This window comes from Typopeltis vanoorti, chromosome 12, assembly GCF_054136105.1.
Source record: "Typopeltis vanoorti isolate ZY-2024b chromosome 12, IOZ_Tvanoo_1.0, whole genome shotgun sequence".
NCBI classification, from domain to species: domain Eukaryota; kingdom Metazoa; phylum Arthropoda; class Arachnida; order Uropygi; family Thelyphonidae; genus Typopeltis; species Typopeltis vanoorti.
The window spans coordinates 101,582,572-101,784,629 of record NC_143560.1 but is presented as its reverse complement, the minus strand read 5'-3'; the positions used below and the strand labels follow the sequence as shown (position 1 = coordinate 101,784,629).

Genomic DNA, 202,058 nt, shown 5'->3' with positions numbered 1-202,058 from the left:
AATTTTTAATTAATTCCTATTTTTTTGTCTGTTTGTTTTGTTTTGCTAACTGTCATGGGTTTTGTCAGTGTCTCAACACAAGAATTGCAAGGGTGAAGGGTTGGGTGCCACAAAAACCAATATTAAAAAATGGAGCACACAAGAGAAGGTTGAGAAATATTGCGTTATTGTAATATCCCAAATACTTTTGTGTTGGGGACGTTTTCTCTTTAGTTATTGGAAGTTACTTTAGTATCATGTATCACAGAAGAATCGCTTTGAAAGAAGAGGTTTGTGTGGGGAGAGGGAAGGATTTCGCACTCGAAAATTTAAAATCCGGTTAAATTTAAAGATATCTTTAAATATAATGTAAAATTATTCTCATCATTTAGGGGGGGGATAGAAAAAATAAATATTAAACTGGCAATTATAAGTAGTGCAGCGATTAACAAATCAAGCAGAGTACTACATAATTCTGTCAATAATGAATATTACAATATACAGTACAAGTATTATATATTGCAAAATCTATTGTAATCGAATTTATATATTTCAAACTTATAAATACAGGCATCACCAGCATTATTGCTAATAAATATTGCTAAGATAAATTAATAAATTTTAAGTGTATTAACTAGATGCAATACTCTCCAGAGGGATCTTTAATTTTGCATTAACAAAATGATAAGTTTTTTTTTTTTTGTTGTATAAACAGTTATTTTTCTCCTCGGAGAAAAGGAACATACCCAACTTATACTGGAGAAATAAAATAACATTAAAATGGCTGTCTAATTTAAGTTGACCAATAAAACTATTTATTAGTAATCTATAATCAATATAAGAATGTTGGTTAATTAACGTTTTGCGCATTTTTTCGACTCAAATAGCTGCATAGAAATTTTGTTGGCCATAAAATCATGCTCTGCTCTTCTTTGTGGAAATTTCGTTATTTTAAACGCAAGAATTAAGAGTAGTGCGAAAATAATATTAGATAATACAATGATGTATATTATCTTCACTCTTATCTATATGAATCACATTATGAAAGAAAGTGGAATTACCTGACATTAGAACTGCTTTATGCAGATGATTTACTTCTAAACATATCTAGTGCAATCCTCCAGGATTCACTAACTAAATTGAATAACAGCTGTAAGAAATTTATTATGAAAATCAGCAATAAAAAGACCAAAGCTATGAAAATGGCAGGGGCATAGAAAACTTCAGATGCATTATGAATGGAGATTCTATAGAGTAAGTAAAATATTTCAGCTATTCAGGCACAGTTTTTAGTGAAGGCGGCAGGTCAAATCTGGAAATATACACGACAGCAGAATAAGCCAAGCTGGTGTGGTGGATGACCCTGTGTAGCTCAGTGGATGTGGCGTTTGCATACCACGGCGCTTGGCCGCACGAAGGAAGACTTGGTTTCGAGTCTAGTCGGCGACTAGAGGAAATTTTTCTAAGCCTTTTTTCGACCGGTTCCCGAGTTAGTCGATCTCTGGCACGGGCAAGCGGGTTTTTCCTCCTGTAAACTCAAGAAAATCGACCGTAGAACCCACATTATTTCGGACATTAAATATATTGTGTTAGGGACCACGAGATGGCGGCACATTTGAGCCGTCTCACTGCGTACCGGTTAATTAGTGATAGCCTTGGGCCATCTATCTCTCTAATTGGGTACCAGTGGAGATTGAACTGCCAACTCAGTCTCTAAAAGTTAGATAGGGCTAAATGGCCTCGCCTACTCCCGTATACGGGAATAAAAAGGCGTTAGCTGAATTTTTTTAAAAGGTGTGGTGGATAGCCAGTGGAATAAATGCATATATGGAATAAGAGGGAAATTAGCCAAAACACCAAACTAGCAGTATACAAGACATATTCATATTCAAACCAGTTTTAAATTATGGATCTGAGTTGGGTTAGAAATAAAGCGCTTAATCAAAGACTAGACCACGGATATGCTTATTCTGAGAAAAATTATTAGAGGAGTGAACTGATTGCATCAATGGCAGAATCTGATTAAAAATGAAGATATTATGAAGGAACGACATTATTAGCATTCAAGAATGCATCAGCAGAGCTAATATAAAATGGTATGACCACTTAAACATAAAGGTTAGCAAAACAGGTGTTTGACGCTAAGATGGCAGGAAAGAGAATCAGAGAAAGACCAAGGTCTATGTGGACTGATATAGTCAGAAGTACCTTAGAAATAAGAAATATTAGATACAATATTAAAGTGCTGACAAATATTAGACTAATTTGGAGGAAAATCGTTGATAGTAGATTAATAATAATGTAAACTTAATCATGTAGTGCTGTCACAGAACATGAACACCCTTTGGGGATACATATCAGGAAACTGATGAGGATGATGTAGGAGACTAAATGTCAATATTTCGGTGCACCAAATTCACAGAAGCATTCACAACAGTAAACATCAATTCATTCTCTTTATATAGCATGGCGATATATTATATCGCCACACTATGCATAACCCTATTACAACGATTAACATCCTCCTCATATTCCACATGTATTATTATTTCAAATATGCATCAGGTTTGATGACATTGTCTCCAAAAAACTCAGTTTTTTTGCCCCATAAACTAAAAAAAAATTGACTCTAGAATCAACACTATTTCAGACAAGAAATATAGTGTTAGGAACCACGACATGGCAACTCTTGTCAGCCTATCTCTTCACAGGATGCTGTGTATTAATCAGGATCAGCTACTTTCGATTAGCTGATGGTGGAGATTGCCCTTCCCGAAGTCCTCAAAAGTTAGATAAGGCTAAAATAGGGATAAGGATATTATTCCTCTATTCCCTATAGAGGAATAATAGGCATCAGCGGACTTATGCTATTTATTAATTCCTCTCTCTGTTACAAACTAAATGGAAACAGATTAAAACTTGCCAAAAAATTCTATTCTTGTTTAATCCTTTATCCAAGTTTAAGCAAACAAAAATTATTTTAATTACAGAGATAATGAATCACGTTTTATTTCACATTTTCAAAGCCGAATAAGAAACGCAAAGATCGGAATCTAAGAGTATCATGCCGAAGAACGTTTGGCGAGTCAAGCGTTAGTCCACACCTGGTAGTGAAAATGAAAATTTGAAAATGTGAAATAAAATGGGATTCATTATCCCCTTAATTAAATAATTCACGTCGCCGAAAAATAGCCTTTTGGCTATTTTTGTTGGCTCTTTACATTCTAGTAAAAATTATTTTATAAATAACTGTTAATAATATATAAGCATCTTATACTGTATATAAACGATTGATAAGTGTCACCACCTTTTTTTTCTTTTTATGTTGTACCCATACACAAGAGGTTGGTTGATCAACCTATAGTACATTAGTACCATGCATGGGTAGTGGGAGAGGAGGAACTTGTTTACATTTGATTTAAATGACTGTAAATTGCATTCCTTGGGAAACACAGCAGGTGGGAGACTGTTCCACAGTGCAGCAGTTGCAGGGATGAAGGAGGAGGAAAAACTTGTTCTGTCCTTTGTCCCTAACTCTAATATAATATACTCTATCTACCAATAATTGTCCAGACACCCCTGTTATTTGAAGTTAAGGAACATTTCAGGTTTGTTAATAACATAAAAACTTGTATACAGATGGTAAGAAGCAGTATTTCCTCCTAGCAGTTGAATACAGGCGGTATGGCAACACAACGTGAATTCGATGACTTTGAGAGAGATGTCATCATGGGCTGTCACATTGGTAGCATGTCCATACGCGCCATTAAGCTGAACTGGAGCATCGGAAATAAACGGTGGGCGATATGATCAACAAATGGAGATGTTCTAGCATCACTTGTGCAGGTAAACAACCAGGAAAGCTACCGAAAATGACTGACAGGGGACAGCGGCGGATTATCCAATAGGTGCGTGCCTAGGGTCTCGTCGTCTCGAGGGAACTCAAAAATTACATACCAAAAAGATAATACGACTCTGAAAAAAACGTAGAAACAATCTTAAATTTTATTTTATTTATTTATTTTTTATTTTATTATTATTTTTTTTTTTTGACTTTACCAATAAGCAATGCTAGTGGCGAACGTTCTTTTTCGGTCTTAAAAAGAATAAAAAAATATTTAAGAAATAGTTTTATAGAAAATGATATAATTAATATGTTAATTTACGATAACATTATCGATCAATTTGCAGATTTAAAAGCACGAATGGAAATTTTGTAAGTTCTAATACTAACTAGACAAATTAAATAATTATAAAGAAAAAACATTATATAAGGATTTTATTGTCTTTTTAATATAAAAAACAATTTTATATAAAGGGCCTTATAACAAAATTGCACCTAAGGCCTCAAAGGAACATAATCCACTACTGGGAACAGGATTGTGTTAAAATGTGTGGCACACGAAAACCAGCTACAATTGGCACAGACTATCCATAATGAGTTTCAGAGCGCCAGTAACACCATGGTAAGCACTAACGCTGTGCAAAAATAATCCATTTACTGCGTTTCCACGGAAGAGCAGCAACACACAAGCCGAACATCACTAGGAACTAGGCACCTCGCATGACCTGGTGCAAAGAGCATGTAAACTGGACAACTAAGCAGTGTAAAATGGTACTCTTGAGCTATGAATCAAGGTTCACCTGTTTCCAGTCTGATGACAGGGTGGTGAGCGCTTGTTGCCAGCGTGTTGTACCCACAATAAAGTTTGATGGCGGAGGAGTAATGGTGTGGAGTGCATTCATCTGGTCTGGAGTGGGACCACTGGTCCTTTTCCATTGGTACGTGAAGACAGCTCAGTACCTTGATATTCTGTATAAGCAGGTGCTGTCTATGCTGTGCAGTTTTAATGGAACAGACCCATGTTGCTATCAAAACGACAATGCCCCATGCCACAAAGCTGCGGGTATTATGGAATAGTATGAAGAGATGAGTGTTAAATGACTGCCCTGGTCTGTGCAGTCCTGACCTCAATGCCATTGAACACTTGTGGGACGAACTGGAGCGGCAATCGAGGTCCAGAGTAGGACATCCTTGATCTGTTGCTGAACTCAGTGCTCCTTTGATGGAGTAATGGAGAGAAATTCCAACTGATGTCTGCCTTACATTTGTGGAAAGCCTACCTCAAAGGGTGCAGGAGGTGATAATGGCCAAAGATGGACATACCCGATATTAGGGTTCGCCTGCTGGTATCAACTGTAAATTGCTAATGTGTCCAGACAATTATTGGTAGTGTATGTCCGAAATAGCTTGGGTTTTACAGTAGATTTTCTGGATTTAGAAGACGAAAACCCGAGTTTCTGGAGCAAAACACCTGCTTGCCCATGCCAGAGATCTATTGACTAGGAAACCAGTCGATGATAGGTTTAGAAAAAGTTCCTCTTATCAGTGGGTAGGAGGCGCCCTTGTGCAAAACTTTTTTCAGCACCCAATAAAATAAGTTCCCATGAAAAATTTTTGCGAAAAATTTTACTTTGTTAAAAGTACAAAACAGTTTATATGCATACATAAAAATATAAATTTTATTTAACAGTAGTAGAACATTGTAATCCTGAAATTCATTAATAAGGAATTTTTAATAATAAAAATTTTCAAAAATGTTTATTCCTTGATATATAAATATATATATATATATATATACTGTGTATATATATATATATATATATATATATATATGAAATATTACATAACAAAGATAATTTGGATATATGCTTTTATCTATATAGCAATTAGGATAAATGTAGATTTATTTTACATATTTATCCGTCTTGCTTTAGCAACCACGAAATTTTTAATAATATCATTAATGTCTAATGAATCCATAATATTATTTTCGATTGATATAATTGATAAATCCGTTAGACGCTCTCCAGACATTGTTGACCGCAAATAATTTTTTTATTAGTTTCAGTTTTGAAAAACTTCTTTCCCCTGATGCTACGGATATTGGTAATGTTAAATAAATACGCATCACAATCGCAGTATTCGGAAACGTGTCGGTTAATTTATTTTCGTATATATAATTTGAAACATCCTGAGGAACTGACTCTTTTTTAATAAAACATTGCAAAGTTTTTAATTCCTCAAATAAAGTCATACCATCAATATCGCGATTGTCGGAATCTTGATTGTCGCTCAGTGTTTTAAGTGCAAATCTTTACAATGTTTCATTAAATCTTCATCGCTCCAATCTTTTAATTTGCTAATGTCTCTTATTATTTTCGTGACACCTCCAAGGAGTCCGAAGACTCATCGCGGGAGGGCACCTATTGTACAACTCTCCGTCTCCACCTCTACACCGAACCTCATCTAATCATCTACATCAGCGCCATCTACTGCCCATCACCACCACCACAGCTAGTATTTTTTTACTGTAAATTGCGTGTGTTCTGAAGGGCCGATTTGTCTGTATGCGGAAGAATAAACCCTGCTACGCCCCGTATTAGATCGGCTAACTCACCTTCGATTGAAAAAGTCTATATAAAGATTCCTCCCGCCATGACGAGACGAGGATTTAGGCCTTTTCCAATTGAAGGGCGCAACGTACCGTCGTTCTCTCAATTGCGCTACAGAGGCGATTAACTCTTATAACTTTAAAGTTCTCGCTATGTTGTTTTAAGAGTATGAATCTTTCCGTGACTGAAGTTATTGTCGTGTCTAAAATCGTGAAGAAAACATTTATTTTCAAATTTTGTTTAAAATCATGCGTTGTCTCATCTGATGCTTCGTAACCAAACATTTTTGTTTTTGTTCTTTTACGAATGTCTGGAAAAATGGGATCAATATTAAGATCGTTTGCTACTTCTTTTGCAGCTCTAATATTTTCAAAATATTGGTCTGTTCGGCGAGTATTTAATTCTTGTATAACATAATCAAGATTTTCTGTAATTTTTCCTATATCAAATGTCGGATTCTGCATTATTTTGCTTGCAACATTTACGAGACTTTAGATTTCGTACCAAACATGAACAGAGCAAATGAATTTAAACGAATAAATCTTTGAAATTAAGTTGTCTGCCTGAACTCTAGAATCGATATCTTTAGTTTCATCTTCCATAATATCAAAAAGAGCCTGGTAAATTTCCTTGATATTATTTTTAAATGACTTTATTGCTTTTATTCTACTTTCCCACCTAGTAGCAGAAAGAGATTTTAAATTTAAAACACGAATATGTTTTTTTAGTATAGCCCAACGCTTCCAAGATATTGAAAAGTAATTATATAATTCCTGTATTACCCCCAAAAAATTTACAGGATATCTTAGCTGCATCATTAACTACCAAACTTAATGAATGAGCAGCACATGGAATAAAAAAAGCCCTTGAATTTATTTCAAGGATTTTTTTTTTCTCAGTCCATTATGTTTGCCTCGCATATTCGAACCGTTATAAGCTTGGCCGCGTAAATCCGAAATGTTAATATTCAATAATTTTAAATAATTTTTTATAAACTGAAATAGTCCTTGCCCACTGGTATCTTCTACAATTGAAAACCCAAAAAATGTACATAAATTTCTGCTATATTTGTATCTTTATTTTGATTAACAAATCTAATAACAATAGATAATTGTTATTAGATCCGCGTAAATCCGAAATGTTAATATTCAATAATTTTAAATAATTTTTTATAAACTGAAATAGTCCTTGCCCACTGGTATCTTCTACAATTGAAAACCCAAAAAATGTACATAAATTTCTGCTATATTTGTATCTTTATTTTGATTAACAAATCTAATAACAATAAATAATTGTTCTGTGTGGCTTATATCCAGAGTAGTGTCAAGAATTAATGAATAATATTTCGCCTCTTTAACCATTTCTAAAATTTTTTGTTTTATAGCTTCAGAAATTATACGGATGATTTCATTTTGTATTTTATCACCTAAATCATGAGCAATGTTCCTTTTTTGTGATGTTTGGATGCGATGCAAATGTTCTGCCATTATGGAATCAAATTTAGCGAGTTTCTACTAACTTTAAAAAATTACTGTTATAATTGTTAAAGATACCAAGCTCTTTTAAACCTGGTTTTACTCCATTTTCCAAGTAAGCAAACAGACAAAGATTGTCAATATTTTTTCTCAGTTTCGTATAATCTTTGTTGTGTGAAATCATTAATGCATTTCTTAATCAGCGACATTTTAAGTTCGCTCTATTTTGAACAGTTTTTAATGTGCGCGGAACTTGTCTCGTGTATTTTTAGTATATGACTCAAATGATGCCAATCGTTACAACCGTATTCGTTAGTAAGTTGGGAATTTTGACTACCAAATATTTTGCAATAATAACAGAAAGAAAACCGAATTTCGCGATTCTGAATAAACTAAATCACTTCGTAAAAGTTTTTCTCCGTTTGCTAAAGTTCGATAATAGTATGAATCGGAAAACTTGCGGCCAGATTCATCTTTGGGAAATTCTTTATTAACTACTTGACGGGGGCAATGCTCAACTCAACAATCTCTAACTTTGGTAGTTCTATGATTCGGCCAAGTACCTGGATCATTAACAGGAAAATTTGAAGTTTCGCATTTCGCTGAATTGGAATCCAATATTTCTTCTGCTGCAATTTCTATAGACAGTCCAGTCAGGCCAGTTTCATTTTCGCATGTAACATTTGTTTCTCCATAGTTATCTTGTGTCCTCTCTTTTTCTGTAGTAGAGCTACAAGGAGTACTTGCTTCGTCAGAACTTTGTTCTTCGTTTTTTATGTGGTCCTGAAGTTAAAAATTTATTCAGCAATCCAGCCAATTTATGTTCCAGTTGTACTCGTTGCAATTGTCTTTTCCTGTTTTGTGCACCAGATAACTTCGTTGGCTTTTTTCCGACATCTAGGAGTTAACCAAAACAAATAATAATTTCTGAAATTTTCCCTTAAACTTATCTTTTAGCCCCTTAACCGACTATTATTTTTAAGGTGAATGGCCCAAGACTGACTTTTTTTTTTTTTTTTTACAGAATTTGATTTTCCAGAGGCTTTGAATAATAAATATGCTTACATTTTAGGTATTTTTTTGAAAATTAACATGTAGAGATATTAGCCACTGATTGATTTCTCAGTGATATTTATTTAATATTTTTTACATTCTGGTAATTGTTTACTAATTCAGAAATTTCTAGAATATTAAAATTATTTATTAAAGAAATTAGTAAAAGACCCCAACCCACCAGAACAAGAACAAATATATAAATAAATCTCTTATTGAAAATTATTTATTTTCTAGATGTCTACCCAACATAAGATAAAAATCTTTTGTTTTCAAAATAAGATAATTAACTAAAATGAAACAATTTAACTGATTTTCAAACTTAGCAAAAATATAATAGACGTACTTACTTTACGTGAATAATAATCCAAATTCACAAAAAAATTACTAAACAACAATAAATGAATTTTATAAAACAAAAGGCAACTGCACTGTAATGCACAAAATGAAATTATGCAAAAATATACCAAAAAAGTATCACAAAAAGACAAATTGTAGTATGTGTAAACAAACTTAGACCATCTAAAGAGTTTTATGGCTCATAAATAACCTGTTTATTAATTTAATTCGATCAGCATCAGCCTGACGTGCCGATAGTCTACCCCGCATATATACGGGATTTTTAGCTAATGGTCCCTCAGCTGATTAATATGCTTATAATTTATAAACTATTATTTGTCTATCAAAAATCCAAAACTAAGTACACAATTAAAATCAAAGTCATTTAAACACAGAATACACTAAATATGTTTCACATTCAAAATTGAAATGATGCTGAAAAAAATGTAAGAGTTGCATATTTGGATAGACGCTATTTCGTCTATCCAAATTCGAAGCGGAATTTAAGAAAACGAACATCATAACATACACCTATGTTTCAGACTAAATATTTGAATAGATCAGTGTTTCTGAAACTTCAGATATATGTGTACCCCTTCTTTAATTTTCATTATTACCAAGTACCTTTTCAAAATACCCTTATCAAAATAATAATAATAATAAATAAAAATATATTTAATTGCAAATGTCTGTTTTATTTGAATTTAGATGTACATTTAAACAAAAAATATGATTTATTTTTAATAGAAAACAAAATTTATAGATAATACTACATTTTTACTTAATATAAATAATTTATCATCAATGAGACAAGTGAAATGGCCTATTTCTATATCTGCTATATTGCTCTCTTTTGTGCGTTTTATAAATCCAGTCTTTAACCAATGATCCATACTTAAGAATTTGAAAGCTAAAATAATTACGTATTTACTCGACTATAACTCGCACTTTTTTTTCCCAAAATTAAAGCTAAAAAATCGTGGTGCAAGATATATGCGAGGATTTTCGGAAACTAAAGTTTTCAGGGGAAAAAAACTGAAAATGGGTATGACTTACCAAGAAGCTTCTATTCTCCATCACTTCTGTCCTCGAGAGCGGTTTCCTTGTGTGCAATCAAAGTTATCCATCCAAATAGTTATCTTCTTTCCCATTATATCAAGCAAAAATTACCAGTAATTTAAGATTTGAGATACGTAATGAACAATCCTTGACAAATTACTAATGAGAAGTGAAAGATGTGCGCCATTGTAGGGCAGTAGAGAAAAAGCAACTATTAAGAAGTGCATATGATTGGTGCGGTATTAACAAAAGATCGCACGACCCAAATAAAACAAGCTGACAATTGAATTGAAATGCTAATTTTTTTAAACCGATTTCCATAATATCTGAAATGCATTCACTATATATTTCTTAGTTTAACACGTTCATGACAGGGTAGTGTCAAGCAAAACCATCTTGCACCTGCCACACGTGGTTTGCTCCAGTCTATACAGCAGTTTCTGTTGAAGGAGAGATGAGATTATTAGTGTTTATATATTCCCACTTGTCTCTAATTGCACTATTTGTTGAGAAATATATTGCAGTCTTCAAATGTCTGTGAACCTTATTCAGTGACATGATAAAACTAATTGTGTTTCGTGTTTCTGCAGTTTCTGTAGTTGCTGTTGTTTACTGCAGGGAGCGAGTTATCCCTCCAATGCGAAAATCGGGGCGATAGTGCTTCGCAATTTGAGTAGGAGAATTCATGCATAATATAATTGAATATATAGACTATAAAAGTTTATGAAATACACATCGTATGATACTTTATAAGTTATTTCCTTAAGAATTTAATAAGTGGTTCTAAAATGTTTAGTTTTAGTATGTATGACTAATTTTTATTAATAAAATATAATAAGCACATATTTAACTGTCAATGGGAACTGGCGCCTTTTTTATTTGCTAACCTAAACGCAGTATTTTTGTAAAATATCATGTTGCCGTAATACGGCTGAAAGAGTGCCCTTATTAAGCAGCGCCTGTCGACGGTACTGGGCAAAGCACAGCATAAGAATGAATTCACTGTCTTAAACTAGCAATTTCCACTAAAAATATAATAACAATCGAGAATATTTATACAATTTTCGCTGAGTCGATGCTTACTATGAAATAAATTCGGTGGTAATATTGATAACGTTTCACTTCAAACAAATTATAAAAAACTGGTGATGTATTAAGTTAAAAATGTTAGATTATTAAGAATTCATAATCATTTGACTTATTTAAAATTTCATTTTTATTGCATTAACTATAATTTGTAATTGTGATATTTATATTGTACGATATAATTCAAGAATAAGAAAATTTATATATATATATATATATTATTTCCCATGGTGAAATGGCGCCCCTATCTTCAAGCACCTTTGTGCAGCGCACAATCTGCACAACTCAGCCCTGTCTCTAATCAGCAACTAGAATCAAATGTACTCGGACAGTCTTGGCTCAGCTACCTCTAATTGGCTACCATAGACATTGAACTTTCCCTCAGTTTTCAAAAGACAGATAGGGTTAAAATGGCCAAGCCGAATCCTTAACTGATTTTTGATTTTTCATTATTAATAATTATTCTTTTAAATCATTTTTATAACCATTTTAGGTTATAGACCTCTTTCATTTATCTTCGTATTTCAGTTGAAAGCTTCCCAATGCCAACATTCTCTAACCATCTTCACTAGGACATTCTTCTAGCTTTTCTCTGATCCTTCTGAGTATTTATATTCCTTCACATGGACGTCACTGGGTGATTGCATTTGTCCATCTATTGCTTTTCATCCATGCAATATGTTCTGTCCATCTCCATTTTAATTTTATAATCTCTTCCGCTATGTCCAACACTTTTGTTTCTTTTTTTATATAGTCATTCCTTATTTTGTCTTGCAGTCTGATCTTTAAAGAACACATCTGAGATGGAATAGAGAGATGCACTGCTGCTCGAAATTCCCCCTTCAGAAAACAAACAAGGCCTTATCCTTACTCTGAAGGAGATTGTCCAGTTTGCCTCAAAAAACTCCTGAATCACATGGCACTAAGCATGGTATGACATTGCGTGAGCTGCATCACAGTTCAGGTTCAACGTACTCCATACTGAAATGTCTGTCCACGTTTTTTGTAAGCACTGCACATTAATTTCTTAACATGTTCATTGCCAATCACGCGATATCGCGTGATGAGAGTTCTCACCGGTCGGCCGATCACGTGGACGTCGCTAACTAAATAAAAAATTTAAAAAAATTTGGCCACCACACGAAATTCCAATTTTCAGCTTCGCAATGAAAGTGTTAACTATGTCCTTAAGAAATCTAGCAAAATAACTTTTGCCAAAAACATTCGTTTTTGGACACCAACGTATTGGTGCTATTAAGGTTAGATAATCCTGAAATGGGTGCTTAATCGTCAAAGCTGTAGCTGAGACTTCCACATAGCTTTTAAAGGAATGCGGAGAACCGACCACGGCTTCTGACCGAATGTCCAATCCTCACCTTCTCGTGGTGCACCTGTTGGGTATCTACCTGGATACTGAACAAACGAGAATGGGCTGGCAATTTGGAATTTAGCCGACCAAGTTGTATTCTTATTGGCTTAAACCTATATAGAAAATGATGGTACAACATGACAAAATTTCATGCCGCCTGGAGCGTCGCCCGGTTAAACAAGGCCCACATTATTTTCGCTAGGGAATCAGGGCGAACAGCGAAAAGTCAGCTACTGGAACAAATCTGAAAGCACACCCCAACTCAACATCGCCAGAGTTAAAGATCAGTACTATCAACATAAGCCTGAATGGCAAAGAAATTGAGCTAGCTGAAGATTCAGATAAGTACCAGATCGACATAATAGGGGTGACTGAAACAAAAAATACAAAACTGGTGAGATCGTTCTGTGCAATAAATACAAAATGTTATATTCAGTAAATGAAAATCAAGGAAAAGAAGGAGTAGCCATAGTATTCAACACAAAATGCGAGGCTAATTTTCTTGAATGGCAGGCAGTCTCAAGTAGAGTGATGTGGGCAAATATCAGAATGGGGAATTGGAACAATGAGACTTATTTGTGCCTATGGTCCCACAGAAGGTTCTACTAAGGTAGAGGTGGAGGAACTTTTTGATGCTTTAGAAAAAGCAACTGATACAATGAAAAAGGAAAAGTTGGTCCTTCTTGGGGATCTAAATAGCAGAGTAGGAAATGATTGTCAGACCTACAAAAATATTTTGGGAAAATTTGGAGAAAAGAACAGAGCTAATAATAATGTCAAATACCTATTGGATTTCTTCTCAGGACATGGACTGGTTATTACTAACACCATGTTCCAACATAAAAATGTGCACAAATTCATATGGAGGGAAGAGGCAAGGAATAAGAAAAGTGTCATTCACTATGTTATTGTTAATAGCATTGTTTTCTCCCTGGTGCAGGACACCAGTGTACAGAGGATTTGAAATTGGAAGCAATCACTATTTAGTCTTGAGTAGGAAAAAATTGAATTTCATATTGAAAAGAATAACATGTAAGAAAGTTTTAAAGCGAATAAGAGTTGAGCAGCTCTCAGATGTGAACTGTAGACTACAATAGACAAAGATTATTGCAGAAAAAAATGAAAGAGTTTGAGAACAGGAACCAAACCTTGGAGATTCATTGGCAAGCCTTGAAGAAAACCCTGATTGATTCAGCCAGATAGGCATGTGGTGAGGTTGTATGCAAGGATAGAAAAATCAGAACTCCATGGTGGACACAGGAAGTTAATCAGGCAGTGAAGGAAAAGAAGAAAGCATATGATAAGTTCCTGGCAAGTAAGTAAGCTTTTGCTCTTAGAGAAGACAGAGACAAATATAAGAAAGCAAAACACTGTGTAAAACTAGCTAAACAAAAGTCATGGGAGGACTTTGGCAAGAACATAGAAAATAAATATCAAGAAGGTGGTAAGATATTCTGGAGATTGTTGAAGAAGCTTAGAAATGGAGGAAAGGGTGCTGTAAAAGGAGTTAGAGATGATAAAGGTGACATCAGAACAGGAGAAAAAAGATATCCTTGAAGTATGGCGTAATTACTTCGAAAATTGATAAATGTAACAAGCAGTGATAGCACAGTGGTAAAAAACACTCAACAGGCATGCAGTCAGGAATACATATCCATACTTGATGTAGAAAAAGCCATCAAAGGCTTGAAATGTGGAAAGGCAGCAGGAGTAGATGATATTCGACCAGAAATGCTGAAGTATGGTGGTATAAAAGTCTTACAGTGGCTGCACTGCATAGTTCAGAAAGCCTGGACAGAGGGATGAATTCCCGATGATTAGAGTAGAGCTCTAATAGTACCAATATATAAAAAGGGAAATAAAACTGAACGTGAGAATTACAAAGGTATTTCAATACTGAGTGATCCTGGCAAGAATTATGGAATATATCTGGTAAGATATATTCCACAATTCTTCTCAACCATTTCTCAAGTATACTTGAAAAACGGTTTAGAAGAATTGTCGAAGAAAAGCTTGGTGGAGAACAAGGTGGATTCAAGCCAAATAGAGGCTGTCAGGATCAGATCTTCACTTTACGACAAATAGTTGAGAAAGCATGGGAATATAACAAAGATCTGTATTTAAGTTTTGTCGATCTGGAAAAGGCATACGACAAGGTGCCAAGAGAGAAGCTATTCAGTGTGCTAGAGTTATATGGTGCCAATGGATCATTATATCAAGCAATACTTAGTCTTTATTTGAGTTGTTAGCCAGCAGTTAGGAAGTACATGAAGATGGTTTAATGTTAAATCTGGTGTGAGAAAAGGATGTACATTATCCCCTCTGTTATTATCTATATGGATCACATTATGAAGGAAACTGGTATTAAAACATGATATCAGAATTGGGAATATTAGTGTCAGCTCTTGACTTTATGCGAACGATGTGATACTTCTAAATCCGCTACAAGTTTGCAAGATTCCCTGACTAAATTGAATAACTTTTGTAATAGATATGCTATGAAGGTCAGCATTAAAAAGACAAAGACAATGAAAATAAATGGAATTGTTGAAAATGTCAAGTGTGTTGTGAATGGGGAACCTGTGGAACAAATAAAACATTTCAGTTACTTAGGCACGATTTTTACTGAGATAGTAAATTAAATATGGAAATAGACAACAGTATCAACAAAGCTGGTATGGTAGGAAGTCAATTGAATAAATTCATATGGAATAAGAGAGAAATTCGTCAGAACACTAAATTCTGTATACAAGAGTGTTCAAAACCAGTTTTAACTTATGGATCTGAGAGCTGGGTCAGAAGTAAAACACTTACCAAAGACTAGAGACTGCAGATATGAGAGTCCTGAGAAAAATTAGAGGCGTGAACAGATGGCATCAATGGCAATATCATATTAAAAACGAGGATATTAGGAAAGAACTTGACATTGTCAGCATCCAGGAATGCATTAGCAGAGCTAATCTCAGATGGTCTGGTCACTTAAACAGAATGAAAGAGGAAAGATTAGCAAAACAAGTATTCTCTGCCAGGTTGGCAGCAAAACGACCCAGAGTAAGACCTGGATATAGGTGGATTGATACGGTACAAAGTGCCTTAGAGGATAGAAATGTAAGATCTGATAATGTTGGAGTCTTGACAGGTAACAGACTGATTTGGAGGAAAATTGTAGATAGAAGTTAGTAATGATGTAAATTTTTCATGTAGTACATATCCTGTACACCTCTTGAGGGTACATATCAGGAATTTGATGATGATGATAATCCTGAAATCTTAGTCTACAGCAGGGGGTCATCAACCTTTCAGACAGTGCAGGCGCATTAAAAATTTCAATGAATCCTGCAGGCTACTAAGCTATACTGTGGCATTTAAAATTGTAAGATGCTTTCCATATTCACAGGGAACACTGTGCATTTGATATAATAGATTTAGTTTAATCCTTTATCCCAGTGAGAGCAAACAAAGTTTGCGCCTGAAAATATCTTCAGGACTAAATATAGTGTTGTACTATCTTATCCAGTAAGTAGTGCAACACCAAGGCAACTCGTGGCAAAGGTGGAGCAAGCTACCAGGCACTTCTAACCCAGTATCTCCCATAATGCAAAACACATTTCCTATGTGGATATGTATACTGTTATGCATTAAAGGGATTGGCCATCTACCCAGACTAGTTTCGACCTTTATTGAGGTCTCTTCAGTGGGAGCCAGGCCCAGAGCTGGAGATACCAGGCAGAAGCAGTAGCAAGTCATCTGTGCCTATGGGAGTTGCCAAAAGGTTTATCACCTTTTTTAAAAATTACTCTGGATTTAGAGAAAGATGTTGAAAATTTATTTATCACTAGGTTAGACTATAATAGATTTAGTTTAATCCTTTATCCCAGTGAGATATAGTCTAACCTAGTGATAAATAAATTTTCAACATCTTTCTCTAAATCCAGAGTAATTTTTAAAAAAGGTGATAAACCTTTTGGCAACTCCCATAGGCACAGATGACTTGCTACTGCTTCTGCCTGGTATCTCCAGCTCTGGACTGGCTCCCACTGAAGAGACCTCAATAAAGGTCGAAACTAGTCTGGGTAGATGGCCAATCCCTTTAATGCATAACAGTATACATATCCACATAGGAAATGTGTTTTGCATTATGGGAGATACTGGGTTAGAAGTGCCTGGTAGCTTGCTCCACCTTTGCCACGAGTTGCCTTGGTGTTGCACTACTTACTGGATAAGATAGTACAACACTATATTTAGTCCTGAAGATATTTTCAGGCGCAAACTTTGTTTGCTCTCACTGGGATAAAGGATTAAACTAAATCTATTATAGTCTAACCTAGTGATAAATAAATTTGTGCATTTGATACTTTACATAAAATCCTATAAAAATAAACAAATTCAGCTTTAAGAGCATAGGTAGGAGTTGGGTTCATGATAAGTAAATACAATGAATACTTGAAAAAAGATAATTGAATGAAGAAAACATTCATTTTTTACAATGTCAATGGGAAACTTGGCGATGCTTTTCCATGACCAGCATGTCGATATTGGCATCAATGTTGGAAGTTGCTATGCGCAGAGTATTCTCGAAATGTTAGTCCATAAGCAGAGTCTTGGATTGGACTTCATATGCTTCATTCTTATACTTATGTGAGCAGCATAAGTGCATACTTATGCTGCTCACATAAGTATGCACTTCCTAACAAAGTGCACATCTTCAAAGCATGCTGGCAAAGATTAAGGAATGGGTCCTCAGAAATGTAGTCTTTGTAAAATGTAAGCAAGGGCACATTGAATAATTTTTCTCTCAAAGAAATGTTGTTTTGGAGTTCAAGCAGCTCCGTTTGCAATGCACCTGGAATTTTGGCAACATTGACACTGAATGGCATCGAAAATAAATCTAAAGAAGACTGCTGGTTATGAAAATCGCTAAATCTCTCTTCGAACTCACTTTTCAACACGGCTAATTTTGTAGCTTATTCATCGAGAAGCTGAAAATGAGTTAAATCTTTTTTTGCGAGTTGTACCTCCCAAAGTTTGAGTTTGGCCACAAAAGCTTTGATGTGATCAGAGTGTGCATTCACAGGTCATTCACATGCAACAAACGTCAGTCACAAAGGCAAAGTTTGTCATCCACTTCAGATCATTGAATTCTGCAATCGGCTTCCCTTTGGTTTGCATGAACTGCTGTATTTTCTTTAGCCAAAAACTCTTAAGAACCTTCCCTCTGCTCAACCAATGCACATCACTATAATAAACCACATCGCTGTGTTCTGCTTCACACTCTTGGGTCAAAAACTCTTGGAATTGATGATTCAATCCTCTTGCCCTAATAATGTTGATGACAGTTACACTAATTTTCACGACATTCTCAAATCCAATAGTTTGCACACATAAATTCTCCTGGTGGATTAAACAATGATAATGGATGAAACCTTTTTCTTCTAGTTCTGGTTCTTTCCATAGCAGCACAACAAACCATTCGTTCTTTCCCACCATAGGGCAGGGGGCACCATCAGTTACCACAACCTTGAGGTTGGTTAAGCTGATGTCAAAATATTGGAGCATTTTCTTGGCGGCTTCAAGAATATTCAGTGCCTTTCGTCGTTCCCTTCATAGATACTAGGGCTAGCAGTTCTTGTCGCAGTGAATTGATCAATGTCACGTAGAAAGATAGCCAGATGTGCTGTATCCTTCATATCTGTACTGTCATCTAAATCAAGTGAATATGACATAAATTTGGATGACCGTTTTTAAAGTTCTTTCAATGACATTGGCAAGTTCTTCGACAAGTCGTGCTACAGTTACCCTGGACAAACTCGGTTATTTAAACACTTCCTTATTATTATTCCTTAGTACGAAAGAAAGTGTCTCATCTCCAGCAGAGATGAGACACTCTTTCACAAACTTGCCGTCCAAGGTTTTTGATTTTTTAGCAATTTTTTCAGCTATTACATAACTTACTTTCATGCACAATTTGTTCTCTTCCCTCTGGCTTTTAAACGTACCCTGCTGGCATTTTAAATCAATTTGGAGAAGGTCCACACCAAGCTGCCCTTGAAGGTGATCGCAATTGGATGCATGCTGTCTCATAGTGTCGAATTATATTGTATTGTTTTGATACTGACACAGTCAGTGTCAGTATCAAAATTAAACACACTGGCTTATCGTCGATTGGCACAAAAAAGTACAAATTGGTCCACTTTTCATTAAAAACCCGACAAGAATCACTTGATTTACACTTTTTACTCGTAGATGCTATAGTGATGGAAGGTGAACCAAAAAATGATCCAAAATGACCGTCTAATAGTTATTATCCACTGAATATGTCTCACACTAATGAAAAAAAAGATCTGGCAATATAAAATAAAACCACAATAGGCTATGGCTGACATGACAAACCTGCATGCGTTTAATACATGAATATCACGCCATTCACAACTGACTGTGGACGAGATCCTCTTGTATTTATATGAAAATAACGAAGTATCGAGAACCTTCGAGATGTATCTGGAAGGCACTAGACAGCGCACTTGAACAAACTACTGCTTCAGCCATCTACCTGAGACATTAGTACTAGTATTTAAGTACTACTTGGTGCTGGTAGATGGCTGAAGAAGCATGTCTATTTAATATTTATTTTTATAAGATTTTATGTAAAGTATCAAATGCACAGCATTCCTTGTGAATCTGGAAAGCATCTTACAATTCTAAATACCGCAGTATAACTTAGTGGCCCGCAGGCTTCATTGAAATTATTTTTTATTTAATCGCATTTTAATGTTAAGTAGTTATTTTTTCAAAATGGCCAGTGGGCCACGGCAAAGAGCTCTGTGGTACACCTGTGGCCTGCAGGCCATGCATTGAAGACCCCTGGTCTAGAGACTAAACATGGAACTATTTCAGCCACCTTCAGGCTTTCAATAAGGGCAGTGGTCTCACACCAGGCAAAGAAATTCATGTACCATTTAATGACACAAAATATCCATGCTCATGGTAGTATTTGAACCAACAGCCTGTTGCTTAGACAGATATGCCAATCACCTGCTCAACTAACCAAGCAAAAAGTATAGTAAAGTTACTAATTACAATATTACAGATGTGATTTAGGCATGGTTTGAATGAAAAACAAATGTAACATAGATGTTCTATATAACTGTACACAAGAGGCTCCATAAACTAGTCCACATCTGTGACAATAATCATGTGACATATAAGTCAATAATGTACCACAATGATATTAACGAAATGGTTCTAAGAAATGATCAAATTTCTGAGATAATGATAAATATAACAATCAATAAAACAAAGCAAAAATTAATCAGTATGGTGATGGTGAACTAACTCAACTCATGTTTGCATTGTCAGAATCATGTCAGCATGGTATTAGTTTAGCTAGAATCAACTCATCAACTCTCACTATAAGTCACAGAGGTACAATATTATATTAAAGAAAATCCAGTATAACAAATTATCCTGTGGTCCCTAAGAGTTCTTCATAGTGAAGGTAAATTGTATAAACTCAAACTAAACAAAAGTTAAATTAGTTCTTGCATTAAAACATCACATTAGAATTTTGAAATATATAATTTTTGCAATTTTGATTTATTAAAATTTGTTAAAACAAATTATATTTATATATAAATATGATAAATATAATTTTAATATGACAATATTTTCGGTTGCAATTTTTCATTTCTCTAAAATGCAGGAACAGTAATGAGATGCATGGGAAAAAAAAGTCCATTATAATGGCTTAGAACTGTAGTGTTATATTATTATTATGGGCTACTTCATGGTGTCCTTACTAATCAAGGGAGGCCCTAAAATCATGGCAAGTATTATCCAACATTTGCACAGTATCTATTATACTTGCTTTGAACTCATTTACAGGTCATTGCACCCAAAACAGACTCTGGCAACCTATTCCATTCATTTACCACTCTCCAAGCAAAAAATCTAGTCTTGACAACTCTGCTAAAACTACACTCTTGCTCAGTTTCCAATGGCACCAAGTTCTCTCACCACCAGACCCTGTTCTGAAAAATTTCCTCTGTATTAATCTTATAAAAACCCTTCAGTAATTTGTATGTTTCAATAACATCACTCCTTTTCTGCCTATCAACCAATTTCTGTAACCCACAAATCTTTAATGTGCTGCCCTCATAAGATTCATTTCACAGACCTGCTACCATCTTGATCACTTGCCTCTGGATCCTCTCCACCTCATCACCAAGAAACCCAGGTGACCAGATTTGTGTACAGCAGTCAAGATGGGATTTTAACCAAGGCTCTATAAAGAGGTATATTAACCTGCTTGTCAGGGCATTCCTTCAGTAACCAAGTAATCCGATGAGCTGCTTTAGCAATTTCTGCAATATGTCCTCTGAACTTTAACTCCCTATCCATTAACACCCCCCAAACCCTTGGCTTAATCAATTTCTTGGAATATAGTTCCATCGATGTTGTACACAGCTGGATCTTTTCACTCCAAAATGCATAACCTTACACTTTGCCACATTAAATTGACATCCATTCTCCTTTGCTCTGGCTGCCAGTCTATTCAAATCATCCTGCAAAATTTTCATATCTTTATTAACTATTGCTCTACCCAATTTTGCGCCATTGGCAAACAACCGAATAGTTTGCCAATGGTGCAAAATTCCTCTCAGATCCTTTCTTATATTGTTAATGTACAAAATAAACAGGTAGCAGCCCAAGGAGAGAGCTCTGTGGCACACCATAGTCAGAGGCCTTCTACTGGACTCTTCTCCTGAATAAACTACTCTCTGATAGTTCTCCATCAAACATCCTCTTATTCACTCTTGATATGCTGATAGGTATGTAATTTGATAATCAGTCTTGGAGCCTTCTTTATGAAGTGAAACTATTTTCCTCCTCTTTCCACTTCCTTGGGACTAACCCAAGACCTGAGACTTAGATTAAACAACACAGTCAAAGGCACTGCTAATTCCCTAAAAGAAATACTCCTTATACTCCTTGTAGAACACTGCTTGTTTGAAGGCTAAGGAATATAATACACAGCTATTAAGAAGGGCAAGTTTCCTAGGAATGACCTCACTGACTGCATCCATCTTTTCTTCTTCTTCACTTACACAATCTCTGATATAGGCTCAATTCATACAAGTAGAATCAGAACTGTCATCAGTGTTGAATACTAATCAAATGTATTAGTATTCAACAATAATTATAAATTTCTGTAAATAATTATAACTATTGGGTACTTTATACATGAATAAATATTTCTTATGAATAGGGTGTAATTGATGAGATATTGTTTAAATAATCAATATTTATAACAAATTGTGTTACATTTGTAAATTATTTTTATAACTTTATAATTTACAAGAAAACAAAATATCCCCTAATTGTTTTGAGCAGTATACAATTCTAGCAACTACTAGTAATTTAACATAATGGGAATGGTTGAATGTTTTTTTATATCCCAATTATGTTTCTTATGTGGAGAGCATAAAATATTTATAGAAAAGGCTCAACGTCTATGTTTGCCTTAGGAAGTAATGAAAGTAAATTATATTATGCAATACAAAGCTCAACTACTAGTAATTTAACATAAATGGGAATGGTTGAATGTTTTTTATATCCCAATTATGTTTCTTATGTGGAGAGCATAAAATATTTATAGAAAAGGCTCAAGATCTATGTTTGCCTTAGGAAGTAATGAAAGTAAATTATATTATGCAATACAAAGTTTCAGATGCCTTAACTTTTCATCTATAGAGGATTCCTATGATTTAACAGCAGGACTTCCATAATTAATATTTTTATCCAAATGGAACAGAGAAAAGCAAATTTTATTCTAAATGCCTGAAGAAAAAAAATAAATACAATTTACGAATTTCAGTATGGAAGCAATCAGTTCTATAAAGATCAAAAAAATATTCAATATCCATCGATTTTAGGGCACCCCATTTTTCACATACAATCATATACGAATTCACTGTATATGATATTTGTGACATGCCATGCTATTAATGATCTACCTCTACCAATTCTGAATGACAGTCATAATAAAGCAAGACACTTCAATATTAAAAAAGTGAGGATTGTTTAAAAAAATTAGTAAGATTATAAATTCTAACTCTAAAATTATTTGAGTTAGAAATTATAGTCATATTAATCAAATTATTCTACCCTGTACTTACTACTGCTACTACTGCAAAAGTGCTGAATGTTACACCCTGATATTGATGATTAAACACCTTGCAGTTAGTGACAAACAAGGAATTACAAATTAAGAAAATTAAAATATTTAAGTATTATCTTCTTAAAATAATCTTAAATTTAATTTCAGCAGTCAGTGTATACTGAAGTAATGAAATTAACACCAACCCCTGTCTAGATTACACTAATTCTTTACAGTGAAGTACTGACAGCAAAGAGTTTTAATTGTTTTTTTTTTTAGTTTTATTATAAAAAGAGCTAAATATATTGCTCTTACCACAAAAGATATAAAATATCTGGTATTAAAAACTACATATGAAGAACAAACAGTCAACTTTAATTTTTTTTTAACACATATGGAAATACAGCAAAAGAACAGTTGAACGACTAATGTTTTTTTTTTTTAATTTAAAGCAACGAGAACAAATTATTTCATTAAAAGAATAACCTGCAGAAAGTTGTAGAAACATTCTTCTAAACAAAAAATACAATTTCAAAGATAGTTCAGTTTTATTAATTTGTCTCTTTTCAAGTATACACATAATGAATGAAAAAAAAAAAAAAAAAAAGGTCACTTTTAACCGCCAAAGATGAAAATTCTCAAGTTTTTAAATTTGTCACCCACATGAATTTGGAATTTATGAATTTGGCATTGGTTCAGGGAGAATCTCTTTATTAACAAATTAAGCTCATAATAAAAAGTGATTTGAATATGTATTAACTTTTCTATTATCAAGCATTTAATTATCTAGTTTTCAGTTGAGTTCATCTGTGAAAAATGTTTACTTTATCACTGTGCCTCTAAGCCAGCTTATAAGAGTGGCAATTAACTGCCACTCTTATAGGCTGGCTTGAATTTAGAGGTCAAATGATTTGAAAGGATTTCCCATAGTTCAGCGCAACAGATTGTTATCTCTCTCAAGGAGCGTTTTCATTAGAAAGATTTTAAAATATTTAATTTTTACATAAAATACCCTTTCTACAATCAAAATTGTCCACATGTGAAATTATAAATTTTGTGCTATTTCCTATTTATCTGAGACAGCTTGGAAATTTTCCACAGTCCTTGAAAGTGCAAAAGCATCACTACATATTTTGTTAGCACAACTTTGTTCTTCTTCTTGTTGTAAAGCTTCTAAAGGCAGATTACTGCTTGTGTTTAAAATCTTGGAATCACTTTCAGCAGTCTCACTAGAAAATATGGGTGTTTCGATTTCTGAAACTGTATTATTCATATTATCCGCTTTGTAATTTTCAACTGCTTCTTCTGCTTCACTGAAATACAGGTCTTCATTACCTTCATCACTGGAGAGCTGAACATTACTCTGGTAGCTGGTTTCTAAAAATTTCTCATTATTTTCTGTTTCAAAATAAAATTCATTTACTTCCTCATATGACTGATCACCAGAAGCACAATCATGGCAATGGAGTTTTTCTTGAAGATTTTTAGTTACTTCTGTGTTTACAAATAATTCATTTAGTTGTTCTTCAGACAGCTGATTACTGAGCAGAGTAGCAGTATTTGATAGGCCTGTAGTGTCGTCTGCTTCTTGTTCACAAACACCAGTTTCCTTATGCTGTATATTAGTCATGCTGGAAATATCCTTTTCATTTATGTTACAATCATTTCTTTCATTCACACAACACTTGTCACATTGCACTCTTGAAAAAGTGGGAGAGTGAAACTCAACACTAATTTCACCTAAATCTGTGGCTGTTAATTTGTTCTCAAACTGGTGATATTTCATATCACTTTTTACAGCATTAGCAGCTTTTTTTATTGTGGAAGACACTAAAGTTTCTACCAATACTTCTCTTGGCAAATGTGTATCTGAAATTAAATTAGAAGATTGTTCAAGAGAAAATGTATCACATTTTTCAGAATCAAATCCAATAACCATAGAATCACCTGAGCTATCTTTATTTTCAACTGATCTGCTAATATCAGATTCTGTGCTATAACTTATATTTGACATTTTGTAATCCAAATGCATACTTTCCCTTAATAGACTTTTATCTCCTCCATAACAAGTCTTCAGTTCTTGTTCTTCAACTGTTTCACAGAAATCTGTACAGAATTTTCCACTAGATGAAGACTTATCACCGTCGGATGTTTCTATCAAATCATCCAGTTTTATATTCTCATTATCATATGCAACACTTGTTTTAGACATAACCTCAGACTGATCCAAAAATGTATTACTTTCAACTGCTGCATAACCATGAGCTATCATAGTATTTGAAATACTGATTTCAGCATCATACAAATATACAATAAACTTCTCATCCATTGCTTCACAACAATTAGCAGTTAAATGTTTATATCCAACTCCAACAAGGTCTGCAAATGAATCACATATTTCAGCATCCCATTCAGTTACTAAACAGGATTTCACACCAACCAAAGAGCACTGCAAAGCTTGCATGGGAAGTTGCAAAAATTGTGGGTCAATTTCTTGTATTAAATTCAGTGACACACATTCTGAATTACCATAATCTACAAAAAAAACTTCTGCATGTTCATTTGATATACTTTTTATTTCTCCTCGATACCACCGGTCATCTGAATATCTTGCAATACATGGATCACCGACTGAAAATGTGAACTGTGAATGTGAGATTTCCACATAAGAATAAATTTCATTAATGCTGGTCATTAATCTTTCAAGTTCTTGACTACAACTTACTAACTGAATCCAGAAGTGTGCTGGAGAAATAACATTTGATACAACAACTTCTATGGGATGTGCAATGGGAAACTCTGAAAAGCCATATTTTTTGTAAGATTTATTTGTAAGAATTCTTTCAATAAATTTCTCTTCTAAAAGTATTTCAATAACATTTATTCCATCAACTGTTAGAAGAACATGTTGAGGCAACATAAGATCAGGCTGTTCTATAATGCATTCTTTATTAAAAATCAATTCTTCAAGTCTTTCTTTACCTCCTTCCATTTTTTCATTGCCCTTTACTCCATACAGATGATACTGAACAGCAAGAGGTGGGACTTTTAAAAATTCTGAGGGTAGTAATTTAACTGCATCAGAGTCTATTATGCAGCAATTTCCACAATCTATAAACTGAACTGTAATTTCATTCTCATTTTTAGCCATTACAATAGCACGGTACCACTGCTCATCACCACTAAATTTTACAGAATAATATGGATAAAATTCTGATATTTCAGCTAATGAAAGATTGTGTTCCACCTGTAAAGAATACAACATGACACATTTCTCTTGAAGTTGCCTTTGCATATTCTGAAAATCATTATTAACAGAACGTGCATAAAATTTAGAAACACCATCAATGTGAGATACCAGAATATTTTTTTTGGTATCCTTATTAGATTCTAATTGTATAGCAGATGTACTTCCTTGATGATCTGATGTGTACAGATCTTCAAAAATAATGCCAGCAGTTGAATTGTTTGAATCATTCAAAAAATCAGCTCTTATGTAATCACTTTCAACGTATTCTTCAAATTCTGATGACTCTTCACCGAGCACTAATTCCTCTTCAATTAGTTGTTCTCCAAAATCAATTCCATCAATTATCAATTTCACACTAAGCGGTATGCTCTGGTTTAAAATTTCAATAAATATATCATTTTCTTTTAACAACTCTAGCCTCAATTTTACTTCCTCTCTCCTTTCCTCTACTTCTGAAATACCTGCAAGACAGCACTGTAAAGCAAAAGGTGGGACCTTCATGAACTGTTTCGAAAGGATCTTCAAAGCTGATCGAGTGGTAATTTCTGAATTGCCATAATCTACAAACTTCACAACAACAGTTTCTTCATCAATATCTGTAATAACAACTCTATACCACATGTTATCTGCACCATATCTGGTAACACAAGGAGCAGATATTGCTATATTTGGTAAAGTATGTTGATTCTCTTCAGTTTCATAAAACCTATTTAACTCTTCTGAGAATTTTGAGAATTCATCAATCAATATGGTAGATGTAACATAAAATTCTCCTAAAGATTCAATATGAGAAACAGTTACTGAAACCTTTCCCGAAGGAAGATTAGAAGTGGAATAATTATCATTTTCAGCCTCCTTCTTTGCAACTCCTGTTTCAATCAAATGCTGGCCAACATCCCCATTATCAGTTTCAATATTTACCAGGACTGGAATAGTGGTGGAGTGAAACAATACATGTACAGTTTTCTCAGCTATAAAGATTTTAAACTTTTCAAGAGCATCATTGGACCAGGTGTCTCCTTCAAATGGCTTCACTTCAGCTAGGCAACACAAGATGGCAAAAGGTGGACGTACTAAAAATTCTTGTCTTAAAAGTTTCATGCCTTCCTTAGGTAATACTTCTGAGTTACCATAATCAACATACTTCACAGTTATCTTGTCATCTATTAGAAAAATAATTGCAGAATCAATAATGTATTTGAAAATATATAATACAAATATTAGAAAAATAATCACAGAATTAAATAATGCATTTGAAAACACATAATTAAAATATTCAAAAATGTACTAAAGATAAAGTACCTGAAAAACTCAGCATAACTCAGGTACTTTTAATGTACCTGAGTTAGCAACTGAAGTTTTCAAAAAAGTTTATGCAATATAGTTTGGAAGCTTCCAAACCTCAGTCAGTTTTGACAATGTTTGGTAGTAAGACCTATCTACAATGCACAGACCCTTCATCAGGGCTTTTTAAGTGAAGGTGAGTTGGCAGTCATCATATTGCAGTTGCAAGGTTTTTAACTCCCATAAAATGGGATTTTTCATTCCACATACATTCAAACAGGCCAGGAGAATACACACAATTTACACAAAAAAAGTATACTTTCATACCATAATCAACATACTTCACAGTTATCTTGTCATCTATTAGAAAAATAATTAGAGAATCAATAATGTATTTGAAAATATATAATAAAAATATTCAAAAATGTACTAAAGATAAAGTATCTGAAGGTTAAGTACTAAAAAGTCATCATCAACTTCCTGACATGTACCCTCAAGAGGTATACAGGATATGATAGTACTACATGAAAAATTTACATCATTACTAACTTCCTATCTACAATTTTCCTCCAAATCAGTCTGTTACTTCTCAAGACTCCAATATTATCAGATCTTATATTTCTATCTTGGTCTTCCTCTGGGTCATTTTCCTGCCAAACTGGCAGAGAACACTTGTTTTGCTAATCTTTCCTCACCAATTCTGTTTAAGTGACAATACCACCTGAGATTAGCTCTGCTAACGCATTCCTGGATGTTGACAATGTCAAGTGCTTTCCTAATATCCTCATTTTAAATATGATATTGCCATTGATGCCATCTGTTCACGCCTCTAATCTTTCTCAGGACTCTCATATCTGCGGTTTCAAGTCTTTGGTCAAGTGTTTTAGTTCTGACCCAGCTCTCAGATCCATAAGTTGAAATTGGTTTGAACACCGTCTTGTACACAGCTAATTTAGTGTTCCGACTAATTTCTCTCATATTCCATATGAATTTATTCAATTGACTGCCCCTTACCAGCTTTGTTGATTCTGCTGTGTATTTCCATATTTAATTTACTATCTCAGTAAAAATCGTGCCTAAGTAGCTGAAATGTTTTACTTGTTCCACAGGTTTCCCCGTTCACAACACACTTGACATTTTCAACAATTCTAGCTATTTTCATTGTCTTTGTCTTTTTAATGCTGACCTTCATACCATATCTATTACAAAAGTTATTCAATTTAGTCAGGGAATCTTGCAAACTTGTAGCAGATTTATTTAGAAGTATAACATCGTCCACATAAAGCAAAGAGCTGACATTAACATCTCCAATTCTGATATCATGTTTAATACCACTTTCCTTCATAATGTGAACAATACAGATAATGAATAACAGAGGGGTTAATGTACATCCTTGTCTCAAACCAGATTTAACATCAAACCATCTTCCTGTACTTCCTTCAATTCTAACTGCTGACTTACAACTCAAATAAAGATTAAGTATTGCTTGATATAATGCCCCATTTTTTTTTTTTTAAATAATGAAACCTGTGGTGTGTTCATAATTAGAAGAAACACGCGTATAAACCACAGTGAAAATTATTTAATTGTAAATATTTCATCCTAAGTATCTTAGGACATCATCAGTACAGTATTTAAATAAAAATTAGGAATAACATACAGTTAGGGCGCATGATTACAATAGCATCTCATGAAAACGTGCATAACTTGCTAAAGTAGTACAAAAAAAAAAAAAAAAAAAAAAAAAAAAAAAACACGTTAATTATTTAACACAGTTTTGTATGATAATTTCCCATACTTTAGGAATAGTAAGAACGTCGTTGCGGTTTAGGTTTGGTCTGTGTAGTAGGGCTTCAGAACTTTCTTTCTTCTTTCTTTCTTTGTTATCAAAAATACAGCCATCCTAAATGGATATAATCCCAAAACAACTCAAAAAATCATCAGTCTCTTCTGCATACATCAAATCAGACAGGAAGAAGTGCATAGGATTCCCATACCTTACGTTAAAGGCATCTCAGAACGTCTTTCTAAAATTATGAAGAAATACAATTTTGCAACTACTTACAAACCTATCAACCAAATTTACAACTTATTACCTTCTCTTAAGGACAAATTCTCACCCTTGATGTTACCTGGTGTTTATGAGATTTCATGCTCATGCAAATTATCTTACTTTGAACTGACAGGTAGGTCTATTCAGAAATGCATCTCGGAACATCAAGACCACATTCGTCTTCTTAAACCGCAGAAATCTGGCCTCTCTCAACACGGAATTGAAAATCCAAACCATAGGATCCATTGGGAAAAGGCTAAACTTTTACATAGATCTTTATTTAAACATGAACGTTTATACAAAGAAAGTTCTGAAGCCCTACTACACAGACCAAACCTAAACCACAACGACGTTCTTACTATTCCTAAAGTATGGGAAATTATCATACAAAACTGTGTTAAATAATTAACTTTTTTTTTTTTTTGTACTACTTTAGCACGTTTTCATGAGATTCTATTGTAATCATGCGCCCTAACTATGTTATTCCTAATTTTTGTTTAAATACTGTACTGATGATGTCCTAAGATACTTAGGATGAAATATTTACAATTAAATAATTTTCACTGTGGTTTATACGTGTGTTTCTTCTAATTATAATGCCCCATTGACACCATATAATTGTAGCGTAAATGAATAGCTTCTCTCTTGGCAACTTGTACTTAAATACAGATCTTTGTTATAATCCCATGCATTCCCAACTGTTTGTCGTAAAGTGAAGATCTGATCTGCATAGCCTCTATTTGGCCTGAATCCAGTTTGTTCTTCATCAAGCTTTTCTACACAATTCTTCTCAACCGTTTCTCAAGTATACTTGCATAGATCTTGCCAGGAATACTCAGTAGGGAAATATCTCTGTAATTCTCACATCCAGTTTTATTTTCCTTTTTATATATGGGTACTATTAGAGCTCTACTCCAATCATCGGGAAATCGTCCATCTGTCCAGGCTTTCTGAAGTACGCAGTGCAGCCACTGTAAGACTTTTATACCACCATACTTCAGCATTTCTGGTAGAATATCATCTACTCCTGCTGCCTTTCCACATTTCAAGCCTTTGATAGCTTTTTTTACTTCAAGTATGGATATGTATTCCTGACTGTATGCCTGTTGAGTGTTTTTTACCATTATGCTATCACTGCTTGTTTCATTTAGCAATTTTTTGAAGTAATTACTCCATACTTCAAGGATATCTTTTTCTCCTGTTTTGATGTCACCTTTATCATCTCTAACTCCTTTTACAGCACCCTTTCCTCCATTTCTAAGCTTCTTCAACAACCTCCAGAATATCTTACCACCTTCTTGATAATTATTTTCTATGTTCTTGCCAAAGTCCTCCCATGACTTTTGTTTAGCCATTTTTACACAGTGTTTTGCTTTCTCACATTTGTCTCTGTATTCTCTAAGAGCAAAAGCTGACTTATTTGCCAGGAACTTTTGATATGCTTTCTTCTTTTCCTTCACTGCCTCATTAACTTCCTGTGTCCACCATAGAGTTCTGATTTTTCTATCCTTGCAGACAACCTCACCACATGCCTATCTAGCTGAATCAATCAGGGTTTTCTTCATAGGCCTGTCACTGAATCTCCAAGGTTTGGTTCCTGTTCTCAAACTGTTTCATTTATTCTTCAATAATCTTTGTGTATTGTAGTCTACAGTTCACATCTGAGAGCTGCTCAACTTTTATTCGCTTTAAAACTTTCTTAAATGTTCTTCTTTTCGATATGAAATTCAATTTTATCCTACTCAAGACTAAATAGATCGCTTCCAATTTCAGATCCTCTGTACACTGGTGTCCTGCACCAGGGAGAAAACATCACTATCAACAATAACATAGTGAATGAGACTTTTCTTATTCCTTGCCTCTTCCCTCCATGTGAATTTGTGCACATTTTTATGTTGGAACATGGTGTTAGTAATAACCAGTCCATGTCCCGAGCAAAAATCCAATAGGTATTTGCCATTATTATTAGCTCTGCTCTTTTCTCCAAATTTTCCCAAAATATTTTTGTAGGTCTGACAATCATTTCCTACTCTGCTATTTAGATCCCCAACAAGGACCAACTTTTCCTTTTTCATTGTATCAGTTGCTTTTTCTAAAGCATCAAAAAGTTCCTCCACCTCTACCTTAGTAGAACCTTCTGTGGGACCATAGGCACAAATAAGTCTCCTTGTCCAATTCCACATTATGATATTTGCCCACATCACTCTACCTGAGACTGCCTGCCATTCAAGAAGATTAGCCTCGTATTTTGTGTTGAATACTATGGCTACTCCTTCTTTTCCTTGATTGTCATTTCCTGAATATAACATTTTGTATTTATTGCTCAGAACGATCTCACCAGTTTTGTCTTTTTTGTTTCAGTCACCCCTATTATGTCGATCTGGTACTTATCTGAATCTTCAGCTAGCTCCATTTCTTTGCCATTCAGGCTTATGTTGATAGTACTGATCTTTAACTCTGGTGATGCTGAGTTGGGGTGTGCTTTCAGATTTGTTCCAGTAGCTGACTTTTTGCTGTTCAACCTGGTTCCCTGGCGACAACAACGGGGGTCTTGTTTAACTGGGCGACACCCGGTTAAACAAGGCATGAAATTTTGTCATGTTGTACCATCATTTTCTATATAGGTTTAAGCCAATAAGAATACAACTTGGTCGGCTAAATCCCAAATTGCCAGCTCATCCTTGTTTGTTCAGTATCCAGGTAGATACCCAACAGGGTGCACCACGAGAAGATAAGGATTGGACATTAGGTCAGAAGCCCTGGTCAGTTCTCCGCATTCCTTTAAAGGCTATGTGGAGGTCTCCTCTCAGTTATACAGCTTTGACCATTAAGCACTCCCCCATACTAAAAAGTATATTTCTTATTTTTTGGACTTCTTAACCATGATTTCTCCTGAAATCAAGGTTAAGAAATCCAAGGATGCCTTGGATGGTTATTATTATTATTATTATTATTATTATTCCTGATACCTCCAAGGAGTCCGAAGACTCATCGCGGGAGGACATCTTCAACTGTCTCTACACCTTACTTCTACTACGAATCAACGCCATCTACCTCCCACCTCCAACACCACCACAACTAGTAATTTTTGTCTGTAAATTGCGTGTGTTCTGAAGGGCCGATTTGTATGCATGCGGGATGAAAAACCCGAGTTTCCGGGAGAAAAAACCCTGCTACCTCCGTATGAGATCGGCTAACTCACCATCGATTGAAATCGACCAGATAAAGATTCCTCCCGTCGCGACGAGAATCGAACTTAGGCCTATTCCAACCGAAGGGCGCAATGTACCGTCGTTCTTCCAATTGCGCTACGGAGGCGCTTATGAGCACTTAAGGGCTCATTAAGAACCATAGTAAAAGAAGATAGTCATTTAATTAAATGAAGATAATCCTTACAGTTAAGAAATTATTCCAATCCATCTTTCTCCCAAACAATACAGCACAATCACACATAACAGCAATCTAAGTAGACAAAATGAATAAGTTGTTTCTAGAGAGTTTTTCTTTCTAATCAGCTCTGAGAACTTAAAATTACGTATATATAATATGAACAGAAGATTTCCATATTTGTAATGCTGCATATTGCTTTCAGAAATGAATCTTTTTTTTTTTTTGTTAAAATCTTTTAGCTAAATTAAAACAATATTATGCAGTTTTTTTTTTTCTTCTTCTTCCTTCTACGTGTCAGGCCTTATGTTACAGAGCTATCTTAAGCCCTTCTAAGCCATACCCGTCCCAAGGATAAAGTGACTAGCCCAATGCCTCCCGGTATGTTCTATAGCTGTAGCTGCATGTGTTCATGAGGCTGGTTTGCCTGCTTGCGGGAGGAAAAACCCCAGATAAAATGGAGAGATAAACCCTGCTGTCCATGCCCAAGACTGGCTAACTTGGCTATGTCTGAGAAAGATCCTTAAGCTCTTAATGTTGGTGACAGGAATTGAACTCAGGACACTCCTTTTCCAGGCATATGGTTGCGAAGTGCACAGCCACTAGCTGACTGTGTGGACACAGTTTTTTTTTTTTTTTTTGCTTAAATTCATATCAGAGAACATAGAAAAATGCAATATAATTAAAATTGTACTGTATTTTTTACAAGAAATGGAGCTATCACTTTTAAATTCAAAGAGTGAATTAAAAGCTTCTGTATCAGAATTGCTTGTTGCTGTATGTGTCAATATAAGCATGTCTATATTTAAACTCTTAGTCTGTTCTTAGAGAAGTTTCATAAAAGCTAAATATTTCAAGATCAGTAATAAATTCTCCAATGGAATTTAGAAAATTCTTGTATGTCTTTCTACCTTTTCCAGTACTTATTTTTAGTATCAATACTGAAGTTGCCCTATTGGTAATATGGAACTCAGTCTAGTAACCTTCCCATGATAGTGATGTGTTATAGGTTTTGCAACTTCTCATGTGTGCAATTGATACTATATTTAAAATCTTACTCACTATAAGATACTACTGAGAAGTACTAGACACATATATGCAAATATACATAATCACTACCACGTCTCAAGATGTGGCTTAGATGCATACATAACAGTAATGTACCATTATACATAACAGCTTTGCAACCTTGTGTGTGTCACATACACACAAGGTTGCATACACAGTACAGTTAATATTAAAACCCCAATCATTCACTCACTCACTCTCTTGTCATAACATACTACTGAGAAGCCCTAGGATATTTTCAAAGAAAAGAGTTCTAGACAATGCTGTTTTGAAGGAAATTTACCATTGGGGGATGGAGAGACTTTCCAAAGTATTCCACTAGTTACTTTGAGTTCGTCATAATAATAGTTCATGTATTATTTCTGATTTTACAAATGCTAGCAGTATAAAATTCCACAAATAAGAATGGATATCAAGTTTATGATCTGTGAGACATAATAATCAATGCTTTCAATTAAATGGTGTTCTTAAAAATTCTTAAAAGTGTGCCAAAATCTTTTATCATCATAATCAAATTCGCGACATGTACCCTCATGTGTACAGGATATTATGATAGTACTACACGAGAAAGTTGCACCATAACTAACTTTATATCAAACATTTTCCTCCAAATAATCAGTTTAAACCACATCTTACAGTATTAATCCACCTATATTTTAGTCTTCTTCATAGGCTTTTTCCTACAATTCTGAAAAAAAAAAAAAAAAAAATAATAATAATAAAATAAATAAATAAAAAAAACTTGTTTTGCTACCCCCCCCCTCCATCAAAAAGTTTAAGTGACAATACAACCTGAGATTAGTCCTACTACTACATTCCTGAATACTAACCGTGTCAAGTTCTATCCTATCATCCTCATTTTTAACATGATACAGCCACTGATACCATCATTTGGTTCCTCTAATCTTTCTCGGAACTCTCATATCTGTGGATTCCAATCTTTAATTGTATTATTTCTAACCAAGCTCTCTAATTCAAAATTAAAATTGGTTTGAAAACTCTTGTATATAGATAGGTAGTGTTTTGACTAATTTTTCTCTCATTCCCATACAAAATTATTCAGTTGACTTCCTATCATAACAGTTATGCTAATTCTGTTGTCTATAGCTAAATCTTTTCCTTGTCCTACAGGTTCTCATTTAATATATGCTGCTATTTTGAATGTTTTTGCCTATTTTCCTTATCTTTGTCTTTTTATTCTTTGTTTTCATTCCAAATTTATTACAGCAGTTATTCAATCTAGTCAGAGAATACTGCAGACTTGTATTAGATTTATTTAGGAGCATAGCGTCATCTGCATAAAGTAAAGAGCTGAGAGTAATATCTCCAATTTTGATAATACGTTTAATACCGGTGGTGCTTAAGGGTCAAAGCTATATAACTGAGAGGAGACCTCCACACAGCCTTTAAAGGAATATGGAGAACTGACCAGGGCTTCTAACCTAATGTCCAATCCTCACCTTCTCGTGGTGCACCCTGTTGGGTATCTACCTGGATACTGAACAAACGAGGATGGGCTGGCAATTTGGGATTTAGCTGACCAAATTGTATTCTTATTGGCTTAAACCTATATAGAAAATGATGGTACAACACGACAAAATTTCATGCCGCCTGGGGCGTCGCCCGGTTAAACAAGGCCCCCGTTGTTTTCGCCAGGAAACCAAGTTGAACAATGAAAAGTCAGCTACTGGAACAAATCTGAAAGCACACCCCAACTCAACATCACCAGAGTTAAAGATCGGTACTATCAACATAAGAAGCCTGAATGGCAAAGAAATGGAGCTAGCTGAAGAATTAGATGATTATCAGATCAACATAATAAGGGTGACTGAAACAAAAAAGACAAAAATTTTTGAGATCTTTCTGAGCGATAAATACAAAATGTTATATTCAGGAAATGACAATCAAGGAAAAGAAGGAGTAGCCATAGTATTCAACACAAAATACGAGGCTAATCTTCTTGAATGGCAGGCAGTCTCAGGTAGAGTGATGTGGGCAAATATCATAATGTGGAATTGGACAAGGAGACTTATTTGTGCCTATGGTCCCGCAGAAGTTCTACTAAGGTAGGGATGGAGGAATTTTTTGATGCTTTAGAAAAAGCAACTGACACAATGAAAAAGGAAAAGTTGGTCCTTGTTGAGGATCTAAATAGCAGAGTAGGAAATGATTGTCAGACATACAAAAATATTTTGGGAAAATTTGGAGAAAATAGCAAAGCTAATAATAATGGCAAATACTTGTTGGTTTTCTGCTTTGGACATGGACTGGTTATTACTAACACCATGTTCCAACATAAAAATGTGCACAAATTCACATGGAGGGAAGAGGCAAGGAATAAGAAAAGTGTCATTCACTATGTTATTGTTGATAGCGTTGTTTTCTCCCTGGTGCAGGACACCAGTGTACAGAGGATTTGAAATTGGAAGCAATCACTATTTAGTCTTGAGTAGGAAAAAATTGAATTTCATATTGAAAAGAATAACATGTAAGAAAGTTTTAAAGCGAATAAGAGTTGAGCAGCTCTCAGATGTGAACTGTAGACTACAATACACAAAGATTATTGCAGAAAAAAATGAAAGAGTTTGAGAACAGGAACCAAACCTTGGAGATTCATTGGCAAGCCTTGAAGAAAACCCTGATTGATTCAGCCAGATAGGCATGTGGTGAGGTTGTATGCAAGGATAGAAAAATCAGAACTCCATGGTGGACACAGGAAGTTAATCAGGCAGTGAAGGAAAAGAAGAAAGCATATGATACGTTCCTGGCAAGTAAGTAAGCTTTTGCTCTTAGAGAAGACAGAGACAAATGTAAGAAAGCAAAACACTGTGTAAAACTAGCTAAACAAAGTCATGGGAGGACTTTGGCAAGAACATAGAAAATAAATATCAAGAGGGTGGTAAGATATTCTGGAGATTGTTGAAGAAGATTAGAAATGGAGGAAAGGGTGCTGTAAAAGGAGTTAGAGATGATAAAGGTGACATCAAAACAGGAGAAAAAGATATCCTTGAAGTATGGCGTAATTACTTCGAAAATTGATAAATGTAACAAGCAGTGATAGCACAGTGGTAAAAACACTCAACAGGCATACAGTCAGGAATACATATCCATACTTGATGTAGAAAAAGCCATCAAAGGCTTGAAATGTGGAAAGGCAGCAGGAGTAGATGATATTCGACCAGAAATGCTGAAGTATGGTGGTATAAAAGTCTTACAGTGGCTGCACTGCATAGTTCGGAAAGCCTGGACAGAGGGATGAATTCCCGATGATTAGAGTAGAGCTCTAATAGTACCAATATATAAAATGGGAAATAAAACTGAACGTGAGAATTACAAAGGTATTTCCCTACTGAGTGATCCTGGCAAGAATTATGGAATATATCTGGTAAGATATATTCCACAATTCTTCTCAACCATTTCTCAAGTATATTTCTCAAGTATACTTGAAAAACGGTTTAGAAGAATTGTCGAAGAAAAGCTTGGTGAAGAACAAGCTGGATTCAAGCCAAATAGAGGCTGTCAGGATCAGTTCTTCACTTTACGACAAATAGTTGAGAAAGCACGGGAATATAACAAAGATCTGTATTTAAGTTTTGTAGATCTGGAAAAGGCATATGACAAGGTGCCTAGAGAAGCTATTCAATATGCTACAGTTATATAATGTCAATGAAGCATTATATCAAGCAATACTTAGTCTTTATTTGAGTTGTAAGTCAGCAGTTAGAATTGAAGGCAGTACAAGCAGATGGTTTAATGTTAAATCTGGTGTGAGACAAGGATGTACATTATCCCCCTCTGTTATTCATTATCTATATGGATCACATGAAGGAAACTGGTATTAAAACATGATATCAGAATTGGGAATATTAATGTCAGCTCTTGACTTTATGTGAACGATGTGATACTTCTAAATAAATCTGCTACAAGTTTGCAAGATTCCCTGACTAAATTGAATAACTTTTGTAATAGATATGGTATGAAGGTCAGCATTAAAAAGACAAAGACAATGAAAATAGATGGAATTGTTGAAAATGTCAAGTATGTTGTTAACAGGGAACCTGTGGAACAAATAAAAATTTCAGTTACTTAGGCACGATTTTTACTGAGATAGTAAATTAAATATAGAAATAGACAATGGAATCAACAAAGCTGGTATGGTAGGAAGTCAACTGAATAAATTCATATGGAATATGAGAGAAATTAGTCGGAACACTAAATTAGCTGTATACAAGACAGTGCTCAAACCAGTTTTAACTTATGGATCTGGGAGCTGGGTCAGAGTAAAACACTTGACCAAAGACTAGAGACTGCAGATATGAGAGTCCTGAGAAAGATTAGAGGCATGAACAGATGGCATCAATAGCAATATCATATTAAAAATGAGGATTTTAGGAAAGAACTTGACATTGTCAGCATCCAGGAATGCGCTAGCAGAGCTAATCTCAAGTGGCATGGTCACTTTAAACAGAATGGGCAAGGAAAAATTACCAAAACAAGTGTTCTCTGCCAGGTTGGCAAGAAAATGACCCAGAGGAAGACCAAGATATAAGTGGATTGATAATGTACAAAGTGCCTTAGACAATAGAAATATAAGATCTGATAATGTTGGAGTCTTGAGAAGTAACAGACTGATTTGGAGGAAAACTGTAGATAGGAAGTTAGTAATGATGTAAATTTTTCATGTAGTACTATCATATCCTGTATACCTCTTGAGGGTACATGTCAGGAATTTGATGATGATGTTTAATACCAATTTCCTAATTATTATTCATACAGATGATGAATAACAGTGAAAATAATGTGAACCCTTGTCTCACACCTGACTGCATATCTAACCATTTTCCTGTACCTTCTTCAATTCTGCTGACTTACAACTCAGATATTGCTCAATAAAATGTTCAATTTACACTATATAACTGTTATGTTTTGAACAGCTTTTCTCTTGCCACCTTGTCAATTGCCTTTTCCAGATCTACAAAATTTAAATACAGATACTTATTATATTCTCATGATTTCTCAACTATTTGTCATCATCATCATCAAATTCTTCATATGTACCATCGGGGAGTACAGGATAATTATGACAGTACTGCATGAAAAATTGCCTTAAAGTCATAAAACTATTTGTTTTAAAGGAAAATTTGATCCTGACAACTTCTATTTGGCCTGAACTGGGATTGTTCTTATACAAGGATCCCTTCCACAGTTTTTTCTTAGCCTTTTCTCAGGAATACTTGCATAAATCTTACCAGGAGCACTCAGTATGGAAATTCTGTAATTCTCACATTCAGTTTTATTCCCCTTCTTACAGACAGGTATTACGAGAACTCTATTGCAATCTAGAATTTGACCCTTTGACCAGGCCTTCAGAATTATGCAAATATAGCCTGCTATACTTTTATACATCCACATTTCAGCATTTCTGGTTGAATATCATCTACTCCAGCTGCTTTTCCACATTTCAGGTTTTTGATGCCTTTTTCTACTTCCAGGATTGATATGCATTTTTGATTGTATTCCTTTTGAGTGTTTTCTACCACCATGCTCACTAGTTGTTTGTTTTAGCAATCTTTCAACTCGAGATATCTAGAATAGCTTTATCTTCAGTTTTCATGTCCCTTTTGTGATCTCTGATTCCTTTAACAGTACAGTAATCCCTTGATTAGTGCGTCTTTTTTTATACCCAAATTCGATTAGTGCACCCATATACATCTTAAAAATAAATGCTACAGATTTTTAAAATTTTCTATCTATACATTTTTATGGCTAACTATTTTAAAAAATCACTCACCAGAATGAAATAAAATAATTTAGTTATCGATTTAAAACATTTTACAAAGTTATTTTTAATGGCATGCTACATTACTTCCATGTATACTATGTTCCAAATTTTCACCGTCGAATACAACTTCTCTCATACAACCTATGGACCAGGGGATTATCGCAACCTTTAAGGCACTCTACCTGAGAAGAACATTTAAACAGGCAATAGAAGCAACATCTGGTGAGAATTATATGACATTAGTAGAATTCTGTAAGAAATTTAATGTTAAATCTGCTATTGAAAATATTCATCAATATTGGAATGAAATTACTGCTAGCAATATGCGAGCCATTTGGAAGCATATTCTTCCACATTATGCAAAAGATTTTGGAAGCTTTCAAATGAAATGGATAATGTTGTTGAGGAAATTGCCAACGTCGGGCATGAACTGGGTTTTGATGAGATTGACAATGATAATGTCCAAGAGTCAATTAAATCTCATTCTGAAGAATTGAGCGATTCTGACCGGCTAAATTTAGATGCACAGCAGGAAGATCCCAAAGAATATGAAGAAAATTTAACCACTGATAGTCAGTCAAAAGAGATTTCACAGAAAACAATTTGAAAAGAATTTTCATACAATCAAAGTTTTCAAGCAGCAATGATTAGAGGCTGACCCTGATGAAGAGAGAAGCAGTAAAATTTGCAGAAGAGTAGAAGAGGCAATAGGGCCATACCGTTGGTTGTGTGAAAAAAAGAAACAAAATGCCTGCCAAACTACGTTAGCTCAATTCTTTGTTAAGAAGTAGAATAATAAAATTTATATTATGAATATGTTTTATTGTCTTTCTGCTTCATGGTTTTCCTTTAAGTAGACCCTGAGGCATACCCTAATTCTTTTATAAAAATATTAAGGTTCTAAAAAGAAATTTGAGGAACATATTATACTTTTCCCCATAGGTTATTATATTCGATTAGTGCATTTTCGATTAATGCGCCTGTTTTAAGGAATGCATTAGGCGCACTAATCGAGGGATTGCTATATACCATTGCTAAGCTTTTTTAATAGTCTCCAGGCCTGGTTGGCTGAGTGGTTAGCGTATCCACTTTCCAGCCAAAAGGCCACGGGTTCAAATCCAGCTGTAGGCATGGATGTTTGTGATTGTCTGTGAAAATACTAGTGGTGGTCGGCAGTAGATGGTGAAGGTAGTTGCGGTTGGTGGAGTAGTGGAGATGGAGAGCTGTAGAGTAGGTGCCCTCCCCCGACGAGTCTTCCGACTCCCTGGAGGTATTACGTAATAATAATAATATTTTGTCACATCCTGATATTTATTTTCTATGTTCTTACCAGTCTAAAATGACTTTTGTTTAGCTAGTTTTAAATGCTTTACTTTCTTAAGTCATTCTCTGTATTATTTCAAAGCACAAACTGATTTACTCATCAGGAACTTTGATGCACTTTCTTCTTTGCCATGACTGCCTCTTTAACTTCCTGAGTCCATCAAGGAAATTCTGATTATTTCTATCTGTGCACGCAACCTCTCTGGCAGAATCAATCAATGTTTTCTTCAGGGTTTGCCCATGTATCTCCAAGATTTGGTTGTTATTTTCAAACTCATTCATTTTTTCCCTCTGCATATTGTTTGTGTATTTGAGTCTACAATTCACCTACAAAAACTGTTCAACCTTGACTCATTTCTAAAACTTTCTTACATTCTCTTCTTTTCAATAAGATATTCAATTTTATTCTGGTCAAAACTAAACAGGGATCCTTCCAATTTCAAATCTTCTGTTCACTCTTGTCCTGAACTAGTGAAAATTCCTTTACCTATCAGCCATGACAGAGTCAATGAAACTTTTCTAATGAAACTTGCATCCTCTCCAGATGAATATGTGCACATCTTTATGTTGGAACTTAGTGTTAGTAGTAAGTGAAATAAGTACCAGCTGGATGTCCTGAACAGACATCCAGCTGGTACTTACCATTACTATTAGCTTTGCTTTTATCTCCAAATTTTTCCAAATTGTTTCTACATGTCTGGTGATCATATCCTACTCTGTTGTCCAAATCTCCAACATAGACCAATTTTTCCTTTTCTTGTTGTGTCAGCTGTCTTCTCTAAAGCCTTGAAATATTTCTCCACTTTTTCTAACAGAATTTTTTGTGACACAACAGGCACAAACAAGTCTCATTGTCCAGTTCCCCATTCTGATATTTGCCCATATCACTCCACTTGAAACTGCCTGCCATTCAAGATTTAGTGTTGAATGCTCAATCAAAAATTAGACTTAATGAATATATTTGAAGAAAACATAAATAAAGTAAGCAAAAGCCCCGATGGAAATATTTATTGCATATGTATTTTGAAATATGCAGAACTATACAAAACAATAAGGAAAAAGATGAGAAATGAAATGAAATAAGATCTTATAACACTACAAAAATAAAAGAAACAATTGAAAACAATAAAAATATGAAAATACTAAGAAAACATTTATTAGTTGGCAAAAGTCAAATAACTGCAATAAAAGATAAGAATGGAACTAAAATAAGGAACCAAGAACAAATACTAAGCAGGTTAGAAGAATTTTATGAAGAACTCTATAGTGATCCTTCAACAGATAAATCAAATATAAATAACTCCTCTCCATTGCATATGGAATTCATCCTCCCATTCACTTCAGGTGAAATAAAACAAGCATTAAAACAAATGAAAAATGTCCTGGTGAAGACCTAATTCACATAGAATTAATTAAATGGGGAGGAAACAACATAATTCACCATGCCACAAACTTACTAAATCTATGCCTAGAAGAGGGAAAGATACCAGAAAACTAGAAAAATACTACTCTGATACTGTTATTTAAAAAAGGGGCCAAAGAAGACGTAAAGAACTATAGACCAATTAGTATTCTCTCTAATCCGTACAAAATTATCACAAAAGTAATAACAAACAGGTTAATCCCTCTTCTAGACTCAAATCAACCAGTAGAACAAGCAGGATTCCATAAAGGTTTTAACACAATTGCCTCTCTGTTTAGCCTTTATTGATTACGAAAAAAAGCATTTGATTCCATCAAAACTAATGCAATAATCAAAGCACTCCAGAATCAGGGAGTTCCTGGAGAACATATGGACCTTCTCTAGGAAATATACCACACTGCAACAGCGATAATTCAATTTCACATGAGTAGCAATAAAATATCAATTGAAAAAGGTGTCTGAAAGAAATATTCAATAATATAAACTGGACAAACCTTTGTATAAAAATTAATAACAGAAATGCAGATAAGCAGATAATATATGCAGATATGCAGATAATAAGATATGCAGATAATATCATAATTTTTGCAAACACTTTAGAAGACCTATAAAAAAATAAAATCATGTTTATTTTATTTTGTTTATCATTTTTATCATTTCGTAACACCAAAAAACATAATAATAGAAAACAATTTCTTGGAAAGAGTCTCTTCATGTACATAATACTTAGGTCATCTCATTGATCTAAACTGTGGACTCCAAAAGGAAATAAATAGGAGAGTTCAACTTGCCTGGAGTGCATTCAGAAAATTGAAAAGCATTTTTCAAAACAATGATGTCCCACTCTGTTTAAAAAGGAAGACAGTCATCACATATGGTTGTGAAACTTGGTCTCTAACAAAAGCACTGGCAAATAAATTAGCAACAACTCAAAGAAAAATGGAGAGGTTGATGCTAGGCATCACATTAAAAGATAAGAAGAAGCAAAACACCTGGATAAAGAAGCCAGACTCATATCACTAACATCATTCTTCACCATAAGCAATTAAATGGAAATGGGCTGGACATCTATCCAGAAGAGAAGATGAGCGATGGATGGACCACCATACTAACGAAATGGGTTCCAAAAGAAGGGAAAAAAGACCGAGGACATTCTAAAAGAAGGTGGAATGATGAATTGTCAAATTTTGTTGGGGAAAATTGGTCAGCCATTGCCAAGAACAGAGAAAGGTGGAAAGAACTAGAGGTGGCCTTAGTCCAGCATTGGACAGAAAATGGCTGAAGAAAAAGACTCTTGGTAATCTTTTTCCCTAATTATTATTGCCTGAATATAACATCTTGGAGTTTATTGTTTAAAAAGACCCCACCTGTCTTCGTCTTCTTTGTTTTGGTAAAACCTATTATGTTAATCTGGTGCTTATCCAATTCTTCTGCTAATTCCATTTCTTTCCCATTGACACTTCTTATGTTGATGGTGCTAATCTTGAACTCTGCTGATGTTGAGTTGTGATTTGTTCCAGAATTTGTTAGTGTTTCATCTTTTATTAGTGCTTCATTAATATCAGTAATGGAAGTACATTAGAACACCGTCAGAATATTTAGAAAGCAGTACTACCATCATAGGAATTAAAGCCCTTCTCGGATTATTTTTTTTTGTATATGCAACAAGTCCATGCATACACCTCTTCCAAGTTCAAAAACATCTGTTATAAATCAATTCTCTCTCTTCTTCTGAGTGATATTCTGATTGGCCAACTGGATAGCATATCCACCCTCCAGCCAAAAGGCTACTGGTTCGAATCCCGCCGTGGGCATGGATGTTTGTGTTTGTCTGTGGAAATACCAGTGGTTGTCGGCGGTAGATGGAGTTGGTGTAGTTGAAGTCAGTTGGTGATTGAATAGTGGAGACAGCATTGTAGAGCAGGTGCCCTCCTTCAACGAGTCCTTGGACTCCCTGGAGATGTCAAATAATAATATTATTTATCACTTTAGATGTAGTTCCATATGTTAATAATGAACAGATATGTAAAATTATGAATGGTTAAATATGGAATTCAATCAATCACTAATCATTACATAAATCAAGAAGAGACCAGCAAACAATACAAAGTATACTTTTTTTTTACCATGCTGATACAAGAAGTATGACAAGCTATGCACACTTATTATACATGTATAAAAAACAAGGAAATGATCTGCAACAATTTTTTTAAACGAAATCAAGAAGATGAAAACATTTGCAAGAATTAATTATTGCAAAGTGAAACCAATGAATATATGAAAGCAACTTTTTTTTTATTTTTTATTTTTTTTTTATTTTAAATAAAACTTATACTGTAGAACATCGGTTCCCGACCGGTGATATGCGTATCCCCAGGGATACGTGCTGGGCCATTCAGGGGTACACGAAAAATAATCAGTAATGGCAGAAAAACAAGCAAAGTAAACAAAATGCAAAATGTTAGTTATGGAACAATAAATGTTGAGTTTGAATCACTGCTAATGAAGACAGTGTTGTGTGTGGAGAAGTATTATCCAATAACAATAAATCAAAAGTTTGTTAAATACTTGATCATCATTATCAATATTTAACATGAAACTATACTTATTTCTGTGTTATAAATATTGTAAAATTAAATCTGTGGTTTGTACTTTTAATGTAGTAATTTTCCTTTCCCAACTCATTACCTCATTTTCACTATTTTACATTAAGATAGGCACTGAACAAAAGTGTCAGTATTTAAAAACAAGGGGTACAATTTATAGAAATGGGCTTTAAATGGGTACAAAATTGGAAAAAGGTTGGGACCCACTGCTGTAGAAAGTTAATTTCCTGTTGTTTGTCTCTATTTAAAGCAAAAAAAAAGTTTCTTTTATTTCATGACCAATGGAGGTGTTATGCAATGCTTCCTTATCTCCATAGCAACAACAGGTTCTCTAGACTTTTGCAAATGAGTTCCTTAAAATTAACATTTGCAAATTAAAATGAACAAACAAAAAAATATTGAATGATTTTAAGTTTGGGTTCAACTGGACCATTTTGACAAAATGTTCTGACCTAATAGTAATTGCTCTGCTTTTACACAGTCAAAAATTTAATGAAATTAGTTTTTAAGACTACTAACATCCACCAGCCTAATTCATTGAATAGCAATTCAGCCATACAGATAGTGGTTTGAATTAATATCTGTCCATCTTACTGTGGCAGACAAATTTTGTTTCTGCATGTGAGACCACCACTTTTTTTAATCTTTAAAGGTAGCTATGGCATAACGATTAAACAATGAAAACACGCAATACAGTAATAAACTTTAACGAAAAGCACGGATATTTCATACTCAAATAAACAGTACATTATCAGTGTGTGGAAACAAGCAATTCAAAGAACAGGAATGAACAAGTGGTTAACCAATTAAAATGGTTGTGCTAGATAAATAATATGTAAAAAAATAATCGAAAACTATTTTTGATGCTAACATAAAATGAAAATCTCCCAAATTTTTCGGAGAGTGACAATCATTCTGATTCAGATTAGGCAGGTATTAAAGGGATGGAAGTTTTTCCATTTGGCTATGCTACCAATTATATATTTGGTTTAATCCTTTATCCAAGTGTAAGCAAACAAAGTTTGTACCTCAGGTATTTTCAGGACTGGGGCAACTCGTGGCAAAGGTGGTATAAGTTCTTATCACTTGCCTTAGTATTCCATAATGCAAAGCACATCTCCTTGCAGACATGTATAATGCTATGCATTAAGGGAAGGGTCACTATCCAGACCGGTTTCGACCTTTATTGAGGTCTCATCAGTAGGAGCCAGACCCAGAGGTGGTGATACTAAGGTGGAAGTAATGGAGAAGTAATTCTCTGGATTAGAGATAAGTTGATGGAAGTTTTTTCACTTAGCTACGCTACCAATCATATATTTGGTTTAATCCTTTATTCAAGTGTGAGCAAACAAATTTTCAGGACTGGGGCAACTCGTGGCAAAGACAGTATAATATCCACATGTCCGCAAGGAGATGTGCTTTGCATTATGAGATACTAACGCAAGTGATGAGAAGTTATACCACCTTTGCCACGAGTTGCCCCAGTAACTTAGTCAACCGTTTTCTGCAACACCTAGAAAATAGAATTTTTGCTCTTGAATCAAAACCAAAAATATGGCTACAATATGTTGATAACGTTTTTGTAGTCTGGAGTCACTCTGAACAAGAACTATACTCATTTTTAGATAAACAACTTTCATCCCCACATCAAATTCACATAGAAAAAGAATCATCACAAGGTATCTCCTTTCTTGATATACACATCCAACGAAAACAAGATGGTTCCATTTCCACTTCTGCCTATCGTAAACCAACTTTTTTAGGTGGTTGCATCCACAATTCATCGGCTCACCATCCCTCTCAAAAATATGGCATCATAAAATCTTTGGTATCCAGAGCACACAAATTTTGTTACTCTGAAGAATCTTCAAAACAAAAATTGGAAATTATTAAAGATACAGGCCTATTAAATGGATACAATCCAAAAACAACTCCAAAAATCATCAGCCACTTTCCCTACACATCAACCCAGACAAGAAGCCTGTAGAACTCCTATACCATATATCAAAGGCATCTCGGAACATCTGTCAAAAATTATGAAGAAATGCAAACTTGCCGCTACCTATAAACCAATCAACCAGATCCACAATTTGCTACCTTCTCCAAAAGACAAACTCTCACCTATGATGCTACTTGATATATACGAAGTTCCATGTTCTTGTAAGATGTTTTACTACAGAAAACAGGAACATCTCTGAACATCAAGATCACATCCGTCTTATCAAACTGCACAAATCTGGCCTAGCACAACATGGAGTTGAAAACCCTAACCATAGGATCCAATGGAAAAACACCAAGCTGCTACATGGATCCTTATATAGCATGAGCATCGATATAAAGAAAGCGCTGAAGCTTTACATCACAGACACCCAATCTGAACTGTAATGAGTGTCTCACTATCCCAAAAGTCTGGAAAATTATTATCTTCAATTGTATAAAATAAATTTATCAGATATATTTTAAATTTAATATTAATTGCAACCAAATTTTTTATTTATTATTATTTTTTTTTGGGTCCTGAAACACGCGTATGCATAGAGGACACACGTATGCATTAAGCTGGACACACCAGAAAGTCCTATGGTTGCCCAGAAGGATAGCAATTGCTCCAGCAGTAAATCTATCTCGTTTTATTCTCGAATAATGGTGAAATGCATATGGAAATGATTAGGTGTTGATTATTCATAATAGCACTTTGCAGTGTAAACAACACCAAAGGGACAAAATGCATTTATTAAACCTAATATTTTGCTGGTTTTTTGTCCAGCATCTCCAGACCACAATTATAACTGCAACAAGCATACAACACTGAACTAAATAAATGTGGAAAACAATTCACACTGTAACTGAATATCCTTACATGGTGCACTCCATGGGTCAGATAACCATAAACTTAATTTGGAGAAGTCAAGCTATCAGGTCACAAAATGACAGTCTCCCAGATCTTTACCAAATTAATGCAACCACACTAGTTGAGGTTAGGAAGGAAAAAAGGCAGCAAAATATTAGTAAGGTTAATAAATGTATTTTTGACTCTTTTGGTGTTGTTTATACCATGAAGTGCCATTATGAATAATAAACAACACCTAAGCTATCTCATACATATTCAAATTCTGTATGGAGAAGTTGATGGAAGTTTTTTCACTTGGCTATGCTACCAATCATATATTTGGTTTAATCCTTTATTCAAGTATAAGCAAACAAATTTTCAGGACTGAGGCAACTCGTGGCAAAGATGGTATAATGTTCACATGTCCGCAAGGAGATGTGCTTTGCATTATGAGATACTAACGCAAGTGATGAGAAGTTATACCACCTTTGCCACGAGTTGCCCCGGTCCTGAAAATACTTCAGGCAGAAACTTTGTTTGCTTACACTTGGATAAAGGATTAAACCAAATATATAACTGGTAGCATAGCCAAGTGAAAACATTTCCATCAACTTATCTCTGATCCAGATAATTTTAATAAGGTGTGACACCTTTTGGCAACAGGTATATGGAAATATGACTTCTTCATTACTTCCACCTTAGTATCACCACCTCTGGGTCTGGCTCCCAATGATGAGACCTCAATAAAAGTCGAAACCGGTCTGGGTAGTGACCCTTCCCTTAATGCATAGCATTATACATGTCTGTAAGGAGATGTGCTTTGCATTATGGGATACTAAGGCAAGTGATGAGAACTTATACCACCTTTGCCACAAGTTGCCCCATTCCTGAAAATACTTCAAGTGTAAACTTTGTTTGCTTACACTTGGATAAAGGATTAAACCAAATATATAATTGGTCTGTATGGAGAAGAAATTACCCATAAAGCATGTTAAATAGGTAAATAGAACTAAAACTGTCATAACAACTCAACTGGCTGGCCTACCTAAAAAGATGCAGGGCACACAATATCATTCCAAACTACATAAGATTCAGAGATAAGTTCAATTAAGAATAAACTAAATGTATTTACACATGGGCAAGTTTAGTGCTAATTCAAAACTAGATCAGCAACACTCATATCAAGTTGGCTAAAATCAACACTGCCATCACGAAGAGCTATCAGAAATCCGTAATCCAGAGCTGTGGTCTATTCTGTATGCCATCTTTGAAAATACTGCTACTAAAGAATTTGAAAACATTTGCAGCTCATCAACAGTGAAGCATTTCCTGACTATAGCTACAACATGAACATGTAGTGGTGAATCTATCATCACAACTCCTTTCAGAAGACAGTCAACGTGCTTAGTTGTAGGTATAATTTTGCCATTCCAAAAACCAGTTTTGGAAATAATAGTGTGAAACATAGCATCAGAATACTGCATCCACAGGAGCTAGTATTCTGATGGAATCCAAACTTCACAAGAATAACATTCTGCCTAAAAAAATATCAGCACTTAAAAAGTTATGTAAGAACAAAAATATTACTATAACAAAAGCAGACAAGGGAATGAAACTGTTATTATTATTATAACGGGTAACTCCAGGGAGTCCTTAGACTCATCGAGGGAGGCCCTAAAAACATCATGTCCACACAACTATTCGACATTCTCACAGTATCTATCATACCTTGCCTTGAACTCACTCACTGTCATAGCACCCACAACAGCCTCTGGCAGCTTATTCCACTCATTTACCACCCTAAAAGTAAAGAACCCAGCTCTAACACATTTGCTAACCACACTCTTGCCCAGCTTCCATAGATGTACCCAAGTTCTCCCACCACCAGTTCTGATCTCAAGAATATCCTCTGAATTAATCCTATAGAAACCCTTTAGCAATTTGAATGTCTCAATCATATCTCCCCTTTTCCGTCTATCAACCAATTTCTGCAACGCACAAATCTTCAACCTGTTCTCATAAGGTTCATTCCATAGACCTGCTATCATGTTCATTTGCCTCTGGATCCTCTCCACCTTCTCCCCATCAAGAATAAACCTAGGTGACCAAATCTGGGCACAGTAGTCGAGGTGAGGTCTTATCAAGGCTCGGTACAGAGGAACAATAACCTGCTTGTCTCTGCTCGTCAAAGTATTTTTCAACAACCAAGTGAGTTGATGAGCTGATTTAGCCTCTTTTGCAATGTGCCCCCTACACTTCATCTCCATATCCACCAACACTCCCATGTCCCTGGCCTCATCAATCTCCTGGAGTACACTTCCACCAATGTGGTATACTGCTGCCAATCTTTTCACCCCAAAATGCATAACCTTACATTTTGTCACATTAAATTGACATCCATTCTCCTCAGCCCAAAACTCCAATCTATCCAAATCATCCTGCAAGATTTTGACATCTTCTGCATCCACTAATGCCCTACCCAACTTTGCATCATCAGCGAACAAATGAACTGTTCCTCTTAGATCCTTCCCTATATCGTTAATGAACAAATTAAACAGTAGTGGTCCAAGAACAGAACCCTGCTGCACAACATGCAAACAGATTACAAAACAGAAAAATGAGTCATATACATAGTGATCCTACAAAATCACCACTAATTTTGCAGGATTTTCACCATCAAAAAAGAAAAAGTAATAATTGTCTCTTCTTTCTAGATACACTAACGACAACTTTCTAATGACTTATTATCCTTTTCAATTTACAGAAACCCACTGATACAGGAAAGTATTTACCTAATCAATCACACCATCACCCTTCCCAACTTTATGGAAAACACTTACTCACTGAGTCAGGGCTATTTGTTTAAATGACACAGTCCTTGAAATGGAGCTCAGGGACATTAGCATTACCTTTGGATACAACTTGTATAAAATAATGCATGCACACCCCTCCATCCCATCCCTCCTGCAACTACACACGGCATCACAGCAAAATCATTTCCATCCCATATATGAAGGGTACATCAGGAAAAACATCAAAGTTCTCTGCAGATATCTCAAACTTTCGAATCTTTCATTCAGCTAGCTACCTTCATTCATTCTCCTAAAGAACTTTATCCTCTTGTGCATCCTGGAATCTATAATGTAACTTATGCCTGCAGTTCAGCCTACTTTGTACATACTGGTAGATCAGTTAACTTTGAAGAACATAAAAATTACATTAGTCATCATCATCATCTGTATAGCAAGTTGAGATTGGCAAACCATTCTCTGGATACTCCTTCACACAGGATTAGATGGAGGAAAACATCAATATTACTCAGAAGTCATTATAAGTGGGTGCTCGTTGCAGGTATAATTACCTTTGGATACAACTTGTATAAAATAATGCATGCACAGCCCCTCCATCCCATTCCTCCTGCAACTAACACACAACATCACAGCAAAATCATTGTTAAGCTGAAAAGTTCTCAGCTTAACAATGAAAAACAAATTTATAATTTCAAAATTATTTTTATTTTTCAACATAATCTCCCTTAAGACTAATACATTTATTCCAGCAATGCTCCAGTGACATTATCCCATTCCTGTAGTGGTTCTCAGTAAGATCTGCAAAATACCCCTTTACAGCTGCAATCACCTCTTAATTCGAAAAAAAAACGCTGACCAGTGAGGAAGAGTTTTAGTTTTGGGAAGAGATGGAAGTCAGAAGGAGCCAAATCTGGGGAACAGGGTTGGATGTTCCAACAATTCCAGTGCAGATCCCTTAATTTTCTCATTGCCAAAACACCTTGGTGGATTGTCGTGATGAAAGATGATTTTTTTTCTTCTGCAAACCGGGTCTTTTCTCATGGATTTTTTCATCTAGTCAGGTTAAAAGATTGGAATAATATTCCCTGGTTATTGTTTTACCCTTTTCAAGATAATTGATAAACAAAATGCATTTAGCATCCCAAATCACTGATGCCATGACCTTTCCTGCTGATGGAACCGACTGTCTTCTTTGGAGCTGAACAACCAGCTTCTGTTCCACTGTTTAGACTGCTGTTTGGATTCTGGTGTGTAATAGTGAATCCAAGTCTCATCCATAGTAATAAATTAACGCACAAAATCAGTTTTATTCTTGTTAAAACGCTCCAAGCACTGTTCAGAGATTTTCATGCCAGTGTGTTTTTGATCTGCTGTGAGCAAGCATGGCATCCATTTTGCACAAAGCTTTTTCATTTCATGCAAAATATATCCAAAACGTTCTTTTGAAATGCCTATAGTCTCAGCAATTAAACACACTTTGACTCACCGGTCATCCAATACCATATCGTGCACTTGATCAATGATTTCTGGTGGTGTTACACTTTTTGGATGTCCTTCACGTGGATCATCTTCAAAGCTGGTACGACCATGTTTAAACTTGGCAGCCCATTTCTTAATTTTTGAAAACAAAGGAGAAGAGTGCCCATAAACTTTATGAACTTCGAATGAATTTCTTTTGGCATTAAACCTTCTTTTACAAAGAATTTTAAAACTGCACAATCCTCAATTTTATCCATTTCAAGGGATATAGACAACACTTTTGCTTCAGACAGCTATATAAAACAAACTACTTGATAGAATCACTTGAAATTTCACATGGATGCTTATGATAGATGTACCAACTTAGAAAAAAAAAAAATCTTGCCAATAGTGTCACCATCCATGGTCGAGGGCGAGAACTTTTCAGACAACCCTCATAGGTCTGAGAGACTATTTTTTAAATCAGCATCAGCTAAGATGCACTATTCCAACCTCAACAAGTATGGTTGCATTAATTTATCAGAAATCTGCAAAACTGTCATTTTGAGACCTGTTAGCTAACCTCTACAAATTAACTTTATGGTTATCCAGTCCATTCAGAGCACCATGCAAGGACATTGGTCATATTTCTTATAATTTTGAATTGTTTTCTACTCTTTATTTAGTTCCATGCTGTTTGCCTGTCACAGTTATAATTGTGCTCTGAAGTTGCTGAGTAGAAAACCAACAATAGTGTTTTATTAGTAAGTAAGTTTTATTATTAGTTAGTTCAATAAATGTATTTTTTCCTCTTAACTTGTTTATACAGTTAAGTATTAATTATAATGAACAGTGAAATATCTTAATATGGGATCCTCATTGTGTTTTAAATATGTTTCTGCATAATAACCCTAATATCATTAATATTTTTGAGGAATCCCCAAGAATTCCAGTGAAAGAATTTCCCCATTCTTTTGGCTTCGTATACTTACCAAATTTCTGAGAGGTTGAGAACTAACCTCTACCACCTTGTGTTTGTCAACAGATTTTGAGAGGTATGGATGGCCAGTGCCATCTCTTCATTCATAAAAATGTTTAATACATTATCTGATATGTCATGGTCACCTTCAGTGGATGCAGAAGTATCCATTTCTTCCCTAGGTGTACCCAGTGGGTTTCTTTCACTGACATTGTCATGATTTTCTCGACAAGTGAATTCTTATTCAGTGGGATCATTTTTGGAGTTGTTTCAGGAATGAGATCATAATAGGTTGATTGATTACTATGCTCCAAACAGAAGCACTCACAATCATAAAGGTTCAGGTATGCTCAAATTATTGGAAGGTAGGACATCCACAAAGGTTTGTATTGCATTGATATTTTCTTAATTGCCACTTTCCCAGCATATTTTGAGAACATGTGGCAGTTCTCCTTCCCCAAATGATGTAGCAAGAATATCACTTGAAGGTAGTTTTTAAATGAGATCCTGCCACTCCTTCTGAAACCTTTTTGAATAAAAAAGAGTGACATTTTCCCAATTAGGAAGATGTTCTTTGTTTCTTATTTTATTATCAGATGATGCATGTATATATGCATGTATGTTACCTGTACTTGATTAGACCTTCTGAGGGATCCTGAAAAATTTCGAAACGAAGGATTCATGCTGAGAGATTTTTGATTTGGTGCCAGTGATCCTCCACCAATCACAAAATCAGCATTGGCATCCATTATCTAGAAAGAAACAAATGCACCTGGAAGTGGAACATTATCTCAAATTTATATCAGCACTACAGGAAGACACGGACCCTATACTTGGACAATGAGAGAAGGAGACTTACTACAGCACTAGAGATTCTTAAAGGCAAGCCCACCAGCTGAATAACTGTGGGCAGGCCAAGCCATTCAGTAGACCCACCTTGCTGACTCAGAGAATCAAAGTAATGCAAGACTACCAGGATCACCTTTTACTGATCACAGGCTGCACAGCAAAAGTAGTAGCAGGGTATTGTATCCCAGTGATGGTGGACTGGAAGATGGGATAGTTAAAAAAGACTTAGTAGAAGTACAGAAAAGAATACACAAAGAATAATTTAGAACAAAAGGAAGAATGCAAAACGCTAATACAATCAATAAGGGGTACCCTCCATCACAAACAGTTCCCCAACATGAAAGGAAGTGAGCCCCTATTATCTTTGATAATTAATGTGCTCCAACGAGAAGCACTCACAATCACGAAGTTCGTGCATGCCGAAATTATCAAATGGCTATATAGACATATGGGTTTTCTGTTGTTGATATTCTGTTAACTGCTACCTATAAGAGGATTTTAGGCCAAGTGTTGTAGTGGCTAGTTCCTCTCTGCATCCTGATACAAGTTGTTCTGTTTGGTCCTATCTTTGGACTCTGTTTTTTTATCCTTCCATCTTTGGCATGCTTGGGAGTGGGCTTGAAGAGCATGATTTATTATCATGCTCGTTACAACCATATCAGGCATAAATGGTTGAGCCACAATAGCCAGCTTGGGCATGCCTGTATTTTCTGACACTTATATTTAGTTGAGGGATATATCACCTAAAAGACCAGCTGAGATATCCTGTTTTTGCAGATGCTTGAGAATCAGTATGTCAAGGATGATATTCCTAGACCAGACCACCATCCATTACTTCACGCCTGTTATGTCTTTATCTTTAAGAAGCTCTGAATCTATTTTCTTACTTGAAATGTCTCTTCCCATTGAGGAGATCCCATTCTGATATCACTCATCTAGAACATCAGAGGGTTTTATCAGATGCTACCACAGCTGGCATTTCTCCCCCCCCCCCCCCCCCAAGCACAACTTCAGAGACACATACACATATATTGATGTTGTTTTTGTAAGTGTTGCTGAGCTGTTTTTACAAGAATATAATCGACGAACATGGTTTAACTGTTTTTGAGATCTTGCCGATAGGTGATATTTTCTATATACGCACTTCACCTGTTGCACTCATGATGTAATATAGTAGTATATTTAAATATGTGTAACACATTTCTGTTTCTTATATGTTATCAGATAATGTATCTATTGTAATCTGTACTTAGCTGAGGCTTGTGAGGGCCCTTGAACAATTTGAGAATAAGAATTCATTCTCAAAGCTGCAAGTATTCCATATACCCCAACTTAATTGAAAATTCCACATGCTTAGCTGCTTCTCAGGTCAAAGCTTCATGATCACTCCCCAACTGGAGGCAAAGTGACAAACTTGGTTAAAGCTCAATTCTCTGACACTATCATCAGATCCAATACTCTCGAACTACAGGTAACTTTTATCATATGCTGCCTTAGATAATTATCTCTCAATAGCTCCATAAATTCTACTCCCCACCCCACTGTGCAGTTTCCTTGTTTCAATCTATGTCTCCATAGTTGGTCTCCCATAATGATTATTCACCCTCCACTCATTGAGTTAATCTGCCAATCTAGATCATCTCCTTTTGCTCCCCATGGTCTATAGCAAAACAAACTATATATTTTGCCTTACTGGCTTTTATCTCACATCAAATACAATGCCTCCCTCAAATACTTTCCTGCTGAACTTTTGCTGGTTAAATTCTGCTATCATTAACAATACCATCTCCCAACAATATTCCTTACATTTTATTCTTGTGATAATATCCTCCTGTCAACTAGGTCTTACTAATGTGCATAGTTTTTGATCAATCCAATGAACCTTTTAATGAGTATATCATTAGAAAGCTATGAGTCACTTAACTTCATAAGAGCCTGTATACATGCTCACCTGCATCTTCCCTAATAGCTATATTTTCCCTGATTTTGCACATCTTTTCTCTAATTTAACTTTTGAATCCATTTAAGTCCAATTTGTCAAGCATATATAAGTCCATAATAGATTTAGTTTAATCCTTTATCCCAGTGAGAGCAAACAAAGTTTGCGCCTGAAAATATCTTCAGGACTAAATATAGTGTTGTACTATCTTATCCAGTAAGTAGTGCAACACCAAGGCAACTCGTGGCAAAGGTGGAGCAAGCTACCAGGCACTTCTAACCCAGTATCTCCCATAATGCAAAACACATTTCCTATGTGGATATGTATACTGTTATGCATTAAAGGGATTGGCCATCTACCCAGACTAGTTTCGACCTTTATTGAGGTCTCTTCAGTGGGAGCCAGGCCCAGAGCTGGAGATACCAGGCAGAAGCAGTAGCAAGTCATCTGTGCCTATGGGAGTTGCCAAAAGGTTTATCACCTTTTTTAAAAATTACTCTGGATTTAGAGAAAGATGTTGAAAATTTATTTATCACTAGGTTAGACTATAATAGATTTAGTTTAATCCTTTATCCCAGTGAGAGCAATTTTCAACATCTTTCTCTAAATCCAGAGTAATTTTTAAAAAAGGTGATAAAACCTTTTGGCAACTCCCATAGGCACAGATGACTTGCTACTGCTTCTGCCTGGTATCTCCAGCTCTGGGCCTGGCTCCCACTGAAGAGACCTCAATAAAGGTCGAAACTAGTCTGGGTAGATGGCCAATCCCTTTAATGCATAACAGTATACATATCCACATAGGAAATGTGTTTTGCATTATGGGAGATACTGGGTTAGAAGTGCCTGGTAGCTTGCTCCACCTTTGCCACGAGTTGCCTTGGTGTTGCACTACTTACTGGATAAGATAGTACAACACTATATTTAGTCCTGAAGATATTTTCAGGCGCAAACTTTGTTTGCTCTCACTGGGATAAAGGATTAAACTAAATCTATTATAGTCTAACCTAGTGATAAATAAATTTTCAACATATATAAGTCCTTTTGTGCATCAAATTCCCTCAAAGCATCTTAAAGCTTTACATCATCCCTCCTGTGTTATCTCCACATTTGATTACTATCATATTTTGACAAGAGGTTTACATGCCTTTCTGGCTCTTCTGTACTGCTTCTTTCACAACCTTTTGCATTCACAATTTTCACCTTTCAAATCATTATAGCCAAAATAGTTACATTTTCTTTCCCTTTTTGAAACCTGTTGACATCACTAATATCTTTAATCTTCACAAGAGCTTATGCACTCATCAAACACACCCATTATTATTATTATACAGGCACCTTCATGGAGTCCGAAGACTCATTGCGGGAGACCCAATCTATCATACCTCTCGTTGAACCCATTAACAGAAAAAGCACTCACAACTGACACTGTCAACCAATTCCACTCATTCACTATTCTCCAAGCAAAAAATCTAGCCCTCACACCCCTACTGACCACACCTTTATTCAACTTCCAGGGATGACCCTTTGTTCTGGTTCCCTCTAGCCAAATGTTGAAACATTTCCCTTGCATCTATCCTATAAAATTCTTTAAGCAACTTAAATCCATGTGTTGAGGCTTAAGTGCTGTGAAGAATTCATGTTAGAGGTTTAATGGATATTATCAGCACTGAGAAAGGATTAAAACTAATTTTAATACTTCCAATATTTCGTCTCCATCACAGAGACATCTTCAGGGATTAAAAAACTTTTGTAACAACATACGCATAAAAATAATACAACAGTGAGTTGTATTATTTTACACCTGCAAATGCCCATAGAGGTGGTGTACTCTCTATGGGCATTTGCAGGTGGCCTAGGATGTAAAGAGGGATCTCCGATAATTAATGTTTCCCAAATTTTGGGAAGTTTAATGCAACCGTATTTGTTTAAATTCGGTTGATTCCTGAGTGCAGATGCAGATTCAAAGAATAGTCTTTCTTCTTTGAATTTACTATGGTGGAGCATGGTGTTTTTTTTTTTTTTCCAGGAGATCCTGTGGATTGTATCCAAAAAATGGTCTGCAAGGCCAGATTGACCATAATCGTGATTGCAGATGCATGACTTGTGTACTTCTAACCAGGTGGTTGCTGATCTGCATGTCTGTCCGAAGTAAGCCAGTTTAGGCACATGGTATGCTCCAGGCACTGAGAGAGTTCTTAAAACTCTTACCAATAGAGCCCATAATATTTGTTCCAATGAAACTGCCCTTTCAACCAAACTCAAAGACATACGCAACACCTTCCTTTCCAATGGCTACAGTGACTACAGAATTAAAAAAATAATCAAGTCCTTCTCCATTCCCCAATTCTGAAGAAGGACTTCAGAAATACCATCACCATACCTTATATTCGTGGTACATCAGACAAAATAGCCAGTTCATTAAAAAAGTACAACCACCATACAGCTTTTAAGTCCCACCGTAAACTTGCTACCCTTATCCGTTCCACCAAAGACCAGCTCCCTCCTCTCTCAGTACCTGGAGTATATATAGTACCACGAGCCTGTAAACTAGCTTACTTCGGACAGACAGGCAGATGTCTCTGCACTCAGGAATCAACTGAATTTAAACAAATACAGTTGCATTAAATTTCCCAAAATTTGGGAAACATTCCAACTATCCAGTTAGAAGAACACAAGTCATACATCTGCAATCACGATTATGGTCAATCTGGCCTTGCAGACCATGTTTTGGATACAACCCACAGGATCGCCTGGGAAAAAACCACCATGATCCACCATAGTAAATTCAAAAAAGAAAGACTATTCTTTGAATCTGCATCTGCACTCAGGAGCCAACCGAATTTAAACAAATACGGTTGCATTAAACTTCCCAAAATTTGGGAAACATTAATTATCAGAGATCCCTCTTTATATTCTAGGACACTCAAATGCCCATAGAGGGCACACCACCTAGATAGGACTTTAGTTTCACTCACTATTGTATTATTTTTGTGTGCGTGTGTATTGTTACAAAAAGTTTTATTGTGATCCCTGAAGATGTCTCTGTGACGGAGACGAATTATTGGAAGTATTAAAATTAGTTTTAATTCTTTCTCAGTGCTGATAATATTCCATTAAAGCTCCAACATGAAAGGACTTTAAATGTTTCTATCATATCCACTCTTTTTCTCCTATCAACCAACTTCTGCACTCCACACATCTTCAATCTATCCTCATAGGGTGCATTCCCCAGGCCACTAACCATCTTGGTCATTCGCCTCTGAATCCTCTCCAATGTTTCCACATGCCCATGAAACTCAGGGGACCAGACTTGAGCACAGTAATCCAGATGTGAGCATATCAAGGCCTTATAAAGAGGAATTACAACTTACTTATGTGTTCTTCATTAGCCAAGTAATCTTATGGGCTACATTAGTAACCTTAGCAATATGAACTCTAAACATTAACTCTCTATCCACCCCTAAATCTCCAGCTTCATCTATTTTCTGGAGTACAGTGCCATCAATCTGCTTGTAATCCATTTATCTCAAAGTGCATAACTTTACATTTCTCGACAATAAACTGACACTCATTAACTTTTGATCATACTGACAGCCTATTTAAATCATTCTGCAATCTTTCCACATCTCCTTGACTAACTATTACACTACCTAATTTCACATCATCAGCAAACAACTGAATATTTCCTTTCAGGTTATTTCCTCTATCATTTATGTATAAATTAAATAGCAATGGTCCCAGCACTGAACCTTGTGGCACACCACTAGTCCCCTGTATAATAAAATTAGTTTAATCCTTTATCCAAGTGTGAGCAAACAAAGTTTGCACCTGAAAGTATCTTCAGGACAGGGGTAAGGTGGTAACAACACCAGGGAAACTCGTTGCAAAGGTGGAGCAAGTTACCAACACTCCTATCTCAGTATCTCCTATAATGCAAAACACACTCCTTGTGGATATGTCTAATGTCATGCATTAAGGGAAGGGCCAATGCATAATGCATAACATTAGACATATCCACAAGGAGATGTGTTTTGCACTATAGGAGATACTGAGATAGGAGTGTTGGTAACTTGCTCCACCTTTGCAACGAGTTGCCCTGGTGTTGTACCACCTTACCCCTGTCCTGAAGATACTTTCAGGTGCAAACTTTGTTTGCTCACACTTGGATAAAGGATTAAACTAATTTTATTATACTCTAACCAAGTGAAAAATAAACTTTCAACTAGTCCCCTGTTTTTGCCTTGATTCTGCCTCTGAATATACCACTTTTTGATATCTGTCCAGCAGCCACCCTCTTATCCACTTAGCCAGTGATTTTTCCATCCCCATTTGTTCTAATTTGCATAACAGTGTTTAATGTGGTATTCTGTCAAATACCTTTGCTAAATCCAGCAAAATCATCATGTAGCCATTTCCTTTATCCAACTCAGCTGTTAATCTATTATAGTTAGTAAATTACTAAGGCATGACTGACATTTCACAAAGCCATGTTGACCTCATACATTATCATATTTTTATCTATCCATTCTTGAATTCTCTTTTTTACCAATTTTTCTAATACTTTTACAACCATGCCTGAGATACTGATTTGTCTATAATTTGCTACTGTAGTATTAGAACCTCCCTTATGCAAATGATCAATTTTGTCCTCTTTCCACTCCCTTGATACTCTACCAGAGTTGAGACTTAAATAGCTTAGTCAAAGGCATTGCCAATTCCATTGCACATTCTCGCAAAAATCTAGCTGATATCCCATCTAATCCCACAGCTGTATTTACATTGGGATTCTGCAATATCATAAGGACCTCCAATTCATTCATGTCTGTTATCACATTAGTGTCTGTCACATAGGTTAAAGCAGTAACTTCGCTAGGAAGATATATGCTTGCAAAGTGGTCACTTAATAACTCAACTATTTTATCCACTTCTGTGTCCTCATGACCATCATCACTCATTAATTTTAAGTTTCCATAGTCATTCTTCCTCTTACTTGCCACATAACAAAAAAACTCTTTGGGATTTCCTTTGGCCTGTTTTGCTAAATTCTTCTCATAATCTGATTTCGCCATCCTTGCCAAGCTGGTCACCTTTCTTGCCTGAGCCTTGTGCTGTTCATGAGTTTACTAGTCACCTTTCTCTTTATATACCTTCCACAGCATTTTCTTCTTCTGTAGCTCGTGCTTAATGATATTACTCATCCATCTAACTCCTACCCGATTAACCCTCATTACCCTAGGTATACAATTTAATACTGCTTCATCTAGATGACCCTTAACTATATCCCATGCACTGATAACATCCTTACTCTGCAGTGTTTTATGCCATGGTATAGATTTAAGCTTCTTCCTAAACATGTCATAATCACCTGCTTTGTAGTTCCAAAAATATCCCTTCTTGATAGAATATTCCTCATGTTTTATGGAAATGCCATACAACATTGTCTCTCTACTCTCCCATTTTTATTCATTAATATCCTTACTTTTCCTTCTCACCTTCCCCTTTCTTATTTCTCTTTGCCCTACTGCTTGCCAGACATTTCTCTAAATGTTCTAGTGCATGTTTTGTCCTATCAAACATTCTGATTAAGAGTGCTATTTCACCCATTGAAGTCATCTTGCTGTTTTCATTATCTATTCTCACTTCTAGTGGTATCTTTCTTCTAGTTCACATTATAATCATTCATACTTTGTTCAACTTCACATATTTGTGTATTTCCATCTTCTTTCTCTACAATACTTTCATAATTTTGTGCCTTCTTTTTACAAACATTCACAACCCTACTATCTTCCTTTTGGCATACATACCTCTGAACTCACATACTTATCTATTACCCACAAAAAACCCTTTGATTTCAATGGCAAATGCATGCATGCATGCACACGCGCACACACAATGCTTCTAAAAAAGATAATGAATTCCTGAACAATAACATTCAGGAATACATGTAACTACAAAAAGTATGGCTGGAGACTAATACTGGGCTATCTGCATAACATAATCCATTATCCATCCTATGCCATTCACTAAATAACTTATAAAGTAAGCTTATAAAATCAAATATTAAGTCAAATAAGTACTGCCAAGGGCATTAAAATTATAATAAAATGAATCTGACAAAAATTACTCAATATCATTAATTTAAAACCAAACTCTAACTTATTTTAATGAAAATTAATTATTATTGAGATATTGGTCAAGTGTAGGTGAATAACTATTTTAATTACCAACTAGTTTCGCCAGCTTATGCTGTCGGCTTCTTCAGGGTACCAATCAGGTAAGCAAAGATACGAAAATTACAAGCTATACATTAACTGACAATTCTATTTCAATAACAAAATAGTAGTGAGCGTGAAACAATACGCATGTCGCGGATACATGATTTACTTGTTGAGATGCATTTTGTAGTTTGCACTGAAGTTTATTTCCTGTGTGTTTAGAGATCTGATTAAAGTCTTCCATATCTGGTAGGATTAAACCTACCAGATATATGTTGAGGTTATTTGTGGAACGAGCGACTGTAGCTGCTTCTTTGAAGATTAGGGAATGGCAATTTTCTTCTATATATGGCATAAGACTTTTATTCCAATGTGGTTGGTTATAGAAAAATGGGAAGAAAGGCTGGAAATATCTCGGCTGTTGTTTCTAACATAGCTAATGTGTTCCCTTTGTCTCACTTCAAAGCTTCTAGACGTCTGACCAATGTAACTTAGACCACAGGAACAAGGGATGTTATAAACTCCTGCATGTTTGTAGAAGGGATTTAAATCTTTTGGTGATCTTAGAAATTTTTGGATAGTTTCAACTGGCTTGAAAGGTCACTCTAATATTGTATGGTTTTAGGAGGAGAGCTAGATTTTTGGAAATGGTATCAACATATGGAATAGTTAGAGTAGTTGTATATTGGGTGTCATCATGTTGTCTTTGTGGTATATCAGAGAAGAGAATCTTGTTAACAAGTCTTCTAGGGTAGCCATTTAGGAGTAGATTTTGATATTTTATTCAATTCTTCTTGTAGATCATTATGGTCAGTGGTGAATTGTATAGCTTTTTTCTTTAGCATGTGAATAATGCTGAGTTTTTGGGAGATATGGTGTGATGAGCTGAAGTTTAGATAATGTCCAGTATTTGTTGGTTTTCTATAAACTGATAAGTTGATACTGCTATTTTCTTTTTACTTTATTATGATGTCTAGGAATGGTAGTTGTTTGTTTTTTGGAAATTGTTTACAAACAATTAACCGGATGGGCCATGGGCAGCCCCCCTCCCACCCTTTATTCAAAGAAAAATACTGACCAGAGAGGAAGAGTTTTAGTTTTGGGAAGAGATAGAAGTCAGAGGGAGCCAAATCTGGAGAATAGGGTGGGTGTTCCAACAATTAATAGTGCAGATCCCTTAATTTTCCTATTGTCAAAACACCCTTGTGGGCAGGTGCATTGTCCTGATGAAAGATGATTTTTTTCTCCTGCAAATCAGGTCTTTTCTCACGAATTTTTTTTGTCTAGTGTGGTTAAAAGATCGGAATAATATTCCCAGGTTAATGTTTTACCCTTTTCAAGATAATTAATAAACAAAATGCCTTTAGCATCCCAAAACACCGATGCCATGCCCTTTCCTGCTGATGGAACCGACTTTGTCTTCTTTGGCACTGAACAACTGGCTTCTGTCCACTTTTTTGACTGCTGTTTGGATTCTCGTGTGCAATGGTGAATCCAAGTCTCATCCATAGTAATAAATCGACGCACAAAAATCAGCTTTATTCTTGTTAAAATGCTCCAAGCACTATTCAGATTTTCATGCGAGTGCGTTTTTGATCTGCTGTGAGCAAGCATGGCATTCATCTTGTGCAAAGCTTTTTCATTTGCAATTCTTCATGCAAAACATATCCTACACATTCTTTTGAAATGCCTATAGGCTCAGCAATTTCACATACTTTGACTAACTGGTCATCCAATACCATATCGTTCACTTGATCAATGATTTCTGTTGCACTTTTTAGATGTCCTTTACGTGGATCATCTTCATGGCTGGTACAGCCATGTTTAAACTTGGCAGCCCATTTCTTAATTGTCGAAAATGAAGGAGAAGAGTGCCCATAAACTTTTATGAACTTCAAATGAATTTCTTTTGGCATTAAACCTTCTTTCTTTTACAAAGAATTTTATAACTGCACAGTACTCAATTTTATCCATTTCAAGGGATACAGACAACACCTTTGTTTCAGATAGCTGTATAAAAGAAACTACTTGATAGTTTCTTTTATACAGCTTGCAATTTCACATACTACTTGCAATTTCACATAGATACTTATGAGAGATCTAGCAACTTACAAAAAAAAAAAAAATCTTGCCAATAGTGTTACTATTTATGGTCGAGGACAAGAACTTTTCAGGCCACCCTCGTAGATGTGTTTTTTAAAGCTTCTAACTGGCCAATTTCCGTGTTTCAGTTTTATTTGTCTAAATAACATCAGTTATGAAACTACCTAAAAAAAAGAACCTTATTTCAACAAAAAAAGTACCTTTTCTGTCTTTCTTGACATCAAATGAAATGTGAATTATTTTCACAGAACTTCAAGATTTACTGATAAAAATTACTGTTTCAGCAATGCAGATTAGTTTGGTCAACTTACTCCTAAGTTGCCTGCATATTCTCATTTGTGCAGTGTCTAAGCTTATACTTAATGACATTGTGTACTATGAGAAGGTGTGGTTTTGGATACCAAATCTGTTCTCTGCATTCCTCATAAGAGGATGGAGATACCCAAGTTTTTTTTTTTCTTAATAAATACTTCTTGTTCATGAATTTCCTTTGAATTTTTGAATAATAACAAAACTGTGGATGAAATTACTTCTTAAGTTAACTGAAACTAACTTAAAACTTTAGAAAACAATAGCACACCCTCTATTTATGAGACACAATTTAGAGCTGAAAATGTAGAATGATACGTTTCCATAAGGAAAATCTGAAATTTGTGAAACATTTTACAGGAAGATTTTCATGAGCACACTCAAATTTCATATCTAAAAATAATTAAGCAATTGTGATCAATAACTACAGGCTTACCATTAATATCTAAAACCTCTGCTCGATACCAACATTCATCTTCAGAGTATCTTGCACAACATGCCATTCCGAGTTTCAGCTTATCTATTCTATCACTTTCAGATAAGAAATTGTAATTATCATTCAAAACTTCAGCAGCTACAGCGAGTTCATCTATATCTTTTTCTAACTGCACATAAAAGAAATTAAGATTAACCACCTCTGAAACAACTGCTGAATGTTTACCCTGAGGTACAATAGCTGGTAAGAAGTGTGGACAAACAGTACCTGGAAAAAATAAAAATAAATAAGTCAAGGCAATTTAATATACCCCTTACACATAAATACTAATGCTCCTCTTAAGGAATGAGGATAAGTAAGAATAATTAGATGCTAAAAGAGATTGGGGGTAAAATGACAGCATGCAATTAACAAATGTTATGATCATGTAAGATATCATAATCACGGAATCTTCTGCTTATAAATACACACACACACCCCAAAGGATATAATCACAGCCAATCATAAAATTTTTTTATTTCTTATTGCATTCTTATTCTTATTAGGAATAATAAACATTATAAAAATAAGAATAATATTATTAGACATATGAAGAGCCAAAGGCTTCAATTCGGCGACATATAACTTGTTTAAGTTAAGGGATATATATATCCCATATAGTTTCTTAGCCGAATAAGAAACTCAAAGAGTTTCATGCCGAATATAGTAGAAACTATATAAAGTTCGGCGATTCACAAGCGTAAGCAAATACCTGGATACTGTAGCAACTGACCCTTAAGGTAGTGCAAGCTGAGCCAACTCATGTCTAAGGTGGAGCAAACTCCAATCACTATTCTTGATATTTACCCATAATGTGAACTTAGCTCCTAGGAGCTGTATTACTGTTCTACATTATGAGAGAAGGTCACTACCCAGACCGGTTTCAACCTTTATTGAGGTCTCATCAGTGAGTAGGTAGACCTAGTTAGGTCTACTATATTCGGCATGAAACACTCTGAGTTTCTTATTCGGCTAAGAAACTATATGGGATATATATCCCTTAACTTAAACAAGAATAATAATATCATTATTATTCCTGACACCTCCAAGGAGTCCGAAGACTCATTGTGGGAGGACATCTACAACTGTCTCAACCACTACACCGAACCTCTACTACGAATCAACGCCATCTACTGCCCACCTCCACCACCACCACTACAACTGGTATTCTATGTCTGTAAATTGCGTGGGTTCTGAAGGGCCGATTTGTCTGTATATGGGATGAAAAACCCAAGTTTCTGGGAGAAAAAACCCTGCTACCTCTGTCTGAGATCGGCTAACTCACCTTCAATTGAAAATCGTCCAGATAAAGATTCCTCCCGTCGCGACGAGAATCGAACTTATTATTATTTTATAATTATTATTACTGACTTTCCACCCAAGTCCATCTAAGATGGTACTATAAATAGTATTATACTAGTACTATAAACTGCACAAATTTGTATTTTATATCTTGACTGTACATGTAACTACAAAAAGTATTTCAAAGTTGATGTTGTGTTGGTGAACAGCAGCCAAAGAAAAAGCCAAGTTCTGAAAACAAAGTCATACACAGTACTAACTTATGTTGATAAAAAATATATATATATACATATATAATAATCAAACTGCAGGTGCATAATATACTGAATAATCTCCACTATAGACAAATCAAATTATTGACTCATATGTTAATCTTCTCTCTCTCCTTTATTTTCTCACAATCTTTTTTTTATTTTTATACATAACAAAACTGAAATGTTCAATAGTGATAAATTCATTATATATAAACTGATAATTTTTTATTTTATGTCAGGCCCATACACTAGAGGTTGATTGGTCAACCTATAAGGGAAGAAAATTGGAAAACGAGGAACTTGTTTACAACTTGAAGGTCTGTGTATCATATTCATCTGCAAACACATGGGAGAGAAGGCTGTTACACAATACAACAGCAGTATGAATGAAGAAGAAGAAAGAGGAACTTGTTCTATGAGTATGGAGTTTGACCATGATTGGTAGCTGCATGTTTCAATGAATTTGGTAGAGAGAGAGAGGGAGAGAATGGAACAACGTATACTGGAATATAAATTAAAATAAACTTTAATATATACTTCCTATATTTTGGCAACATCACATTGCCATCTTCATGGGAACATAAGATTAAGACATTTGCATGCACTAAAAACAGCGAGAGAGAGAGAGAGAGGGGGGGGGATTATTGATGATAATTCTGATGAAAATTTACCATGGAAATATCTACAGAAGATGCATACTGTAGATACTAGATGTGTGAAAGTGGTTGGAGTGATTTATTTGTTGTTTTATTTAGTATTTAAATTCCCCATTTTATTTAAATGGGAAATCCATTCATGAGAGATTGGTCAACCTATAGTACACTAGTACTGTGGATGGACAGAAGATTCAAATTTCAGTTTTGTATCAGTATATATTAACTTCTCTTCCCAAATATATAATTATTTTTAAAGTTACATAAACTGACTGCTTCTATATTACTCATTGTTGAAAGTCATTCCATGTTTTCAACTCAAATGGACTCCATTTTGTTCTGACTCTTTTTTAATATTTTATTATGTAATCTTGTAAACTCTCCATACTCTGTTGGGAAATTCAATGAAATACAATTAACAAACTAATTTTCATAACTATCATTATTTCGGCATGCTCATGGAATCCAAAGACATCCACAGACAAGTATACCAGATTTTCTTAGTGCTTATAGAGAACTTAATGAATCATTGTAAATAATATCCCAATGGAAGTGTTTCATCTTTATATAACATAAAGCAAGCTCTATGACATGAAGCTTAAGAGTACAGTTACTATACCATGTGAGATCTCATTCAATATTATGTAATCTGCAAAGATAGCAGTAGACCGCATTGAAATATTTAATTGTGAATTGTCTGTACAGACAAGTTAAAAATCAGGGCTTCATATGTTCAACATATGTTGAGCAGGCCACTGGTACACAAAAACCGAGAAGGAATATTTAACTAATCTGAACAAAAAGAAGTTCTATGATGGAATGCAGCTGTGTCACAAATGTGGCATATTTAGTGGGAATCCCATAATCAATCCCTTAAACAGCAACCTTCTAGCCATCCTAAAGTTGGCTGAAGATAATTTAATAAATTTTGATGCTACAAAAACACAATCCACCTTATTTCCCAAAAGAAAGTCTCACACTCTCTTACTTTCTGATAATAACATTCCAATCAGCAACTAAAATCAGTTTTCTCTTCTTCAGCTAACGTCCATGTTTGACCTATTCTAGTATAAGCATATCACATCATATTCATAGCTTATTCAGCCTCTTAAAAGCTTAGTATACATTTTCCATCTAGTCATTACTTCTCTTCTGCTCAACTACTAACATATTATTAATCTCTAATGCACCCAACCTTAGCACATAGTTTTCATATATGGAAGTGGTGTTCCAAAAATCTCCCTCAAAATGCTAGACTGTATCCAGAAGAAAGCTGTTTGCTTAATAGATAAGCCTCTCTCTCTCTCTCTCACTCTCAGCAAATTCCTCCAACTGCTTTCCCACATTGTCTTTTCCATAGGTATTTCCATGGATGCTCCACTAGACTGGCTACCACTATTCCTCTACTTCTCTCTAATCCAGGGTTTCCCAAACTGTGAGATGGACCCCCCCCCCCTTGGGGATATATAGACAGAGTCCAGGAGAGGTGTGAAGAACCTTTTGCTCGTACATTGTTATAATAAATCCACTCTTCACAAAATACTAGTTTCAAGTAACATGGTTTTATATAATTATTTACAGAATATAATTATTTTATAATTATTTAGGATAAATAATTATTTTTGTTTCATTTGAACATTTTTATTTTTTATATTTTTATTAAAAAAATCTATTGTTTTTATTGTTCATTTGTGTTCATTTTAGTGTTTGGATTTTAGGGGAGGTGTATACATTCAGCTCAAGACTCACTGAACCAACTTTTCATCATCTTCTGACATTCCACATAACCTCTGTCCTTCAGAACATTCTACCCATACTAAATGTTTAATAGGGACATGCGTGGTAGAGATAGTACAATACTTCAAACACGTGGAAAACTAAGGAAGTCAGTGCAAAAGTAAATTTTTTTAAAGCAATACAGTTTATGGCTGATAGTTGACAAGGAATAAGCAACAAGACCATTCAAAATTGCTTTGCTCATTGTGGTTTTAAGCATCCAATCATAAATATGCCAGATATGGCCAATAGTGAAAATGACATCCCATTAGATGTGAACCATATCAGAAAATATGATGAGTTTGCATCTATGGACAACAGTCTAATCTAATGAAAATGAAAATTTTGAGGACAAAATTGCAGGGGGGAGAAAAAAAAGGACATTCCCAGCTTTAATGGTGATCACCCAAAACATTAGAAAATTTACTGCTGGTTTACAAATATTTCAAATGCAGGAAGGCAATGAAGTCAGTGCTATATCTACACTAGATACCACTGAGCTAATTTTGTTCAATTCCAAAGAGAGAGAGAGAGAGAGACATACTGCACTCAATCAATTCCTAAATCATTAACAGCTAAGAACTGCATGTGTGTTTAATATGAATATAAATAAAATTATTTTATGGCAAATATTTTATTTAATTAAAGCCAATTAATTAAGTATCTATAAGTCAGTAATTTTGCTACTCAACAAATGAAAAAATATGTCTAAATGTATTCTGTGTATGTGAGACGAAATACAACTTTTAAAATATTTATGTGCAACTTCATGTAATTGGGCCAAATTATGCTACTCCTGATGTGGTCCAGTTAACTAGAATCCACTGTATATTATCAAATCCTGTAACAGCCATGCCATTTTATATGTTAATATACTTTTCAATATACACAAGAAATAACAATAATAGACAAAATCCAAGAAAGAAAACTGTGATGGTTTGACCATGTGATCAGAATGGGAACAGAAAGACTACCATCTAAAGCCCTGCATACAACAATGGAAAGTAAAAGATCCAAAGGACAGCCCAGAATTTGATGGATAGACAAAATAAGAGAGGATCTGAAAACCAAATCACAACAAGAGACACCAAACTGGACAGAATTGTTTGGACTCTCCTGGGACAGACAGAAGTGAAAAGAGTTCATTCGGCCTCATCATCATCAACCACATAGATGATGGAAGAGAGAAGAAGAAGATACTTTTCAAATTTCCCCCTCTCTAATTAAACAGGTTCTATCCAAAACCTAAAAATATGGTGTTTTGCTAAGCTGCATACTTGAAAATAAAATTTTCAAGTACTTAAATGAATTAAAGCTAAAATATATTCTTTTTTTAACATTTTACTAACCAAATGTGTATATTAAGACCATTAGGATGCCCCGGAGCACTGTCCAACAACAAAAGAGCTTTTTCTTCAAAATTATTTCTTTGGCAATACCGTTTCACTTCTAGACAAAAATGGTTAACAAACCAATCAGTAAATAACTCCTTGGTAATCCACGCTTTTCTATTAGCTTTCCATATTATAGGCAAATTCGTTTTTATGTTATCTTTTAACATCCTCGGATTTTCCGAATGGTAAACCTATCGCAATTTTAATTTAAAATTGCCAGAGGCATTTGATCCAAAGAGTAACGTCAAACAGTCTTTGGCTGCTTCGAACCCAGCTGCTGATTTTTCTTCAATAGAAATGAAGCTTTTTGATGGTAGCTGTTTCCAGAATAAACTGCTTTTGTCAACATTGAACACCAAATTTGGCAAAAATTTTTCATGTTCAATTATTTCCTTAAGTTTTTTCTGGAGACTTATTCGCAGCTTCTCTTGATGATTTTACACTATGAATTCTGGCCCGTTTTTTAAAATTCTCAAACTAACCATGAGAAGCTGAAAAATTTTCTACAATTTCTTCACTTTGTTTAGATTTCAGGTAATTAAACAAAAATAATGCTTTTTCTTGAATCACCATTTGAGTTAAAAGCATACGATGTTGTGACATGTCATCTAGCCACAAACTTAACATTTTCTCCATTTTTTCTAAAATTGGACTCCTTAAGCGAGTTAATTTATATATATATATATATATATATATAAATTAACTGCTGTTGTAACATCTGTGCAATTCTGAGTAGACTGTTTTATTTTTTCTGATTGACCAAGTATGGCTGTTAAAGCTGACTGCACTAATCCTAAAGAATGTGCCACATCGGATTTTCTTTCATTCCTTTCAACACATTGCACGATATTTAATTTAGTTTATAAAGAAATTGCTTTTCTTTTCCTTGATTCTGACATTTTAACTAAATGGGTAGAAAAACAAAATATCAATTAATATTTACAAAATCTACAATAATGCTATCAGAGAACATACGTCATTCATTGCAATGCACCACACTGAAACATACCCTACGAAGTGTAAGCAACAACTAAATTAACGAGGATGACACGAAAAACTGTTAAAACAGACACACACCCATAGCTTGAGAGTATGTGACAAGTTGATGTCATTCGCCAATCGGATGATTGCTGGGCGTTGACCTTAAAATTTTAATATTTTTACGTAAAATAGGACTTGAAATTGTGGACTTCGTTACCAGAGGTAATAACATTAACCGAGGTATACATGTATCTCAGTCAGTGAATTAAACCAAAGAAATCACTAGTGTGGGAAAGCTTGGCTAATTTTGTCCTTAAAGTTTAGGATGCACCCTATGGAAAACAATACTTAAGCAACTTGCCAGCCTAATTGGCCAAGTGGCTATTGTGTCTGCTCTCCAACCAACACAATCTGAGTTCAAGTCCTACTGTGGATATGAATGTTTGGAGACAGATGAATTTCATCGCTCAGTATGGGACCACCTTCCTGCTTGACGAAGTTTGGTCTCCAAAGCAGGGTTTCTGGACTATGTAAAATATAAATAAAAATATCAAAAAATATACAAAATTAATAACAATTATGGTGGGAAAAATTCTTAGTCCATTAAAGCATACTAAATCCTTAGTACATATGCACATTGGTTTATAAAACCTTTAGTGGATGATAGCCATACAAGCTTGGAATAATGGAAGCAGGGGCGGCTCGTCTATAGGGGCCGGGCCCCACCTATATTTGTATAAGTAGCCCAATAATTGTAGTTTTAAAAAATATGTTTCTTGTAATTATTATTTTTTGATCTATTTCCAACATGTTTTATTGATTAATAAAAAAAAAAAATACTGTAGTATTTTGTGGCAATATTGTATAATGAGACTTAGTACAGTCTCTGGGGCCAGCCACATTTGGCCCTATTTTATACGTGTAGAACATAGGGCATGTATGAGCACATACACTAGCGATCGTATTTGTTTATCGGGTGCAACGCTTATCTTGGGGCCAGTTTAGTCTGGCCCAGTCACCGTGTTGCACGTACGTACATAACGTGCGATTCTTTGATTGTGAACCACGTGCACTAGCAATCGTGTTTGCTTACTGGGCACAACGCTTATTTTGGGGGCCATTTAGTCTGGCCCAATCACTGCGATTGACATAAATAGCGCGCAGTTCTTTCATTGTCTTATTATTTATTCTAGTTGTTGATCTGTTTTATTGTTTAATAAAAAAATTACTGTAGAGATTTGTGGTAATATTGTATAATGCGACTTAGTACGGTCTCTGGGGCCAGCCACGGCTGGTCCTATTTTATACGTATAGAACACAGGGCATGTATGAGGAACGTGCAGTAGCGATCATGTTTGTTTACCAGGCGCAACGCTCATCTTGGGGCCTGTTTAGTCTGGCCCAATCATTGCATTTGTACGTGATTCTTTCATTGTCTTATTATTTATTCTTGTTGTTTTGTTGTATTGTTTTTAGTGTGTTTAATTATTGTTGTCATTTTTTGTTATAATTTATTTTAACATAAATTATAACAAAATTTATAGTTTAAATTTTTATTACGTCCATAAACAATATATTTTAACTATGAACAAAATCAATAGTTTACTGGAAAAATGTTTCTCGTTTTTCCAATTTAAAAAAAAATTAATAGCTCAATGCATCAGTGGAGTCTGACTAAACATTATTGTAATAGAAATAATAACTATAAATCAATAATAGAACCGCTATATAAATATAAAAAAAATTAAGTTGTTTTTGGCCCCTGGCCCCACCTGTTTCTATTGTCACCAGCCGCCATTGAATGGAAGTCGTCTGAAGAAAATATCAGGCAGAAACTCTTGCACACAATTACACAAAAACCCCTACCTGTATCTTTAATTATGCTTTACTGCAAACATATTTAGTTTCTATTAAAACAGGTATAAAACATTAATAAGTTATTACACAAGTTTCAATTAAACACAAGACCAACATGATGTGGTTTGAGTCCTACTGTAGACATGGATGTTTGTAACTATCTTTAGGAGGCAGATGAATTGCATGGCCCAGTATGAGACTACTTCCCTGCTTGATAAGTTTGGTCTCTAAAGCAGAGTTTCTGGACTATGTAAAATATAAATAAAAATACCAAAAATTATACAAAATTATGCTTTACTGCTGTACTTCACTGTAGTCCATAATTTGTGCAAAATGAACAAGACCATCTTGGAATGTTCCTGGATTTTTACTTGACAGATGTTAGGTCCATAAACACAATGTATGATTTGCTTCCAATCTTCATCATGAAAAATTCACAATGTTGAAGGTACTTTAACTTCTAAACAGGAACTCGAATAATAAGGAATTCACAGAAAAATTACCAATTTTTTCAGTTAATCATTTATAACACTCCCCATCCTTTCTTTTATATCCATTCTTTTTTCACAGTCTGTATTCTCTATGATTTGTGATTGCGTGAATGACACCAGGTATCACAAACGACAAAGAGCAGCTCACTAATGGCAGGTGGGACAGGATATATTTATCAGTGATACAATCAACATTATGCTTTTTTCCACTTGATGTCTATTTTGTGTAGTTTGGCAGTAGAACATCTGCAGATATTTTAATTCCAGCAGTGTAGGAAGGTATGCATGTCTTGGCAATTCTCCTTTTTGCTGATAAATGAATTAAGGCCTAACCATGAGTCATAGTTAGGCCTTAATTCATATCCCTTTATCCCAAAATGCATAACTTGACATTTCTCGACATTAAACTGACACCCATTAACTTTTGCCCAAATTGACAGCCTATTTAAATCATCCTGCAAATCAAAGCTACATTGCTTTGATTAACTATCACTCTACCTAACTTTGTATCATCAGCAAACAACCGAATATTTCCTTTCAGGTTATTTCCTAAGTCATTTTGATCCCAGCACTGAACCTTATGGCACACCACTAGTCACCTGTTTTCATGTCGATTCTGCCCTTCCATATACCACTTTTTGATATCTGTTCAGTAGCCACCCTCTTATCTGTTTAACCAGTGTCATAACTTTGTATCATCAGCTGTTACTCTATTATAAATAGTAAATTACTAAGGCATGACTGACCCTTCACAAAGCCATGTTGACCCTCACATAGAGTATCATATTTTTATCCACCCATTCTTCAATTCTCTTTTTTACCAATTTTTCTAGTACTCTACAATTTGCCAATGTAGTCTTAGAACCTTCCTTATGCAAAGGAATAATTTTTCCCTCTTTCCACTCCATTGGGACTCTACCAGAGCTGAGACTTAAATTAAACAGCTTAGTCACAGGCATTGCCAGTTCCCTTGCACATTCTCGCAAAACCCTAGCTAATATCCCATCTAATCCAACAGCTGTATTTACATTGAGATTTTGCAATATCCTAGGAACTTCCAATTCATCTGCCTCTGTTCTCACATTAGTGTTTGTCATATAGGTTAAAGCAGACCTCACTAGGAAGATATATGCTTGCAAAGTAGTCGCTCAGTAACTCTCAACTATTTTATCTGCTTTTCTCCTCATGACCATCATCACTCATTAAGGTTAATCTTCCATAGTCATTCTTCCTCTTATTGCAACACAACAAAAGAACTCTTTGGGATTTCCTTTGGCCTGCTTGGCTAAATTCTTTTCATAATCTGATTTTGCCTTTCTTACCATGCTGGTCACCTTTCTCTTTAAACTCTCCACAGCATTTTCTTCTTCTGCAGCTCATACTTAATGATATTACTCATCCATCTAACTCCTACCCGATTAACCCTCATTACCCTAGGTATACAATTTAATACTGCTTCATCTAGATAACCCTTAACTATATCCCATGCACTGCTAACATCCTTATTCTGCAATGTTTTATGCCATGGTATAGATTTAAGCTTCTTCCTAAGCATGTCATAATCACCTGCTTTGTAGTTCCACAAACATCCCTTCTTGATAAAATATTCCTCATATTTTACAATTTCCCAAGTCAAGACTGCATGGTCACTTTCACCGATTGGAGGCAATGTTGTCAGCTTGGGCATGGATAGCTCTTCTGATCCTATAACCAGATCCAATATCCCCCCCCCAGTCCCCCCCCCTCCATCACATGCTGCCTTAAGTAATTATCTCTCAGCAGGTGTATAAATTCTATTTCCTTTCTGCTTGTGATCTTTCTTCCTTCCAGTCTATATCTCCATAGCTGAAGACCCCCATAAGAATCACTCGACCTGTACTCACTATACTAATTTGGTGATGCATGTCTTCCAGATCATCTGTGGAAATCCCTGGCCTATAGCAACAATCAACTGTATATTTTGTCTTACTGGTCTTAATCTCACACCAGATTGCTTCAAACGAACAGCCACCCTCCCACCTGTCTCCTATTCTTTTTGGTTGCAATTCATACCCTATCACAGTACTCCCCCCTGCATCCTATTTTCTTGATCTTCCCTGAAAATACTAATCCCTTCACATTCAATCTCTGTAACTACATCATCTGCTCTTAGCCAAGTCTCAATAATACCTATAACTTTTGGCAAGGAGATTGCACTAACCAACACCTAAAACTCCTCCATCTTGTTCCTGATACTTCTGGCATTAGTATACAGAAAGGACAACATCCTTTTATTCCCCTCACTTGTCATTCTCACACTCACTTACTTCATGGGTGCCCTCATACAAACTCACCTGCTTCCACACTAATTGCTTAAGTTTCCATGAATTTGCACGTCAGCATGCTCTGTGAACAAACCTCTCTTCAGACACCTAACACCAAAACCACTCAGATGCAGTCCATATGCACTGTACAAATCCTTCTTTCTGTCAAACAAAGGCCACAGATCCACAAATTCTACATCATTCCTTTTGCACAATCTACGCATAGACGTATTGGCTTAAGTTTCCCTGCCCTCCTCCTCAATTCACCTCTATCATAGCATGATAGGAGACTTACAATCTTCACCTTCTTGCTCTTCAATATGACATCATTTATCTTCAGAGATATCTGTAACATAAGGAACAAGGTGCAGCATAATGTTAATAGAGTTCTGACAGAGTCAGACAATAAATGCTTCTATGTTCATATTAAGTGAGACTTGCTGGAAGTGGGTATGGTTGTCCACAAAGATGGTGACTCCTCCATGGGCAGGCCCATCGCCTGTCCTGTCCTTATGAATGATGATGGTATTTTTATATATTGGATCATCTCTCAGCTACAGATAAGTTTCCTGCATGCAAAAAGATACTGGTTTATACTTCTGCAAGAGGGCCTTGATATCATTGGTGTTTTGGCAGAATCCATAATTCTGTTGGTGATATCATTTGGCTTCCTGTGTTGAGTAGTTTTGCTTTCATGAATTGGATTTTTTTCGTTTTAGAGAATTGAGGACAGCCAGCATTGATCATTTCCTCTTCATCAGGAAAAATATCAAAGATATCATCATACTGAACTCCTTCTAAGACACTAGGTACATGAATTATTTCATCTTCTTCGGGGAAAACATCCATGTCATATGAAGATGGTCTCGAGGCATGCGTTTGACCCTTGAGGTACACATTCCAGTATCTTTTTTATTAGTGGATTTTCATGTAATGGGACCATCTTTAGAATGTCTACAGAAGTGAGTCCATACCAACTGGTCTCTTTCATTTGCTCAAAGGAGATGGCAAGTAAGTCATATCATTCAGAAAGGTTATAATTGTTTGAAAGCATTATCGACATATGGGTTTAAATCATTATTAACACTTTTTTTTTACAGCTGTCTTCTCAGCATAAGAGGACTTACCACTTTTTTAAGGTATATTGCCTCTTCACCTCCTGATGAGTGATGCAATGCTCTGTTTTTATTGTTTATATCTCCTTCTCATCCTTCCACCTTTGGCATGCATAGGAGTAAACTGGATGATCTCCCTTGCCATTAGGGTATTTTGGTGTTTTGCTCTTGCAATCTTTGTTTTCATATGTCTTTACTGCCACATTGGGCACAGATCGCAGAGCCACAACAGGCAGTTTTCAGAATGACCTTTGTTTGGGATGTACAGCCTTACTGGGAAGTTGATATAGCCTGCTGTGACCTGCTCAGCATGCGCCTTCGTGTGTTAAATGTAAGGATGATGTTCCCAGTGAGAACCAGGTAACCATCCCTATTTAAAAGTATTCTCCTTGTAATTGTCACTTCCTGATCTTCCGTTTCGGAGCAGATCTCTTCATCTTGTGTGTCAAGGAGATCCCACTCCAATATTATGACTCTGGAAAAGTTTAAAGTTTCGTAGTGGTGGGGAGGGGATTATAACTGTAATTGTTATTCTCCCAACAGATGTTGCACAAAGTAGCTTTTCTGATTATTTTAGTTGATGCTTTGATAGGTATATCTCTTGAATGAAGCTTCTGTACAGACTTTGGCACCTGCCATTCCTTCCAAACCTTTCTGGATAAAGAAGGGTGACATTTTACAAGAGGACATTACCTGTCAAATATGTTATCAAGATGTAGTGATTGCAGCTTCTGATATTTTTATCAGGAGCCTTTTTGAAGGCTCCTGATAAAGTATTCATTCACTAGAGGGTTTTATTTCAGTGCCAGGCTCCTCACAAACCATAAGGCCATATATGGATGCTAACTCTTTGGCAAGCAGTCTATGAGCTCAGGAGAGGAATGCCAGGGTTGACTAAAATGCTATACCAGCACTATGGCAAGCCTTTGACCCTGTCCCCCAAATAATGGGGAAGAAAACCCAATGCAACATCCTTGATCCTTGCAAGCAATCCAATTAGGCAACTGATCCTGGTTGGGCATCCAAGATTGCTGTCTTTCCAAATCGGAGACCAAAGAAGTGCAAGACTACTAGGATTCCCCTTTCCAGATGTCAATGGGGCACACTGCATGGCAAACACAGCAGCAAGGTGTAGGATCTCAGTGATGGTGTCCTGGAAGACAGGACAGTATTAAGACTCAGGAGAAGTATAGCAAAGAATATAGGAATTAAAGCACAGACAAAGAATAAGGATAAAAAAGGACCAGTACCATCACTGGGAGGTCCTCTTCATTACAAACAGGTGTCTCACATAGAGGCTATTGAGTTAGTATTGAGTGAGACTTATTGGAAAGAGGTATGGTTGCTCACAAGGATGGTGACAACACTGCATCGGGTGCATCCCTTATCCTGTCCTTACAGATAACTGACATATACTGCAATGTAGGATCCTCATTTGGTTTGAAATACGTTACTTGCAGTCAAATATCTCACTGGTTCATGTTTCTGCAAGAGGGGCCCTGATATCATCAATGTTCTGGCAGAATGTGAAATAAGGTGTTACATGTTGGTGAATCATCCATCTGACTTCTAGTTTTGTGAGATTTTGCTTTTGTCAGTCTTATATGTTCTTTTTTGGGAATTGTGAATGAACAATCTGTCCAGGACATCATCATCATCAAATTCCTGATATATACCCTCAAGGGGTGTACAGGATATGATAGAACTACATGAAAAATTTACATCATTACCAACTTCCTATCTACAGTTTTCCTCCACATCAGTCTGTTAAATGTCAAGACTGCAATATCATCACGTCTTATATTTCTGTTTTCTAAGGCACTTTTTACTGATAAATGCACCTATATCTTGGTCTTCCTCTAGATCTTTTTCTTGACAACCTGGCAGAGAATACTTATTTTGTTAATCTTTCCTCTCCCATTCTGCTTAAGTGACCGTACCACCTGAGATTAGTTCTGCTAATGCATTCTTGGATGCTGACAATATCAAGTTCTTTCCTAATATCATCGTTTTTAATATGATATTGCCATTGATGCATTCTGTTCATGCCCCCTAATCTTTCTCAGGACTCTCATATCTGCAGCCTCTAGTCTTTGGTCAAGTGTTTTACTTCTAACCCAACTTTCAGATCCATAAGTTAAAAATGACTTGAATACTGTCTTGTATACATTCTTGTGTAGAGGCTTAAGTGCTGTGAGGACATTATGTTGGAGGTTTAATGGATTTATTAACACAAGTCTTACATCGTTAAACACAACTATGGCCATTCAGGCTTGGCTGACCATGTCTTGGACACCACCCACAGAGTATCATGAAAGAAAACCACCATGCTCCACCACAGCAAATTCAAGAAAGAGAGACTTTTCTTAGAAGCAGCAGCAGCTCTCAAAAACCAACCAAATCTTAACAAATACGGTTGCATTAAGCTTCCGAAGATTTGGGAAACAGTCATCACCAGAGGTCCCACCTTACATTCCAGGCCACCTACAACTGCCCTTAGAGGGCGCTCCACCTAGATATGACTTTATTGTCACCCACGTGGTTGGGCTTAGTATTGTAAGTTTTTGTGTGCATGTTACATTAATTATCTTTGTAATCCCCGTAGATGTCCTAGTGACTAGGACGAAATATAGGAAGTATTAAATTCTATTTTAATTCTTTTTGAGTGTTGTAAAAAATCTATTAAACCTCCAACATAATGTCTTGTATACAGCTAATTTAGTATTTTAACTAATTTCTCTCTTATTCCATATAAATTTATTCAGTTGACTTCCTACCATACCAGATTTGTTGATTCTGTTGTCTATTTTCAAATATTACTTAGCATCTTCACTAAAAATCGTGCCCAAGTAAGCTGAAATGTTTTCCTTGTTCTATAAGTTCTCCATTCACAATGCAGTTGATATTTTCAATGCTTTCAATGTTGCCTAGTTTCATTGTCTTTGTCTTTTTAATGCTGACCTTCATACCATATCTATTACAACAGTTATTCAATTTAGTCAGGGTACCTTGCAGACTTGTAGATTTATTTAGAAGTATAACATCATTCGAATAAAGCAAAGTTTAACACCTCCAATTTTAATATCAGGTTAAATACCACTTTCCTTCATAATGTGATCCAGATTTAACATTAAACCATCTCCCTGTACTTCCTTCAATTCTAACTGCTGACTTACAACTCAAATAAAGACTAAGTATTGCTTGCTATAATGTCCAATTAACACCATATAACTGTAGCGTTTGGAATACCTTCTCTCTTGGCACCTTGTCATATGCCTTTTCCAGATCTATGAAACTTAAATACAGATCTTTGTTATATTCCAATGATTTCTCAACTATCTGTCGTAAAGTGAAAATCTGATCCTGACAGCCTCTATTTGACCAGAATCCAGCTTGTTCTTCACCAAGCTTCTCTTCTGCAATCCATCTCAACTGTTTCTCAAGTATACTTGCATAGATCTTACCAGGAACACTCAATATGGAAAAACCTCTGCAATTATCACATTCAGTTTTATTTCCCTTTTTATATATGGGTACTATTAGAGCTCTACTCCAATCATCGGGAATTCGTCCTTCTGTCTAGGCTTTCTGAACTATGCAGTGTAGCCACTGTAAGACTTTTATACCACCATACTTCAGCATTTCTGGTCGAATATCATCTACTCCTGCTGCCTTTCCACATTTCAAGCCTTTGATGGCTTTTTCTACTTCAAGTATGGATATGCATTCCTGACTGCATGCCTGGTCAGTGTTTTTTTACCAATGTGCTGTCATCACTGCTTGTTTCATTTAGCAGTTTTTCAAAATAATTACTCCATACTTCAAGGATATCTTTCTCTCCTGTTTTCATGTCACCATTATCATCTCTAACTCCTTTTACAGCACTCTTTCCTCCATTTCTAAGCTTCTTCAACAACCTCCAGAATATCTTGCCACCTTCTTGATATTTATTTTCTATATTCTTGCCAAAGTCCTCCCATGACTTGTGTTTAATCAGTTTTACAGTGTTTAGCTTTCTTACATTTGTCTCTGTATTCTCTAAGAGCACAAGCTGACTTATTTGCCAGGAACTTTTGATATGCATTCTTCTTTTCCTTCACTGCCTCTTTAACTTCCTGTGTCCACCATGGAGTTCTGATTTTTCTATCCTTGCATACAACCTCACCACATGCCTCTCTAGTTGAATTAATCAGTGTTTTCTTCAGAGCTTGCCACTAAATCTCCAAGGTTTGGTTCCTGCTCTCAAACTCTTTCATTTTTTCTTGAATAATATTTGTGTATTTTAGTCTACAGTTCACATCTGAGAGCTGCTCAACTTTTATTTGTTTTAAAACTTTCTTACATGTTCTTCTTTTCGATATGAAATTCAATTTTATCCTGCTCAAGACTAAATGGTGATCACTTCCAATTTCAAATCCTCTGTACACTCTGGTGTCCTGCACCAGTGGGAAAACATCACTATCAACAATAACATAGTCAATGAGACTTTTCTTATTCCTTCCTGTTCTCTCCATGTTAATTTGTGCACATTTTTATGTTGGAACATTGTGTTAGTAATAACCAGTCCATGTCTTGAGCAGAAATCCAACAGGTATTTGCCATTATTATTAGCTATGCACTTTTCTCCAAATTTTCTCAAAACATTTTTGTATATCTGACAATCATTTCCTGCTCTGCTATTTAGATCCCCAAGAAGGACCAACTTTTTCTTTTTCATTGTGTCAGTTGCTTTCTCTAAAGCCTCAAAAAATTGCTCCACTTCTACCTTAGTAGAATCTTCATTGGGACAATAGGCACAAATAAATCTCATTGTCCAGTTCTCCCCATTCTGATATTTGCCGACATCACTCTACTTGAGACTTTCAAGAAGATTAGCCTCATATTTAATGTTGAATACTATGGCTACTCCTTCTTTTCCTTGATTATCATTGCCTGAATATAACATTTCATATTTATTGCTCAGAAAGATATCACCTGTTTTTGCCTTTTTTGTTTCAGTCACCCCTATCCCGCCTTTTATTCTGCTCAAGTTCTCCAGCTAGCTCCATTTCTTCATTTCATTCAGGTTTCTTATGTTGATAGTACCGATCTTTAACTCTGGTGATGTTGAGTTGGGGTAAGTTTTAGGATTAGTTCAGGACACTAGGTATTTTAATAGTTTTATTTTCCTCTGCAGATAGAAGTTTCAATTTTATCTATTAATGGATCTGAATCTCAGGTGGTATGGTCACTTAAACAGAATGGGCGAGGCAAGATTAGCAAAACAAGTGTTCTCTGCCAGGTTGGTAGGAAAATGACCCAGAGGGCGACCAAGATATAGCTGGATGGATACGGTAAAAAGTGCCTTAGATGACAAAAATATAAGATCTGATAATGTTGGCGTCTTGACAAGTAACAGACTGATTTGGAGAAAAATTGTAGATACGAAGTTAGTAATGATGTAAATTTTTCACGTGGTACTATCATATCCTGTACACCCCTTGACAGTACATGGTAGGAATTTGATGATGATGGATCTGGAGTCATTTCCTTGATTCTCTGAGGCTCTTTTTCTATCATTTTTCTTATTAGAAGATTTTCATGTAGTGGGATCATTTCTGTTTTCAGGAGAGAGCCACATTTTTTTTTTTTTTTTTCAATGATTCACTCTAGTGAGATTCCAAGTAAATCATATCATTCAGGAATGAAAAAACTGTGAGAAGCTGGAGAGTCATAAATGTTTATGTTCCCACAGATACTTTACTGTTACCTTTTCAGTATGAGGCATGATTTCCACCAGAAGGCATATACTTCTTTACTTACTGATATGGAATAATGTACTGTTATGAACTTTTGAATGTCTTTCTTATCCTTCTGCATTTGACATTCTCAAGAGTAAGATGAATATTCTCCCTTGCAATTAGCCCATTTAAGGGCTTTGATTTCATGCTCTTTATTGCCATATCAATCACAGATAATTTGATTTGAAATACTAAGCCATGATAGGCAGTTGTGCATGACTATTTTTGGAATTGGAAGCAGCACAATGCAAAATACAATAGGGCCATTAAGATATCCTACTTTCACTGATATTTTGAGGTGTAAATGTAAAGATGATATTCCTTGCCAGTACCAGGCCACCATACCACACCTGAGAATGAGAATTCTTCCTATGGCTGTTGATCCATTTTTCAATTCTGAGAAAATTGAAATCTTGTCAGAAACATTAAAGGAAGTCTCATCTGGATATTACTCCTCAGAGGAGTTAAGATTTTGTGTCTGTGTGGGGAGGTACTACCGATTGGTATCCCCTAACACTGCAGAATGTTTTTGCCAAGATGTTTAGATTAAAGTATCTCCTAAACAGTTTCTTAATTGATTTTGGAGATCCATCCAAATCTTCTGGATAAAGAAAGGCGAAATTTTCCTAACAAGACATTCACCGGTCAACTGTATAATGAAGGAGGAAAGAAGATGAGTCAGATGTTTTCTGCTTTTTTATTCTTGCTGTCAGGTGATGTGGAAATAGTTTCTGAACTTGGTTAGAGCTAACTGAGAGTCCCCTGACATACTTAAGGATAAATTACTCATATTCAAAAGAGGAGAATTCAATGCAAGAGCACCCCACCTAATATGGAATGACACATGGATGTTCACTATCCAATAAGCAATAATGGCACTCAGAAGTGGAATGCCATGGCTGTGCCAAATCCCATACTGGCACCAGAGCAAGCATTGGATCCTGTCCACAGACTATAGGGAAGGAGGCTTACTGCAACACCATTGAATCTTGCAGGCAAACCTACTATCCAACTGATCCGGACCAGACCATCCAGGACCACCTATTTTGACAAAGCAGATAGGTAGTCATGGAAACAAGGTGGCATAAAAATACACACAAGTGAAAATGAAAAAGACCACTACCTTAGAAACAGGTGCCGAACATGTAGTTTTTGAAATAAAGATTTGTCTGGACTTCTTGAGAGATATCTACTATTATGAAGAAACTTTACAGAGATAACCTCTTTTACTAAAGCGCAAATGATTTTATGGACTGTTAATTTACTAAACAGCAATTCTGTCAGAACAGTTCACTCTAGAATTCTAGTCAGGCAGAGACTGATGTTCTCTATAAGGACAACTCTTTGACAAAAGTTTAATTTATATGAGTGTTGTATTTTACAATATCCAAAACTGTCACATAAACGGCTCAGAAGCAATCTTGCACACATTTGCAATTTATCATACAAACATTACACTGAAATGAATAAAAAGCAATTTAAATTTTAATAAAAATACACCAAAATTCAAAAAACTTAGCTCGTGGAACACGAGTGGCTGCATTGCCTGACTGTGATTGGTACATATGTGACTGAGCTGGACTGGTGTGTCAGCATTTTATTATTGCTCAGGTAGTCCTCAAGGTAATTTAGTTCATAATCTGGTGATTAATCTCCCCTCCCTTCCACAAAAATTATTCACAGTTGGTCACAAGTTCATGTTGCCTAGCATCATAAGAATGCCAAGTAGGAAGAACATGGTGATTCCAATGCTTCATTTCCTTGGTAAGATAGTTTCAGTCTTCAATTCAAACATCACTGAATACATCCTTCAAACAATTCTTGGGTAAAGAAACATTTATTTTTCCATTCCACTTTACATCATTGATCTTTAAGTTCTGTTTCTCTAAGATATGTAATGAGAAGCTTCTTTTATCAAAATCTTCCTTTTGCACCTGATTGATGCTCAAAGGGTCAAAAGCAAGATATTTGCATCATGTTTAAATATTACTCATGCTTTTTTTGATATGGCAGAGGCTTGACATCAGCAAAACTTAATCTCACTTTAGTTCTCACAGAGAAGAGCACCCCCCCCCTTCTACACATAACCAATTTTATTTTTGACAATATCCAAACCTGTAGATAAGACAATTTCTCTTACTGAGTTAACTCTAACCTGTAATCTTTATTAGAGGAGGTAAGTAATGCCCTCATAACATCCAAGAAATTAAATTATTTTCATTCATTCATTCAGTCTAGGCATATTTTTACATATGAGCAACTATTTATCCTTATACAAATCTCAAATCATTTCGACCACTGAATACTTTCTCTCATTTAGTGTAGTGTCCCTATGAGCAATAAAAATTCTTGACTCGGTGCAAAAGAGTGCAAGTAGACTAATTAATCACCATCTCTTGCTAATTCACTCTACTCTCATTACAGAAATGTTCAGTAGCTTCATTTGACATTATCCACCTTTCTCTATGGTCAATGTCATCAGAATTGGAACTAATTTCTCCTCTGTTTTATCAGAAGTATTTCATGCTTTTATTCATATCACAATAAAGTGTGAGTAATGCTCATGCAAGTCTTCCATGATACTGTAAGAGAAATTACAAAGGAATTCTCAGCAAAAGCAGTAACAATGATGAACAACAAGATGACTGAAACCGGGAATATTGAATATATAAGAAAAATCTGGTCAAACCATTTTAAGACTATCTTCCACCAAGGAAACAAAACTACAATGCCAACAATAGAAGAAAATAATGATCACCCAAAATTTTACAAGAAGAAGTTAGATACGCAATAAAACAGATGAAAAACAATAAAGCACCAGGCATTGATACTATCCCTACTGAACTGTGGTCATATGGAGACAGCATATCAATAGAATATTTAACAACCCTATTCAATAAAATACTACAAACAGGAGAGACCCCAGATGACTGGAGAACTGGAAAGATCATCCCAATATACAAGAAAGGAGACAAAAGAGACTGCAGAAATTACAGACCAATCAATTTACTCCCTCAGACCTATAAAATATTCATAAGAATTATACAAAATAGATTAAAAAACACCTACGAAGAAATGATAGGCATAGAACAAGCTGGTTTCCGAGGAAACTATTCAACAATAGACCAAATTTTCACATTGCACCAACTAGCAGAACTCAGCTGGGAAGACCATAAAGAACTATATTGTTGTTTTGTGGACTTTAAACAAGCTTTCGATAACATCAACAGAGAAATCCTTCTCAAAATTCTACTAGAAAAAGCAATAGACAAATATATAATACAGTTTCTGATAAAATATTACTCTATGACAAATGCAATAATTAAAAAGGACACACTCACAACAGAACCCATAGAGATCCAAAAAGGAGTAATGCAAGGATGCCCATTATCCCCATGCCTATTCAACATATATCTAGAAGAAGTTGTAAAGAAAGCAATAGACAATGAGCCTGGAATCAATGTCAACGGTTTAAACATAAATAATATCAAATATGCAGATGATCTCGTCCTTCTTGCAAGAACCCAAATGAACTACAAAAGTTGATCAATAAGCTAAATGAAACCTGTAAAACATATGACATGACAATAAATATACAAAAGACAAAAGTGATGAAAATAGGGAGGAACAGAACTACCATCTCAGCCACCCTAAACAGAGAACAATTAGAACAAGTAGACAACTTCATATACCTTGGATCAAAACTAACAGAAACAATAGATGAACTCAAAACAATCAAACACAGAATAGCGATAGGATGGACCACCATGGGAAAATTACAGAAAATCTGGAAAACAAACAAGATATCTAAACAAGCCAAAATCAAATTATATGAAGCAATAATTATACCAACAGTCATCTATGGAGCAGAAGTGTGGACAGTTAAAAAAAGAGAGAAGAAAAAATTGCTGGCATTTGAAATGAAATGCTTAAGAAAAATAAATAGAACAAGTTGGATAGAAAAGAAAACAAACATCACAGTCAGATAAGAACTATTGTATAAAAAGACAATAATAGAAAAAATTAGAAAACAACAACTGAGATGGTTTGGACACACTGTACGCATGGATGCAGACAGACTTCCTAACGTCCTAATCAATACTTTTCCAACTGAAAAAAGAAGACCTGGAAGACCAAGAATTACCTGGCTGAAATTAATAAAGAACATCTCGGGATGCAGAACATATAAGGAACTTTTTCGAACAGCAAGGAATAGAGAAGACTGGAAGATCCTGCACAAGAGAAGACTCAACCCATCTTAGACGGAAGAGAAGAAGAAGAATGCTCATGCAAAATTAGTCAGCACCACTTCACAGTTTAACTCTGCACTTCCAGAACATCTATTCCCTTCTTTATTCATGCTCTGCACAGGCATTACTCACACTTATTGAGATATGAAGAGAAAGCATGAAATATTTGTACTAAAACAGAGAAGAAATTTCTAGAGAACAGTATTCCTAAGTTAACTAGGAATTGCTCACAGTACTATGAATAATGCACTCTAGAAACTCTAGAAGCATCATATATAAAGCAATAACAAAAAGCTTAACATTGTCTCTTTCATACTACTTTGGGCCTCTGATAAGGTGTCTGTGCTGTCATGCTGAATGATTAAAAGGCTTGCACAAGCATTCATACCACAATGGGATTCAAATCCACCTTGTTTGCAAAGAGGAGACACTATCCACTTAGAGGAAATTAACAAGACAAAGAAATATTGCATCCTCAAGAACAATACAGTAAAAAATTTTAAGTATTTTGGATCAATAAGATTTTCTATCATAATGGTTCTGAAATCATAGCATTGCTATTCACTGGTTTAATGAGTCAAAGAATAACCAAGTCCATAACTTTAAAAAGAATTTTAAGATCAGAGAAGTGTAGTTAGAGATTAAAATAAGGAATACTTATCAAACCTGAAGTTGAAAGAAAGACTGCTTGTGCACTGATATCTTACTGAGAATAAAGACAAACATGGGTTTCTGTTCATAATATTCAAAGTAAATCAGATTATGCTATACAGAAAATCATTTCTTCAGAAAGTAGAAAATCTGGCGCTTTTGCAACATGAACCCACAACGCATATTTTTCATAATTTATTTAAAGAGAAACAAATTTCCAACTTCTTCCATTTTTATGGGCACTTGCCCAGTGTACTTGCCCAGGGCACTTGCCCTGATCAAAATTTCTGGTAAATCAAGTTTTATTTCGGTTTTTCTATTTTTTCATATATCAGGGGATTAATGCTTAAAAAAAAAAATCTACATTTCACATTTAACTCACCTTGCTCATTGTCTTCCTGTTCTGGAATAATACTTGGTGAAATTCCAAATAAAGTCTGCCCAATATTAATTTCATAGCCAAGAGAGACATCAAACAATGAAACTGAAATCACATCAAGTTCTACATTTTCAATTCTGGCAAGCAACTGCTTTTCATTTACTGCTTCAATAAATTTAACAACATCTTCAGCAGAAAGATCCAGCGATACTCCATGAAGACAACACTTGAATGCCTGTGCTGGCAACTCTGTCATTTCTTTCATTATAGTTTTAGTCTGTAAGATGAAATTATCTGAAGTATAATAAACAATTTTGATGATATTTTGATTATACTCTTTTCCTGAACAAATTTCATTATAATTTTCTTAAAGTTTGAATCAGTAAGAAAATTACAAATAAGATAAATCATCAGCATTAAAAAAAAAAAAAAATCAGAAGATTAATCTAATAGAAGATCATCAAAGGAGGAATACAATCAGACTTTATATTTCTGTTAATGGCAACAGAAATGAAAAGATAAATCACATAGTGGCTTTCATTTAATGCAGAAGACTAATTTATCAGATTGGCAAAATCCAAATCACTTATATATAGTAATGCTTTTCTTTATTATAGTAACATAGTATATAGCATCATCAAATTATTATTATTACAAAGGCAAATCCATGGAGTCTGTAGACTCATCAAGGGAAGCCCTAAGCCTATCACTATCCACTATTCACATACTACCACCTATCATGCACTTTGTATTCTGGCAACCTATTCCACTTGTTCACCACTCTCCAAGCAAAAAATCCAGTCCTCACACCCATTTATTAGCCATCTTCTTGCTCAATTTCCAAGGATGACCCTTGTTCTTCAACCACCACGTCTGTTCTGAAAAATTTCCTCTGCAACAATCCTGTAAAAGCCTTCTAGTAATTTGTATATCTCAGTCATATCACCCCTTTTTTGCCTATCAACTAACAGTAATACACAAATATTTTAACCTATCCTTGTAAGATGCATTCTATAGACTTGCCACCATCTTGATCACTCACTTCTGGATCCTCTCCACCTCCTCAAGAAACCCAAATGACCAAATCTATGCACAGTAGTCAAGATAGTCTTATTAAGGCCTTATAAAGAAGTATAATAATTATTATATCTGCCTCTTCAATGTGTTCTCCGGCAACCAAGTAATCCGATGAGCTGTTTTAGCCACTTTGCAATATGCCCTCTAAATTTCAACTCCCTATCCAACATCCCCATATCTCTGGCTTTGTCAATTTCCTGGAGTACAGTTCCATCAATATGGTGCACAGCTAATTAATATTTTCACCCCAAAATGTATACATAACCTTACACTTTGCTACATTAAACTGACATCCCTTCTCCTCTGTCCATATTGCCAGTCAATTGAAATAATTTTCAATGATGATTTCAGCAAACAACATAATATATCCAGTCAGATCATTTCCTATATCATTAATGTACAAATTAGATAGTAGTGTTCCAAGTGCAGAGCTCTGCAGCATGTCATTCAGGAGTAGGGTTCCAGTAGAAGGCCTTTGACTAGAACACTACTCCTGAATAAACTACCATCTGGTATCTCTCCAACAACCTCTAACTTCATATCCATCCCCATTTGCGACATTTATTTATCAGAATTCTATGTGGTATCTGTCAAAAGTCTTCACAAAGTCCAGCAGTATTACTGTATACCCATTGCTTTTATCCAACTCAGCTGTCACTATATTATAAAAAGGTAAGTTACTCACTTCTGTGAACAGTATTCATCTACAATATATTTCCACATTCCTATCTATCCATTCCAGGATTTTTCCCTTTATCAACTTCTCCAATATCATGACTGCCATTCCTGAGATGAAGATTGGTTGATAATTTGCCACCTCAGTCTTGAAACTTCATTTATTCAATGGAACTCTTCCCCCCCCCCCCCACTCTATCCAAACCTGTGGGAACAACCCTGCATTCAAAAGCTGAGCTGGCTTAGACAAACCCTTTGATTGAAAAGACCCATTTATGATGTGAGGAACCTTTATCAGTGTTCTTTTAATCAAATGATGAGTTAGTTGGTCTCATACAGAGGTGGAGGATTTCCCTCCTCCTGGAAACTCGGGTATTTTGTCTCTCAAAACAAGCAAACTGGCCAGAACACACATAACATACAGACACAGGCACTACTGGAATAAGGATTAACTACCCGATACCATTGGATATGATTTCGAACACCTGCACAGTAAAGTGCAGATCAACACACACATACATCTATCAGGAAGGAAGAAGGTACTGCCAATTTTCTGGCACTCTCTCGTAATACTCAAGTAGCTATTCCATAGCTGCGTTCAAATTGAGGTTATTCACATGAGGTGAATAGCCTATTCATCTCTAATTCACCTATAATATATTTCCACATGGGAAATCATGGGAATATAACAAGGATCTATATTTAAGTTTTATACATCTGGAAAAGGCATATGACAAGGTGCCAAGAGGAAAGATGTTTAAAATGCTCCAGTTATATGGTGTAAATCAGATTTTATACCAAGTAATACTTAGTCTTTATTTGAGTTGTAAGCCAGCAATTAGAAATGAAAGAGGTACAGGAAGATGGTCTGATGTTAAGTAGATTATCTCCACTTATTCATCATCTCTATGGATCACATTTATGAAGGAAAGTGGTATTAAACCTGATATCAAAATTCTAAATGTTAATCTCAGTTCTTTATGCAGATGATGTTATACTTTTAAATAAATCCAGGACAAGTTTGCAGGATTCTTTGACCAAACTGAATTACTGCTGTAATAAAGTTGGTATGAAAATCAGCATTAAAAAGATAAAGACAACGAAAATTGGTAGGAACATTGAAAATATCAACTGCATCATGATGACTGAAGAACCTATAGAACAAGTAAATAGCTGAAATTTCAGCTTTTTTAGGCACACTTTTTAGTGAAGACGGCAAATTAAATCTGGAAAAACAGACAGCAGAAGTAGCAAAGCTGGTATGGTAGGAAGTCAACTGAATAAATTTACATGGAATAAGAGAAAGAGAGATTAGTCAGAACACTAAATTCACTGTATACAATACAATGTTCAAACCAATTTTAACTTATGGATCTGAGAGCTGAGTTAGAAATAAAACTCTTGATCAAAGACTGGAGACCATATATATATGAGAATTCTGAGAAATATTAGGAGACTAAACAGATGGCATCAATGGTAGTATCATATTAAAAAATAAGGATATTAGGAAAGAACTTCACATTGTTAGCAGAGCTAATTTCAGGTAGTTTCATCACTTAAACAAGTAGTTTTTTTTTAGGATTGTAGGAAAAAGACCAAAGGAAGACCAAGTTGTAGATGGATTGATACAGTAAATAATACCTTAGAAGACAAAAATATAAGATCTGATAATATTGGAATATCGACAGATAGCAGGCTAATCTGAAGGAAAATTGTTTATAGGAGGTTTGTAATGTTGTAACTTTTCATGTAGTATTATCCTAAGATCCTGTATACTGTAGGTGGGAGATGAACGTCACTGCCTGGCGCGAGACCTCCCTCCCTCAATTATTGGTGGCTGGAAGAGGATTGAAAAATTCCATGTTTGGTCTCTAGAGCAGGGTTTCCAGACTGTAAAAAATAAATGCAAAAAAAAAAAAAAAAAAAAATATATATATATATATATATATATATATGTTAAAGATACCAAGCTATTATAAACCTGGTTTTACTCCATTTCCCAAGTAAGCAAACAGACAAATAAGTCAAGTTTGCGCCTGCACGTAGTGAGAGTCTAACTGACCCACAAGGTAGTGCAAGTCTAGGCAACTCGTGGTAAAGATGGAATAAGCTCTGATCACTATTCTTAATATTCCCTTGATGCAAAGCCCATCTCCATGAGGAGATGTATGATATTAAAAATAGTGATCAGAGCTTATTCCACCTTTACCACGAGTTGCACTACCTTGTGGGTCAGTTAGAATCACACTACATGCAGGCACAAACTTGACTTATTTGTCTGTTTGCTTACTTGGGAAATGGAGTAAAACCAGGTTTAAAATAGCTTGGTATCTTTAACATATATTATACCCAAGGTAAAATACTTTCTATATTTATATCTCCTCCTGAGATTTTTATTTAATATGGTTAAGACACATTATGGTAACTTGTTCTGGTAAAATGCTTATAAGCTCTGTATTACTAAAATCTTGGTATTTCTAGCCTGGCTCCCACTGATGAGACCTCAATAAAGGTCGAAACCGGTCTGGGTAGTGAACCCTTGCCTTTAATACAAACCATCATACATCTCCTCCAGGAGATGTGCTTTGCATTAAGGGTAAATATTAAGATTAGCGATCAGAGCTTATTCTACTTTTACCATGAGTTGCCTTAGTCTTGCACTACGTGCAGGGTCAGCTAGACTTCCAACACTTGCAGGTGCAAACTTGACTTGTCTGTTTGCTTACTTGGGAAATGGAGTAAAACCAGGTTTAAAATAGCTTGGTTCTCTTTAACACATATATATATATATCATCAAATTCCTGACATGTATTCTCAAGGGATGTACAGGATATAATAGTACTAAATGAAAAATTTACATTATTACTAACTTCCTATCTACAATTTTCCTCCAAATCAGTCTGTTACTTGTCAAGACTCCAACATTATCAGATCTTATATTTCGATCATCTAAGGCACTTTGTACCATATAATCCACCTATATCTTGGTCTTCCTCTGGGTTGTTTTTCTGCCAACCTGGCAGAAAACACTTGTTTTGCTAATCTTTCCTCACCCATTCTGTTCAAGTGACCATACCACCTGAGATTAGCTCTGCTAGCGCATTTCTGGATGCTGACAATGTCAAGTTCTTTCCTAATATCCTCGTTTTTAATATGATATTGCCATTGATGCAATCTGTTCAATCCTCTAATCTTTCTCAGGACTCTCATATCTGCAGTCTCTAGTCCTTGGTAAAGTGTTTTACTTCTGATCCAGCTCTCAGATCCATAAGTTAAAACTGGTTTGAACACTGTCTTGTACACAGTTAATTTATTGTTCCGATTAATTTCTCTCTTATTCCATATGAATTTATTCAATTGACTTCCTACCATACCAGCTTTATTGATTCTGTTGCCTATTTCCATATTTAATTTACCATCTTCACTAAAAATCGTGCCTAAGTAGCTGAAATGTTTTACATGTTCCACAGGTTCCCCATTCAAAACACAGCTGACATTTTCAACAATTCTACCTATTTTCATTGTCTTTGTCTTTTTATGGCTGACCTTCATACCATATCTATTACAACAATTATTCAATTTAGTCAGGGAATCTTGCAAACTTGTAGCAGATTTATTTAGAAGTATAACATTGTCCGCATAAAGCAAAGCACTGACATTAACATTCCCAATTCTGATATCATGTTTAATACCACTTTCCTTCATAATGTGATCCATATAGATAAAGAATAACAGAGGGGATAATGTACATCCTTGTCTCACACCAGATTTTACATTAAACCATCTTCCTGTACTTCCTTCAATTCTAACTGCTGACTTACAACTCAAATAAAGACTAAGTATTGCTTGATATAATGCCCCATTGACACCATATAACTGTAGTGTATCGAATAGCTTCTCTCTTGGCACCTTGTCGTATGCCTTTTCCAGATCGACAAAACTTAAATATAGATCTTTGTTATATTCTCATGCTTTCTCAACTAACTGTCATAAAGTGAAGATCTGATCATGACAGCCTCTATTTGGCCTGAATCCAGCTTGTTCTTCACCAAGTTTTTCTTCCACAATTCTTCTCAAACGTTTCTCAAGTATACCGGCATAAATCTTGCCCGGAACGCTCAGTAGGGAAATACCTCTGTAATTCTCACATTCAGTTTTATTTCCCTTTTTTATATATGAGTACTATGAGAGCTCTACTCCAATCATCGGGAATTCGTTCCTCTGTCCAAGCCTACCATGCAGTGCAGTCACTGTAAGACCTTAATACCACCATACTTCAGCATTTCTAGTCAACTATCATCTACTCCTGCTGCCTTTCCACATTTCAAGCCTTTGATGGCTTTTTCTACTTCAAGTATGGATATGTATTCCTGACTGTATGCCTGTTGAGTGTTTTTTACCACTGTGCTATCACTGCTTTTTTCATTTAGCAATTTTTCGAAGTAATTACTCCATACTTCAAGGATATCTTTTTCTCCTGTTTTCATGTCACCTTTATCATCTCTAACTCCTTTTACAGCACTCTTTCTTCCATTTCTAAGCTTCTTCAACAACCTCCAGAATATCTTACCACCTACTTGATATTTATTTTCTATGTTCTTGCCAAAGTGCACCCATGACTTTTGTTTAGCTAATTTTAGACAGTGTTTAGCTTTCTTACATTTGTCTCTGTATTCTCTAAGAGCACAAGCTGACTTATTTGCCAGGAACTTTTGATATGCATTATTCTTTTCCTTCACTGCCTCTTTAACTTCCTGTGTCCACCATGGAGTTCTGATTTTTCTATCCTTGCACACAACCTCACCACATGCCTCTCTAGTTGAATTAATCAGTGTTTTCTTCAGGGCTTGCCACTGAATCTCAAAGGTTTGGTCCCTACTCTCAAACTCTTTCATTTTTTCTTGAATAATATTTGTGTATTTTAGTCAACAGTTCGCATCTGAGAGCTGCTCAACTTTTATTCGCTTTAAAACTTTCTTAAATGTTCTTCTTTTCGATATGAAATTCAATTTTATCCTGCTCAAGACTAAATGGTGATCACTTCCAATTTCAAATCCTCTGTACAATCAGGGAAGAAAACCCTGATTGATTCTGGCTGAATCAATCAGGGTTTTCTTCAAGGTTTGCCACTGAAATTTTATATATATATATATATATATATATATATATATATATATATATATATATATATATATAAAATTGATAAAAAAAAAAAAAAAGTTTAAAAAAAAATACTTAGCCCACACATGTACTACAGGTTAGTAAATAACCTTTCGTGGGTGGAAGCAACATAAAATAAATAAATAAAATAAAAATAACTCTGAGAATATGAATATATCAGGAATTTGATGATGATGTATCTGCATTTAAATGATTAAACTTCCAATATTGCTATTTTCTATTATTCCTGTTATTGCCAAATCTGTACTCTTTTTCAATATTTTAAGACACATTTTAATACTTGGTTATATAAACAACTTTTAAGACTGCATAATATAATCTAAAACAAAAATGCTAAAGAAAGTACCTGTGACAAATGACAAGCCTTTGTACGTAGTCCGAGATAAGAGGAAGCTTTTCCTGATTAGTTGCATCTGTTATGATGCATGTAACAGGAATTTTTGTGCTTTGTCCAGCCAAATACTTTTACTAATTTGGCTGAAGCTGAATATTTAAAAATATCGAAAACTGAATGAAAACCAAATATTCAGGACATCCCTAGTATCAAATATGCAGGCCAACACTGTTATTTATCATCTACATAGATCACATTTTAACTTTAAGACAATTGAGAAATTGTCAACAAGTATAACAAGGATCTGTATTTAAGTTTTGTTGATCTAAAAAAAGCAGATGATAATGCCAAGAGAAAAGCAGTTCAAAACACTGCAATTATGGTATAAATGAGATGTATCAAGTAGTATGTGATCTGTATTTAAGTTTAAGTCAGCAATTAGAATTGAAGAAAGTAAGAAGATGGTTTGTTGCAAAATCAGTGTGAGACAAGGATGCACATGTTCTATGCTTATTCATATGAAATTTAAAACAATTAGCAGAAAGAAGGCTGCTTGATAGTAAAAATGAAGTCTGCAAATTTATTTGAACATGAAAAGTATTTGATGTTAAAGATACGATCTAATATATACACACATATTCCTATCTCCCCAAAAAATGATATATGGGTACTATGAGAACTCCACTCCCCAATCATCCAGAATATGACCTTCCTTCTGACCAGGCCCTCTGAATTATGCAGTGCAGCCACTGTAAAACTTTTACACCTCCATATAATTGAGAATTTCTGATAAAAAAATCACCTACTTACTAAAATTGTTCCTTTCAACTTTAATAGTATAATATCATATACTTCAGCTGCTCTGAGACATAAGTTAATATATACATGCATGATTTATGACTCATTATTGTGATTCATGTTTTGAATGTAGTTAACAGTCTCTCTTCCTGACGAAGTCCACGTAACAATTAATGAAATATACTAGAATTTTTGAATCATATTCTATATAATTTTTGTTACACATGTAAGTCATGACAGTTATTTTAATAACACTATTTATTAAAAAATCACCTACTCCTGCTGTTTTTGCACATTTCAGTTTTTTGGTAGCTTCCCAACCCACCCACCCACCTCAAGTATTGGTATGTATTCTTGATTGCATTTCTCTTGAATATTTTTTACTACCATATACAGTGGTGTACTTAGATTTTGCAAACGTGACAAGCTCTTATATAAATTGAAACAGATAGGATTGGATAACATACTTCTGAGTTAGATTAGTGACTGGCTGTCGGATAGGTATCAGAAAGTTGTATACGGGGATGTGGTATCCCAAAAGAGAAAGGTCACCAGCGGTGTGCCGCAGGGGTCAGTTTTGGAGTTACTGTTATCACTTTGTGTGTTAACGATATTGGGATGAGTTTAACTAATGATATGCAGCTGTTTCAAGATCATGCAAAACTGGAGAGAGCAATACAGAGTCAAGCAGATGTTATGGCCTTACAGAAGGATTTGAATAGATTGCATGAATGGGCAGGTAAATAGAACTATCAGTTCAATGGTGCAAAGTGTAGGTTTGAGATTTGGTAAGCAACAATGGGATGCAAAGTATACACTTGGTGGGAAAACTTTAACAGAAGTAGAGGAGATGAGAGATATAGGAGTAATGGTGGACAAGGATGAAAGGGACTACAGTGCACAAGTTGTTAAGACGTCACAGTGGATAACAGCAATGATGTGGACCCTGACATGCAGAAATAGAGGATATGATACCATTGTATAAGGCCTTAATCAGGCCTCATATGGATTATTGTGCACAGATTTGGTCACCTGGTTTTCATGGTAACGAAAATATGTTGAAAAGGGTGCAGAGAAGATTCACAAAGGTGGTCAGTCGTCTTTGGAATGTGGAGTATGAGGACAGATTGAGAAAATGTAAGTTGCAGAGCTTCGTGAATAAGGGGGGGGGGATACGATTGAGACATATAAGCTAGCCAGGGGTTGTTATCGTGTTGACATGGAGATTTTTCATAGAATGGGAGGGGGGGGGGTAGGAAGGTCATTACTGGAAACTGTATAAGGAGGCTGTGAGCAGAGGAGTAGGTTGAAGAATGGTTGTGAGTGGAATGCATTGTGTTGTAGGTGTAGACACATTGAATCAGTTTAAGTCATGGTTGGACAAGTATTGTGTGCAATAGTGTATACTTCCGATGATGAGTCTCTGACTTCATAGAGGTCAAATGTTAATAATAATAATTCTGCTGCTTGTTTCATTTAAAAGTCTTTCAAAGCAGATTGAAGAAAGGGTACTTTATTATTATTATTATTATTACGGACGACTCCAGGGAGTCCTTAGACTCATCGAGGGAGGCCCTAAACATCATGTCCACACAACTATACGACATTCTCACAGTATCTATCATACCTTGCTTTGAACTCACTCACTGTCATAGCACCCACAACAGACTCTGGCAGCTTATTCCACTCATTTACCACTCTAAAAGTAAAGAACCAAGCTCTAACATCCTTGCTAACTACACTCTTGCCCAGCTTCCATAGGTGTCCCCTAGTTCTCCCACCACCAGTCCTGTTCTCAAAAATATCCTCTGAATTAATCCTATAGAAACCCTTTAGCAATTTGAATGTCTCAATCATATCTCCCCTTTTCAGTCTATCAACCAATTTCTGCAACGCACAAATCTTCAACCTGTTCTCATAAGGTTCATTCCATAGACCTGCTATCATCATGGTCATTCATTTCTCGATCCTCTCAACTTCCTCCCCATCAAAACTCGACCCACTTTAAAGCCCTCATAGAAAATTTAACCTTGAATAAAGCAGACATATTGGTAAGCTTTGATATCTCCTCTTTGTTTACTAATATTCCCTTAACTGACACCTTATCTCTCTTACAAAAAGTTTTCCCTTCTGACATCTTAGATCTCTTTTCCTTTGCCATTAACTCTGGGTATTTTTCTTGGAAGAACAAAATCTACATACAGATAGAGGGAACCGCCATGGGTTCCCCCCTCTCCCCCCCTGCCAATTTCTATATGGAAGATTTTGAAAAACGAGCCATAGACTCAGCCCCACTCAAACCTTCTATCTGGCTAAGATATGTAGATGATGTTCTCTATTTGGCCACATGGCCCAGACACATTCGACTCCTTCCTCAGTCATCTCAATAGCCTACATCCAAGAATCCAGTTTACTATGGTAAAGGAAAAGAATAATTGTTTACCCTTCCTAGACACCTTAGTCACACGCCTGCCTAATGATACACTTGCCTTCACTGTATATGGAAAACCCACACACACAGGCAGATACATTCACAAACTCTCACACCACCACCCCTCTCAACAATATGGCATTATTAAAACTCTTACCAAGAGAGCCCACAATCTTTGTTCCAGTGGAACTGCCCTCACTACTGAGCTTAACCTACATACACAACACTTTCCTCTCCGATGGCTACAGCGATCACAGTATCAAAAAAATAATCAGTTCCTCTCCCATTCCCAGTCCTTCTCGTCAACAAGAATTTAAAAATGCCATCACCATACCCTACATCCATGGCACATCCGAAAAAATAGCCATGATTCTAAAAAAGTACAACCTACACACAGCATATAAGCCCCACTGCAAACTTGCTATCCTTATCCGTTCTACGAAAGATCAGCTCCCTCCTCTCTCTCTGCCTGGAGTTTACAAAGTACCCTGTTTCTGTAAGCTGGCGTACTTTGGACAGACAGGCAGATCAGCATCCATCCGCCTAGAGGAACACAAGTCTTACATCTGTAAACACAACTATGGTCATTCAGGCTTGGCTGACCATGTCTTGGACACCACCCACAGAGTATCATGGAAGAAAACCACCATGCTCCATCACAGCAAATTCAAGAAAGAGAGACTATTCTTAGAAGTAGCAGCATCTCTTAGAAATCAACCAAATCTTAATAAATATAGTTGCATTAAGCTTCTGAAAATTTGGGAAACACTCATCACCAGAGATCCTACTTTATATTCAGGGCCACCTATAACCGCCCTTAGAGGGTGCTCCACCTAGATAGGACTTTAGTGTCACCCACGTGGTTGGGCTTAGTACTGTATGATATTTGTGTTATGTTACATTAGTTATTTTTGTATTCCCCGTAGATGTCCTAGTGACTAGGACGAAATATAGGAAGTATTAAATTCTTTTTAATCCTTTCAGAGTGTTGTAAAAAATCCATTAAACCTCCAACATTACTGTGTTATAAAACTTGAGCAAGTTACTGAGGCATGATCTACCCTTCACAAAGCCATGCTGTCCCCCATATAGTATCTCATTTTCATCAATCCATTCCTGTATTTTTCCCTTGACTACTTTCTCCAAGACCTTGACAACGACTCCTGATATGCTGATCGGTCGGTAATTTGCAACAGTAGTCTTGGATCCTCCTTTATGCAGTGGAACTATTTTCCCCTCTATCCACACCTTCAGGACTAAACCAGACCCAAGACTCAGATTAAACAACATGGTCATGGGCACTGATAATTCTTTAGATGCTTCAAGACCCGTGCTGGTGTACCATCCAATCCCACAGATGAATTCACATTAAGGTTCTGTAATAGACTATTCACCTCCACTTCATTCATCAAAATTCCCGTATAAACTAATGGTTCCTTCAATTTTTTCAATGTTACCACCTGGATGATATACTCTTGCAAAGTGCTCGCTCAGTAATTCCACTATATCAACTGATTGAGTGACCTCCTTACTCTCGGTATTCCTTAAAATCAATCTGCCGTGTACAGTTTTTTTTTTTTTTTGGCTTGCAGCATATTGAAAGAACTGTTTGGGATTCTCTTTAGCTTGCATAGCTAGTTTCCTTTCATAATCCGCTTTTGCTTTTTTTACCACACTCTTTACCCATCTGGCCTGCACTTTATACCGTTCATGTGCCTGCAGGTCACCTTTCTCTTTAAATTTCCTCCACAGTTGTTTCTTTTTTTGCAGCTCAAGCTTAATGGTGTTATTCATCCATTTAACCCCTACTTGTTTTACTATTCGGACCCTAGGTATACAATCAGCCATAACCTCCTGTAAAAACTTTAAGAAGAATTCTCTCATTCCTCTTTTCTCCATTTCTAAACTTTTGCAATAAACCCAAGAGTATTTTGCTACCTTCTCGATATTTACTCTTATCAGTCTTCCCATGATTTTTGTTTAGATGCTTTTACACAATACTTCGCTTTCTTACATTTTTCTCTGTATTCTTTCAAAGCACATGCTAACTTACTTGCTAGGACCTTTCAATATGCTTTCTTCTTTTATATAACTGTCTCTTTCACTTAAGTCCATCATTCATCATATGCCTCTCTGGTTAAATCAATCAATGTTTTCTTCAAGCCAGTACTGAGTCTCCAAAGTTTGATTCTTATTTTTAAACTCCTTCATTTTTCATGAATAATATTCACATATCTGATTCTGCATTTAACCTCTGAAAGTTGCTCATTGATAATTTTTAAAACTTTCTTACATATTTTTCTTTTCAATATGATATTCAGTTTTATCCTGTAAAAAACTAAATGGAGAGAACTTCCTGCTTCAAATTTCCTGCATACTCATATCTTGAACCACCATGTGGAAATATCACTATTAAGAATATCACAGCCAATGAGACTCTTCTTATTTCTTGTGTCTTATCTATACATGAATTTGCACACACACCTCTATGTTGAAAGATGTTTATGATGAGTAGCGTGTGTCCTGAACAGGAATCCAACAGATACTTATTAGTTTTGCTCTTTTATCCAAATTTTCCAACATATTTGTACATAGCTGGTATAAATTTCCTATTCAGATCTCCAACAAAGACAAATTTTTCCTTTTCCTTTGTATCAGCTGCAGTCTGATGACTCAAAAAATTCCACAGCTTTTCTTAGTAGAAGCTTTTGTGGAACCATAGGAACAGGTAAGTGTCACCATCCAGTTCTCCATTTTGACGCTCACCTACATCACACTTCTTGATGTTGCCTGCCATTGAAGAAGTTTATCTTCATGTTTAGAGTTGAATACTATAACTATTCCATCCTTAATTACATCTGAATATAACATGAGTTATTTAGAAGAATCTCACCTGTCTTCATCTCCATCGTTTCAGTAACATCAATTATTTTTGTCAATTATTTATGTCAATGTGGTATTCTTCTACCAGTTTCACTTCTTTTCCATTATACTTCTTATGGTGAGAGGGTTTATCTTGAATTCTGCTGATGTCAAATTTGAGTTTGTACCAGTAAATTACTTCTCACCATTTGCACTGTTTCCCTAGTGGGAAGGTTCATTTAAATGGAGGAGCCTCATTTAACCAGGTGATATATCATGACATGGCACTTCATCTTCTTGCCATCTATCTTCTGATTTCAACCAATTCAGAATACATTTTGGTCAGGCAAACCCTGAACTGCCAACCCATCTCATTCACCATTTTATAACAGATGGATATCTACTAACAGAATGCACTACAAGAAGGTGAAGATTGGATATTGAGTCAGAAACCCCAGTAGGTTCTCAGTATTCCTTAAAAGGCTATGTGGAGGTTTCCTTCCAGTTACCCTGCTTTGACCTCGAAGTGATTCTGTTGGAAGGGCTATATGAGAAATACTGCTCCTAAAATGGGCCAAAAATTCAGCAATGTGGTTGATCAGACTGGTCCACTGGAAAACCAACAACCTTGGTAGATAAACATCAAATACTTTTCATGTTCAGATAAATTTGCAGAAAGTTTTTCCACTTGGTTATACTATAAATTAAAGATACCAAGAAATTATATTCTAGGTTTAATGGGTAGGACCCTTCCCATAATGCATAGCATTATACATGTCCATAAGGATAATGCTTTGTATTATGGGTGAAGTCATTAGCCTCTATATACCAGTTACCCAGTCAAATGAAGTTACTTCACACGCAAACTTTGTTTGCTTACACTTGGATAAAGGACCAGGAATATAATTTCTTGACATCTTTAATTTATAAATTTTCAGAAATTATTACATAGGAATAATTTTGTGCAGTACTTAAATCTAGGTCATTCACAAGGCAGAAAGCAGACAATATTGAGTTTTTTAGGAACATCTGTAATCATGGGGAGAGAAGCTACACTGAAAGAAGTTAGGAAATTAAACATACCTTTTATATCCTGAAACAAATATCTCTACTTATATGTAAATTAATAGTGGCTTATTACATCTGAAACATATTTTAATAACAGAGAAATGGTATTATGTGTATAAGATACATTTGGGGTAATGGAAAACCTGATTTGCCTTGATTAGGCCAAAAAAAAAGTGGAGTATATAGTTGTATGTGGTATAATTTTTTTAAAGGTACGTTTATTTACTTTGCCTTGGCTTCTTAAATGGGGTAAGGTTTTATATACTTGCTTCATTATATTTAGTGGGACCAAGTGATATTGCTCATAAGTGTTTATTAAATGTTTTATGGTTTTAAGTATATTAGGAGAAAAATTTAATTTTGAAATCATATTGCTATTTTGTTAATTTCCTTAAAATATATATTTCTTTGCATGGATTATTCTCTAATTTGAACTGCGATTCAATAATAAACACTTTTCAGTGGTATTTTAAATGAAACTGCAAATAGTTCCTTGATGAAAGAATGAGTGAGATGTCTGTGATAAGAATGTTTCTGTGTGTGTCCCACACAACAAAGGTTGTAAACCTACAGCATATATATAGTACTAAAGTACTAAAGGTGCTTTGCTAAGGATTTACTTTTGTTTTAATCTGGTAACAATGCTCTAGGGACCTAACATGGAAGTTTTGCAAGACCTTTCAGGCCTCCAATAAGGGGAAGTGATCTCACATTGGGCAATGAAGTGCATGTATTACCTAAAGACAATCACAAATGTTCGTGTCCATGAATGGATTTGAACATAAACCTACAGCCTGTTGGTTGGAAAGTGTGTATGTTAATCACTCAGCCAACCAGGCCAGCAAAGAGATTGCACTCAATCGTCTTAATCACAATCAGAGAACATAGCAACACTTCAACCTAGATGACAAATGCAAATGTCACTATTCATGAATGCATTCATGTCTGTAACAAAATGAACTTACTGGCACATTTCTGATGTAATGAAAGGGGACTGGATCATTCGTTTATGTGTGTGGATGTTTTCTCCCATAGTTGTTGTAACATGTACGGTTTCAGAACCAATTTGTCCTGGTATCCATTCTTCATCATGGAGTCACCAACTTGATGTAAAGAGCCTTTAGATTCCAAATAATACCTTAATCATGAGGGATAGTGATGTCAACTAGCCAGTTCAACAGGTGTTAAATAATGGAGTTGCTATGAATAATAGAGAAAATATCTGCACAAACAAAAGAGTGAACAATTTTCAACACATCAAGACTCCCACAAACAAGATTACATGGTTGCTTAGGAACAATATCATTAAAGTGGCATATGTCTCTATTAATGTGATGGAATGTTGCTATCATGCTTTAAGGAACTGAGTGATTAGTCATACTCTTTGCAATGTAAAACAAATCAAGAAAAGACTGATCCAAATCTAATACTTTGAACACTACAATATAGGTCAAAAAGGGCTATGACTTGCTAACAGTCATTTATGTACACACAACTCATGGCTCATACCACTAGAAATTTAAGATGTGTTTTTTCATCATTTCTGATAAATGTCATCAATACTATGACAGCACAACATAATTTTATATTGTTATTAGCTTCGTGTCAATTTTCTTTCAATTTAATATATTTGTCAGATCTCTAACTTTTTAGATTTTACCTTTCACTAATAACTGCATCAATCCACCTAGATCTTGTTGGTGTCATTTCTGATCTTTTGCTGAACAATTGTTTTATGCCATCTGATATAAAGCAAGTATTCATACTCTTATTAATCTGATGCTAGAACCTAAGATTAGTTCTCTTCACACATTCTTGAATGTTAATCAAATTTCTTCCCAATATTTTAATTTTTGATATGATTCTGCCACTAATGCCATCTATCCACTTCTCTTTTCCTCAGAATTCATTTTCCCAAACCAACTTTCAGTTCTATAAGCTAAAACTGGTGTGAGTACAGTTTTGTATACTGTTAGTGTTTGGGCATATTTATCTCTTACTTCACATAAATTTATTATGCTAGCTGCTGCATCATATTAGCTTTACTTATTCTATTATCTATTGCCATATTTAATTTCAGTCTTCAGTAAAATCTGCCTAAATCAGTGAAATTATTTAAGTTTAGTAAATTCCTTCTTTAATGAGATGCAGTTACTCCTTCAATTTTCTGCCTATTTTTATAGTGTCTTTTTATTAGTGATTTCATATCAAATTTGTTAAAAGGAATTTAGTTAAAGAGATCCAAAATGATGTAAATTTTTTTGAAATTTGTGCAGAAGGATACAAGTGTAAGGTAGAGGTGCATACTGTGTTCTCTGTTACTCATCTACATAGATCATATGTAGGAAAGTAGCATTAAAACTATGCATCAAGAATAAGTTCATCTGCATACTTAATTTAATCGCTCTCATTTTTTGATGCATAGTTTTAATGCTACTTTCCTACATATGATCTATATAGATGAGTAACAGAGGACACAGCATGCACTTCTACCTTACACTTGTATCCTTCTGCACAAATTTCAATTCTAAATGGTGGCTTACAATTTAAGTATAAGTTACTGCTTTGTACAATGATTCCAAACTACAACATTTGTGCTGCATATAGAACATGATACAGATTACAGCACTAAAGCACCTTTCTCGTGGCATCTATTCATAAGCTTTTTTCAGATGTACATAACTTAAACTCAGATCTTTGTTATATCATCATGATTTCTTGGTTACCTGTCTGAAAATAAAAATCTTGTCCTGATGTCCTATTGCCCAAATGTAGCTTATTCTTTTCCATGTTTCTACTTCCACAAGTTTTCTCAGTTACATCAAGAAATAAACAGAGGAAAATTCCACTGTCTTTTCAAAAAAAACTGAGTACTACTATAGTTCACTCCTGTTCTATTCAATCAGAGATCCTAACAGGCCCTTAAGCACCCACGACCTTCCCAGACATTCAAAATTCAACCTGAATTATTCAGCATAGCCAATTTACAACTTTTGTGCCTGCATATTTGAACATTTATAGGTCAATTTTCATCTACCCCCCCCCTCCCGAGCTGCTAAATCGCCATGAACTTTTCTATGTGTAAAATTCTATCACTGCTCATCTCATTTAATAATTTTTCAAAGTAATTACACCAAACATTTAAAATATCAGTACTTTTTATGGTATTTTTATCATCTCTGATTCCTTCTGTTTCAAAGCTTTTTAACAACCTCCAGAACATTTTGTCATATTTATTTTCTATGCTCTTCCCAAAGCCTTGAATTTTGTTTAAGTACTTTTGCAAATAGCATTAACAAAAATTCAATTTCTTGAGAAGTAAGTCAGATGTCTTAAACTTTTCTTTGTATTCTCTAAGCATACATGCTGACTCACTTCTCAAGAAATTTTGAATGATTTTTTTTTTTTAAACAACTTCACCATGTGCTTCTTTGGGTGAATAAATGTTTCTTTTGGATTTGGCTGTTGAATCTTTAATATTTGGTTCTTATTCTTGAATTCCTTCACTTTTTTATTCAATGATATTTATGAGGGTAGTCTGAAAAGTTCTTGGCCTCGACCATTGATGGCAACACTATCGGCAAGATTTTTTTTTTCTCTAAGTTGGTAAACCTGTCATAAGCATCCATGTGAAATTGCAAGTCATTCTATCAAGTAATTTGTTTTATACAGCTGTCTGAAGCAAAATTGTGTTGTCTGTATCCCTTGAAATGGATAAAATTGAGTATTGTGCAGTTTATAAAATTCTTTGTAAAAGAAGGTTTAATGCCAAAAGAAATTCATTCGAAGTTCATAAAAGTTTATGGGCTCTTCTCCTTCATTTTCAACAATTAAGAAATGGGCTGCTGAGTATAAACATGAGCATAACCAGCCTTGAAGATGATCCACATGAAGGACGTCCAAAAAGTGTAACACCAGAAATCATTGATCAAGTGCACAATATGGTATTGGATGACTGGCGAGTCAAAGTGCATGAAATTGCTGAGACTATAGGCATTTCAAAAGAACGTGTAGGATATATTTTGCTTGAAGAATTGCAAATGAAAAAGCTTTGTGCAAGATGGATGCAATGCTTGCTTACAGCAATTCAAAAATGCACTCAAATGAAAATCTCTGAACAGTGCTGGGAGTGTTTTAACAAGAATAAAACTGATTTAGTGCATCGATTTATTACTATGGATGAGATTTGGATTCACCATTACACACCAGAATCCAAACAGCAGTCAAAACAGTAGACAGAGGCCAGTTGTTCAGCACCAAAGAAGACAAATCGGTTCCATCAGCAGGAAAGGTCATGGCATCGGTGTTTGGCGATGCTAAAGGCATTTTGTTTATTAAGTATCTTGAAAAGGATGAAACAACCGGAGAATATTATTCCGGTCTTTTAACCAGAAAAGGCCCAGTTTACAGAAGAAAAAAAAATCATCTTTCATCAGGACAATACACCTGCCTACAAATGTGTTTTGGCACCTTTGGGTGCCAAATTAAGGGATCTGCACTATGAATTGTTGGAACACCCACCCTATTCCTCGGATTTGGCTCCCTCTGACTTCTATGTCTTCCCAAAACTAAAACTCTTCCTCACTGGTCAGCATTTTTCTTCAAATCAAGAGATGATTGCAGCTGTAGAAGGGTATTTTGCTGAGAACCACTACATGGACGGGATAATGGCGAGCATCACTGGAATAAATGTATGAGTCTTAAGGAAGATTATGTTGAAAAATAAACATAATTTTGAAATTATAAATTCGTTTTTTCATTGTTAGGCTGAGAACTTTTCAGACCACCCAACTATATAGTTTGACTGCAGTTCATTTTAGAAAACTGCTTGACTGTGATTCTTTTCAAAACTTTTAAACATATTTATCTTTTCAATGTATTACTCATTTTTATTCTTTATATTTATTTTTATCCTGCTCAAAAGTAAAAAGATGACTGCTCTCTATTTCACATTCCTCTGTATATCCTTATAATCAACAAGACTTTTCATTTAGACAGGATGTTTAGAACTTTTAAACACAAAACCAAAACCATAAGAATAAAATAAATAAAATATTTATTTAGATGTTAATATTTTACTAATGTCAGTCCAGCATTTTTAGATTCACAAACAACTTATGATGTACAAGTAGCACTAACAATCAAGGCAATAGAAACAAATTTATCAAGAGTAAACTATCGAAGTCTTATAAGCAGTGGTGTGTGTTGGGACCAGCTTACGCGAGCTGGTTGTTACATTTTTTCAAATTTAGCGAGCCGATTGTTAATGTTTTTATGTCGGGCGAGGCGGCTATTAAAATTCTTTATGAAAGGATAGATGATGAATGATAGTATATACTTTTTCTTGTAAATATTTTGAAACTGTATAATAAACACATATTATTATTATCATCAAAACTAAATGCATAAAGGAGAATTCACAAAACACAAACTCAATTTATGAACAGGAATTGGAAACGATTTTATTTACTAAACAATGTCTGTATTCATTAAAACACAAACACGTTATCAAAACTCCTGTACTGGGCATTTGAATAAACAATAATGCCTTATTTTTCGGCGAATTTTGAAGAACTTGCAACATTGTTGCACTATTGATAAATATAAAAATTTGTCGTGACGGCTACAGTCTCTGGTCATTTGATCGACTACTCACATTGTATAGTTGTGCCAGTTATAAACGAGTGGTAATATTAGTGTTACATTTTTTTATTTTGTTCAGAATTTCATTTGATAATACATAATAATAATAATCGTTGTAGGTAAAATAGGAAAATTTTCTTTATATGTTTTTATTTCGGTTTTTTTTGTTTATAATTAAAATAATTTTAATCAGAATTAGTTTTGGGGTCAAAAAAGCAGATAGCCATTAGTTGAAAAAATGAAATAGAAATAAGCAACAATAAATCTTCTTGTTTTTTAATAAATGTATGTAAGAACAAAATAATGCCTTTCCATTAGAAAAATGTTAAGACAATTTTTGTTTCCAGCCCTTGCTATCCAAAATGTCGAAGAGGCAAAGCGATTTACAAAACTTCTGAAACATTTAAAAGGACAAAATTTGAATAAGCAGAAACAAAGACATCTGAAGATATAATAGAACTTTGTGAAGAATCAAATTCTTCAAATATTGTAGAAGATTCGATCTGTGACGATAATGAAAATTCCTTATTTGGAGAAAAATCTAATCCTTCTCTTCTGGATAGTTGGTGTGAAAAACAACTAATAACTTTTTTAGAACAGTATAAATGGCTTGATATAAAGGAAAGAAAATTGGGATGCAAAGATTGTTTCAAAGTTGGAAATTTAGGACATTTAGAAGTATCTGCAGAGAAACATGTGCATGTATCAAAAGAATGGAGTAAGTATTTGATTGTCTCAAATGGAAACAATAAATGTTCTAGACAGGCTTCTTTGAGAAAAAAAATTCAAGAACATAATTTGTCAAAATCACAGTCTTGTACAGGATTTTTTAAGGAAATCAGCCAATAATGCTATACCAAATTTAATAGAAAAAATAAATTCTAAACTGACTGAAAATACTGTGAAAATATTTAACACTGTGTATAGTTTAATAAAACGAAATAGACTCTTAGCTGATATTGAAGGGGCATTAGAATTGCAAACAAAAAACAGTGTTGACATAGAAAATTGTTTACATACGCGATATAGTGATACAAATATTGCAGCGCATATTGCAAATGAAATTAGAATAAAAATATTTAAAAATGTTATCAACGAGAATTCGAAAATTTGCATTATAATTGATGAAGCGTCCACAATTTCGAAAAGAAGTACTTTAGTAATCTATTTACGATGTAGTGTACCATCCATCTCCAATCCAGTTATGTTGTTTGTTGCATTGAAAGAATTGATATCTACAACTGCAGAAAATATTTTAAATATTTTAATGTCCACATTGAATCAATTTGGTTTTGATTATGAATAACAAGCAAATTTAATAGCTTTTTGTTCTGACGGTGCCAGTACAATGCTAGGGAGGAAGCCTGGAGTGGCTACCAAATTAATGGAAAAATTTCCAAAAATAATTGTTTGGCATTGTTTAAATTATAGGCTTCAGCTACCACTTGACGATTCAATTACTGATATAAAACAAACAAATCATTTTAAAATATTTTTAGATAAAATTTATTCAATTTCTCACTAATCAAATAAAAATCAAATAGAACTTGCAGCTATAGCAAAAGAACTCGATATAGAGATTATTAAAATTGGGCGAGTTCTCGGGCTGTGATGGGCCACATGTAGTTTGTGATCCACTAAAGCAGAATGGTGAGCATATCCTGCTTTGTATCAGCATTTTGCTCAGTCTGCAGTTTATACCGGTGGCAAAAAGATTAACAAATATAATTTTTTTTAAGATCTGACTCTAATGATAAATATTCTCGAAGATTTTTTTTTTTTTTTTTTTTATGCCGAGCCCATACATGGGAGGTTGATTGGTCAACCTATAGTACATTAGTACCGTGTATGGCTAGTGGGTTGGGAAAGGAGGAATTTATTTACATTTGATTTGAATGATTTTAAAGCAGGTGGGAGACTGTTCCACAGTGCAGCAGTTGCAGGGATGAAGGAAGAGGAAAAGAAACTTGTTCTGTTTCTTTCTAGGCGTACTGTGAAGGGATGTTGTGCAGCAGCTGCACATGTTCCAGTGGGCTTAGTACAGAGCAGAGGAATTATTAATGTTATTTCAGATAAGCATTTCCCATGGAAATATTTGTAGAATATACATACTGCAGAGACCACATGTCTGTGGGAAAGTGGGGGGAAAGAGTTGGTAAGGGATGGATCATTGATAAGTCTAATTGCTCTCCTCTGTATTTAGTTGAGCATTTTGAGAGCACTTTCAGGGACCCCACCCCATATGTGGGAGCAGTATTCAATAGCTGGGCAGATTTGTGATTTGTATAATGTTAATAGCTGTTCAGGGGGTGAAGTAACGTCTTGAGCAAAAAAGAAATCCTAGTTTTTTTGAGGCTGAGGATGCAATGGTTGTGATATGTTTATGCCAGGAGAGTTTGATGTGAGGGTGATTCCAAGAAGCAAGTTCTAAAACTGTCTGGAAATTTGGGTATCGTCAAAAAGGATACTGGGAAAAAATGGTTCTTTTCAATGGGAAATAGTACAGAACTGGGTTTTATTGGCGTTGAAATTTATGAGGTTATCCGAACCCCATTGTAGGATGGCTTGGAGATCGGAGTTGAGTGTGGTGGTCTGTAGGTTGAGGTGAGTTGTGAAGGGTAAGGCTGATCCAATGCAAGTGAGGAGTGTAGTGTGCTGTCATCTGCAAAACTGTGTATTGGGTTGGAAGTCAATTGCAGTAGGTCATTGATATATAGCAGGAAGAGGGTTGGTGAGAGGACAGAGAGTGGTGAATGGATAGGGAGCCGTCCACCATCACACACAGTGTGCGTCCAGACAGAAAGCTGGCAATCCGACTACAGAAGTCCTGGGTCAGACCGAATGATGGTAGTTTGCCTAGTAGGCCTTTGTGCCAGATCTAGTCAAAGGCTTTGGAGATATCTAGTGCAACTACTTGAGATTCACCAAACCTCTCCATAGCATTTGTCCAGAGATGGGTGACGTATGTGAGTAGATCTCCTGTTGATCAGCAGTGGCAGAATCCATACTGGCACTGCTGATCAACAGGAGATCTACTCACATACGGAGTTGGGAATTGATGATTTTTTCCATTACTTTTGACAGTACTGAAGTAAGCGAGATAGGGCAGTAATTGGATGGCAGTGACTTGTCATCCTTCTTGGGAATGGGCTGAATATAGGCCAATTTCCAGTTTGTGGGATAGATTCCAGTAGAGTAAGAGAATATATATATATAGGTGACATAGGATAGGGATCAGTTCTGGAACACAAACTTTCAGAACAATTGGGGGAATACCATCAGGGCCAGGAGACGTTTTTGTGTCTAATTTGTCCAGTATTTTTCTGAACTCATTCTGGCAAAAGGATATAGGGGTGATTGTAACTTGGGTGTCTGGAATGGTTGGGGTACATTTACCATCGTCAGTTATGTATGCATTTGAAGCAAGTATGAAGCCAGAAGATTGGCTTTTTCTGTGGGTGATAATGCAGTAGAGCCATCTGGGTATGATAGGGGGCGAGAATAGCGTTGGACAGAAGTTACGGTCAATTGCTTTGGCGAGAGACCAAAAGGCTCTGCTGCTGTTTGGACAGGCTGCTAATTTCCTGCTTTTTGCTCTTTCGAACTCCGTTGTGGAAGCGTTGGTTGTTTTTTTGCATCTATTATGAGCTTTGGTATAAGCTTTGAAGGAGAATGAGGTTCTTGATTTCAGCCAGTTGTGGTATGTCTGGTGTTTCATCTCTACAGCCTTGGCACATCTTTTGGAGAACCAGGGTTTCATTAGGGGAATGGCAGTTCAGAGTGCTGTGTGGAATGTATGTATTCATGCCAGTGAGGATTGCTTTGGTAATAAGCTCGATGCATATATTTGGGCTGGAAGGCTGGAAGCAATAGTTCAACCATGGGAATGCGGCATAGAAGTTGTGGAGGCTGTCCCACTTGCACTGTTATGGTGCCAAACTACTCTTGTATGGGGGTTTCTGTGTAAACGTTGTTGCATGGGGGGAGGAGATGAGCACTAGGTTGTGGTCAGAATTGCCCAGGGGCTCACTACTTTCACTGTGTATTTGGAGAGGTCATTGGTGAGGAAGAGATATAGGGTGTTTGGGGAGTGGTTTGGGTTATCTGGTATTCTGGTTGGCATCTGGACAAGTTGTGTAAGGTCATTAGTGATGGCAAATGTTTCAGCATCTCTGCCTGATAAGATCTGTATAACTGGAGGAGGAAAGCCAGCTAGTGTTGTGGACATTAAAATCTCCTAGGAGGATGATTTCACTGTTGGGAAAGTGGGATTGAAGAAAGTCAATTTTTAGGGAGAGGAAATTAAAGAGCTCAGGGTGGTTGGTTGTGTTGGGGGAGCAATAGCAGCAGATGAATTGGACTAAGTGGGGAAGGGATATTTTCAACCAAAGAAGGTCAAAGTTGGGTGATCTCTGGCAAGGTATGTCAGAGCAGATGTATGCGCAGACACCACCCTTAGGACGAAAGTTGTTAAAGCGTGAGTAGTTTAAAAGGTTGAGATAAGTGGTGCTGGTTGGGGGGGGGGATGAGATTTGAGTTTCTGCCAGGAAGAGTAGGTGGGGTTTGGTGGACTCTAGGTGATAGTGGGCATTATTCAGGTTGGAGTTTAGGCCACGGATGTTGGTGAAGTGGATGTGTAGGGTTTTGCGAGTCATATGTTAGACTGCGTGGGTCTTGCACATTTCCTATGTGGTGCTTGCATGCTGGTCTCCATGGTGGCTGCTAGTGGCATCACTTGGTTTTTTCACCAGTTTATCTTGTCTGTAGTCGTTGGTCCAACTGTTGTCACCATTTTGACGTTTTTCTTTGAGTTGTCTTCGAAGCTGGCGTCTTTGTTCCCTTTGTGCAAATGATAAGTCTGGTTGTGCAAGTATGCGCAATTGGGGACAGAACTTGTTGTTGATCGCTGTTATTATTTTTGATGTGCTTGTCGTAAGTCACTTTTACTAGGTGCAGAAAGTTCGTTCCGTCCTTCCTTTTATTTACAGGCCCGAAACGATAGCACCTGACGATATTCTTAGTATCGATGTTGCATTCTTCGGCTAGTTTGCTGGTTTTCAATTTGTTGAAGCATACGGTTTGCTGCGTACGGTAGGCATCGTGAGCGCTTACACATAGCTGATTTAGAATTCGAAGGATAGCTTATTTAATACACTATAAGTGCTTACAGGTTGTATTGGAGTATTCCGCTGCTCAGCACCTGCTGTTAAGGTTTCTGTTTGATGGTTAATTTCGATGAAAAAACACACAATAATGGCAAACTGGGGGAGCACAATTTTGGAGTAGCTTATTCACTGACACCACTTTCAATCGGCCTTCAATCCCCAAAAAACAAATTTAACCAAAGCTCAAGCGTTAATAAAGCGTACAATACATGCTTTTGAACTTCTTAAAAACAATCACGGAAAGCATGAGCAACAAATTAATAGGTTAATGGAATCTGACAAATATAACGACATTCCATTTTATGACAACACAAAAATAATGTCACTCACCAAAGAAAAATTGCTTGACAAAATTACTTATTTTATGAATTTGCGACTTACAGCGAAGCTAATAAAGATATCTTAGAACTATCCGATTTACTAGATGAATCTACATGGCCCTATGAAAAATTAACTTCACCTTAGATGGAAGGTGAAAGAAAATTAGATCAATTAACTGAAGTTTTGAAATACCCGATAAATAAAAATAATTTTCGAGATTTTGTGGATGACAACATAAAGGGAAAAACTGAATTAGTGCCTACAACAATTAAAACAGCTAGAAAAATAATTAACACTATAGCAGGCAGTAGTGCAGAAGTTGAAAGAGGTTTTGTTTAATGAACGTGATATGGTCAAAACTTAGAAACAGTTTAACATATTTCTGATTTTATGACGATTAATTTACTGGGCAAAGAATTAAAAGAATGGGATGCTACATCTTTTGTAAATTTGTAGATAAATAAAAATCAGAGATTGGCCAGATACAAGGGTATACGACAGAAAAAGGAGAAAAATTTTAATGAAAATCAAATTTCTGTTTGGAAATTATTATAAAAATTTTGGAAAATTATTTTTCAATAAAAATAAATATTAATTATTGTTTAGTTTTGTTATTATCACAATTTCTTTCATGAAAGGATTTGAAAACATTCACTATGTATCCGTCCACAGACTGACGCAAAATATTTGTTAATTAAATACCTTTAAATTTTCATTGTAATTTGCCGTCAGTGTAATTTCTCATGAATATTGCCCTGGTCTACAAGAGGCTCACAGATAAGTATGTGAAAAAAACTAAAAACATGATGGCAAAATATTCTACGCCGGCTTGTCCCTCTTTCCCCACACTTTTTCCCTGGTCACACCAGCCCCGGTTCTATACTTTGCATGGCCCTGTGCGAAATAGAATAGCAATGCCCCTCAAAGATAAAAAAAAAAATAATTAGTTTAGGGCATCACTTGCTTTGCCAGCACTGGGCCCTCTACCTCCGAACAGTTCGCACCAGCCTTGGGTCACATAAAGCGAGCCGGTTGTTAAAAATTTACCAACACACCCCTGCTTATAAGTCATTTTAAGATAAACTCTAACCTAATGGCTGTAACTTCTTTTCATCCAACATTAGAAAGCTTAAAAAAATGACTAAAGTTCTTTAGTCCACTACAATTTGAAATGTTTTTGGCATTAGTTGAATGTTAGTGTTGCAAGCTGTTTCTGCTCTGAAAATGCTGGTTTGAAATCCAGAGAAACATCAACTTAATAAATATCTTAATTTTGTTCTTATGGTGTAGCGTTTAATACTGATTAAACTAAGATGAATGAAAGACTTTTCATGTGTGTTCTCTTCATGTAAATTCATGCACACGTATACTGGAACATGATTTTAATAAATGTTAATAACTAGCTCATGTGTGTGCTGAAAAGAATCCATAACAGATACTCATTACTGTTATTAGCATTGTGCTTCACACCAAATTTTACCAGTACATACGTCTAGTATTCATTATTTACTCTGCTGTTTAGATTTACAACAAGAACTTCTCCATAAAGAAGTCAAAATTACTTGACTTCTTTACTACTAGAAGCTTGTGTGGAGCAGTGGCACAAATAAGTCTTATTATTCAATTTCCCATTTTGAAATTTGTCCACATCACTACTTTAAATTGCTTACCACAGAAGTTGAGCTTTGTGTGTATTGATTATAGCTACTCCTTCCTTTCCGTAATGCCTGCATATAATAACATCGTATATCTCACCTGTTTTTTGTCTTTATAACAGTGACACCAATTATGAAAAAATTATATTTAGTAATTCTTCTGCTTGTTCCACCTCATTTCTATTGTATTTAATATTAATGGTACTTTCAATTCTTGATGAGTACTAGACTCCTGGAGGTCTCTGATAATAAGACGAATGTTCACATTCACCAATCACCTGGTTTTCCTGACAAAAACAGTATGAGACTAATCAGGAGACTTCTAGCCAGTATGACATGATAATGCTGAACTATTATCTTTGTTTGTAATTTTAGCCAATACAGAATACACTTTGATCCGTTATGTCCCAAATTGCCATTCCATTCCTGTTCATGCAGTATCCAGCAAAAACTAATAGCATGCCACACCAGGAGAAGATGGCTTGGGTCAGATTGCTTCCATCTCAGTATCCAATACTTGATAAATGGGATGAAGAATATATTTGGATACTAAAGTGGTACCAATGTAATGAGTTATTTTAATGTTCTGTGTTTATATTTTATTAGTTTCTCTGTAACATCCTAATCAGGCTTTGTTTTGGAAGAACCTTAGGTTCCTGTTAATAATCTGACATAACATGTTACTCACATTATAAAAACAAATGTGGTACACATTAATAAAGAATGCGTCTTCACCATCTAACTAATATATTCTGTAGAAAGAAATATCATTCCAATACTGTCAAAGATGAGCTAACTCAATTTTTAAATGCAGTTGAAAGTTAAAAATTACTATTTTTTCCTTGTTGCTTTGGCAGGATTGAAATACAGGACTTTCCAACTAAAGGGATACATGCTGTTGTTCTGAATGGATCACAGAAGCTTCTCTAGGAATGCCATAAAATGTCACCATGGTTCTTTACCATAAAACTGAATACATTTCAAAGCAAACACTGAAACATTGACACAAGAAGATGATAAAATTTTATAAAATCAGATATTTTCATCTAAATGCTAAACTCATGCGCTACTGTAGTATATTAGATAGTGCGATGCGATTTAAAAATAATAACATTATCCCAAATTTTAGGTAAAAAAAGTCATTATGGTTCAAAATTGGGCAACGTATTAGGCTTTCTCTTTCAACAAATGCTCAAATACGAAACAGCAATGGTGAAATAAACAAGCTCTAGACAGAGAGATTCTATGGTCAGTGTCAATTCCATGCTTTACTAAATTAGACTTCTCTGACTTATTATATGAAATATGGAATTGCTGTTCCTGTAGTCTTTTCTTAGTAGAACATCCTGTTTGCCCAAATTAAGATAGATGGCAATCACAAGAACTTAGTGGACACCTGTTATGGATAGAGAAAATAGTTTATTCTTGGTGGAAGGTAACCAAGACAAGAGTTTGTTGACAGGAAAAAATGTGGGGATGGCAAATACATTTCTTTTATGTTAATCCCATACACAAAAGGTGGTTATCAACACATAGTACATTTAGTGCCATAGGCAAGTTAGAATCCAGAAATCCTATTCTACAGACCAAACATGGGGCTTTTTTTTAACCACTTCAGGCTTCTAAATAAGTGGATGGATCATGGTCTCAAACTGAAAATCATCTACTACTTAACAAGTTATTCAATTATAAGATTACTCACTTAAATAAATGTATACAGTAGTAAACAAATGAATCCAAACAAGCCAAATTTTCATCAAGTTTTTGGTTTGGTTTTTGTTTCAGTTCACAATAGTTTTGGTTTATTATTTTGGTTTTAGTTCACTATTTTGGTTGAGTGTTGCATGTTTTAACTGTCTGTTGTGCAGTTTTAATAGTGTAAACAAGTTAACATTGATAGTGTTTTATTCATATTGTGTAGCTATCAAATGGATATAAGTTGTCAATGAGTGTAGTGTTGGCTTGGGTACTGTTAATGCAATTTTAAAGAGGTTTAAGAAGACAGGTACCTTTTTTCCTGACAGAAAAGGAAAATGTGGAAGAAAAAGGAAACTACACATACTCAACATCTTTTACTAGATCGGAAATGCAAAATGAATTCAAGATTGTCTGCTGTAGACTTAAATAGCAACTTGGCAGCTAGTGAGTGAGATTAATGTCTCTGACATGACAGTCTGTCAAAAATTGTTGGAGGCAGGGAGGACTGCACACAGACCAAAAAAGAAGCAGCTATTGTTGAAGGCTATGCAGAAAAAGAGGCTCCAGTGTGCAAAAGTGTACAAAGATTAGACTGCTGAGAAGTGGAAGAAGGTCATATTCCTTCTCATCTTGCAATGGGATTTTGCACCATGCCACACTTCAAAAAAAGCGAAACAGTTCCTCAAAAATCACAACATCCAATTGCTTCAGTGGCCAGGTAACTCTTTTGACATTAACCCAATAGAAAATTCGTGGGACACAGTGAAAAAGAGAAGTACGATACAAAGGATAGCGTGACACAATCCATTCTAAAAGCATGATTTTGAGATGTAGAAATAAGAAAAATGTTCTACGTTGGTAGAGTCCATGCCTAAGGGAATTAATGAACTTATTAGGAACGGAGGAGCACATAAATTATTAGGTCAAGTTGGAGTTTAATTTTGTACTTATTTTCTTGCAAAATTAAATTTTTTCTTTAAAATGTGAGGGTTCAGATCAATTTGTTAGCTACTGTATATACAACTTAGCGAAACAACTTACTAAACTACACTTATTGCACAAATGTGAAAATATTTATATTGCATTACTGTCTTACCTGAGAGTGATGAACTGTTTCTAAATTACCATAGTCCACAAACATTAATTCTAGTTTACTTGGTGATGGTCGACCTATAACTTCAGCTCGATACCACTGTTCATCTTCATTATACTTGGCAACACATGCAATTCCAGGAACTGGATTTGCTAGTCTCTGCTTTTCTTCCATACATGTAGAATAATGAGCAGAAAGGGATTCCATCAAGTCATTTAACTGTGTTTCACTGGTCTGGAGTTGACACCAAAAGGTTGATGGATTTTCCACATATGATACAAAAACATCTATGATATCACCTACATTACCTACATTTCCATGTTTACATATTTTTGGTGTCTGTTTATCAGTGACAGACAAGGAAGAGAAATGTTCCATGATTCCTTTGCTACCTGATGATAAGCCAGAACCTTGATGGCTACTGGGAAGCACAACTCTATCAACAATCATCTCTTGAGCAATATTCTTACCATCTCTTTCAAAATCAACAAGAAAACAATTGTCATGTTGTGCTAAAAACATGCAATATGTTTTTCCTGAAAAATATTTCTGGACTGTTCTTTCTGAAATGGATGGCCATATTCCATCTTCAGACAATGGCTTAATCCCTCTAATTTTACACTTGATTGCCGATGCTGGATGATTGGTGAATTCTTGCTGAATGTACTTCACTCGTTTACGGGCAACTTCTTCAGAATTACCATAATCAATATAAAACACTCCTACATGATTTCCATTCACATAAAGCACCTGAGCTCTATACCAAGCATTATCTTCAGTAAATTGAGCAATGCATGTCATGTGAGGTTGGGGCCTGTCAATAACACAGTCCATCTCTTGCATATTTCCATAAATCTCTTGAATTTCACACATCATGCTCTTAAACTGGTTTTCATTAGCTACCAACTGGCAATAAAATTCTCGAAGATTTAATACCCAAGTGACACTGACTTCTTCAGTCGCACCATTAGTAATCACTGGATCTGTAAACGAGGCAGTTAAAATAGTAAAAGAGGATCTTAGAAGTGGCTTCTGAATGCTGGCCAAACGTCCATATCCCATGTCTACAAATTCTTTATTTAGAATATCCTTTTGCAATATATCAACATTAGTTAAGCTTACTAAATATGCTCCACCATCTTGCTGTTGAATAAATCGACCTATTAAGCAACGGTCCTTTGCCATTTCTTTAAATTTTAATATATCCTCACTACTCCAAGAATTTCCTTGGGGCAATACATTGAACAAACCACATTTCAGTGCTTGAGCTGGAAGTTTCAAATATTCATTTTTCAAACCTTTTACCTGTGTTAAAGAAACCTTTTCAGTATTCCCATAATCAACAAACTGAACTTCAACTCTGGAATTTTCAACAGCAAGTATTCTTGCACGATACCAAGAATTATCTTCCGAAAAGACAGCACAACAGGGTAACCCAGGTTCAACATTTCTTAAAACCAATTCATCAGGTTTCAAACAGGAATAAGTATTACCAAGATCTTCTACTAATTTTAACAGTTCAGAACTATTTTCTAGTAAACTGCAATAAAATTCGCTAGGGCTGATTATGTGGCTCATACTGATATCTCGACAGGCACCACTAGGAACAATTAAAGGCTGATAATCAGAATGTAGATCACTTATCTCATCAACTTGGATCAACTTATTTTCAATCTGTACTTTACTCTTTGGACCAAATAATAACTCTTCCGTAATTTTAATAACTTTCTTATTGGAATAACTTGTTTGGGATTCTCCTGCACATCTAGAGTCAGAACTACTTTGTTCTAAATTAGCTCTGTGATTGTCCCACATTTCAGAAGATGGTGAACTATCACCTTTCAATTTGTTTTTGTTTCCACTAGGAAATTCTTGTCTAATTCTTCCTGTACATCTTAAGTCATAACTACTTTGTTCTGAATTAGTTCTCTGATTGTCCCACATTTCAGAAGAGGGCGAACTATCATCTTTCAGTTTGTTTTTGTTTCCACTAGGAAATTCTTGTCTAATTCTGCTGGCTTTCCAAGAATTATTACACTCATCCACAGATATATTTTCTAAAGAGTCAGAACAATGTGATTTCTTGGATGCAAAAGAGGATTTAGTAAAAATATTGTCATTTGTCTTGGTAAGAGACGGTTGAGCTGAAGCAGTGGTTGTAATAATCTTCTTATGTTGGAATATTTTATTTACAGAGTTACCTAAGTGATCCAAGAGCTCAACTTCATACAGACCACTGGGACTAATAGCTATAAAAATAAAGAAACATAAATATCAGGTAATTCTTTTGGATAGTGATAAATGACAAACACAAATCAAAAATCACAGAATAGTCCTATAAAATACTGGTGTCTAAAACACTATCAAAAGTTTCTGCTAATAAAAAAAAAACTTGGAATGAAAATATGGTCTAAGAAATTCATTAAATAATTTCTATCATGTATGCTTGCTAATACGAAAACTATATCTGGATTTAAAAAATTCTGAATTTACACAATTTCAATAAGATCCAGAATAATAATTTAGTATGCTCAAAACAAACAGGTTGTTATGGTGATTTTTTTTTTTTTTATATTTCATAGTTTTTGTACCACACAACAACAGTAAACTTTAAAAGTAACCATTCCAACTAAAATCACATACACATTCACATGAATATAATAATTTAATTTCTGCAAATATTTCAACTAGAAACTAACTAGTCATCATCAGTGTACTCGGAATTGTCCTTGGTCCATTGTCGTTCAAATCTGGAAGGATTTGAGGACATACAGCTGTTTGCTGATGATGGAAAGATAAGAAGGTTAATATGCAGTACTAGCAGAATGATTTGAATAGGCTGAAATTGTGGGCAAGTGAAAATGATATCAATTCAATGTTAGTAAATGCAAAGTCGCTGACATCATTCTTCACCACAAGCGATTAAATGGAAATGGGCTGGACATCTATCCAGAAGAGAAGATGAGCGATGGACCACCACACTAACGAACTAGATTCCAAAAGAAGGGAAACAAGGCCGAGGACATCCTAAAAGAAGGTGGAGTGATGAATTGTCAAATTCTGTTGGGAAAAACTGATCAACCATTGCCAAGAACAGAGAAAGGTGGCTGGAGGTGGCCTTTGTCCAGCAGTGGACAGAAAATGGCTGAAAAGAAGAAGAAGAAATGGAAAGTCATGCCCTTTGGTGTGATGAGATATCCATTGTCATTATATTGGTGGGATTATGCTAGAAGAAACAGATCAGGCAAGGGATCTCAGAGTTTTACTAGATAGGATGTTGAAGTTTTCAAGGGCTACAGCAAAGATTTGCAAATACTACTCAGGGGATAATGAAATGCTGAAAAGAACCTTGATAGATTGCATATAAAGATAAGTAATTTGGCCTCTTAACAAGGCCCTGATAAGATCTCGCTTCGATTATTGTGCAGGTCTGGCCTCCTAGTTTACATGGGTATTCTGATAGAGTGGAAAGAGTGCAAAGGTGTGTTAAAAATGATATCAGGATTGCATAATTGGAAATTGGTTGAGAATTTGCAGACTGCAGATGCTAGCAAACAGGAGGAGGAGTGCTATGATGTACAAACTTCTGAAAGGGTGATACAGGATACCAGTAAATGGAATTTTTCATTACATGGAGGGTGGAGAAAGGACAAGAGGGCATCTTTGGAAGTTGAAAATGAATATTGTGAAGGGAGGGTTGAGAGCCAGATTTTTCTCACAGAGCGATGAATCCCTGACTCCCAGGAGGTTCTCTTAATAACAATATTTTTGAAATATATATTGGTATATATAGCAAAATATGCTATACATGGGGTATTTAAGGGTCAAAGCTGTATAACTGAGATGAGACTTCCACATAGCCTCTAAAGGAAAGTGGAGAACCGATCAGATCTCTGACCTAATGTCCAATCCTCACCTTCTCGGTGCACCATATTAGGTATCTACCTGGATACTGAACAAACAAGGATGGGCAGGCAATTTGTATTCTTATTGGCTTAAAGCAAAAAAAAAAAAAAAAAAATGATGGTACAACATGACAGAATTTCATGCAGGTTGAGGCATCTCCCGGTTAAACAAGATCCCTGTTGTTTTCGCCAAGGAATCAGGGCAAAACAGAAAAAGTCAGCTACTGGAACAAATCCAAAAACCCACCCCAACTCAGCATCACCAGAGTTCAAGATCAGTACTATCGACATAAGAAGAAGCCTGAATGGGCAAAGAAATGGAGCTAACTGAGGAATTGGATAAGTACCTGATCGACATAATAGGGGTGACTGAAACAAAAAAGGAAAAACAGGTGAGATCTTTCTGAGCAATAAATACAAAATGTTATATTCAGGCAATGACAATCAAGGAAAAGAAGGAGTAGCCATAGTATTCAAAACTAAATACGAGGCTAATCTTCTTGAATGGCAGGCAGTCTCAAGTAGAGTGATCTGGGCAAATATCAGAATGGGGAACTGGACAATAAGACTTATTTGTGCCTATGGTCCCAATGAAGGTTCTACTAAGGTAGAAATAGAGGAATTTTTTGAGGCTTTAGAGAAAGCAACTGACACAATGAAAAAGGAAAAGTTGGTCCTTGTTGGGGATCTAAATAGCAGAATAGGAAAGAAATGATTGTCAGACATACAAAAATATATTGGGGAAATTTGGAGAAAAGAGCAAAGCTAATAATAATGGCATTTACTGTTGGATTTCTGCTCAGGACATGGACTGGTTATTACTAACACAATGTTCCATCATAAAAATGTGCAGAAATTCACATGGAGAGAAGAGGGAAGGAATAATAAAAGTCTCATTGACTATGTTATTGTTGATAGTGATGTTTTCTCCCTATTGAAGGCCACCAGAGTGTACAGAAGGATTTGAAATTGGAAGTGATCACCATTTAGTCTTCAGTAGGATAAAATTGAATTTCATAATGAAGTGAACTGTAGACTAAAATACACAAAGATTATTGAAGGAAAAATGAAAGAGTTTGAGAACAGGAACCAAACCTTGGAGATTCAGTGGCAAGGCCTGAAGAAAACACTGAATGACTCAGCCAGAGAGGCATGTGGTGAAGTTTTCTGTCATCATCATCAAATTCCTGCCATGTACCCTCAAGGGGTGTACAGGATATGACAGTACTACATGAAAAATTTACATCATTACTAACTTCCTATCTAGAATTTTCCTCCAAATCAGTCTGTTACTTCTCAAGACCCCAACATTATCAGATCTTATATTTCTATCGTCTAACGCACTTTGTACCGTATCAATCCACCTATATCTTGGTCTTCCTCTGGGTCGTTTTCCTGCCAACCTGGCAGAGAACACTTGTTTTGCTAATCTTTCCTCTCCCATTCTATTTAAGTGACCATACCACCTGAGATTAGCTCTGCTAACACATTCCTAGATGCTGACAATGTCAAGTTCTTTCCTAATATCCTCATTTTTAATATGATATTGCCATTGATGCCATCTGTTCACGCCTCTAATCTTTCTCAGGACTCTCATATCTGCAATCTCTAGTCTTTGGTCAAGTGTTTTACTTCTGACCCAGCTCTCAGATCCATAAATAGAAGTTTTCTGTAAGGACAGAAAATCAGAACTACATGGTGGACACAAGAAGTTAAAGAGGCAGTGAAAGAAAAGAAGAAAGCATATCAAAAATTCCTGGAAATAAGTCAGCTTGTGCTCTTAGAGAATACAGAGACAAATGTAAGAAAGCCTAAACACTGTGTAAAATTAGCTAAACAGAAGGCATGGGAGGACTTTGGCAAGAATATAGAAAATAAATATCAAGAAGGTGGTAAGATATTCCGGAGGTTGTTGAAGAAGCTTAGAAATGGAGGAAAGAGTGCTGTAAAAGGAGTTAGAGATGATAAAGGTGACATGAAAACAGGAGAAAAAGATATCCTTGAAGTATGGAGTAATTACTTCGAAAAATTGCTAAATGAAACAAGCAGTGATAGCACAGTGGTAAAAAACACTCAACAGGCATACAGTCAGGAATACATATCCATACTTGAAGTAGAAAAAGCCATCAAAGGCCTGAAATGTAGAAAGGTAGCAGGAGTAGATGATATTCAACCGGAAATGCTCAAGTATGGAGGTATTATAGTAATGAAGTCTTACAAAGGCTTCACTGCATACACTAGTGGCCAAAATTGTGGAAAGCTTTTGGAAAAAGTGTATTTTTGAGGTTTGATGGTTCATAACACCACTTTTGTTTGGTTTAATACCATAGAATTATATATCAATGGAAAGATAATTTAACCAAGATTGTAATGCAACAAAGTTTGTTCAATTATATGTATTCTATGAAAAGTAATAGCCAAATAACCAGAAAGAAAGAAGCACTACTTGCTTAGGTTGATATGAAGTAGTTTTCCTTCATTTGAATGTAGCCAATGAGCATTAGTGGTTAGAGAGCCAATCAGGTGTCTTGTTTTGGGAAGGAGCCAATAAGGTCACAGTAGGATTCAGCTATTGATGTCATGTATTGGAGCTGAGAGGAGGACATTTGTCTGTGTGTCATGTGATTGCTATCAAGTTGGTTGGGTTTTTTTGTGTTCTTTCATTTAGTGAGCTTTAAAATGTAATAAAATTAAAGAAATCACACAAAGAGTTGACTGGTCACCCAGAAAGCGATGTAAAATAGTACTATTAAGTGAACAAGGCTACAATTATGAAGAAATTAGAAGAAAAATTGGTGGAAACTTAACCAAAGGTGGCATTTCTAAATTTTTGAAGAGGTATAAGGAGACTCAGTCACTAGAAAACTAGACTGGTAAAGGCAGGAAAAGATGCACAACAGCAAAGGAATGATAGAATTGAGAGACTGTGCCTACTTGACAGAAGAAAATCATCTGGGTGCATACAAGATGAAATGGCGCAATACAATGTGCAGTTGAGTGCAAGGACTGTTCGGTGCAAACTGCAGGAATTTGGTCTAAATGCTAGAATTCCATGAAAAAACCATTTTTATCTCTCAAACAAAGGCTGAAACGATTAAACTGGGCTAAAACCAGTGTTAACTGGACAGTGGAACAATGGGACAGTGTTATTTGGAGTGATGAGACCAAAATCTTCCTGTTTGGTAGTGATGACATAAAATACGTAAGGAGAAAAATCAGAGAAGATTTGCATCCTGATCGCATTACACCTACCTTGAAACACCCACTTAGTGTTATCTGGGGATGTATGACATCAAAAGGTGTGGGCAGAATTTGTGTGATTAATGGGAATATAAATGCCCAAAAATACATAAATGAAATACCCAAATTGAAGCCTTCCGCACGTGATCTTTTCCAAGATAATGAAGAATTTATATTTCGATAGGATTCAGCTCCATGTCATGTTGCTGCTGTGTGCAAAAAGTGGTTTCAAGATAATCATATTCCATTGCTGGAATAGCCTGGGAATAGTCTAGACCTTAATCCAATCAAAAATCTATGGAGCCGACTAAAGAAACTTGTTAGTCAGAAGCAACCCAGCAATAAAACCCAATTAATAGAAACAATAATTCAATCTTGGTTTCACATTTTAACAGCTACAGAACTAGAAAACTTGGTTCACTCCATGGGAAGGCATTGTAAGGCCATAATTAACGCTAAAGGTTACCCAACTAAGTATTAACTCACATTGTGAGAATTTTTGTATATCTCATTTTTTTTATGTGTTTCATTTTCTTCTTTATAACTGCTGTTCTAATAAAAAATCCTTCACAAAAGTCATTGCATTACATTCTTGATTAAATTATCTTTTCATTGATATATAATTTTATGGTATTACTCAAAAAAAGAAGTGTTGTTATGAGCCATCAAACCTCAGAAATACAACTTTTCTAAAAGGTTTCCACAATATTGGCCACTAGTGTAGTTCAGAAGGTCTGCACAGAGGGATGAATTCCAGATGATTGGAGTAGAGCTCTCATAGTACCCATATATAAAAAGGAAAATAAAAATGAAGGTAAGAGTTACAGAGGTATTTCTCTACTGAGTGTTCCTGGTAAGATATATGCAAGTATACTTGAAAAATGGTTGAGAAGAATTGTGGAAGAGAAGCTTGGTGAAGAACAAGCTGGATTCAGGCCAAATAGAGGCTGTCAGAATCAGATTTTCTGTTTATGACAGATCGTTGAGAAATCATTGGAATATAACAAAGATCTGTATTTAAGTTTTGTAGATCTGGAAAAGGCATATGACAAGGTGCAAAAAAGAAAAGCCGTTCAATATGCTATAGTTGTATGGTATCAATGGAGCATTATATCAAACAATACTTAGTCTTTATTTGAGTTGTAATTCAGCAATCAAAATTGAAGGAAATAAAGGAAGGTGGTTCAATGTTAAATCTGGTATCAGACAAGGATGCACATTATCCCCTCTGTTATTTATTATCTATATGAATCACATTATGAAGGAAAGTGGTATTAAACCTGATATCAAAATTGAAGATCTTAGCTCTTTGCTTTATGCGGATGATGTTATACTTCTAAATAAATCCGCTACAAGTCTACAAGATTCCCTGATTAAAGTGAATAACTGTTGTAATAGATATGGTATGAAGGTCAGCATTAAAAAGACAAAGACAATGAAAATAAGCAGCATTGAAAACATTGAAAATATCAAATGCATTGTGAATGGAGAACTTATAGAACAAACAAGTAAAACATTTCAGCTACTTAGGCACAATTTTTTGTGAAGATGGTAAATTAAATATGATAATAGACAACAGAATAAACAAAGCTGGTATGATAGGAAGTCAACTAAATAAATTTATATGGAATAAGAGAGAAATTAGCCAAAACACTAAATTAGCTGTATACAAGACAGTAATCAAGCCAATTATAACTTATGGATCTGAGAGCTGGGTCAGAAGTAAAACACTTGACCAAAGACTAGAGTCTGCAGATATGACAGTCCTGAGAAAGATTAGGGACAAAAACAGATGGCATTGATAGCAATATCATATTAAAAATGAGGATATTAGAAAAGACTTGACATTGTCAGGATCAAGGAATGTGTTAGCAGAGCTAATCTCAGGTGGTTTGGTCACTTAAACAGAATGGAAGAGGAGAGATTAGCAAAACAAGTGTTCTTTGCCAGGTTGGTAGGAAAAAAGACCGGAAGACCAAGATATAGGTGGATTGATACAGTAAAAAGTGCCTTAGAAAAAAGAAATATAAGATCTGATAATGTTGGAGTCTTGACAGGTAACACTGATTTGGAGGAAAATTGTAGATAGGAAGTTAGTAATGATGTAATTTTTCATGTAGTACTATCGTATCCTGTACATCCCTTTAGGGTATATATATATATATATATCAGGAATTTGATAATGATGATGATTGCTATATATTATTTATATGTATGTCACAAAAAACAGTTTAGTTCTGAGTCTCTCCCTTAAAAAAAAAACAGTCTCGAATATTAGTACTTTTACTGCTGCTTCCTGCAAGTCTGAAATAAGCTATGTCTTAGAAATACTAGGTAATAATCCTTTCTGCCCAAGAAGCAGGACAAAAGCTTGGATTATTCTCACCGCTACTGAGAAAAAAAAAAAAAAAACTTTCCCAGAAGTCAAACTAAACACTGCTGACCTAGTTAGCCAAGTGGTTAGCGTACCTGCTCTCAAACCAACAGGGTGTGGATTCGAATCCTGCCATGGACATGGATGTCTGTGATTGTCTTTAGGTGGGAAGTGAATGTCACTGTCTGGTGTGAGACCACTGCTCTGCTTACATGGAACTTTTTGAAGCCTAAAGTGGCTTCAAAAAGTTCCATGTTTGGTCTCTAGAGCAAACAGGTTTCCAGAGTATGTGGGGGGAAAAAAAAAAAAAAGAAAGAAAGAAAGAAATTTCAAATTTCAAATTAAAATAAAATATATATAAAATTAATAAAAATATCCCTAGCCTACCCAAGGGGTAAAATGTACTATAGGTTTGCAAATAACTTTTCGTGGGTGGGAGCAACATTAAAAAAGCCCCAAGCAGCAGTTTAGTATATGCAGTATTCTTCACGAATTTTGTCCACGTGGTTAGCCTAGTGGCTTTGTGCTTCGCAACCATATGCGTAGGGAAGGAGTGTCCCAGGCTCGATTCCCGTCGAAGACGTGAGGAACTCGAGGATCTTCCTCAGGCATAGTCAAGTTAGCTGGTCTTGGGTGCAGGTAGTAGGGTTTTTTCCACCAGTTTATCTGCCGTTTTTCATCCTCCAAGCAGGCAAACTGGCCCTGTGAACATACACTTCTACAGCCAAAAAATATATCCCCTCAGAGGCAGACTAGGCGACAGGTCGGTTGGAAGTAGTACTAACAAGTAGTCGTATCTAAGTAACATGCGGACCCTGCATAGGAAGCAGGAATAATGCGTAGTGAAAGAAGTATTCTTCAAGAATTTGCCTTCATTTTTGTTCATTTGATTGATTTGCATACATCTAAATAGTGTTAATATTTGTTTTGCAGGCTGATACAGTATTTTTGTCAAAATTCTGCCTAATCGCCCTTAAGAGCACATAATTTCTTCATTTATAATAATCATAGCTTCAGTTTTATTATCAAAAATTATTAATTGTCTGATATGGTTATCTCACAAAGTTAGAGTGATTTAAAAGAAAACAAAAAGTACAGATGTGTTACACAGGTGTACAACTGTTTATTTATTTTTTAGGGGGGGGGGGGGATTTACCTGCCTATTCAAGCTGCAGATATTTAAGATATCTGTTTTCAAAACCATTCAACAAGAAAATTGAAAACATAACCACTTGAGAGTGTACTTATACAATTTAATGTAAAATAGTAGTAAAAGTATAGCAAACAAAAGCCATAAATACTGTTACAACTTGAACAGCGTATTAAACCTTTAATCAACCAGTAAATCATTTACAGCTTTCAACACATATAAACCTCATGTATAACAAGCATATAGCAGAACTCAATGTTTGAATGCCCCAAGTCAGTGAAGCCACATATCGATGGCAGCATGCACAACATCCAACAGAAATGCTGCCACTGCCTGCTCCAAATCCACCTTCAGGCTGGCAATATTGGGGTGTCATTTCTTGCAGGCTACTCTCTCAAGCTTCAACCACAATTTGAAGTCCAGTGGGTTCAGATCAGGACTTCCAGACAGCCAATCATATGGTGATATGTGGTCAGGTTCGCCTCCAACCACTGTTTTGTAGTTTTTGCCTTGTGTGCAGGGGCTGAGTCCTGCACACAAGGCAGAAGGTTCACTGCCTATCATAAGACAAAGTGTTGTTCAGGGGCCATACCACAGGTTCCAGCATGGCATCTTGATAGACTTTGGCAAAAGTTCTGACCTCTTTTCTCAAAGAAATGCAATTTGGATACCCCAATACATCCCCTCCCCACTTCCCACCAAATATCACTGACACGGAGTAATGACCTCTCTGAATCCTGGGTGCTATGGCACATGCTGTGGGACCATCCGAGGCATATACCCAATCGTTTTGGTGATTAAAAGACTCTTCAATGGTGAAAATCTTCTCATCTGTGAAGAGGATATCTCTGTGTCAGTCGTTCAAGTACCACCAGAGAAGTGCTTCGATTTTATCGCCCTCTGCTACAAGTTGAAGTGTCCTGTAGAATGATGATAGGCTCATCCCAAGATCACCAGTTAGTACACGTGACATCGTTCTCTGTGAAATGTTCATCTCTCATGACATCACTTTCTGCATTTTCACAGCATTTCAGCAGAGGTGTGCCTTCACAGCCCTCACAAGCAGTTGTATCCTAAAGCAGTGTGGTCAGATACATTTTCTGTATCATTATAATGATTAATAGGCCAACATACAAACATCCTTACTGATCTTGAGTGTTTTTAGTGTAATGAAAATAACAGCATTTGAGGCCTGGAATTCCAGGCCTCGAATGCTGGTTAGTAGTTAGCAGGACTTGAACTACAAATACTACCTTTATGAAGGAAGAAATCATGCAGAGTGCAGATGAAGTAATGCGGTGTAGTGTAGATTAAATAGGTGAAGTAAGCAGCACATGCTGAAGCCATCGGTTGATAGGAAATTACAGGTTTGAATTAGATGCATGTAAGTAGTAGTAGTAGTACAAACAGTTTATATGTTCGTGAAGTGTGCGTGCATACGTACACAGAAAGTGGGGGTATGGATTGTTGTTTTTTTTTTTTTTGCATTTTGTGGAACTTTCAAAATCTTTATGATGTCTTTTATGGTCGAGGAGGAATGTAGATGAAAGGCTTATGAACTTACATAATCATCTGTCTTTTATCCCTCCTTACATAATCATCTGTCTACTGTTCATGTACTGCCTCAATAGTTCCTCCTTCAACACACAATCTGGCAGAGAAAGTGCAACAGGATTAATCAGCAACTGGTGAAAAATCCTCCTCATGTATTACCATCAGGTTAGGTCATACGTAGTGAATGGCAGGCCTGCATAATGCTTTACTATATTTGTTTTCCTCAAATAAGGGGAAAGTATTCCAGATCCTACAGTATGTTTGCCATGCACATGAAGGTTTTCACATTCATTACATATAAGAAGAGAGGAACGAATAGAAACCTGCCACAGAAAAGAGACATAAAAGACAAGAATTATTATTAATTATAATACATTGTATAGTAATAATTTCAGGCTAGGCCAAAATATTTTACAGTCAGATTTGAGAAGAAAGTGTCACCTCGTTCTTAGCAAAATATAAAAATATTACATTGAAAAGGAAAACTGCAAAAAAAATTTAATAAGAATTAAAGTTGAAAGCTTAAATGAAGATGTGAACTGGATTGAAATATACAAAGATTATTTGGAAAATCAGAGATCCAATGGTAAAATCTGAAAAAAAAAAAAAAAAACATTGGTGGATGTAGCCAAGAAATTATATGGTGAAGTTATTTGCAAAATTTCGATAAAAAGACATAGTATGTTAAGAAATGGAAGAAAGTATCACAAAAGTAATATAAAAATTGAAGATAAAAATATCTGGATGTTTGGAGTAATTAATTTCAGAAAATTAGTAAATGAGACTAGTGACAAAACAGAGAGGAGAAAAATAAATAAATAAATGCATTCCAGGCAGATTTATAAAATTAATAAAAAGACACAGTATGTTAATAAATGGAAGAAAGTATCACAAAAGTAATATAAAAATTGAAGATAAAAATACCTGGATGTTTGGAGTAATTAATTTCAGAAAATTAGTAAATGAGACTAGTGACAAAACAGTGGGGGAAAAAAAATAAATAAATGCATTCCAGAAACCTGGAATGCATTTATTTATGTATTTTTACTTTTTTAAATAACAATCCCACAAATGAAAGGCTGTAAACCTACAGTATATCAGTACCTCGGGTAGGCTAAGAATTAGATGGTCCACAAACCCTGTTCCAAGATCAATCGTAATACCATTAAAAGCCACTTCAAGTCTCCAAGTAAGTAAGTGGTGGTCTTCCATGGGGCAATGAAAAATCTTCTACAACATAAATTGGGAGTACATGTCAATTACAGAGGTAACACTGCATAATAATGAACAATCTCTGCTAAAGTAAACACTTATGGGGCAAAAAAGATGGACAAAGCAAATCCCTGCTCTAGAGTCCAACTGTCATCTCCACAGCAGAGATTCTAATCTGCCCATCTCTTTTACAATGTAATGAATAATACTGCAGTATCTGGAGTGAGCAATATCCTTCAAGAATATGTTTAACACATATCATTCACTTCCTACATTCTAAGACACAGCAGCAAAGTGGATCCACAAGTAAACTTGATGTAGCATGTTGGAAAGCTTCCTAATCAGGTGGCACACAATCTGAAGGGAAGTCCAAGTATTCAAATGTAAGGGGCATTGTAAAGGCTATGTTATGAAAGAGCTTACTCTCTAATCAACCATGAAAAGAACTAGATAGTCAACATAAAGATTTAGTGACATTTACATCTGTACGATGGTTATCAAGAGGAAAAGCATTAAAACGTTTTTTTCAGTGCTTAAAAGAAGTAACAGTTTACTTAACCACTAAAAATCATAACATAAATCATGTGGAACTTCTCAGTAATCCCGAATGGATACAAAATTTTTGTGTTTTGCTTGATATGATAGAACATTTTAATAAGCTAAATTTGAAGTTGCAACAGAAGGGAATCACAGCCCTTACAATTACTAGACGAAGTCCTTACCTTTGAACAGAAACTAAGAGTGTTTTTCGAAGATGTTACTGAAGAAAAATTTATTAGTTTGAAAATCTAAAAAATTACAGATTGAATTTAATTAAATCAAGAAAAAGTTGATTGCAAAATATTTGCTGAAATGATTACTATAATTTTAGATTCATTTACAAGCAGATTCCAGGATTTTAAAAAACATCAGGAGATGATGAAATTTATATTACACCCGTTAAATTGCAATTTAAAATTAATAGATATTGAAGCTTTTTCCAGAATATCAATCGCAGAACTACAAATGGAACTTCTGGAAATTCAGAATAAAAGCATCTGGGTACAAAAACTTCAGGAAATGGTAGCACAAATTGAAGAAAATGAGGAAACTATGGAAGAAACACCACAGGAAATTATATTTAAATGTTGGAATTCTTTCCCAACTAATTATTCAAATGCCAAGCGACTTGCTTTTGGGGTTTTGACTCTTTTCCATACAATTACAAACAATTTTTCTCTTCAATGAATTACATTAAAAATAAGTATAGGAACAAATTGCCTGATAAAAGTTTGAAAGCCGAATAGTAAGTGCACGATATACAATCCAGATTTCAGTAAATTGGCTGAGAAGATGCAAAATCAAAAGTCTCATTAGTGAATTTTAAATTAAAACAATCACATATCTATTAAAATATATAATATTGTATTTTTGTTTGGACTGATTCTTTTTGCAATACAAATTCTGACTTTTTTTGCAATATTTTACTTACTTGAAATCGCTTATATGACAGACCTCTATAAAATATTTAATGAAGTCAATCTACAACTGCAAGGTGATGAATTGAATTTAATTAAAACAAAAAATGTTATTGCCGCTTTTGATTAAGTTTTGTGATTAAAAACTTAATCAAACTTCATGTTGTTTTATTTATTGAACATATAAAAAATTTATATGCAAACATAAAAGTGGTATTTGATATCTCAAAGTACTCAAACAAGTAGGTTTGAGTCACCAGGAAAATTTGAATCGAAGTTGCGGCTCCCAAAATTTTGTTTTAATTAGTTTTTTTGGTGGAATGGCTCTTTGGTTCATAAAGTTTCCCGACCCCTGCTTAGAGTATGTCTAAACTATACTCTTCATGACCCCTGCAGCCAAGGCTGACACTTATAATTCTGCATGTTCTGATACTCTATACCACAGGTTCCCAAAGTGGGCGGTACCACCCCCTAGTGAGTGCTGAAGCCTTCTGGGGGGGGGGGGGGGCTATAGTGGGATCAGAAGCATTTGAGGGCATTCAGGCAGTCTAGGGGTTGGTGGCTCTTTATAGAAGAAATTAATAATATATATTTAAAAATTAATTATTTTCGTGATTTTGTGATTAGCTAATCATTTAAAATTTAAATATTGTATTTTAATTCATCTTATGACCATCTTACACAATCAATTTTTTTATAAATTTTCTATTTCAATTATTTAATCATTTGAAAATTTACCATGTCAGATAGAAATAGATGTCAATTTTCTATGTTAATGAGAAAATAGAGCATGTATATATGTGTGTATAATAGGTTATGTTTACAGTAGCAAATATATTCGTTATATTTCATTTCAAAATATATATAAAATATATAAAACCACTTTTCTAATTGATTTGTATACAAAAATAAACCCAATTTTATATAATTTAATATTACGAGTAAAAATAATAATGGCAAGAAAGAAATAAAATCTTAAATTTTAGTTAGCCTAGTTAGTACTAACTTATATTGCTAACTAGAAGGGAAAAAAACAAAGTAAATATTATTTGAAACTTATTATACAGTTTTCTGTGGTTCTGTTTTGTAGGTTTGTTGTTTATATCTTGTGTAATTATTTTATTTATTAATTATTATTTATAATTATTCGGACAAACAAAATGTGCTTGCGTACAAAATAAAAAATTGAACATGTCATACAGGATATGTTAACTTCTATTTTTTATATACTTAAAAAATTTATTCATTTTGCTATTGTAAAAATTGATTGTGCCATACAGGCTTTAGTCTATCCACACAGCAGACGAGTCTTAACTAGTAGTATGTCAGTCAACTATTACGTAGGTAATTCACTCAATTCAGCATGTTTTGACAGGAATATGGGTGCTTGCAGTGACTTGTTCAAAGCACGAGTACGATGGTATGGCAAACAAGTCAATGCATGTAAGTTGATTCGGGCCTAGATTTCAAATTTATAAATACCAGTGGTTTAGGAATAAGTTTCATTATTTTTTGTGTGCTTTGCCAACAATCATCAGTCGAAAGTATGATAGATAAGTGGAGTCATACAAAGTGTAAATTAAATCTTTTATTTTGTGAATATTTTTGCAAATTTTATTACTTCATTATGTCTGAATATAAGAAGAAATGTCGACGGTACAGTATTGAGTATTTGAAATATGGTTTTATTCAGTCTCCTACGAACCAATTATTACCCATGTGCTTGATTTGCCAAAAAGTGTTTTCAAATGAAGCAATGAAGCCTTCTAGGCTACAAGAGCATTTGACTAAAATGCATGCTGACAAAAAGGATAAAGATTTGTCCTATTTTCAAGTACTTGAAGAAAAATATTTTAAACGTCTAACTATATCAAAACTTTTTACATCGTCCACTAAACAAATGACGGATTACAAGCTTCTTATAATATTTCATTATTAATCGCAAAAGCAGGAAAACCACACACAATTGGTGAAGAAATAATCTTGTCTGCAGTAAAGGAAGTAATAAACACTGTGCTTCATAAGCCAGCATCAGATATCATCAGGAAAATTCCTTTGAGCAATAATTCAGTGCAAAGAAGAATCGATGAAATGGCTGAAGACGATGAAAAATCATTGTGCAATTATTTGAAGACATGTCAATTTTCCATTCAACTCGATGAATCAACTCTCCCAAATAATGAACCACTACTCTTATCATACATACGATTCATAAAAGAAGAAAAAAGTTTGTCAAGAATTATTATTTGCTAAAAACTTGGGAGCGGATACAAAGGGAGAATCTATGTTTAATATCATGAATAAGTTTTTTCAAGAGAAAAACATTCCTATTCGTAATATTTTGTCTGCTGCTACTGATGGTGTTCCAGCAATGACAGGGCGCCACAAGGGTTTCATAGTGCATTTGAAACAAGCAGTACCAAATGTACTCGCTATACATTGTGTTCTTCATCGTCAACAATTGGTTGCGAAAGATTCATGCGAATGCCTGCATACATCACTCCATTACATTATTAGAATAGTCAACAAGATTAGAAGCAATTCATTGAGTGACAGATTGTTTAGCCAACTTTGTAGTGAAAACAATGAAGATTTCAATCGTTTGCTGCTTCAAACAGAAGTTCGCTGACTTTCAAAAGGTATTTGTCTGAATCGATTTTACAATTTGTTTGATTCAGTACTAGAGTTCCTAGAAAACAGAGACGACGGATTGTGGGCCAACCTGATTACATCCAAAAATGAAATCGCTTATATGACAGACCTCTATAAAATATTTAATGAAGTCAATCTACAACTGCAAGGTGATGAATTGAATTTAATTAAAACAAAAAATGTTATTGCCGCTTTTGTAGGGAAACTTCTTCTGTTCAAGCAGAATATGGGCTGAGGGGAATATCGCCACTTTTCAAATTTATCAGCAGTGTCTCTCAAAAAGGAAGATTTACTTACATACTGCCAACACTTGGAGGTTCTCCATGCTGATTTCAATGAGCGATTCAAGGATATTCTAAACATGAATAAACCAAATTGGGTTCTAGATCCTTTCTCACATGTAAGCATAGCAGGATCATCAAATTTAGAAGTGGAACTCATAGAACTCACAACAAATGAAGGACTAAAAATAAAATTCAAAACTGGATACCAAGAGTTCTGGCTTCAAAAATCAATACCGACACTGTACCCTGGATTATGGGAAATAGTGCAGAAATTTTTAATTGCATTTCCATCTTCTTATTTGGCTGAGCATGGGTTTAATGCTGGAGTGAATTTACTATCTAAGAAAAGGAACCGATTGCATATAACTGAGCATGGCGATTTATGACTGTTTTTAACGAAAGTTGAACCTGATATTAACAAACTTTTAAAAATGCACCAGGCTCATCATTCACATTAATTTGTTATTTTTTCTTTGTATTTTTACTTTGTAAGTTCGAAATAAACCATCTAATACATTTGATGGTATTTTAATTATTACAATAAGATTCTTACTAATGTAATGCAATCTCTTAATATGTATTCCGAATTTTCATATTTAAACCATTGTATGAAACTTCACATTAATTTGTTATTTTTGCTTTGTATTTTTACTTTATAAGTTAGAAATAAACAATTTTGTAATATATTTAATGGTGTTTTAATTATTACAATAAGATTCTTACTAATGCAATGCAATCTCATCTCTTAATTGCATTCCACATTTTCATATTTAAAACCATTGTATGAAACTGTGCATAATGTTATTCGAGCATACATTTTACAATCTTTACATATGGGCTATGTTTCACCAAAATCGGTATAGCAATAACTGTGTTCAAGATGAAGCACATATTGGCCACTTCTTTTTAAAAATTTAACAGCATAAGCAGTAATGTATCATTAGTTGCTATTTACGTCAAAAATATCAAACGGCTTGAACGCAGAAAACTGTTATAATGGGGGGCATTACAAAATTTATGTCTTGCAAAGTGGGCAGTGGCCCGAAAAAGTTTGGGAACCTATGCTCTATACCATCTACACAATATAATACCAAATCTAGAATCCTTTCCCACTCTCTGGCTTAAATTCAATAATATTCATTTGCAGTCTTTCTTCCTCTTAAGTAACTTCTCCAATTTAGAGATTAGCAATCATGGTGCGACAGAGTGTCCAATCCCCCTGTCATTCTTTTGATCTCAAAATAGCTCGTTACCCATCCATTTCATTTTATCATAAACCCAAGATATCTTCTCAAGAGATCTGCCAGGAGACCTTCTTCCTTCTAATTTTGCTGTCTTTTATTCTCAAAAATGCTGAAAATGCTTAGGTGACTAATATCAACTTCAAGTGGCTTCTCTTTATCAATTTACCAACTAAGTTGAAAGAGGCAAAGTATCTGCTGCATGCAATGATCCACATGCCTTTGTCCATACACTGACCAGAACAGTAAATAACATTACAACTCGGCTTTCCCAACATTCATAATTTTTTAACTAGTTCTACTACTTCAAGCATACTGAAGTGGTCATCTCTCCCTCTTGATAACTCAGATCATAATTTTGCGCATTTCTTTTATTACTGAATGCCTTTCTCTCAGCTACTCAACTGCATGTTTATGGCAGCACTAAGTGGGATGACTTCTGGGACTTCTATTTTTCCTTAAACTTTTACTTCCACTCTAACACTTAAACAACTACTCAGAGTTACAGAAATTATTCTCACTGATCAAGACCTTTATTCCTCAATTCCTTCAAAATTCCCATCCATTATCTAAGCCATGGTTTAACTGGCAGCAATCAAAGAAGAAGAAGAAAAAAAAAAAAAACAGCACTTCTTAAATAGCTTGAGGAAAAGGCTACAGCACATTCTCAGCCTACACTGAAAAATCAACAAAAAACACCATCAACAAGAGTCCATTTTATATATTCTATTCAGTAGTCCTGAATAGAACTACTGCTCATATGTACTTCCAACTTTCTCTTCTTCTCCAATTCCTGTGCAGATGTCCCAAAGAAATCCACCTCCTAGGCAGACATAACAGAAACATCATACTACATTCCATGCGTGCTTTTTTTTATCATAAAAACATTAAGAGAACTGTAAATAACTTGTATATCAAACAAAAAAATAAGTACAAAAAAGTCTTCTGGTCTGATGGTATTACTTCAGTTGTACACAGATTGCAAGTTACCCTCCCAAAAACTTGTGTTTTGCATCACTCAAAACGTTAAACCTGCAAGCACACAAACAATTAATATCTTTTTTTTTTTTTTAAGATTAATATATTAATCTTGGTTGCTTTAGCCATAATTAGGAACAAACCATCCTAGCCAAACTTAAAAGATATGCCCTGGAAGTAATGTAGAATCAGTACAGATGCCAGACATCACCTCTACACATTCTTTTATATGTGCAGAAGCATGACTATATAGAACCATGACATGCAATGAACAACCAGTGAGGAAGCTGGCAATCTAATTACAGTGCAGAAGAGAGGCCATAAGATGGTAACTTGTTCAGGGAGCCTCAATGCCATGGCTGAATGCCTTTGAAATATCAAGAGTGACAATATGAGTTTCTCCAAATCATTCCATGGCTTGTGTCCAGAGGTGGGTGAGATTGGCAAAGAGGTAAGCAGTAGAATGAGAGTGGCAGAATCCATATTGGTGACTGCTAATTAACTGATGAGTCTCCAGATAGTGAAGAAGCTGACTGTTAATAACCTTCTACACTTTTGAGAAAACTAATGTAAGTATGCTGTTGTGTAGATGACAGTAAAATACGATAACTTATACAGGTGATATGGGATGGGTGTTAAATATGGGGTTGTGCACAGCTGATGGAATACCATCTGGACCACGAGCCTTATTAGTATCAATATTAATTAGGGTTTGCCTGTTGTCCTTCTGGCAAAAGTTCAGCATGCAGTGAACAGTTTGTAGCAGTGCAGGAGATGATTTGCATTGGTTATCCAAGCGAAAGTTGGAGGAAAAAACTGATGCCAAGAGGTCTGCCTTTTACTTGGGTGAGGTTATCACAGTACCATCAGGATGCAAGAAAGGAGGGAACAAGAACGAGCAGAAGTTATGCCAGACAACCTTGGTGAAAGACTGGAAATCTTAACTGCCAATTGAACAGGAGGCAAGTTTATTGCATTTCATTCTTATAAAGTCTGCTAATAACTTTTATACATTTGTTTCAGGGTGTTGTGTAAGCTGAATGAGAAGCTAGTTTTTAACTTAAGAAACCATTAAACATATACTGCATTTTTATAATGGAGTGCAGACCCACGTTTTTTTAAGAACCAGGGCTTGGATATGGGGGGTTTGCAGTGGAGTGGGAATGAAGATTTTCATTCCAGTGAGCATTATTTCAGTTATTAGCCTACTGCAGGTGTTTGCATCAGGAGAGCAAAAGCAATAATATGACCATGGAAAAGAGGCATAAAAATTCTGGAGGTCATCCCAGTTATCACAACTGTAGTGCCATACGGTACGAGACAGAAACTAGCTAGGAGGAAGAAGAATTGTAGAGAAACTTGAATAAGATTGTGGTCAGAATTGCCAAAGGAAAGAGCAGACATCCATTAGTGTTTGGAGGGAGAGCTAGTTAAGAAAGAGTCCAGTGCATCAGAAGAATGATGAGGGATTTTCTGGTATTCCGATTGGTTGGTTGGTTAACTATTTGTGATAAGTCAAAACTGATGGCAAATGATTCAGCTTTCCTTCTGGCTTGTTCTGTGAAGTTGGAGTAGGGGAGGCAGTTTGTGTTATGGACATTAAGGCCCCCTAGGATTGGGTCCCCTAAGGTCCCCTTGTATGAAATCAATTTTTAGTGATAAGTAGTCAAAAAGGATAGTGACTGTCAGAGTTAGAGGAGTGATAAAGGCAGCAAATGAAGGCTATAAAGTGAGGCGAAGAAATCTTGAGCAAGAGCAGATCGAAAAGCAGGGATTCCAGGTTGGATAGCCTTCAGCAAAAGATATCAAATGTGGAAATGTTTTTTTACATGAAATTTTGTTGTATTTTTTAATGTATTTTTATTATTTTTTTGCAATATTTTTGTTGCATTTTTGATATTTGTTGAGTTCTGGTTTTTGTGGGAGAGATTTTTTTACCTGCAGTGACAGTATCATTTTGTATGCCATCTTTCATAGTAGGAAAATTTAAAGAGAAGGGCATGCTAAAGGGATAAAGGGACTTGCGAACCTGACTTCTACATAGGGATGGCCCCAACTCCAAACCAACTGTAGTACCAAATCCAATTCGCGTAGCCTTGACAGTGTCCCTGATACAAACTCCATCCAGGAACAACCTAGTTGTCAACAGGTTCAGTTTCATGTACTATGTGATGGTCAGCCTGCTGAAATTGCTTTGCTAATATGCCCTAATATGAAGGAGATGATGGCTCCCTAGTTAAATAATTATATGTGGAAACGTGCTAAGTTAGGGTACTACTTGCATTGCATGTATTTAGAAAGGTGGAGACAAATCTGGAAACTCTGCTCTAGAGAGGAAACAAAGTAAGTAATATCTACTTTATCCCTCAATTAAGCAGGACAGTGGTGGTTTACTGGGTGATAAAAGTCATTTACTACCTAAAGGTCTGGTTGGCATTTCCTCCACCTAGGGAAGATATGCTTTTAAGGTGGCAATACTCACCATAGCAGAGCTCCAATTATAAAAATATGCAATATAGGAAGGCAGAACTGACTTGGCTGAGAGAGATAAAGTAATAGCTGGAGCCAAAAAAGCAACTCTTGGATGGTGTAGGGAAAATACTTGTAATATGTCATGAACGTGCTGATTGGAATTCGAGCTGAAGTAAATAAGCCTTATATATCCATAAATTATGTCTGGAATATGATAATTATCTGTTATGTCTCATGACGTTAATTGTACATTTCTTCTGAATGGTTTGCCTATTTGAAAGATAAAAAACATGTTTCTGAGAATAAAATTTTGCAATCTCCATACAAGATTTTCTGTTGACAGATTTCTCCATTACATTAGAAAGAATGAAAACAAATACCAGTTGGACAGTAAAGTATTAAAAGGGGAGACAAAATAGATGTCAATTTCTGAGAAATGCCATTAGGACTAATCACAAGACTTTCAGAGATTTAGTTTGAACAATATTTTTCTGATTTACTGGTGAAAAGATCAAACAAAATGCTGAATACTGTGAATCTGGAATAACAGAGAAATATATTCAGCTCATCAATGCAGAACTAAAGAATAAGAAGGTAAGAATAATGATTGTTTTTTTTCTGTGTAATAATGCAAGAAAGTCATTGAGTGCAAGAGGTGGAAGCAGGGTCAAAAAAAAGTTACAGCCAATAGCTCTGGCAAGGCACCAACACATTTATAATAATTTTCAATAATTTGCTTGCAACTAATTCAAACTCTAGTACAGATTGAAAGAAAAACGGATATTTCAACAAAAGAATGTTACAACATGCTCAGTGTTCTCTTGAACAGCCTTGATATTCATGGAAAACCAAGATTTAACTAAAAGACAAAAAAGTAAAATAGAAGGGGGAATGAATGTCCCACATATCTTTAAAAATTCTTTCTGACCAAAACATTTGCACAGAATGCATGTTTTGATGAGGAGATTGAAAACACCTATCAACCATTCCATATATCTGAGAAACTGGCAAAAATCCTCTAAGGACAACCTTACAGACCATATAAAAATTGGCATCCCCATTATCTGCTCCAAAGACCAGCTACATCCCCTAGACCTACCTGGTCCCTTGGAGTTGCAAACTGTCCTACTATGGCCAAACAAGCAGGACAGACAATATCAAAATTTCTGAACACAAGGACTACATCCAGTTCCACCAATACAGCCACTCAGGACTTGTTGACAATGCTTTGGGTTGGATGCCCACCACAGGATATGCTCGAAGAAGGCCACTCTATTACAACTCAGCAAATATAAATAAAAGGCTATTCCTTGAATCTGCCTCAGCCTTAAAAAATTTCCAAACTTGAAGAAATTTGGGTGCATGAGACTGCCCCAAATTTGGGAAGCACTTAGATCTTCAGCCCAGTGGCCAAGACTACCCAATTTAGACTTTCACGGGATGCCATTTAGGACTCTAGGCCTGACTCAAAGTCAGGCCTAGAGTCTGGTCCAAAATATAGGAAAGTATTAATTAAAGTTTTATAATTAATATTTTAGTATACGTTATTTCCTGAAAAATAACAGTTATGAATAACCAACATATAAGTATCTACCAGATTGAAAACAATAATTCAACTAAGGAACTGATGCAAAAATCATGAAGTTTGTTCACGTACGACTATTTTATAATTCCAAACAAAATGTGGTTTAGAATGATTATGTAAGCATTCTAAACCCATGCTCCATGGAAAAGAAATCAACATTAAGTTGTGGCCTGAAATGGCTACAGTAAATTCAGATCATTGGTGAGAAAGATCAAAAGTGCTTGGACAGAAGGGATGATCTTGATAGATAGATACAAAATGTTATCTGCTAAGATAATCCCAGATAGGATTATCTTAGCAGATAACAATTTGTGTGAAATTACTGGTGATAGCAAATATCTCAGCATCTCAACTTGCAGGATCAGTGCAGATAGAAAAGGAAAGTCAGATGAGAATTGTGAACTTTAATGCCAAGGATGATGAATTCACCATTAAAAAAAATTAAACTAAAGAAAAACTGACATTTAAAGAAAGGAAATTAAAAACTTTAGAATGGTTTGTAGCATTAGAAAAAGCAACAGATACTTCCATTACTTCTTGATCATTTATCTGTCTTAAAGTAAAAAAAAAAAAAAAAAAAATCTGGTCCTTGCAATTCTTATTTGGCCTAAACTTAGGCCAAATAAGACAATAATATCTTTAAATAAACTTGTCATATTAATATGATATCAAAGTTTAAACACCAAAAATAATCAAATAAAATCTGTTGGTATATATAAATCAGACAGATTGCAAAAGCAGTGAAAAAAATAGTTGTGCTCATTAAAATAACAAGAAGCAGTTGTTTAAAACGTGAATGGTTAATAACAGAACTAAAGTACTTACAGAGACATATCATTAGCCCTCAACAGATAGGAGTGTGCAAGATGATAAATTCCCTTCTTGCTAACCACTTGCCCACACATTATACAGCACAGTCTTGTCATAGCTCTTGGATCTCTCAAATGTGAGACTGATAAAAAAAAAAAACTTCCTTTTTTATGGTTTTAATTCCTTAATTATGGCAGTCTTACATTAGACTGCCATAATTTAACTCCAGGATTAATATGGTAGAGTTCATTGTCTCTTAACTCCATGATATTTGACATTGAAATAATAATTTCTGTTTCATGATCTGCCTGTTATTGGTAAGAGACAAGCAAATGATGTCTCTTAAGGGACAAATTGGCCTAACTGCATTATTGTTTCCCTTGATCTCAATGTAGCCTAAGATTCAACGCAGGCAAACATCCTGTCAGTTGCCTTATTTGATAGAATAGAGGCTGGATCTAAGAATGCTAGAATAAATTTAGTTTAATCCTTTATCCCAGTGAGAGCAAACAAAGTTTGCACCTGAAAATATCTTCAGGACTGAATATAGTATTGTGCTATCTTATCTGGGTAAGTAGTACAACACCAGGGCAACTCGTAGCAAAGGTGGAGCAAGCTACCAACTCTCCTATCCCAGTATCTCCCATAATGCAAAACACATCTCCTTGTGGATATGTATACTGTTATGCATTAAGGGATTGGCCACTACCCAGACTAGTTTCGACCTTTATTGAGGTCTCTTCAGTGGGAGCCAGGCCAAGAGTTGGAGATACCAGGCAGCAGTAGCACATCTTTACCTATAGGAGTTGCCAAAAGGTTTGCCACCTTTTTTTATTAAATTACTCTGGATTTAGAGAAAGATGTTGAAAGTTTATTTTTCACTAGGTTAGACTATAATAAATATTCCAATCCCTTAATGCATAACAGTATACATATCCACAAGGCAATGTGTTTTGCATTATGGGAGATACTGGGATAGGAGAGTTGGTTGCTTGCTCCACCTTTGCTATGAGTTACCGTAGTGTTGTACTACTTACCCAGGTAAGATAGTACAATACTATATTCAGTCCTGAAGATATTTTCAGGCGCAAACTTTGTTTGCTCTCACTGGGATAAAGGATTAAACTAAATTTATTAGAGTCTAACCTAGTGAAAAATAAACTTTCAGCATCTTTCTCTAAATCCAGAGTAATTTAATAAAAAAAAGGCAGCAAACCTTTTGGCAACTCCTATAGGTAAAGATGACCTTGCTACTGCTTCTGCTTGGTATCTCCAACTGTGGGCCTGGCTCCCACTGAAGAGACCTCAATAAAGGTCGAAACACGTATCGTTAGAACAAATGGCTCTGGCTCTGTGTGTAAGTGTTTTTTAAATGCTGTACTGTTGGACTGATATGTGATTGTTTATGTGGGTATCTTCCTGTGTGTGAAGGCTTTCTGTAAATAGAAAAAGATAATGATCCATCTGAACGGCGGGTGACTAATGTGTCAAGAAATGGTAAACAGTTATTTGATTCTTTTTCTACCGTGAAGTGGATTTTGGGATGTTGGCTGCTTAGGTAGGAGACAAACGCATGCAAAGTGTGTTGTCCATGGGGCCAGATGGCAAACACATCATCTACATAGCATAACCACACTTGTGGCTTGTATGTAGCTGTGGTAAGTACTTTGTTTTCAAAGTGTTCCATGTAAAAATATGCTAATGGGGAAAAGAGGGGGAACCCATAGCAGTATCATTAATCTGTTTGTAGAATTTTCCTCCCCATGTAAAGTAACCTGTATTCATGGTAAATTTAAATAATTCAAAAACATCAGGGAGAAATTTAGACTTGATTAAATCAAGAGTGTCTATAAGTGGTACATTGGTAAATAAGGAGATGACCTCAAAACTAACCATTATGTCTGAATCTTTTAGGATTAGTTTTTAACCGGGGTTTTGAAATGGACTGAATTTTTTACAAAAGTAGCGGAGTTTCCAGTGGGGGGGGGGCAAGCGACTTGGCTAAATGCCAGGCCAGTTTATATTGGTTTTGTGAATTTTTGGTAATCCATAAATAGGGGGTGGTTTAACATGAATTGGTTTTATTTTCCTGATGATTTCTTTGGTCCATGATGTCACTTTTTTTCAGTAATTTTCGGACTTTTTTCTTTTGAGACATCGTAGGGTCTCAATGTATAATTTGATATGTAGGAGATCTTGCATTTTTCTGTTATACTCTTCTTGATTCATGATAACTGTTACATTTCCTTTATCAGCTTTTGTAATAATACTATTTTTATTATTGTAAAACTTTTTTAGGACAGTTATTTGCTTACATGGCATATTGCTTTTTGGAGGCTTAGCCTTGTTGTCACTTTTTTTCAGTAATTTTCGGACTTTTTTCTTTTGAGACATCGTAGGGTCTCAATGTATAATTTGATATGTAGGAGATCTTGCATTTTTCTGTTATACTCTTCTTGATTCATGATAACTGTTACATTTCCTTTATCAGCTTTTGTAATAATACTATTTTTATTATTGTATAACTTTTTTAGGACAGTTATTTGCTTACATGGCATATTGCTTTTTGGAGGCTTAGCCTTGTTTAGAATACTTGCTATATCTAGCCGCACGTTATTGGCCATTGTTGGCGGAAGATTGTGGATACCCCGTTCTACTTTCATCATGATTTCTAGTTTAGGATTCTACATAAACAATCACATCATCATCCAGTCGAACAGTATGGCATTTTAAAAACACTTACACACAGAGCCAGAGCCATTTGTTCTAACGATACAGCTCTGACCACAGAACTCCAGTATTTGCGCCATACATTCTTAGCCAATGGCTACAATCCCTACAAAATAGATAAAATACTACATAGGCCCATTACTATGCCCTCCCCTAATACACAAGAATACAACTTGACCATTTCTATTCCCTATATCAGAGGTACATCGGAAAAGATAGCCAAAGTTTTGTTGAAACATGGACTTCGCACCACTTTCAAATCTCATGTCAAGCTGGCAACTCTGATCCGCTCGCCTAAGGATAAACTTCACCCTTTAGCATACCCAGGAGTGTACAAAGTTCCTTGTGACTTGGCCTATTATGGGCAAACAGGAAGTTCAGTGAACATCCTCCTGGAAGAACATGAAAGATACATTCGCTACTATTACTATGGCAAGTCGAGACTGGCAGACCACACCTTGGACACTCCTTCACACAGGATTAGATGGAGGAAAACGAATGTGCTATTTAGGAGTCGTTATAGATCCGAAAGGTTATTTTTTGAGACAGCAATGGCTTTGAAGCATTTTCCCAACCTTAACAAATATGGTTGCATTAATTTGCCAAAAATTTGGAAGACGGTTATCCTAAGAAAAACTCCTGCATAGCTTTTTTTTTTTTTTTTTCCGTTAGAGGGCGCCAAAAATAGGACTTTAGATCTTTTGTCTTTTGCAATTATATTGTTTCACTCACTCACTGTTGCGTGTACAAGTGTGCTGTGCTCTGATGATGCTGAGTTGAAAATCAGCGAAATATAAGCATTAAATAAACCATCTTTGTTAAAAAAAAGTGTGTGGTGTTGGTATTCCACTCACTCAAGGTTCTTTAAACTTTATTATTATTATCATCATTATGTGACACCTCCAAGGAGTCCAAAGACTCATTGACGGAGGGTACCTACTTTACAACTCTCCATCTCCACCAACTACAACTACCATCATTATCTACACCAGCAGATTTTTCCTACGACGGAACACTTCACAAATCCTGAAATTTTCATGGAACACCTTCGTTGTTTTGTAATGTAATAATAATTAATTATGGCATAATCATAAAGGGTATTAGTACACTTATGTATATGGTGTGACATGTTGACAAATATAAAATTACATTTAAATCAGTTATCAATCACTGGACTAATGAACTCTTGTAACATATTGTAGTTTCCTCAGGCCAACATCATTAAATTAATTTTTGCTGATTTTCATTGACATATCCCATTCTGATCACCAAAAATTTATATTATTATAAGTAGTTACGAGTAAATGCAGACATTTTCTCCTGTGTGCTGGTAGATTTTCCCCTACTTTTGTACATCCTGGAGATCGCTTTGTAGGCTGGAGGTGGATGAATCACTATCTGTTGCATCACAAACACCTCAATAAAAGATTTCTTAACACCAAAATTAACAAAGTCACTTGTCTCTTAATTTAAATCTGTAGTCCTATTACTTTTAAAAATCACGGCTACGGTTTCGAAATAAGCACTTTCACCCTACAATACGAACTTGCGAAGCAAGTATTCAGTATTACTAGATTTGAGAACCGGATACAGACTACCTTGATCTTCAATTTCAGTGGAAAAATTTTCTTTATACTTCCTTGCTGATTGGTCACTAACATTTGCAACACAGATGTTATTTTGTTCAGTTTGAGAACAGTGGATACGATGCCCATTGTTGTAATTGGTTTGCAGGCAATTTTTATGACTGGTCATAAACAGCAGTATTCCCTTCCCCGAATTACTTCCATGTATAAAAATACACGGATAGGCCAGTGACATCATGGAACACTTATTCACTTTACACAGAACACTGGTGTTCCACGGAACACAATTTGGGAAACCCTGATCTACACCAATGCCATCTACTGCCCACTACCACTAGTATATCTGTCTGTAAATTGTGTATTTTCTCAAGGCCCATTTGTCAGTATGCAGGATGAAAAATCTGAGTTTCGAGGAGAAAAAACCCTGCTACTTCCATATGAGATCGGCTAACTCACCTTCAATTGAAAAAAACCATATAAAAATTCCTCTGGTCATGATGAGAATCAAACTTAGGCCTTTTCCAATCAAAGGACACAACATACTGTTATTCTTCCAATTGTGCTACAGAGGCTGCTTTTCTAAAAGTTCTAAAAAATCTAGCTCTTACCCTTTCTTACTGCACACAAACTTAACTTCCAAGGATGCCTCTTGTCCTCTCCCCATGTTCCATATAATAAAAAATGTTATCAACCAATACTCTATAACTCCATCTCAAAAGTTTATAGATCTTTATCATATCATCCCTCTTTCTTCTGTCTACCAGTGTCTGCAATCCACATACTCTATCTATCCTCATAATCTACATTCCATAATTCCGATATCATCTTTGTAACTTTTCTTTGCAACCATTCCACAGCTTCTTTGTCCTTTTGAAACCCAGGAGACCAAATCTGTGCACAGTAGTCCAGGTGCAGGCATATCAAGGTATTGTAAAGAAGTAAAATTATTTCTATATACTTACATATCAATGTTCGTGCCAACATTGCAATTATCCTATGAGTTGTATTTGCAATTTTTGTAATGTGACCTTTGAACTTGAACTTTCTATCAATCATAACTCCAACATCTCTAGCTTTGTCAGTCACTTCAAGCATAATCCCACCAATATAATATGCTGTTGGATATCGCATCACACTGAAGTGCATAACTTTACATTAACTAACACTGAACTGGAAGTCATTATTGTTTGACCACACTTCCAGCCTATTCAAATCACCCTATAAATGCTGTATCTCTCTAGCATCTCTGATTGCCCTACCTATCTTTGCATCATCAGCAAACAACTGAAAATTCCCCGTCAGCCCATCATTGTAATGTATAGATTAAACAACAATAGTCTAAGGACTAATGGGGTGGGGGGGGGGGGGGGTGGGGGGGGGGGGGGGTGGGGGGGGGGGGGGGTGGGGGGGGGGGGGGGTGGGGGGGGGGGGGGGTGGGGGGGGGGGGGGGTGGGGGGGGGGGGGGGTGGGGGGGGGGGGGGGTGGGGGGGGGGGGGGGTGGGGGGGGGGGGGGGTGGGGGGGGGGGGGGGTGGGGGGGGGGGGGGGTGGGGGGGGGGGGGGGTGGGGGGGGGGGGGGGTGGGGGGGGGGGGGGGTGGGGGGGGGGGGGGGTGGGGGGGGGGGGGGGTGGGGGGGGGGGGGGGTGGGGGGGGGGGGGGGTGGGGGGGGGGGGGGGTGGGGGGGGGGGGGGGTGGGGGGGGGGGGGGGTGGGGGGGGGGGGGGGTGGGGGGGGGGGGGGGTGGGGGGGGGGGGGGGTGGGGGGGGGGGGGGGTGGGGGGGGGGGGGGGTGGGGGGGGGGGGGGGTGGGGGGGGGGGGGGGTGGGGGGGGGGGGGGGTGGGGGGGGGGGGGGAAACTGTGTACCAGATTGGAAGTTAGCTGGAGTAGATCATTTATGTATAGAAGTAAGTGGGTGTGCAAAAGAACAGAACCTTATGGGATCCCAGAATTAGTTGCATAGACAAGACAAAGAGCCATTCACCATCACTCAAAGTGAGCATTTGGCCAGAAAGCTGGCTACTCAATTGCAGAAGTCGGGGAGCAGACTGAATGATGGAAGTTTTCACTACCATTCCTCGATAAATATGATTAGTAAGGTAAACATATAAAAAACTATTTATAACATAAACCAGAACTGGCATTACATAAATAAAACTGATGATTAAACTAAAATGCCTCTCTGATTTTTGTTTACTCTAATTTTACTAAAATTAGAGTAACTAAAACTAAATATTAACTAATTTAACTAAAATTTTCACTCATTGCAGACAAGCAGATGAACACATTTTTCAAGCTTTGGATATGTATGTATGTATGTGTGTCTGTGTGAGTGTGTTACATTATATATATATATATATATATATATAGTAGAAGATGGAAAAAATATTGTGGGGGAGGAGAAAGGTATGCAGCAGGCTCACGATAAGTACAAGCCAGAGGCAATAAAGGTAACCATCAAAATAAGCCAAGCAAAATCTGATTATAAGAAGAAAATCAGCTAAGTACGCCAAAGGAAATCCCAGAGAAGGACAACTTTAATGATTGCTGATAGGAAGGTGAAAAAAGAATAGTCAAATTACTGAATGACCATAACCACTTTGCAATAATGTGCAAGGTGCACAGGAATTACTACTGCCTCCAACTAAGCTGTTTAACTCAAGCCTTCAGTCCTGGTAAAGTCTCAAGGTAATGGAAGGAGGACATTGTTCCTCTGCATAAAAGAGGCTCAAAACAGAGGTATATCATAGAGCAATCACTATCTTGAAAGTGATTGTAAAGGTATTGAAGAAGTTAATCAAAAAACAAAATTCAGGAATGGGCGGATAGGAATATGACTATACTGAGACAGCATGGGTTTGTGAAGCTTTGTAAAATTACCTAAGTCATGTCTTAGTAATTTTACTCACTTTTTTTACAATGGCGATAGTTGATCTGAATAAAATGAATGCCAAAAAGTGATAGAGATTTCCATCTGCCAGGTTACACATTAAAATCTGTTACATAAATTGGTAATATTTTATTGTAATTTTATATATTTTTCAAATTTTATATTTTGTATAGAGTTAGAGCATTTCAGGAACTTACTCATGAATTAAATACAGAATTGATTTACTAACATTACAAGAGACAAGATGGACAGGAGAAGGTAATTTGAAGAAAGACAACAATTTACTGCTTTATGGTGGAAACACTTCAGATAAACAAGAATTTAGAACAAATTTCATTACATGTGTCCCTCCATGTAGAACTTCAATGAAACAGCAATAATGACTTTAAGAGTCATATGGTGTGAGGTTGAAGTGAGCAGGAATTACAAATATTTAGTGGGCATCGCTATAGGCCAGGGAATGTGGAGCGAGATGATTTTGAAATGCTCAGGAAGATGAGACTGGTGGGTGACAGGCAGGTGATAATACTGGGTTACCAACTATGGAATGGAAAAAACATGAAGAATGAAATCTTGAGCTGCTAATGGATAATTATCTTACACAACATGTGGTGAAGATGACATGCGAGACAGTGACAAACAGATTAGGTCACAATGATGCCACCAGATAATGAGCAGAATTGTGTGATTGGATATGGGAAATAACTAGAGAAATACAAGCTTTTCCAAATAAGGGGCATATGAAATTATGCAGCTGGTGACTATACAAACTAAGAAAATAGACTGGTGACTTACCATGGTATGATAAGTTAAAAGGTAGGGGAAAACACTACTGTTTGGGGAATTTGTTCAGTATCCATCTCATGCAATGTCAGATTAAAGAAAACAGAGAAAAACAGTACAAGCTGCCTAAGGAAGAATCCAAGTCAGTGGTGTAAAACTACATGCCAGTTTGTGTGGTGGGAGTGTTAGAAAGCTGGTGAGAGAGAAATGCTTTGATTAATGAGAAATCTTTCTAGAGTAGCATGGATTTGTGAATGAGAGATTTTATTTCAGTTACCTGATTATATTTTATAATAGTGACAAAAACACTGAACAGAAGAAATGCTTCTACAGTAATTTTTCCAAATTTGCAAAGTATTCAACAGAATACTATATGAAAAACTTCTGTTAAAATCAAATGAGATGAGGATAGATAATCTAGAAGTCTGGTTACAGGAACAGTTGACCAATACGAGTAAGCGAGTTGTGTATGGAAGTGCAATGTTATAAAAACAAATGGTGGCACATGGTTCTGTTCTAGAACCACTGTTTAATTTATGTATATCGATGATATAGTTCAAGGGATGAGAGGAGATATTCAGTTGTCTGCAGGTGATACTAAATTAGGAAGAGCAATTTCAGAAAACTGAAATTACTCTGAAATCATATAGTATTTTGTAGTTATGTTACAAATAATGTGAATAGCTCAGTACTTTGGATAAACATATGCAAATATCAATTCAATGTTGCTATGCATAAAATCATGCTTTTTTGGCCAGAGAAGATGGAACAAAGTGTACAGTATTGACAAAACAGTCTCCAGGAAGAGGAGAAAAGGATCTGGGTGTGTTGACCAGAAACTAAAGAACTTTAGTTTCTGGTTAACTCTGAGATAAGAGATGGACACCAGCAAGTTGTGATAAGGTGTCAGTTTTACTGTATAAGTCACTAATCAAGCCAGATCCAGATTTTGTGCACAGAACTAGTCACCTGGATATCTACAGGGTGTTCGGGATAAATTTGACATATTTATAATTAATTATATTTTTCCGTAAGTTACATGTATTAACACACACTTCTCTTCATTTAAAAGTTTGGACCCTTCTTCATTCATATACAAGATGTCAGAAAGGATGGATAGCTGGAACCCACCTGAATCATGGAAGAGAATAACTTGTATCATGACGATTCGTGCCCGCCATCAAAATAAGGATATTACGACTGCTGCCCAATGCTCCCTGAATACAGTAAAAACAATCAGGCATGAACTAGAGACTTGCAATGGTGACTACGAGGATGTAGCAAGAAGAAAGATCCCTAGCAGACGATCTGATTGCGTTCGTAGAGCAGAATTCCTCGCAAATCTGCAGGAACAGGTGTTGAAGAACCCTGGCATTGGAATTCGGGCTTTGTTCGTGGAGTTGCTAACTGTAGTCAAGCCCTGGATAACAAGGGTAGCCAATGGTAGGCCGTATGTATGGCAGCAGGATTCGGCCCCTTGCCACACCTCTGGGAAAAGTCAAAAATGGTTGTCTGAAAATTTCTACGACTTCACCAGTCCAAATGTTTGGCCTCCAAACTCCCCAGACCTTAACCCCATGGATTATTTTGTATGGGGCGCAGTTGAAAAAGACACCAATCGCACTTCCAGTAATACAAAAGCCCAGTTAATGGATAAAATTAAAACAGTTTTTGCGGCCCTTCCCAGGGAGACTGTAGCATCAGCTTGTTCGAGGTTCCGAAGCAGAATTGAAGCTGTGATCGATGCTAATGGTGGTTATTTTGAGTAAATCTTGTTGATAGTATTGTAATTAACTCTGCCTGTAATGTTTTTTTGTCAATTCATTAAATTTAATAGATACAAAGAAGATTTTCTTTTTCCTTACGAAACTGTCAAATTTATTCCGAACACCCTGTATGTGATAAGGAAATGAGAGACAGAAGCAAGTAATTAATACACAGACTGCAATATGTTGAGTATGAAAACAGATGAAAAGAATGTGCTCGGCACACCTTAGCAGATAGAAGAGGTGATGCTGAAGTATAAGTTGGAGAGAAGAGTCTATCAGACATATGAGAGATACTGCATAGGGTAACTGATAGGGTGAGAATGAGTGTCATCTCTGGACACTGTACGTGTTATATGGGTAAGAAAATAACAAGGAGAATTTTTGCAGCTAAGTGATGAATGAGTGGAATGTTTTACCAGAGTGGTAGTAAATGTTCTTACAATAAATGTCTTCAAGGCCACAAGTGTATGCTCTGTAAGGGTCATGTGACTCAGTAAAGGCCCAGAAATAATTCTGTTATTATACTGTCCAACAAAGATTTGAAGAACAAATAGAGATACCATTAGAATCGTAAAAAAATTATTCTGGAATCTACATTAATCATTATAACTAAATCTCATTCTGATGAAAGCTCAGATGCAATGACATTATTACAAGTCATTATAGGCATTTATATCACTCATACAATGCATGAGCGGGAAAATACAATACCACTAACAGATCAGCTCAGTCTTTAGACAACAGTGCAAGAGAATAGTTTGGTGTAGCAACTTTTAGTATGTCTGCCAAATTAAGTATGAAAATAACTTACTATTTATTAATACAACTCACAATATTTGGATCCCTTGATAATCAGATACACCCAGTGGTGAGCTATAAGGGGCTTGCGCGAGCCCTTTGTTAAATTTTTCTCGAATTTGCGAGCCCCTTGTTCTTCTTGTTTACTTTTTATTTTAAAAAAAAAAACACTTTTTGTGAAATATATTAAGCCACAAACTCGTACGGTAACCTAACAAAAATTATTCTATTCAGCAATGTATAGATTATTTGGAATTATTGTTTCAACTCCTCCATAACGAATGCGCCCTCTATAACTCCTCTATAACGAAAATTTGAAAATAAATAAAGATAGCATGATCTATCTTTACCCTTCTCCCTTCTGGTAGCCAATCGTACGGTAAAACCAGTAGACAATCAAATTTTCATAAAACTGTCATCAGCGGGTTGTTCCACTGGACATTAGTTCTGTGTTCGTCAGTACACTGATGTATAAGAATTGTTTGTGTTTAAAAATAATAATAAATTTAAAAACTATTTATTCGGCAAATTTTATTTTTATTTTTTTTTGTTTTATTATTAATTTTATTGTAAAAGTATTTTTACTCGTGAAACATGAAAAGACAGTGAAATTCATAAAATTTTTTTGGGAAAAAAATAACAAAAAGGGATTCTTCTGATTCTACTGCTGTTGAAAATGAAGTCGAAGATAATATGCGCAATGATTCAATGAAGATGCAACAAGTTGGAGCAGAAAAAGAAAATCATATACCTGATGGCTGGAATGAGAACAAGCATTGTATTTCTAAACGCAATATAAGTGGTTAGAAGTTAAAAATGGTAAATTGGGATGTCGTGTTTGCTCAAAATATAAAAACTTAAGTGTTGAAGGAGAAAAAATTGTTTTATAATCAAAGGAATGGGTAGAAATGAAAATAGAACCGAATGGAAACACTCCAGACTCAAGAACTGCATGTTTACGTAAAACATTTGGTCATAATAAAATCATAAAAATAAATGAAGAATGTAGCAAATCTATATTACCAAATTTAATTGAAAAACTAAATGAAAAAGAAATTTTGATAACTTCAAAAACGTTTAATTCTGTTTATAATTTGGCTAAGAGAAACCGACTATGTCTGATTTGCCAGATTTAATCGAGCTGCAAATTAAAAATGGTATTGTTCTAGGATTATCATTGCATTCTAGATTCTCAGGAATTAGAACAGTTGAACATATTTCTAAACAAATAAAATTAGAAACATTCTCCAAAATAATAGAAAAAAAAATTGCAAAATTTCTATAATAGCAGACAAATCGATAATGTTGTCAATTCGTCTGCTATTATAGAAAATAAGTGTTTTTGTTATTTACATACAAGTTGAGCTATGAGCCATGTATGATTTTTGTAGATCTTATAGAACTAGAAAATACCACCATGGAATGTATACATGCTACTATAATTGCTACTTTAAATTCACATGGATTTTCTGACAACTATTTAAAAAAATCATTTCATTGCATTTTGTTCTGATGGAGCTACTGTAATGTATTGCAAATCAGTTGTTGCAATCAAACTTCTGCAAAATTTTCACAACACTGTGATTTGGCATTACATAGCTCATTGTTTACAATTAGCATTAGACGATTCGATAAAAAAAATTAAAAAAATAAATCATTTTGAAATATTTATGGATAAATTATATGCTTTTATCATCAATCACAGAAAATCAACGAGAATTAAATACGATTGCAAAAAACCTTGGGATCGAAATTTTAAAGATCGGGCGTGTGTTTGGAGCACGTTGGGCAGCTTGCAGTTTACGAACAGCTCTTGCTGTGTGGAGAAATTACCCAGCTTTATGCAAGCATTTTGCATCGAACGATAAATATAAGGGCTTTTTAAACTGACTTCTCAATTCGAATTTTTAAAAGATCTAGCATTAATGATTGACATCCTACAGGCATTATCATATCTGTCAGAAGCTCAACAAATTTGCAATATAAGTATTACAAGAGCTAACAACTTAATCATGTGAACAATTAATGCAATTAATGATTTTAAAAATTCTGTAGGTTCTTGTGAATGTAAAATTGATCATCATCAAATTCTTGACATGTACCCTCAAGGGGTGTACAGGATACAATAGTACTACATGAAAAATTACATCATTACTAACTTCCTATCTACAATTTTACTACCAATTAGTGTGTTACTTGTAAAGACCCCAACATTATCCGACTTCTATTTCTATTGTCTAAGGCACTTTGTACCATATCAATCCACCGATATCTTGGTCTTCCTCTGGGTCGTTTTCCTGCAAACCCGGCAGAGAACACTTGTTTTGCTAATCTTTCTTCGCTCATTCTATTTAAGTGACCATACCAACTGAGATTAGCTCTGCTAACGCATTCCTGGATGCTGACAATGTCAAGTTCTTTCCTAATATTCTCGTTTTTAATATGATATTGCCATTGATGCCATCTGTTCACACCTCTAATCTTTCTCAGGACTCTCATATCTGTGGTCTCTAGTCTTTGGTCAAATGTTTTACTTTTGACCCAGCTCTCAGATCCATAAGTTAAAACTGGTTTGAACACTGTCTTGTATACAGCTAATTTAGTGTTCCAACTAATTTCTCTCTTATTCCATATGAATTCATTCAATTGACTGCCTACCATACCAGCTTTGTTGATTCTATTGTCTATTTCCATATTTAATTTACCATCTTCACTAAAAACCATGCCTAAGTAGCTGAAATGTTTTACTTGTTCCACAGGTTACCTGCTCACACACTTAACATTTTCAACAATTCTACCTATTTTCATTGTCTTTGTCTTTTTAATGCTGACCTTCATACCATATCTATTACAACAGTTATTCAATTTAGTCAGGGAATCTTGCAAACTTGTAGCAGATTCATTTAGAAGTATATCATCGTCCACATAAAGCAAAGAGCTGACATTAATATTCCCAATTCTGATATCATGTTTAATATCACTTTCCTTCATAATGTGATTCATATATATAAAGAATAACAGAGGGGATAATGTACATCCTTGTCTCACACCAGATTTTACATTAAACCATCTTCCTGTACTTCCTTCAATTCTAACTGCTGACTTACAACTCAAATAAACACTAAGTATTGCTTGATATAATGCCCAATGACACAATATAATTGTAGAGTATTGAATAGCTTCTCTCTAAGCACCTTATCATATGCCTTTTACAGATCGGCAAAACTTAAATATAGATCTTTGTTATATTCCCATGCTTTCTTGACTATTTGTCGTAAAGTGAAGATCTGATCATGACAGCCTCTATTTGGCCTGAATCCAGCTTGTTCTTCACCAAGCTTTTCTTCCACAATTCTTCTCAACTGTTTCTCAAGTATACTTGCATAGATCTTGCCAGGAACACTCAGTAGGGAAATACCTCTGTAATTCTCACATTCAGTTTTATTTCCCTTTTTATATATGGGTACTATTAGAGCTCTACTCCAATCATCGGGAATTCGTGCCTCTGTCCAGGCTTTCTGAACTATGTAGTGCACCCACTGCAAGACTTTTATACCACCATACTTCAGCATTTCTGATCCAATATCATCTACTCCTGCTGCCTTTCCACATTTCAAGCATTTGATGGTTTTTTCTACATCAAGTATGGATATATATTCCTGCCTGTATGCCTGTTGAGTGTTTTTTACCACTGTGCTATCATTGCTTGTTTCATTTAGCAATTTTTTGAAGTAATTTCTCCATACTTCAAGGATATCTTTTTCTTTTGTTTTCATGTCACCATTATCATCTCTAACTCCTTTTACAGCACTCTTTCCTCCATTTCTAAGCTTCTTCAACAACCTCCGGAATATCTTACCGCCTTCTTGATATTTATTTTCTATGTTCTTACCAAAGTCCTCCCATGACTTTTGTTTAGCTAGTATTAAGAGTGTTTAGCTTTCTTACATTTTTCTCTGTATTCTTTAAGAACAAAAGCTGACTTATTTGCCAGGAACTTTTGATATACTTTCTTCTTTTCCTTCACTGCCTCTTTAACTTCCTGTGTCCACCATGGAGTTCTGATTTTTCTATCCTTGCAGACAACCTCACCACATGCCTCTCTGGCTGAATCAATCAGGGTTTTCTTCAAGGCTTGCCGCTGAATCTCCAAGGTTTGGTTCCTGTTCTCAAACTGTTTCATTTTTTCTTCAATAATCTTTGTGTATTTTAGTCTACAGGTCACATTTGAGAGCTGCTCAACTTTTATTCGCTTTAAAACTTTCTTACATGTTATTCTTTTCAATATGAAATTCAATTTTATCCTGCTCAAGACTAAATAGTGATCATTTCCAATTTCAAATCCTCTGTACACTCTGGTGTCCTGCACCAGAGTGTTATTGTTGATAGTGATGTTTTTACACTGGTGCACAGTGGAAAAACATCACTATCAACAATAACATGGTCAATGAGACTTTTCTTATTCCTTGCCTCTTCTCTCCATGTGAATTTGTGCACATTTTTATGTTGGAACATGGTGTTAGTAATAACCAGTCCATGTCCTGAGCAGAAATCCAACAGGTATTCGCCATTATTATTAGCTTTGCTCTTTTCTCCAAACTTTCCTAAAATATTTTTGTATGTCTGACAATCATTTCCTACTCTGCAATTTAGATCCCCAACAAGGACCAACTTTTCCTTTTTCATTGTGTCAGTTGCTTTTTCTAAAGCATCAAAAAATTCCTCCACTTCTACTTTAGTAAAACCTTCTGTGGGACCATAGGCACAAATAAGTCTCATTGTCCAATTTTCCCATTCTGATATTAGCCCACATCACTCTACTTGAGACTGCTTGCCATTCAAGAAGATTAGCCTCGTATTTTTTGTTCAATACTATATCTACTCCTTCATGTCTGACAATCATTTCCTACTCTGCAATTTAGATCCCCAACAAGGACCAACTTTTCCTTTTTCATTGTGTCAGTTGCTTTTTCTAAAGCATCAAAAAATTCCTCCACTTCTACCTTAGTAGAACCTTCTGTGGGACCATAGGCACAAATAAGTCTAATTGTCCAATTTTCCCATTCTGATATTAGCCCACATCACTCTACTTGAGACTGCTTGCCATTCAAGATTAGCATCGTATTTTGTGTTGAATACTATATCTACTCCTTCTTTTCCTTGATTGTCATTGCCTGAATTTTGTATTTATTGCTCAGAAAAATCTCACCAGTTTTTGTCTTTTTTTTTCAGTCACCCCTATTATGTTGATCTGGTACTTAATATTCCTCAACTAGCTCCATTTCTTTGCCATTCAGGCTTCTTATGTTGACAGCACCGATCTTTAACTCTGGTGATGTTGAGTTGGGGTGTGCTTTCAGATTTGTTCCAGTAGCTGACTTTTCGCTGTTTGCTCTGGTTCCCTGGAGAAAACAACGGGGGCCTTGTTTAGCCATGTGATGCCCAAGAAAGCATGAAATTTTGTCATGTTGTACCATCATTTTGTATATTGGTTGAACCCAATAAGAATACAATTTGGTTGGCTAAATCCCAAATTGCGAGCCTATCCTCGTTCGTTCAGTATCCAGGTAGATACCCAACAGGGTGCACCACGAGAAGGTGAGTATTGGACATCAGGTCAGAAGCCCTGGTCGGTTTTGCACATTCCTTTAAAAGCTATGTGGAGGTCTCTCCTCAGTTATACAGATGTGACCCTTAAGCACCCCTCCATAAAGTAATTGTTTGTAAATGTCAACCTGTAAAGGAGAGAGTTTTTTTCTCGGTAAATGTGCACCAGACAGCGAATTTTTTTTTTCATGTAAAATCGTCTCATCGTCTCGAAAGTGATTTTATTAAATAAAATATTATAGTCACTGTTACTACCATTTTACAAATAAGAATTCACTTTTGGTAATCACATATAAATAAATAGGACTATAAAATAATGCCCCTTGATTGGTACCGTTGATTATCATTTGAAGTATAAAAACAAAAGAGAAATATAATGTATTTCAATATTATTGTGTTTTAGATAATATTTATGTATTATTTATAGATTGTTTGTCATAAAAACTATCGTAAACAAAACAAATTTATTTTGTTTATAAACACCCCGCAAACATCCTGCCGTGGGCATGGATGTTTGTGATTGTCTGTGGAAATACTAGTGATGGCAGATGGCATTGGTGTAGTTTTTTTTTGTTCGACGATGCGAGCCCTTTGTTAAAATTTCCATAGCTCACCAGTGGATACACCAGATAATCCAATGACTGTATACTGGGTGTTTCAGGTACAGAAGCGAACAAATTAATCCAAACAAGCCAAATTTTTATCAAGTGTTAAGTTTTTGTTTCAGTTCATAATAGTTTTGGCTTCTGTTTACTATTTTAGGTTTTGGTTTTAGTCCACTTTTATGATTGAGTGCGCATATTTTAACTGTCATTGCCGTTTATTAATAATGTTGTGTTTTTAGTAGTGTAAACAAGTTGGCATTCATAGTGTTTTATTCATTCTATGTAGCTATAAAATGGATACATCTAAAAGAAAGCATTCAAAAATATGTACTCTTTCTCTGCACACATCCATAACTCAAAGACAAATTGCCAATTAATGCGGTGCTGGTTTGGGTATTGCTAATGTGATTTTAAAGAGGTTTAGGGAGAAAGGAATATTTTCTCCTTACAGAAAAGAAAAATGTGGGATTAAAGGAAAACTGCACTTACTCAAGATCATTTACAAGTTAGGAAATGCAAAATGAATCTAAGATTGTCTGCTGTAGACTTAAACAGACACTTGGAATCTAGTGGGATTAATGTTTCTGACATGACAGTCTGTTGAAGATTGTTGGAAGCAGAGAGGACTAAAAAAGAAAGAACTGCTGACAAAGGCTATGCAGAAAAAGAGGCTTCAGTGGGTAAATATGTACAAAGATTGGACTGTTAAGAAGTGAAAGGAGGCCATATTCTCAGATGACAGCCATTTCTTTGTCCAAGGATAGCGAGTATCCTATATTAGCAAATCAGCAGCTGAGAAGACTTCTCCCACCCACCTTCAACAAGCTCCTAAACACCCAGCTAAAAAAATGTCCGGGGGTTATTTTACACATGACGGTCCAGGATCACTTGTGCCTGTTGATGATATGATGAAAAGTGACCAATATATAAATATATTAGAGAAAAGAGTGCTCCCAGAGATCTAGAAAAACAAAGAACTCATCTTCCAGCAGGATCTCGCTCCATGCCCCACTAAAAAGAAAAAATGGAAAGAGTTCTTCAAAAATCACAACATTAAATTGTTTCAGTGGCCAGGTAACTCTCCTGGCATTAACTGAACAAAAAATTTGCAGGCCATGGTAAAAAAGAGACTTGGAAAATTAAATTAATTAAAAATAACTTAATACAATCCATTACAAAAGCATGGTTTTGAGATGCAGAAATAAGAAAAATGTGTTCTACGTTGGTAGAGTTCATGCCTAAGCAAATTAATGAACTTATCAGAAACAGAAGGAACAGAATGAACACATAAATTATTAAGTAAAGTTGGAGTTTAATTTTTGTACGTATTTTCTTGCGGAATTAAATTTTTTCTTTAAAATGTGAGTGTTTGGATTAATTTGTCTGCTACTTTGTGTTCTGTCTTCTCTATTAAGGAGACAGAACACATATAGTAGTAGCAAACGTAGTATAAAAAAAAAATTCAAGTTAGCATTTTTATTCTTAATTGTGGACTTTTTTCCTACTTTTGTTGCAATATGGTAGATATATGAGATTAGACAAAATACATCACATCACAGCCATAATACAGGAAAACCTCACAACAAAAATTCGATATGTGCAATAATCAGTTAGCATGAGTGATTAAAATTATATTATTTCTGGCTTTAAATGGATGATTAGTCAGTTAACATGATTTTCTTACATTATGCAAAATTTTATGTTACGCAAAATTTTTTGTTGCCAATCTGCAGTGAGCAGCAGCACTTGTCAATGTAGCAGCCAGTAGGCAGTGCTGCGAGTGGTAGCCGGTGACACTCGACAGTTGACTCAAAGCTATCATTGCAAGCGCACATGCAAACTCTGTTCTCTTGATCAATCACTTTTCCTTCATTTTGCTTTAATGTAGATACTTATAAGGCTTATTATATTCAACCCCTGATATGGAAAAGAAAAAGACTGATAAAGAAAGCAGCAGTAATAAAAAAAAGAAAAGTAATTGCTTTAGAGGAAAAGCTAGAAGCCATTAGTGATCTCCTTCAACTAGAAGAACAGTGTACATATGAAGAAGATAAGGAATGTGAACAAGAAAAGAATATTATGACTAAAAAGCTAACTGCAAAAGAACTTGAGCTAGTCTTCAATCACATTGAGCATGCTAAGGAAATTTTGTTTGATGTTTGATAAGGAACAAAACTTCGAAGTCCACCAAAATCTTGATGAAACGATCGCCAGCTATTGCAAATTGCATGACAAGATGAAAAAGTCAAGCACTATTCAAACATCTTTACTTAATTTATTTTTTGTAAAAGAGTAGCTCAGTCAAATGTTTAGACAATAAATAAAAATTTAAGCAATTGATTTTATCCTCTAATGTAGATTTTAATTTTTTTTTTTTTTTTTTCAAATTTATGAATTATAATTATTCCGGTTTATTGTATTCGCTTAACATGATTTTGCTTAGCATGCATTAATTGATGGATTAATTTATCCATCAATTTCCTGTACTGGATACATCCAGCTACTTGTAACTAACAGAGAAATAGTGTGGGTAGGTTAAGTATGTTTTTTTTTCTGAGTACAGAATAAATACTATGATTTCTGCATCATTAAATAAACTGATATTGAACATGTAAGAAGCTTTTTCCAATGAAGAACTCAGCTGCTCTATTCAGTTCTGAGAAACTGCAATTATATCCAAGTATGAAATGACTTTGAAATTTTCCTGTTCATCAACTTTAAGCATAATTTCATTCATTAACTCTTTTCTCATGTCACAACTTTGAAATTGCTCAGTGCTACTACACACAGCTCAAGTACCATTTAGCTACTGTTGTGACCTATTCTTCTTATTCTATTCTATTAACTTTCTTATACTTTATATCCTACCGGCTGCGCCATTTATGTTGTGTCCCAATTTACGATTTTTATTCTATTTTATGATTTCCTCTTATCTATGTTCTTCTATTATCTATGCACGAGATATCACCAATAAATTTACTAATATCTAAGTTATTTCTCCCCTTAGTACCCCTAATATTTGTATTTATACTGTGCCTTTTGGGATATTTAGTTTAAGATATAATATACAAAAACAAGGAGAAAGAACTCAAATATGTCTGAAAGTGTAACTATGTTGCAGTCGTGACACTTTATCTCGTTTCTTAACATTAATTTCCTGCGTGATTAGGTTCGTATTTTTCAAGTGGTGCATTGGACAGCAATTTCAGACAACTCTTTTATCATTGAACAAAAGTTTATTAAATTCCTTAACATGGTACAAATCAATTTTTGTGATTACTCAATTTAATGCTAAACTAAATACTTACAAACTAACATTAGCTTATTACACATAATTAGGCTATGATCCTATAATGAGTATTACGATCATGCCGCCATAACAATTCAACACATAAATTCACTTGACATTTTAGTGTGTTGCTTGTAGGGGAAAAAAAACCGCATGGTTAGGTCAAGATTCCTTCTTGTTACTTTACTACACATCATTGTCAATTAACTGCTACTCATTAGTTCTTTAATTTCATTTTGCTGAAGTGCTTACAGTACCTGTCCAGTAAATAAGCTGTTGCCAGATTTGTGGTGATATTGTTCCTCTAGAAAAGTACTACTTACTGAAAAGAGGATGGTGAAACAGGTTAAAATAAAAATTAGTGCATAAATATTGGGTATGGCATAGCTGTTTAAAAACAAAATGAAAAAAAGATAAGATTATTAGGATTTCCCATTCAAGTGCCTACTTTTCAACATTTACGTCAACGATCTCCCAATCTTTCCAGGAACTAGAAATTTTATCTATGCTGATGACCTTGCCATAGCTACTCAGTCAAAAAATTTCAAGTCCATTGAAACTACTCTATCGCTTCCCTTAAATAGTCTAACCATATACTATACCAGCAATCAACTAAAACCAAACCCCTTGAAAACCCAGACTGGCCTTTTTCACCTTAACAATAAGGAAGCCAACAGGAAGCTACAGATTTCTTGGGAAGGCTCTAATATAGAACATTCCTGGAAACCAATCTACCTCGGTGTGACTCTCAATCGCACCCTCTCACATAAAACCCACATAGAAAAAGCAAAGGCAAAAGTGAATGCAAGAAACAACACTAAGAAAGCTTACCTCCTCCAAATGGGTGCAGACCCTAGCTCAGTACACAGACTCTAGCACACTGAGATCAGAAGATCTCAGTGTGCTAGGGTCTGTGTACTGAGGGTAGTACTCAGTACACTGAGATCTACTTCAAGGCAGAAGATCTCGGTGTACTGAGATCTTCTGCCTTGGCCCTTTGCTATTCTTCTGCTGAATATGCCTGCCCAGTATGGTCCAGATCCTGCCATGCTGAAAAACTTGATCCAGCAGTGAATGAAAGCTGCCACTTAATTACAGGATGCCTGAAAACAACACCACTAAAAGACCTGTACACTTTGGCTGGTATTGCACCCCATTCAATTTGAAGATCTGCATTCTCAGCTGATGAAAGAAGCAGATGAATGATGAATGCCACCCACTGTTTGGCCAGACCGCAGTGCCCCAAAGACTAAGATCCCGACATAGCTTCCTGACAACTATTGAACCACCTAAAAACTTCCCAGAGACAAGACTTCAGCAATGGCTTGCATTATATCCTGAAAATAATACTAGTATTCCAACAGCCGAACATCTTCCACGTGGTGCCCACTTGGACTGGAATACTTGGAAAAGCCTAAACAAACTCCGGACGACAGGACGCTGCAAACAAAACCTCATCAAATGGGGCTACCTCACTAGCTCAGACAATTCTGAGTATGGGACAACCCCGGCCATGGAACACCTTCTTTCTTGTCCCTTTCTTCCATCGTCTTGTGCAAAAGAGGACCTTATATCCTGCAGAGAAAGAGCAGTTGATTGTGCAAGATACTGGAGGAACATCTGACCATGTTTATTGTATATAAGTTATGTATAGTTTCCTTTTTTTTTCATATTTAATTATTATTCCCTGTATAATTCGCCTACCAAATCTAAGCTGATCTCATTGTAATGTATCCTAATTTGTTGAAAATCATGTTGTACCACTTACTTACTACTGTACTACTTGTGTTTGGATATGAAATAAAAACCTCCATATGAGCTATGGAGGCTCTTCTGTTTATAGAAAGCACTGCTGCCATGATTTTTATTATTTTTTTTTCAGGAGCACACTGAATAGTAGATACGAACATAATTGTAGTACAGTTGTACCACAGTCTGTTTATAGACAAGCAATAAGGCAATATTGGGACTCAGGCTAGGAAGAAAGTCTGAGGAAAAAATGTAAATTGCAGCGTTTAGTAGACATACAAAAAAGTGATATGGCAGATATAAGTCTCTGATTACCTAGAGAATTTCCTATTTCAGGTTTCTAATTATGGTACCTAATCCATGTTTCTGATTTTTTTTACTCCCTGTATATTAGGTTCTACATAGGAAATCCCCAGCACAAATCTAAAATCCTATCCATTAGACCTACTTCTAACCAATACCCCGCATCAGGTAACATGAAGGGTTTGGTTAGAAGTAGATCTAAGGAATATACTTTTTGTCTGATCTCACTGTATGTTTTTAACTCAACTGTCTGCTGATGGGATTAAAAAAAACTTAGTAAGGCATTTAAAACTGTGCCATCTCACTTTCGGTTTCGAAAGCGTTTTTATTCTAAAAATATATTCATTTCTTAATGAAAAGCAGGCAAAATTGTAGCTACTGTTTATTCAATAACTTTAACTGGTATTTTCTAGTATTCGCTGAATTTATTTTGACTAATTTTTTTTACATATTTATTTCATGATAGCTGGAGAACAAGGAAAGATAGAGAGGCATGTGGTGATAATAAATTATTACTCAAAAGCGTTATAAATGCCATTATTTCTTGCTGTGAATTTTGCTGTATAGTTTTGGATGAACAATATAATAATATAACTTGTTTAGTTTAGCTGTTTATTTGCTTTTATGCTGCTTGTATCTTTGTATTTCATGAAAAGATCAATGATATTTAATATGGTCCTACACAAGTCTTATGACAGTATGTGTGTGTGTGTGTGTGCGTGTGTGTGCGTGCATGTATTCCTGAGCTTCTACTCAGTTGTAATGGTAGATTTTAAAGAATAAATATTTAATGACTTTAAACCGAGATAAAATATTAAGTTTTATTGAAAATGATACAACTAGTTTCAGCCTTTTACAGCTTTTTTAGGTATCCACTAAATGTAGAACATAATAATGAAAATTGAAGTTACAAAAAACTGAGAATTACAGGCAAAAAATGCAACACACAACTGACACAAAAACGTTGTATTTTTCAAGTTGTTCTATCTAATGCGCTATTGTTCGTTGCATGCGTGCTTGCGAGTTCTCATGAATGCCAGTATTGAACAACTGCAGCATGGCTATCTGGGATGTTGTAACTCAAATTGCTGTTCAAATGTTCAGGATTAAGGGGGATTTCCCTGGATTCCATGATTTTCCTCTCAAACTCATCACTGCAACGAAAAATGTTTTCGGATTTATCCCAGCAAACTGAGTGACTCTGTAGATCATCATGAGGATTGTTTGAAAAAAGAATATGACTGGATAGTGCAGATGCATGTTATTTTTTATAGGAGATGTCTCTTTTATGCTCTTCTATACGTAGTTCAATAGATTTGTTAGTCTGTCCAAAATAAGGAATATTACAATTGCACCATAACTTATATACACCTGGATATTTCAGGTTGTGATGAATAGGCTTCGGATGGCTTACAAGAGAATGGACTTTAGGGACTGTAGTGAAAAACGTCCTAATGTTGTATTTTTTAAGGACTTTAGCCAATTTATTGGAGACTGAACTAATGTAAGGTATTGAGATGCTACCTTTAAAATCAGTAGTTTCCGTGGTTGGTACACTGTTTAGGAGAATCCAGAAGAAATTTCTTAATCATTTTTTCAGAATATCCATTTTGTTTAAAGATAAGAGAAAGGTGATTAATTTCTTTTTGAAGCTCATCTGGTTCATTTAAAAGAGAGAATGCTCTGTGTCCTATGGTAGAAATAGTTCCGAACTTTTGTGGTGGAAAGTGGTGAGATTGATAGTGCAGATATCTGTTAGTATGAGTGGGTTTGGTGTATATACAGATTTTAAATCTATCAGAGTATCGTGTAAGAATTATATCCAGGAATGGAAGGCAGTTATTTTATCCCCGGTTATAGCAAACATTTTCCTGGAAGATTTTGAAACAAAAGCCATATCGTCCTTCTCACTTAAGCCAAAAGTTTGGAGACGTTATATTAATGACATTTTCATTATATGGAGTCACGGACACACATCTCTCATGGATTTTGTTCATCATCTTAACAATCAGCATTCTAATATAAAATTCACTGCTGAACTAGAACGACATAACTGCCTTCCATTCCTGGATATAATTCTTACAAGATGCTCTTATAGATTTAAAATCTCTATATACAGAAAACCCACTCATATTAACAGATATCTGCACCGTCAATCTCATCACTTTTCACCACAAAAGCTCGGAACTATTTCTACCTTAGGACACAGAACATACTCTCTTTTAAATGAACCAGATGAGCTTCAAAAAGAAATTAATCACCTTTCTCTTATCTTTAAACAAAATGGATATTCTGAAAAAAACGATTAAGAAATTTCTTCTGGATCCTCCTAAACAGTGTACCAACCACGGAAACTACTGATTTTTAAAGGTAGCATCTCAATACCTTACATTAGTTCAGTCTCCAATAAATTGGCTAAAGTCCTTAAAAAATACAACATTAGGACGTTTTTCACTACAGTCCCTAAAGTCCGTTCTCTTGTAAGCCATCCGAAGCCTATTCATCACAAGCTGAAATATCCATGTGTATATAAGTTATGGTGCGATTGTGATATTCCTTATTTTGGACAGACTAACAAATCTATTGAACTACATATAGAAGAGCATAAGAGAGACATCTCCTATAAAAGATCACATGCATCTGCACTATCCAGTCATATTCTTTTTTCAAACAATCCTCATAATGATCTACAGAGTCACTCAGTTTGCTGGGATAAATCCGAAAACATTTTTCGTTGCAGTGATGAGTTTGAGAGGAAAATCGTGGAATCCAGGGAAATCCCCCTTAATCCTGAACATCTGAACAGCAATTTGAGTTACAACATCCCTGATAGCCATGCTGCAGTTGTTCAATACTGGCGTTCACGAGAACTCGCAAGCACGCATGCAACGAACAATAGCACGTTAGATAGAACAACTTGAAAAATACAATGTTTTTGTGTCAATTATGTGTTGCATTTTTTGCCTGTAAATCTCAGTTTTTTGTAACTTCAATTTTCATTATTATGTTCTACATTTAGTGGATACCTAAAGAAGGCTGTAAAAGGCTGAAACTAGTTGTATCATTCTCATTAAAACTTAATATTTTATCTCGGTTTAAAGTCATTAAATATTTATTCTTTAAAAAAAAAAAAAAAAAATATATATATATATATATATATATATTATTTTTTTGCCACAAGAGGGCGATTTGTGTGCTGTGCTTGTGGGTGATTTTTCAGCACTTTGTCTGTTGATGGGTTCAAGGAGAGGTATGATAGATTGTATGGATTCTTATGTTATTACCTATTTTTATAGCTTTTGTCATTTTACTGCTGATTTTCATGCAATCTGTTACAGCAGTCATTCGATTTAGTTAAAGAATTCTGCAGACTTCTATTGGAATAGTAGGGAACACATGTACTAGACATTATGAATTAAAAACAGTTAGCACATGTAAAAATCATATAATTTATTAACTCCTATATAGTTTATCCTTGTTAAAAGGACATCGTCAGGAAGAGAAGAAAAGACTGATTGAAAGCATTTAAAACTGACATGAGTCAAGTAAACAAGAGAATATAATATTAAAGTTCAAAGGAAGTGATGGTTAGTATTTTCTAATTCAAATATAAGATTACATTAAACATTCAAAACTATGAATCAGTAAAGCACAGTTATTTCCCAGAACTATGAGATAGGTATGCTGTCAGAATGGCTGAGATTCAAATAGCATTATGGTCTTTTACAAGTTTCAAGGAATAGATCAAATTTAAATCTATTTGGGTGCAGAATCTTGGTTTGATTTCAAAGCACTCTAGGTCTAATGTCAATAGCACGATAAGCAAGAGCAGACTTACCAGATTCCAAGAACTGGATGTAATGCTGGATATAGAAATGCAAGGATAAAAGTGGTTATTTATTCTTTAGTGGATAGTAGAAATGAGAATAGTTTCCAAAATGACTTCAATGGTGAATAGATTAAACTTTAAAAACTCTATGCTATTTTATTCTAGTAGTAAGACTTATACGTTGGTTAGACATAACTGGTAATTAATTTACGGAATTAACAACGCATATAAAGTATGTTAATTAAAGATAACTTTAATGAATCACTTCTATATTTCGGCAATGTCACATTGCCATCTTCAGGAACATAAAGATATGGTATGTGCACTAAGGAACTAACAAAGCAAATGAGGAAGAAAGTAAGAAACTAATTTTGTTCCTAAAGTCCTAATGGTGCCCTCTTGCAGGCTAATTTGGTAGTCTTGGCAGTTGGGCTGAAGTTCTCATAATGAAAGTCACAATTTCGCCCTAGCTCCTAAAAGGATACCTGCTGAAGAAATCATGATCCAAATAGAGCGTGGAATTCGCAACCTGCCTAACCATATTGCCAACAACGTGAGACTGGATGTAGTCGGTGTTCTCACTAAAGCCAAACCTCCAAAATCCAACTTATCCAAAAATGAATATACAGCCCTACAAGAATTAAAAAACAACAAAAAAATAGTAATCACCAAAGCTGATAAGGGAAGCGCCACTGTGGTACTCAATCAAAAAGACTACAAAGGTAAGCTAAATTCTTTAATACGAGACCGTACTACTTACCTCCCCATTGAATATAATACGACCAGCTCTCAGATTAGAAATATCCACAGACTCTTTAAGAAAGTCACCAACAAACTTAAACCTTATAACTCTAGACCCCCCCCGATTATATGGACTCCCAAAAATACATAAACAAAATGTGCCATTGCGTCCCATAGTGGATGGCATTGATTCCCCCACATATAAATTAGCCAAACATTTAGCCAAAACGCTCACACACTACACTGGCAACACGCCATCACACATAAAAAACTCGGCCCACTTTAAAGCCAGTATAGAAAACCTCACACTCCAACACACTGACATAATGGTCAGTTTTCACGTCTCCTCCCTATTCACTAATGTCCCACTCAAAGAAACCCTTGAGCTCATCCAAGCCAAGTTTCCTCCCGATATCTCAGCCCTATTTCAGTTCACAATGAACTCAGGCTATTTCGTTTGGCAAGGAAAGTTCTACAAACAGATAGAGGGGACAGCCATGGGTTCACCACTTTCCCCACCCTTGGCCAATTTCTTTATGGAGACATTTGAAGAGAAAGCCTTAAACTCCGCCCCACAAAAACCCACTATTTGGCTTCGTTATGTGGATGATGTGTTTGCTATTTGGCCACATGGCTCAGACACACTCCACTCCTTCCTAACACACTTAAACAACCAACATCCCAGAGTCCAGTTCACCTTAGAAAAAGAGGAAAACAACACCCTCCCCTTCCTAGACACTTTAATCACCCGCCAGCTTGATGGATCTTTGGTTTTCTCTGTTTACAGAAAACCCACCCACACTGGCAGATACATTCACCAGCAATCCCCCCCCCCTCACAACAATATGGGGTGATAAAAACACTATATAACAGGGCAAAATTAATCTGCTCAGATGACAAGGCCCTGACTATGGAACTAAACCACATCCTCAACACTTTCTTAGCCAATGGCTATAACCCCCAAAAAATCCAAAAAATACTAAAACCTGTAAACCACAACCCCCCTCCACAATAAAGACTACACCAAGTATATCACTATCCCCTACATCCAGGGCACCTCTGAAAAAATAACTAATATCCTCAAAAAATATGACCTTACTTCCTGTTACAGACCATATAAAAAGTTGGCATCCTTTATCCGCTCTACCAAAGACCAACCACTTCCCCTAGACCTACCTGGTGTATACCAGGTCCCTTGCAGCTGCAAATTGTCCTACTTTGGCCAAACAGGCAGAACAACAAATATCAGGATTTCAGAACACCAAGACTACATCCGGTTTCACCAGTACAGCTGCTCTGGGCTGGCAGACCATGCCTTAGATACCCACCATAAAATTCGTTGGAAGAAAACAAAAATAATCCATCGCAGCAAGTTTAAATACGAAAGATTATTCAAAGAATCTTCAGCAGCTCTAAAAAACGTTCCTAACCTCAACAAATTTGGGTGCATGAAACTGCCCCAAATTTGGGAGACTTTCATTATGAGAACTTCAGCCCAACTGCCAAGACTACCAAATTAGCCCACAAGAGGGCACCATTAGGACTTTAGGAACAAAATTAGTTTCTTACTTTCTTCCTCATTTGCTTTGTTAGTTCCTTAGTGCACATACCATATCTTTATGTTCCTTAAGATGGCAATGTGACATTGCCGAAATATAGAAGTGATTCATTAAAGTTATCTTTAATTAATATACTTTCTATGCTATTTATTTTGATGTTCCTTTATGTAGGATATGTAGGAATTCTACATCTGCTTGTGGTCTGGTTGAAAGATATTTATCAATAATTTTCTGGATGGTAGCATGGTTATATATCTATATGGTTATATCTATCCTCCATTAGAAGTTATGGTGATTTTTTATATTGTTTAATTCTTCCAACAAAAGGAAATCAGTAGAAGAACAGATGGAATATATGCCAGTAAAGAAAAGTTTTCAATAAACAGAAAATTGAATACTACCTATAGACGTGTGGACGATTATTACAGTATCCAGAAAGGAAAGGTGATTGTTAATTTAACATTCAATGAACTTGAATATAGGCATCCTGAGTGCATCCAAACTGCAAATATATCATCAATGAATCAAAGCCAAATATAAGGTTGAGAGAAAGTGGTACTGAAAAGCTGTTCAGTACCATTTCAGATGTTCCATAAAACTGTGCATAAGCTAGTGAGATAGGACTGCCCATAGCTGCATAGTGACAGATCTGTATGAGACCAGCTAACTCACCTTCAGTTGAAAAGACCTGATAAAGGCTCTTCATGTCGTAGATGTTATTCGAACTCAGACCTTTCCAATAAAAGGGTGTTGTTGAAATAGACTGAGCTACAAAGGCTCTTCACCTTCGTAAGACCATATATACACGTGGAGAATGAGCATGATGAATCCATAACATTTCAATCAATAATGGTGTATGGATATGATATGTTGGGATACAAGGTGTATACAAAGAATAAATGAAGCCAGTGTTATTAAGTCTGTTAATTCTATGTGTTCTAATGGTCAGTTTGCCTGCTTTGTAAGATGAGAAATCTGAGTTTCCAGAGGGGAAACCCTGCCAAATCTGTATGAGACCAGCTAACTCACATTCAGTTTAAAAGACCTGATAAAGGCTCTTCATGTCCTAGACAGGATTCGAACCCAGGTCTTTCCAATAAAAGGGCATTGTTGAAACTGACTGAATCACAAAGGCTGTTCACCTTGGAAAGACCATAAATATATATGGAGAATGAGCATGATGAATCCATACTGTATCAATAATGGTATATTTATTTATTCATATGGAGTTTCCTCCCTTTTCTCTCCCGTCCCTACTGGGGGTTAAGTATTTATGGCTGTGGGGATGAAAAACCCCAGAAAAACTGTGGGGAAAACCCTGCTGTCCACGCCCAAGACCAGCTAACTTGGCTATGGCTGAGGAAGATCCTTAAGCTCCTCACGTCGGCGACAGGATCGAACCCAGGACACTCCTTCCCCAGGCATATGGTTGCAAAGCACATAGCCACTAGGCTAACCGTGGGGACACAATGGTATATTAATATGATATGTTGGGACAAGGTGTATCCCAAGAATGCACCTTGTCCAATAATGCATTTTATTTGTTAAACTGACTAAGAGTTAGGTTTCTGCCGATTATACTAGAGGCAAATCCATCCTCAATACAATATTCAGTTTAGAATTATACTTTGTATTATTCATCTGAACAGTGGCATCAGCTTTCTCAGTTATAGTTATAACAATATTACTGATGTAGTGCAAAGAATGAATATACAAGGAGTAATTTTATGATGACAAACCTGGAGTGCTCCTTTGTTATACCAAGAATCCATCTTGTCCATTACACTATTCAGTTCTGCCATATTCTTTTGCAGTTGGCACCAAAACCTCCCTGGGTCAGTTATGTCTGTTATTAATATCAACTCTTTGGACCCTAAAAACAAAACGACACTGATTAGCAGTAGTAGTAGTCCTTTACGAGAGTTCATAATGAACAAATAATCATATTTTTAATTACCGTTTATAATACAATACTTATAATACAAAAGGATACAACTAGTTTGGATGGCTGTGTGGAGGATGAGTGAGGAGCAGGTTCTTTGCATGGAGTGTGGTTGGTGAGTGGAATGCATTGCCTGAGTGTGTTGTTGTGAATGTAGACACAGTGAATCGCTTTAAGGCACAGTTGGATTTGCATTGTGTGCAATAGTATGTACCTCCCACGGTGAGTCTCTGACTCCACTGAGGTCACTTGATATAATAATAATAAGAAGAAGAATTATATTGGAAAACAGGGAAGTAGAGAGAATAGATTCACGTTGTTGTTTCTTTCACAAATCGTAAAAATTAAAGATGAACAAATAGAAGAAATAAAAAGAAGTATACAACTAGTTTGGATGGCTGTGTAGAGGATGAACAATATCTTCAAAAGGCAAAATTCTCATTAGAATGAAGATGAAAGCTTTCAACCAGTGTCTTACCTGTAATTACACATGGCAGTGTTGAATTTAACTTATAATATAGTGCATAAATTCAAAGCTACCAGAGAAGAATGGAAAGGAATATGCTAAGTGTAACACTTAAAGACAGGATATTCTCCCATTTGATAAGGACATCATCAGTTTCATTATGCATTCAAAATGGAGATTGGCTGGACACATTGCAAGATAAGAGAACACAAGATGGCTTAAATTTAACAGAATGAAGATATACAAATAAGAGCAGGCAAAGGGAAAGACCAAGAAAGAGATGATAAGATGAAACTGTTAACATTGCAGGAATGAAGTGGATGAAAAAGGCTGAAAACAAAATGGAATGGAGAAAATTGGAAGAGATCTTTGTTCAGTGGTGGACTGATCCATGCTGGAAAAGAAGACAGACTTTATTTACACCCTCTATCCAAAAAGAAATCGAACTTTTCGAAAATAGAAGAAACTAGTGGCGCCACCTGCTGTATCTTTTTTTGTCAAAAGCAGCAACCTTCATTAGTGCTGTGTCAACTGTTTATGACATTTGTTTCATTAGAAACAGAGTTATAGTGCTAAGAGCGACAGTGTGTTTTGACGAACAGTCGGGAAATGAGTTTCAAACAGAGAGCAGCGACTGACTTTTGTGTTAAACTTGGTAAAAGTTTTACCGAAATGCATCAAATGCTTCAAAAAGCATACGGTGATGAATGCTTATCCCGTACTTAAGTTTATGAGTGGTTTAAGCGATTCCAAAGTGGTCGCAAGTGCTTGAGGACAACAAAAAGCTGGACCATCCAAAAACTGGACTGAGCAAAGTTAACATCCAAAAAGCGCGTGATTTCATCAAAGAAAGCCCGAGATCATCCGTGAGATTGATCGAAGATGAATTGGGGATTCAAAAATCAACTGTGCACAACATTTTGACCAAGAGTTTGGGCCTTCATAAATTGAATTTGCGATTTGTTCCCCACGAGTTGACCGACGACCAAAAAATGTATCGAATCGAACACTGCAAGGACCTCATTAAAACCACTCGTAAGGACTAAAACTTCCTTTAAACGATCGTTATTGGTGACAAAATGTGTGTTTTGAGTATAAGCCCGAAACAAACCCCCAGAGTGCTGAGTGGAGACCACCAGAAGAGGGGCATCCAAAAAAAAAGTCGCTTAGAGAAGTCAAAAGTAAAGACAATGCTGATTTGTTTCTACGATGCCAAGGGCATTATCCACAAAGAATTCATTCCGCCTGGCCAAACAGTCAATGGTAAGTTTTATCTCGAAGTTTTGAAGTGATTGATATCGAGAATTCGACGTGTAAGGCATGAATATCGTGATGCAGACAGCTGATCACTTTTGCACGATAACGTACCATCTCATCGTTCGAACATTGCGAGACAGTTTTTGAGCAAAAACCAAGTTTGTGTGTTGGATCACTTGCCATATTCACCTGATTTAGTACCCTGTAACTTCTTTCTCTTCCCCCAACTTCATTTGCCGATGAAAGGAAAGCAATACAACACCACTGAAAACGATCAAGCGGCAGGAACCACGACCCTCAACAGTATCCAAAAAACCGATATAAAAAACTCATTTAATGAATTAACTGACCGTGCCAAATGCTGTATCGAAGCTGAGGGAGAGTATATTGATTGAAATAAATGATTTGAATAATTATAATTTGCCTGTGCTTTGTTTTCTATCGAAAGTTTGGTTTTTTTTGGACAGAGGGTGTAGAGCAATATTGCAATACACATAAGTCGCAGTCAACAAGGCCAGCGAGGAAGAGCAAAGCAAAACCTGAATGAAAGCTAATTTTACATGTATGCACTGTTTCTTTAACTTCTTGGTTCAACAATGAAATTCATGTCATTTTTATTCTTGCAAAGAACTTCATTACATGTCTTCCTAAATCAATCATGTTTTTTTTTTTTTAGTTCAGATTCAGGTCTCTAAATTTAGTTCTTGTTTTCATTTTTTTGGGGAAAGGGGGGGTCAGTAATATTTATATATATTTTAGTCTACAGTTCACCTCAGAAAACTGCTCCACTTGCATTTTTTTAATAAAATTTTTGTATTTTTCTTTTCGATATGATTTGGTGATCACTTCTTATTTCAAATTCCCTGTGCACTCTTCTGTCATGAATTAGTGTGAAGCTATCACTATCAACAGCAACATCATCAATAAAATATTATTTGTGTGTGTGCGCGCGCACGCATGCGCGAATATTTTCTCTGTGCTATGCATATCTTTATGTTGGAACATGGTGTTAGTAGTAACTAGCTAATGTGCTAAAAATTAATCCAAGTATTTAGTCATTATTACTATGAACATTATTCATGTCTCCAAATTTTCCCAAAACATTTCTTTATATTCAGTATTAACTTTCCTACTCTGCTATTTAGATTCCAATGGGAAATAGCTTTTCTTTTTTCTTTAGCTACCCTATCTAAAGGCAAAATATCCCTCTACTCCCTCAGTACCAGAATCTATCATGAGACCATAGGCTCAAATAAGTTTTACTGTTCCATTTTTGAATTGTAACTTCCTGCATTGGAGACAGTTTCAAGTCTAGTGATGCCTACAATTCAAGAAGTTTACCTTCATATTTAGTATTACTCCTGCCTGAGCACTACAGAAAGAATATAACATGCATTAGTGACACTAATTATGTTAACACAGTATTTTATTTCTCCAATTCTCCAACTGCACTTCTTTTTCAACAATACATTTTACTTTTAATGATCCCATCTTTAATTCTGCTGAGGTTAAGTTTGCTCTGGTTCTATTCCCTGAAAAACAATGGAGGGTCTGGTTTAATGAGGCAATGCCCCAACTGGCATGACATCTGATCATGCTGTGTCACCACTTTTGTTTGTGATTTAAGTCAATACAGTACACAAGTTAGTCAATAAATTCCAAATTGCTCTAAATCATACTAACTGGTTAAGTGCGTTAAGTTAACTGGAAAGCTTGGTTGGCAGAATGATTAGTGTATCCACTTTCCAACCAATAGGCTGCAGGTTCATATCCCACATAAGCATGGATGTTTGTTATTTCCTTTAGATGGGAAATTAATTTCATTGTCCAGTGTAAGATCATTGCCCTGCTTAGTGGAAACCAGAAGTTGATGATTGAAAAAGTAAAGTTTGGTCATTAAAGCAGGGTTTTTGAATTAAGTATATATATATATATATATATATATAAACTGTATAAAATTAATAAAAAAATCCTAGCCCATTGATGGTACTAATGTACTAGAGCTTTATAACTTTTCATAAGCAAGAGTCACATTAAAAGTATCCAGGTCAATACCTAAAAACAGAGGATAACAAGAGAAGATGAGTACTGGATACCCAGAAGCCCTAGTTAATTATTCACATTTTTATAAAAATGTTTCCTCCCAGTTATCTAGCTTTGATCCTTAAGAGACTATCTGTCCAATTACTGAAAATCAATTCATGAAAAAAAGACATTTATACAGATTTAATAGCTGTGTAAATTCATATGATCGGTAAATATGTTGATTATATGAATATAATCAGCATGTTATACGAAACATATGTAAATACATTAGGTTCCATTACAAGATTTTCAGCAATCAACACAAAACACTTGAAAAATGTTTTATTTTATGAAATTTATGCATTGAAAATTGTACACAGGTATAATATTTAAGATATTAATGTTTAAGAAAAAGAAAGAAAATTTACTGCTTTAAAAATGATAGAATAGATGCCTGTTTGGTTTTCTTCTTATGGCTGTAGAACTCTTTCAATTCCTCTCTTAATTGTTGAGCTCTGCTCCCAGTTGGGTCACTGTTATAGAAGATCTCACATCCCTTATTATAAGAGCAACAGTGTAGTTCATTGGTTTCACTGTTAGTGTCCTAACTGGAACTGCAGAGTCAGCTTCACTTTCCTCTATCTTCTTTGGACAATGTTCAGTCAGCTCTTCTAAATCTTCCAATGAAAGTTCTTAGCCATGACTCTCAAAGAACTCATTTATATCACCAACTCCTACATCACCTAGTCCTAATTCCATTGCTATCTCTGTCACATTCTCTGTTATTGATGCAAGGGAATCATGCTCTTGGAAATCTGGAATGCAGTCAGGCCAAAAGCTGGACGTATATACACGTCCAGCAAACCTGGATAATATTCTGTCCACCTGCTGAAAGAACATGGATAAGAAGTGTAGTTTGACAGTCATGTCCATTAGAAGGGGCAATAATCCTTCACACTGAAAAGAACACTTAACTAGATTACTTGGCATATGTAGTAGCTATGTTCAGTTGCTAATAGTTTTATTTTTCACTTGGTTATACTATAATAAATTTAGTTTAATCCTTTATCCAAGTGTGAGGAAACAAAGTTTGCGCCTGAAAGTATCTTCAGGACTGGGGTAAGGTGGTACAACACCGGGCAACTCGTTGCAAAGGTGGAGCAAGCTACCAACACTCCTATCTCAGTATCTCCCATAATGCAAAACACATCTCCTTGTGGATATGTATAATTTTATGCATTAAGGGAAAGGCCACTACCCAGACTAGTTTCGACCTTTATTGAGGTCTCTTCAGTGGGAGCCAGGCTCAACTGGAGATACCAGGCAGGAGCATTAGCAAGGTCACCTATAGGAGTTGCCAAACGGTGTGCCACCTTTTTATTAAATTACTCTGGATTTAGAGAAAGATGTTAAAAGTTTATTTTTCACTTGGTTAGACTATAATAAATTTAGTTTAATCCATTATCCAAGTATGAGCAAACAAAGTAGGCTCCCACTGATGAGACCTCAATAAAGGTCGAAACTAGTCTGGATAGTGGCCCTTCCCTTAATGCATAACATTATACATATCCACAAGGAGATGTGGTTTGCATTATGGGAGATACTGAGATAGGAGTGATGTTAGCTTGCTCCACCTTTGCTACGAGTTGCACCACCTTACCCCAGTCCTGAGGATACTTTCAGGCGCAAACTTTGTTTGCTCATACTTGGATAAAGGATTAAACTAAATTTATTATAGTCTAACCAAGTGAAAGATAAACTTTTAACATCCTTCTCTAAATCCAGAGTAATTTAATAAAAGGGTGGCACACCGTTTGGCAACTCCTATAGGTAGAGATGACCTTGCTAATGCTTCTGCCTGGTATCTCCACATGGGCCTGGCTCCCACTGAAGAAACCTCAACAAAGGTCAAAACTAGTCTGGGTAGTGGCCCTTCCCTTAATGCATAACATTATACATATCCATAAGGAGATGTGTTTTGCATTACGGGAGATACTGAGATAGGAGTGATGTTAGCTTGCTCCACCTTTGCAACGAGTTGCCCGGTGTTGTACCACCTTACCCCAGTCCTGAAGATACTTTCAGGCGCAAACTTTATTTGCTCACATTTGGATAAAGGATTAAACTAAATTTATTATGTTCAGTTGCCTACAGCAAAAAACGCAGTCGCTTGCCGTTTATTCAGTAACCGGAATCTAAGTTATATCAGACTAAATACCTATGAGTTATATTCATTTTGCTGCTTGTTTTTATTGTATAATTATAGTTTTTAATGCCAGCACAAAATAAGAAATCTTTCATACTTCCTTCACTTCATATTGTATCACTATGGAAGATCAATGTCACTATCAATTTTTTGGATAATTATTTTAATCACTAATACATTTTAAAATTCTCCCAGAACTTGATTGAAGATAATTATTTTGTCAAACAATTATTTTATAAATTCATGAAAATCAGAATCTAAAAATGAATACAGCCTCCATCTGTTCCAAATTAAGTTTTCTTTTTTATTCATATAATCTTAGTTCACAGACTGCACGAAGGTTTGCACTTTTAAATTTTGCTTTATAGAGAATCATATGTAAATCTTGAATCACATTATCTAATGCATACTTTTTATAAACGTAATCTGTAGGTTTCTGCATTTCAACTTTCTTGGTTTCCCCCAATCACTACCTATAAATCAAAATAAACGGCAGTTATGAAGTCAACTGTTATGTACATATATTTTGGGTATTATGTGGCAGTTTTGAAGTAGCGATATTTTCTCTACACTTTATCCTTCAAAACGTGTAGGTGCATGCGTCAAGATGAAATTTTATTTCCAAAATTTTCATAACAGAATTAATTTGCCTTTAATGGCTACCCCCCCTCCCAAAATTATCACTACACACACACAAAATACTGCTAGATAGCATATGTGCACTTTCTTTTTGTTTGAATTCATTATTTTTCCAAAATAATTGTACTGTTGCAGTTTTAAGCAAAAGACAAAGGCGAAGAATCTCTGATAAAATACCATTGGATATAAATTTTTGATATTAAAAAGACTCACAATCGGAAACCCCAAGTAATGCAGTTTAACATCCTTTGTTGTTCATTAAAAAAAAAAAAAAAAAAAAAAAAAAAAAAAAAAAAAAAAAAAATTGTTCCTAAAATTAAAACGTGCGCCCCATATAATTTTATTTCGCAAGGAAAGAAAGAAAATGTCATATTTATTTCAATAAATGTTATTTAAAAAATATAAATATTTTGACATAATATTACAATGTAAACAAACGTTTTGATTATTTATTTTCGCACGTGTGAAATTCGTTTTTATTTGGGAAGAGAGACAATAAATAAGTTATTCTTAAGAACATTATGGATTAAACTGACCATATATTTAATCTCTGGATTAAACTGCTAAGTCAGTGATTGGTCAACAAAGGCAAACATTTAGTAAGAGAAAATTTCCAGAGAAGGAGATTGGAATTTAGTAATATTGATAAGAACAATAGTCCGGTAGTGCAGCAAAAAAGGGTCAAATATCGTAGAAAAGTAAAGAAATTCCAAGTAATACAGTGCACATAAAGACAATAATCCATTAACGGCAGGGGGGGGAATAATTGCATTTTAACAGATAGAATGCTGATGAAGTTTCATCAGCATTCTACATTTTTATTAGGTCAAAGGGATTTTGGATATATTTGCAAATAGATATATCCAACATAACTTAGCCAGTTTTGTTGTAAAAAGTGCCACATTTGAAGAAATATGAGTGGCATAATAATAAAATAGAAAATTCATAATGCTTCAGAATAACCTGATAATTTTGATAATAGCAAAACAAGATGAGACACATCTCGAGAAATCTATTACTGTCATATGTATCATATGTTATAAATTATAATTATTATTGCGAAAAAAAAATTATTATTTTCAGAATACATGAATGTATCAAATGTAAAGAAATGTATGTAATATTGTATGATACGTAAACAAATGTAAGTAATGTAGTTTCATATGTAAACAAATGTATGTAATGTTGTATCATACGTAATCAAAACTATGTAATGTATGTATCATATGTAATAAATTACTATTATTATTATTATTAAAAAAATTATTAGAGTCCTTTTAATTATGAGGTCTATAAAGATATATTTAATAAATTGGTTGTATTTTTGTGTTTTTAATTAAATAAACTAGTTTCATTTTGCCACAGATGGTTTTTGCTTCTGAACTACCGGACTATTGTTCTTATCAATATTACTAAATTCCAATCTCCTTCTCTGGAAATTTTCTCTTACTAAATGTTTGCCTTTGTTGACCAATCACTGACTTAGCAGTTTAATCCAGAGATTAAATATATGGTCAGTTTAATCCATAACGTTCTTAAGAATATTTCACCCTGTGATTTCCCAGAATCCTGTTAGGAAAGAACAGGTCGCTGAGTACTGAACTTGCGATCATTTTGAAACACGTTTCTGAGACAACAGAGGTTTTTCTGTGTGCTGCTGCTATTTGTATTAATTAATGGGTAAGAGCAGATATAGAAACTGCTCTTACCCATTAATTAATACAAATAGCAGCAGCAGCACACAGAAAAACCTCTGTTGTCTCAGAAACGTGTTTCAAAATGATCGCAAGTTCAGTACTCAGCGATCTGTTCTTTCCTAACAGGATTCTGGGAAATCACAGGGTGAAATATTCTTAAGAACGTTATGGAAATACATATATCACATAAACAGAGCATTTGGGTGCAATTTTATTCCACTTGTGTTTCCACCACTCTCACATCCATTTGATTTTCAAGTTTATTATTATTTATAAATTAAATTGATTTTTCAGTTCATTTTTTTCTGCATCAAGATTCTAATTATTTTAGGGTAAATGTCGAGTAAAAAATTGGATGGTAGCGAGCATAGCAAGTTATGTTACTATTGATTGCTTCTACGTTTTAACTAAAGCTGGAATTATTATGCTTATTACTGCAACTTAAAAAAATCAAATCTGGAGTTGAATAAATCTTAATAATTGTGTGATAAAGTTGGAACTGAATTAATCCTATATATATTATATGCTTTTTATGTGAATCCCAGGCCTCCAGTAAGTAAGGTGGTCTCGCACTAGGCGACAAAATTTACCTTTCACCTAAAGTTGGGTGGTTGGAAAGTAGATACGTTAACCATTTTGTCAACCAGGGAGGCATACTGTGTATGTTACTGCAAACTGAAACGTTTTATATTTATATTTAGATCTATGTTGTAATTCCATAAATATAATATTTGCTACACTTTTTATTACCGTAAATTCAAAATTTTTAGTGAGAATATGAGAACAAGAAATCTTTGGTCACTGATGGCTGACTTTAGAAGAAGCTTCTACTTAACCTTATGCTTAAGAATTCTGCCTATAACAATAGGCACAATGATAATGTCTCTGTGAAAGGAACAACAGACAATAGAAATAAACTGTTTTCAAGTTGAATAAAGTCTATGTTAACATTCACTCTTGAATTCAAAAAGAATCAACAATTATTCTCTTCTTAACAAGCTCCCCTTTCAAATATACTGTGGATGTTAATTCTATTAGTAACTCTGACCACATCTCATATAAGTCTCCTCTGCCATAGAACAACCTTTACCCAACAATTCTCTGTCTTGTCCTTTGTTATTACAAGGATGGCAAATGGGATGATCTACATGACTTCTATTCCTCCTTCCCAATCTCCAACCATGGCTTCAGTTCTAATTCAAACACCTGCTCAGATCAAATAACAGAAATCATCCTCACCAGAGTGAAGGCATATACCTCATTTCATCCTAACTTCCCAGCAACCATCAAAACCTTGATTCTCAAAAAAAAAAAAAAAAAGTGTGCCAACACAGAAAAGTAAAAAATTCAACACATCACGAGCAGCTGAAGACCAAAACTCCAGCTGCTCGCTCCATCTATATCACACCTCACAACAGCTGTAAAAGAACCATCAATAAATCTAAATCATATTTTGAAAGGGCCAAATGCTGCAAACCTGCCACCTGTCCAAATGGCCATTGAGCCTTCTGGTCCAATTGGGTGCAATTTTATTCCACTCGTGTTTCCACCACTCTCACATCCAGATAGTACCATAGTAACCTCACCCAAAGACAAGGTTGATTTACTGCCATCACTCTTTTCTTCCAATTGCTGCACTCATGACCTGGGCAAAGTTTCCTCCACTCCACCAAGAACTGCTCTCTCTCCATATCACTCTAATTTTCTGCTAGAAAGAAATCTGAAATCCTTAATAACCTAAACACAAACAAGACATCATTTGGTCCTGATGGAATCCCACCTATCGTGCTAAAAACTTGTGCCTTAGATCTACCAGTGCACCTACTATTTCAACACACCATGCAGTGCTCAAACATCCCAAGCTTCAAAATCTTCAAACCAATGCTCTCTATTGCATTTTTCAATGGAGAGAGAGAACAACTGGTCACCATTAATGCTACAAAAAAAATAGTCAAAAAAGAATATCAACCTAATTTTCCTTAATTTCAATAACAGACAAATCACCAGAGTAGTAGAACTCTATCTCTCCTTGCAGTGACATTCACATCTAGCCTTTCCTGGAATGAACACATCAAATCAATAGTTTATTCAGTATCCAAAAAACTGATGTTATTTTCCAGTCAAGATGATATTTTCACCCCTCCACTACTAAGTTTGTACAAATCCCAAATCCATGTATTCTTAGAATGTTACTCACATATTTTGGGAGTGGTGCACCTAGAACCTGTCAAAAAAAATTCTTGATTCTGTCCAGAGGAGAACAACTTGGCTGAGAGATCATCTACCCCTTTCTCTCTGTAACACTTCAAGCATTATCTCACAGATAGTGTTTCACTATCTTCTTTCTCTTCTTTCACTTCTTTCTCTGTATTGCATGCTTAATCCCTTCATTCATCCATTTCATATCGATCTAATTTAACTTTCTGATCCCTTGGAATACAAGGTAGTAGTTTAACAATTTTTGATCTACTATAGGTACTATAGGTTTCATTTAATTAATCCCTCAAGTAAAATGAATCATGCTATTTGTTATTTCCTTATCCTTTTCCTATACTTTTTTTTATTGCATCTGCATCTATTCTTTGAAACAATTCTTCCTCATGTGTTTTCAACTACAACCTCCAGCTTTTTAAGAAAAATGTCAAGAGATTTCTTAACCCCACCCACACAGGGTATTAATGTGCTATAAATTTTTTATCTCGTGTGTAATTGAAATATATGACATACATAATAACAAATAGCATGATTCATTTTACTTGAGGGATTAATTAAATGAAACCTATAATAGATCAAAAATTGTTAAACTACTACCTTGTATTCCAAGGGATCAGAAAGTTAAATAAGATAGGTATGAAATGGATGAATGAAGGGATTAAGCATGCAATACAGAGAAAGAAGGCATTATGGAGGCAACATAAGATGAGTAGAAATAATCAACTCATCATATGTTGATGAGTGGATTATTTAAGTAAGGGCAGCAAAAGTGTGCAGTATGAGAAGCAGTTAGCTAATGAAAAAAAAAAAAAAAGCCTAGGGAATTCTTTCAATATGTAGCCAGAAGAAAAAAAAAATTATGATAGTATGACACCGATTGGAGAAAATGGTATATTGAGAATATAGTTGAGATATTTAATGAGCAGTTCATAAAGGTGAAATGTGATATCATGGAGAATTTGAGAACAGTGGATGAGGAGAGGCTGTCTGACTGTGAGTGAACGAGAGATATATGGAGAATTGAGCAAAATTGATGTTAATAAGGATGTGAGACTTGATAATTTTCACCACGTATTTTGAAGGAATGTGCCAGGGAATCGACATCTATCTTGGCATATTTGTTTAATATGAGTCTTACGCTGGGTCAAGTTCCAAAGGACTGGAAGGGAGGGAAGATTGTACTGCTTAATAAGGGAGGTGAGAGAACTCAAGCATCAAATTATAGGCCAATATGTGTGTTAAAGTATTGGAGAGGCTAATGAGAATCAGGATCCAGAATTGGGTTGACAAAAGTAGCATTATCTTTGAAGGACAGTACAAATTTGCTAAAGAGAGGTCATGTTTTAGTAATCTACTTATTATAATAAGGTGACAGATACTTTATATGAGGTAGATAGATGTACAGTAGTACACTTAGATTTTGCAAAGGTTTTTGATAGATTACCACATGATAAGTTGATAGTCAAACTAGAGCAGAAAGGGATAGATATTACATCAGTGCAATGGATTGAAGATTGGCTATCTGACAGGTATCAGCAAAGTTGTGTATGGAGGAGCAATAAGCCAGAAGAGAAAAATCGCTAGTGGTATGCCTCAGGGGTCTGCTTTAGTGCCCTTGCTGCTTAACCTGTATATTAATGATGTTGGAGAAGATTTGAATGGGGATATTCAATTGTTTGCAGATGATGCAAAGGTGGGAAGAACTATGAGGAATAGAGCAGATGTTATCTTATAAGAAGACTTGAATAGATTGAGTGAAAGGTATTACAATTTGTAAAACAAAGATGTGATGTAGAATTTACTCTTGGTAGGATATATTGTTGGAGGTGGAGGAAATAAAAGATCATCTAGTTTTCAAAAAGGATGGAGAAATATTGGAAAGCATCTAGAGGCAATTGATTAAAGGTAGTTTCTGGTTCTGGAATACTAAGTATGAACAAAGGTTGAAAAAATGCAATAGATAGGAGAAAGAGGGAGTGATATGATAGAGATGTACAAGTTGGTAAGGGCTGTTATAGGATTAACATTGAAGAGATTTTTTCATAAAATGGTGAGAGATGAAGAGAATAAGACGTTATCCCTGAAAGCTATATAAGGTGAGTGCTAACAAGGGAGTGAGAAGCAGGTTTTTTTTGCATGGAGAGTTATGATTGGAATGCTTGTTTGAGGGTGTAGTGTCTGCAGAGAATTTGAATGTATTTAAGGCACAGTATGATGAGCTGTGTGTATGACAGAGACTTGCCACAATGATGATAATAATATTTATACAAAAATCTCAATGAGTCATCCACTGATCTATCAAAAAGGCAGTTGTGTCTTCTTTCTCACAAAAAGAATCTCATCTATCTTTCCTTCACTTTACCTCCTACATATTTTAAACTCTAAAGAACAGTAATAGATTATTTTATTAAAAGCACATTTCTCTATATACTCAACATAATATTTCTAATCTCTCTATTTTATATATATATATATATATATATATATATATATATATATATATATATATATATATATCTTCTCTTCTCTCTCGTAGTCCTAAATGGATTGTTGGGTCACTCATGGCTGGTAGGTGATATTCTTTGTTAGCCTCCTCCAATCATCTCGGTCTCTTGTTCTTGATATCAGTTGAGAAAGGGAGGAATTTATCCATTTTTTGATGTTATCAGTCCATTTTTAATTGAGATCGGCCCTTAACCCTCGATCCCGGAACGATTCCTTCTAGTGCTTGCTTTGGAATACCATCAGGCCTCTCCACATGTCCGAACCATTTCATCTGTCTTCTGATGACTGTCAGGATATTTTCCCTTTTTTCCCTGTCTACTGAATCAATCAGTTTTCAGACATTTTCAATGGTTTCGTGAGCAGTATAGGGAATTCTCAAAAGTCTTCTGTAAGTTTTCATTTCAAAGGACAGGAGTCTCCTCTCATCTTCTTTCAATAAAGTCCAGGCCTCACAACCATACAAGAGGACAGAATTCACCAAAGTGTCAATTAGTCTTAGTCTGGTTGTGATTGCTATTCTGTTATCTCTCCACAATGGTTTTAACTTCTGTAGGGCCACAGTTGCCTTAACAATTCGGTATTTAATGTGAGTTTTTGAGTGACCATCTTGACTCAACGTGCTTCCTAGATAAGTGAACTTGTTTACATTCTCAATTTGTATCTTTAAGAGTTCAGTGTCTGATTTTGAGGTTATCATTGTTTTTGTTTTTTGCAGGTTTATGTATAATCCATAGTTTTTAATGTTCCGAAAACGCGGCTGATTATCTCTTGTAATTCTTCTTCACTTTCTGCCAGAAGATCGATATCATCTGCAAAATGTAAGTTGTTTATTTTTAATCTGCCAACTATCATTCCAGTGTCATATTCATGAAGAGCTTCATCAATAACATATTCCAGAAAACAATGAAAACGAAGAGGGGACAAGATGCATCCCTGTCTTACCCCCCCCCCCCATTTTGCCTGGAACGGTTCACTGCTGTAATTTTTAACTTCAATTCTCATATCAGATGAGGAATAAAGAGCTTTAATAATCCTAATGATTTTATTGTCTATACCATACTGTTCTAAAATTTTCCATAATGCTTCATGCCATATTGAGTCAAAAGCTTTGAAGGTCTAAAAAGTTGTGACAAATAATTTTGTTATGTTCCATGTATTTTTCACCTAGTAAATATATTGTAAAAATATGGTTGATCGTACTTCTGGAAATCTGCTTGTTCATCTGATAGTCTGCTTTCTATTTTCTTTTCAATTCTTTACAATAATATTTTTAACAGGATTTTGCTTGGATGGCCAATAAGGCTTACTGTTCTATAGTTGCTACATTTATTGTTGTTTCCCTTTTTAGGAATAGGTACAAGGACAGAAGTCCGCAATCAGAAGGCCAAGTCTCTGTGTTCCATACATCGTGGAATAAATTTAGCAAGGTGTCTATGATGACGTAACCTCCTTTGCGTATCAGTTCCATTGTAACACCATCAATTCCTGGTGATTTTTCTATTTTTGAGGAGCTAACTGCTGCGATGACTTCTTTCAGTATTAGGTAATCTCCTTCCTCCAAACCTCCTGGCAAAATTCCATCCAAAATATCGCCAGTCAGTCAGTTGGGGGATCCTTTTGAAAAAGCTTGGTTGCGTAATATCTATATATATATATTACATAAGCTTATATATATATATAAAAAACATACAGACAAATCAGCCTTGAAGAACACACAATTTACAGACAAAATATACTAGTGGTGGTGGTGGGCAGTAGACGCATTGGTGTAGGTGATATGGTTTGTGGCAGTTTGTTGTAATTGGTGGATTAAGTGGTGGAGATGGAGAGATATAGAGTAGATGCCCTCCCTCAATGAGTCTTTGGACTCCTTGGAGGTGTCCCATAATAATAATATTTATATATATATATATACTCAATATTTTTAATCTCTCTCTATTTTACACACACACACACACACACACACACACACACACACACACACACACACACACACACACGCATATGCTGGCAACTAATAGTGAGCTATCCAATCTCATAAAAGAGGTGGTAGTTACTTCAGCCATAACTGAACATCCAAAATCTGTAAGCTGAACTGGCTGCACTAAATGAATAGCGTACTCTCTCCAATAACATGTTGCAGGTCCAAATTCCACAGTGGCAGCAGACATGAATATTTGTGAATAGCTTTAAGTGGTAAATGAATTTTACTGCAAGACCATCACTACCCTGCTTATTGGAGGCCTGAGTAGCTTGAAAAAGTTCCATACTTAGTCTCTTTGAATAGATTATATAACACACTTAGACTAACCATAATACTAATGTACTATAAATTTACCATCTTTCAAAAACAATCCAAAATTGACAGTGTAGATAAATACATGAGGCATATAGCATATTTTGTTTTTAGCTAACAGATGAGTGCTGGCATAAAAAAGGTCTAATATGCTCAATAAATAAATTGTGACTTTCAGATGTCATGCAAAATGAATATCCAAAATCCAGATTAACATTCTGACATGTTAGCAAGCCTGGATGTGACATCATTATTCACAAATATATCAGTTGAAGAATGCATTTCTTACTTAGAACAGCTATTTCCAGCAGATACTACAAAACTCCCAACTGTATATTCAATTCTCCTCCTTCAAATGGACAGAATACCTATATCTAAAAATATGTTATGCTATTGACTCTGTTATCACCACCAATCAAAAACTTATACATGAAACAGTTTGAAAAGGCAGTGATCATTTCCAAAAATATCCTGGTGTCTATAAGATCTCCTGCAGCAAAGCTTACATAGAAAAACTGAAAGAAATTTTGAAAGAGAAAAATGAATACCTCAGCAACACAACTCAAAAACACAAGAAAAACGGACTCTTCCTTCCTGATTTATAATTGCATGTAGATCTGCACTTTACTGAAGGAGTCTGAAACCAAATTTGATGGAATAGGATATAATCATTATTCCTGTAATGTCCTAGGTCAATTTATCTGTTTGAGACCAGCTAACTCACCATTTGATTGAAAACTTCTTCACAGCTGGGATTAGTACCTGGATCTTTCCAACCAAATGGCCTGTCTGAACCAACTGAGCTACAGACTTTATTCAAGTCTTACATGCCTTAAAAGATAAGATAAATTTACTAAGGATCACAGGCTCAAGTCAGGAATTATTATTATTATGGGCGACTCCAGGGAGTCCTTAGACTCATCAAGGGAGGTCCTAAACATCATGTCCACACAACTATTCGGCATTCTCACAGTATCTATCATACCTTGCCTTGAACTCATTCACTGTCATAACACCCACAACAGACTCTGGCAGCTTATTCCACTCATTTACCACTCTGAAAGTAAAGAACCCAGCTCTAACACCATTGCTAACCACACTCTTGCCCAGCTTCCATAGATTATCTCTGTTGACCAATTTTGTTTCCTGTCAACAAAAATTTTGTTTCCATGTTCCATATGTCAGTTAAGGTACCCATTGCAAGCCTAGTGTTTGCAGCATGACCATAGGCTTTTTGAGCATCTATAAGTTAAAAATATGGAAGTGATTATTTAAAGTTATTATTATTCAGAACCTCCATGGAATCACAACTAAAAATCTGAATGATGTCACATTAAAGAGCATGATGATGATGATAAAATGAGAGCAAGCAATGTTTTAAAATCAATCTGAAATTTTCAAATGCCTTTCTTAGATGAAAAATAAAAATAAAAAAATAAATATATATATATATAAAATACACACACACACAAGAAGGAAGATGTTAATTTATGTGTGTTAATGTATGTCATATTAATGTGTGTGGTTTTATTGACATCTTGTCAATAAAACCACATACAATAATAACTAGGATCATCAGGAATTACCTACCTGATTGCTGCAGTTATACAGAGAATCAAAGGACATGCTGGTATAGAATTTTTATAGTATTTTTAGAAGAAGGTGTTTTGCCCTGAGTGATGTTAAAAATAATACTTTGCAAATTTTGCACATAAGTTTGGTCAAATAACCCCCCCCCCTTCTTTTTTTTTTGAGAAAGGCATTTTTAAATTATGTCAGAAGTGACAACAGTTATATTGATTTCATGGACTCTAAAAGGTCGGATGATATGGCTATTATCTGATACAAGTAGCTAATCTATAGTATCAAAAGAAAACCACCAAGAACTAACAAAAGAGTAACATATTCACACTAAAATGTATGAACATTTTTGATATTTCTTCACTTACAATTTAATGCTACTCATCTCACAATTCATTTCACTGACTGCATGATAGAAGTAGCACCATCACATAAATAACCTGTGATCGAGACAAGGGAAAAATTTGAGAATAAGGAAATGACTGAAATAGAGAACATAAAAACATTAATAATTATAAATAAATAAATAAAAGCAAATACACTTACCTAAACTTACAGAAGGCTCTAGAAGCTTTAACCCTGGACCAGTAATGTCATGCTGCCTGAGGAATTCTAACACTGGTGCATTTTCTGGAAAAGTTTCGGTTAAGCATACAAGCCACTTTCCATTTATTCTTCTACATAGTTCTACTTCTAGTACATTTTCCAACATTAAATTCTGTAATTTCTCCACAGGCACCGATGTGGGGCAGTGATCAAATGCACATTCAATTCCTTGCATAGACAAATTAGCAAATTTTGGCAACAGTTTTTTAATATTTTTTATTTCAGTGGTTTCTCTATTGCCAAAATCTATAAAAAATACTTTGTACAAATCACCTTCTAGACACTCAACCTTTGCTCTATAATATACACCATCTTCAGAAAATTTAGCACATACTATGTGTCCTACTTCTGGGATAAAATTTTCACAAGCAGATACAGAATAGAGTTCATTCATCTGGTCTTGCAAAGTGTCAAGTTCATGTGTACATTTTGTAAGCTGACCAAAAAAGGCAGATGATGAAACAAAAGCTGTAACATAAATTCTTTCTATTTTTGATAACACAGGTGGTGCAATATTGATATCTATTACTTTCTCAAATCCTTTCCTTATTTCAGTATTGATATTTATGTGAGGATTTACCACCATGTTATGTAGACTAACTATGTAAGTGCCATTTGAAGCTAAACATTTGACTTCTGCAACAAGGGTTTTCTCCAGGGTTAATTCTTCAAAATGCTCTATCCATGTTTTTGAAGTTAAAATATCTGAAGGAATTTCATCAATTTCAGCCAAAGAACATTTATAAGCTTGTAATGGCAATTCTTGTAAACTTGGATTAAGCCTCCTTATGTTATCAACAGATGTCAATTCAAAATTACCAAAATCAACAAACCATGCTTTAATGTTGCAATTAACAATGGATACAATCTGAGAACGGTACCATTCTCCATCTTCAGAATACTTAGCACTTACTGGTAGTCCAACTGAACAGGTTTCTAATGTCAGTTGACCAGCTGTTAAACCACTCCCTTGATAAAATAGCTGCATAGAATTCATAACTGAATCAATCTTTGGAATATTCTGCTTTAACTGAAAATAGAATTCTAAGGGACTTTGCACATATGTAATACACACTTCATGGGCTGATCCAACTTCTAGAGGCACATATTTATACTGATTACAATTTTGATTATTTACCACATTTGAATTGATTAAATCTGTAATATTTCTACTTTCATGATACAATGCAACAACATAAGAACCAGCCTGATGTGCCAGTATTCGGCATGAAAACACCCTGTCAGTAGCTATTCTCTTTAGGATCTCAATATCAAAGGCCTCTGATACTCCAAGGATGCATTCTACTGCTTGTGTTGGAAGAGCTAAAAAATCTCTGGGAATTGGTTTTAAGTCTGCAATTGCTATAACTTGTGAATTACCAAAGTCAACAAATAAAACACGACAATTAGTCTTATCCACAATACCTTTAACTAATGCCCTACAATACACATTATCTGCACTGTTCTGTGCAATACAAGGCATCCCACATGATACCTGTTCAAATGAGCATATTCCTAAATGAGTAACATAATTCTTTATGCCTTCCATTAATGCATTTAGCTCACGTTTACTTGATGCAAATTGAATGTAAATCTTTTGAGGTGATTCAATATGTGAAATGTATACATCATATGCTTCAGTTTTTTTCAGAGGTATAGCTTGATATGTTTCACCATTGTAAACAGGAAAAGGAGTTGCTACTGGTGGTACAGAAGGTTTAAAAATACCTAAGCCCTTTTCGTGCATTAATTGGGCAAGAAGCATATTTGTACCAATTTCTACCACACGAAGAACAATCAAATTTTCATACCTTCCAACTATTGTCCCTATAATATCTCTAAATAATAACCTTTTCTCACAAAAACGAATGGAATCGTTTGGCCACTGTTTCCAATCGACAGGAAAAACATCAGCCAAAATACATTCCACCGCTACAGCATTCCAACGTGATAAATAATCATCTCTACATATGTCTGAAATAGCAACAATTTCACTGCTACCATAATCTATCCACCGCACACAAACCCGAGCGTCATCACCAACTTCATATGGCAATATACATGCACGGCACCATCTCCTCATTCGTGGGGAAATAGCACAATACATCACTGCTGGATTTAAGTCACATCGGCGCAGATAACCACGCTGAGTTTCATATGTTGGTTGTCGCTGAACAAGTGTATTGTCAATGACTTCCACTTCGCGAAATTCCATCTGAACCCATACTTTTATGTAATTTGAATGGGCTTCCACATGAGTCACCTTCATTTGTTTACCATCGGGAATATTTTGGAATGACATTTTGTAACTACGCCAAATTTATATATAACAAAACCGACTGTTATTAAACTGATGAATCATATTAACTTCACATAACCCAAGCATATTACCGTACCATGGCAAACACCAACATTAAAAAAGTCAAAACCATTTTCAGTCTAACCTTAATTACAATGCCAAGATCCATGACGACTCTGCGAACGAAACAGAAACCACACACTAGGTGGCGTGTCAAATAAGAAATAAGCCCTCTCACTAAGAAGAACATAAGTCAGGGTTCATCACGTCGAGAATTAGGTGTATGTCATTGTTCTTCCGCACAGTGGCGCACCCAGAGGGGAGGACAAGGGGACCGGGCACCACATATAAAAAAAGGAAAAAACACTAAAAAATTTTCTAAAAATCTCTTCCTAACTAAAATTCATTTTTTTTTTAAATTAAGGGGATATTAAATCCCACATTGTTTTAAAACCGAATAAGAAACTCAAAGATTGGAATCATCCCCTTAATTTAAATAATATTTCAAAATCAAAATCAGCTAACGCCTTTTTATTCCCGTATACGGGGAGTAAGCGAGGCCATTTAGCCCTATCTTCACTGGTACCAATCAGAGATAGATGGCCCAAGGCTATCACTAATTAAGCGGTACTCAGTGAAGAGAGACGGCTCAAATGTGCCGCCATCTCGTGGTCCTTAACCATAACACAATATATTTAATGTCTGAAATAATGTGGGTTCTACGGTCGATTTTCTTGAGTTTACAGGACGAAAAACCCGAGTTTCCGGGAGGAAAAACCTGCTTGCCCGTGCAAGCGATCGACTAACTCGGGAACCGGTCGAAAAAAGGCTTAGAAAAATTTCCTCTAGTCGCCGACTAGACTCGAAACCAAGTCTTCCTTCGTGCGGCCAAGCGCCGTGGCTGGCAAACGCCACATCCACTGAGTTACACAGGCTAATATTTATATCGGCGAAATGAAGCGTATTGGCTCTTTATATTTAAGTCATTTTTTTATTTATGTTGTGTCGTGTCTGCTATATCTATACTAGTTATGAATAAGCGATCATTGCAGATGCCCAGTCATAGTCGCATGCGATGCGTAGTGTGTATTCGCAAATCGTCTACTCAACTCGCCCCCCCCCCCAAGGTTTAAATCCTGAGCACTCGACCCCCTCCAAGATTAAATCCTGAGTGCGCCACTGCTTCCGCACATGCTAAAATGAAACAAACGTTCCCAGATCTGAAACAAAAGCTTCACTACTGGCAGACAAGTCTAATAAATTAATATTCTTTTTTAATATTTCCGTCCCTAACTAGTTTCCAAAATAAAATATATTACGTATCATATATATCATGGATAGGGAGTTGAAGTTTAGGGGGCACATTGCAAAAGTGGCTAAATCAGCTCATCAAATCACTTGGTTACTGAAGAATACTTTGACGAGCAGAGACAAGCAAGTTATTGTTCCTCTGTATCGAGCCTTGATAAGACCCCATCTTGACTACTGTGCCCAGATTTGGGAAGGCGGTGGAGAGGAATACAGAGGGAATGACCAAGATGATAGCAGGTCTATGGAATGAACCTGATAAGAATAGGTTGAAGATTTGTGGGTTGCAGAAATTGGTTTATAGGCGGAAAAGGGGTGATATGATTGAGACATTCAAATTACTGAAGGGTTTCTATACGATTAATTCAGAGGATATATTTAAAAACAGGACTGGTGGTGGGAGGAACAGGGGCCATCCATGGAAACTGAGCAAGAGTGTAGTTAGCAAGGGTGTTAGAGCTAGGTTTTTTACTTGGAGAACGGTAAATCAGTGGAATAAGCTGCCAGAGCCTGTTGTGGGTGCATGATTGTGAATGAGTTCAAGGCAAAGTATGATACATACTGTGTGAATGTTGAATAGCTGTTCTTGATTTGATGTTTAGGGCCTCCCTCGATGAGTATAAGGACTCCTTGGAGTTGCCAGTAATGATAATAATATAAGCACCTCCATAATACAATTGGAAGAAGAACCGTATGTTACATCCTTCGATTGTAAAAGGCCAAGTTCGATGCTAGTTGTGACAAAAGGAATCTTTATATGATTCTCTCTCTCTCAGTTGATGCTGAGTGAGCCGATCTCAAACAGGGGTAGTAGGGTTTGTTCTACCGGAAGCATGGAATTTTTCCATTCCTCGTGCAGACAAATTGGCCTTAAGAACACACAATTTTAAAAAAAATACTAGTGGTGGTAAGTAGTAGATGGGGTTGATGTAGGTACTGATAGTAGTGGTGGTTCGCTATAGTTGGTGAATTAAGTGGTGGAGGTGGAGAATTGTGGAGTAGGTGCCCTCCATTGATGAGTCTCTAGACTCCTTGGAAGTGTCACGTAATATAATAATTTTCCATTCTCTACAATCTTAATATAAATCAGAATATTTCAAAAAGACAAAATCACTTTCCACTTCAAAAATTCAAAATTATACAGTTGCATTTATAATTCAATCCTTTTAGCGAGCACTATATCTTAGCAATATACTTGACTATAAATTAAAATGGCCCATAGGCTGCCTGGGAAACTGTATCAAAAGCAATCTTGGGATTGCAGAAAGTTTAAGATTTCAAACAACTTAAATTCATTAAACTAGACAAAAAAAATCACCTAACGCCTTTTTATTCCAGTATATAGGGAGTGGGCGAGGCCGTTTAGCCCTATCTAACTTTTGGCGACTGAGTAGGCAGCCAATCAGAGATAGTTGGCCCAAGGCCTGGATCGGCCTTCTCTATAAAGGAGCCCGTGTGCAAGAAACCTTTTGGGCCATAAAATATTTTTCAAAGGTAAAAATTAAAGGATTCGAAATAAATGTATTGTAAAACGTCTTACTTGCAAATGATTTTGGCACAGGAAAACAAAAAAAAAAAAAAAAACACATTCGAAATATAACAGGTTAACATAACGTTTACTGAACATAAAACACTAATATAATAGAGAAACACAGAGATATTATTATTACCGGGGGCCCTAAAATCCTGTCGAGGAAATCCCTTTAGTTATAAGCAAAATTAGAAGAAAAAAAATAAAATAAAAAATACATTTCCACAAATGTTTACCGACTGTGCTCACTCGATCGTGGGGGCCGAGTACATTGCACCACCGAGATGGCCGTTATTTCAGACATATATTTAATGTCTGAAATAATGTGGGGTCTACGGTCGATTTTCTTGAGTATACGGGATGAAAAACCCGACTTTCAGGAAAAAACCCAGCTTTCCCGTGAAAGAGATCGACTAACTCGGTAACCGGTCGAAAAAATGCTTAGAAAATTTCCTCTAGTCGACGACTATATTCGAAACAAATTACAGTTTACGACATCTACTAACTGTGAAGTAATTCAACTTTAATATAGGAAGTTTCGCAGCATGCTGCAAACTCCAGTGGTAACTTAGAGATGTATATTGGTGAGGTCAGAAATAGAAGCAACTAACCAATCAGCTGTTCCGAGAAATGAGAAGACAAAAATAATATTTGTCCAGTTTAAAAAAAAAAAAATTATGGTCGTTCGTGGTTACATCTTTGAATTTTCTTTTCACTAGGCAATAACACTGTCTCATTCAAACAGCATTCAAGCGAAAACTAATGAAGCTAGCACAATATGCATGAGCTGATTAAAAAGAACACGCTCGAGCACTTCAAACTGTGTATCATTTTACCCAAATTAGGTTCGGGTTCTGCATGTAAAAAAATTCTAACACTGTGCTTAAAGGATTTTAAGACAGACGAAAACTTTACTTCATTAGATACAAATTTCCTTTCCACAAGTTTCTTCCGAATCAGTCTACTATAACTACGGACAAAATACTGTTAAATCTAATATTTTGATCATCTAAAGCCATTCACCTTTATTATGTACACCTCTGTTCTCTGAGACAGCATTCAGGGGACAAATACAAACAGCAATTCTTCAAAACAAACAAACAAAAAAAATCAACTCTTCTGTCTCGGTCTTTATTTCTATCGACCTCTAGCGTATGGGATCGATATTAAAAAGTCACTTCTTAGTGTACCGATACACCTAGATCTGGGGTATTTTTTCCCCTACCAAGTAGGTAACAAATCGTTTTTCTAACCATTCTTCTTCTGTTCTGTTTAAGTGAACGCACACTCTAATCTGATAAGGTTACTTAAGCAAAATGAATGCTAACAGTGTTAAATTCTTTCTTAATACCCTCATTTTTAATATGATCCTGCATTGATATCATTTGGTAACGCTCAATTTTCTTAAGAGCTCTCACACTTATAGTCTTCTTTGATCAGTTGTTTTATTCTTATTCCAGCTCTCAAATCCATAATTTAAAATCGATTTGAAAACTGTCTTGCATAACAGCCCATTCGAAGTTTTGAATAATTTCTCTTACATTCCATATAAATTGATTCACTTGATTCCCTATCGCAGCAGCTCTTGTAATTCTGTTGTCTATTTCCGTATTTAATTAGCCCATCATATCAAACATGACTTCCAAAATAGCTGAAATGTTCTAATTGTACAAACGGGTCACCATTCAGGACGCACTTGAAGGTTGTAGATTCACTTTCTTGCAGTGGCGGCCTGTACACAAGCATTGCGACAATGCGGCACCCCCAAGGAAAAATGAAAAATTTTAATTTTGTTTGTGTTTATAAATAATAACAACGCTTACAACATTATATAAATGCAATACAACATGTTAAAGGTTATTACAGCTTATGTTTCGACAGTGATTGAACAGTTAATAATTGGAATTGTTCGATTAACGCTTTAGATTAAGAAAACAAATAGACTGCGATCTAACGCAGTGTCAGAATTATCACGTTCGACCAATTGCAGTTAGTCTTGCCGATATTCGATTGTGATTGCACGTTACAAGTCATTCCGACACTGCTCGTTTGAACAATGTATCGTATGCTTGCGCGTTATTTTTGTGAGATACGAAACTTTTATTAATGATGCTTATTCGTGCTGAGGATGAAATATTTTTAATAAAGCAATTTTTTAATATGTAAATTTATTTATTAATACATTGGTTACTGATTAGGAAAAAAAGAATTTTTTTTATTGTATATGCAGCACCCCCACTTAAAATTTTCACTGCCGCCGCTGCTTTCTAGACAGTATTAGTAAGAAAATGATTAACAACCATGTCCATGAGGAGATAGAACCTACAGCATGTTGTTCTATCTCCTCATGGAGAGTATGAACGCTCTACGTTTCAACCAGATAGACCAAAATGTTCACTGCTATAAAAGATTCCATATAATTATGTATAACTGAAGCGTTTTGAAGAATGTTCTCTTGAAATTATGTGATAACCATTTTCCAGATCTATAAAATTAAATTACAGATCTGTGCTATATTAATTCTTAACTATCTGTCTCAAAGTGACTATTTGATCTTACAATCCTCTATTTGATTTGAACCCAACTTGTTCTCAGTTTTTCTTCCACAATTTTCTTAGCCGCTTCTACATTATACTTGAACTAATTTTACCAGGAAGCTACGAAGGAAATTTCTGTGTAACACTGACATTAATTTTATTTCGCTTTTTATGGATATGAGCTCTGTTTCAGTCATTTAGCATTCGGCCTTCTGATCATCCCGTCTGGATTTTATACTATGGATCCAAGACTATGGTGGCAAATTACCGACCGATCAGCATATCAGGAGTCGTTGTCAAGGTCTTGAAGAAAGTAGTCAAGGGAAAAATACACGAATGGATTGATGAAAATAAGATACTGTACAGGGGAAAGCATGGCTTTGTGAAGGGTAGATCATGCCTCAGTAACCTGCTCAAGTTTTATAACAAGGTGACGGCAAAACTGGATAAGGGAAATGGGTTTAACAGTGATACTGCTGGACCTGGCAAAAGCGTTTCACAGGATACCACATGGAATTCTAATCCATAAACTACAACATATGGGAATGGATATAGGGTTGGTGAGATGGATAGGTGGGTGGTTGATGGAGAGCTATCAAAGAGTAGTTTATTCAGGAGTAGAGTCCAGAAGACGGCATGTAACTAGTAGTGTGCCGCAGGGTTCTGTTCTTGGACCACTGCTGTTTAATCTGTTTATTAACGATATAGGGAAGGATCTAAGTGGAATAATTCATTTGTTCCCTGATGATGCAAAGTTGGGTAGGGCGATAGTGAATGCAGAAGATGTCAAAGTCTTGCAGGACGACTTGGATAGATTGGAGTTCTAGGCTAAGGAGAATGGATGTCAATTTAATGTGACAAAATGTAAAGTTATGCATTTTGGGGTGAAAAGATTGGCAGCAGTATACTACATTGGTGGAACTGTACTCCAAGAGATTGATGAGGCCAGGGAGTTAAGAGTGTTGGTGGATAGGGAGATGAAGTTTAAGGGGCACACTGCAAAAGTAGCTAAATCAGCTCATCAACTCTCACTTGGTTGTTGAAAAATACCTTGACGAGCAGAGACAAGCAAGTTATTGTACCTCTGTACCGAGCCCTCATAAGATATCATCTCGACTACTGTGCCCAGATTTGGTCACCTCGGTTCCTTCTTGATGGGGAGGAGGTGGAGAGGATCCAGAGGCGAGTGACTAAGGTTGAAGATTTGTGGGCTGCAGAAATTAGTTGATAGGCGGAAAAGGGGAAATATGATTGAGACATTCAAATTGATAAAAGGATTCTATTGGATAAATTCAGAGGATATTTTTGAGATCAGGACTGGTGGTGGGAAAACTAGGTGACACCTATGGAAGCTGGGTAAGAGTGTGGTCAGCAGGGGTGTTAGAGCTGGGTTCTATACTTTTAGAATGGTAAATGAGTGGAATAAGCTGCCAGAGTCTGTTGTGGGTGTTATGACAGTGAACGAGTTCAAGGCAAGCTATGATAGATACTGTGAGAATGTCGAACAGTTGTGTGGACATGATGTTTAGGGCCTCCCTCGATGAGTCTAAGGACTCCCTGGAGTAGCCTGAAAGAATAATAATAATAATAATAATAATAATAATACCATTTTTATCTCCATATACGAGCATTTCTTGTCAAATATCATCTGTTCTAGAGCCTTTGCTGCAAGTCAAAGTAAGAGCACCACCTCTAGTATTGTTATGTTTTTAATTTCTTTCCTGTAATATTTTCTACCATTGTTGTTATCACGTCTTATTTCATTCAGAAATCGTTCAAAGCCTTTTATAATCTTTCGGCCTGCGTTTGGGACTCAGAAAGCTAAGTTATTTAATTTAGAAAAAATAGAGAGATTAGTTAAAAATTGTAGTAGAACTAGATTGTATTGTTATACTGATTAGTTTTAAAGTTAAGCTTTTTATTTAAATATAATCTTTTTGCACGGTAAGTTACATAGTGTGGCACATGACACCGATACCACGCAGAACAATGGTGTCCAAAGTGCAGCGCAATGCCAGCAAGATGTACGCAGTACCTAAACCGAATGGAATTTGATTTGAAAGTGATAGTAATGGGAGAGTATGCAGAAAATGAGAGAGTTAGGTCGAGAGTTTTGAAGTGGTAGACGGAATTCTCACATGCAGAATGCATTTGAAAATGTGTGTGGTGATGTTACGAAAGGCAGGATTCAAAGAGTGATGATCAAAGGAACACTAGTATCACGGATATAAAGAATGAAGGGTTGGCCATAGTGAAGGAGAGAGCGCGTTTACGAGGAGTGATAACTGGACAAAACGTGAGCTGTACCACATATTGAAATGTCTGACGAGTTGTTTAGCCAAAAGCAGAAAGAAAGAAGTGAGAGAAAAGAGAAAGGAATACAATACTTGACTAAGAGAGACGGGAAAATTAAGGTGATGGTGTTGTATGGTAATTAAGTGATTGGGTAGAGAGTGTCCCAATCGTGATTCCCGGGTACAAAAATTAACGATGCTCGCAAGGCTATTGGATATGCAAAATGGTAAGACGAAAGAGTTGATTTTTTCGCTGGGAAGAATGTTTTGAAAGGAGAAAAGTATGGTATTAGGGCGAACATGAAAGTGTTACCAAGAGTTGCAAAAGAAAAGGATAAGTGAGTTAAGATATTGAGCTTGTCGCATTTTATGACAGAGTTGAGCTGAGAGGGAGGCCCATAATAGTGAATGAATAGATGCATAGGTTATGCAGGAGGAATGAATTTGTGGAATGAACTTAAAGGACGAAAGGACATATACCAGAAAGTTGTTTTGCATCTGAATGGATTCGGTGTTAAAAGTGTTGTTGAATGAAGTGAAGTGTGGGAAACTGGAGCTTTTAGGGATTGGAGCAGTTGAGCGAGTACACAGATACCAGTGAAGTTTTTCACTGTAAGAATGTGCAAAAAATGCGTATATTAATATAACTGGTAACACATCAGAATGGGACAGTTAGTATGAACCTCAAGGACATCTCCGAGTGGAAGGGTTCCTCGCGAGAGGGCACTCGACTTTACACATAACTATAAATAACACTAGTTAATCCTCCAATTTCACAGCACAAACTACCACACCTGAAAAGAGTATTTATTTGTCTCTAAATTGTGTGAGTTTTCAGGTGGATTGCCTATCTACCAGATGAAAAATCTGAGTTTCCTGGAGAGAAAAACTGCTGTTTCCGCATGAGATCGGCTAACTCACTTGCATTTAAAAAGCAAAGAAAAACAAAACCCTCATGTAAAGCTTTCTATTGTTGTTGTTGTTGTTGTTGTTGTTGTTGAGACGGGAGAATGGAACGAATCCCATACAATTACATCTTTTCCAATTGAAGGGCTTAATATTCCGTCTCTGTAAGCTGAAATACAGTATACTGACGCTGTGGCAGGTGGATAAAATTGTTGTGCTAATTAAATTAGCACAAAAATTTTACAGTTTTACATTGTGTGTAAAACTGTATGTTATGTAAAATTTTACAATTTTGCACAAC

General features: G+C 35.5%; 1 protein-coding gene across 1 annotated transcript; it reads right to left on the bottom strand.

Annotated features, from left to right (window-relative positions):
• Positions 1 to 23,330: 23,330 nt before the first annotated feature.
• LOC150101078 (uncharacterized) lies at positions 23,331 to 193,282 on the bottom strand. Its single transcript, XM_090402159.1, has 7 exons — positions 190,823 to 193,282; positions 173,188 to 173,321; positions 131,617 to 131,755; positions 118,306 to 120,551; positions 88,305 to 88,578; positions 65,077 to 65,343; positions 23,331 to 27,385 (listed from the first exon to the last, which is right to left on the bottom strand). Exons 1-7 carry the CDS (start codon positions 193,182 to 193,184, stop codon positions 24,039 to 24,041), a joined length of 8,769 nt encoding a protein of 2,922 aa, XP_090258285.1. The 5' UTR covers positions 193,185 to 193,282; the 3' UTR covers positions 23,331 to 24,038.
• Positions 193,283 to 202,058: the final 8,776 nt, after the last annotated feature.

What these genes read in the sequence shown, in the direction of transcription:
- LOC150101078 (XM_090402159.1), bottom strand. Translation starts at nt 193,184, where the DNA reads ATGTCATTCCAAAATATTCCCGATGGTAAACAAATGAAGGTGACTCAT. An exon ending in AGAGCCTTCTGTAAGTTTAG is followed by an intron (nt 173,322 to 190,822) that starts GTAAGTGTATTT and finishes TTTTGTTTTTAG; the next exon opens with GGTCCAAAGAGTTGATATTA. An exon ending in ACAGGAAGACAATGAGCAAG is followed by an intron (nt 65,344 to 88,304) that starts GTGAGTTAAATG and finishes TATTTTTTCCAG; the next exon opens with GTACTGTTTGTCCACACTTC.